The sequence below is a fragment of the Brienomyrus brachyistius genome, unplaced genomic scaffold (genome assembly GCF_023856365.1).
Source record: "Brienomyrus brachyistius isolate T26 unplaced genomic scaffold, BBRACH_0.4 scaffold35, whole genome shotgun sequence".
NCBI classification, from domain to species: Eukaryota; Metazoa; Chordata; class Actinopteri; order Osteoglossiformes; family Mormyridae; genus Brienomyrus; species Brienomyrus brachyistius.
Genome location: NW_026042310.1, coordinates 2,923,590 through 3,207,447, shown reverse-complemented (window position 1 = coordinate 3,207,447; position 283,858 = coordinate 2,923,590). Strand labels below are relative to the sequence as shown.

Genomic DNA, 283,858 nt, shown 5'->3' with positions numbered 1-283,858 from the left:
CTGAATTATCTTCAAGTTGGTGTAAATTGTGATTTGTTTTTTTCTGTCAAAGCATGTCAGCTCAACCATTTCAAAATCTCTCCTGAAGTCTCCCCAGTACTTGCCACAGCCGTCCATTATGTCCATGTATTTTATGACTCAACCAGTAGCACACTGGTATTCAGCGTAATCAATATCTCATTGAATGATTAACTAATTAACTTCATTGAGTAAATGAGCTGGTGGTGAAATTTCATGAATACATGGAATGACTGCGGTGCCCCCGAGGAGAGGTTTGGGAACTGAAGAGGTGTTGTTCTAGTCGTCCAGCGAGATGTCAGTGTCTTTCAGGGGAACCAAAGATATTCCTTGTTTTTATTGTATTACTCTTTCAGTTCAATTCAAGTCATTTCATTTGTATAGCGCATTTTCGCAACATTGCATTGTCTCAAAGCGCCTGACGTTATGCCTGCCAAAAGCCCCCAGTGAGCAAGCCAGAGGCGACAGTGGTAAGGAAAACTCCCTAGGAGGAAGAAACCTTGGGAGGAACCAGACTCAGAGGGGGAGCCCATCCTCCAGGGGGCAGCAGAGCAAGCCCTAACCCTAACCAGACTCAAAGGGGGAGCCCAACCTCCAGGAGCAGGGAGAGGAAGTCAAAGTCAAATGGTCACAAAATGGCAAGAAATCCCAGTTTACACTGTCCAGATCTTAAGATTTGAGTTTCCGGCCGGAAAGACGCCACAGGTAGTGTAGACGTCGGAGGCAGCAGGGAAGGCAGACAATTTGGGGTCTCCGGGCAGCACAGCGCAGGAGGGGTAGGGGAAATAAAATGTGCAGTTAGCTAAGGTAGGGAAGACTAGAGGCAGTGCAAACAGTTAGGTGAGTGCAGTATGTAAATTCTGGCAGATATGGCTATGGCAGCATAAGTAGGAGGGAGAGGCAGGTGGGAATGCAGGCATGGGGAGTCCCTGAAATGTCAGCACTCCAATTCCACAAGGGATTGTGAAGGTAGAGTGACAGCACTGACAGTTCAGTTTATCCAAAGCCAATGGCACCGATCCCCACCCAGCTCTACACCTCACACTATAGGTCTGACTGGGAGTGAGCAGTTAGCTAGAGCTAGAACTAGAGTCTCTACAAGCTAAACTAAACAGGTGTGTTTTTAGTCTAGACTTGAATATTGAGTGAACCTGAATCGCACACATTTACTGGAAGACTATTCCACAGCTGAGGAGCTCTATAAGAGAAAGCTCTACATCCTGCTGTAGACCTTTCTGCTCTAGGTACTAATAGATGTCCTGCTCCTTGAAATCGAAGCAGGTGAAGAGGGTTGTAAGAGGCCAGTAGATCTCTAAGATATTCTGGTGCAAGGCCATTCAGTGCTTTATAAGTTAATAGCAGTATTTTGTAGTCAATCTGAGACTTCACAGGAGGCCAGTGAAGGGAGCATAGAACAGGGCTAATATAATCACATTTTTTAGTGTTTGTAAGAACTCTGGCTGCTGCATTTTGTACCGGCTGAAGTTTATGTAAGGATCCGGGTGGGTAACCAGACAGGTGGGCATTACAGTAGTACTACCAGTGATTCGCTTAGCTCTAATGTTAAATATTGTTTTTGTTTGGAGCACATATACATTTACTACCCAGATAAATAGCTTTAAATATTTCCTTTTGTCACGCCCACACAGGCGGACACCACCAGCAGTGGCTCATTAAGAGTAATGAGCCTAGGTATAAAGCCAGCCAGAAGTCACCAGCCCAGTGCGAAGTATTGCGCTGATGAATAGAAGCCTTGCTAAGCACTTTCTTGTCGATTGTCTCTCCCTGCTACCTAACCCTGCCTGTTTACCTCGTGTTCTCTCCTTACCTCTCTCTCTCCCGTTCCAGACCCGTTCCCGCACCTGACCCCTCTACCCTGCCTGCTCCGGCTCGTCCCGTTCCCGTGCCCTTGTGTGTTCCTGTCCCGTGCCTCCTTGTAGGACTGACCCCCCGGTTTACGACTTCCCTGCCTGTTTTTCGACCTTGTCTCTCGCCTATTCCTTCTGGTGCCTCAGTTTGGTTTTCGCTAATAAAGCGCCTCTCGGCTTGCATCCCTGGATCCGGCTTTCTCTGTTCTGGTTATCCTGACACCTTTGGCTGCCTAAGACTTTTGCACATCATTGACAATAAAACACTCATTTACACAGACACACACCTTGCAGTACCACACATCTGCATCCAGCCTGATCATGCACCCGTCGAAATACACACTGAAACGCACCCCTTGGATCTGACACGGAATATAAGCTGACTAAAGTACTGTTTGCCTCGCCTAGAAATCACATTTTTGTTAAATAATGTTAGGATCCAGTGAGGATGTAATTATTTGTAGGTTTCATTTATTTGTGATTGTTACTGCATTCTTAATGATGCTCTAAAAGTCACCCCCCAACTCCATGAGTATAACTGAGAGCAGAGAAACTTCCCCTAATAGGGGGGCGTGGAGTGGGGTTTTTGTAGGGGAGACAGCCGCTCAAAGCGAAAGCAACCCAATGCGTGTGGGACATGCCCAAGTCCTGGCGACTTTACACTGTTCAGTGCTCTGCCCCTCACAGGTATGGATTCCTGGATCTTACATGCTCTCCTTGTGGCTGGACTGGTGATATATGGATCCAATGCTGGGGTTACCTCTGGGTACAATGGAACGGACAATGTGACCAAGAACAGTGGCGACGATGGGGATAACGAGTTCAATGGCAAAACCCAATCACTAGCCATCACCAGTGTCACCAACAATGTCACCAATATGACCACCATCACCAGCGTTACCAACCTCACTGCCGTTCATAACACCAGCCTCAAGGTCACTCCCCCTAAGCATAGCCACACCCCCAACCTGAGCCCTCAGGGTAAGTTGCAGACTGGCTGGCTGCTGCTGGCTCTGGGAATCGTGCTGCTGTTCTGTACGGCGCTGCTGGTGTCCACCATCACGCTGGCCTGCCAGGTCCGGAACCTCCGGGACCAGCTCAGCTCAGTCTGGCCAGCCCACCCGGCCCGTGTAAATGCCGACGTGATCAGGGTCGGGAAGGTCACCGAGGTGATGGAGACAGAGATGGAAAAGATGATGGAGGAGGCCGAGAACACAGTGGAGAAAACGCTTCGCGTGGAGGCCGACGCCCAGGAGACAGAGGCTGCCACTGTCGTCCCCACAGCTCCCCCTGCTGACCCCTCCTCAGACTGCGTCCTGAATGTCTGACCTGAGAGCCACCTGCTGACATGAGGTGACACCGCTAGTGAATCCACTAACAGGCTGGGGGTTTAAGCTTCTGTTTAATTTGACTGAAGTGACAGTCGTTGCTTTTCCATACTATTTTTAAGCTTGGGGGAGTAGAGGAAGGCCAAAGTAATGTTGCTCCTCCACACGATAAAGCACAGGGTTTTCATCTGCCTCTCTAATTATAGTGTTTGATATTAAAATGGGCGGCATGGTGATGCAGTGGTTAGCACTGTCGCCTCACACCTCTGGGACCCGGGTTCGAGTCTCCGCCTGGGTCACATGTGTGCGGAGTTTGCATGTTCTCCCCGTGTCGTCGTGGGGTTTCCTCCGGGTACTCCGGTTTCCCCCCACAGTCCAAAAACATGCTGAGGCTAATTGGAGTTGCTGAATTGCCCGTAGGTGTGCATGTGTGAGTGAATGGTGTGTGAGTGTGCCCTGCGATGGGCTGGCCCCCCATCCTGGGTTGTTCCCTGCCTCGTGCCCATTGATTCCGGGATAGGCTCTGGACCCCCCGCGACCCAATAGGATAAGCGGTTTGGAAAATGGATGGATGGATGGATATTAAAATGATCTCTTACATTTGAAGACCTAATACCACAAAGATTTTGAATCTTCAACTCAATGATTTTTAAACTATGGTATGTGAGCTCCCTCTAGTGGTTCATGGAGGTATGTTCTTTAGTGACATTGGTCTCTGGTACCCAGAGAGCCTGATATGTTCTGAGGTGGTTCTTTGTGCAAAAAGTTTGAGATCCACTGCTTTAACCATTTATGAAACAGCTAACAGTCGCATGTTGGAAAAATTCTTGAAACGTACAACGGCCGTTTCCCTCCGAAGATTTCAAGCATCAGCATGTGAGCATTTGTTCTGTAACAATACTGCCACCTGCTGGCCTTTAAAAAAAAGCTTTAATTACAAATTATACCGTAAGCAGGATTTGTTTTAACTTGGAATAAAATACTACAAAAGTATTAATGTCTGCTGTTTCATTTACGGAAGCATCTGCAGGGCAAGTCAGTTGCCGTTCAGCGGACGCAGGCCACGTCACCTCTGCTGGACCTTAAGATTTGTAGCCACCCACTTATCAGGCTCAAGGGACTGTCTGACTTCCTGGGGGGGCACAGTGACCCACGAATTCAGGATCCAACAGTGACAGTGATATTATCCAACCATATTACAGTCATACAATCATATTATGGGCTGGCACAGTATTTAACACTGTTGCTTTATATCTCTGGGACCTGAGTTTGAGTCTCTGTCATGGCTCCATGTGTGTAGAGTCTGCATGTTCTCCCTGTCGTCGTTTATTTTTTCACAGATTTTTTTACCAGTGGAAGAAATCTAAGCAAACACCAATTCTGAACTGCATCTCCAGTGAGTTTCTCAGAGCCAGGTTGCGCTTCATTTGGTTTGCCATTGGCATTGTTGTCAAGATACTTAAGAGTAGTAATGCACCAATTTAGCTGCTGGTAGGGAAAAATTCTTCTCTGAAACTGGCTGATGTATGAAGAAAGGTCAGAAGACACAATGCCTTCAAACAGATGGCGCCCTATGCAAGGCGGTAATCCAAGGCACACTTGGAAATGAGTGAGATCACTAAAAACTTCACACCACAATCTGAATTCACATCAAACAGTTTTGCATTTTGCTAATATGATCCAGCTTTTCTTGGTGTGCCACTTTTGTAGGGTGCAGCTTGAAATGCATCTCAACTATGTCACAACACCTGCAAAAATGTGAGCTGGAACTGAAATTTTCGACAAAGCCGCCAACGCTGTGTGACCATAAATTGTCTCCAGCTATGGCAATTAAGATGCCGTTGTGAACCTGCCAATCATTTAATACTACCCCTTGGTCCTCTATATTTTTTAGGTTTTCAAACAGTCTGTCAAATACTAATTTGAAGTCTTGTTCCTAGCGTAAAAGCTGCATATGGTTAATGCTGGATCTATTATGGGGCAAAATATCTCCTAAAATTAAATAAACTGCTAGAACCTTGTGCTTTTTCTTTCTTGATCCCAGGGGGCCGGACAATTCAAAACAATATTGGTAAAGAATCAAGCTTAAAGAATTGGAATTAATTTTAAAATCAGAACAGAATTCAGAAAAACATCCCTGATCTGATTTGGTGAAAGTGTTTTTCATGTTGTTCCCTTACTGACTTACAATTAAAGTGATTTAATTGTTTCTTTGAGTGGAGTGTACTGAATGTAGCATTCTTTTCCCAAGATACTTTGTCCAAGATAAATTGGTTTTGGCTCAACATACCTCAAACATACCTGAAATTGAAAGACTAGTCTTCCTCCTCTGGTCTGTCTTCAGCACGCCGTTACACTGATTGAGAAGATATTCTGTTTGAAGGACACCAGTAATCAGTAATCTCAGTTTCTGAAATTGCAGTAGCCCTTAACTTTCTAGTCAATTTATCAAAAAATTTGAAGCTGGAAGCATCAACTTAGCCTGCAATTTAATATAGAATAAAGCTAAACTATTTAAAAACAGAGATTCATCTGTCTCTTCTGGTTGCTCCTCACCAAAAATAGATGTCACGGATGATGTTTGCCCAGCATCATCCTGAGATGAAGCAGCTCCGCATGCATATGAACCAAGCGTAGGCCTCAGCTATCAAGCCGATCAGACTGTGTACTGACTTTTTCTAATGCTTTCTTGATAAATGTGAGGCAAAGGTTGATATAGCAGTCTTTTCACACTGGCTAAAAGGACATTTTACTACTTTACCTTCTTTATTGTGACATTTTAAGTAAGAAAAGCCCTTTAAGTCATCACATCTGAACTGACAAAAGTCAACATGGCGGAGCAATGCATTCACATCAACGATTTCATCATTTCTGTCAGACTTCTCCAGCTGTTTTTTTTTTGTGATCTCTTTAAAGGTGCGATTTTAAAGTACAGATTTTTTTTAAGGCTATGACTACTGTCTGGAACGCCACATTTAAAATGTACATTTGGAAGGTGACAATGAACTTCCATGAGATTAGTGAAAGACACAATAGAACCAAATGCCAGGGAACAAAACGGGCACAGAAGCATTTTCTATTAATTATAATTAATTGTTTATCTTGATTAAAATTTCTTGTGTTGGCCTTTTCGTATAACCTAAATACCCATTTCCGCTTTCATTTGCGTACGTTAAAAATTCAGTTTAAATTCAGAATTGACTTTAATTATTGTATGAAGTCTTACTTTGTTTCCAGAGTCAAATATTTTACATACATTTTAAATATCAATTGCAGTGTTAGATTTTGCAATAATAAACAACATTAATTGTTGTGTACCTGTATAACAGATTTTCAGAAGGCCAGTTTCACGCTCTCATCATGCTGCTTGCTAAAATAAATCTATTCACAAAATGACGCCACTTTTAATATAAGCATAATAACTTCAAATAAAATGCGTCCAAAGAAAAACGGTGTAAATATTTTAATTCGGGCTACTTTTTAATGTAACAGATGATTTTTTTGTAAAGCGAACAAGTAAAACACAATTATGCACGAATCGAAGAAGCCTTGTACTGTTACTTTGAATATTCTGATAACGATTTTTAAATGCGTACCCACTTTGTCTAGCAACTTCGCTATCCGAACAACTTGACCGTAATGGCAGATAAGAAACAACAAAGGAAACTGTGGTCAATTTCACCTAACTAGCAAAAAATTAAACATCAATACCAAGACAACGTAATATTGCTAACCAGAGGACCAAAACGTAATAGTGCTAATCAAATGATCTAATGAGAGCTATCAAAAAACAATGAATCTTCCCTATGAAGTGAACCTTAAAATACATAACCCCCACTTAATTATTAAAAAGAATTATTGAGTGTACATCACTTGATTTTATTTTTGTTTGTTCAAGAAATTTAATTTTATTCTCCTTGACATCCGATTGCTTGTGCTCCTTTATGACGGTTTACTCTGCGCCAGTAATGGAGAATTAGAGAAGTTCCCTCGCGCCTGTTTCAGTTCAAACATCACGGCGCGCGCCTTTCTAGCAGGCGTTGCGGATCGGATATGGCTGATAACTATGAAAATATTCATATTCCGAAAGGAAATAATTCAATGAAACTGTCATGAACCGTAGGCTGAGCAGGGAACGGGGAATCAGAGTTGGGGAGATGGAGATCCAAGAACAACGCACTTATTTGGCATAACAGAAAGCAGGCAGCAAAACGAGGTACAAACGGTGAGGCCGTCAATGACAGGACTGGGGAAACATACCTGAACGCGGACTTTAAATACGAAGGACTTAATGGAACTAACACGAAAAGCTGGTAACAAACGGGATTTCACGCGAGGTTAATGAGGGGGCGTGGCATACAGGAGGATCGGACGAGCAGGGCGTGACAGAAACCATTATAACAATTGAAATATTACATTTTAAATATTTGTATTAAACATATATAACTCTGGTTTTGCTGTACGTGTAATTTTAATATCATGTAGGCTCAGAAAGTGCTAAAATTTATGCCTATATTTATACCAAAAATTCTTAATGGCCCAGTATCTCATAAGGTACAATGATGTGATAGTTACAATTTGAAATAGTTAAAAATTACATAATAATAAAAAAAAAACACAGACAACAGTAGCTGTGGTTTATATGTTTACTTATTTGCAAAGAAATTGTTGTTCGGTGGCAATTATACCATGCTTTCTGAACACAAGAATAGAAGGCAAGAGGAAAGCTATAGAATATACAATAAGAACATATAACATTATACTACCTAATTAAAATCACGATACATCAGATAGAGAGATGTTTTCTTCTATGTACTTTTATTTGAAATCAGGCCAGAATTTCTCTTACGGGCAGTACATTAGAAACCCAGCAAACGTTTTGCTGACACTAATTTTTATGCATTGGTCAGTTGTTTCTGTCCAAGTGGAGTTACTAGAATATATTAAAATATATCTGAAGCTGGAACAATCCTTTATTTTTGTGTTATGCCTTTGAGCCAATTGAAATGTGGTCAAATTTCACATTAAGGGGAAACTGTGTTATAAACTCAGCAAACTTTTTGCTGACGCTTATTTTGCGTGTTTGACAGTTGTTTCTATTTAAGGAGTTACTAGAATGCATATAAGTAAATTTGGAGCTGACACAATCCTTTATTTTTGCGTTGTGTATCTGCCTTTGACATATGTGAAATATGGCCAAATTTCACATTGAGGGGGACTATGTTAGAATCCCAACAAACCTTTTACTGACGCTTATTTGACTTATTTTAAGCTCAGTGACTGGAATGTAGGTATGGCACAATCCTTTATTTTTATGTTATGTGTGTACATTTGATCTATATCAGACATGTACATTTAATGTTTGGCATGGTGTTCTGCACCAAATTTTTATTTTTAATTAGTTATTTCAGGGAAATGGTTGCCATCCCCTGGTCAATCTAGTCCAGCCGATCACTCGCCTCTGTAATGGCAACCAACCTCCAGTACTGCTCCAGGAGGGTAAAGTACTCAGTGGCCAAGAAAGGCAAGGTAGAGACGGTCTGACTAAACAAGGACATGGCGAGCAGAGCGGTGTCACGGGGCTCCGGAGAGGCAGGCAGAGTCATTTCCTGGAACCTGTAGTCAGCAAGTGAAATGTCAGGGTCATCCCACTTGGAGCCCATCGTCTGCTGCCAGAGCCGGTCCTCTTCAGAAACTAGTTGGTCACCTCGCCAAACAAATGGTCCCCAGGGCTCTTCCGGGTTATCATCAAACGTTGGATCAAGGAGCGAGTGATCATCTAGGCAAGAGGGACGCAAGCACACCCGGGGTGGGGTCCCCGACAGATCCAAAATACAGTTGTGGGGTTTGTTTAGGAGATTCAGTCATGATGCGGTGGGAGAAGGACGAACCAAACGCAGGCTATGAGCTAATGAAATCCCTCGAAAGGGAGTTTATTGGTGGGAAACAGGCTGGGCAGCTCATGCGGACAGAGAACAATGACTGAACAGGGAGCACAGTGAGAAACACTAATATACATGAAATATCCATGTAGGGCAAGAGATCTCAAGGACCAGGAATTAGCATCTCTGGTTTAGGCACCATATGTCGCTGTGTAGAACAGACATGTGAAAGTTAAATGGTAGCAGTGGTATCATTTGTATTTCTTGTTTCTCTAGAGAACATCCATCCATCACTGTAACTGCTTAATCCCAACTGGGGCTGTGGGTGGGACTGGAGCCTATCCCAGGAACCATGGGCACAGGCAGGAACCAACCCTGAACAGCCGCCAACACACCACAGGGTGCACACACTCACGGGAACCAACTTAGAGATGCCAATCAAACTATCCTGCACACTTTTGGACTGGGGGAGGAAACTGGAGCCTCTGATGGAAACCCATGCGAATAGGGGGAGGGCGCATGAACTTCACAAAGAAAGGTCCTACGCTTGATCCGGGGACTGAACCCAAGACCTTCTTGGTATGACTCAGCAGCGCTAACCACTGCGTCACCGAGCCGCCCCAAAGTAAGAAGTCCTCAGCAAAAATTTTTTCCTGATGTAGGCATTCCTCAATCTGGACAAAAGCATCCGCTAAATAGAATGAATGTAAATGTGTGGCTAAGGTAGTTAGGCCTCCATGCTTGTGATCGGAAGGACACAGGTTCACATCTCATCCTCTGCTGATTAGTCACATGTCTGTTGGGCCCTTGAGGCCCTTAACTCCCGAAAATGGTCCAGGGATGTCAGATGAATGGCTGACCTTACTCACAGATTGCAAACTGCATATATGTGTGTGTATATGTTAAAGGAGAGCATGATGGGATACGCGAAAAGAAGCACTCTGAGGTGCCAGTACTCATATGTGCACAAATTACAACCAACGCAGCATCGTCAGAAATGATTGCTGACATGGGGCAGTTGTAGGAGGGTTTGGGGGCGGGGGGGGGGGGGGGGCAGGGTGTGATGAACCAGCAGGTGACCTGTCCTAGGGATGGGCTGAGGTGTTGACACCAGGACATGGTCACTTCAGGAGATCAGGTGGCCCTCAGATGACAGAGAACATACAAGCATGATTGGCATCGTCATACACATCATTTCATATGTGTAACACCGCCCCCCCGAATCCAGAGGCGTCTCAAATATGCCCCAGAATGGAACGCAAAGCAGAAGTGAGGTGATACCAGGAAGTGTGTCATGGATTTGAGCACAACACACTTGCTAAGTTAAAGCAAATTCCTCCCCGACAGTCACAGAAGTCCGCTTGGTACAGTACGCAGCCGATAAATCGTGGCAGGTAAAGTGTGTTTTGGCTTATGGGGCACTGGGTTTGTCTATAACAGTTCGTTTACAAGGTTTCATTTACGGTGTGATGCTGATCACAGAAATCACTTCAAAATGTACACGCTGCATAAGGTTTTTGAGAAACACCGAATTTTGTTATAACTATTGTAAAAAGTGTAAAACACAGGTATTTTGCATAACACCTGTTAACCAAAATCTGAGAATAAAATAATTATGGGTTGTCTTTCATTAACTTTTTAATGTTGGTTTAAGAAATACACTCAGAATTTTGCTGTTACTCAGTTTTTCAATGATGTCATTTTTAGGCTATATCGATAGTATATAATCCCTTAAGAATCAAGTATGATATTTCATAGTAATTTAGGAAAAATAATTTTATTACCGAACATTTTTAGGACTTTAAAGAAGGGTGCAAAGTACTATAAGTGTGTTTTGGCAGAGTTTACAGGCTGTTCCATGTTTGAACATGTAGAAACAAGGTCCTGCTCTGTCTCTCTCTTTGATACGGAAAAATGATACCAAGGCCACTGGAGTCCCAGTATGCTGGCTGACGTCCACTGGACCCTTCAGAGGGATGGTTCTGAGGCCGAGTAGAACAGAAAATCATACTTTTCTACCTTGTAGATGAGTCACTGGCAACATGCGCATACACTGTAAATATACGTGTAACGTAAGGGTTAATTGCATGTCACTCGAAATTCATGCTTGAAAAGTAAATTCTGATATTTGAATTCAGCGCAAACAAATACTATAAAATTCACCTATTCTGATTTGTGGAACAAAAAGAAAGTAACAATTTGTCGACCAGTGTAATGTGGGGAGGGGGGTGAGTCTGGTAAGTCAAACGCGAGTTTATTCCTTTTGTGTTTGCTGTCATGAGTAAAAATGACTAATGTCCCCCAGATGGATCCATCCGAGAGTGGCTTTGTTTATTCAGTCAGTGGCCTCTCTGACTGACGGTGACGGGGGGTGTCTAGTATCAAAGCAAGATTGGGGGGCATATTTGCTGAAACAGGCGCATATTACTGATGAATCACTACAGACATTGCTGCTGAAAGCGAAAGTGGCCTGGGACGTATGGCGGATCCTGGTGACTTAACGCTGTTTGTTGCCCCGCCCCTCACAGGCATGGATTCCTGGATCTTGCAAGCTCTCCTCTTGGCTGGGCTGGTGATACACAGGTCCAATGCTGGGGTCACCTCCGGGGATGGTGAAGGCTACAGGGGTGAAGATATGGAAAACTACAACAACATGGCTGGGCAGGTGATACACACATCAAATGCTACGAACACCTCTGGGAACTATGTAGAAGTCAGCGGCGATGGGGAGACAGAGCACAGCGGGCTCTCCCATGTTGAAGCCACCAACGTGACCACCACCAGTATCATCAACCTCACCTCTATTCTCGATGTGACCACCGCCTCCAGCATCACCAACCACACCTCTATTCGCGATGTGACCACCACCCCCAGCATCTCCAACCACACCTCTATTCGCGATGTGACCACCGCCCCCAGCATCACCAACCACACCTCTATTCGCGATGTGACCACCGCCCCCAGCATCACCAACCACACCTCTATTCGCGATGTGACCACCGCCCCCAGCATCACCAACCACACCTCTATTCGCGATGTGACCACCGCCCCCAGCATCACCAACCACACCTCTATTCGCGATGTGACCACCGCCCCCAGCATCACCAACCACACCTCTATTCGCGATGTGACCACCGCCTCCAGCATCACCAACCACACCTCTATTCGCGATGTGACCACCGCCTCCAGCATCACCAACCTCACCTCCATTCTCACCACCAGCCTCGAGGCCACTCCCTCTAAACATACCCTAACCCCCAACCTGAGCCTTCAGGGTAAATCACACATTGGCCGGCTACTGCTGGCTCTGGGAATCATGCTGTTGCTCCTGTTGCTCTGTACGGTGCTGCTGGTGTCCAGTGGCACGTTTGCCTGCCAGGTCCGGAACCTCCGCGACCGGCTCTGTTCATTCTGGCCAGCCCAGCCACCCCGTGTAAATGCCGACGTGATCTGGTTCAGGAAGGTCACCGAGGTGATGGAGACCGAGATGGAAAAGATGATGGAGGAGGCCGAGAACAAGGTGGAGAAAACGCTTTGCGTGGAGGCCGACGCCCAGGAGACAGAGGCTGCCGGCGTCGTCCCCACAGCTCCCCCTGCTGACCCCTCCTCAGACTGCGTTCTGAATGTCTGACCTGAGAGCCACCTGTTGACACGTCACACCGCTAACAGCGCTAACAGGCTAACTATGAAAGCTTCTGCTTAATTTGCACCTGAAGTGACAGTCCCTGCTTTTCCATACTTTATTTAAACTTGGGGGAGTAGAGGAAGGCCAAACTAATGTTGCCCCTCCAGTGGATAAAGCACGAGGAACTGTTTTCATCTGCCTCTCTAATTATAGCATTTGATATTAAAATGATCTTTCTCACATTTGAAGACCTAAAGTTACTAATACCACAAAGACTTTGAATCTTCAACTGAACTGTTCTTAAACTATGGTATGTGAGCTCCCTCTAGTGGTTGATGGGGGGATTTTCTTTAGTGCCATTCGTCATAGTGCTGGGACCCAGAGAGCCTGATATGTTCTGAGGTGGTTCTTTGTGCAAACCGTTTGAGATCCACTGCTTTAACCATTTATGAAACAGCTAACAGTCGCATGTTGGAAAAATGCTTGAAACGTACGACGGCTGTTTCTCTCCACAGGTTTCACAGCATCTGCGTGTGAGCATTTGTTCTGTAACAATACTGCCACCTGCTGGCCTTTAAAAGTAATAGATGAATGTGGAGGGGTGGCAGGGGCGGGGTTTTATAGAGTTTTATAGCTTTAGTTACAAATTATACCTTGAGCAAGATTTTTGTTTTTACTTGGAATAAAATACCACAGACGTAACCCTGTGTGCTGTTTCATTCATATCCATGTTGGTTATCTCTCAGAATGTTATTTGAGTCCAGGTAATATACCATTTTCTCTTGGATTATAGCTTCCACTACTTTTCTAGTTATGCAAGTCAAACTAATTGGCCTACAGTTTGATGGATTACTTCTATTCCCTTTTTTGAATATGGTCGTTATGTTAGTATGCTTCCAATCAGAAGGTACCACACCAACTATATCAATTTTCAGTTATGAGGCCCTTACAGTTCTACAGATTAGTGATTTCAGCTTTTAGAGCTCTTTTGGAGTTAAAATATTGGAAGAAACTTTTAATGTCATCCTTAGCCTCCAGTGCAATCTTCCTTTTGACATTGCCTTTAGTGAGACTAAAATTATTTTTAACTCATTCAGTTTTAATACGCCTTTCTGTGTATGTGTATCACAGAGGGTGGGGTCGGCCTGAATGCTGGGACGTGGCCAGCGAGGACATGGAGCTGAAGATGTTGAGGTTTGCGGTGATGCTGAATTGGCTGTGGAGGTGGGGGGGTGTCACCCAGACAAAGACCCCACACCCTCCCCCACCCCCCACCCCTGTGCAGGTAGGTGTCAGTCAGCGCACACAGGAACTTCACAATCAGTTCTGTTTCCTTCCTGGGGAGTGGAGTGGGGTCACGGGAAGGACACCTCCGGTCACCAAGCTGGAGAAGGGCCGAAGCCATCCATGAGGCCACCAAGGTCTGAACCTCAGTCATTTTTTAAGATCTAAAAATAAAATTTGAAGCTAAATATTCACCTGAAAAAAAAAAATCAGCAGCTGAAGATGTCTCTGGGCCAAATGCATTCTTAGTTCAGTTCAACTGTGTTATTAATAGTGTCTGCTGTGTGTGTGTGTGTGTGTGTGAGAGAGAGAGAGAGAGAGAGAGCATTCAGTATCAGCAGGATAGATGATGCACCCCTCCAGAGCAGCATGCATCACATCACACTGAAAGCAGTTCGGATTCACGTTCTGTGGGTGTGCATTGTCGGGGGGGGGGGGGGGGCACAGGCTGTATAATATGTGTTAAAGGTTGGGTTTCTTTCATATTACATCAAATGAACTAGATTAGACTAGCATTTCACATATCAGTTATAATGTCCATAAAAACATTTCAAATCAAAGTTGGATGTCAAAGCACGTGTATTTGATGTTCGCTTGTAATTGTGTGTTAATATCAAGTATTTCTTTCATTTTTATCCTTATATATGGTCACAGATAACCTTAAATTACCTGCTTCTTTACCATGATAATTTTACTGCTCTGTAATGTTCTAAAGATATAGACCTAAATCCATTCAGTAAGGCACATTCATTTAGTAGCTCTACATAACTTGCTGTAAGCTAAACTATCAATTAATTGATATGAACTCTCATTTAACACTGCCAGTCCCCCAGAAAACTAGTCTCCTGTATTTAATGTGTGATTCATGAGAACCGACCCCCCCCCCCCCCCCACCCCAGGTCCCCGACCTCACTACCTTTCAGTCCCTGCCTACGGCCCCCCACGCGGGATCTGCCACCCTCTGGAACCTCAGCCTCGCTGTCCCGCCAAGATAAACCACCAGGCTCCTTCTGAACATCTGCCTGCTGTTTGTCAGGTTCAGGAGGAGAGAAAAGATCGTTTGCATGTGTTTGCAAGACAGGAGAGGGAAGGTGGGTGGAAACAGATGGAGGTTCTATAAGGTTCTGAGGACCTGGCGTACCGTCGCAAAGGGTTCTGCAGACCTGCCAGGCCCACTGGAGCCAAACCCGGGGACAGAGGTGGTGAAGAGTGAAGAGTTAATGTAGGCAGACTGTGCAGAGCAAGGGGAGCAGTGGGGGCCCGACACTGATCAGCTTACAGCCAGAGGATTAAGCTGAATCGCCAGCAGGGGGCGTAGTGCTTAAAGCGACACAAATTAGGTTTGGCCTGTTTCTTTAACCATCATGCTGCCTCTCTATCTGCAGGTCTAGGCTCCAAAAAAGGCTAGGAGGGCTGGTATGTGGTGGGGAGGGGGGTGGTCATGCTTGAGTATACATTTAGCGGTAACACAACCCAGGACACACAAAGAGCCTCATCTACGGAGTATATCTGTGTGTCTGAGTGTGTGTGTGTGTGTGTGTGTGTGTGTGTACAGGATTTGCTAAAGTTGTGAGGAATGCAAATCCTCAAAAAACATGACCAATGAGATCATTTTTTTTCCGGTCTTCACTGCTTCCGACTTCATTTTATAACAATCTGCAAATGCAATCAAAAACTCTTGCATATTTTTTTGGTTACTTACGGTTAAGGTTATGTTGGGATTAGAGTTTTCCCCATAGAAATGAATGGAGAGTCCCCACAAAGATATAATTACAAATCTGTGTGTGTGTGTGTGTGTGTGTGTGTGTGTGCTGCTTTCACATGAAGCTGACAGCTCTGTGGATCCTGTCATAGACAAGGCCAGAGCTTGGTGTCTCCTCTGCAGAGAGCTAACATCACAGGAAGTCACAGCTCAGCATCAGCTACTGTTCCTCAGGCGGATGTTCTTGCAGGAGGTGTGCAAAAGCCGCTTCTTCTGCAAACCCCCATGGGCCCTGCTGGCAGGCAGATTCGGGGCGGGGGGGGAGACTGTGGGGTGCTTCAGCTAAGATATTAGCCGTGATCCTCCTGTTGAACTCTTAAAAACATCATCTAGTGGGCAAACGTCAGACACTATGATTTATAACAGATCAGGCAAAAAAAAATGGGGGGGGCGGGGGTTCTGTTAATCCTACCGATAGGTCCCTCTTCGTAGACTTTGTGACCAAGTGGGGGGTTCAGTTTTGTCAATGGGACATTGGCCTGACAAGGCCACCAGTTGCCTTCAGACGACCAGCTGCGTTCTTGTGTGTGAAGCCTAGGAAAACCACAAACCACTTTCAAGGAAGTCAGTTTTTAAGCTGGGGGGCGGGGGGGGGGGGTCTGCTATTTACCTCACTTGTCAATGTGCTTTTCGTCTCATTCGCCAAGTCAGAGCAAACCTCCCCGCAGCACCCACAGGAGCCCAACTCGTACGCGGCCAACAAATCATGCCAGGTAAAGTGTGCTTTGGTAATCTGGGGGGGGGGGGGGGGGTCACTCTGCTAAATCAAACAAGAATTTCACCTTTTTTTTGTTTGTTGTCATGAGTAAAGATGCCTGAAGTCCCCCGAAAGGGGAAGGATCAAACCGAGAGTGGCTTCGTTTATACGGTCAGCTGTCTCTCTGACTGGCGGTGGTGATCAGAACAAGGGGGGGCTAATTTCAAATGAGTGCGTGGAGCATATTAGACAAAACAGACACATACTACTGATGTATGACTATAGAACACTCATTTACACAGACACACACCTCGCAGCACCTCACATCTGCATCCAGCCTGAACACACAGACGGAAATATACACACTCACACACCCCTCGGATCTGACCCCGACGTACGGAAGATAAGCCGACTAAATGTAGGTATTGTTTGCTTCGCATGTCTAAAAGAAAAACATGGATGTATTTCTGGCTTTTGTGAATTAGGTTGTATCAGTGTGCATTTTATTATTTGTAGGTTTGATTAATTTGTGGTTGTTCATCACTGCATAATGATGCTCCGAAAGTCAGCCCCCCCACTCCATGAGTATAACTGAGAGGAATGGGGAGGGGGAGGTCAGAGGAGCTGAAGACAAAAGCAGACTAGGATGTGTGCTGAGTCCTGGTGACTTAACACTGTTTGGTGCCCCGCCCCTCACAGGCATGGATTCCTGGATCTTACATGCTCTCCTCTTGGCTGGGCTGGTGATACACGGGTCCAATGCTGGGGTCCTCTCCGACGATGATGAAGACTACAACGGCGACAACAGCGGCGACATTTTCGCTTTCGATGGTGAAGGTATAGAAAACTACAACAACATGGCTGGGCAGGTGATACACACATCAGATGCTACGAACACCTATGGGAACTATGTAAAAGTCAGCGGCGATGGGGAGACAGAGCACAGCGGGCTCTCCCATGTTGAAGCCACTGTGACCACCACCACCAGCATGACCAACCTCACCTCTATTCTCGAGGGGCCGGTGATACACAGGTCCAATGCTGGGGTCATCTCCGGGGATGAAGACAACAGCGGCGACAACAGCAACGATATCGGATCACCAGACACCACCAGTGTCACCAACCTCACTACCGTTCTCACCACCAACCTCGAGGCCACTCCCCCTAAGCATAGCCACACCCCCAACCTGAGCCCTCAGGGTAAGTCGCAGACTGGCTGGCTGCTGCTGGCTCTGGGAATCGTGCTGCTGTTCTGTATGGCGCTGCTGGTGTCCACCATCACGCTGGCCTGCCAGGTCCGGAACCTCCGGGACCAGCTCAGCTCAGTCTGGCCAGCCCACCCGGCCCGTGTAAATGCCGACGTGATCAGGGTCAGGAAGGTCACCGAGGTGATGGAGACCGAGATGGAAAAGATGATGGAGGAGGCCGAGAACAAGGTGGAGGAAACGCTTCGCATGGAGGCCGACGCCCAGGAGACAGAGGCTGCCGCCGTCGTCCCCACAGCTCCCCTTACTGACCCCTCCTCAGACTGCGTCCTGAATGTCAGTTGCTGACATGATGTCACACTGCTAACACCGCTAACAGGCCGAGGGCTAATGCTTCTGCTTAATTTGCACCTGAAGGGCCAGTTTCTGTTTTTGTTCTTTATTTAGACTCTGGGGAGTAGAGGAAGGCCAAAATAATGCTGCCTCTCCAGAGGGGGGGTGTCAGGGTAAAACATGGGGGGGCTCTTCCCAGATAGCATCATGTTACTGTTGAATTATAGTTAAATGCGTCGAATTACGGTCAGTGTTAAATCATCAACGTTGAAACTGAATTGATTTTTGGTCAGATTTTCAATATTGAAAAATTGATGGTGGCAAAACCTTGATCCAATGTTGATATAAAGTTAAACACTGAAGATCAACGTTGTTTCAACCTTCTTGTCTGATATGGAATTAGTGTCATTTCAGTATGTGTGTGCTGTCGGGGTTTGAATCTGCATCAGCCCTAATTATAGCCTTTGTTATTAAAATGATCTTTCTTACCTTTGAAGACCTAAAGTTACTAATACCACGGAGATTTTAAATGTTTAACTCAGTGGTTCTTAAACTAAGGTATGTGAGCTCCCTCTAGTGGTACATCTATGAAACAGCTAACAGTCGTATGCTGTAAAAATTCAGGCCTTGGCGTTACAATGGCTGTTTCCCTCCACAGGTTCGAAACATCAGCATGGGAACGTTTGTTCTGTAACAACAGAAACTGTTCTGTAACAACTTTAAAAGTAATATATGAATGTGGACGGGTGGGAGGGGGCAGGGTTTTATAGAGTTGTACAGCTTTAATTACAAATTATGCCTTGTGCAAGATTTTGGTTTTAACTTGGAATTAATGACTACAAAACTAATTCAGTGTGCTGTTTTCGTTTATGGAAGCATCTGCAGGGCCAGTCAGTTGCCGTTCAGCTGACACAGGCCACGTCACCTCTGCTGGACCTTAAGATTTGTAGCCACCCACTTATCAGGCTCACGGGACTGTCTGACTTCCTGGGGGGGCACAGTGACCCACAAATTCAGGATTCAACAGTGACAGTGATATTATATAACCATATTACAGTCATACAATCATATTATGTGCTGGCACAGTATTTAACACCATTACTTCATACCCCTGGGACCTGGGTTCGAGTCTCTGCCATGACTCCACGTGTGTGGAGGTTCTCTCCATGTCGGCGTGGGGTTTCTTCTTGGAATTCTGATATCCTCTCACAGTCCAAAAACATTTTCAGGTTAACTGGATTTTCCTAATTGTGCTTAGGTGTGAATGGTGCGTGAGTGTGCACTGGACGATGTTGTGTTGAGAACCTTTGCTTGAGGGCTCAGTGGTGACATGCATAGTGTGCGGGCTACAGGGTTGGAACCTACAACTTTCCAAACAGGAGTACGGACCCCAAACCCACAGACCAACTCACCACCCCTCAAAAATGCCAGAGATAGAAGGTAAAACCGAACAATTCAAAGTAAGAGACACAATCCACTCAGGTCTCTCAGACAGAAAAGGGGGCTTCCAATGGCAGGCACAGAGGCCAAACAGCGCCCCCCACAGGAGATAAATAGAGGTAATAAAGTATACTGGGATGACAACATCTTTACTCCATCTGTCCATCTCTTACAGTACAGAGTCACAGGAGTCATCATTACAGTGAGTCGCCTTATTAACCAAGCAAAGAGCGCCCCCTAGTGCCTGGTACTGCACATCCCTGAGTTTCACTTTAGCTATGGAAGTGCTATCACTGTAATAACTAATAATGCAGCTAATTCGTGTCATTTTTAATGTATTCATGTCATTTTTAAACCCAGAGATTTTCATACACCAGCAGACAGTATTTTCTTTTTTATCTAAAAGTCTGTGAGTGCATAATTAGTCCATCTTAGTAAGAAGAAAGCCTATGAACCAGTTCTCAGCGTTACCCTAGTATATGGGGTACTGTTCGCCATAATTCTGTAGCGGGCATTTCCTTCTCTGCGCGTCGCTTTCCGAGAACCCTGGCTTTCTATTTGCGTCTCGATGTGTCGCCGCTTTGTAGCCGAGCGAGAGTGGAAAGTCTTGCATGCAAGCACTTCACAAGTTCGCCGCGACGTCCTGCCTTGGGACCAATGACCCCTGCTAAAGCCGACACAAGCAGGGGGCGGAAACGATCTCAAACTACTGCGTAGCCGTCCAGTAAAGGTCATTGCTGATCATGCTGGTCAATGCTGAGCCGTTTAACCGAAAGTTATCAGAGATGTTACACAATATTACAAACCTGTGATAGATTTAAGGTTAGGATGCGAATAATGTTGCAGTTTTGTAGTTCATGAAGGACGTTTCACAGAACATCTGTATGTAAGAAAATCTCTCGCTAATTTATTTGCAAATGGCTTGACTTTTATATTATTTATTTCTCACGATGTTTAGTTTTTGTTGTACTTTTAATTTCATGGTAGTAAGGATTTTCAACACTTTCTATCTATAGTTGATATTCACACAAAGTTTATTGCAGAATAAAAAGCCACATTCAATATGCTGTGATTAGTTTTTTTTCTTGTTTTATTGTTTTGCTGCATAATGAGTGCCTTTATTTCTGGAAATGAAACAAAACATTGTTAAAAAAGGGCGGGCTTTCATTGAATTGGTCCTTATGATTCTTCTGTCAAACTGTTTATTTGGCACGTTGACCACAGAAAACGTCAGACAGTCACATAAAACATAGCTTTCACTTCCTGCAATAGAAGCGACTCGGAGGGCCTGCAGCGTACCGGACTGGACCCGTGGACCCAGAGCTGTCCTCAGCCTCACGCCTGGTACCGGCCTGACTTTTTAAACCGGACCTGACAGGGAAGAGACGCTGGTGAGTGTTTAACCACGGCAACTGGGGGTTCCACTGCAATGTGTTTACCAGTTAGGTCTAGCAGCATAATGCTAAACATATCATGTTCTGAAACATGCTTTCCCTGATCAAGCCAGGGGCCAGTTCCCATCCGGGATAGCAGTAAGGTGTGTGTGAAGGCAGTGGGACGGAGGGTCGCCTCGCGGCCCAGCTGAGGGGCAAGTAGAGGCTCTGCAAGGGTGCGGCCATCTGCTTCTGGGTGCAAGCTGAGCTGGGGGCATGTTCCCTTTCACTGCTGATGAGAAACCCTCTCCCTTCTTCCGCTATTGTCTCCAGTGACTGCAGGATACCCGCCCCCCACCCCCAGTACGAGGAGCACCGACACTTGTAGGACAATGCTGCATTGGTGGATCCTGTTTCTCTGGGCACCGTGGATGTGTTGCCAGGGCAACAGCTCTACAAGTTATGCGTCAGCGGACACGAGCTCGGAAGCGATGTTGGAAGTTATCGATGCCGGAAGTCCAAATTCAGATCCAGGCTTGAGTTCGATTTCTCAGAAAACAGGCATGGCTATAATGGGGATCAGCTCAGCTGAATATTCTGTGTCGACTTCAGTCCAGTGGCGTGCAACCCATTCGCCGCCAGCCGGTTCTCCTCCAGCTCCAGTCAACCTGGCAACGCTCAACCTGACTCCGTCTCCATCTTCATCACAACCACCTCCATCTCAATCATGGAAATCTCCATCTACAACCCAGCGACCTCCATCTGAGTTGTCTACATCTAAGCCGATTCTAGCTCGAACCCAACTGCCTCAATCTCAGCAGCCTCCAACTCCATCCCAGCCGCCTCCATCTAAGTTGACTCCAGCCCCAACCCAGCCACCTTCATCTCCATCACAGCCACCTCCATCTACATTCCTGCCATCTTTTTCTCCATCACGGCCACCTCCATCTACATCCCAGCCACCTTCATCTCCATCACAGCCACCTCCATCCCCATCCGAGCCACCTTCATCTCCATCACAGCCACCTCCATCTACATTCCTGCCATCTTTTTCTCCATCACAGCCACCTCCATCCCCATCTGAGCCACCTTCATCTCCATCGCAACCACCTCCATCCCCATCCGAGCCACCTTCATCTCCATCACAACTACCTCCATCTACATCCCAGCCACCTTCATCTCCATCACAGCCACCTCCATCCGAGCCACCTTCATCTCCATCACAGCCACCTCCATCTACATTCCCGCCATCTTTTTTTCCATTACGACCACCTCCATCCCCATTCGAGCCACCTTCATCTCCATCACAGCCACCTCCATCTACATTCCCGTCACCTTTTTCTCCATCACAGCCACCTCCATCCCCATCCGAGCCACCTTCATCTCCATCACAGCCACCTCCATCTACATCCCAGCCACCTTCATCTCCATCACGACCACCTCCATCTACATCCCAGCCACCTTCATCTCCATCACAACCACCTCCAGCTACATCCCAGCCACCTTCATCTCCATCACAACCACCTCCAGCTACATCCCAGCCACCTTCATCTCCATCACAGCCACCTCCATCTACATTCCCGCCATCTTTTTCTCCATCACAGCCACCTCCATCCCCTTCCCAGCCACCTTCATCTCCATCACAGCCACCTCCATCCCAGCCACCTTCATCTCCATCACAGCCACCTCTCTCTACATTCCAGTCACTTCCATCTAAAGCAACTGCAGCCCCAACCCAGCTACCTCCATCCCCTTCCCAGCCAACTTCATCCCCATCACAGCCACCTCCATCTCCATCTCAGCCACTTCCATTTACATCCTCAACCCAGGTGTTTTCGACCAGGCTGACTTCGTCCATAGCGAGGTCAACCAAGAAGACCTTTGATGGACATCCCAGGCCACAGTCCACGCAAATAGCTCCCACTGGGCATGAGCAAACCACCCAGACACTTGTCTTGTCCCGCCATTCGACTGGCAAATCAAGTGTGCCAGCCCTGCCCGGCATGAATGACATGGCACCTGGAAAGCCCTTCCAGGATGATGAAGGCTACAAGCAGAGCAGGAAAGTGGTTGCAGTGGTGATCTCTTTTCCCTGTGCAATAGTGGCCCTGTCAGGGCTGGTATGTGTGGGGAGATACCTTTGGAAGAAGCAGCGTCAGAAACAGAGGCGAATGAACCTTTCCAACTGGGCTGGGCAGTCGCCGTTCCTAGACACTGTAGGAGAGACTGAAAAATTTGTCCATCAGGGAGACCCCGGGAGGGTGAGCTTCACCTCCATGCTGCCCTACCCGCTCTCCAAGGAAAGCAAGTCCAGCGAGGAGCTGCAGATGATCGAGGCGTCATTGATGGGAACCTTCGGAAAAGATGGAATGGGTGAACTGAAGCCTGAGCAGGCTGCTGATGACTCACAGGCGCCGGGTGCTGCTCAGCCGCCCCCGCAAAGTAAACACGCCGAAGGTGAGGAGGCAGCAGAGGTCCCAGCTGGGGAAGAAACTGCCGGATGCGTGCAGGGTGAAAAGCCAAAGGTTGCTGAAGACACAAGGGCAGGGGATGCCGGTGAGCAGCCCCCACAAGAAGTTCCTGCTCCGGCACAAACACAGGCATCAGATGAGAATCAACCCTCCTCGATTACTTAACAGAGACGACGCACTGATCTGGGACCTGTATTAAGAAGCAGGGTTTCTTTGTCAGATAACATTTGGGATTTAAGCCGCCCCAGTTTAAATGTACTTCATCTTCGTTCGCTTACATTTAGCCCAGACTACCTTAAATCTGACAGGTTATCTGGCTAAGCAAGAAATCCCGCTTCGTGGGACTTGGTTTAACGTCAGCCTACGTCGAAACAAACAATCACACTTGGATAATGGAGATGCGGTCAAAGGGGACACTTCTTGCCGGTGACAGGAGCTGTGCTATTTGGCGATAGCTGCTGTGCTTTTCACAGAGCGCCTTAGTGGAGGACTGGTTAAAAGCGCAGTCGCCCTGAAACGGTGACGCGCTCCGCACATTTGCAAAAATTAGCCTTTCATTTGGGTGCGTGAATTTGATAAGGTGACTTGATAAGGTGACATTTATAACTATTCAGGGAGTTTGGAAAGTCCCGGAAAAATTGTGGATTTCACAGCCTTTTATTTTATGTATGTATTATTAAGTTTTAGTAAGTCATGATCATGAAGAATGCTTTTAAATGTTTTCAGCGGATGTAGGGTGAGTATTGTGAAAATGGGACATTTGGCAAAATGGCAGTGAAACTTTGCAGTTAATATATGTGTTTATTATTTTCTTTTCTATACAGTGCCCAAGGGGCATTAATGTATTTGGAATGGTTGAGATGATTCTGAAAAAACAAATTCCAGAAAGCAAATTTTCAGAAAGCGTCCCGTTTTAATAATACTCACACTGTGCCTGAATCTCGCTTGGGATATGTCCTGGCTCAGCTGATTTGTTTTACTGATAACTGCTTTGCTATTATTAAAGATAAATATCTCCCGATGATGGATGAATGAGTTCTCTCACAGCGGTTCTCGCTACTTCTTCCTGCTTTTCTATTTAGACGTGCAACCTGATCATACGGTAGGCGGCATAGCGATTTACCCCCGTGACAACACGCACGTTCCCGCCGCCCCCTTAAATACATGTGCTTCTTGGGGGTCAAATAAATGTATTATTATTATTATTATTATTATTATTTACTTTATATATATGTGAGCTAAAACTTGTCCTCTATGAACAGGCGAAACGTACACGTATGTTCTTGACGGACTCTTAACGCGGGGGTGCCGGGTGGTCAAGTCACTTTGGTTGGTGAAAAGTTGACAGAAAAAAATGATCAAGCTCATGTCTTATATAAGAAAGACAGTATGAACAAGGAATCAGAGTGATTTACACATTGTATAAATGTGGCTGCAAAGCATTGCATAAATAACAAAATCGTCTTTTGCTTCTTAATGCTGGCAATCTAGTGTAAGTAATACTTGGAGGACATTAAGATCCAATGCGTCTGACCCCCCCCCTAGCAGAACAACTGTCCCCAGTCTGACTCCCCTCCCCATAATTCAAATGGTCTAGAACCTCCACTGGCGACTGGGGAACATGAACTGGAATCTCCGCAGGTTCACATTTGTACGGTGGAGCCTTTCTTGGTAGCGGATTACATTTCACTGCAAGTTATAAGCTGGCACGCACGAAACAATGCTATGCTCAGAAGCAGGGCTGGTCAATGATTTGGAAGAAAACTAGCTGGTACCTATTAAAAGAAAAAGGAAGTGTACAGACTGAGCTGCGCACACACCACTCAAAGCGTCACAGAAAACAGAGGCCGGTTATGGTGACAGGTTTCTCAGTTAAAGCATTTCACGTTTCTCAATCTAGGCTTCATCGCTGGCGTGGGCTTTGCTTGTTAGTGTTTTTCAGATTTCTTGTAAACTCGCTATTTAAAATCGATACGTTTGAAACACGGTTAGCAATTCTCCTTCGTCGCGTGCGCAGAGTAAACCTCACTTTCGTTAATTCAGTTATTTTTTTAAATGTCATGAGATTAAAATGCAGAGTCACTGGGGGTGTAAGGCACTCAAGGGAAAAGCCTATTGGAAAAATACAAAACTTTACATGTTACCATACGTGATGACACACTGTAAAACAAGTGTAAAAAATATTTTTTTTGGCACCAGGGACGCTAGAAAACGTATGTTAAACAGAATTACTGTCAGATGAAAAAAAATATGCATAAATCATTTTTGCATTTTGAGTTAAGCAAACCCAAGTTTAGTAAATAATATGGCTGATGCTAATTAAGACAAAGAGTCTTATTCAGTGTCTGATGTGAAGCGGTTCCAGGCGTGATGTAAGTGTCTCTGCCCACATGAGCCTGATGCAGTTTCTTGTCCAGCTGGGAGTTAAGGGCCTAAAGTTATGTGACTCTTCTGCTGAGGCTGGGCACAGACCCCATGACCTTCCGGTCACAGATACAGAGGCTTAGTCTGCTGAGCCACATGCTGCTCAGACACAGAGACCTGGGTCTGAAGTCAAAGTAGCGGCGCTGTTATTTTAAGGGTGCACTAACAAATGCTGTGTAGGGTCATGTCTGCCAGAAGCAGGGTGTCACGATCGGTCGCGATCGCTGGGTGAAAGCGAGTGAGCGTACAGGCAGGTAGACGGGCAGGAAGCAGGCAAGGCAGGCAAAATAAGGATAAACTGGGGTTTATTAGGGAGCCGGGTTGAACAGGATAGACTGCGGGTACTGACATCGACAAACATCAATGACGGGCGAAGAACTAAGGCAAGACACGGACTGAAATAGACAGGACTGGGTGAAAATAATCAGACACAGCTGGGCTGGATTGGGGAAGTACACGTGGATAATCAGGGGCGTGGCACACACGAGGATCGGAGGAGCTGAGCATGACACAGGGGAGTGTTTTGAAACATTAATTTGTGTGTTTTATTTGTTTTTAGGTAGCTCTAGGTTTCTGCTACTTTAATATCAGGGAGAATCGATGGGGCGGTTGGCCTTATTCTCACTGGGGAGGGTGGGGTGCTGGATTGCTAGATGTCAGTATAGCGTGTAATGGCGTGATTTCCTGTTGGCGTGATGTTTACAATTCAAAAGGTGCGATGAAAAATAGATATTTATGACATTTCTCAACACAAAGTATATATGATGATGTTCATTGTTGCTGACAAATTTCCAGCGTAGAGATCAAATCATGAGAGTTTTGCAGTGGTGCATTGCCGACTTCTCCTTAATTAGTGCTAGGTAGTTAGATAGCTATCTACGTCAGTCTTTTTCTCACCCCGGTTGATTTTATCAGAACGTTGTGTTTATTATTATCGTAGGTCTGTATCTTGGCTCATGCACATAGTGACAAGGACTTTGTCAACAGCCAATAAGCAAGCTCTCCCTAGCCAATAAGCGAGCTCTCTCCAGCCAATAAACGAGCTCTCCCCAGCCAATAAGCGAGCTCTCCCCAGTCAATAAGCGAGCTCTCCCCAGCCAATAAGCGAGCTCTCTCCAGCCAATAAGCGAGCTCTCCCCAGCCAATAAGCGAGCTCTCCCCAGCCAATAAGCGAGCTCTCCCCAGCCAATAAGCGAGCTGTCCCCAGCCAATAAGCGAGCTCTCTCCAGCCAATAAGCGAGCTCTCTCCCCAGCCAATAAGCGAGCTCTCTCCCCAGCCAATAAGCGAGCTCTCTCCAGCCAATAAGCGAGCTCTCCCCAGCCAATAAGCAAGCTCTCCCCAGCCAATAAGCGAGCTCTCCCCAGCCAATAAGCGAGCTCTCCCCAGCCAATAAACGAGCTCTCCCCAGCCAATAAGCGAGCTCTCTCCCCAGCCAATAAGCGAGCTCTCCCCAGCCAATAAGCGAGCTCTCCCCAACCAATAAGCAAGCTCTCCCCAGCCAATAAGTGAGCTCTCCCCAGCCAATAAGCGAGCTCTCCCCAGCCAATAAGCAAGCTCTCCCCAGCCAATAAGCGAGCTCTCCCCAGCCAATAAGCAAGCTCTCCCCAGCCAATAAGCGAGCTCTCCCCAGCCAATAAGCGAGCTCTCCCCAGCCAATAAGCAAGCTCTCCCCAGCCAATAAGCGAGCTCTCCCCAGCCAATAAGCGAGCTCTCCCCAGCCAATAAGCGAGCTCTCCCCAGCACCAAATAATGCTCCTTCAAGAATCCCAGTCTTTGCAAAATCATAGTGTCTGACAAAAAAACACTGTGACTAATGAGTCTTAAAAAGGCTTTTCAGAGTCTTTTCAAAGTTGTACTGTGAAGGATTAGTATAAGTAAACGATCCTACAGCTATACCGCTGGGAGGGGCCGGGCGTGTTTGATTCAGGATGAACACTACTGCTAAAAAATTATAATACAACTAAAGAGAAGATCGTGTCCTTGGTGGGTGTCATTCCGGCGGCATCATGGCCCATTTGGGAAGCCAAAGCCCACGATTGCCGCCCCCCCCCCCCCCATTCATTGCACTAACCCTGTATCACCATGTTAAGATAAGATAAGACAAGACAAGATAAGACAAGATAAGATAAGATAAGACAAGATAAGATAAGACAAGACAAGATAAGCTAAGACAAGATAAGATAAGACAAGATAAGATAAGATAAGACAAGATAAGATACGACAAGACAAGATAAGATAAGACAAGATAAGACAAGACAAGATAAGATAAGACAAGACAAGATAAGATAAGACAAGACAAGATAAGATAAGATAAGACAAGATAAGATAAGATGAGATAAGACAAGATAAGATAAGACAAGATAAGACAAGATAAGACAAGATAAGATACGACAAGATAAGATAAGACAAGACAAGATAAGATAGGACAAGATAAGATAAGACACGACAAGATAAGATAAGACAAGATAAGATAAGACAAGATAAGACAAGACACGACAAGATGAGACCAGATAAGACAAGATTAGATAAGACAAGATAAGACACGACAAGACGAGACAAGATAATATAAGATAAGATGAACTTTATTTATCCCGAAGGAAATTTTGTCTTAAACATGCTCATTGCAAGAGGAATAAAGATAAGATATACTGTAGTAAAGAGCTTAAGAAGAACAGTGGTAATAGTGTAAACAGAATAACAAAGTAAATCTAACAAAGTAACAGATTATTCTAACAGATATAATACAATAACAGATAATTAGTGTAAGTGGTTATGAAAAGTGACTGGGTGTTTGTGCCATGAATAAAATGAGATAGCAGTTTGTGATGAGGGAATGGAACAAACATACAGGTGAGTAAATGAAAAGCAGACGAGTGATACTGTACAATCTGAACGAGAACCTAATGACAGAAATGCTGAAAAAGATCAGCTACAGAAAGGGGAAGAGTTATACAGTCTTATTGCCACATGTGGAAAGGATGTGAACTGAGGACATCACACCAAATTCATCACATAGACATTTCGGAGAAACGTCGCGTTAATTCAGGGTTAACACGTATTTTATAGTATACTGAACAACCTAATGGGATTCCATGGTGTTTGGACAAAGTTAATAAGAGGTGAATTATGTGAAAGGCCTTCAAGCAGCATGACGAGCATTATATTCCTCAGATGCTAATGCAATCAACACAAATAGCATGATAGCTATAATGTTATAATGTGAAATGATGCCAAACGCGAAACATGTGGATCGATCCTCCAGCATCTCCGTCTAAAGCCGTGTGACCCTGAAGATCCACGAAAGCAACCAAACGCTGCTGTATGATCAACCGAGTCCCCTTTCCGACGCATGAGTGGCTCTTTGCTGTGGTTCGACGGGGGGGAGAAGAAGATGATCTTTTCCTGCAAATGTATTACAGAAATAGGAAGTTGAAGTAGATTTTTTTTGTCTAAATGTATTACAGAAATAGGAAGTCGAAGTAGATCTTTTCGTCTAAATGTATCACAGAAACAGGAAATCGAAGTAGATCTTTTCGTCTAAATGTATTACAGAAATAGGAAATCGAAGTAGATCTTTTCGTCTAAATGTATTACAGAAATAGGAATTTGAAGTAGATCTTTTCGTCTCAATGTATTACAGAAATAGGAAATTGAAGTAGATCTTTTCGTCTAAATGTATTACAGAAATAGGAAGTCGAAGTAGATCTTTTCGTCTAAATGTATTACAGAAATAGGAAGTCGAAGTAGATCTTTTCGTCTAAATGTATTACAGAAATAGGAAGTTGCTTTTTGCAGTCATTTAAAAGATCTATATCATGTAAAACATATGGTAATGATATACTATCCCAGCGGTCACCAACTAAAAGAGCTACTGTCCAGTAGGTGTCCTATCCTCTCTGGCTTCTGATGGTAAACACCAGGAGCAGGAGCGGCTCATCGAAAGCCAGGTAGGATAGTAAACCTACTGGATAGTACTTCTCCCGGAGATCCCCTGAACTATACAATGACATGTAAATGATGAGCCCCGACCCAGAACATTGTTTATTTAGTCACATCATCAGTTTACTACTTTCTTGGCTTTATTTACCAACACAAATCACACAATATGATTTCTTAAACACATTTCATAAATTTTTTTCCACAATGAAGAGAATTGTCTGGCACGATGATCAGAAATAGCAAAACAAGACGACGGTTTATTTTTTTATGACGGTCTACCCGCCCACAAGTGCATTTCCCTTTTTTCCATATTGTCATAAAATGCTGTTCGCAGTCAACGCATTGAGCGAACTACATAGTCATTACTGAATATTTTTCATGATTGCGATATCAATGCAGCACGTGGGGGGGCGGGGGGGTGGGTGGACACTTAATTGAAGTGTCATTCCACTGTGTTCTTTTATGAAAGCCGTTTTATGAGAAGATTAACTGATAGGAAGATGTGGGGGGTGGTGCATTTCATTCATAAGCTGCGCTGAAACTGAATCTATGGAGGTTACTCAGATAATAATTTTAGGTCCAACTGTGCGAATCATCAAAAAACATCTTATACTATAACAGCCAAAGAGGAAGATCCAGAGATGGATTTGAACAAACTTGGTTTATCTGCCACCTGCACAAATAAAGGTACATTGGGATGCTTCTCTTTGCCGACCCCATTTTGCTCTCAGTGGCTTGCGGGTCACAGTGGAGGGTCAGCCAACATACTGTGGCCCCTGGAGCTGGAGGTTAGGGGCCTTGTTCAAGGGCCCGCAGACACATGACTCTTCTGTGGAGGCAGTGTTCTTCTCATCACAGGCACTTAGGCACTCACTGCCCTTTAAAAACGACTGTAAACACAATCATATCTTGGTGTGTATATCAGTACAGGAATATGCAAATTCTGTAACGTGGTACCAATTTACATGTTATCAGATGCTTTCTTTTAAGCTGATCACAGTATGTGGCAGGGAAGAAATATCTTAGGTTACCTTTTGCAATAGGTGTTTGGTGGATTTACTATTTTAATATTTCTTAAAGATGCACACAATATTTTTTGTAGTCGACAAACCAAACAAACAAGTAAATACTCACAGCAGGATCTGTCAGGAAATGCACCCTCATTTAAATTTGACTGATGTTATATAAATGAAACTTGATCAGATAATATATTTTGCTCCACAGTGTGTACTATCAAAAGCATTTTTTTTGGTATAATTACCTGAAACAAAGATGCAAGGGGATGCATTTTTTTATAGCGGGCTACCTGCCAGGAATTCTGCCCCCTTTTAAATATGGCTCTGTTGACATTATGACAACACGTTAAAATGAGAGAATTAACACATTGTACAGAGATTTCAACAGACATGCGGAAAGGGAAACTTCTAGACTGGAAGTTTGTCATTTTACCCACCGGAAAGCTGGACGTACACTGGGACCACCCACTGGGAGGACAGCCCACTGGGAGGACAGCCCACTGGGACCACCCTCCCTGAAACTGGGCAGCCAATTGCCCCTCTCTGCAGCAGGACTATAAGGCTCTGCTCCTTCCTGAACAGGTAAGCGCTGGACCTGAGCATCACAGAGCAACAACCAAGTCACCGCCTAGGCACGCCGAGCACAGTTGAGCACAGGTGAGCACAGCCGAGCACAGGTGAGCACAGGGGATCCCCACTTAGGAACACCCTTTTTCTGATTCCACTAAAGCACAGATAGCCTCAGCCTCCGTCACTTGTCGAGAACCCAAGTAAAGTTAGCAGTGGTCTCAATATTCGTAAGACTATCACAGATCTTCTCTGCATTTACGCTATATTCATAAATTCGTGTATTTGTGTGTTCCTGAAATTGCACACACACCTCGATCATTCTACATTCATTATGGCTATGAGGCATATGAATTAATTTCACAAATTGCCTACAGGTTTCACAAGTGCACAAGTGTGGAGGTCTAGTCGTGTTCTTCAACCGCAATTTGAAAATGAGTTGCTAGGTTCCTTTCCTTAGAGCATTATGGTGGTCTGTATGCCGTCCATCCATTCATCCATTATTGTGACCGCTTAATCCCCACTGGAGTTGCGGGGGGCCCGGAGCCTATCCCGGGAACCAACCCTGGGTGGGCACCAACACACCACAGGGTGCACACACTCACCCAGCCACACGCACACTCACACAACTACAGGGACAATTGAGACACACCAAGTCTGCGTGCCGTCTGCATTGAAAATAATGGATATGAGGCATGTAAGTTAATCTCACAAATTGTGTACAGATTTCACATGTGCCACAGTGCATGATATGTGTAAGGTTTACACAAGTCTTTTGACCACAAGTTGAAATTTAGTTGTTGGGTTGTTTGACTTGTTGACCTTACGATGCTCTGTGTTGCACCTAGCATAGAAAAATAATGGTATAACCGGTGTTACTGGGCCCTGTATGCGCCTGTGATTTTGACTAGGTGTATCGCACATTGAAATGGAGCTTTAAAGTGTTGTATGTTCTTCAGTAATAACCGTTTTAGTTATTACTTGTTATTTAGTCCTTGTTATTTCATTAGGGGCTATTTTGATACGTCATAGACTGTCAAAAGCCCATTGAGCATGTGGATGGAAATGCTGGATTATTTTGCATTTCCACAATTTATTGGATGTATTAATTGAATAAAGTGTGTGTGCAATTTGACAGACATACATGAATTTGTGAATATGGGGTTTCCCTGTTTTTGTAATAGAGTAAACGCAGACAGGATCTGTGAATGTCTGGCAAAAATCCAACCCACTGCTAACTTTACCAGTGGGGGGGGGGTCCTTTGCAGGGGGGGGGGCTACCTTTAGAACTGGTGGGTGGCTGTACGCAGGCAGTGCTGAACAGTTGTTCACGTCATTTTCTCATTGGCTGCTTTACAATAGAAACTGAGAATTTTAGGTTCTCAAGGGTACAACTTCAGGTCCCTTGACTCTGCAAACACTGTCAACCACTTATTGGCAATTAAGGGTGTGTAGTTCTGACTACAGTGGGAGGTGGCCCTAAACCTACCCAGGATTAATTACCAGGGGATACTTAACCCGAATAGCGTTTCTGAGATCCGTCCCTTGGAGGTAGAGCTGCTGTGCAAGCCACTTAGCGCCTCCTAGCTGATCTAAGAGGAATAGCAGGTATCCCTGAGAAGGCTCAGTCCCTCACTGTATGTTTCCCCCCGACTGCAGTTCCACGATGGACAGAGGCAGAATGGTGGTACGCCTTTGCGCCCTGCTGCTGATGCTGCTAGTAGCCATGGTGGAGGGCTACTCCAGTACAACCGCAAACACGTCCGTATCGACGAAAAACCAAACTCACTCAGCAGCCCATCCCGACACCTGCGGCTGGTTCTCCTTCTTACTGCCCCTGTCCCTGTGGATCCTGCTTCACTAACAGCGCGGCGGACCTGCCGGATCTCACGCACCCGATCCCCGATTGGCTGCACGCATGTTGATTTGTGCTCAGACATCCAATCAAACTGCTTCAGAGATGATGACTTTGTGTTTTTTTTTTCTGTTACGTACCTTGCAAAAATCCTGGTCCCGGTTTTAGGGAAATTTCACTCTTTGTATATGTAAATGTTTTGCTGTGGTCAACGAACCAGGCACACATGCTGCCAAAAATCAAACAGAATCCTAAAGACATGAGGGCGCCTCCTTCAGGTTTTCCGGATAGTTCCTCTCCCACTATGCCAGGAGGGCTGGAGCTCCACCTGTCAACCCTTACTTGCCCCCCCAGGACACCCCAAATATTTGTAAGGCAAAGCAGGACTGCTAGATGCTCATTCCTCTGCATACCTTTCGTAATCAAACAACTGTTAACTGATCAGATCTGCGTTGTGCCTTTTTTAGAGCCTAGCGCTGTAGGTTTCTGCATGTCTTAAATAAAATCAATACACAGATAAGTGAGAGAGTGTGCGTGTCCTCACTGTTCACTGACTGCATTTATACACATCCGGACATCACCATCTGATCACGTACAAACAAACTTTCTCTTGAGAGCCACAGTGTGTTTCAAACAAAAGGAGAATGTCCCACGAACCCAGGGTTAGAACCCATTGTTAATATGCAATGCAATGCAATTTTATTTATATAGCGCATTATCACAACATTACATTGTCTCAATGCGCTTTACATTTCTGCCACGTAAAGACCCCCCAGTGAGTAAGCCAAAGGCAACGGTGGCAAGGAAAAACTCCCTAAGAGGAAGAAACCTTGGGAGGAACCAGACCCAAAGGGGGGGCCCATCCTCCAGGGGCCGGCAGAAGAGTCAAACAAAACAAGATTATATAATTTAAGCTAATACAGGGGTTAAAATTTCAGTCTCGATGCAGGGGCAGACCGGTGCAGGCACGGGGTGCTTAATGCATGATGGCAAGATCAACAATGGCACAGCAGCAGGGGAGGAAGGAGAGGCATCCGTGAGCCAAGGGCAGGCAGGCTGGAGGGTAGTTGCCGGAAGTGGAGGTAGTGGTCTTGCAGGCAGCAGAAGCATAAATTCCTCGATGTTATGGTTCTCCAGGCAGCACACCCCAGAAGGGGTGGGGGAGGAAGTAATAAAATAGTGTATTAGCCAGAGTTGAGGAAACTAGAGGCAGTGCAAGCAAAATGATTGAGTGCAATATTCATCTATCCGTAATGGTGAAAGTAAACATATTAATATAATATTTGCATTAATAACGTCTGGCCATTGTAGTTTAGTTTAGACAAAGTATATTCATTTAAGCCAATTTAAGTTTGCGAAGTAAAATTTCCAGAGATGTTTCGTTATTCGTAATTTTAGTGATTTCCAGTGATATGGTACTGTCACTTTAAGAATTTAAACCTTGTTAGCGGAAAAACCAACCCAGCCTTTGCTGATTTTATATGGAATTGCTTGTACCTTATGGGAGGTATTTTCTGCAAAAAAAATAAATAAAATGAAAATAATAAAATGAAAATACAATCTCCACTTTGCCCTTTAGCAAACGGGAAATAGCACAATTTGCAGATGTGAAAATTTTAAAAATGAAATTAAATAACCTTTGTCGTCTTTTCATTTTCCAATTCGGCTTTTCGTTTCCTATGTTGCTTTTTCATTTTCAAGTTCACAACATGCAAATATATGTTAATTGTGAGCAGACGCGAAAGGGCCGTCAGTTCCGCTTTTCGTGTTGGCGTGTAATTACAAATTTACTGAATGACCCAATGAGATTCCGTGGTGTTCAGACAATATTAATCAGACCTAAATGTGAACAAAGCTTATAAATAGCCTGTTGATACTGAACGCTGTTAAAGATCATGATAATTAGTGTATGAAGATGTTGAACCTGGAAGCCCTGGAGGAGCTACTTGGAAATCCAACCAACCTAAATACAGACCGAAAGTAACAGCAGTGATCAGCTTTAATACTGCATGCTTCTCCTTTTGTGGGGGGTAAAAAACAGTTTCTCTTCAGCATCCCTTCCACTACACTCTTCCCGATACACTGCCAATAATATACTGGTAATAATACACTGTCAATAAACACTGATACTGATACACTGCCAATAATACACTGGTAATAATACACTGTCAATAAACACTGATACTGATACACTGCCAATAATACACTGGTAATAATACACTGTCAATAAACAGTGATACTGATACACTGCAAATAATACACTGGTAATAATACACTGTCAATAAACACTGATACTGATACACTGGCAATAATACACTGTAATAATACACTGTCAATAAACACTGATAATGATACACTGTAAATAATACACTGTGCATAAGTAAGGTTCGCGTCCGCTTCGCGTCGTGGCCACATCACCACCTCGGGTGTGCATTATTTTTTAATAATTCAACGGCCCGTCGTCAATTATTCCGCTTATACTACGGTTGCCACACCTCAAGACATCGATCAGATGATATATTTCAAGGGATTCGTCCGGTTTTTCTACTTAAATCGCTATTGTGAGTAGGATTATTTCTTCCGCATCTCATCCAACGACTCTTTTGCTAGTTCCATCCATCCATCCATTTTCCAAACCGCTTATCCTATTGGGTCGCGGGGGGTCCGGAGCCTATCCCGGAATCAATGGGCACGAGGCAGGGAACAACCCAGGATGGGGGGCCAGCCCATCGCAGGGCACACTCACATACCATTCACTCACACATGCACACCTATGGGCAATTCAGCAACTCCAATTAGCCTCAGCATGTTTTTGGACTGTGGGGGGAAACCGGAGTACCCGGAGGAAACCCCACGACGACACGGGGAGAACATGCAAACTCCGCACACATGTGACCCAGGCGGAGACTCGAACCCGGGTCCCAGAGGTGTGAGGCGACAGTGCTAACCACTGCACCACCATGCCGCCCCCATTGCTAGTTCCAAAACGTCATTTTAAAGCTGGCAATGGAGGCTTGAGCCGTTGATAGCAGACTAATGCAGTTAATAATGAAGTTATTAGAAAGAGAGCGAGAGAGACAGAGACACAGAGAAAGAGAAACAAAGAGAGAGAGAGAGAGAGAGAAAGAGAGAGAGCTTGTATGAATTAGGCTACCTCTGTGTGTCCCTCAACAGTGTTCTGAAGCACCGTCTCTAAACTGTAAGTCTGCTTTAAGATGCAGCGCTGTTATTACCTCGCTAGTGAGAAATGTCATGTGTAGCCTTTAAGTTGGTACACTAGGCTAACTAATACTGCTGCAGCCCAGTTGTTGAAAGTTTCATATTCACCGTAAATATTAAAATTTACTTTCGGAAAATCGTCTGTCATGTTGTTGTTTTTGTTAGTCCTGTGTGCTGTATAGGTACTGTATGCTAATTTCCGTTATTACAGGTAACTATGCGAAGTGATATGGAACTGTAATGCGGTCAAGAGAGCTACCTGGAACTACGTTCGCAGTGCGTTTATCAGAAAATAATTGCACACCTCAGAACGTTCGTCAGCCAATCAGATTCAAGCATTCAACGGTCCCGTAGTATATAATAAACAATAATCAACACCGGTTAATACAACCCCTCCAATAATCATGTCTCCCCGTAAATGGGTGGAGACCTCAACCCCCCCTATTGTTCAAAGCAAAGTTACACCCTGGGGATCATCTGACGGGAATGTAGTTACAGGGTGAGGTGTGGCACCTGACCGTGCGAGGCCACTGTAACATCACAGCGACACCTCTCTGGGATGAGTCTGTTTGCAGAATGCAGTAGTACAGAAGCAGTACCTGGGCTGGAGGTTGGAATCCTACCTCCACAAGTGGAGTTTGCATGTCCTCCCCATGTCATATGGGGTTCCTCGTGGTGCTCCGGGTTCCTCCCGCAGTGCAAAGGCATGCTGTTATCTGTCAACTAAAAATGTATGACTGCTCGGGCATGTATTTGGCCTGGGATGCCTCCCATTCCAGAATATTCCAGTGGCGCACGAGCATAGTAGCAAAACCTGGTGCCCCCCTACGTACATGCCCCCCCCCCCCCCACCCCCGCAAAGTCGTTGTTTCCTTGTTGAGTCCTTGAGTCCTTGTTTACGACATCGCCTGACACACTCAGCAAATTCACAGCAGACAGGACAGGACGTGCAAGAAAAGGTGACCGGTTGTCATTTTATGCTGCCCCTTTTAATTTCCTGGACGCGATGAATCAGCATCATTGTAACATGGATATAGTTGTGTGAGTCGGGGCTGTGCTGCTACCGGTCTGACAGAATCTCCCTGTCAGATCTGGGTTTCGCACCAAGTTGCACCTCACGAATTTTCCATCATGCCGGTGATAAATTCACATGCAGGTTTCGTTACCTCAATATGAAACTGAAATCAAAGCGGTGGCTGGACTGGTTTTGAGAACGGCCAAACTGACCAATCAGAGAAAAGGGGCGTGCCCGGGAGGTATCTTCTATAGGCCCGTTTCAAAGGCGCCTGGTCGATACACATCATCCATCTCAGTCGCTGCGCCATAGAACCATGCTGCATCACACTTCCTTGATCCTTGATGATGTTGCGGACAGGAAACGAGAGCCCAACAAACACAATTTGGACTTACGGTCCTCTTCGTTCGTATGTCTGACAGTTCGTAAGTTGAAAGTTCGTAAGTAGAGGAGCGTCTGTATTATCCTCAAATCTACTATAAATAATACATAAAGCAAAACTTATAAAGAGCCAATAGCATATAAAAATAAAGCCACTTCACATAACCCAACCTGCCAGCAACCTGCTGCTTCATGGTTACCCAAAGGCGCCCATATTAATTTACACCCAGTACTGTTTAAAATGATCATTTGGGTCCTGCGCCGGGATCAAACTGCACCACCCAAGTGAAACCAAGTAACAACAGACACAGCTCCACTTTAACATATCTGCATGCGCCCTGCAGGCAAACATAAGCACTGCAGCTTCTCAAAGATTAAGGAGAATAAGCTATCTGCTGCCCTCTGGTGGCAATACATGTGGGACATGTGTTCTTACTAAAGGACATCAGCTTTCCTTTTGTCATGCCAGTCCAGCCTGATAGGTACTCATACTGTAGTCCTGTACAATGTCTGCACCCTTTACTTGGATAGTAAACGGGCAAACAATTTGGTCCCCAGGGCCGCTTTTAGCTGTAGTTCTGTTCGCTATAAGGGACATGCAGGCTCCGCCTACAAAGCGCGTGGCGTACCGGTGATTTCCAGCGCAGATACCTAAAGCCACGACCCATTTATATAGGTAAATTCTAGGATTGGGGCCGGTCAATCTGATCGAGGATCAACATAGGAGCTTGCTGGTTTTAAAATTCCTACATTTTCAGCCCGTGACCCATTATGAACTTGCCACGACCCAATATTTGGGTCCCGCCCGATGGATTGAGAATTGCTGTTTTAGTTCATATCCACACATAAATAGATGGATGGTGATGGATTTCTAGTTTATTTTTTATATAAAAAAATATTACAGAAATCATTATTAATTTTGTTGGCGAAAAAAATTTCGTAATAGTTATGGTCAACGACCTTTATTTCCAGACTAAAACGAGACGATAACAGTAAAAATGATCTCGCTAGGCCTAAGACTATGATGAAGTGTATTGACAATTTCGTCAACGGATAAAAAAGAGTTGAAAATGTTTGCCTGAGATGAGGTCGTATACTATTTAGTGTGATATATATTTAAGTAGCCAATTAGTTGTATCAACATTGCATGTAATCAATACCCGACTGTCAAATAAAATTAATTCAGTACAATTCAAAAACTTTTTCACCATATTTATTTTCACGTGACATAGAACTGAACATATATGTATGACTGCCGATATTGTAAAATTTGCCGCCAAAATTAGCACTGGCAGAAAGAGAGGATATTAATGGAAGCACACCAGTACAAACCAGGAGGAAGTTTGTGGCGTTGTCAGTGTTCCGGGTCTTCCTGAGAGAGACCAGATAAATGACAGCTAACACACTTTCTGGCTCCTCTTCGTTGGGTGACCTCACACCTCTACAGAGATCACACTCGTGTCCCCGTCCACCTCCATAAAATCAACACTCTGCAGGCAGTCGTAGCGATGCGGGTAGTCAAAGAAGTGGGCGCCGTTGACAAACACCTTGTAGTAGTCACTGTTGGACGTGATGGTTATCTGAAAGGAGGAGCATGGCTGTGAGTGTGCACATGTGTTTCTTTGTTTGTGTACAATTTTTACCTCCTGATTAGCGCATTTGTTTTCATTTTATTTATTCAGCAGACCTTTCTAGACAAACGCGACATACTACGTAGAAAGCAGGGTCAGACAGTCTGGGGGGTTCGCTCCAGGACCCAAAGGTGACAACACTCGGCGTGGGTTACCACAAAGACAGCCCCTGTAAGGGGGCGTGGCTTACCACAAAGACAGCCCCCCCCCACTAGGGGCATGGGTTACCACAAAGACAGCCCCTATAAGGGGGTGTGGCTTACCACAAAGACAGCCCCTATAAGGGGGTGTGGCTTTCCACAAAGACAGCCCCCCCCCCCCCACTAGGGGCGTGGGTTACCACAAAGACAGCCCCTTCAAGGGGGCGTGGCTTACCACAAAGACAGCCCCCCCACTAGGGGCGTGGCTTACCACAAAGGCCTGTCCCTGGCAGAGGGGCATGGCCCCCGATTGGTCCTCGTGTCCCCAGGCCCCCTTCAGCTGGCTGTTGCGCACCACCACCCCCTCTTTGAATTCTGGCTTAAAGAGGAAAGCCACCCCCTCTTTGAAGCAGAGCTTGATGTGAAACCTGTGTATTGGTGGGGGGGGGGGGGGGGGGGGGGGAGAAGATTAGCCATGGAACTGCCTCCCTCCTTTTTTAGAGGTGTACAAGCAGACATGAAAGACACTATAATACATAATGACAGAAAAAACAGTGAAACTAATAAATAAAATAGCATTGCTATTGTATGGGTCCTGTTTTCTGACGAGTAGCTTTACCTTAGTTCATATCCGTAGACAATGAAACATTGCATTATGGGAAGATGCCATCATACAGACCACCAGCGGTTCAATGCTGGTCACAGAGACTAAACGCCTCCCCGAAAGTCACACACCTGACTGCTTTGGCCTTGATCACCCCCTGGATGGTAACACTGCGCCCCGAGTACATCCCTCCAGGCACAGAGCAGCTGTACGGTGTCACATGGCATTCTGGGAGGGAAGGTTGTATCTTTTTCATCCAAGAACTCAGCCAATCAACAGCATTGGAGAAGAAGAAGATGGGAGCAGACGGAGGAATCTAAACACGGAGAACGAACAAACATGTCTGGATAAAGAACAAACCATCCATGTTCTGAAACCATGCGCCCTGTTCAGGGTTATGGGGGGTCCAAGGCAGGATGGAGCGCCAATCCATCGCAGGGCACACACTCTCACAGACGATTCACTCAGCACAAACACACCTGCAGGAAACTTGCTAACTCCAATTGGCATCAGCATTTTTTTGGACTGTGGGGGGGGGAATCAGGGGCACCTGGAGGAAACCCCACAATGACATGGGGAGAACATGCAAACTCCACACACATGGAACCCTGGCAGTGAGTTGGACCCAGATCCCAGAGGTATAACCACTGCACCCCCATGCCTCTCTAAGAACAAACCAGGCACCTGCAAACCAAGATTTTCGATGTGGATGGACAGGCCACTCAAAAGACCATGAGAACCAAACAGTGAGGAGAAAGAGAAAGCCAGATTTATATTTAATTTAATAAACACGACTCTTTAGGCACTTTTACACCCCTGGAATTTTTTTCTGGAACCTGAACCTTTTTCCAGAGCCTGGGACTTTTGTCACATTTACACAGCAGGATTTCGGCCAATTGAAGTTCACTTGGAGGCAGTTCTGTAACCTATATTTAGTGCCTATTCCTGACTAGGACTACATCCCAATTTTTTGACAGCTCTAGCGGAACAAAAATGGAGATGGAATTATTTTTTCTACCTCAGTTGCTGTACATTTCATGAATACAATTTTTGCTTGCATCTCTATATTTTTCCAAAATTTTATTGATAACAATATACTTTTGTCTAATATCGCCCCTGCTGGCGGTGAAACTTGCCAGCGCTTTTTAGTGGGATAACGTTACATCGATTCTTTATTTTGTGAAAAACGAAAGTTCTATCTGCTGGCCAAATTCAATAATAAAAAAAAAATGTTTCCGGTCATATGAATAAAATATAAAAGTCTGTTCTCATTTTGATGACATTAACGCCCCGCAGAATAACTAACAAATAACTTAATTAACAGAACAACTTATTCATTCTAACTTGTTTTGCCGTGGTGGTGAGTTTCGAAATATGTATGAAGTTTAACCTATGAGCTTTTGCGTATGTCATGTTTATTTAAATAAAGGTCCCAGTTGCTGTTGTGCTGTGTAAAAGTGACACATGAAAGTGGCCCGGAGCTACAAAAGTTCCAGGTCAAGACCAGGGACTAGGTTCCGGAACGTCGGTGTGAAAGTGACACATGAAAGTGGCCCGGAGCTACAAAAGTTCCAGGTCAAGACCAGGGACTAGGTTCCGGAACGTCGGTGTGAAAGTGACACATGAAAGTGGCCCGGAGCTACAAAAGTTCCAGGTCAAGACCAGGGACTAGGTTCCGGAACGTCGGTGTGAAAGTGACACATGAAAGTGGCCCGGAGCTACAAAAGTTCCAGGTCAAGACCAGGGACCAGGCTCCGGAACTTTGGTGTGAAAGCACCTATTAACTTAGCTTAGCAAGACGGACAAACATGTTTACAGCAGCAGATACAGCAGGCAACAGGTCTGGGAGTCTAGGCACAAAACAATTTGGGAGCCCCTTGTCCAGATCTTGAGGTGCCGTCAATCAAGAAGGGGAGCTGAATTATTTGCTTTCTGAACCTCTGGTCCACTGTCTCTTTCCTCATAGAAGGATACACCCTATGGTTTCCTCATCCTGCCCCCTTCCCGGCTTAATACTCACATTTGGGTTCTCAAAACTGATGAACTCCGCCTGCACACCCCCGGACACTGCAATGGTATCCACTTTTCGGAAAGGAAGGAAATGCTTATATTCCAAAAGGTGAAATCCATCAACAGAAATCTGGAGGGACCGAGGGAGGTAGAAAAAACGAAACAAGGATGGAACAAAACAATGTAATTCTGCTATTTTACATATATTACATACAAGACAGAACAATTATAAGACCATAAAATCATTACAATCCAGATGAGATTGCTGATTTTAAGAGATCAGTCTTTAACACCCCCCCCCCCCTCACCGAGTAGGAGTCGCGGGTGACGATGATGACGAGGGTGAAATTGGAGCCACGTTTGTTGGCCGCCAGCTGCTTTCGCTTGTCTTTGCCCCACTGATTGTTCCTGAAGGTGTTACAGACCACATAGCCTTGGCGCTTGTCGAACTTGGCATTGAATTGTAAGGCGATGTCGGCCTGCTTCTCTGAGCCGCTCTGCAGGCTCACCTTAAAACTGGACACACACAGACACAGTATCAGCACTCCAGCCGAGACGTAAACTGACTGGCATTACTTTACAGTAAAGACGCAGTTACACCTAGGGCCCAGCAGGGGGTGTCGAAAGATTTGGTCGAGTGTCTCGGGGAGAATTTGCGTTTTACAGGGTGGTTCGGGAAAACATTCATACGAGAAGCGCTTCCTTATTGGCCAGTAAATGTCTTAGACAGAAAAAAAAACAGGCAGCACATGTCAATGGGAGCACGTACTGTAGCGTTTCCGCCAATCCTGTAGCGTTTCCGTCATGAATATTAATAAGATTTCCCGAACCACCCTAAAAAAAAAAAGTTCGTGCCGGGGGGCTCCTATAAAAAAGCACGGGACGGCGCTGCCTATCGCAGGCAATGTAGATCATGAGCCTCTCTAGCTATTCAAGTGTTCACAAACGTCTCGTGACGCACCTCTCACTGGCCAGCGGGACCGATCCTGCAACCGTGATGCTTTGTCCTTCCTGCAGACCGCCCAGGATGCTCCCTACAAAGGGGGTTGGCTGGAGGACAGAACGCCCAGAGGGCATTATTATTGTCTTCTCTGCTTGCTTATCAGCCAAAAGCTGCAGTCTCGTATGAGGTTATAGGCGGTCCCCAGGTTACAAACGAGAACCATTTCATAATTCTGTCTATAAGTAGAAATTATAGGGAAGTCGAAACAATAATAATAATACAGTACATAATAATAAACAGTAATAATAAAAGTAACCGCGTACAGTACTGTACCGTACCTCAATCCAACGAACCGCTGAAGCTGCGGAATGTCACAAAGTAGCACGTGCGTTCATTATTATGAACGATTGTATTCAGCTCAAATTATTAATATTCACGGTGCTCCGTTTGTAAGTACGAGTTGTCCGTAAGTCAGAAGTTCGTAACCCGCGGACTGCATGAACACATCCACGCACGCGCACAGTAAATGATGATGGTAACACTAAAATAAACAAATACACATATATTAATAGTTGAACTAACGCCCGAGTCATACATTCACTAATGATTAGAACATCGGTAAATACTCAAGCATATAACCTAATGACCTAACAAACACACGAATAAGCATTAGCAAGCATTGTTAAATAGTTAAATAGCCTAATACCTACAGGGGCCAGTTTTTGGGGGCCCACCCATGTTCACTTCGGAGTCCCTTGTCCCCCCTGAGATCTAGTGAGCAACATGGATGCTAGCGTGTTAGATTCAGTTTAGCTGAGCAGACTACCTGACACTCAGCCCTGAGCAGATCCACATGTCAGCTACATGGAACCATGCAAAGAAGCTGGTCCTGCAGTCTGAAACTTGCAGACAGTTTTGTTAGTGATTTAACCCACTGACGTGTACATATGTTGATTTATGGTTAGAATGATGAACCATAAGGTCATGACTTTACTTGATAGGACACATCATCATTGCTGAAGTACATGCATGATATGGAGCGCAAGATTGTACCAAATCCAGATCACATGTGTGTCTACAAGAATCCAGGGATGCCCATTTTCCGTGTGGCAGTTGCAGAGAGTTGACTACAATTTTTTTTTTGGCGTAAAGTAGAAATTTGTGAAGGGAACTGCTCAGAATTGTCCACAGGTTCCAGACTTCAGGACCAGCTGCTTTGCATGGTTCCATGTAGCTGACATGTGGATCTGTCCAGAGCTGAGTGTCCGGTAACCTGTTGTACTAAACTGAAATTAACACGTTAGCATCCACACTATTCATGTTAGTTCATGTTAAATATATAAATTACAGGAGACCTTGCTTTCACTCTGACTTTAGGTAAAACAGCACTAATTGTGTATTGCGTGCCAGTAGACAGTGGTTTTTTTGCTGCCACACAAACCAGGTATTTGTGTGGGGCACTTGTGGTGTGGGGGCTGCCCCTTGCCCACAAACAGTCAGATCAGGTGAGGTTGGGGAGCATGCGCTGATGTAATGCATGGCTGCACCCACCACGCAGCGAAACTCCTCAGAATTCCTGCATACTACCCCCCAGGCAGACACACGGTCTAGTCCCATACTCCAGAAATGACCATTAATCTGCCACAGCTAGGTGTTATATGGGCATCCCTTCGGCCTGGTCCAGCTGCTTGGGTCCTCAGCAATGAGGATCCTGCGAGCCGGATCACCCTCAGGGAAACGTGCCACATGGCTGCAGTGCCGTAACTGACGCTCCCTCATAATGCAGGTAATGCGCCTCATTCGGGACTCCTCTAGCAACCGCTCATTCGACACAAAGTCAAATCAGCGGCACCCAAGGATTCTCCGAAGAGACACAGTACTGAAGGAGTCCAGTCTTCATCTTCTGGGTCGCGGGGGGTCCGGAGCCTATCCCAGAAGCTTTGGGCACGAGGCAGGGAACAACCCAGGGCGGGGGGCCAGCCCATCGCAGGGCACATTCATACACCAGTCACTCACACAGGCACACCTACGGGCAATTTAGTGACTCCAATTAGCCTCAGCATGCCTTCGGACTATGAGGGGAAACCGGAGGAAACCCCACGACAACATGGGGAGAACATGCAAACTCCACACACATGTAACCCAGGCGGAAACACAAACCTGGGTCCCAGAGGTGTGAGGCAACAGTGCTAACCACTGCACCACCATGCTGCCCCATCTACTCTTTTATTATTAACTTATCTATTTATTTGCTTATTTATAATTGTCTTGTCTTTTGTCCCTTTATTTTACATAGTTTGGGTGAGGGTGGCAATAGTGCTTGGTTTGTTTGATTAATATGCTTCTGTATTTAACGATGTTCTGATCATTAGTGAATGCATCAGCTTATCATGACAGTCATCAATGATGTAATGCATGGCTGCACCCACCACGCGGCGAAACTCCTCCGAATCCCTCAGCCATGACTGTTCAGCTATTAATATATGCTTATTTGTGTACCAGTATTGTAAAGCGTTGCCACGATATTCAGTTTTCCCGCTTCTTTTTGTTCAAACTGCAACGAGTAATGTGTGTAATATTTCTTTACAGCACACATTTTCATACCCTCAGGTTATTCGAAGTGCGGTACAGAAAAAGTGAAAGTAAAAGTACACGAGTAAAAGCATACGAATAAATATGATTTTTTTTTTTATTAAAAGAACTCAAAACGCTTAAGGACCGATATTAAAAGTGAGAATGCGCCGGTCACATTAATTATGTGAAAGCAGTAGAGAATAAAAATGCTTTCAGCAGGAAAGCAGTCCTACGTCGGTCAGCGTTATGATTACGTGCTATTTCACCCCGCTTTGCTTCAGCTCTGCGCACCACTAATTGACCCGTTCCTACCGATCTAAGATACCTACTAGGGATCTGAAATGGTCCTTCTTAGCTCCAGCTTTTTGAATCAGTTTACACATTACTCAGATCTTATCAGCAGCAACAACAACAATACACAAATCTATTATAAATGTCATGCCACACGCTAAAATGCAAATACGCCTGAGCGTAAACGTTAACAAATGCGCAATGGTATCCCGCACCTACCGGTTTCATGTAGGGGCTCTGCTTGGATAAAGACATCTTCTGTCCTTGCGCAATGAATGCAGCTTCGGTGTCTTAGGAATATGTCGGTCTTCCCAACTTTCACTTTCACAAGATGTCACGTTGTGCGTTTCTCTGTCCCTTTCATTTTAGGTTTATTACACGCTACACTGTAAAAAAAAAACTGTCAAATTTACGGTAAAATACTGGCAGCTGTGGTTGCCAGGAATATACCGTGAAAAAAATGTGGAATCTGTAAAAGACAATACGGTATACTGGTTTTGTAACCCTAAATTTTAAGGTAGACCACGTATTATTTTACCAAAATCATGGTAGAAAAAAACAAATTTATTTGTCAATTATACAGCAATTTAATGTAAAAAATGCAACTTTCCATAGCTTTTTACGGATATTTGCAGTAAAAAAAAAGTTATAATATAATAATATTTACAGTAATTTGTTGTTAATTTAACAGTAATAGGATAGACCCTATTATTGTAAATAACTGTAAAAATAACAGAAATATGTTAAACCTTATTAAAACCTTTGACAGTAAAAAACACAGTGAAATTGTATAACAAATTACAGCATTTTATTTTGACCAGATACATTTTACGGTAAATTCCTGGCAACCACAGCTGCCGGTATTTTACCGCTAAAAATACAGTACAATATGAGGAACATAAATAGTTTACTGTACATTTTACATTTGCAACTGCTAAATATAGAAAAATCTAAAGATGCTCATATATAACCAAGGTAGTGAATATTACTGATAAACAATGAGAAAATTTGACATACCATTTGAAAACAGACTAAACATATCATTTTCTCTATTCCTACCAAACAGCATAGATCTTGAGAATACAGCATGTGTCCATATATATGGCTGGTAATCCATGGAGGAATGAATAAACATGAAACAAAAAATTACCTGCCCCTATAAACAGTAATGAGTCACTGGGTCCTGCCTTAGTGAAGGAAAGGACTCAGTGGAGTTTCTAATGCGCATGGTGTCGAAGATACAAGCTCTGCAGGAGTACTTCAATGTCCATCAGGAGTTCACTTTGGACTGACAGGATCCCCTCTGCAGCAAAAAATGGACAAAGTTTGATCAGTGCTTGAGCAAAATGCACAGAAATGAACAAAATGTGCTGCCAAAAACAGATCTAATGATAAATGATTTCTTAAGTGTAAAATATACAGTTCTTAAAGGGTAGCTATTGTCAAAATGCAACCTGGGCTGTTATTTTTTTTACTGTAAACGAGACAAACATATATCTAAAAGCATAATTATGACAAACGAGCCGTTTTTGAGATTGACCGTGATTTTGTTTTGTGGTCAATAGCCGGTGAATGGGAATACTAGGGGCATAAATTTGAGCGCATCAAAATCGATACAGTAAAAATAAAACAGCCCAGGTTGCGTTTTGGCAATAGTTATCCTTTAAATCTACTTATGTAAAAGTGATACATACACAACGCAGCCCTAATCACAATCATAATTTGTTTGAAAACGTATTTAAGTTTCCTATTGATTTATCATAGAACTTGAAGTTAATGGCTGAATGCATGGTGATGAGACCTATCATTCAATCTACATTTTATAGCGTATGAAACTGCTCACCTGGACATGAACCTGAGCTCGGCTGATTAAGATTAGTGTCTCCTGTCCATCTTTCTTTAGCAAAACTTGAATAATACCACTGCTTACCTCTTATTGAATCTTTGGGTGCAGACTTAATTGAAGAGCCTCGTATAAACAGGCAGGGTGTGATGTTTAGGGAAACCAAAGAATACAGGCACCATCATTTCTGCCAGAAGACTCATGGGGGGCAACGAAACTTTCATTGTGGACCGGCTAGATACCTTCTGCATTCAGAAAGAAAACAAAAAGGGCATACACCATAAACAATAATAACTGACAAAAATAATGAGACAAGAAATTTAAGTAACAAAATAAGTGCAAATCAAGTTTCCCTGTGTTGCAGTGTAGCTGAATGTTTTTCAACAATTTGATTTACGGTAAAACACATACCAAATATTTCCAGCCAAGGTTTGTTTCAATCTTCAGCATGCTTTACCTGCCATTGTCTTGAAACTGTTTCATCTGTCACTCTCATTTGATGCTGTTTACAAAAACAAAACAGCAATATTGTAAAGGGAAAAAGGAAAATGAATTTAATGGAAAAAAAAAGAAAAAAAGATTATGACCTGAAATCTCACCATTTCCTGAGAGTCACAGGTCCTTTGAGTATCCTTATGGTTTCTGCTCAAATTCAGTGTCTGAAAAGGGCAGGAACAAAACAAACATTTTTAATCATAATAAAGACAAAATAAGATTTAGAGACAGACAACAGAGAAATGTGTAAAATATCTTCTTGAATCTGTTTACTTTACTAACCTTGAAAGAGACTCTTGGGTCTTAGCTGTGCCACCACCCTTAACCCTTAAAACACATGCATCAGAAAACCACTGCAACAAAATTTCAGATGTCCTTCACTGACATTTTTATTGTCTTGAACATATTTTGACCTCCACACACTTGCTGCTAGTCAAATATATTGCTTTAAACAAATAAAGGCAAAACAAGCATGTAAAGCTTCTCCTGGCATTATGAAAAAAGAAAGCCAAACTGCTTAAGCTCTACACTTAGTCAACTAACAAATGTATATTAACCATTTTCAGGAAAACATGAATTTGAACAAACACATAAGCTTGTGACATCACTTTTGCAGAAACGTACAGCTACAAAATGCTATAATAACAGTTAAAGTCAATGTAACGTAAAGTAATGTTTGTAACAGACAGTGCTGTTTAAATTTCAATGTTAACAGTTCAGTGCAACACTTAACTTGTTTGCTAATTAGGGCAATACAAAATTCAAATAGTTTAAACTCTTGTATAGAATATAGAACATCTCTGAAACATCAAAAGTACAGTTCTCAGTAACAATCCCTAGTTAGAGGGATTGTTTAAAGATATATGGTAAAAACCTCTGAAAAGCATGCCTGTGATAACAGAAATCAGGTAAGAGTACAGTACTCAATATCAGCTGGGATAACTGAAAACATAAACAACACAGTAGTTCCCAGTCAAGGTACAGTTAAGCTGACTGTACCGATCTGTTCAAAATGTCTTTAAACAGTCTCTCGCCACTCGTGATCAGAGAGATCGGCGATGAGGGTGAGTACTCTTGGGTTCACATGCAGTGTCTTCTTCTTAGTTTTTTCAACTTTTGTTCCCTTCTCTGGGTTAATGTTGAAGAAACACCTTGATAAACACAATAATCCATAATAAAACACTAATACAATGAAGAAAAAAAAGAAAGGGAAAGGCAAGGGAAAAGTAAAAGAATTACCTCTGAAGGAATTCAAGTGTGGAGCCAAGTTCCAGGGGATAGTGGATGTTCAGGCAGTAGTAGCTACCAAGCATCAGACAGATTGCAGAGATGAAGTCAGTCATTTGGTCATTTACAACTTTGTGGTCAATGCTGAGCATGAACAGTCTCGATGCAAAGCAGGAGGATCCTTGGAATGAAATACAAGTGTAAAAGAATTAACTGTAAAACCCCCTTTACCATTCAAATGTGTCTTAAAATAGTGAAAGTGCAGACATTTAATATAGTGTATCCTTGCATTAGCTTAGGTTCGGTGCACTTGTACTGATTTTCAACTCACCACAAACAATGATACATGGTGTCACAGGCAGGCTTTCCACTTGGACTTCTTTTGCCAGACATGTTTCATCAACATAGTGGAAGAGGGTCTCCTCTTTTTCATCGAAATAGGAGAGGAGGAGGAGCATCATATCTTTCAGGTCTTCTGAGCAGCCCTTCAGCTGTCCCCTCTGCATTCGAAGCTTTATGACAGCCTCCAAGACACGCTTGCTCTTGTCTGCACAAGTGGTTTTCAGAAAGTCCAGAAGCCGTTTTCCCTTCTTTTCTAGACTGGTGAGGAAAGTCTCTTTCAGCGGTACCCCAGTAAGTTCTTCAAAATGGACTGTCATTCCAATCGCCTGAAACAAATAAGGCCACTCTTCTTTGAGGGTTTGCATGTCTGCTCCGCTGTTTATTGCTTTGCGCTGAGAGTAGTAGGTGCATTTCATTAGTTTTTACTTCTTCATGACTGAAGCTTGTCTGTTCACTGAGAATCTTCATACGTTCCTTCTTCTCCTGCTGGGTTTCCAGTGTCTCACTGACTGGCAAAAACTTCATGTCCCACTTTATGCAGCCATATGTGTCTTGAACAGATGCTCGCTTTTCAGGTGTGACTTCATCGGTGTCATCTGATCCTCCCTGTTTGCGCTTCTGTAACACTGGTGAAGTAGACCTCTTCACATTTTCAATTCGTGCCTGAATCTGTTTTACCAAAGAGTGGTACCCCTGTCCTACCACTTCCCCCTCTATGACATCCTGCAGTGACTTGGGATACATCGCAACCAGTTTTTTTGCAATTTCAGTCGAGGCTCTTCTACTTGGAGAGGCACAGGCTTTCATCATCTCCTTCACAATAATGCGGATCATCTCCCTCCGCAATCGAGGCTTTGGTCTTTTCTCTCTCTGAAGACACTGGATCAAGTCTTCTGGAAAATCTTCACTTGGAATTCTAAAGTTATCTACCCAGTCTAGAGAATATATTGGACTGGGTGAGGCAGAAAATGAGGAGCAAGAAGATGGAGACGATATGCTGGCCTGGCTTGAAATTTCCATATTTGGTGCTGTAAAACAATATCACAAACGATAGATTAATTGTACTTCTTGGACCTTGGCCAAAGCATAATAGAAAAAACAGAAAGCCCTTCATGGCTATTGTGCAATGAAATCATAATACTTACTGGTTTGTTTCCAAGCAGCCAGCAGTTTTCTTGCCTGAACTGGTCTCAGGACAGAGTTCAGATCAGTCTCACTGATGAACTGCAAGTCCTCAGATGTCTCCACTCCTAATGATTGTAGTGTCTCTAGTACAATTTCAAGGATTAAGGCAGACAGGTCCGGCAGCACCTTAGTAATGGAACTCCTTATGCTGTCCCCCATTTCCGAGATGTCTGATAAAAGAATGTGAATAAAGGTCAATTTACACCAAATGGTACCTTTGGTCTTAAAATATGAAGCTGATCTTGCTTGATACTACACTTTTATACAGTGTTTCGTAAGTACCAAACTAACAGCCCCATTATTGTGACAGCACACTGTGTTTCAATGGAACCATTTGGTACCCATACTTCATGTAAGATGTTAATGGATAGAAATCAATTAAGTCAATGATGTTCACACACTGCATCTTTTCTTTTTCCTTTCTCACTGAGTGCAGATGATACTGAGAATGGTATTCTGTCACGTGCACCGACACCAGAAAATAAACACTGTCATTCTTAATCAAAATGAGAACTACTTCACCAAACTCAACAGAGTCAGAGCCCCCTGTGACAAGGAAGTGTCCTTTCTTGTACTGTGTTCCCTTGTACATCGTTTCTACTGTGACCTTTGTATTGGTTTCAGTAAAGTCAAACATTTGAACTGCTTCTTGAATGGCTTTACTGTACAGCACTGAGTAAAATGGAGAACCATCTTTGACTTTCAAGACAGATTGACACAATGACCCTGCTGCAAGATAGGCTTGAAATATCTGATGTCTTTCAGAGAGTGTATGGCAGAGGTTTTTGAAATTTTTCAGATTTCTGGCACACCTCTTGAAATAACTGTGCTTACTTTCAAAGCGCATTGTCCATAATCTTATCAGTGGGCCAAATTTCAGAATCAGTGCTGGGTAATGGCGTAGAAAATGGTGTTTTGGTCTCAGGTTGCATTCTGGGAACAGAGCTTTTCTTGACTCTAAATATTCTTGAATAAGAATATCAAGATATGCTACCTGAGCCACTGAAATTTTCTGAGCACACACCATGTCTACAATATCTTTCAGCTGCAGAGTTAAGTTCCACACATCATCTGTGGGGTCTGTCACTATGTCACCAACTATGAGAGGCAGCAATCGGAGGAAGTTCCAGTTCTGTATAGCCTGTCCTGAGAGTTTAGCTGCTTGAGGACTGACCTCAGATGGCTTTGTAGAAGCATCAGACGCATGGTAACTAAACTGTTTGATGCGTCGGTTCAGAGTGGAGTAAGTGAACCATGCTTTTTTCTTTATGAAGTATTTCAGATACAGTGCCACATCATAAGCCAAAACTCCCTCAAAGATATCATGACCTAGACATGGTGGCAAGCCTGGCATACAAACGTTGAAGTATTTCAGTGAATTGAACACTGACCTGAACTTCACTCCTTCGACGTCTGGTGTATTGTCAATCTGGAGGCGATCAACAGCAGAGTTGTAGTTCTCTTTGGTACGTTCTGGTCCACACAGATTTGGGTCAGCACCCTGAAATTCAGATTTCGTTATCAGGCAGTACCTGCAGAAGTACTTTGAAGAACTAAAGTTTTCAGTGAAGCCACCAATACAGTGAGAACCCAGATTATCACCAGCAATGCAAAACAAAGTTCCTTTGACTCTAGTTTCATCTGATGCAACAATCCCACTGTCCTCCAATTCTTTCAAGTCTGCTAGTAATTCAGAGAACACATTAGCATGACCAAACTCTTTAAAATCTTTCTCCCTGCACAGTAAGACAAGAGACATGTGATCTGTGTCTGAGCGTACATGAAGTGGCAAGTTTGCCACTGATGCATATACAGCTAATACCTTGTGTTTTGTCCTTGCAGAGCCTAAAGGGTTAACGACTTCAAAGGCATCCTGGTAGAGTACTAGCTTGAGGCATGATGGGTTTTGACCAAAAAAATCATTTGATTTAAACAGCTTACTATCACTTATGTCACACAGAACATCAGCAGGAGGCTCAGTAGAGGGCTCTTCTGATTTCTGCCACAGATCAGACTCTAGCAGACATCTCAAAGTCTCTCTTAAAGGCACATAATAGGCAAACCTATCTTTTCTGTTTTCATCTCTCCCTAAAAATATTTTCTTTGGTTCCACATAGTTGAAGGCTTTTTTAAAGGTCTGAGCTCTGGAGTGCACTGTCCTCAATGGCCCGGTATGACATGCAGAAAAAAGATCATAGCTTTTGACAGACTCGCAGACTTTGTTGATGTCCTCCTCTGATAATGATGTGTCATCTTTTAACAGTGATGCAAGTTTACCCAAACTGTATGTCTGTCCGAACTCATGTATGTTCTGCATTTCCTCCACAATGTTCTGTATGGTTGAAGCAGGCAGTAGAAACTGACCCTGCAATTTTAAGTAGAATAGTGAAACGTTTCTCAGAAAAAGATCACAGAATTCAGGGGGCATTTCCATGTTATCTGTAATAGACTGTGCAGCAGGCTCGGAAAACAAGGGTACAAAGTCATCTGATGTGGTTGGAACAGATGATGATTGACATGCAGAATCTCTATATAAATCACCAATGCTGCTGTCTGAAAACTCTCTGTGTTTACGTGACATGTGAGCAGTAAAAGATGATTTAACTCTAAAGGTATTTGTGCATCCTCTTACTGGACAAGTGACCACGTGTCCTTCCACAATATGGCTCTTCAGATGAGCTATTAACTCTTTAGAGTTCTGACACTGACGTTCACACATCGCCATTGCACATGTAAATGAAGAAACCACCGCCACACCAGTGACATGGGTGGGGGCAGAGTGTCTTCGGTAAAAATGAGCCTTAAACGCGCCATACCTGGTGTATGCCTGCTTACAGCCTGCTTCAATACACCGAAAGAAACAACGTGGCTCATTCCGATGCAGTTTACAATGAAGCACGTAGCCCCTTGATGACTGAACTACCTTACCACAGAAATTACAGGTTAACATAACTCCATGTACTTTGGTAATTCCTCCCTAGCGAATTAAGCACGCCAAACACAGAAACTAATCCAGAGCAATGCTTCCCTCGCGACAGTAATGCTAACTCAACTCACAAATGCTAACTAAATTCACAACCTCACTCATAAAAAACAAACTGCTAAAATTATCTATAAACGCTGGGCTGGTGGATTTTTATAACAGGGCTAACTTGATGTTGCATGTACACACCTCACCTTGAACTAATTGTAAACTGCCAGGATGTCTACAAATTCCGAAGATGCTGTGGTCCAAGCAGCTATAAATGGCGCTAATATACGAGTTCAAAACTGTGTCCGTTAGCGAAGCCAACTTGAGTCTCCTGCATGAAAAAAAGAGCGGTTGGCATGCAGCTCAGCAGCGCGCCGCGCTATTGGTCATTTTCAGGTGACGTCATCCCGCAATGTAATGTCGCTCTTCGTTTCTTTAGGAGGAGGTTTGAATTTGATCAGAAGTCACGTCTGCGGACCGCTGCAGCCACATCTTGCCTTGCTTCCCCTTTTTTTGGTGAAATGGTTCGCTCATACTGCACAATGTTGCTACCAGGATTTTTTTTTCTCTGCAATTCGAACGTAATACGTCTGTACACAGTTTACCAGCAGTTTAGCTGCCAATCAACAGCGATCACACAAACTCAAAATTTAAGGCGGACCCACTTAAGGTGGTCTGCTAATATGCCGTGAAACACAACAACATAAAGTTGTTTTAAAATAATAATTAAAAAAGATTATTGAAATCAATTTTATTCACAACCGTGAACTTTATTTTAAACATCTTCTTTTGCTGTTGATTTTTTTTTATCAGAAGGTTAACAATGATATACTGCAGGCCTAACTTTTAATCTGTATATCAGTATCTGAATTTTAAAATAAAAAAAAATACTATCAATTTTATTGTCTTTCACTGCTGATATTTGCTTTTAAAAAAATGGTTGTATTATTACGGTGGACCCTATTTTTTAACATCTTGCTTCTGTAAAAATGAATGTTTTTGTTTGCTTAAAAATCTACAGCTTTATACTGTGAATTCCAATGTGCACAACCCCAAAAGATGTAGTTTTACTCAAATAATACCGTAAAATCTACGTTTTTCAGACATTTTCAACATTACAATATTTAATTGTAAAATGTATGCATATTTATTTGTTTTCACAGAAAATATTTATAATTTCAACATTTTATTACAGTAAAAAACAAAGTTTTATCCAGTCTAACAATTAACGGTTATTCAATCTATTTAATACAGTAAAAGGAAGTTTTTGGTTTTACGCTCCATTACCGTTGGAATTTGACGGTGTTTTGATGTATATTTTACTGACTTTTGTTACAGTGTATGTGCATGACTTAGCCACATATGCTGTATGGTTTTGTTTCCAGCACATTCTGGGCTACTCAGGTGTGTCACAATTTGATGTGTAAATGCTGACACAGTCTTGATATAATCCTTTTTATGACAAAAAAAAACTACTTGCGTCCAGGGGCGGCATAAGGGGGGGAGCGTAAGGATGATTCCAAGAGCCCCTAAGTGACAAGGGGGCCTAAAAAAATGGGAATAATAACTGGATTGGTCTAGACTGAGGGCCCCAAAATCTCTAGCAACGCCCTTGCTTGCTCTTATTGACATTTCACAATATTTAGATTCATCTAATATAAAAATTTGCAGGCACTACAAATTTTTCCTCCAGATAATTTGCGCTTCGTTTTCCGTCTAATAACATCGATGTTTCATGGATTGTTAAGGGTGCGTTTTTTGTGGAAAATGTTTATAAAATATGCCCCATTGCGCACAGGATTACTCTGGAATATTTTGGCGCACAACGCTACGTGTCACAAGTAGCGCAGGACGGAAGATCGCTCAGGCAGCGCGAGCGATCAAAAACAGGCAGGCAGAAAATGGGGCAAACGAGGGTTTAATCGGGAACACGGACATCCACTAAGACCAGTAACATCAATGACAGACAGGGGAGACAACCAAGACCAGGACTTAAATAGGACAGGACTGAGCAACATAATCAGACGGGGCTGGATACAATCAGCGAAGCACACGTGGGTAAGCAGGGGCCGTGGCACACATGAGGATCCGACGAGCAGGTCATGACACTACGATTTATACGACCGGATCGAGATCTCTCGAATTCAACGATTTGCGATTCTTGTAGACTATGTGCGTTATACCTATCCAACGTTACGAGCCTGATATTAATGGGTGCGAAAATCGAGACATTTTTCGTTTGTCGCTATCTAATTTCTTTAATCTTGTGCAAGTTAATTATCTTGTGGGGACAAAGAAACTCGTGTGTGCAAGATAATTTGCTATGAATTCCTATGCGCCTCCAAGGACTTCAGATACATGCAGAGATCATATAATGAACAGAATTCAGCTAATCACGTTTTATTTTCACATTAGAATGTCATACAATGAAATTCTTGTATCGGGCGTCAAGAGTCAAGCGCTCATTTTCGGGCACAAAATGCCTTCTGTGCCACAAAAAAAACATTATTTAATAACGAAATCAAATAATGCTTTGCTGCCTTTTGTCCACAAAGAGACAGCTCGGTGGAGGTGGCGGAAGACGGGAAAGAGAGATCGCGGGAGACCCAGAAAGAAGAGTTTAGTTAGCGTAATTGTTAACAACAATAAAGTGACTTGACTTCTGGCAGGGAAGGGGCCAGTGCTGGAGATAGAAAGGTATTGGCTGGAGAGACGTGGCTTCATCTCCGTCTGAAGTACAAAAAACCGAGATTAGGTTTCTCTCCAGGGTTGCTGGAGAATCTGGAAATCCATAGAAACTGCAAAATAGAGGTTCTGCTTTCTCAGAATGAGAAGAGTCAGTCTGGAGGGGGGGGGGGGGGGGGGGGTAGCACATCTCACTGGCAGACGGTCCCAAAGAAACTGCAGGACTCTGCAGGGTTTGGTTTGAGAACATCTGGGAATGCCCCAGAAGGACAGAGGGATGCCCGAGTCAGAGCAGGTCAGCGCACTGATACAGCAAGCATTCCCAGAATTCCCAGCATTCCCAGAATTCCCAGCATTCCCAGGAGAATCCCGGGATACCAGATGAGATCAGGATGTGACCTCGGAAACAGAAACGGGGGCTTGTGGCCCATGGCCGTCCACATGCACTGTGCAGCATAAAAGCACAATTACAGTGGGGGTGTCACACGGCGACGTCACGCAGCATCTCCGCTGGACTCTGCAGTGCCCCTCATCCAGCTGTCTCCCGGACTCAAACCGCTCATATTCAGCTTATTTAAGGGACTCCATGTTACAGCGGAGGGCGGGGGGCTGTTTTCTGTCCCCCCCGATGCAGACAAACGCAAACCTGCCCTCCCCAGGGTCAGATTAATGAAAAGGCTATCCAAGGCCAATTACCGAACTACCCAGCCCCACCCCGATCTCAGGGACACTGGCTTAGGGCCCTGACAAAAATCAGGGGCCCCACCTTTGGGAAAAATGGAATGGTAGAATGTCACTATATCAACTGTTTTCACTGATATTTATTATTTACTCTTGCATACCACTGATGTGCTCGCCTGCTCCCATTGTTGCCTAAATTCTAATTATCGTTTACATTTTAATTGTGTGTTGGTGTAGTTGATGCGTTTTTCCGCACTCGTCCTGTCCATCTTTGCATTGTATCCATATACAGCCATGTGAAAAAATTAGGACACCCCATAAATTACACATTTCCACCTTCATCCTTCACAGCTGCTATGAGGTTCTTTTGCTCAAAAGCTGCCTTTGGTTTATGCCAAACATGTCTTCTGTTACTGCGCCCAACTAATTCAATTTCAGATTCATCTGCCCAAAGCACATTGTTCATTAAGTCCCAGTCTGTGCCTTGATGGTCTCTGGCAAACTTCAGTGCTGCTCAGATGTGTTTTTGACAGTAGGGTTTCCTCCTTGCACAGCTCCCATGTAAATCAAACTTGTGCGTCTCTTTCTGATGCTAGATGCATGTACCTTGACATCAGCTGTGGCAGGAGCTTCCTGTATGACTCATGATGACCTTTTAGGATTTTTGGAGATGTCTCTCAGCATCTTGCCGTCTGCTCTTGGCTGAACTTGCTAGGACAGCCTGCCCTGGTCATGCTGGCAGTTGTTTTAAATGTGAATTATTGTGTAAATTATTTCCCGGACAGTGGAATGGCTGATTCCAAACTCTCTCGAGATCTTTTTATATCCTTCCCAGACTCATATGCATCTACAAGCTCCTTCCTGAAGGCCTCAGAGAGCTCTTAGGATCTCACATGGTGATGTCACTCATTTCCACAATCAAGGACAAACCAGACTAAATGTCTCTGGTTTAAATAAGACAGGCTTCACCAAAAAGCTCTGTAACGATGTTCTAACCATTTTCACCTGATTTGGTGCCACCTGAATCTAACTCTAGGCATTTTAAATAGTGAATGTGAGGGGGGTCCTCACTTTTCCTCAGTGGAAATTAGCATCTTAGTTACTTTCTTACCGTAAATAAGTGAATTTGTTTCTTGCATTTCCATTGAGGATGCAATTACATCACTTTTATCTACAGACATAATTTGAAAGAACATTTAATATTGACATTTTAATATTTCTTAATAAAGAACTAAATATTTAATGGGGTGTCCTGATTTTGTCACATGACTGTATATAGCACTGTGGTCCAGGGGAACATCATTTCATGCCACTGTGTGCTGTGCATATGGTTGATATAACAGTAAAGAGCCACAAAACTTGACTAAATCTGGCTGATAACCCCCCCCAACCCCCACACCACCCCCTCCCAACTGTGGGGATTATGCTATGCACCAGGGCATTAGTCGAAGAGAGGACCGTGCTTAGCAACGCCAATCAAAACACAGGAGGTACAAACAAACATTTTAATTATAAAAGCTGTTTCACAGCAGTGCAGGGCAGAAGGTAAACACAGTAAAACATGTAAAACAGAAGATCTCTGACATATAAAACATATAAAAGCATCTGCCAGTCCCAAGAGCAGCGTTCGCTGGGTCCTCCTGCAGCCTGGCACCGGCCCGCTCAGCGAATCGCACAGACGGACGAGTGGATGAAGCGGACGGGCTGGGGGGAGGGGGGGGTTGGGGTAATGGGTCATCCGTGGTGGGGGGGGGGGTCGGCTGTGTGTCTGTCTCGGTGTATGAGCATTTGTGTGTGTGCGGTATGGATATCAGAAGCATGCAGAACAGGCTTAGGGCTGGGGGTGGGCGGGTAGAGTTGGTTTGGCAGCTACAACCTGCGAGAGAAATCGAAAGTGAAAGTGAAAGAGACAGAGAGAAGGGAAGAGAGGGACTGTTAGAAAAAGCAGGCTAGCAGAGAGAGAAACAATGCTGGTATGAAGCTAAAGGCAGCAAAGAGTACGAAATGATGAAGGCAGCCTGCAGGGGGCGCACAGGCTCCAGACAAACACATGCCCTACTCCCACAGAGTCCCAGATGTCCAGATATGTGGCCTGAATGTGCTGCCTCTACTGTAGCTCTGGAGTAGGTTGTTTTACTTAATCGAAACACAAGGGGGCGACAGAGTCAGCATTCCTGCATGTGATGGCACAGTCTGGTCAGTGAATGCGGGGATGAATTTGCTGCACTCCTGCAGCTACGCAGACAAGAGACGCTTCCTGTCACTATATTACATCATTTCCTGCTAGCATTACCCCCGTGTCTATGATAGCTCCCACAGTCTGGGAATCTGACAAGGTCGGCAATTAACTGATTATTCGGCATCCCCCTCCCACTCCAATTCCAGAGACACTCAGCCTTGGATACGCACTCGGCGGACTTCCAGAAGTGTCCTGGGTGCGAGAGGCGGCGGCTGAGCTTGGGAAGCCGCTCCAGCATGTCGGCCAGCTGCAGAAAGCTGGGCCTCTCCCTCAGCTCGTAGGACCAGCAGGCCGACAGGATCTCCTGGGGAGACATGAGGGTCTCACTTCACATCCAGTAGGACTGCCAGCCCACCCAATGGTTAAAGAGCTGGCCCTGTAACTGGATGGCAGGAGGTTCAAATTTTGTGTGGCTATTACTGATGTACCCTGATCCCTGGGTGATACTTCCGATGTACCCTGATTCCTGGGTGATACTTCCGATGTACCCTGATTCCTGGGTGAGACTTCCGATGTACCCTGATTCCTGGGTGATACTACCGATGTACCCTGATTCCTGGGTGAGACTTCCGATGTACCCTGATTCCTGGGTGAGACTTCCGATGTACCCTGATTCCTGGGTGATACTACCGATGTACCCTGATTCCTGGGTGAGACTTCCGATGTACCCTGATTCCTGGGTGATACTACCAATGTACTCTGATTCCTGGGTAAGACTTCCGATGTACCTGGGTGAGATTATCGCTGTATCCTGATTCCTGAGTGAGATTATCCATGTACCCTGATTCCTGGGTGAAACTATCAATGTACCCTGTTTCCTGGGTGAGACTTTTGGTTCCAGGGTCTGTTTGACACCCACATAAACAGCTTCAGACACCTCTTCTGACATCCGATAAACCCCCCTCCCACTCACCGTGACCTCTTTTCCCAGGTTGAGTTCTGACAGCACTTTCCGGATCCCTTCTCCACTGCCCACCTGCCAGATTGTTGCTTCCACCGACTGGGTGGTCATGGGCCAATCACGCACCTGCATCTCATACCAGATGGTGCTAAGGAGAAACATATTAATCAGATGGACTACAGTTCCCAGCATACATTGCTAGCTGAAATAGAGCCCACGTACACCCAACAACCCATTTTTGGCCTTCAAAAAAACCAGTACTTGCTACAAGAGCGACAGAGACAATTGGATGCTCTGTAGGCGTGTTCCAGAAGTGGCCACACCTACCCAAATGCGTAGACATCAGCAGCACTGGAGAAGGGGAGGCGGTCCTCCGAGACCCCAGGACGCATCCTCCGCACGATCTCAGGGGCCAGGTAGCAGATCCATCCGCGGGGAAGCCGGAGCTCATTCTGCCGCCTACACGGGGGGGCACGGAGAGACAGATGACTGTAACGCATCACCATCCGTGCACATAACCACTCAGACATGCACTGGGAGGGGGGTATACAGGAGTGGAGCCACAGGGGCAGCTAAAGCTGATTGGTCCATGTGTATCCCCTCCCCTGTCACTCACCGATATGAAATACATCATTGGTCAAAGATAGGTTTGCCCCCTCTGCAAGAATTACAGCCCCTCTTTTGCCCCCTTTCTTCTGTTGTCTGTGCATCTGCCCTCCCTTTGCAAGTGTTTCATATGACCCGTGTTTCTCAGGGGCGGGTGGTTCGGCATACTGTGGTCCTTACCCCCCCTCCTGAACCACCCCCGAGATGCCGAAGAGCCCGAAATCTGTGATGACCACCTTGTTGGTGTCATGGAACACGTTCTTAGACTTGAGGTCCTTGTGGACGATGCCCTTTGCGTGAAGGTAGCCCATTCCCTGTGGGGGGGGAGGGGTGGGGGGACGCTGTTAACTGTCTTACGACACTTTGCTATGAGACAGTGGGTGCTCTTGGCTCCTGCCATTACCTTGACGATTTCCTGAGCGATTTGCCTGGTCTTGTTAATGTCCAGTGGGTTCTTGGTGTCTCTCACAACGGAGTAGAGCGTCCGGCCTTTGCAGAAGCTGGGGTACAGGAAGTCAGTGCTTTAATAAGTGTGATCCTTTCCTTATGACGTGCTCCAGGGGGCGGGACTGGACTCACCTGGTGATGATAGCCAGGTGGGGCGGGGCCATACACGCGCCCATAAAGAGCACCACGTTCTCGTGTCGCGTCTGCCGGTAGTTCATCACCTCCTTCTTAAAGAGCTTCAGGTGGTCTTGGTTGTTGCCGTCAATTTCCAGGAGCCTCACGGCCACCTCGCCATGCCAGCGGCCCCGGTGGACACGCCCCCAACGGCCCTTACCAATCAGCTCGCCCAGGTCCACCTGCTCAAAGGGGATGTCCCACTCCTGAAGGTATGCGCTGGTCTGGCTGGCCTTGCGCGAGATAGGGCCCCTCCAAGACCCCCCTGTCGTGGCCCCACCCCGCGAAACCGGAAGCTCGTCCAGCCCATCGGTGCCGCCCGTGTGGCCCTCCCCATCCAAGCCGCCCGCCCTCCCAGCCTCTTCTTCCACCACCTCCACCGAGCCATAGAATTCCAGCGGGGCCCCCTCATCCTCTTCCCCTTCATCCTCGCCATCCTCTTCCTCAGCCACATCATCTTCACCCTCTTCCTGCACAAACACAGGCACACACACATTGAAACTTACAGCTGCAGGACCGCTCTAAGGTACAACAGCAGTGCCTTTCCCTCCTGACTCCAGACCACTAGATGTCCTTGCACCATCCAAAACCTACCTCATCGCCCTCTTCCTCGGCTAGAGGCAATTTCGGGTCTTCTGACGATGGCTCCCCCCTTTAGGAGAGACAGTCAAGGGAGGTGAGTAAGACAGAGGCACCTGTTTTCCCACGGTTAATACAACGCTGTGATTGATGGTGGGGGCTTACTCTGGACTGGGCTGGCCTCCTTCGGAACGGAGAACACCGGGCAGGTCTAGTGTGGCAGAATAAAATGTAGTCATCAAGAAATAGAACCAAAATGTCTGCCTTTAGGGCCAGGATGCAGCTCAGTTTCCTGGTTCATGGTGTATATATAGAATATGGTGGTACAGCACTGGTAAACATCTTGTACCAGGACTTGAACAGATAAACACACAGGGCCCATGCAAGCAGGGAACGTTAGGGTTAGGGTTCAGGTAATTAACTCACCCGGGAATATGAACTGCTGTCTGTGCTGGAAGTAGCAAGCAGCTAATGTAAAAACAAGTTCAAAATTAAAGAAAGAGAGACCAATTAGATTGTTAGCATACAGTCACTCAAAACACACACCGTGTTCAGGTTCACTGTCAGTATTCTGGCTCCCAGCAAACACTCACATGTTCAGACTCACTGTCAGTGTTCAGGCTACCAACACAAACTCCCGTGTTCACATTCACTGTCAGTGTTCAGTCTCCCAGGACAAACTCCTGTGTTCACATTCACTGTCAGCGTTCAGGCTCCCAGGACAAACTCCCGTGTTCACATTCACTATCAGTGTTCAGTCTCCCAAGACAAACTCCTGTGTTCACATTCACTATCAGTGTTCAGGCTCCCAGCACAAACTCCCGTGTTCACATTCACTATCAGTGTTCAGTCTCCCAGGACAAACTCCCGTGTTCACATTCACCATCAGTGTTCAGGCTCCCAGCACAAACTCCCGTGTTCACATTCACTATCAGTGTTCAGGCTCCCAGCACAAACTCCCGTGTTCACATTCGCTGTCAGTGTTCAGTCTCCCAAGACAAACCCCCGTGTTCAGGCTCCCAGCACAAACTCCCGTGTTCACATTCGCTGTCAGTGTTCAGTCTCCCAGGACAAACCCCCATGTTCAGGCTCCCAGCACAAACTCCCGTGTTCACATTCACTCTCAGTATTCAGGCTCCCAACACGAACTCCAGTGTTCAGACTCACCAGGGAAATTGAAGCGGCTCTCACGGAGCCCCTTGGGGGAGGGGTTCAGTGGTGGTGGGGTGGCACTGGGGGGGTTTCCTTGCTGGAAGGGTGCGGGCGAGGATGGTGTTGAGGAGGTAGTGGAGGAGGGGTTGCTACTGGAGTCCACCGGGTTCAGCACTGGGGGGTGTTCCTGAGGGTGGATGGGACACAGGGTCCGTTAGTCACACCCATAGGACCAGGGGGCGTCTCCCTGCCGCAAGACAATCTCAGCCACCTTGGCTTTGGGCAGCGTGCCGAACTGCGGTGCTTCCGTGGGCCGGTCCACTGGGTTGTTGATGTCCGACGGGACAGACTCTGTTCTCCGGATCTTCGCCACTGGAATCCAGGGAAGGAAATAAGGCAGAGGTCACATGGGCCTTCAGAGAGCGATACCCCAAGGCCGTGACTACGAGCCGCTCTGCTTACGTGGCAGGAAGGAGATTCTGCAGGAAGGAGCCTCCTTCGTACATTTGTTATGGCACTTTAACCTGCGAGGAGGGAATAAAGGCACCAATTAAAATCCAGCTGCAGGAGAACAGACAGCCACAGTTTCAACAGTGATCCACCACATTGCAGTGAGCTCCACCCACTCACCTGCAGTGTTTGCATTTCACCCCGAACATCATGCTCTTCTGACACACCTGACAGGTCTGTGAGAGCCAGGACCTTGTGGAGAACCTTCAAAGGGAAGGTGATGGTGTGACGGCACAGGCGGGCAAACGGCTTCATACCCTGAACCATGCTGCCCCCTGCTGGTAGTATACATGTGCTTCCAAATGGCCCCACCTGTGAGTGACAGCCAGGCCGATGTCCCTCCTTACAGCCTGTGGAGAACTCCGCCGGACCACCGCATTGTCTGGGGACAGTGATGGAGCGTGTCAGCAAAGTGGCTAAAGGGTAAACTGCAGGAGGCGCTGAGGGGCGCAACTTACTCTTATGGGTGCCATGCTCCTCCGGGGGAACGTGGGGGGCGCGTCCTGAGAGCAGCGGGGAACGGGAGGGGGAATCCTCCCAGCAGCCTCCCACAGGGACGCCACCGTTCACGTGCATGTTCAGCAGCAGCTTCTTCTTCTTGGCAGACCTGAAGCAAAGGAAAGTAGGTGGAGATCTCTGCGTAATACTCATATGGTACTCTGAGTATCAATACAGTAGTACATAATAGTCCTGCAATATTCAGAGTACTCATAGAAGTAATAGTCAGGCAGCACCAACACAATACTCATCTAATACTCATAGGTGTATATACAGGGGCAGGGTGCCAGGGGCACTGGTCGCCGCTGATAGCCGACTGGCCCCCAGAGTGCTCCCCCATCACTCACCGATTAAAAAAATATCGCTGGCTAATGATAAAGTTGGCTCATCTACATGAATTATGATCTTATGTCCCTCTTAAAAAATCCTAGAATCACTCATGAGTATTGAATACATCATATAACACTTGTACAGTACTGTACTGTATGAGTAGTCATACAGTACAGTACTTTGAGTAGCCATACAGAACCATTGAGTATTCTGAGCAGATACTCACCGGCCAGCTGTATCGACACTGGGGGGCTCCTCGATGCGGTGGCCCAGCTGGGACTCATGGCTCCGACTGCGGGTCAGGGCCACGTTAGGGGGGGGCTGGGCTACTTTCCGAGAGGGGGGTGGGGGTGTGCAGGGGGGCTTCAGGCGGGGTCGCCTCCTGGAGGGGGGGGTGGCAGGGGGGGTAGCGGCGTGACAGGGCAGGGCGGGGCAAGCAGTAATATGTTCAGAGGGGGGGCCATCAAGACCAGAGGTGGGACCCAAGAGGGTATGGGTGAGACCCGGTGAACGAGCTAAGGGGGATGGGCTGTGGGGCCGCAGGGACCCCCCTGGGAAGGTCAGCTGGTCCATGGGTGAAGCGGATGGGCCACTGTCCCGTCTCTTTGGGTCCAACATCCAAGAGGCTACATCATCCTTCAGTTCTCCTTCTGTAGGACATACGAGGGATTACACCATACTGTAATTACATTCTGAATTACTTACACTTAGTAATCACAGGTTCCTTTTTTAGGATGGAGGCTGCCTTTGCACCCTTAGGACATTCATTATTAGATGAATTAGCCTCAAGTGCCTTGGGAAAGTGTCAAAGTACACAAAGACCTACCTGATTCAGTGGCACTTCGCAGACAGGAGAGGGCAGCAGTGAGCTTGGAGCAGTCTTCTGAGCTGGAGCCCAGACCCTGGAGCAGCTGGAGAACCTGTGGGCTGGGCATGTGGAGCAGAGTGTCCAGGGAAAGGTGTGCTGGCAAGGCCTGTAGGTGGTGCACATTGAGCAGAGCAATGACCAGTGATGACCAAAACAGCGTCTCATGAACCACTCGCAGTATTTTTTTACCCCACTAGATGGTGCTCTTGACTTGTCTTTTCAATAAAGGGCTCACAGCATGCCCCAAAGCACCATCTAGAGGGGTCAAAAAATACCACAAATAAAATGTTCATATAAAGTTGTTCATGCCATTACTACTGACGACACGCACGCACGCACACACAGACCAAAGTGACCTACAGGATGTCACCGTGTAAGTGCAATACAGGTAAAGTGAGGAGTTACAATCACACACAATCTATAAATAGACAGATCTACACACACACATAGAATCTACAGACAGACATGGGAACTGACATACATAGACACACCCAACTGACGCATACATGTTGACACTGTCCGATGCAAAACACGCATCTACGAAGACTCGTCATTTCAGGATTGTGAAAGAACACATTTTGGCAAAAATAACTTCAAAAAAAAAAACCCTGAAACAACGTAATGAGACACTGTAAACACCCCAAATAGAAGCCTGTCCTTACACAGCCATCAGTGAACGGTTTAATGTTTCAAATGGACTTTAAATGGACCGTTGTCAGCAAGGCAAATATGTCAGTGCGAGTAAGATACAAACGAATCTGGCTTTATATTCACAATCAACGATGATGTCAGTTGGCTAGCTATCTAGCTATCAACGTTAAGTTAACGTTAGTGAGATCTATGCAAATCTATGCAGACGACCATCATGAATACAAAACGTCAACGACTAATATAAAGCGGCGAGAGGAGAAAAGACAGAATAGACGTTTTCTTCATCCGTGAAGGAAAGGAATCTCTTTATTATTCTAGACAGGGAAAAAACAACATCCAATTGCCGCCAAGACAAACACAGCCCGCCCAAAACACTGACTGGAAGAAAAGCAAACCTTCAAAATAAAAGCACATCTGTCGCTGAGAACTCTGACTGACTAAGAACATACTATACAAAATATTATTTTGATGACTTAAGATGTAAGATCACAAGATATCTTTTCACTGGCCATTAGATGTCAGACACTATTAGTGAACAAAGGAGAACAGGTGTATTCCGTCTATAGTAAATCTGAATCAGCAAAAAAGTGGACACACGTGCTTTCATCTGAAGGGATATACAGCCAAACACAGTTACGGACCTCAATGAGTTCTGGTCGTAGGTTTATGATACGTAGCCAGTCAGCAAGATGGGGGTACCCATCCAGGGCCTGTGGTCGCTCCTCTTGGGGAACCTTACGTTTACACTGCAGCTGCTTGCAAATGTACTTCACCAGCTTCACCTGCAGGGGGCGACAGAAAACAGGACAATTCAGTGCTGCTCTCTCATTCCAGGGCTCTGGGCTCTGATATCCGACATGACCCCTTATCTGTGCCTCGGGAAATACAGCCCAGATCAGACATGCACCTCCTGGGCCTATCACCTCTTTTTATTAATGATTAATGATTTTATTAATAATTATTAATAAACAATACAGGGGGAAATCACACCCTATCAGACATGGAGCTGGACAAATTAGGGAGCGAATGAAAAGTGCACGCCACACAAATAAATGAAAAAAATTAAACAAAATAAAAGTAGGGCACAGCCTGTCAGCAGGCATGGAAAGCCTCCTCATCACTAAGCTGACACTGACTCCAAGACGACCACACACATGGGGTGTAAAGCTGGAGACGGCGGCCTGAGTTTATCTGCGTCACAGCTTCTCAGGAACTGGCCCCTCGACATAAACAGAAACGCACCCTCAGTCCGCAGCCGCAGACCTCCTCATATCCCTATGGCCATCAAACAGATAAAAATATCCACTATTAATATGGAGCAGAACAGCAAGGGGGCGTCTGTGCCGCTGCCATGGCGACCGGGTGCCATCGCAGAGCTGGGCCCGCTGCCGGCGTAGCACTGTGATGTCACAGGGTTCACGGCCAGGCCAGCAGACGGCCCCCCCCCGGCCCCCCTTGAGCCCCTGGCTTCTGCCCACAAGCAGAATTCTCACTGAGACCAGACTCGCTCATGCTGGCTCTGCTGCGATTATTTAGTGGGTCTGCGGGTCCCCCCGCCCACCTGGACACAGCTTGTCCCCAGCCAGCGCCATGTGACATCTGACAGAGGGTCAGGGGAGAGTCCGGCACCCTCTGCTTCGTGACACCTGTGAAATCAGAAGGAGGGAGGCGGCGAGGGCAAACAAGGCATTAAAGTTTGACCTAGTTGAGGTATTTATTGGGAACATCAGTGTCGCAGAACTGGGGTTCTGACTCAGGTAGAGCTGCAAAAATTGTCTCTTATTTATCATCTTTAACGGGACAGTACATGGGTGGCAATTTTCTTAACGAGCTGTAGACGCTGGAAGCCCCAGTGATCAGTGACTCTGGCAGGAAACCCACTGACCCAGTGATTAGTGATTCCAGCTGGAAGCCCACAGACCCAGTGATCAGTGACTCTGGCAGGAAACCCACTGACCCAGTGTTCAGTGACTCCGGCTAGAAGCCCACTGACCCAGTGTTCAGTGACTCCGGCTAGAAGCCCGCAGCCCCAGTGATCATTGACTCGGGCTGGAAGCCCATGGCTCCAGTGATCAGTGACTTCTGCGGGAAACCGACAGACCCAGTGATCAGTGATTTCGGCTGGAACCCACGACCCCAGTGACCAGAGACCCCAATTGGAAGCCCAGAGACCCAGTGATCAGTGACTTCGGCTGGAACCCACGGCCCCAGTGATTAGTGACCCCAGCTGGAAGCCCACGGCCCCAGTCATTCTGGCTGGAAGCCCATGGCCCCAGTGATAAGTAACTTCAGCTGGAACCCACATACCCAGTGATCAGTGACCCTGGCTGCAAGCCCACGGCCCCAGTGATCAGTGACCCTGGCTGCAAGCCCACGGCCCCAGTGATCAGTGACCCTGGCTGCAAGCCCACGGCCCCAGTGATCAGTGACTTCAGCTGGAATCCACAGCCCCAGTGATCAGTGACCCTGGCTGCAAGCCCATGGCCCCAGTGATCAGTGACCCCGGCTGGAAGCCCACAGCCCCAGTGATTCTGGCTGGAAGCCCACGGCCCCAGTGATCAGTGACTTCAGCTGGAACCCACAGCCCCAGTGATCAGTGACCCCGGCTGGAAGCCTACGGCCCCAGTGATAAGTAACTTCAGCTGGAACCCACAGCCCCAGTGATCAGTGACTCTGGCTGGAAGTCCACAGCCCCAGTGATCAGTGACTTCAGCTGGAAGCCCCAAGACCCCAATGCCTCAGGCTGGAAGATCCACTGAACCCTCAGATACCTCTGTCACCCTCTGATGGAACACAAGACTTGAAACAATGAGTGGAGAATTCTGGTCAATGTGAAGCCAAACAAGATTAGATGGTGTCTCCACATGTTTGCTGGATCCACTGTGTTGACCATGGGGACAGATCATATATATGCACACCCCGCCCCGTCCCGACGTGCACAAAGGCCCTCGTGCACCAAAAGAGGCGTACATACACCCACATTAATAAAATAAGTGGCCCTTGTGCAACACAAGAACCAGCCGAATTCTTGTTGCGAAATCAAGGCTGTTTACAAAACCTCCCGCACTGCCAGTCCTGGCTTTAGCCAGCCAAAAAAATGGCATTTCATGTGTGATTAATTCACAGTTAACGTCTCGAAAGGCCAAAATTAAACTGTAACGGCTCCAAGAACCAGGCCTTGTGGAACCCTACAGAAGTGAGGAGGATCTAAACTAACTTAGTATCAGAAACGTCCGGAATGTTCTTGAAGTTCACTGAAGCCACAGTCAAAGAGCATTAGGATACCAACAAGTCACTACCAGCAGTAGTGAACTCGCCAAATGTAGCAAAGAAGAATGTTTTTGATAATAAACCAGACTGACTTCCTAACTTCACTATTAAAAAGCTAGACAAATACTTTGCCAGCTTAATTGGTTTGGCCGCTCGAGACAGGTTATGAGGAATACTTCAGCTGTATGTATATAGACAACGGAAACAGAGCAGCTAGTGTACAGAGCACAGGACAAAAATGGGTTACGACAGAAGAGAAGGGCAGCAGCAGAACATCCTGAAGATGCTGCCTCGGGCTGCGTGCAGGTTCGTCTGGGAAAAAGATCAGATTGACGACTCTTAAAGTCGTTTCCCTCAGAAACTCCTGCAGAAGCTTTACTTAGAATCTCATTGTAGACACACATCTTGTGGAAACCGTGCCACCGATGGTCAAGCAGAAGCTCTGTTGTTATTGTGATATCAGTTAAAGATTCTAGTGGAGCTGCGCCCCCCCCCCGCAGCAGGACTCTATGACTCCGGCGGACTCTGAAGAACAGGCAGACAGCTCTGTGTTTTGACTTTATGACTGATTTTTATTCGGGTGCTAAAAATGCCGCGGTTCTGCTTGCTGGTTGAGTTTGATGACAGATCACAACTCAGGTGTGCCAGCTTGGGGTGGAGGGGCAGAGAGGCAGGCAGGCGGGGGGGGGTGCAGGAGGACGGACCTACAGCTGCCTACATTATCTCCTCTGCTCCCAGGACATCGGCGTGTTAACAACACCCACTTCCTCCCTCCCCCTGTTTCAATTCTGCGGCACTAACCGGGCCCCCAGCCAGCCGAACGGGGAGGCGGGGGAGACGCCGAGGCACAGCGTTGCCATGACAACCGGTTCTGGGGGGGGGGGGGGGGTGCTGCGAGGCCGCTACGCCGGCTGCGGACCTGCGTGCCCACCTTTCTGCGCCATGGATCACCAGCGTCACACGGCTACACGCAGAGGGTACGCGCCGGGCACCCTGTGAACTGGTATAGTACCGCGTTAAGCGTGAGAGTGACACTGCGGTCACACTCGCGGGGGTTTGGGTGTGAGGTCCATGGTGATGGGGGGGGGCTTTTTCTGCCACATCACCCCACCTGCACATTATCTCCTGCACAGGAGCGACACGTTGGAGCTCGTCAATCAGCGCATGAATATTTACGAGCAACAGGTCGAGACTGGTCTGCCCACCCAGTACCCAGTATAGCGACACTCTCAGCTCACTGAACACTAAGGACCACCCTGGGAGTCCAGACCCCACAACCTCCTGGCGACAAACCCTGCACTCCTGCACCTGGAGCGGCCTGCAGGGAATCGTGCAAAGAAAGAATAACACAGCTGGGCTGCTCTTGGCCCCCCTGATCAGTGTGTGGCCGCTCCCAGGCCAGCTCTCACCTGGACATTAATGCTCTTAGCGGTCAGATCAGCGCCCCGGGATTTGCTCCAGAAGGATCCGCAGTGTCCGTAGCAGGCTCTGCAGAGAGCACGTAACATACACTGACACTAGTCTTACACTCTCTTGCTTAATGAGTTTCTTCATGAAGTATAAATTCCTCGCTGCTCCACCAATCAGGACACGAAGGGCTCGAGCAGCACCAATCACAGCAGGCCTTGTTAGAAGCACACAGCCACAGGCTGTACGGTACACAGTGGGGTGTCACAGTTTCCAGAGCGTTGCCGTGGGTAACGTGACCCCAGCCGTCTCCCCCTCCCTGACAAAGAAGCTCTAATCCTTGGGCCTTATGGTGCGTCGAGCCTCCCCACGGCACCTCCTTTGTGCTGAAAGCCCTGACCTTGACACGCACAGTCACACACACACACACACACACACAGTTCATATATTCCTATCATTGTGGGGACTTTCCATTCATTTCCATGGGCATAACCCTAATCCTATGACAACCCTAACCCCTACCTAACCCTAACCTTAACCATAAGTAACCAAACCAAATACTAGATTTTTGGCTAATTTTTTTCATTGCATTCTTGGTCCCCACAATGTGCACACACACACACGACTAAGAGGTACACAGAGAGGGTGGAGGAGGAGTGACTGGCCCCTCCCTTACCTTATTCTAAGCCCACCTGAGGCTCCCAGAAACCGCAGCGAAGGATTTCACACTAAAATAGAAACTAAGATTTTTCAAAAGCAGAACTGGCAGAATGTGGAATCAGCCTTCCCCCCCCCACCCTCACCCACCATGGCCCCCACCCTCACTCTCCCCACTTCTCTGTGCTCGTTCATTCTCTCAGTGTTCTGCCACTGTATCCACCCCCCCCCAGATTGACATGCTGGGGATCCACTGCGACCAGCACACGCCCCCGCATCTCACACAGATTTAGCACCACATCCCCCCCCCCTGCAGGACCAGAAAATCAACACATCCAGCTAATAATCTCATCCTTAACTCTAACCAGTTCAATTCTATTACTTTTGCTAACTGCTCCTCCAGCCTGCTGTCACAGATGCTCAGGTGCCCCCCCCCCCCCCCCCCCCCGCCGTCTATATCCCCAGTCACATGATGCCTGTATTTACCGAGCAGTCCTGGAAAGACGTGGGAGGGAGTGCCTCTAAATTTACCTACAGCGCAGCGAGCACAGTGGGTCTCGGCGTGCCGTTACACCGCAACCTGCCTGCAGGGGGCAGGAGAAGGACCCGGGAATGGCTGGGTCTGGAGGGGGCACGATTCTCCGAGTCGGAGATGTTTCGGAAGTTAAGTGAGGCTGACAGATTTAAATCCTGAGCGCATGTGACGTCCGACTGCGCTAGAGACTTACGCCATAAGTGACGGTGGCCATTTTGGAAACGTCAGCTGCCGGCGGGGGGGGGGGTGGGGGGGTGGGGAAGGTGCGTAGAGGAGCCGCTGGATGGAGGAAGGGAGCGGAGACTTGAGATGAGCATGAGATGTGTGAGATCGCGGCGCTGCCCACGCTGCCACCTGTGGCAGGCCCTCTCCAGCTGGAGAGCCCAAGTGCCATTATCTATGCCGGCGTTGGTGTAACGAGGGTCGTAACGAGCGGCTTTAACGAGCCATTAACGAGGCCCCTTTTGCCACGGTCAGCTGCGGGTTCAAGCTGTACTCCACTCTGGAGTGGCCGTCCGTTATACCAAGCCAGAGTCCACCCTGCAGATTGTGGGTCTCCTTTTAGTGCTCACCTCTGCCCCTTCGCCTCTCGTAAAAACAAAGAGGTCCTCTTCCTGAATGTGTGCTTGAGGAGAGCCAACTTCCTCCCGGTCACCAGGATGCCTCATTTGCCTACCTAGACTCTTCGCTCGTACTCTGCCGGTCATGTGACCTATGCACCTTGGATTTGTATGGTCCACAGTGGCTCGATCCCCTCAGCAACGTGCGTCCTTATCGCTCACACTGCCCCCTCCCCTTTCCGGACGATTCAGCCAATCAGGATAATGACATAACCTGACGGCAACCTGGGGCAATCAAAGACGACCACCCATCTAACCATGCATTTACAGTGCTCTGGGTGAGATGGAACAGTGACAACCAATTTCCATGGTTGTGGGTTCAGAACCCAAACTCGCTCTATGTCTGCATGCTCTCCGAATGTTTTAATCCCAAAGGGTCCATCGGGCAACCCTCCTCAGCTCACTGGCTCTGGAAACCCCCTCACAAGATATCAAAAGGTACTGCTTCACAGGACATCCCACCCGTAGCCGTACCATCATTCACGCAGCTCTAATGAAGTCTGTGTTGAAAGATGCGAAATGCCCAGTGATAGATATAAAACATGATAGCATGGGCTCACACGATCAGCACCATCCTCCAGACGGTTTAAGGACAGTCTGCATGCTCCCCCAATCCATGGAAGAGGGACGAGGGGAATCTGGTGTGTGTGTCGGAATGACAATCCTAAGCTGTCATTCGTCTGCTACTGCCACATCTCCCAGGAACAGCTACTTCCAGGTGCCATGCTCAGCAACAGGGCATTCTGGTTACAATTCATGTTATTTTTCTGGGACCCCAGAGGACAGGATGACGAACAGACAGCCTGACCAATAAAAAAAGAAACAAGACAACATCAGAAAGTGTCCGCATGACCGTGGCCGCGTGATTGCCTCCCCACCCCTTCCCAGGACCGCAGCAACGGGCACGCTCTCTTCCGCACGTGCCAAAAAGTCCCATGAAGACCAGAGGCCCTGGAACTTGCCAGAAACCCCTGTTACAGGTGTCATAGCGGCATCTCTGCATAACCCCGCAGGAGTAATGGGAGTAAACAGCAGGAATCGGTCCCGGACCCCACGAGCTACGTTCCAAAAGTCAGCCTCCGACAGCGTCATATTTACACCCTTTTTTGACATTGCGCAATTGACAGTATTTTAAAGTGCCGCCCCTGGGATTATCTCTCGACATTTGTACTGTCGCACCCAAGGCCGTAGGGAACCTTACTGTCGCTTTACCGCAGATGGTTAAAGTGTCCGTATACCGCACAAACGCCATCCCTTCTCCCCCCCCTAAGTTATTCCTACAGGTGCGGCCGCTTTGTCCCATTCCCCGGTGCGCACTGCCTCGCCGCCCGCCGTGTCTCCTCTTTTTTTTTTTTTTTTTTTTTGGTGGGGGGGGGGGGATGGGATATAATAATCCGATGGGGTTTTCCTTCCCCCCTCCTCCCGGGCAGGACACGTCGGCGTCTCACTGTATGCGGATTTACGGGCTTAATCCGGGTTAAATGCGGGGCGACCGGTACGTCTATGAAGGATCGGAATCACCACGGTGCAATTAATACAGTGTCCAATTTAGAAAGGCGGGGGAGGGGTGGCGGGGGAGCTAAATCAAATATCATTTTGCCTACATACCAGAGCCTAAACATCAGCATCGGCAGCCGTAGCGACAGGATTCTCCCCGCTGCAAAGTCACACGCAACTGTGCCATTTCTTTGTGCGGTTATAAATAGCATATTTTGGTGACAGCTGGTTGTGCACAATCCCAGCTCATTACAATACAAACCAACTGCGGTGCACGGAAAACGGGGCAAAAACGCAAGTCGACCCCCCCCCCCCCCAATACCCCAGGAGGATGCGCTCCGAGGCAGGAGAACCAGCAAACGACGCTGCGAGTGCTTCTCTTTTTTCCTCCAGAAGCGTTAGTTTTATTACCTCCAACGTGCGTATCTCCTGCTGGGTGAGGTCGTTGGACGCCGCGCACTTGGTCCGCAGACCCCGCAGGCTGGAGATGGAGATCTCGATCATGTTCTGGATGAGCTCGCATTGGTGCAGCGCGGCCATCGCCGCGTCGCCGCCCGGTGCCCTTTCCGAGTGCTCATCCATTTCTACCATCTTGCCACCTTTGCCAGGCGCACTATCCATTCCTCAGCATCGGGCAGCGCTTCTCGGGGGGCTGATGCGACCTGACAGCGTTAAAGCGCACCCATGCAGCGAATATGCGACAGCGCTATACTGAACGCCGAAGGAAAGCGAATGACATCGCAAAAGGATCAGAATAGCAAATATGCAGCTGTGCGGTGGAAGCGCCGGTTATGGGGTGCCCCTAAGAACTGCCCCGCAGATCTGACAGCATCGCTGGGCTGCGTTCAGTGCGCGATGCACTGCCGAAACTCCCTGTTTCTGCCACTGGCCGCTTGCGCGTGGACTCCGGCTGTCCGTCACCACGGGACACGCCCCATCGGCGCAATGCAGTCTGGGTACTGAAGTTTTCGCCCCGCTGACTAAACCGGTCCCAATATAGTACGATGTTAACGTTTATTTCTTTAATAACGCTTTTAGCCAAAGCAAATTAGACCCGAGAAAGTAGAGTCAGACAGTCCCTGTAGTAGTTGGGGTTAAGGACTTTCCTCGAGAGCCCAATGGCGAAATCACACTGTCCAGCAGTACCGTGATGCGAGTGCGTGATGTTCATTTATGTAGGCTATGCTTTTTTCGGAAAGTTAAATAGTGTATTTGATACGTATAATATAAAAAAACTGCACTGAAACAAAAATTATAATAGAATAAAGAATAGAATGAAAGAAGAATAAACCAAGAGGTTTTCAACCTTTTATTAGACCAGAAATAGCCCAGAGGTAGCGTCTCTTCCACCAAAGCCTGCTTTTATAAATATCTTTTATAAAGAATTTTAATATTTCGGCTACCCCTTGAATAACTTCGCTCTGGGATAGTGCCGGGATGCAGAGTAGAAGCATACATGCCGTGGCAGATTCAGGAGGGTAGTGCTTAACAGGGGCCCTTGAATATGTAAAATTATACAGAAAATTGGGCTGGTGGCCCCTATGGTACATTTTGGAAGCCCCCCCCAGAATTTTTAGTTACTCCGCTGCGTGCCAGTGATTAATAACAGGCATTAAGTAGCACGCATTAGAGCACCGATAATGCACTACGTCGAGTTTTAGAAAACGTTTCAGCGGAGACACTGAAACGGCTCCCAGGACCCCGAGGGGATTATGGACACAAAATCCTCGGACGGATCAACTGACTCAGCCTTGTTTTCAGTCGTATTGCAAAAGTTTAATATAGTTCTCCGAAATCCACGTTTATCATTTAGATTTTTTTCCTGAACTTTGTAACAGCGCCCTATACAGTCTAATCAGTGGCGTTCGTACTGATCCAGTGTCAATGCGCGTTTTCCATGTTCACCGATGCTGAAACTGGTAATTTTTCACCATGACCGCAACGTCGCTGTGCATCAGCATCAGTCTGGGAAACAAAGCGCCCCTCTTTACTGATCCCACCGAGTATTTAGCGAGTCTTGAACCTAACCTCCCCGATCAAAACTGGATGCTGTGAGAAAAGGCCTCATTCCTAGTGCTGAACTAGATTAGTTAAAGAAAGAGCGTAACGCTATTCTGTCAAATAACTGCCTCATATTCACAGACATCTCCCCGCCCCCATGGTAGCCCCTCTCCGTCAACCTTTTGGTCACAGGACTTCACTTCCCGGCATACACCGCATCTCCATGATCTCGGGATTCCTCTCCGCACCCAGGTAAGCAGATGGGACAGGTGGACTCTTTGCGCTGTGCACATGATGCTTCCTTTCACTAATTTTGCGATATAAACCACATTTCAGTCGATATGTCCAAACCCATACTAATGCTATACATTACTATTTGAAGAAGATCCCTGTTCCGAAAATTGCAGTAGAAGGATTTCAGGGAAATGTAGATTTGCTTTCGTATCATGCGGTTTAATTATAGGGACACTTCGCCGACAGTGTCTGTGTATGCAGGGTTTGGAGTGAGAGCGGTGCCTTCTGCTTACATGAGCGTACAGCTGCTCAGACTGGGAAGGGGAATTATGGTGATGCGAGTTGCGGCCCCCTCGCAATCCTGACCCCTGTGCTTGGTCAGCGAGGCTTCCGTCAAATTATCATGTTGGCGGTGGTCTTACTCCAAGAAGACGTAACATACCGGGTGGCACCGCCATCTAGCGGGGGGCAGCGGAAAATCGCACAGCAGACTTTCACACAGAAAAGGCGTCAATGTTGTGTAAAATGTTAAATCAAATATGTTTTCTTTCACCACCACACCGCACTTAAGGTGCCGTTAAGATGAATTCTGATTGCAATAACCAGTTTGGGTGAGAAAGTAAACCATTTTCATCAACATCCTAAAATTCATTTACACAAAATAATTTGTAATAATTCAAATCAGCTGTACCTAATGACATCTTATTTAAACAAGTATGCTGCCACTTTTATCGGTGTCAGGGTTACTCACCAGCTCCACCTGGAGGTCAACAGTGGAACCTCAAGGGTACTACACAGGGCTCAGGAGAGACCTCGAGGGACAGGTGAAGGGATGGAAATGAATTTCAGAAAGAGAACATGAAAGATCATTTTATTTGCCGTTTATTTGTCTCATGTGGACAACGCAGCCTCCTCTCCTATTTCTTACCCCAAGGTTCACACAGACAAATGCGATACAGTTCGGGCTACGTGACTATGACTCCCACCTGTACCTCTTTTCCATCTTCACAGCAGCAGACCAGTGTTGGGGGGGGGGCTGATTTCCTTTGCTCTTTTTCTGCTCAGATGCTGAGCACTGTTACCATTATTAGTTTCAAATTTAATGGGCACTTCAGGACAGTGCAGGAAGGGGGCGCTATATCAAAGTCAGGTGCTATATCAAAATTGATCTCTATGGTGCTTAAGCTATGTGATCAGAAAGCTCGCACTTCAGCAATCTCACTAGTCAGTATCACTGTGTACGTTATCTCCGGGGTGTCACACATTCATTTTGGCTGTCTGTGAGATGGTGGGGAGGATGGGGGCATCTTAGCAGACAGCATTAGGAAGGTGGATCATAAAGCTTCTGATCGACAAATTATAATATCCACGGGGTGCAGTGTGGAGGAGGCTCTGTCTGTCATCAGAAGGTTGTCAGTTTGAATCCCAGGGTCAGCAGAGTGGTCACCAGTGGGCCCCTGATAAAGGCCCTTATGTGCTAGTTGGTCCAGGGACTGTATAATCCCGCTGTCTGAAAAACACAGGGTGTTTTGGATAGAAGTGTCTTAACCTATGGCTACATGAAAATTCCTTAAATTATAAATGAACTGAACCATGCTGCTTTCAAAGCACCTGGATAAATTCACTTGTCATTTTGGTAGTTATGTAAATTTCCTCAGAATACCCCTTGGTTAAGAAAAAAAAAAAGTAAATATTAATTATGAAATTTAAATAATATTAAAATCTAAACCGAAGGACCAATGTATGCATTCTGCTAGTAATAACCAGCTGACCGCTTGGAGAGCGTGATGTATGTTTGCATCGCAGGGCTCACATTCGCTGCTCCATACGTTCTGGACTTCGGACCAGACCCTCACGCTGACTAATGAGCGGCTTCCAGATGGAGGCCCGCATTCCTGTTCAGTCTCCCGCTGTGACCCTTCAGGGCTGTGATTTAAGTCTTTGACCAGCAAGGGGCGACATCAGCGCTTGAAATAACGTCTAAATAAGCGAGGGGGCAGCGGAAACGCGCAATTCATTATGCTAGCTGCTTGCTCTGTAGACATTGCACTTAATTATTAATTACATCATTGCAGAATTCACTTCTATGGACTTCAAGGAAATCCGCATGGATTTGACGAGAATCTGGACACGCCACACAAACGGTTTCCAACCTTTCACCACCACACCACACAAAAAGTAATTTTAATAAACGGTTTAGTCATTTAGATCGGAAAGCCGCGCTTCTTGGGAATCGATGTGAATTCAGGGTCCAAATACTCCACGTTGTTACCTCTTCGCCTACCGTTGCCTTGTGCACAATCACACACCCCGATGGGCTGAGATGAATAAATGTAGAGCCTCCCAGCCCCCAGCCCAGCAGTGAGGTGGAGCCCTCCAGCCAATGAGCTTGGAGTGCTCTGACAGACAGACTCTGCTCACTCCATGGGACCCTACAGCGAGACAAAGCTAGGACTTTCTGTGCAAGAACAAAGACATCTAAAAGTAAGCCCTCCCCATTTTCAGCGCCGGTGCACAATGGACTGGTGTGTCACGCAAACGATGATTGGGGGGGGGACAGAGAGAGATGGCTGAGGGCACTGAAGCCCGACGAACGATAACCAAGGGAACTGCACAAAGAGGAAGACGACAAGCAACACCGGGTCAGGCAGGCCCCGCCTCCTCAGCTCCCAGAATCCTCCGCTCTGCAAGGCTAGCCCCCACAAGGAAGAGAAGACGCTGGTACACGCCGCTCGCACACCAACATCCTGGGAACCACACAGGGGAGCTCTCTCATCGTTAATGTTTCAACAATTTTAATAATTGGACGTTCCCCCCCCCCATTGGTGGGGTTTCAACGACAAACAGGTAAAGCCTCAATCAATCCCGTAGTGACAGCCAAGATTAGACATCAAGCAGTGAAGACTCGTACTCTATGAGAGCAGGAGACTTTAAATGCCCCTTTAAAGGGGCTATAATATGCCACCTGCAATGTTCAACACTGACAGAGATCTAATAGACATATTGCTGTGTAGTTGTTTTACTGGTTAAAATGCTACTTAACTACATGGCCACTACCTGAAAACAAGCGTATTCTCAAAACAGGCCACCAGTCATTTTAAACAGCGTCGCTGCATAACTCCCCTTAAACAAAAGCGTCCTGCCAGCAATGACAACAGCCCTGGAGGGGGCACTAAACTGAACAGCCAGAAATGACACCCATCTCCATGTTTTACATTTTCTTTTATTTAGACAACCCAAATAAAAGGCACATAAAACATTTCTCATGTTTACATTATTATTTTTGACAAACATACATTTAAAAAATGTAGGAATGTTGTACCTTTCTGCTATTCAGAAAGCCTAATGTTCATATATACAAAAATTACCATTGTTAATGTTCTAATACAAAAGATTTATAAAAGGTTATTTTAGTTTTTCTTCCACATCTATCACAGCTACCACATCCTCAGGACTAAATGTTTTTTGTACATCGATATACATTCAACTGCCTTCACAGGGGTCCCGAGCCTGCTGGTCTGTCCACAGCTGTGGAGGCGCACGCTAGCGCCCCCCTCAGCCTGCCAATTCATCTCACATGCTCCGCCTTCGCACTCTGATTTTTAGACAGGATGAACAAATGTGGCAACAGTTCCGTAAAGTCCGTCCGTAAAACAAACAAAAAAAAAAATAAATCAATGACACGTTAGAACAATACTCATCAAGCAATTCTCTTCAAAATTTAAAAACTGGGTTTAAAAAAGTTGACTACATGCATATTTTCATCTTTTTTTCCTTTAAGTAATATGCAATGCCCCATACACAAAAAAAGCAGTCAATAAACCCCCAGTTGTCATGGCGATGGACACAGCTGGAAGCCCAGCCCCAGATTGCCGGATGAGCGTGCTGGGCTAGCAGGACCTGAACTTGGATGAGCGTGTGTGAGATCTAACTCCTTCCTGGCAGTTGATATCCCCGATATCGGAGGCAGTTCGACCCCCCTACAAAACCCAAAAATCACAGGCTGTAGCCTTTAGTGTTCTCTCTACAGAGTATGAATCAAACCTCCAGCCCCCCCCACATCACCCCACCCAGTCGGGTTTGCAGTCTGGTGGCCGACCACTTAACCCGATTTGAATCGGACCACCTGAGTCGTCACGCCCAGGGGGACCGACGATGGGATGCTGCCTTCCTCTGATCTATTTGTACTCAAGGGAACAGGGGCCTTCGGGGGGGGGGGGGGGGGGGGGGGGACGTCACCGAGTAACCAACAAGACCCAAGAAGAGACAGACTCAAAATCCAGCAGACAGAGGGAGATACAGACAGTTCTTAGGAGTTGCTGGATCCCACACCTGTGAAAGAGCTTCTATGTTATGTTTATTGCAGGAAAAAGCATGGTACGGTAAATATTTACAAAGTAAGATGAAATGGCTTGGGGCAGAGTTCACTCTGAAATTGGGATGGGGGGGGGGGGGGGGGCGGCAATAAAATGAGCTACTGTCAGCGAATTTCCTGAGCGGAAGGTCCATACTAACAGGGTCATCTTCAAAGAAAGAAAAAAAAAAACCTAATGAAACAACCCATCACACGCATGGTAACAGTATAGGAAAATCATGTTTTGGGACCGATCTCGCAGAACAGCATGCGGCCACTAGAGGGCACTGCCCGGGCACCTCATAACTAGCCTCCCTACCATGTCGCATAATACTGCAGATTCACATACACAGGATGTGCTGTCAGTGCAAAACACCCCCGCTTCGTTCACAAAAAAAAAAAAACACACATACACAAAACACCCACGTGCTGGCACCAGGGTGCAAGAAACCCATCCCATTGGTTGGGGGGGGGGGGGGGCGCGACAGAGGGAGGGAGGTTCCAGAAGTGAGGGACAGACTGCTGCCTCTAGGCAGACTCCAGCAGGAGTCGCTGTAGCACAGTCCAGAGAAATGAGAGTCCACATGCACATTAGTTCATGAGATCAGAGCACCACCCCCACAGAGAAGCCCCGCCCCTTTGCCTTTCCTCTTTGAAACATTAAATACTGATTAGCGGGCTACAGTTAAAGGAAAAAAAAAAGAAGAGAGAGAAGGCTATAAGACAGCTGCTGTGTCAGAGCCTTAACTTAAAACCAGCAATGCAAACTTATTGCATTTGTTCTTCAGGTTCTGTTCCCCGTCCTCCCCAGAACCCAAAGGGGTCAGCTGACGGCCTATTGGTGGAAATGGGGGAGGGGAGGAGCCTCAGCCTGACGCCCAGCTAGATCCGCCTATTCTCAATGTATTACATCATCGCTATCTCTCTATTTCTAGGTCAGAGGTCCTTCTAAATAAACTCAAATGGAAAAAAAAAGAAGGTACAGCTTCCTGTGCTGCGACGCTGGACAGCTGGGGCAGACACTCTGCTCCAAGTAAACCGTGTATCTGTAGGACGGGAGTGGGACATGGTGGAGGAGGCCCGCAACGCAAGCTGGGTCAATGAGGGGTGTGTAGGTATGGGGGCAAAGGAGAAGAAAACTGGGCCCGGTTTACCAGGGAGGAGAGGAAGGCAGAACTTGGGACAGAAAAGGCATGCTCTCCATAGACCTCATGGCGATGTTGAGGGGGGTGGTGATGTTCATGGGCATCGGCGTGGTGATGGCTACTGGGTGGGCGATGTTCATGGGCGCGGTCGCCGGGATGTTGACCGAGGCGATGTTGACCGGCGCCGTGATGGTCACCGGATGCTGCAGGCTGACCGGCGAGGTGATGTTGACTGTGCTGGTGGCAATGTTCATCTGCGCCGCCATGGTGACGGGGTTGCTGCTGCTGACGCTGCCACGGTTCATCGCCGTGGTAATGGGGGCAGAGACCGTTACGGGTGTGGCTGAGGCTGAATTGCAGACCTCGTTACTGTCTAAGAAAAACAAACAAGAACAAAAATGCAGAGACGAGGGAAAGAAGTCGTTACTGAATGGCGTGTTCCTTCTCGGGGGCGAGGCAGAGGGACACCGTCGTGCACAGACTAACACAGGATGAACCGAACCCTGCACGATACTGGGGCCGCTAAAACCAGGGGCTGTATCCGGGGCGACAGAGAGCACGTCAGACCCCTGCAAGGAGTCGTCGGTGCAGGTTTACCAGGGCAACCCTGAACGAGAGAGATCACGACCAATCGAGATCACCCCCCGCCCCACCCACCCAGCCACCCAAGAAGCATTCGATAACCCGCAGCCAATCCAGGGTACAAAATGCGTCCATTTCCGAGCAGCACCAGAGTGGGTGGACACTTATTTTGGACTCAATATTCATCAGTTCTCTTTCTGAGCAATATGTAAAAACGTCCACTACAGGGCGATCAGAGAGACAAGGGTCCCTTCTGACGCAAGGAGAGGGGCATTTACAGGGCCACTGGGGCTGCGTCGAGCCGGGGGTACTCGCACACATCGGGATGAGGGCAGGATCCGAAGCTGGGGGTCAAGCAAAGTGCCAGTCAGATGGGATACGTCACCACGGCCCGCTCATACGAAGATGCCATGGGAGGAGATGGAGGGACACTGAAAAAAGGTCAGCGGACGAGGCCGACCCTGGCGGAGTCTTTACTGTTAGTAGGAAGCAAAAGCAAAGCTGGAGATCACGGCAGACAGGACACAGAGGACATCTTCACATGCTCTGCCGTCGGGCCTCCACATGACCCGCAAGTCAGTGGTAGTAGATTGTGGGTGGGGCCAGGTAGGGGGCGGGGTTAAATGTCAACCCACCTTTATTACAAGAGGAGCTGAAGCCGCTCTGGCCGTGGGTCTTCAGGTGGCTGGTGATGTAGGCGGCGCTGAGCATCTTGCCGCAGATGTTGCAGGTGACCTTCCCCTCGTGCCGGATCATGTGGGAGCGAAGCCTGTCTTTGGTGGCGAAGGCAGAAGTGCAGGCCTGGGGTGGAGGACCAGAAACTAGCTTAATTTACCCCATCAGTTAATCCAGCTGAAGCCATGCTTTAGTCTTGGGGGAGGGGATATTTGGTGAACAATTTACATTGAAGCAGTGGATGACCTGTCACCTAATCTCACACACAAAAGCCTGCACTAAGTAACACTGTAGTCAGTAGCTCTGCTATGCTCTCCAAACAGCCATGTTGAATGGGTCTACACTCACCAGCACAGACAGGCTGGTTGCTTGTGCGTTCATCATACTTCAGCGGTTTCATGACAAACAGAGCAGGCAGCGGGAGTCTGACACTAAATCCTCAAAGCAGCCCCCTATCAGGCCAGTGGGGGGGGGGGGACGGGACAGGACAGGAGAGGCTGCTTACCGTCACTTGGCACTTAAAAGGCCTCTCCGAGGATATGGACGTGTTTCACGTGACAGCTGAGGTGGTCGGGCCTGCAGAAAGACACAGGAGGCCTCGTCAGCAAAGATTCCACCACAGCGATGCGAGACGCTCTTCATTCACCGGCGGGAAACGAAATGAAGATGCCTGAAGATGTCACCTCAACAACTCCAGGTAGAACTCAAGCAAGGGAAGTCAAAACCCGCAACCGCTACCCAACGAAAGGAAGTCAAAACCCGCAACCCCTACCCAACAAAGGGAAGTCAAAACCCGCAACCCCTACCCAACGAGGGCGAGGTGAAATACCCAACAACTCAGCCGTGGGAATATGAAGCCTGCAAATCAACCAAACCCAGCCAGGAGAGTCAAAGCCCCCAATCCCTACCCAACAGAGTAGAGTCACGCACCTGGAGAAGCCCTTCCCACAGACTGAGCACACATAGGGCTTATGCACGCCTCCGTCGTGCGAGCGGACGTGATAAGTCATGCGGTCCTTCCGCTTGAAGCGCTGCTGGCAGATGGGGCACTCAAAGGGCTTCTCGTCCGAGTGAGACAGCTTGTGGCGGTTCAGGTGGTAGACGTCGCGGAAGGCCTTGCCGCACATCTCACAGCCGTGGTTCTTCTTCACGGGTTTGGCCGGCTTCTTGGGGGCGCTGGGCTGCTGCTGCGGTGGGGGGGCCATGCCAGAGGCGGCGGCGGCGGCAGCCGCAGCGGCGGACATGACACTGGAGCCTGTAGAGGCCGACGTGGTGGCTGTGGTGAGGATGCCGGCGATGGTGGAAATGTAGGAGGGGTTGCCCCCCTCGCGTGGCACACTGGAGATGAGTGGCACCATAGTGGGAGCAGCCTGTGCCTTCTTGGGCCGCGACACCATCTTGACGCCTGTGTGGCAGGACTCGTGCCTCCGCAGGTGGTAGCTATCCCGGAAGGCCTTGTCCGCAGGTGGTAGCTATCCCGGAAGGCCTTGTTGCAGTAGCCACAGACGAAGGGCGTTTTGGTCTTTGGCTCCTTCTTCACCACAGCCATAGGCCCGGCAGATCCACCACCGCCTCCCCCTCCTCCACCACCCCCTCCGCCACCCCCGCCCCCCGTCCCACTGGCCACGTTGTCCTTCAGGAGCTCCGCAGCGCTGGCCGGAGGCTTCTGATCCAGTGGGATGGGCAGGACGGGCTTCTGGTCTGGCGGCTCGGCTCCTGCACTGAGTAGGGGCAGAAGGCCGCTCTGGGCCACCTGGTGCTGGTGGTGGAGAGCCTCGTTTGCCTGCTGGGGTTGGGAGAGAGCAAGGCGGAGGTAGGTCAGCATGGCCAAAGGAGACATAGGGGGAATATCACCCATCCACCATTCAACTGGCAGCCAGCATGTTTTACAGTTAAACCACAGCAGCTTTCGACTCACGAGTGCTCAGGATGCGGGCAGGTGATACCTTCTGATGAGTCATATTTGGACTTTTGGTTTACCCCCCCCCCCCCCGACAAATCTCCAAGAAAGTGACAGCGCAGGACTGAAGCAGCCTGAGGACATTACCAGCACATTAGCCAGAAATAGAGCAAGACACATTTCGAGCCTGCGTGCCTAGAGACCGTGTACTTTGTTATTTTTTTGTCTTGGGTTTTTTTTTTTTTTTTTTTTGGGGGGGGGGGGGGGGGTCTGCGGGTGGTTTGCTGGATGACAAACAATATCAGGGTTATAGGAGGTCAAGCTAAGGTCAAGGAGGATGTTAGACCGCAGTCTGTGAGCGCTGTACTACACCGGTATACTTCAGGTATAGTGTATTCCTCTACAGGAAAAGCTTGGAATTCTGGCAGGTTGTACCACAGATGATGCCCATGGTGGGGGGGGGGGGGGGGGGTCAAACAAGGCTAATGTTGGTATAAACCATCATGCTCAGAAACAGAGGGCCAGGAAAGCTTTCTATAAATCTTTATAAAACACACTGTCCACTGCGCAGACTGTCAATAATGAGGCTGAACTCGACACAAGTTCACCGACTATGTGCCGACCCACGTGCAGTTTGCACCTGTATCATAAGGGTGTCGTAAAAGACGTTTTATGACCCGCGGTGCCATGACAATTCAGTAACACTCACTTTTAGACAAAATTAGGGGGGGGAAACACCATTTAAGAAAAAGGCCACAGAATAATAGTCTGCAGGAAAACACAGAACATCATAACAGACACAGGATGTGATGGACAAACAGGATACTCTGACACTTGTCGTCTAAGACAGCTGACACCGGTGCTGAAGCCCTTTAACAAAACACATCAAGGGAAGCCAGTCCATCATTAAAAAGCCACCACAGACTTCCGACTGGACCTGACAGTGGCTTCACACTGCAGTCTCATCACCCTTTCTGGAGAACGTTTCTCAACACTGTCGATTTCGTCTTCACATCCTCGGCAGCAGACAGAATCGCCACCATCTTACTTTCACTCTGAGTCTAAAGCACGGCCATTAGACTGTTGGTCTGAAATCGGAACATCGCCAGCGAGGCAGAAAGATTGAAATGCAGCCCCTTATTAATTTAACTGCCTCCTGGTCACTGGTGGGGCACCGAAGCTGGAGGGCTGCAAGGAGTTTAAGAGGAGCCAGCGAATGCTCCCACGCATACAATCTATGAGAGATGGCTAGCACCCCTCCTCCCTCACACACTTAGAGGTCACGTCCCTGATGCAGGACAGGGCTGTGCTCGTCAGTGGGGAGCTCACTGAGAGGACCAGGATGGCGATATTCAGCTATATCACGCGGGATCCAGCCAGGCACATCACCAGGGGTTGAAGGTTAAGGAACTTGCTGCGCCTACTCCACATCTCCTGCAGGAGGCCGCGAAAACCGCTAATGATAGTGCAGGCAATCTGTTTAGACGCCCCCCTGGGGCCTTTCCCCATATCAGCGCATCTAATTTAACAGCTGCAATGGAGAGCTCATCAACAAAAAATAAGCCGCGTCGCTAGAAAATAGCACTATGACATATAGGAGGAAGGACAGCTTCAAAAAGAGAGGATTTTCGTTTAAAAATCCTAAGATATTGAGGCTGTGGGGAGTCCAGGCCGAGCAGAAGCTGCCAGGGAATAGCCCAATTTCGACATGCACGAAGCTGCCTAATCCAGGAGCTGCATCTGCTCTTACAAACAAGATGGCACCTCAAGCCGCACGGGCTCAAGCCGACTACAAAGTGAGAGCTGCACACAGCAAGGAACCTCTTCACATCTGCCAGCTCCCCCCCCCCCCACCCTTGTTAGGAAAGGCAACCAGCTGTGCGGAGAAGGAAAACAAAACCCGCGCCCACATTTCAGCACTGCCGCGGCTGTCATGCGAACCCCCCTGACGCCAATTACCAGCGAAACGCAACTCCTGTTCCTGCAGGAGACAGCTCACGGCACCTCTTACATCATCCCTATTAATATCTCCCTTCAGAAGCCGGGAGAGGACGTTCTTCAAACGAGTGACGTGCGTTAGCGAGGCCAGTCAGCCGTCAGCGATAGGGCACGCGGCCTGCGGGAAGCAGGACGCAGAAACATCCATCACTATCACGGAGGACATGTGTGCGGCACATCATGGGGATCTCAACAGAAGCCACGAAGCCTCATAAGAACCAGAAAGCACAAATGAGTCATGTTCAGAAGCCGGAAGATCTCCTGATGGCAGCCATCACACGCGCACTTTTGCGTTTAACCGTCCTCCGAAGCGGCCAGGCCACCAATGGCAACTTATGCTCATTTTGGAAAGATGGGGGGGGGGCATTTTGTACAGGTGGAGGGGCAAAGGGGAAATGGTACAGTTTACGAGGTCCTCTCCCTGCACTATTCCCTGGCTCTGAGAAGCAGCCTTCCAGTGGGTCGGCGGGGGGATCTTGCGGGTTAAAAAATGAACTCTGCTTCTCGCTCAGTCTGCTCTATTGTGGCGCTTATGCCCCTCCAGGGGGTCTTTGTGCTGCAGCCCCCTCCGCGTCGGCTGTGTGGCGCCACACAAACCAAAACCAGCGGCTGCAGAGACCCTGGGGAACCGGGAAACTTTCAAACAGACCCTACCCCCCCCTCCCACCCCAAAACACACACACACATACACACACACACAAAGCACCTGCCAGGCAGATGGTGGCTAAGCAGTTAAGTGAGAGGCCAACTCAGACCAAAAGGTTGCAGGCTCAAACCCTGGGATTGCCCTCGCATCCCCATGCAACAGCACCACAGAACCCAGAAACGGCCGGAAAACCGCCAACTGCACAAAAACCAGCAAGTTTGCAAAGAGGAGCCGCTTGACCAAAGAGAGCGTCTGCAACAAGGACGTTATGAATAAGAACAAATGGGAATAAGGAGGCGGCGGCAAGGAGCCAGCAGGGGGCGGCGGGCCGAAAGCGCGCTGCGCTTCACATCGCTCCGGTGATTTTGACACAAATCCAGTCTGAAGGCTGAGGTCACTCAGAGATAAATAACCGGGAATCTGAGTGGGGGAAGGGAAGAAAGCCATACCCCCCACTGCAAGCCCACTATTACAAAGCAGCCAGAAAAGACAGCCGCTGAGATGACCGCCATCGCGAACTTCCACGCAACGGCAAAAGCAAACAGCAATTAACATATGAAGAGGCTATAAAAAAAAGGCTCATTCTGGGGGTGCCATCTCAGCCCTTTAAAGCAATCTTACATAGAAAAAAGCACCAACAAGTGTTTACACACTGGCCATATAACCAGGGATGGGGGGGGGGTGGGGGGGGGTGAACCTGTCACATGACCAAGCAGCACTCGCATCACTCCAATGCAGGGTCTACAAGATGTGAGCACAGTGCTACCCAGGAGGAGGCCAGATGAGCAAAGGACATCCCCACTTGCCTCTCCTAGGCAACAGCAACAAGGGAACTGCATTCGTACCTCGAACAGGACAGCTAACCCAGAATGGCCCTTCACCAAAAACAAGAGCTACGGCAAAGTATTTTGAAAATTTAAGGTATAAGCAAACCTCTCAGGAGCTAGAGAGGACAGAGACTACACAAGCTGCCATGTCAACCGAACTCTGATCCGGTACAGTCAGACTCCTGTCAATTCTGCCTGATAGAGGACAGTTCCTATGGCAACCTACAAGCCCGCATGTGTGACCTGAAAGAACTGCGTCGCCCCCTGACCGACACCCGAATCCCACCAGTGCCCCAGAAAGTCCAGTGATCACTAGAGGATAGAAAGTTGGGTGAAAGGCACTAGGCTACAAAGTTATGGATCGTCTAGATTTCCACCTAAATACCCCCCAATACATGCCCACCCCACTCCACCCCCCATACTAAGGCTCTACTGATTCCAACACCTGGCCGATAAGCGGATGCACCACACACGACCGCCAGCATTCCTCCCAAAGGTAGCAGTCACACCCTCGATTCAAACATCCCGACACACCCTCAGTCAGCCACGCCCCCGAATCCTAACTCGGCAGTTCACCACGAGACAAGGCATCTACTACAGGCATGTGGCATGTACCTGTCACCGTGGCAACAAAGACTTCAAAGATGAGAGGATAAAGGGGGGGGACCCCCCCAAAGGACAGTACCCCCAAGGATGAGCATCAGAACCATGCATGATGTGTGGTGCAAAGCAAAAAACAGGAGATAGCAGTCTAACCCAGCATTTTAAAGCTCCTAAACCAACGCCTTTCAACACAAAAGTGTACAAACAAGAGTTCATTTATCAGCAGACATATCAGAAAGGTACATTTCTGCGACCAAAGCGGACAATAAGTTCAGACTGTTTAAAATCAAGGTAATATTCACTGCTGGGTAGCTTTAAATAGAGTATAGAAAGTTGGGTGAAATGTACTGGGCTACAAAGTTATGGATCTTCCAGATTTCCACCTAAATACCCCCAATACACGCCCACGCCCCCCCCCCCACAAAAAAAAAGACTCAGAAAGAAATACTAAGGCTCTACAGATTCTAACACCTGGCCGATAAGCTGTATCTGATTCAGACAATGAACCAGGCGGCTGCACCACTGCCATTTTGCCTGGGGGGGGATTTTATGGTTCCGGCTTGAATGTTAATTCCCCAGCCTGGTCAATAGCGCCGCAGGGTGGCGGGTTACTTAGGGGAGCTGGGGAGCAGCGGGATTCTGGTGCTCTGCAGCCATAATGCAACTCAGTCCGCCAACTTGGATACCAGTGACCCTGTGTGAGTCACCCCCACCCGGGCAGGCAGGTAGATCTCAGTCCAGCACCCAGAGCCCAATAAGGACCAGAAAAAAAAACCCTCACAAAGAAATGAGTCAGGTGGGAGGGACACACAAATCTCCCCCACCACCCTCTGCATTTTTTGGATAGAACTGCATTAAAGATAAAGGAAAAATGAATGCAAAGAACTGCATGTTAATTTGACTTACAGAAATAACAAAACAGTTCATCCATCCATCAATGGCCCAGGCTAAGAAAAAAAAAAACCCACGACACAGGGTGAAACCCAGAAACAAAAAGCCCCCAAATCACCCCGGGTATCTGCAACACGCTTAAGATTCCGGAGATAAGCCTTTGGGAGGAAAAGGTGCCTTTTACAGAAAAGTGGCCAAAATGGGTGCAGAAAGTCCCGGATTCGCGGCCGTGGGGGGTTTGAAGCCCCTGGTTCATGGGCCGTGGGGGGTTTGAAGCCCCGGACCCGCGCCTTTAACACACTTACGTTTTTTTTTTAAATTTTTTTTACGGATTTTACGGTTAAAAGTGAACCGGGGGCTCTCGGCGGGCGCCCGGCCATCCTCCCCCCCCCCCCCCAGTGGACCGCGCTGTTTTCACACGCATACTTCACATTCCTCCCCCACAAAGACCGCGGATTTGGGGACCATTTGAACGACGGCGATGGAAAAAAAAGGAGAGAATAGTGGGAAATGATAGGAGAAAGCGGTACTGCAGACTCCGGCGGCGTGGGTTGCTCTCCATCCGCATCCCTGCACTGATCGCCACGGGGGGTGAGCGGGAGCGGGGGAGCGCGTTTTAACCAGCCGTAATGATGACAAAAATTATTAAAAACACTATAAGCGATCCTATGTAGCATAGAAACAGGAGTAACCCCAAGCTCACGAGCCACACTAATCCAGGAAAACAGGAGTAACCCCCGCTAACGCCGCGCGCGCACTAACACGGGACTGGCGGCGCCGTTGGCGCCCAGCGGCATCTCCAGTCGCCGTACAGCCACACCGACCGGCCTCCTCCAAATAAAACGCCTCAACTTCGCCCTCGGTTCTCGTTTCCTGCACTGAACACTTAACCCGCGATAAATTCGACGCGCACACCAGACCATGGGGCGAAAACTGCCGCGTCGCGCCCTGCCTCGCAGCTGGACGCCCGCGGCTTCTCTCCGCCGTTAGCCTAGCCTAGCTTAGCCTAGCCTAGCCAGCGCGCTGCCATTGTTTTGCCTGGCTAGCTGTACCTAAAGTAAACCTTCTAAAAAAGCCATCCGCACCGTCCACTTCCCCACTTCCGAGTTAAGCTTCATCTAAAGAGGCCCCATATTCGGCTCACGGCGGCATTCTTACCTGGAATAAAAATGTACTCCAGCTCGACTCCATTGCAACACTTAAAAATCTGCAGGAAACCTACAAGAAATCTACAACAAAGCAGCTAAACATGGCAGCCGCTACAACTTCCGGTAACCTCTGGGCCAGACCACTTCGGTTCGAATCTGGGGTCGGGTGGTTGACAAGACCTCCCCACAGACATGACAGTTTTTCTAATATTTTCACATGTTAAATGTATTTTAATTTATATAACATGTATCGCATCCAGTGTTTTTGATTTTCGTAATTTGTTACGTGATGATTGCACCTTAAAGTTTCAGTTTTTTTTTGGTTCACCCCTGTCTCCCTCCATTTTCCTAGTCCAGCAGGGGGCATTTGAAAAATGGCAGAGTTTATATTATTGTATTCGCCAAGCTAAGGTCTCTTTGGTGGGCCGGCGCGGTGCATATGTTTCCATATGCGCACTGTTTGCCTTTGATGTAATGTGTGGTTAACACCACAACTCGGAAATAAACCCCACTGACTCCACTGGCAAATCAGTCATTTGCCAAACCGATAAAATTTCTCGTCTGAATATCTAAATAGTTATAGCCAGGCAGTATTAGTGTACAGCGGTTGCATGTTCTTATGCATTTTAGAATAATAATATTTTGTTCATAATTTCTGCTGATTATTCCAGTCTTATGAAACATTATAACATTTCTATTTCAAGCCAGTAATTGCGCATACTTAACTGCTTAAAATAAATTCAACAGTTATTAGAGTACGTTTAAAAATAAAAATTGTGCATTTTTTACATAATTGAGGGTAACTGGTTTCTGACCGAACTGGGTTAATTGGAAAAGCGGTGATTTCTACGGCAGTTACTTTCTACTTCTAAATAAAGTGACGTACATTATTTACTGCATATACCACAGCAAATGATTGGCAGATCAAAGTGAAAACCGAAACAACCTAACACCAACGGTTATGTAAGATACCACATCCTCGGAGACTGATCGTATGATCGTTTGGTATGTTCATAAAACGCCTTAATGCATATCACCCCCCCCCCCGGTCGATGGTGCTACACATTAATACAAATACGATAAATAAACGTAAGACATCCACAATATAATACAATAAATATACAAATAGCGTATAAAACGGTTTGCTTTTGTGAATGTTTGCAGTGTTGTACAAATAAAGAATGTGCGCATCTTATGACATTTACACCTGTGTGAACTGTATTTTTTCTTCACTAAATACACATTACTGACATTTTGCTTTCTTTGATAAGGAAATGTATTTGAATGATAACTCCTAGTTACACCTACAAAACATTCAGTGTAGCCCATACTTTAATTGTTTGTATCAGTCAGTGTGTTCGTTTGCTGTACACAGATTCTCCTTCGCCATGCTAGCAAAGTGTAATGTGTCAGTCAGTGCCTACACACTCAAATATCTTCACAAAACAATTACATCACAACACCCAAGATACTATACGCCATTTGCAGGGCTGCCAATTATCACCCATCTGGCGTGACACTCACGCTTTCAGACTGTCACGCTCATGCAAGAAATCTTACAGCAAATCTATATTATTCCATTATAAACCTAAAATTAGCTACATCAAAAGCATTGGGGTAGTTTGTAAACTCTACAGACTATTTACAAGGTAATAAAACTCATATATAAATGCTTGTGCAGAGTTGTCTAAAATTGAAAATCTCACTCCAGCCAGCTGACCAAAGTTGGCAATCCTACAGTTCATATGCCAGAGTCACATTTTATAATGTAAACATGAAATATTAGACAGCATAAATTAATGTTGGGAAAAGGGCAAACTATTTTTACTGAAAAAATACAGGCGAGGAAGATACATTTATGAAAATATAAAACAGATCGTTTTTTGATTGAATGGTCCAGAATTGAGTAACAGCATGCTGATTGGGATAGCTGACGCTTCACACTGCTAATAGCGTGTGGTTATATGGCACTTGACATATTAGTGACTCAAACTGTCACATTTCTGACAGCAGCGGTCCTGTTCTTTATTTTGTGGTTGCGTGGTACAGCTGAGCCTCATGTAGACCAATGTTTCCCAACCCAGTCCTTGGGGAACCCCGGACGGTCCACATTTTTGCTGCCTCCCAGCTCTCAGCCAATCAGGAACATCGAATACCTGGAATAGGCACACTGGGAGCTGAGAGGAAGCAGAAACGTGGACTGTCCGGGGTTCCCCCGAGGACTGGGTTGGGGAACACTGATGTAGACCTTCAGCTTATGGAATAGACCAGTGTTTCCCAGCATGCTCTTGGGGCACCCCCCCCGACTGTAAGCAAGCTTGGGGGACGCAGCACAGGGTCTGACGGGGGTTAAATGCATCGCTCAGGGGCCCAACAGCAGTATCAGTCTGCAGTCCCTGGGATTCGTAACGGTGACCTTCTGATCGTAAGCGTATCACAATGCCACTGTCTTTGGTAGTCGAGGCAGCAAGGCGTCCTCCTGGTCCAGGAGCTGATCGTGACTCGCCCAGGCTTTGGAGGTGAGAACTGTGCTATCACCGCATTCTTAAGCACTGCTTTGCTGATAAGGACTCAGACTCACGTCAGACATGCGTGTGTGCAGCTGCGCAGTCCGGCTCTCGGCGCCGGCCCTGGGTGTTCTGACGCCCTTAGGCGAGATCCTATTGAGCATCCCCAGTAGAGCCCCAAATGTTGCAAGTTTACTTTAATTAAAAGCATTTTATCAGTACAGGGTGTCTGGCTGCTGACTAACCAGCATGTGTTTCATGGGAAAATAGTGAATTTTTATAATTAGTGTAAATAGCTCTAATGTCACAGACTGCAACCAGAAGTATTTCTTCAGATTTTTTCTCACTCAGTCTTTTGTGTCCCCTAATCAAATGGTGCCCTAGGCAGTCGCCTATGGGGGGGGGGGGGGGCAGCTGGTCCTGTTGACTCTGTGCACCTATAACCTGCTTAAAACAATTCCATCTAATACTTTTTTAATTAACACAGATGCACAAAGGTTTGCATCAATAGAAATGGCAAAGAATTCAAGTTAATGACAAAAATATCATATAACACAGCAATTCACAGAAATATTGTAATAGCAACATCGATTGTAACTACAATAACAACTCTTATTAGCCTTATAAGCCATCTATGTCTCAGTTATTAACGATGGGAAGCAGTGTTTCTGCTTGACAACATTTCTCCACGGCAACCCGCCACGGCAAAATCTTTGCTGCCATGGCGAAAAAACATCCAATCAATCAATCATCTAATCCAGACAGGGATGGAACATTTCATCACTAAACAATAATTAAAAAACCATGTACAACAATGGTCTGATGTCTGCATTTTTTTCAGTAGCATCTGCCCCCCCCCCCCTTGGTGTCCCAAAACCAAAGCTCTTCATCCACAGGAAACACTGATGGGAAGTCTAGGCTTGTAGTTGCATGGTGGGATTGTTGGTGGCTTTAACGCTCCCAGCCAATCACTGGATTCCGTTACTCACTGGATAGTCAGGAATTAACCAATAGGATACAGCGATTGACAGCTCAGGGTTACTTCCCTTACAGCCTCTTGGTCCATCCTTAGGGGCTTTGTGATGGAGGGGGGACTTCCACACCCTTCTGATGGTGCTGGGGAGTCTGGGCTGAGGCCTGGGCTGAGGGAATATCATGGTTCTGAGTCTTCATGTTGGCCTCCATAGTGTCATATGTTGGTGTTGGATACCCAGGGACTCCAAGGAAGGGAAACGGGCAGGTAGATCTGTCTGGGAGATGCTTCTTCCTGGACAGACCACATGCTTTGTGTACAGCGCCACCTAGTGTATGTTTTCCCCACAGTGTTTTCATTGCTACTTTGCTTTCAGTCTCATATGGGTGGGGCCCTGTATTCAGTGCACAGCAGACCAACTGTTAACATCAGATATTTAGGAACCAAAACATTTTACAGATCACTACAGCCAGAGGCGATTCTCTGGATACTCTGGGGGCCCTAGGGAAAAAACTCCATGGGGGGCCCCCAACTCCCCCCCTCCCCCGGCATGGTAAAATGTATGACCTTTGTTACCTTTCTTACCTGGGAAGTGTAAATTAATAATATCGACAAAGATAATTTAATACCCGCGACCCAATAGGATAAGCGGTTTGGAAAATGGATGGATGAAGATAATTTAATAAACACAACTCCTTTATTTTATCTTTTGTGAAAATCGGAATACACAAATAAAGCAGATTTGTCATCGCAATGTACCCTGTAATCCAGGGGTGTCCAATATTATCCGCAACGGGCCGGTGTGTGTGCGGGTTTTCGCTGCATCTCCCTAATTAGATTACTAATTAGAGGACTGATTGGCTGAAGAGTCCTCGCTCCTGGGTTTGAACACCCGACCTACAGGTTACCCCAAAAACCTGCACACACACCGGCCCTTCGCCGATAAGATTGGACACCCCTGCTGTAATCGGTTGCCCTCGGGGACCCCCTCGCAGCTTGGGGCCCCAGGACATTGCCTGCCTTGCCTGTCCTACCACTGCACCTCTGACCACAACCCTGTAACAGATCAGTTGTGTGGAGATTTGATGGATGGATCATTCTATGAATCCAAGAATTTACCCCTTTTCTTAATCTTATAGCTCACTGATTTAGTGACATTTAAAGATAGCACTTATCGCATCTTGTGAATTATTTTATTTCCATGTTCTTATTTCATATACAAGCCAGATAAGTCCGAATGATAAAGTCAGTATCCTCTACGAAATTATGTTTCAAGATTTTTAGCCAAGGCGAGTATCAGTTTTCTTTAGCCAAAAACCAGGTATTTTTAGTGTAGAAATTCAGATCAGGTGTTTTTTTTTTTTTTTTTTTTTTTTTTTGCTGAAGGCCAGCGCGCGGCAGGGACGCGCTCGGAGACCTTTTTGGGTGAGGTCTGCCACACCCCCGCGCTGCTACCTGCTGTGTCAGGACTGTTCAAGGTTTTTCTCTATCTGCCATTTTAGGAAATGCTTAAGAAGCCGGAGCACCGGAATACAGCGCATTTTTATATTCTTATAGGGCGCACGACATATCGAATTTCTATGCACACACCTAAAGAAATGACTAGATTATGATGAACATCAAGAAAATATTTTTTAAATTAACCAATTTCACAAATATAAAGTAGCCACCATTTTGACCACGCGTATATCATCACCACTGAATAAATTAAATATTTTGGGAGGTAGATGAGTGGGGCGAAGTCATGGAGTTCGCGGGTGATGGCCGTTTGCCGGGCTGCGGTTCCGCAAAGTTGCCAGCTGGGGGCGCCTTAGGACCGACTTTGCTTGCGGGACCTGCGGAGGAATGGGGGTGGCGGCTGCGCAGCGCCTTGCGGCTCGTCCCGGCGAAGGTGCCTTATTGCGCTCCGAAACAGCACCGGGTTCGGCGAGCTGCAGAGACATCGCACCGGGAAACGGTGAGTAGATCTTAGCCACCCACGGGGATTTATATTTATAAGGAAGAAATGCACTATGCTGGATTCTGCAGGGTTGAAGGGTAGTTGAACTTGGGGTTAAATCGCACTCACACCGATGAGGTTGGGAGAGCGAACTAGCCCCTAATGATGTGTCACAATTTAAGCATTAATGTCAGTAATATTTCCCGTCCGGTAATCAATAAAGGGAAACTCATTTCATAACATGCATCTACTTCTGTATGCTGTACTGTTGTGGATTTTAAAGTTTGATTATATTTTATAACGCGGATCCAGAACGCACTGTCCGTTCATGACGCCCTTATTAATAATGCTTTATAATAAGGGTTAATGATCTAGTTTAATCAGGTTTGTTACTTGGACCGAAATTGCTGGCGTTCTTATTGCGTGACGGGGAGGGCACGGTGAAAGAGCATTTGGGACAGGAAACAAGTGTGAGAAGAAGGCGTGAAAATACGAATCGGAGTATGAGAAAGCCGGACAGCGACTCGCAGGACTTACATGCATGTGGTCGTGTGGAATACGGGTACGCTGCTGGCCGATAGGTCCTGACAGCAGATACGGGGCTTAAGTGTGTACGTCTGGACCGATAGAGGACGGAGCGGTGCCCCTGCTAGGCAGGTCTCGCCTTTGGGGGGGGGGGCATAGCATCCCCTGCAGAGTCACCGTCTGACTCTCTGCAGCTCTGCTACCCGACTGCTGGTTGAAATTTCAGCCACGTGACCTCTCAGGCTAATCGACCGGGAGGATAAATCGCGCGATTCATACAATATCTCCAATGTTACGAGTCAGCTTACGAGTCCCATATGTCTTACTGCGTGACGTTCACGTAGGTCAGAGGGTGGGCGGAGGCAGGAGTCTGCAGGGCTGTAAAACACAATGTGCGACAGTGCCGTGCAAATAATAGTTGAGACAGAGATCTGAGCTGACAAGCGGAGGGTTCAGCTGGCCAGATTAGGAGTGTTTTTTGAGCGCTGAGTCATGTCCGGAGGTGCAGACCTGACGCCCTGCATTCCTGATAAGGATGCACGTCTTTGTGCTGTTTTTCTTTGAGATTCCTCTAATTGCTGTGGTGCATTCATTAAGAACAGTGTTAACTTTGATGTTGAGGCGATTATGGTCAGAGTTTGCTGCTCGTCACAGAGCATTGGCTGTCGCTGATGTGATGTCAAAGGATTTGATACAATAGGCTTTGGTTCATCCAAAGAGGAGGAAACTCACATCCTGACCAACCTTCTCTTCTCAGGAGAGCTGGATCTGCAGGTTCTGGGACCGCCTCGCGTCTGGTGCCTGGTACTCACCCCGCATGGGGGTGTAGCCTCCATGTGACACGCCTCTGACGGCCGGGATCAGGCCTTTTCCAGAATGTTCCATCTCATCAAGAAGGACAAAGACAAGGATGGTGGGAAGAAGGAGAAGCGGGAGAAGAGGGAGAAGAAGGAGCGCATGTCGGCGGCGGAGCTGAGGAGCCTGGAGGAGATGAGCGTGAGGAGGGGTTTCTTCCACCTCCCTCGTGGGGCCAAGAAGGAGCAGAAGGGGAGGATGGAGATCTCAGGCCCCATGCCTGTCCGGGCAGGCACCACAGAGACCGGGGGCCCGGCAGCAGACACAGCGGGCCCCGGCGAGGAGATAAAGGGCGGTGTGGGGGCCCGGCGCAGCTCGGTGCGAGAGCGTGCCGCCAAGTCTCTGGCCAAGCAGAGCTCACAGGTGGGTCACCTCATGAAGCGCCTGTCCTTCTCCCAAAAGGGCAGTGAGGACAGGCCACCAGAGGGCGCCATGCCCTCCCCATCCCCACAGGCCTCTGACATGCCCCCAAAGTCTGGAGACCCTGAGCCTGTCCTGGACCCAGCGAAGGTCCCGGAGCTGGTGGAGCGGACGTTCGTGGCGGACCTGCGCCTTCCCGCTGTGATGCCCCCAGTTCTGCCGGATCCCCGGGAGCTGGAGATCCGGAGGCGCGACACCGGCGACTTCGGCTTCTCACTGCGTCGCACCGCCATGCTGGAGCGCCGTGCTGCTGATGGTGCCGTCTGCAAGCGCGTGGTCCACTTCGCCGAGCCCGGCTCTGGTGCCAAGGAGATGGGTCTGGGTTTGGGCCCGGGTCCGGGCCCGGGCCCGGGCCTGGGACTGGAACTCGGCCTGGTGCCCGGCGACCGGTTGGTGGAGGTAAATGGGCTGAACGTGGAGGGCCGGAATCGGGATGAGATCGTGGAGATGATCCGGCAGTCAGGCGAGACGGTGCGACTGAAGGTGCAGCCCATCCTGGAGCTGGCAGAGCTGAGCCGTGGTTGGCTGAGGAGCAGCGAAGGGCTGCGGCGGGAAGTTCTAGAGGTAAGCGAACCTCCCAACTCCCCACTGGAGGCGCAGAACTCTCCTGTAATTCGTGGTGTGGCTGCGTGAGGGAGGAACCACTAGAAGGAGCCCATCGCACCAGCGGCATTACCAGAGTCCCGTCACAGGGTGGGCATTGGGGGTCCCCTGGTGGGGAGAGGTTGTCAATCAGGGGGCCCCAGGAGCAGTGCACCCCCAGCCAGCTCGTCTCCAACTCCCCTGAGCACCTCTGTCCATAAATGTGCTTTAGATCTCTCCTCTTTCCTAGAATCATTCGTACGGATGTTTACCTGTGGAAGGAACTACTGAACTGAACTACTCAGCGGTGAGGGGGCAGAGTCAGGTTTTCTTGGGGGGGGGGGTAAGATTTGCTACCAGACAGTGAGTGCAGAAGCTCCGCCCACCTTTGTGTCAAGTTTTTAACTGAGCCTGCAGCCACATTGTTGATGACAGGCAGAAGAGGTGGAACAGGTTCTGTTTCTCAGCTGAGGATGCGATGGGACAGCCCACTGTCTCTGTGATGGGGGGGGGGGGGGGGGGGGAGGGGTGCAAGTCGTGTTATTTGTTTACCACAGGATGGGTTAATTCTTGCTGCATTGAGGAAGGCTGAGCAAAAACAGGTTTTAGGGGAAAACCGTGATTGTAGGTTATGTGTCCGGGACAGAGAGTCGGGTTCCAGCATGTCCCTGTCTTGGATAATTGTAATTGTAATGGATAATTGTAGCCTCCTTACTTTGTTGTGGAGTGACAATTGGTTGAGATAAGTTGGGATCCATGACAGGTTAAATGCACACTGGAAGATTCTACCCATTCATTCATTTATTCATCAGTCATTCACCAGCTCCTTCTGTGATATTAACAATGAGAGCACAGTACTGTCTGGCCTATAGGAGTGATGCCACAATGTTAGAACGATACAATCTGACCCACAGGAATGATGTCACACTGCTAGTACAATATATTGTGATCTGCAGGAATGATGCCGCACACAATGGAGTCTGATCTGTAGGAACGATGTGACAATGCTTGCACAATACAGTCTGATCTGGAGGAATGTTGTTACAATGCTAGCACAATACAATCTGATCTGCAGGAATGATGTCACAATGCTAGCACAATACAGTCTGATCTGCAGGAACTAGCTAGTTGTGCCTGATGGAATGGCAACTGATTATACAAGTTAATGTTTAATCCTTGATGATAACAGGATCAAGTCATCTATTGAACCCACACAGCTGTCTTAGTATGGTCTGTAACTGTGTCAGGATGGTCTGCACCTGTCTCAGCGTAGCATAACTGTCTCAGGATGGTCTGCACCTGTCTCAGGGTGGACTGTAGCTGTATTTTGGTGGTCTGTACCTGTTTCAGGGTAGTGTAGCTATCTTGGGATGGTCTGCATCAAATGCCAGGTGGTCTGCACCTGTCTCCTGGTGGTTTATACCTGTTTTCGTATAGTCTGTAAAAAACTTAGGATGGTCTTAGGATATCTCGGGCTGTCTTGGGGTGGTCTGTAGCTGTCTTGGGGTGGTCTGTAGCTGTCTCCGGATGGTCTGTAGCAGTTTCAGTGTGTTCTGCATGCACAGATGCAGGCACAGTTTGCTCATGCGTTTGTAAATATGTCAGCCACTGCTGGCTGAGGAAGGCACTCAACCTGGATCACCTCAGTAAAAATATCTTCCTGTGCTGGATTCTCAGCCGTGAGGCTCTTGAAGGTCCCCCTGGACAGACCGGTTGGCAGGGCAGCTGCATAACGTGGTTGGCCTCGATTCCATAGCTGCTGCGGAGGTGGGTGCGTTCCACTGCCGGGCAGGCTCCGTTTGTACAGCACTTGCTGTTAGAGATGGTGGGGGTACAATGACTCCCTACAGGGATGGAACATGCAGCCCCCTCCCCCCACTGCCCCAGCAAAGCATCGTCTCCTTACACTCCCCGCTCCCCCCCCCGTCCCAGATACAACAGCGAAAGAGGGACTGTTCTGTTATGGAAGGAGGAAAAAAGAGGGCTTTTGGGGACTGACCCAAAACTGTAGCGTCTATTTAAGGCACATGGGTTATAAAAAGTTTCAGACTGAGCTGTACTAGCCAGCCTGCTGTCAGTCGCCAGGCTTGGCGGGATCTAGCTGCAAGCTGCTATCGGAGGCCTGCTGGGATGGTGGGTGGTGGCTGGGGCTCAGGGGGGCCAGGAGGTTGTTGGTTCACAGCCTAGCTGTGGAGCTGCTGTTTACTGTGAGGACATTCCTCCAGAATACCATATTCATAAGAATGTGCTTTTCTGTATTAGTCACATAGGCACAGTGACTCCCTCCATCAGTGACACAGGCACTGTGACTCCCTCTATTAGTGCCACAGGCACCATGACTCCCTCCAACAATGACACAGGCACCATGACTCCCTCCATCAGTGACACAGGCACTGTGACTCCCTCTATTAGTGACACAGGCACCATGACTCCCTCCAACAATGACACAGGCACTGTGACTCCCTCCATTAGAGACACAGGCACTGTGACTCCTTCACAATAGCAGCATTTCATGTACTGGTGTGGTCATGTGACCAGCCCTTCTCGCGTCAGACAGCACTATCCTGTCAGGCCCGTTTGGGCAGCTCACCGAGCGATGCCTCCGGCCGCGGAAAAGGCTGCTGGCTGGCGTCTTTAGGTCGTATCTACGCTGCATTCCAGACCCCTCCTGTTCCGTTCTCTGAAAATGGTCTGGGATCAGTCCTCTGCGGTGGAGAATTGGGGGCAGGGCAGTTGTTTTGAACCTTCCTCAGACCGGGATGACGAGGTTGGATTGTGGCTTGAAAACAGGACTGAGGCCCGGTCCGTCGATATGTGAAGGTGTGAGGAGGGATAAGCAGGTCAGGGCCCAGAGAGCGATTCCAGCGTGGCACCCCGCTAGCCGACATTAACATCACTAACACAGCTGTGTGTCCCATGTGAGTGAAGACTCACGGGTTTGAAGCGTATTTTCAGCCAGGATGCAGTTGATTGGCTTCTGGCCAGCGGAACTGGACCACATATAGTCACTCTTCCGTATCAGAATATGTTAGACGCGGGTGGGTTACTGGCTTTGACTTGGTGTTTCACTGGGGTAACATCACTGGTGTCTGTTAGTTTGTGTGTTTTTACTGTGTTTGCTTGTCCTTTGAGAAGGAATGTGTGGATATACAAGTGCACACACAGCCACAGACACAAATAAATACAGACAAAGAAAGAGGTACACACATGCACACACACACACACACACACACACACACACACACACACACACATTCAGACAGATAGATGCACAAATAACCAAAGACACAGTGGCTAACACACATACACACACACAGAAACACACGCAGCCACACACACTCACACACAGAACAGTGCATTCTGCTGGTTCGGGTACAAGCAGAACCTGGTCACTTGCATAAAGCAGGGAGATCTGCTTAGCTGGTATCCAGTAGCTGCCTGGCGTAGCTGAGCCGCCCCACTGCCCGGAGGTGCCAGCAGGCTGGGCCGCGACCCACCTAGACACTCCGTATGCCTCATCTCCGTATGGCTCATCTCCGTACGCCTCATCTCCGTATGCCTCATCTCCGTACGCCTCATCTCCGTACGCCTCATCTCCGTACGCCTCATCTCCGTACGCCTCATCTCCATATGCCTCATCTCCGTACGCCTCATCTCCGTACGCCTCATCTCCGTACGCCTCATCTCCGTACGCCTCATCTCCGGCCCAGCACCATGGGCGGGGCATAGGGCGAATTACAACTTTCCTGAGGTATTTCATGAAGGCAACTAGCTTAGTTTGTCATCTAGATTTTAACGAACAAAATGGATTTTAAAAAAACATGACAAAGGACACTCAACGCAGGTGTCTGATTTTCTTGGGTTAAGTCATCACCCCCTCTCTGCATTTCAACTGCCCCCCACCTATTCATTTTCCACTCTGCTTCATTTTTACATCTCAAACTCATACCCTTGACGGACGTTAAGTTATAGTTCTTATAAGAATTTTACCAGAGCTCACATTGTGTTGAACCCCAGGGGCCTCATTTATCAGACTTTGCATAAATTTTAGCGTGAAAAAAATTAGTACGCATGAAAAAAAAAAAAAACACAAAAATGTTAGGATATATCAAACCTGGCGTACTCACATATCCCCTCGGAAATGTCGGAACTAAATGTCGTAAATGCATGAGTCTAAGATCCTGTTTAGTTGCCGCCCGCAAATAACCGTAAATAAACAGACCAAATGAGTTACATGCCGCGATCCAGTAGGATAAGCGGTTTGGAAAATGGATGGATGGATGAGTTACATGCTCATGTAATATGCAAATCAGGCCCTTTCCTGTCGTACATAAGGGTACATAGGGTTGCCATATTTGATGAGACGAAAAAGAGGATGCGTCCATGGGTCAGAGTATTAATGAGGTTTCACGTTCAACGGCCAATTAGGTAGCGCCTCTCATGAATATTAATGAGATTTCCCTAACCACCCTGTAAAACGAAAATTCGACTCTGGACATATGGTCACCTTACAATTAACTCTCATTCTACAATCTATACACGATCGACACTATATACGACACTATATATTTCAGGAAAAGTTACAAAACGCTATGCTAAAGTTTGTCAAACGTCAAGCAAAGAACGTGATTCGCCGTTCACACGGAAAAGAAAAAGAAAGGATGAAAGTGGCAATGGTTTTCGGAAGTTGACGTCATTCATGGGCAGCATGATACGCAGGGATGTGCATATCGTTTATTTTATAAAGTGAACTTGTGCACAAACCTTGCAACCGCTGTGTGGCTGCTGTGTATTGAAAATAGGTGCCTTTTCCTTTACTTGGAACTGCACTGTAACTTGCAATCCCAGGTCGTATGGGTCGCAGTGCTAAACCGCTGATTTTTGATTGGACGCCTGGACAGGGGCCCAAAAAGTGGGCGTGTCAATCTCATGTTGGCATCACAGATTAATTGAATTGCTTTCGAGTGACAAAAGTAGCATAACTTGCACCAATTTCATTGTCTGCATCTTCTGCGGTATAATATACTGTTGTGCAGTTGATAAATAAACTTTCATTTGGTTCGAGGTGACCTGCAACGTCTGTGCGGTCGCTCGCCCCGGCTGCATCCGGGAAACTGGACATCGCTGCGGATGTCGTATTTATGTTTTGTCCGTTCGCCAGCAGCGTGGGAAACAATTAATGCAAAACAAAGTGCTCAAACATTCCAGATAATGCAAAAATTAAGTAAAAAAAGTAAAAATAAAATAGTAAAAATAATCTTTATGGGCCATTAATCCTCAGTCCTTTCTGTTTTCATAGTCACAAGCCAATCCATGCATGCGAATGTCTGATGCTTAATTCACATTTTGTGTTAATTCTACACTGAACAAAAATATAAACGCAACACTTTTGTTTTTGCTCCCATTTTTCATGAGATGGACTTAAAGATCTACAATTCATTCCAGATACACAATATTACCATTTCTCTCAAACATTTCTCACAAATCAGTCTAAATGTGTGATAGTGAGCACTTCTGCTTTGCTGAGATAATCCATCCCACCTCACAGGTGTGCCACATCAAGATGCTGATCTGACATCATGGGTAGTGCACAGGTGTACCTTATACTGCCCACAATAAAAGGCCACCCTGGAATGTGCAGTTTTGTCTCACAGCAAAATGCCACAGATGCCACAAGCATTGAGGGAGCGTGCAATTGGCATGCGGACAGCAGGAATGTCAACCAGATCTGTTGCTCGTGCATTGAATGTTCATTTCTCAACCATAAGCCGTCTCCAAAGGCGTTTCAGAGAATATGGCAGTACATCCAACCGGCCTCACAACCGCAGACCACGTGTAACCACACCAGCCCAGGACCTCCACATCCAGCAGGTTCACCTCCAAGATCGTCTGAGACCAGCCACTCAGACAGATAATGCACGGCCCCATGTTGCAAGGATCTGTACACAGTTCTTGGAAGCTGAAAATGTCCCAGTTCTTGCATGGCCAGCATACTCACCGGACATGTCACCCGTTGAGCATGTTTGGGATGTGCTTGACCGGCGTATACGACAGCGTGTACCAGTTCCCACTAATATCCAACAACTTCGCACAGCCATTGAAGAGGAGTGGACCAACATTCCACAGGCCACAATTGACAATCTGATAAACTCTATGCGAAGAAGATGTGTTGCATTGCATGAGGCAAATGGTGGTCACACCAGATACTGACCGGTTCTGAGTCCCCAGACCCCCAATAAAGCAAAAAACTGCACATTCCAGGGTGGCCTTTTATTCTGGGCAGTATAAGGTACACCTGTGCACTACCCATGATGTCAGATCAGCATCTTGATGTGGCACACCTGTGAGGTGGGATGGATTATCTCAGCAAAGCAGAAGTGCTCACTATCACACATTTAGACTGATTTGTGAGAAATGTTTGAGAGAAATGGTAATATTGTGTATCTGGAATGAATTGTAGGTCTTTAAGTCCATCTCATGAAAAATGGGAGCAGAAACAAGAGTGTTGCGTTTATATTTTTGTTCAGTATATAATAATTAATGGAAAGAAGTGACAAGATGTATCTGAAATAGCACATGGCATTATCAAAGCTAAATACGTGGTATTCGACTCACAGTAATGAACAGCCCATCCTGGGCTGTTCCCTGACTTGTGCCTATAACCTCCAAGACAGACTCTGGACCCCCTCCGTGACCCTGAATAGAATAAGCGGTTTCAGGAAATCGATGGATGGTATTTATCTGTTTCTTCCTGCATGTAGAAATGTGCGTATACTTACGAGCACTCCGGACCATACATACGCAGAAATTCCTAGCAGCAGAGAAGTGTAACTGAGTTGAAATGATCGCATTTGTCACATTGGCAACACGCAAAGTCCCACTTAATTATAAATCTTCATAGACTGACAAATAGAATGATTTAGTTGACAAATAGAATGACAAATAGAATGATTTGAATTGACTGAAAAGCTCAGTGAATTCAAGGATTCATAGGACGCCACCTTTGCAATTAGTCAGTTCATGAAATTTCTTCCCTGCTAGATATTCCATGCCCAACTATAAGTAGTATTACTGCAAAGTAGAAGTGTTTAGGAACCACAGAATCAGCCAAAAAGTGGCGGACCACACAAAGTAACAGAATGGGATCGTTGAGTACTGGGACGCATGGTTCATAAAAGTGGCCAACGCTCTGTTGACTCAATAACTGCAGAGTTCCAAACTTCCTCTGGCATTAATCCCAACACAAAAACTGATCTTCATGGAATGGGCTTCCATGGCGAAGCAGCTGCATGCAAGTCTTATCATCAAATACAGTGCCAACTGTCAGATGCAGTGGTGTAAAGCACACTGCCCTGGACTCTGGAGCAGTGGAAACGGATTCTGTGGAGTGACGAATCACGCTTCTCTGGCAGTCTGAAGGACAAGGACAATGGTATGGGGCTTGTTTTTCAGGGGTTGGGCCAGGCCCCTTAGTTCCAGTGAAGGGAACTATTAATGCTCCATCGTACCAAGACATTATGGACAATTCTATATAACATTCGGCACTTTCCGCACCGTTGGAATTTTTCTGAAACCAGAACTTTTTTCCAGAACCAAAGACATTTGTTGTGCTCATACTGCAGGAATTCAGGCCAATTGTAGTTCCTTGGAGGCTGTTCCAGAACATTATTTTGCTACCTACTCCAGACTAGGTACTTTTCATTCGAACACAAGCTACTGAGGAGGAGTTTAGAGCAATAGCATGCTGACTGGTTGACTACAAGCACTTGGAAGTTACGCAAAAGCCCAGAAGAAGAGATGTAGTGTAGCAAAAACTTAGCAGATGAAATAATCTTTGTACCCCAATTACATATAAAGTGTCAGTTAATACATTTTTGCTTGCATCTCTATATTTCCGCATCAGGAAATTCAATTTGTGTGGCGTGAAAGCGACAGGAGCTGTAAAAATTCCGAGTCGAGACGGCCCTGAAGTCTGGTGTGAAAGCACCTTTAGTGGGAAGGGATTGGGGAAGACCCTTTTCTGTTCCAGCATGACTGTGCCCAAATGCTCAAAGCCAGGTCCATAAAGATGTGGTTGGGTGACTTTGGTGTGGAAGAACTTGACTGGCCCTCACAAAAGCCTGACCTCAACCCCATCAAAACACCTTTGGAATGAGCTAGAATGGAGACAGTACCTGACCTCACAAATGCTCTTCTGGATGAATGGGCAAAAAATCCCACAGACACACTCCATTATCTTGTGGAAATCCTTCCCAGAAAAGTGGCAGCAGTTATAGCTGCAAAGGGGGGACCAACTCTATACTGAGGCCTATGGATTTAGACTGGGATGACATAAGAGTTCCTGAAGATGTAATGGCCAGGTGTCTCAATACTTTTGTCCATATAGTGTATGTGCTTTATAAAACAACTGACGTGTCTGGCACAATATTCACTTGTTGGGGTACGACACACATTACTGGCTGTTACACGCAACCACAAAAGTTCTCGCCTTTTTCTAACAGACAGACCTCATCCACGGGAGGTGGAGCTTCTCGGTCAGCATCACCATCTGGAATGATCCCTGTTCGGCCCATGATATCAGCTATGTGACCATCCAGAGGTGATACTGGCATGGTGCTTAGGTTGCCCTTCGTGGCAGAGATGTGAGATCTGTGGGCGTTTATTTGCTGGTCATTTTCGGATCGCGCCACTCCTTCCTCACCTCCGCCGCCCTCCTCATTACAAATGACGCAGCATTAACTACATGTGTCTCCTGTCCCTATGCTAAGTCCTTCACTTTGGCAGGCCACTGATGAAGTTACCAAAACATCCATCCATTTTCCAAACCGCTTATCCTACTGGGTCGCGGGGGGTCCGGAGCCTATCCCGGAAGCAATGGGCACGAGGCAGGGAACAACCCAGGATGGGGGGCCAGCCCATCGCAGGGCACACACACACTCACACACCATTCCCACAGCTTTTCCCCACATTTTTTTTTCAATTTTATTTCTTAATAGCAAAATACAAGAATATGAGTATAGGGGTATATGACGATTAATGGTTTCCATTTCTGCAACACGATCTCCTTCTGTGCGGATCGACGTGTGTTACGTTGCAGTTGTATGGCCTGCAGAGTTCTTTCTTTATTCAAATTAGTTTTGCGGACATATTTAGAATAGATTTACCAACATTCACTTCGTACGGCTGTTCGTATGCACCAGTGATAAATACCAGTTTGCCTGTGGGTACCGGTGATTCATACGCACACATCGAAGATTTGTTCTAGGCCCATTTCGATACATGAGATCTCAGGTTTTTATCGAGACAGGAAGCAGATTGAACAATCTTTGCGCTGGAATGAGAGTGGCGGGGAAAGCAAAATCATAGACAGTTCAGAGGGCAAACCAGCTGCCATTTGTACAGGCTTAGGAATTCCTGTAGCTGAAGGTTTGTAAGAGGATAGGCAGAACTGGAGGAGAACACACATGCATAGTGCTAGGGAGGTTACTTTTGAAATGTGACTGGTTACAGATTATTACTTACGCTATTACAAATGTAACAGGTAATGTAACTATTTTGATTACTTCATCAAAGTAATGTAACTTATTAAATTTTGTTACTTTTTGATTACTTTTCTGGCAATTTTTTTTAAATTGGACAATAAAGCTAACCTGCGTTGTCTGGAAATGTGGCAAAAGCTGCATCTCTGCATGGCGAAAAGATGCATAGCAACAAAATAAATGCTATATTCTACCTATAATGTTTTTACTTATTTTTTTACCGAAAGGAATGTATTCGGATGTGACTCCCTTGTAATCACCAACATTTTGATTAGTATTGTAATTAAATTACATATTTTTCTCAGTAGCTGTAACGGATATTTTGTCATTTCATTGCATAACGTCGTTACATGTGACTAGTTACTGCATACATACACACACACACACACACACACACACTGTGCCACCAACACAGTACCCACGCAGTGGCAGAGAAAAGCACAGTTATGCCTCTGCAGTTTTTCCCATGATACCTTTATCCCGGAGTGAACAAGATTAGTCACACTAACGCTGCATTCCTAATGATTATGATTATTTATTATAACTCATATTTTCTCCTGTAGGATTTGGTTTGAAGCACATGATGATAGGTGATGTAAAAGATTTCATTATTTATCAACCCCAGTTTCAAAAGCACAGTCAGTTGGTATGTACTGAAATTTCCAGATCCATGATCAGAGAAATAGCGCCCTCTGGTGTCAAGTGTAAATAGGTGTTAGCGGAACATAGTGGATTGTACCCTCTAGTGGTGTAGTTAAGTATTGCAGCTGGAATAGTAGCGTTGGTCGCACGTCAGCTGAAATTTGCTCGGACTGAAGGTGTTAATGGGATGTTCGTAAATTCAGGGCAGCTGAGGTGGGGCGAGTGAAGCTGCTGCAAAACCCTGGGGGCTCCACCTCAGAGCTCTATTTCATTACCAAGCATGGGGCCATGTGTGCCCTGTTTGGCCCCCCCTGTATGGGCTTGGTTAGGCGTGCCCGCCCCCCGCAGTCCTGTTTTGGTCTGAGGCTTGATGGTCGCTTGTTTCAACTCCATGCCGTCCCATTCAGAACCCACCCCCCCCCCCCCCCGTCTTGCTTGTGTTCCGGACGCTGGCAGGGGGGCGAGCCTGGCTGATATTTTTGTGCTCCCAGCAGCTGCCCCCCTCCTTCCCCCTGCCCCCTCCAGCTGACGTGTAACTCCCCATACCCACGCGTTGGAACCGCACTGGCGACAACAGACACGCCTGCCGCCAGCTGATCCGTCGTGGGTCCGTCCTCTGCTTCGGTAAGCTGGGGGGTCGGTGCTGAAGGTTTTGTGCTGGGGGAGGTTCGTGGGGGTGAAGTGCCGCTCTGTCCAGCCTTGTTTCTCCAGCTCCAGTTGCAGGCTGCTGGGCTGCGTTATTTATAGCAAGGCTGTATCTGCTACGAGCCCCACAGTGAGATTGACTGTGGCTGATCAGCCGACCCACCTCAAGTTCAGGCCAAACAAACCCGCTGGTCAGCCAGCCCAGCCCACACGGGTACAGGGCAGTCCGACCCGCTAGTCAGCCGGCTCAGCACACACAGGTACAGGGCAGTCAGACCTGCTAGTCAGCCGGCTCAGCACACACAGGTACAGGGCAATCAGATGCGCTAGTCAGCCGGCCCAGCCCACCCGGATACAGGGCAGTCAGACCTGCTAGTCAGCCGGCTCAGCCCACACGGGTACAGGGCAGTCAGACCTGCTAGTCAGCCGGCTCAGCACACACAGGTACAGGGCAGTCCGACCCGCTAGTCAGCCGGCCCAGCCCACCCGGGTACAGGGCAATCAGATGCGCTAGTCAGCCGGCCCAGCCCACCCGGATACAGGGCAGTCAGACCTGCTAGTCAGCCGGCTCAGCACACACAGGTACAGGGCAGTCCGACCCGCTAGTCAGCCGGCCCAGCCCACCCGGGTACAGGGCAGTCCGACCCGCTAGTCAGCCGGCCCAGCCCACCCGGGTACAGGGCAGTCAGACCCGCTAGTCAGCCGGCCCAGCCCACACGGGTACAGGGCAGTCCGACCCGCTAGTCAGCCGGCACGGCCCACCCGGGTACAGGGCAGTCAGACCCGCTAGTCAGCTAGCTCCGATATTGTAGTTGTACTGTACTGATCCTTAACAGGTGCTGTAGTGATGCTGTATTGGTTCATTACACATCCTAGTTACATTTGGCCTCTTGTCGAACCTGGAGTTCATCTGAAGGTTGTTTACACACAGCGGGTCATCTGTCTTTGTGTCTAGTACCATAAGAGTTCTGGGTTAATCTCCTCTGGGCTTTTGTGATGACTGATTTCTGGCCCCGCCCCTCTCCCTCCCTCAGTGGTTCGGTTCACTCTCCTCCACCTCTTTCTCGCCTATGACTCCTCCCACTCCTGCGCTTTCCTCCAGTGCACCCGCCGCTCCTTTTTCCTGAGAGAGCGGAGCCAGCAAGATGGCCTTCTCCTCGCGCTTTTCATTCTGGGAGAGAAAGGGAGGTTGTGTGTGTGTGTGTCCGTGTGTGTTTTTGATTTTGCTGTGCTCCTGGCTGGAAGGCGTGGCAGCGATTCTAAGCCAGGGGTCTCAACCAGCGCAGTTTTGTTAACCATCACGCCCCCTGCTGTTTCCACGGTTCGCACTCCTCCTGCTTGCGAATGCATGTGAAACCTGCAGCGTCTCATGCTGTTTGCCAGGCTGCGTGTGGCCTTCCAAACTGTAACCCTGCAGGCAACATGTGGAATTACATGCATGGGCTGACTGATTTCATGGTTTATATTCTCTGGGCTTGACGAGCATCCTCCTTCCTGTCCCCTTCAGGTAAATGATGATGCCCAGCCAGTTACTAAGGACACGGGTGTAAGTGTCCGAACACACCCATGCATGTACACGACCACAAACACATGCACGTTCAAATGTCGCCATGTGTGGCTGAACCACCAGAAACCCAGGGGTTAACAGTAAAAGTAGCAAAAGAGAAACGAAATTGTGATGTAATACCCATACGGTGATATAACAGGAAGTGATGTCACAGACACTTGCGTATCACGTGGTCTTACAGGAAATGATGCGATGACTGTGACCTTTGAAGTGGCATTGCAGTATGTGATCCGTAGCTGTATGTTGGGTTCGTGGAATGAAGTTCTTTAAAGTCCCCGAAGGAGAAACTGCAAAATAAGCACGCAGGAAAGACACAAATCATTCTATAATTATTCTTGCTGTTCTCTGTCTTACGGTGTGACCAGTTTGTGTCGGCTTCAGATGGAGATTCTTGCACTAGAGTACAGAACAGCTCAGCTGATCATGTGACTAACAATGTCAAAGCCGAGGTGGCGACTCATCGCGGTAAAGCGGTGCTTTATTGAGCTCAGAGCAATGGCGCCCTCTGGTGGCTCGGGATTTTATGGCTCGTTCTAGCTCAGCGTCCGATACGATGAGCTTTCGATCTTCATCTCACGAGTTGAAGTCCAGTTTGCGCCACGTCAGTGTTCCTCTCGCATGCTAGGCTGCGACACTGTTTGGTAACCGTCACCGTTCTGTGTGTACAGACCAGTAGCAGCGAAGGCATGTCACACACTGAGCCTCCCCCTCCTGATGTGCAGCCAGTGCACAAGAAGCAGGACCCCACAGATGGGAGGGTGCTGACCTCTAGAGGAGGGGAGGACCCAGGCGGTTCTGCCCGCATCACCAAACCTCCCAAGGTATTTGGGCTGAGTAGCTGCACAGAGATGGGCAGCGACATCTCTGCCGGCCTGGCCAGCTTGATGGGCCGGGGCCGTACCAAGGAGCACCGGCCCAGGAGCCGAGCCTCGGACCGCAGGGGGGTGTCGAGGGAGAATGTGGAGGACAGGGTGGAGGAAGTCCAAAAGCCTGCGGAGGAGCAGAGGGCAGAGGAGGAGATGGATGCTCCTTCCAGAGCTCCAGCTGCCCAGGAGGACGCCCCCCCGGAAGCCTCCCCATTGCAGCCCCCCTCTGGGTTCATCCCAGCCCCCAGAACATTGTGTGTAGAGAAGAAGCCTGAGGTAATCACCACCAGCCTGCCCCCACCCCCCACTGCGCGTTCGGCCTCACGCTCGCACCCAGAGCCGGAGGCGGGGAGTGGCCCCTGAACCCTGGCTTGTGCACGGTGTTCCCCAGGCCCCCCCGCATGGTAGGCCTGTCTCTCGCCTGGGGTTTGCTGGCGGGTGCATAGTAAATCATTCGGATGAGTATCCCATGCTGGGTCTAGGTAGTCGTGGAAACAAGGGCAGGTGTTTAACCTGAAAGCCAGGACAGCCCCCCCACCCCCCGAATCTCACCCCTCCCCAGCACACTTTGACATGTACCCATCGACAGCCCACAGGGACGTTCAGCTGTCCGTGTTAATCTTGCCCAGTCCACACAGAACCCAGCCCCTCCCTCTGCACCGGTGCCGGCTGCGGCTGCATGACCCCGCATGCCCTTGCAGCTGACCTTTAAGCGTGTGCCGGTGTGATGGTCGCTTGGATGTCGTCGCGGTGACGGCGGTATGGGGAGAGGTTCGGAAACCGAGCATAGCGCACACCCTGCCCACGTCAACTCAAGGTCTTGATGGTCTTGTGACCCGTAGGTGGCGCCGTTGACACCGACCGAGCTGGCCCAAAGGCGTCTGGAGAGGATCTTCACCACACCTGTAATCTACACATCCCCCCCCTCCCCTCCCCCGTCCCCTGTGTTACAGCCATTATCTGCACTGCATTAGCTCTGGTACCTGCTCGGCTTGGCCCGTTTCAGCCTGATTCAGCCCGACCCAGCTCTACACGCCCTGTGCACCTCACACTGCCCAGGCCATGCGCTCTCACCGGGGGCAAGGAATCCCGACTGACGATACAGTCCCAAGCGATAGTGCATCAGCTTTTTGAACCACTAGAGGGCAGTGTGAGAAGAACTTTAGCGTAGGACGGGTATGCGGTTTGTGTTATTGTCCATGTTTCACAGGGCGGTAAAGTCGGTGGCCCTGCGTTTCATGTTTGCCCGGCGCTGTCATCATGCCGCCCCCCTGCCGCCCCCCTGCCGCCTGCTACTGCCCCCTGCTGCCCCCTGTTGCCCCCTGCTGCCCCTGTCTTTTCACTCTGCCCCCTCGCCTGTTTGGTTCCCGTGGCGATATCAGGGCTGCTGACCTGACACCTCAGGTTTGTTTCACCTGTGCTGTTCTCCCTCCCCTCGCCACCCCCACCCCCCCTCTTCACACCCCGTCGCCCCCCTAAGGGCGGGGTGGATGAGGACCCCGTGGCCGTCCTGCAGTCAGCCCACTCTGCTGCCAGCCAGTCCAAGGTCTGTCCTTCGCTGTGCCTGACAGAAATGCCTGTTGTTCCCCGCGCTGCGTGTGTGTGTGTGTCAGAGAGAGAGAGACTCCCCATACTTAGGTGTATGTACAGCTGCTCTCTACCAAGCAGGACGTGAAATGAAACTTTCTCTGTCCGCTCTGTGACCACCTCTGACCTCCACAGGTTGAATAATAAAAATAAAGATGTAGAACGAGTGTTTAGGGTGAACTGGGAATGATTTGAGCCCTCGGAGTCGCTCACAGTCTTCTTTTTTACCTTAATTTTCACATCATAAGTGTGGCTGGTGACACAGTGTAATTTTCCAGTGTTACTATGAGTGAGTTAATTACCTAGTGTGACTGTGAGCTGTGTTGTTGTTCTGTGTGACTATGAGTTGTGTAATTACCCCGTGTATTTATCTATTTTCCAATCGCCTGTCCAGTACATGATCGCGGAGCCAATAGGACTGTGAGTTCTGTAATTATCCACTGTAACTGTGAACTTTGTTATTCTGTGTGACTGTGAGCTGTGTCATTATTCTGTTTGACTGTGAGCTGTGTTGTAATCCACTGTGACTGTGAGCTGTGTAATTGTTCTGTGTGGCAATGAACTGTGCATTTTTTCTGTGCGATTCTGACCTGTGTAATTATCTACTGTGACTGTGAGCTGTGTAGTTATTCTGGTTGACTGTGAGCTGTGTTTGTTATCCACTGTGACTTCTGAGCTGTGTAATGAGTGACGCACAGTGAAAAGTGTTTCCCTGACTTGGTCTGTGGTCTCATGACACAATAAGCCACGAGCACGTGTCACTGTGTCCTCCCCCTTCCCGCCCCTCTGCCCAGGTGAAGACCGAGGAGCAGATCGCTGTAGAAAAGGCCTGGTACAGCACCGAGAAGGTGTGGCTTATCCACAAAGACGGCTTCTCCCTGGGTAAGCGAGCACATCCTGCCCTGCGACCCGGACAATCCAGAAAGCAGTCCACGGCCAATATGAGCAGATCAGAATCACATTGCTTAACCACCATGTCCCCTGGTGGTCGACAGTCCTCCGTGCATTTTCTCTCTATGCAGCCATGTTGCTCAAGTCTGAGGAGGACAGCGTGCCGGAAGGGAAGGTGAAGATCCAGCTGGAGCATGATGGGAAGGTTCTGGTAGTGGACGAGGACGACGTGGAGAAGGTAGGCCTCGCCACCCCGTGACCGACCGAGGTATCCCTTAGGAGCTCCGGCCTCTGACCTCTGACCTCTGACCTCTGGCAGGCCAATCCCCCGGCGTGCGACCGGGTGGAGGACCTGGCCTCGCTGCAGTACCTGAACGAGTCGAGCGTGGTGAACAGCCTGCGGCAACGCTACGGCACCCGTCTGATCCACACGCACGCCGGCCGTGGCATGGTGGTGATCAACCCTGTCAGCGCCCCCTCCATGTACTCCGACAAGGTGGGGGCCACTGGTTGCGGGGGCGTGGATAGGGGGCCATCAGATGGAGAAGGTTAATGTTGGGAAATGGTGCTAGTTGATTACAGACAGACAGACAGACATAGATGTAGTAAAATGTGATTCTTAGAGGAAGAATCCCCCGCATCTCCCGCGCAGGTAATGCAGATGTTTAAGGGCTGCCGGCGGGAGGACTCGGCCCCCCACATCTACGGCGTGGCCCAGGCGGCCTACCGCAGCCTCCTGACGACGCGGCAGGACCAGGCCATCGTGCTGCTGGGCCGCAGTGGCGGTGGCAAGAGCACATGCTGCCAGCACCTGGTGCAGTACCTGGCAGGGGCAGCGGGCAGTGCTACGGGCAAAGCCTTCTCCGGTGGGTGGGGGTGAGGAGGGCATCGCCCCCACATGTCATTATTACCATGGAGCCGTGTGCTCGACGAGGGGAGACTCCGGGGGGGGTGGTTTTGTTGACCTCACTCTGGTGCCCCCTAGTGGAGAAGTGGCAGGCAGCGAACTTCCTGCTGGAAGCCTTTGGAAACAGCGGGACGCCCCTCAACAGCAACGCCAGCCGCTTCTCCCAGATCATCTCGCTGGATTTCGACCAGGCTGGTCAGGTGGCCTCAGCGTCCATCCAGGTGTGGACCGGAACTATCACACACACACACACACACACACACACACAGGTTGGTAATTATACCTTTGTGGGGACTCTCCATTCATTTCTATGGGGAAAACTCTAATCCCAACATGGCGACCTTAACCCCTACCCAACCCTAACCGTAACCATAAGTAACCAAACTAAATACGAGACTTTTGATATTTTTAGTTTTTGGATCTCATTCACAGATGTAAAAAATGGTCCCCATAATGTCAAAATTACAGGTTCTCATCACACTGTGGGGTGTGTTTGCTCCCCGCAATGTAACATAAACATAATCCACAGACACGCACACCTGCTCTCCCACCAAGAAGAGCACCTCTTAGATGTTCGCTCTCATCACATCTCAGACCATGCTGCTGGAGAAGCTGAGGGTGGCCAGAAGGCCGATGGGCGAGACCACCTTCAATGTCTTCTACTACCTGATGGCCGGGGCAGACTCCTCCCTCAGGTGACCCCTCTGCTGCGGCACCTGTTAGGTTCATCCTGCTGTGATTGTCAAGCTGGGTTCATGCTCTTTCTTTCAAACTGGATTCATCCAGGAATGTTGATTCCACTGTTATATTAGAATAGACCCAACATCCTACTGGGTCCTTCCCAGTTCGCCCAGCTATATGCCTGAAATGTGTTACCGTGCTGGTGCTCTGCTGTTGTCACGGTGATGGCCATGTCTCTACAGAACTGAGCTACACTTCAACCACTTTGCGGAGAGCAGTGCCTTTGGTATCATGCCTCACACTAAGGTCAGCAGTGTCACAGACACTGACCCCAGGGTCAGTGTGTGTGTGTGTTCCCATGCGCATGGACTTTCCATGTGGAGTGCCAGGCCCCAGCGTTGCAGCTCTTCCTCACCTCCCTCTCCTCCTTCCTCTTCCTCGCCCTCCCCTCCCTGACCCGTGTCCGCTCCCAGCCCGAGGACAAGCAGAAGGCCTCCCAGCAGTTCACCAAGCTTCAGGCGGCCATGAAGGTGCTGGGTATCTCCAGCGAGGAGCAGAGGGCCTTCTGGCTTGTCCTGGGCGCCATTTACCACTTGGGGGCAGCGGGGGCCTCTAAAGGTGAGAGCGCAACCCGTAGGAGTCACAGACGGACACCCTGGAACCACACAGTCTGGGTTTTTACAATGATTTTTTACAAATAATACTAATGCTGACATTTAGTCCTGCTTCAGCGTTCAGTTGAGTTCGATTAACAGTATTTCTGAAACATGTTAAAACGATGAGCTAGAACACATGCAGAGCATGGCCACTAGGGGGCAGTAGTGAGCTTTGCTGTAATCCAGTCAGCTATAGAAATACTCCATACCTAGCAGATGGCTGCTGAGTGTGACCTCCACACGGGCTACAGTCAGGCTACTCAGTAACCCCTCCCCTGGCCCGGACACGCACTTAGGGGCAGGCCTGTCTCCCTCAGCTCTCTGATGAATGATAAGCCACCTCGACTCCCATCTAACACTTCTCTCTGTTTGCATGCTGCACGCTGCCCCTCCCGCTACAGAGGCAGATGAAGGTAACGCCGGTCGTCTCTTCCTTATCATTCTCGCTGGGCCTTTTTCCCCATTTGCATTTTAATCACTTTCCTGCTCCCTCGTCTTCCCGTCGACGTGCCTCCGTCCGTCACGGCTGGAGGGTGTGGTGTGGCCTGCTGTCCTGCAGAGGGAGCCTGTAGGTCAGGGATCTGCGTGCTGGAATCTCCCTCCTGGAAAGTGTCTAAACTTTCCTGATTGGCACGCTGCTCCGGCCAAAATCACCTTCTGATATATAAATGAGCTGATGAGCCGGCCTATCAATGCAGGGCACCTAGTCCCACCCCTGCATGAATGACAACCAATCACAGAGCTGGCCATGCCTCCTTGTGGATGGTGATCCCTGCAGCGCCTCATGGTGGCTTCTTAAGGAAACTGCTGCGGCAGACCTGCTGATGTCATCCTTGCCTGTGTCTCCAGCGGGACGCCGGCAGTTTGCGCGACACGAGTGGGGCCAGAAGGCAGCATATCTGCTGGGCTGCTCCCTCGAGGAGATCTCCTCTGCCATTTTTAAGCATCAGCCCATGGGCGCCCCCCAGAGGCCTTCCCCTGCCTCGTCCTCGCTCCAGGGGCCGGAGAAAGCGAACTCTGCAGACAACGCTGGTATGGAAACCGTGGAGCGACAGCATTGCACAGGGCGCGTGTGTGGCGTGTATGTTGCATGTATGTAGTGTGTATGTTGCATGTATGTAGCGTGTATGTTGCGTGTATGTAATGCGGGTGCATTCTCCCCCCTCTGAGGACCCCGGGTGTCGGCCGCTGACTGCCTGGAGGTCATAGCCTCGGGGCTTTACGCCGAGCTGTTTTCCCTCCTCATCTTCCTCATCAACAGGTCAACCGCTCGCCGTCACACCAACTGCCCCTAGGGGATCCCAGGTGGGGGGGCTGTGTTATACCCTCTCTTAGGCCTGACAGTCAGGGGCGTAGATAGGGGCGGGGCATCTGGCCCCAACTGAAAGCCAATTGGCCCCTAGAGTGCCTCCTCCCCTGTCACTCACAGATACAAAACAGATCATTTGCTAATCAGAAGTCAGAAGTCTTTCTGTCTGAAATATGCCCCCCCATTTAAATGATACTACTGTCATGCAGTTGAGCCCCCACCTCTGACACTTGAAAGCTTCCATAAGTGTCCAGCTGTATTGTGACAAATATTATTTATTTTGTGAGTCACTGGGACGGGGGGGGGTCCTCCACCCCTCTGCCCCCCGCCCACCTCCACCCTTCTCCACCTTCAGGGCCCTCAAGTCCCACCAGCACTCGCTCTATTCGCTGATGATCGTGGACACGCCCGGCTCCCAGAATCCCCGGCTGGCCGAGCAGGCCCGTGGAGGAACCTTCCAGGAGCTGTGCCACAATTACACGCAGGAGCGTCTGCAGGCCCTGTTTCAGGAGCACAGCGTCGCCCAGGAGCTGGAGCGCCACGGGGAGGTACGTCCACCACGCAGGGCTTGTGGGCGGGGCACTCCCCATATCCCTCTCCATGCCGACAGCGGTGGCTGACGGACATACCGTTCGTCGCTTAGGAGAACGTGGAGCTGACCCTGGATGACATGGAGACCAGCCCATCGTCGTCCGTAGCTGTGGTGGACCAGCCGGTGAGGCAGACCCTGGTGAGGATGCTGGAACGGGGAGGGACACTCGCCCCCTGCAGGAGGTTCATGGTTACTGCACCTGTTGTTCTTTTATCCCGCTTCTCCTGGCCGAGAGCATACTGACCTTGAATTTCATAAAGCCGCTGGTTTTTATGTCACATACTCAAAAGCGGCAGAGCCGCTGTTACTGCCGTGGTGGTCGGGGGAGGCGAGGGGGGGGGGACGGCCTGTATGTGCATGAGAACCATGACCGTCCACCTGCCTGGGCACTGGCGTGTACATGTGCGTGGGCGACCCTGCATGAGTCAGTATGTGTAGGCGGGGGCCCTCAGCGTCACTCTCTGCGATCCAGCACGGCCTGCATATGCGCCCCCCCCCCCCCTTCCCGTGTAGGTGCGGACGCCAGCACAGGCAGATGAGGCTCGCGGGCTGCTCTGGCTGATGGAAGAGGAGGCACTGCAGCCGGGCTGTTCAGAGGACGCGCTAGTGAGGCGTCTGCTCGGCTACTACGGCCCGGCCGAGGGGGACCGCCAAGGTAATGGGGGGGGTGGGAGGTTCGGAACTGAACTGATCATGTAGTGTCAGTCAGTCAAGCAGCGAGAACAGCATTGTTGAGGATGATGTCACTTCCTGTCCTTGCCACAGGCCACAAGGTCGTCCTCAAAGGGCAGCAGCCGCATCACTTCCTGTTAGGACACAGCCATGGGACAGACTGGGTGGAATATGACACCCGAGGCTGGCTGGGTTACGCCAAGCAGAATCCGACCTCCCAGAATGCGGCGTTCCTGCTGCAGAACTCCCAGAAGTAAGGATGACGACACCGTCCGATCCTGAGTCTGCGGGCCTGCAGACATCAGGCCCACGATACCGCTCACCCTGACTCTGCGTCTACGTGTCCATTTCTGTCAGGAAGAGCATCCGGGGTCTGTTTGTGGGCCGGGGGGCCGCGGGGACGGCGCTGTCCGGCTCCATTGCCGGGTTAGAGGGCGTGTCCCAGCTGGCCATGCGCCGTGCCACCAGCCTGAGGAAGTCCTTCACCGCCGGCATGGCGGCCATCAAGAAGAGGTCTCCGTGCTTCCATGTCAAGCTGCAGGTGGTGAGTGGAGGTTCATGGCATGCCGGTCAGGCTGGGGTTGCAGGAATTTCCAGAAACTTCCCAGTCCATGGGAAGTGAAGATGGGGAATTTTGGAAATTCCATGGGAATTAATAGGGAGTTCATGGGAAATTTTTCAGAATTTTGCAGTCCTAGTTCGGGTTATGTTTACGGCCAGGCCACGGTACCGTTCTGGACCTTCCTTCACATGCAATCTTGACTAAGGCCCAGTGATTTGGGTTAGTCGTGCCCCCCACCTTTGTCCCTCTGAAGAGGGTCCCGCCGGAACAGACGAAATGACTGATGCCGCGTTCCTGCTCACAGGACGCCCTGATCGACCTGGTGAGGAGGTCCCGGGTCCACTACGTACACTGCTTCCTGCCCTTCCCCGACGCGGCCGCAAAAGGGCGCGACAGCAAGGCGGCCCGGGCGGGCGAGCCCGAGGCCCAGGGCGAGAGCTGCGAGCCAGGCCTCATGCAGCTGGACGTGCCCCTGCTTCGGGCCCAGGTCCGGGGCTCCCGGCTACTGGACACCCTGAGAATCCATAGGCAAGGTGGGCTGGCGTTAGCTAGCCGCTGGGGTTTGGGGTCCCGTCATCACGGCTGTGATGGATTCCCCTGGAAATTAGTGATCATTACCGGTCATTAACCGAGCGATCGGAATGGGCTGACCTGCTTTCCGGCTGATTTGTTTTGATGGTGCTCACAGTGTGTGGAGGTAACGATGGCAATTAGGGCGAGACTTGATGATGTTAGGCTTGTGTGCCTGTGTTCCTGCTGGGCTCGTAAACGCTTTCAACATCCGCGATTTCCCGTCGCCGTCCACCGCCCAGGATACCCGGATCACATGGTCTTCTCTGAGTTCCGACGTCGTTTCGAGGTCCTGGTGCCCCACCTGAGCAAGAAGCACGGACGGCACTACATCGTCTCAGACGAGAAGCGAGTAAGCCCCGCCCCCCGAGAATGACATCACCGACAGCCTTTCCCCCCCCCCCCGGCAGCGTCTGTCGATGCCGGACCGTTTCGGCGCTGCGCTGATTGAGCCGTAGAGCCGAGATAATGAGCAGAAGCAGAGTTAAAGAGGTGCCAGGCATTACCCATGATTCCCAGTCACGCCAAATGGGAAAGTAATGCAGCTTTGAAAACACTAAGGAGCTAGAGACCATAATTAACTGCTAATTAACCTGCTGTTGCCTTCAGTTAATTGATTTGCTTCTTTTGCACTGAGGGGGGGGTGGTGGGGCTTGTTTTCACAGTACAGTTAAATGTGTCTTTATGTGCCAACCTTGATGTGGCCTCTAAAAGAGTTGAAAAGACTTTCAAACAGACGGGAATATTAAAGAATCTAAATCATGTTGATGTAAAGGAAAGAATCAAAGTAAGAGGAGAGGAAAGTGCAGCTCCTGAATTCGGGAGAGATGGGAAAAACAGGAGGGGTGGTGACTCCCCCCCCCCCCCGTGTGATGGGACAGAAATGTGGACTAAAAGGGACACAGAAGATTCAGGGGTGGGAAAGAAGTGTAAGGTATTCAGAGGAGGGGACGCGGAGAATAGGCCGCTCCAGAGATCGAGTGAAGGGAACGAGACCTTATTCCCTGCGGTGGTGTCCTAGACAACTGTTTCCATAGCAACGGGCTCAAACAAAGCCAGCTCAGTGCTTAGTGAAATCTAGCTGGGATCTCTCAGGCTTCTCAGTGGGCCAAGAGGGGGCTGGGGCCAAGTGGGAAGGGGGTGGGGGCCGGGGGTGGTGGGGGGGGGGTGGTGCGCCGTGCTGCCTCCCCGTCCGGAAGGCTTCCGGAAGGTTCGGGGCCGCACCGGGAGCCAGCGGCCCACAGGGTCCCAGAACACTCTCACCACGTAAGTGATATTAACGAGGGGAGGGGGCTGTAAGTGTTAAGTGTTAAGGAGCACAATGTGGTGGTGGTGGTGGGGAGGGGGGAGCTCTGTAATCCAGTGGGCCATCCCTGACCCCCGCGTCCTTCCCTCTCAGGCCGTGGAGGAGCTCCTGGAATCCCTGGATCTGGAGAAGAGCAGTCACCACATGGGCTTGAGCAGGGTAAGCGAGTGGCACTATCCCTGCGTCAACCAGCAGGGGGTGCAGCGGTGCGGTGCCTGGTACCTGTTCATGGCTAAATGTTAGCACGATAAACCTGGAGCAGACAGTACGCAGCAAGCTGGATTCTGTTGTGGACTATGTGCCAGGTAGCTGTGGAGCTGAGGAGTATAGTCAGGCTGATTATAGTTATGGGGTGTCGCCATGGTGACCCCGGCTCTCCTCCAGCACCTCCCATCCCCTCTGCTGTGTCCCTGTAGTGCTGTCTGTGTGTTTCTCCTCAAGGCAGAGTGAGAAGGTCTCGCTCCTTTTCCCCTCCATCCTCTCCTTGTCGGCCGTCACCCCCCTGTCTCATTCCCTCTTTCATTTCCCTCCCTCTATCGCTTTTTCCTCTTTTCCCCCCATGACATGTTCCCCTTTCTACTTTATTTCTATTTCTTTGTTGTCCATCAGCTGAGACTCACTGCGTTCCTCCCTCCTTCAGCCTCTTCCCTTCCTTCTTCTCTTCATCCCTTCCTCCCTCCCTTCCTTCCTCTCTTCCTCCCTCCCTCCATTCCTTCCTTCCTCCCTCTCTCCCTCCCTCTTCCATCCCCATCCCAGCACAGGTGAGTTTAAACGTCTCCTTCTTCTTGCCGCTAACCAAAGCGCGGGGCTGCAGTACCCAAACCCTCCTGCAGATGTCCCACTCCCAGCTTCTTTCAGAATCAGGTTCTGGGACAGCTTGGCACCCGCACACTGCCATTCTCCTCGGGACACTGTTTCTTTACACTCCGTCACAGGGTTCCTCTCTGTTCTGGGTCCATCATGAACAAATGCACGTTCGCCCATCTCGTTCGGACGGTGAATTTCTCCATTCTCGCTCCTCCGCTTGCAGTCTCTGTCTCAGTCCAACCTCTTGCTTTTTACATCATCTTCCATTGCCGAAGACCAGTTCCAATACTCAAGAACAGAAGTGAAGAGGACGGTAAAAATCCCCAGATGTTGGTCTTGCTCCTCCCTAAATATCAAGATTACATCAGTTGCATCCTCGCCAATTAGATGAGTCCCATGATTCATTGCGCCCCAAGTTTGTTAACAAGTTCGGTCTTATCAAGATCACGAGTTTGATCTTTGTGTTTTTGGTGTCGAAATGCACCCTTGTTAGTCTGTGAACCTGTGACCATGTGACCATGTGACCTGTGACCATGTAACCTTCTGACCTTCGACCCTTCAGCACTTCCCCCGATTCTCTGTAATGGGGGAGGTTTACGCTGTTCAAACTGCTGTCCGTTGCAGGTGCTCTTCCGGGCGGGAACCTTGGCCAAGCTGGAGGAGCAGAGAGATGAGCAGACCAGGCACAACATCTCGCTGCTGCAGGCCGCCTGCCGTGGCTACCTGGCCAGGCAGGCCTTCAAGAAGAGGAAGGTGAGGAGGCAGCGGCCTGCGCAGGGGAGCGGGTTCAAAACTTCTGGAACGATCTGAAGTGCTGAAAATGAACTGCCTGGTCAGTCACTGCTTGGTGTGTAGATCCAGGAGGTGGTGAGTTTAAAACCCACAACTGGCAGATTAATCATTTCACAGTTAGGCCTCTGCTCTCTGACCCCAAATTTTCTTTCCAGAAGCGTGAGCTAAATAAATAAATGCTAATGTAAGGTAAATGGCCAAGATGTGACAGCAGAGGGTGTATGAGCGCTGACCCACTTTGACACCCCCCTCCCCCACCACTGCATTACATGGCAGGTCCTTGTGGTCTCGCCCCGTCGATCGTGACGGCCGTGTGGGAACCCGGAGCCCTGACCTCCCCCCTTTCCTCCTACCCCACTGCTGTTTTATTCTTCATCCCTTCTTTTCTTGCAGAAATTGCTTTCGAAAGAGCTTGTCCTTATCGATCCGCTGCTTCGGGAGGCTCTCAGCTTCCAGTTCTCACGCCAGACCAAAGCCTCCATGTTACTTGCGTTCACGTTTTTTCCCCCACCTGTGATTCTTTTTCTAGAAATGTAATAGTGCGGTTCAACAGCGGCACTGTGCTGCAGATTTGGGTGGAGAATGACATTGCTGAAAGATGCCGAAGCATCTTCTTAGGCCCTGCTCTCCCTGCTGGCTGGTGGAGGGCTTTCAGTGGGTACAATCTGCCCAGAGCCTTGGTGCTGAACATCGAGATGTTTTCAGACTTGGAATATAACGCAGTGTCCACTGTATAAGTGTGTAGTGTCGTGTAACCTGTGCGATCTGTGGTAAATAAAAGTGTTAACAGAAAATGCAGGACCCTCAGATTGTCCCCCAAAACCAGGTGGCTTCAGTCTCCATCACTCACCAGTGTAATGCAGCTGTGGGGTGTCACCAATAGTGACTGACTGATTGAGACATGTGTGCATATCATGAGGATGTACCCTGTAAACACCTACAGACATCTGTGAATACCTGTAAGCACCTGCAAGCACTTCCTGTGAACTCTTGTAAACACCTGCAGACACATGTAAGCCCCTGTGAATACTGGCAAACACCTGTGAACCCCTGAAAACACCTGCACATACCTGTTACCCTCTGTGGCCACCTGCAGCCAGCTGCGAACCCCTGTAAACCCTTGCAGACACGTGTGAACCCCTATGAACACCGGGAAACACCTGTGAATCCCTGAAAATACCTGTAAACCTGTGTAGCCACCTGCAGCTAACTGTGAACCAGTGTAAACTCCTGCAGACACCTGGGAACCCCTGTAAACACCTGCAGACACCTGTAAACCCCTGTAGACACCTGCAGCCAGCTGTGAACCATTGTAAACTCCTGCAGACACCTGTGAACACCTGTAGGTCCTGCACTCTGTGGCCCTCCTACACCTTCCTGAGGTCCAGCATTAAACTCACCCCCATGCTGCTGCTGTAGCTTCAGTATATCTCTCTGCTGTATTCTCTGTGTTGTAAGTGAGGTTGACATTCAGATGTGGCTCCCCTTCAGGTCCAGGATCTGGCTCTCCGCTGCATCCAGAAGAACATCAAGAAGAACCGAGGAGTGAAGGACTGGCCTTGGTGGAAGCTCTTCACCAACGTCCGGCCTCTGGTGGAGGTGCAGCTCACCGAGGAGCAGATCCGCGGCCGGGATGTGAGTGCCAACCTTCATGGTGAAACAGACAACCACCCCAAGCTGAGAGCCACAGAGTTACTGTGTGTGTGTGTATGTGTGTGTCTGCTCCCAGGAGGAGATCCAGCAGCTCAAGATGAAGCTGGAGAAAGCAGAGAAGGAGCGGAATGAGCTGAGGCTGAGCAGTGAGCGTCTGGAGAGCAGGGTGAGCTTCTTACTAGGACCACGACACGCCACAAATAACCGTCAGGAGAAACCGTCCCGTGGGTGTACAGGCAGCGGCCATGAAGCATGAGGAATCACACCTACAGTCAGCCTGCAGTGCTCCCGAAACGAGCTTTGGTTTTGTATCAGTCACACAGTTCAGCCCGGCTGTGTTTGCTGGCCCGGGCTGGATCCTTCACCCCAGTCCACGTGCAGTATTTTGAAGTGGGCGGAGCCAAACCCGCTTATCTGGCGTCCAGGTGACGGAGCTGTCGGTGGAGCTGGCAGACGAGAGAAGCGCCGGGGAGTCCGCCTCCCAGATGCTGGAGACGGAGGCTGCCGAGAGGCTGCGTCTGGACCGGGACCTGAGGGAGCTGCAGGTGGGTCTGTGTGGGGACGAGCGTATCGCCAGTGCTGGCCGGCCATGGGTGCTGCTCCTCCACCTGTGGCCTGCTGGTACAACTCAGGTCACAGTCTGCTTTTTGGGAACGGAGGACGTGAGGAGGGTGGGTGTGTGTGACCTGACTTAACGCCCCCTTCTGGCCTGTGTGCGGCGTCACAGGTGAAGTACGATGCAGTGAGGAAGCAGGCGGAGTCCATGGAGGTGGAGGTGATGGAGGCGCGGCTGTCGCGCGCGGTGGAGCTCAATGGGGACCTGGATGACGACGATGACGCTGGTGAGTCCGCAGTCTCCTCCCGTACCAGACGAATAAGAAAGTAGCCTGTCACGTCGGGCTGTTTATAAGCAGATGATTGTCCAAACGCACATGCGTTCAGGCGCCTCGCCGTGGAGATCGAAGATTGTTATGGACGTCATTCTCCGTCTTACCGCAACACTGCCGGCTGTTTTGTATCACATGGAGTTAGAGGAATGGGGGGGGAGCTGTTGACCAGGTAATGGTGTGTTTCCCTCCCGGCTAGGGGGGGCGTGGCGTGTGAAGTACGAGCGTGCCGTGCGGGAGGCCGACTTCAACAAGAAGAGGCACCAGCAGGAGTTTGAGGATAAGCTGGAGACGGAGCAGCAGAGCAGGAGGCACGTGGAGCGGAAGGTGAGGACCCGCACGCAGGTGCCCGTGGCGATGCCTGCGCTGGCGCTGACACCCCCCCCGCCTCCCCCACCCGCAGCTGGCAGACCTGCAGGCGGACAGCGACGAGGCCCAGCGCTCCCTGCAGCAGTTCAAGAAGAAGGTGCAGCGTCTGACGTCGGAGCTGCAGGACACCAGGCTTCACCTGGAGAACCAGCAGAGCAGGAACCACGAGCTGGAGAAGAAGCAGAGGAGGTGCCTCTAGCTGCAGAGTCGTCACCCTGATCCTGTGCTGCTCACGGCTCATTTAGAGATTAATGGTCATTAATGGCACAGCACAACACAGCACAGCACAGCACAGCACAGCACAGCACAGCAACGAAATGTCTTCTCTGCATTTAACCCATATGTGACAATGTGACATAGCAGGGGGCAGCTAATTCAGCGCCCGGGGGTGCTCAGGGTACCTCAGTGGTGTTTGGCTGGTCGGGGATTCGAACCTGAAATGTTTCAATTGCGAGTGCACTTCCCTAACCACTAAGCCACCACTGCCCACGGCACAGGTTTGACTCCGAGCAGAGCCAGGCGCTGGACGAAGCGCACCGAGAGAGGGCCCTCCGGGAGAAGCTGGCTCGCGAGAAGGACGCCCTGACAGGGGAGCTGTTCAGCCTGAGGCAACAGCTACAGGTACGAGGGCAGCAATGCAAGGGGGAGTGGCCACAGTGTTCAGATAGTACTGATCAGATGGTAGTGGTGATGTGAGGGGCACGACCTCAGGTACTGATCAGATATTAGTGGTGATGGTGAGGGGCGTGGCCTCAGGTACTGATCAGATATTAGTGGTGATGTGAGGGGCGTGGCCTCAGGTACTGATTAGATAATTGTGGTGATGGTGGGGGGCATGGCCTCAGGTACTGATCAGATATTAGTGGTGATGGTGAGGGGCGTGGCCTCAGGTACTGATCAGATATTAGTGGTGATGTGAGGGGCGTGGCCTCAGGTACTGATTAGATAATAGTGGTGATGGTGGGGGGCGTGGCCTCAGGTACTGATCAGATAGTAGTGGTGACAATGGGGTGGGGGGCGGAGCGTGACCTAGAATGCTGTTCAGATAGTAGTGGTGTGGTCTAGGGTGGTGTTCAGATAGTGAGAATAACCCTAGGGGGCATGGCCTATGCCTCTGTTAAGACAGTAGCAGTAACTTTAGGGGTTTATGATCCAAAGCTCTCCATTGCCCCCTGCAGGACAAGGATGTCGAGGCATGTGCGGCGCGGCTGAAGGTGGAGCAGCTGGAGGCGGAGCTTGCAGACCTGTCCTCCCAGGAGTCCAAGGATGAGGCTTCTCTGGCCAAAGTGAAGAAGCAGCTGCGTGACCTGCAGGTCAAGGTCAAAGACCAGGAGGAGGAGCTGGACGAGCAGGCCGGCACTATCCAGATGCTGGAGCAGGTGGGGCGAGAGGGTGAATGGGGGGCTGGCGTCTCGTGGGGGTCTTTCTTTTGTGACTAGACCTGAGTGGGATCCTCCTGCTCCCCCTGCAGGCCAAGCTGAGGCTAGAAATGCAAATGGAGCGGCTGCGGCAGACCCATGCAAAGGAGGTGGAGAGCCGAGAAGAGGAAGTGGAGGAGATCAGGCAGACGTGCAGTAAGAAGGTGGGCAAGGCAAGGGGAGGGGGCATTAGGTGACATTTTATGCCCGCTGATACACACATCACCCTCACACGCCCCCGCCTCGACTGTGTGTACCCCCCCCCCCATCCCACTTGCAGGTGAAGCAGATGGAGGTGCAGTTGGAGGAGGAGTACGAGGAGAAACAGAAGATCCTCCGTGAAAAACGAGAACTGGAGTCCAAGTTGCTGAGCGCCCAGGACCAGGTAGGGGGTGGCCATGTTTACGCAGAAGCAGGTAGGGGGCCTCCAAGTTCACACGGCAGCAGTCTGGGGGCGGGTTCATCCACAGCAGCGGGTTGGGGGTGGAGATGTGTCACGCGGGGCTTTCAGCAGCGTTCAGGCCTTCGCGACTTCTGGAGGTTTCTGCTGGTTCAGCGCGCGTCTTTGTGACCTGGCCGCCAGCTGGGGCAGCGGGACCTAGAGACGGAGAGGCGGCTCCGCAAGGACCTGAAGCGGACCAAGGTGCTGCTGGTGGACGCCCAGGTCATGCTGGAGCACCTGAAGAACAGCGCCCCCAGCAGGAGGGAGATCTCCCAGCTCAAGAACCAGGTGGGCGGAACCCCTTGCATCTGCTGTCACTGGAGTTTTCCTTACGGCCTGTAATGGGGGCCAGCGAGACCCTATGGTGCTAAAGGTCACCGTTTACCGCATGACCCCTGACCCCTGACCTCCTGCGCAGCTGGAGGAGTCAGAGTTCACATGTGCAGCTGCCGTCAAGACCCGCAAGTCCATGGAGCTGGAGATGGAGGACCTTCACCTGCAGATGGATGACGTCACAAGGGCTAAGTCCTCTGTGAGTGGACACGCGCCCCTTCCCCCCCCCCCCCGGTATCACTCCCTCACTTTTCAAAATACGGAGGGAGCTGGGGTAATCAGGAGGGCTCTAAAACCTACAACAAACCCCTCCCCACCTTGCCCCTCCAACACAGCGTGCAGTTAGCATCTAATTGGCTTGTTTTGCAACAACACAGCAGCTGCTAGTCTTACTCTAAGGCTGTTCTCGCCACCTGGGAAAAGTTGCGTTTTGTTGTGGTTTAAGCAGGAACAATGCAGTGCATTCTGGGAATCGGTATCACTCCGACAGGATAGGTTGGGGTTATCAGTGAAACGATCGGGTTGGTAAAAAAACAGACCTGTTTGAAGGATAGTCCCCACACTGTCACAGCCTGGGGGGCGTTTTTGTCTGGGGGGGGTTTGTCACAACCTCCTACAGGGACGGTGTCGCACATGTATATCTTCCCTAGCTGGAGGAACAGGTGAGCCGGCTGCAGCGTGAGAAGAACGAGCTGCAGTCACGCATGGAGGAGGACCAGGAGGACCTGAATGAACTGATGAAGAAGCAAAAGGCGGCCGTCGCCCAGGTAACCGGCCTCTCCCCCTCCTGTGACCGAGGTCAGGCCCAGTGGGTCCAACTGAGACAGTAAAATACCATGTAAAATGGGGGAGGTGCAGTAACGCTGCCTAACGACCTACGTGTCACACACAATGGTGGCATCCCTGCTGCCCCACGCTCTGGGATTCCCTCTGTTACTCACCTCGTCTCTCTCCTCCAACACGGCAGTCAGCCCGAGACCTGTCCCAGATCAGCGATTTGCAAGCACAGCTGGAGGAGGCCATCAAAGAGAAGCAGGAGGTCCTGGAAAAGGTCACTGGTTTATCTACCTATAGCTTAGATGTTTATGACGATCTGTCATTTTTATTCATTCGTAAATGCCTTAACCCTCTGGGGTCTAGGGGTAGGGAACACACTTTCACTGACTGGGGCATGGTCACACATTTCAATCAATATCATAAACTTAATTCATGGCAAATAAATTAATTCTTATACATTTGTTTTGGCATTAAACTCATCTTAATCTTAGTGTACTTTGTAAATATATAAGATTTATGTGAAGTTTGTAATTTGACATCAAAGTATAGACATTACAAAATGCAGTTTGGAACACTTGCAGATACATTATAAAAGTACATAGTAAGCAATGGTGGCAGTTTGTTTTGATCCTAGGTATCTGATCACCAAAGTCTTGGCTACATGAAGATGACTAAATGGTGTAGTTGCAACATTCAGTTTGATAAATAAATAAGAAAAACCAAACTCATGTCACTATTTCAGGGCTCCTTTCATTGAATATGTAGTAGCTTTCATGTGTATGCATGAGCTATTGACACCTGGCCACACCCCCCCCCCCCCCCATTTTTATTATGTTTCTATAATAAGATTTCAGTGAGTTATGAATTGAAATACACGAGAAAGACATCGGCGATGATGCCGCCGGCTCCAGAGGGTTAAAATTGCCTTATAATGCTTTTCCCTCTTCCTTTAGAGAATTGTATAGCTTTATATACATGTATACGGTCTGCAAAGTCTTAAGGCCCAAACTACACACCAAAGCGAGTAACTCTCGCTACCACTCCTCTCTGATCTGCCTGAAATGCCTTGTTGGAGTTCCAGCCCATAGTTCCGTGACGTGGTGAGGTCATCTTGTAACACAATCCTTATTGGCTGCCTACCTGTAAAGCTCCAACAGAGTGTTTCAGACAGAATAGTATGAGAAAAATATTAGAAATATGAGAAAAATAATGTGTTTTGGGAACATAGAACCTAATTGCCGGTAGGTGTGTGTGTGAGTGTGAATGTTGTGTGAGTGTGAATGGTGTGTGAGTGTGCCCTGCGATGGGTTGGCGCCCCATCCTGGGTTGTTCCCTGCCTTGCGCCCGTAGCCTCTGAGCCCCCCATGACCATGAATAGGACCAGCAGTTACTGAAAATGGATGGATGCAACATTGAAGCATGTCTATTCCATTAGACTCTAAAAATAAAATTATGAGCGGTGACAAGGAGGCATGATAGGGCCCTTCTAATGAAGCCTGTGTCCCATGTGACTATGTGGTCCGTCTCCATGGTAACGCCTTGCTTGCCACCCTGACCCAGGTCCAGGCCCTACAGAGCCAGCTGGAATTCCAGGAGCAGTCCATGGTGGACAGGTCCCTGGTCAGCAGGCAGGAGGCCAAGGTGCGCGAGCTGGAGACCAAGCTGGAGTACGAGAAGTCGCAGGTCAAGAGGCTGGAGGTGAGGGTGCAACTGGCAGGGCTCTCCACCTGCTCAAGACACCCCCAATCACTAATAACACCATCCACCCTCTGAAGTACCCTCCACCCAATAAAAACACTTCTTCCTGCTAAGATTCCACCCAGTAACATAATCTCTGCCTACTAACATAATCTGCACTCACTAAGATAATCTCTGTCTACTAACATACCACTAACATAATCTCCACTTGCTAAAATCATCTCCCCCTACTATCATACCCTCCACCCACTAACATAATCTCCACCTCCAACACAATTTACACCCATTATCATGATCTCCGCCCTCTAACTTTTCCTCCATACATTAATGTGCCCCTTTCCCCACTAACGTACCCTCCAATGTACTCCTTGTCCCTTGCGGCCCCCAGGGCATGATCTCCAGGCCGTCCCTGACCGGTTCTCCCCCTTGAGCCCACAGGGCCTGGTGAGCCGCCTGAAGGAGAACATGGAGAAGCTGACGGAGGAGCGCGATCAGCACGTGGCCGCAGAGAGCCGGGAGAAGGAGCAGAACAAACGTGCGCAGAGGCAGATGCGGGACCTGAAGGAGGAGATGGCGGAGTTGGCCAAGAAGGAGGCGGAGGCCAGTCGCAAGAAGCACGAGCTGGTGAGCCCGCCCCCACATCGCTGGGGAGAGCCACCAGCCGGCACGCCCCTGCTTATGTTTGCAGCATTTGGGCTAACTGCGTCGTTTAAGGGCACAGCATGTGCGGCGAGTGTGGGCCTGTCCCCATGGCGACAGCTCACCTCCCGTTCCAATACCATTCCCTCGGCAGGAGATGGACGTCGAGAGCTTGGAGGCGGCCAATCAGAGCCTGCAGACCGACCTCAAGCTGGCTTTCAAGCGGATTGGCGATCTGCAGGCCGCCCTCGAGGATGAGATGGAGAGCGACGACAACGACGACCTCGTCAACTGGTACGTTGGGGGGGGGGGGGGGTGGCAGGAATACAGACACCATGGCTCCTCTGTGGGGGCCGGGATGAGTCTCCTGCTCCATCCTTTTCCCACGCTGCATACTATCTCTTTCATTTGTCTTCTTCTTGGTTTCTCCTCTCATATTCTGTTGTTCTCTTCCTGTCCTCCTGGCCAGCGTGCAGACCATGGTGACTAAGTATCAGAGCAGGAGGAGTAAAACGTGAGCCTTTGCTTCTAACCCGCGAGCCCCTCTTGTTGGGGTTCCACTCCTCAGATCCTAACCCCTCCGTGACTCATACAATCCTCACCTTCTTCAGTGTGACCCAGACTGCGTGTGTGTGTGTGTGTGTAAAATCTTCTCTAGGTCAATGTTTCCCAGCCCAGTCCTCAGGGACCCCCAGACAGTCCAGGTTTTTGTGCCCTCCCAGCCCCCAGCCAATCAAGAACATCGAATACCTGCTGCAAGTGTGTTGGAAGCAGGGAGGGAGCAAAAATGTGGACTATCTGGGGGTCCCTGCGGACTGGGTTAGAAGACACTGACCTAGTTGGACTGCGCCTGTCAAACCGCAGTAACTAACGTGTTTGTGTAATAAATCGCTTGCTTTTAACGCTGATATATGAAGTGATGGTCACTGTAAACCTGTCGCCGTGAAAAGAGGGATAAAGCCCCCTTTCTCTCTTCCAGTGGGGACGACTCTGACATGGACTCTGAGGTGGAGGACCGGGTGGACGGTGTGAAGTTGCACCTATCCAGGAGCAAGGACTCCAGCAGGACCCTGTCAGACGACGTCAGCATGAAGAGCCCTAGGTGGGTGCTTCGGTGGGCCGGCCATCTTCTCCCCAGTCCTCTGTGGAATACAGACCCGCAGAAGGTCCAGCCCCCCTGGGCAGGATGAGTGTCACATTATCCCTAACCGGGGATGTTCTGTAACCATGAAAAGACCGAGAGTCAGGCTGCGTAGCCTCAGCAAGAGGGGGGTATATAAAGGGGTGGAGACACGGGGGGGCAGTGTAGGCACAGGTCTGCCCCCTCCTCATTGTTACCTTTTTAATTCACCCACGTATCTCTTCCTCTCCCAATTCGGGGTCTTTGTTTCCGCCTCCGCCTCCGCCACTCCCAACATACACCCAGGTACGGCGGGAATTCTGATACTAAGGAGCAAACGGAGGCTAAAGGGGATGTGAAGAAGGGAGGGGGTGAGAAGCCCCCGAAGGCGGCGGCACTCCCTGGAGTGACCAGCAGCTCACTCAGCTACCGCAAGCGGCGCAGCCTGCGGGACACCATCGGGGGCACAGGAGACGAGGCGTCCCTCCTTAGTGCCCTCACGGAGCACGCCGAGGATGTCCGGCCCTCCTTCCGCAGGGAGGCCACCTCCATGTCCCGAGGGAGGTCTGTGGGCGGAGATGACCTGGACGACCTGGGATCTGTCATCTCGCAGGCCTACACTGAAGCCAGCAGCCGTGCCAGGACCGGATTGGATCGGCGCTGGGCGGACAGTGACAGGGGGTCCGTCGTGTCATCTGTACTCCCGTCCCGCACCTCCGCCCACTTGGGTTTGGACGGCGAGGCCGACAACAGGTCCACCCTGAGCGGCTTGGACCTACCAAGCCCCCGTGGCCTGCACCGGAGCTCATCCTGGCGGGATGCTGGAGGCAGTGACATCTACGGGCCGCGATCGGGGGCCCGAAGCCCAGGAAGTGTTACTGTCAGCTCCTCTCTGGCCCGCAGCAGCCGGATCAGCGAGTTCGGTGCCGTGGGTGATGCCGACAGCGAGAGCGCCTCCCTCAGCATGTCACGTGCCAGCACCTACAGCCCCGGCTCACTGGGCCGTAGCCTGTCTGCGCCCGCAGCAGAACCTTCCGGAAGTAGGGCCACCAGCTACCGCAATTACCTGGACCCGGAGCTAGAGGCCGCCATCAACGAGGTGCTGAGCTTCAAACCCATCAAGTTCAAGCGTAGAAGCCTGGAGGACTCCGAAGAAGAGCAGAACAAAGATGAAGACCAGGAAGCCCCACCAGACCATGGGAAGACCTCTGTCCTGAGCCGCACCTCCTCTAGCCTGGCTCCTACAAGCCGTCGTAGCCATGGGAACCGTGAAAACCACACCTCCGACTCAGATAACTTCTCCCCAGACCGACGCCACTCAACAAGCTCCCGGATCAGGACCACCAAGTCCAAGAAGTCTTCCAAGCGGAAAGAGACTTCCTCATCTTCCTCATCTTCCACATCCTCTGAGTCCTCTTCTTCCTCGAGTAGCTCTGTGGTCTCCTACCACAGCTCGGGCAGGCCCAGGAAGGGATCGGCCCACAGAGCCTCTGGATCTGAGGATGAGGATGCAAAGGAGCAGAGGAAGAAGAAGAAGAAGAGGATGGATAACTTGGGGAAGAAGTACCTGCACAGAAGTGACAGTGACTGATACATAGCAGTAGGTGCTGCCTGGAAGTGCCCTGAAAGCATGATATGACCCTAATGTCACATAGTGTGTTGAACGCAGATCTTGGCAGCCATTGTTAATATTGCGATGAGTATTTATGACTAACAGAGGACACCTGGGGGGTCCAGAAGTGGGACCAGCCCCTTTTGGAGAAACAGGAACTATGAGAAATTAACTTTATTAACAAACAAACAAATACATTAACAAATTACTGGGTCGGTGTACATGAAAAGTCTACTAAACATCAGAAGTTGAAGATTAACAGAAGCACGTGGCCAGTAACAGGCATGCGGGATCTCAGACGCTATGCTGTATGTAGCATGTTAGGAAGGTGGTGCTAATGAAGTGACATGTTTTGTTGTCAGTTACAAAAAAGAGCCCCCAGTCGGTCCGAGCTGTGCTTGGTGCTGGTGTGTCGAGTGTGTCCTGCCCGTCGGTGATTCTGGTTCTGACAGAAGCCCGTTCTGTTCCCTTTCGCAGCCCACCCTCCTATCGTTCGCACCCCGACAGCGACAGACCCAGTGGAGGACAGATGGATGACGGCCCCCCCCTCCCAGTTCACTGTGGCAACCTGAACAACAGCGATGGGCGGGCGAGGTCTGAGATGACAACGTAATAGCGACACGCTTCAGAACAGGAAACCGAGACTGAGACTGACAGATAGTCAGACAGACTAAGACTATCAGACTGACTGACAGACTGAAACTGATAGACGGACTGACATACTGAAACTAACAGACAGACTGACTGAGACTAACTGACTGAGACTGACTGACTGAGACTGACAGACTGACTGAGAAACTGAGACTGACAGAGATTGACAACATAATCTGCTGTCACTCTCTCTCTGATTGTGCTGCCTGGTGTCTGAATGGTTAAATGCTAGTAGGATGTCTGGCTGTACCTTTACTTTCATAAACTTCACAAACAAACGAAGCAGCCGCCACCTAGACCCTCAGAGAACCCCCAGCTGGGCCCTTACACCCACGTACACTGCAGAGCGTGCGCTCTTACACATTTTACCTATGCCTGTCCCTTAGTGGCACGTGGCTGCCTGCTGCTGTCTTTCAGAGCAGAATAAAACCAAGAGGGTCAGTGTTCTTTAGACATGATCTCCTTAGTGAGGCTTAGCCGGGAAATACACGCTCCTTGGCATCATGCTTCTGGTTGTGTTAAGACTTCCTAGTTAATTAGCTCTGCTGTCTTGGCTTTGGCTTGTGTTATTATGAACACAGGAAGGCGGGCATGGGGTGGGGGGTGGGTGTTGTTTCCTTAGTGGCTGCTGGGGTGGGGGATGCGTTTGCACACTGCGCTGACTGGAAGCTGTGAGGAATTCTAGAAGACTCCCCGGCAGTGTTGGCCTGGCCCTTTTTCGGGGCCCAAAGCAAAATGCGATTAGCCTAGTTGTCATTTATCATCTTCCTTCCCGTTCTAACAGGCTGATCAGTGGAGGCGCCCCCTGGTGGCCGCTGGGCCCTCAGCAGCCGCTTAGCTTGCTTATGCCTTGGGCCTGCCCTGTTCCATAGTGCAATGGGACCGGAATCTGTTTACTGAACGTCTTCTTGGCCTTTTAAGTGATAAGGCTTTCTGCGCTCTTTACGAGTGTGTGCACCTGTAAGTGTGTGAGCGTGATCGCTTCCAGATCGATATCTGATAATGTCCATAACAGATATATCGTGCATATTATATAATAAAGTTTGCGATTTACTGTAGGCTTTCGGTGCTGGGATTTTTGCATCTGTCTCCTAAATGTACATAAATAGACGTGTGTTTTTAAGGATCCTGACTGGAGACTTACTGATGACCGATGGTGAGAGCACCTCATGTTTGCTCACCTCGAACCCGGAACTGGCTGGTTGGCTGTGTTAAATCTCAGTTTAGCCTCCTTGGCTTTGAGATTGGATGGAGATTGTGAAAAACACACGTCTATATGAGAGGGGACACACTTTGGCCAGAATGAACCGTTTGAGAGGTTTTTATTCCCTATTTAAGAGTAATAAAAGCTGGCTTGTATTTAAACTCAGACGCCTGTGGGTCTTCATTACAGCTGTCGTCCGGTTTCATTCCCAAACTGCTGTGAGGTCACCTGACCTGTAGAAGTCATCGCCTGGATGAGCTCTCACTTACTGGGTTGGTTCTGCATACTAATCAGAACCACACAGTTGGTGGTGCTGGCATAACATGAAGCAGAATAAAGACTATGTGACATCATCCCCACACATACATTGATGTGACATGATATCATCCCCCACCCATACACTGGCATCATGTGACATCATCCCCACATACATACCAACGTTATGTGACATCATCGCCACATAGATACCAACGTCATGTGACATCATCCCCACATATACGGTACCAGTCAAAAGTTTGAACACACCTTCCCATAGAAAGGTTTATTTGTACTATTCCCTACATTTTAGAATTATAAAGACATAAAAATTGTAAAATGATGTATATGAAATTGTGCACTGACTGAAAAAGGATTAAACTGAAACAAAGTCATTTCTTGGAGGAGGGGGCAGCTTTGTGAGTTGGGACTCAGAAGGTTGCTGGATCAAATCCCACAGTCAGCAGAGTTATGTGACCATTGGGCCCTTGAGCGAGGCCCTTAACCCCAATTGCTCCAAGGACTGTCTGACCCTACTGTCTCCCCCATGCCAGTTTCATGAGGTGGCCTCCTGGGATGCTTTTCCAGCTCTCCTGAAGGAGGTCCCGCATATATGCTGAGCACTCATTGGCCGCATTTCCTGGTCCCACATATATGTTCAGCACTCATTGGCTGTTTTTCCTCTACTATTTGGTTTAATTTCTCCAAAACCATCTGTACTGCCTTGAGATCAGTTGGTCAGGTCATGTGATACCGCACTAACACTCTCCTTTATCGGTGGTTTCGTGTGTCCAAACTTTTGACTAGCACTGTACACTGGTATTACATGATGTCATCCTTTTCCCACACACTGGCATTTTGTGACATCATTCCCAAATATACAGTATTGGCGTGTGGCATCATTCCTACATATGCACTGTTGTCACATGACATCATCCCCCACCCATACACTGGCATCATGTGACATCATCCCCACATATACACTCGACCCTCGCCACTTCACGCTTCGACTTTCGCGGCTTCACTCTATCGCGGTTCTTTGTATATTCATTAAGAAGTTGATCGAGATGGTCCCGGTTGAAAATGATACATCGCTACACACTGGAAGCATCTTTTCTCTTCGTAATTAAATGTACAATAATAATAATATGATATTTATAACGTCTAGTATGTCTTATTTTCGCTTATTTTGTCTAATATATTTGGGTAATACGAGTATAATTGTCATGACCTGCCTGTAGGATCCTCCTGTGTGCCACGCCCCCTTATTAACCATGCCCCCTTATTAACCGCGTGTGCAGTCCCGATCGTGACCAGCTGTTTCCTGTCAGTTTGACTCCTCCGGTATATTTAAGTCCACGTCAGAGTCTGTAACCCCAGGTATGTCATTGACGTTTTGATGTTACATGTTCCTGTGTCCTGCATTTGGAGTGATTCCAAATAAACCCTTCGATCCTGATTCCTCGTCTCCACGTTCCTGCTTCCGTGTCCAGCAATCCTAACAGTAATGGTGACTAAAGGGTGATATTTCCTGTCTAATAATGTTAAAACCCGTATTTAGAAGGTCGTAAACAGGTTTTTATGCTCTGACTACAAAAATATTCAATTTCTAAATAAAGAATCCTAATTCGCAGAAGTTCACTTATCGCAGTAGAGTCTGGAACTGATTAACCGCGATAAACGAGGGTCGACGGTACGCCAACGTTATGTGACATCATCGCCACATAGATACCAACATCATGTGACATCATCGCCACATAGATACCAACATCATGTGACATCATCGCCACATAGATACCAACATCATGTGACATCATCGCCACATATACACCATCATGTGATCAGCCCCACACATTCACCGATGTCATGTGACATTCCAACATGTACATCGGTGTAGCATGTCACCCAAGTGCATGTTTCCCGGGGGAGGGGGGCAGCTTGGCCCATGCTAGATGTCCTTCAAATAGCCGTGACAGGAAACCCAAAAAAGCATTGCAATGGTTTGTCTTGTGTTGCACTAGGCCATACTTGGGTGCCCTTAAAAGACCTTTTACTGTCCCCGGCGCTCTGGCATGAGCTCAAATGTCTCATACATGTGTAAGGCCCCATAGGGGCTGTGTGGCTGAAGACGCCAGCATTTACTCATGCTAAGCAGGCAGATCTGAGCGGGATTACTGTTGGACCTTGAATCGTGATTTTTGAGATGTGAATGTGGCGGTTTCGTCCTGGGGAGCGTATGAGGGTCTGTGTGACCGGCGGCGTTTAATTTATTTATTTAGTCACGGAAGCTGACTTCCACCCCCCCCTCCCACACACACTGCAAAAGGGGACTGCTGTGCCTTTATTCAGAACCAGGTCGAATCTCCGTGGGTCACCGTGTGCTGGAACAGCCCGCTCAGAGCTGCGTTTGGGCTGCCGTTTTACACCTGGATCGAGTGCGGTGCTTGGGTGTGTGTGTGTGTGTGTGTGTGGGCAGCAGAGCGCGTGTGTGCTTACGTGAATCAGCATCACAGGCACACGTGTGATGCCTGGGACCGGGGGACGGGGGGGCGGTGGGCAGTCCAGCAAGGCCACCGCCCCCACACCACCTGAACAAAAAGCCTCCATTACTCATGCAAGCAAGGCTGCTTCCTGGCAGGGCCGCCACATGACAACGTCACACGGCTGCCCCCGGACCCATCTGTAAGGGATCCGATGGCGGCCAGCAGGTGGCGCGGCGGCTAAGGGCTTCAACCTGTGAGTAAACAACACATACTGCTGTGAAGTCAGTCAAATTAAAAATGCCAAGATAATTATGTGCCTTTAGATGAGCTTATGCTAAGAGACTGAATTAATGAAAGGCTCTGGAATGGACTGTGGCCAGGAATTGAAAGATTCACTCCCCATGGGCTGGGGGGCGGACAGAGGATCTCATTTTCTGGCAGTAAAATATACCTCCGCATGAAAATAAAAGACAAGAGTGACTAACGATTTCTCAGTTAAGTTGCTGGTCTTTGTAGCTTTTTCCATCTGGCTCTGTCTCAAAGACGGGGGGGGGGGAGCTGTTTGCTGCAGCAGCACTCCACAGCAGTGTTTCCCGACCCGGTCTTCGGGGACCCCCCCAGGCCAGTCCACATGTTTGCTCCCTCCCAGCTCTCTGCCAGACATTTCACATTTTTGCTCCCTCCCTCCATATGGACCCCAGTCCCTTCTTTCAGCTGCACTAAAAGAAAGGGTAAACTGGGCCTTCCCTCTCTGCTTGTTAAATGATCTCAGTGATCCATCTCGGTATTCGCTCAAGATCCAAAATCAAACCGTCTAATATAGGCGTGCTTTTCGCAAAGGATTCTGGGAAGTGGTCGCCTCGCCCACACTGCCAGCCTCAGAAAAGGCATCCAAGCTTTGAACTCTGTTTCAGTGGCTTATTAAGCTTAACGTTGCATCTAAAGGTCTTTCTCCCTGTTTAACTCTTCATTGATGGATACGTCATGTGACAGAAGCAGGTAAATCACAGTTTCATCCAATGCTTCTCTGTGTTGCCATTGTTCACCATGGTAACTTCTGATCTGACTGAACGAAACCAAGCTAACTTCCAATGTGTGATCTTTATCCCATCAGATTAACTGAAAGTAAATATATTCCACAAGTTATATGGCCGTTTTAAACAAACAAACATATATAAACATGCACGGGCCACCTTTGCCATTTACAAGCATTACGAACAAAATCCAGAGATGACATCACATGACCCAGAGATAGCATCACATGATCTAGAGATGACATCACATGGCCCAGAGATAACATCACATGAGCCAGAGATGACATCACATGACCCAGAGATGACATCACATGATCCAGAGATGACATCACATGATCCAGAGATGACATCACATGATCCAGAGATAGCATCACATGATCTAGAGATGACATCACATGACCCAGAGATAACATCACATGACCCAGAGATGACATCACATGACCCAGAGATGACATCACATGATCCAGAGATGACATCACATGATCCAGAGATGACATCACATGACCCTACACCATGTAGAGGTGTTTGTAATGTATTTATCAGCTGATGTTTATCATGCTTTTCTGTTGTGGGAATTCTGGGTATTTTTACCAAAGTCCTTCAGCATAAGTACCTTCTCCAAGGTTGCAGAAGTAAGGCCTGGGCTGGTAAAGGTCCCAGTCCACCACATACTCTGCTATTTTAGGAAGTTTAAAATGACTGAGGCACCTGGAACAGGTGGATCCTCTCCTCCATCTCTGGGAACGGGCTGTGATCCCACTTCTTAATGGATCACTTGGCTGTCATAACCTTCACACATCCAGTCACTGCCTCCTAGACTTTTAACCCTTTCCGGGCTAAAGCTGCAAACCTTTTGACCCAAATCTGCAGCGATCCAGTCCAGATCCAGCATGTTACCCCCCTACGGCACCAACATCCATCGGCCATGCCTGCTTTTGAGGCCTTACTGCCCGAATTTGCTCCTGGCTGGTTTGGCTCCATACCTTCCCTTTTGATGTTCCCATGGAAGCAGAGGAGCGAAGGATCACGGGAACGTTTCAAGCCACAATGTGCATGAGTGAAATATTTCTCACACCCAAGGGGATTTAACGATGGGAGGACAAAGGTGGTAACATTGGTCTTCACGAAGAGAGGCTTGAAAACAGCAAGATTGGAGCAAAACGGCCATGATACGGTCTAACATTGACCTCTGATCTCTCACTCCATGCAGCCAGGGTTAGTTTAAGAAATTAAGAAGGTGATTCTGGTTATAGTAGCCTGGTGGTTGGACTCAGAGATGCAAGGGTCTGAGAAACAGCATTAGGAGAACATCAGAGGGTCTCACACGGGCTTCTGAAGGTATCCTAGACCCTGCACGGTGCACCCTGCACGACTCCCACCCAGGCTCAGCATTCTCAAGGCTGTACTGAACTAGAGGAGCTGCTGTTGTGGGGTAATAACAACAGACGTCCTTCTCTGAAACGGCTTGCCCTCAGCCTCCCCCATGTGGGCCCCCTGAGCTCATCGGCACAGCTTCCAGCCCACAGACGACCGGTGACTCACGGTCGATGCTGCTGATCTGGTGTGGAAAGCAAGAAGATGTAGGCCTGAAGAGCACTGACGTGGCGGCATTGCGAAAACCCACAGAACTACCGAGTGCGACTGTTAGCTAAGATGCTAGTGTGGCTAAGCAGGGTTGTTAGCTTAGACTGGTAATTAGGGGTTTTGGCTAAGATTGATAAACAGGATTATTAGCTAAGATGAGTAAGCGGGGTTGCTAGCTCAGATGTCAGACATGCCACCTTAGCAAGGGTTGTCAGCTCTCACGCATCTGGTGTGACACTCATCTTCATGCAAGCAATCTTACAGTAAATCTATATTATTCCATTATAAGCCTAAAATTAGCTACATCAAAGGCGTTGGGGTAGTTTTCAAACCCTACAGACTATTTCCAAGGTAATAAAAGTATTACATACATGCACATGAATGTGCAGACTCGTCTGACAACCCTGCCTTAGGGGTATTAACTTCAGGGAGGATGACGCGACAGGATGCCCAACCCACATGGACGGTGCTGATGGCAAAATTTCCAAGAATATAACCTGACCTGCCCTACATAAAACATAACAAGCAGCATTACCTGTACGAGGATGTGAAGGGCCAGGTGGAGGCATGGGGTGCCCCCTGCTGAAAGATAACAGTAAACACTAGCATCTGCAGTGAAATGAGCGTCTCACATACAAGTGATCAAATGATTTCACGCTAACCGTCACTGTGATATGAATATAAAAGTATAGAAAACATTCTCAAACTCCCTTAAAACCTGAAATGCATTTACTAATCTTTTGCAAGCAGGATTTTGCCCATATCCAGACCAACCCTGTTACTTAATCTGTGTGTGGCTCAGTGGGTTTGGATGCTATGTGTGTGATCGGAAGGTTGTTGGTTCAAATCCCAGGGTTGGCGGACTAATTTCACCCCAAGGTCTGTAACCACCCTTGGCTCAGAAATGCATCAAATGCATTAAGCGTAGGATTAACGAATGAATGAATAAAGTGTGTCCTGAGTGGTGTTTAGGGACAGTGAGTGTGTAGTCACTGCACACACAAGCCCCAACTGTTGTGCAGTATCTGTTTCATGAATACTGCATGACCCACTCCATCTAACTCCAGATAAACTCACAGAGCTGGGATTATCGGTCGTCGGTTTCCTGATGCTTTCCACTGGGAATCTGGACAGCATCTTCCTCTGATGCCTGGAGGCAGATAGACGACAACAACAACAGCTCCACGTGTCAGACGCTCCTGCTCGTAGCCACAGGAGTGCCCGGAGTTCCGTTACTGCCGCTTATGCTGTGTATCTTGAGGGATGTCGCTTGGCCTAAACATCACTTCCTCTAGCCGAACATGCCACCGACATCTAACGCTGTCTCCTGAACACAAGATCCAGGGCAGAAATCCCTGAGAAGACATCATCCCCCCTGGGGTCTGCCTATCTAGGGCTGCCGCTTTGCTTCACAAGATTTTTAATCAAATAAATCGTGTTTACCTCTAACATCTGTATGTTCAATCAGAGTGTCGTCATTTTCCAACAAACGCAGTTTGAGTCCTGTGAATTTATTACAGATTTAAACACTGTAAATATTGTAACGAGGCATGCCCTTTATAATTTAATCAAACGGATGAGCCAATCTCAATATTATTATCTTGGTATTTAATCGCTTCTTCCTTTTCGGGCAGTCAACTGGAGTTCTGTCAAAGACAGACGTTATACAGTACAACGCGGTCCAGTGGCTGTGTGGGGATCGGACGGTCTGAGAGACCATGCAGTCAGGCGACAGCTAACGGGCATAAGGACTGAGTGTGTGCCCCCCCCTCCCCCCCCCCCAGGTTTGCCTGCGGAGTAAATGAGCCGTGGCGACACGTCGGGAAAGACAGGATCCTTGCGAAGTCGCCGTGACAGACGCTGCTTGGATCGCGGCGCCCCCAGTGTGACATCCTGAGGTTTTCGCGGCAACGACCAACATCCCAGCTGGACTCCATCACCTTCACAACAGTGGCGCCACAACCTTAAAGTAAAATGTCCTTCCGCCCCCCTTTCTGTGTGATACAAATACAGTGTCAGAAGGAATCTTCTCTCACTTGCACGGCGTCCCTGAGGATACCATAGAGTGCCCTGGGTGTTCTCATCCTCAGTTGCTCATTACCTAACTGGATGGTCAGTCTACTCACTCGTCATCAATCAGGCACAAGTTAAAAGGTGCCCCGAAAGCTGAGGGTCTAATCACAGCGGTCACCGTTTTTAAGGGAAGATATAAGAGTCTGAGACCGAACCAAACTGGTTTTATTACACAAACACAATTAAAAACGGGAATCACCGAGCCCACAAATCTGCACGCGGTTCAGTGTCAGGCTGGCGCGTTTAAGACGACACTAAGATGACGCTAAGCCTGCACTGACCTTCCAGCACGGGGGGGGCAGAGGGTTTAATCGCCTTAAACCTGATAGCCCCCCCCGCCCGCCTTGCCCTTGTCTCTCCTAATCTCCAGTTGTATAAGGAAGTGGGGGCGGGGCTCATTAATCAAAAGGAAGTTTTTTGTGGAAGTTTTGTCTTAAGATGGTGGGGTAACCATACAGGGTGGCGATCTACGTCGAAACAGTAAAGCAAAAATGTGGCATCATAATTGTTTTAATGACACTGAGCTGTGTACCACGGAACTGTGGATTTTAACATGTGATTTGCACAACGTATATGCTGTGTGGGTCTACTTTATGGAGCAGTTAAAAGTTTGTGAGCGGCTGTTTTTCGCGACCTGCAGGTGGTGCTGTGCTGTCCTGCCGGTTGTGTTTTTTGTGAAACGTTGTGCTCGCGCCGCGATAATCCCACAAGGTCATTTTAAGAGTGACACTTTGCGTGAGTGATGCTTTGTCCTTCATTATTATTCTGCTCATTATTATCCCCCTCCCCCGCTGAAGCGGGTGTCAGTGCGTGCTCAAGCAGAATCTGGGATTATTTCATATCTCTTCAAAAAACGTTATGAATTTTGTTCGCTTCTGTTACAGTGAACTATTACATCCGAGTGCGTAATCTTCCAGGAGATGCCTAGGAGAATCTTTTGGTACCAGGATGACTAACGGTCCAGTAAATGAGATTTTTGGTCCGGTATTTAATGTCACGCACACCATCCAATTTTCCAGTTAAAGCATGTCCTATGTATGCTTGTGTATATCCCCCCCGTCCAGGTGTTCCCTCCGCTAACCCTAATCAACTTAAGTGATTAAGAATAGATCACATTGTTTTCCCGAAATCTCCCTATATTTGTGAACTTTATACCCTGTGGAACGTCAGGACAACTGTATTTTTGAATAAAAAATTCTACCCGATTTCACACTGTCAGGGTGCCTCTCATTATGGAAAAATAACAGCGGGATAGTTGTATATTAACACAGATATATGTATAATAATGGATAACAGGGTGGCCGAGGGCGGGGTGGGTCCCCAAGCACATCTGGCCGGGGGGTGGGTCTTGCGCTCCAGCTGTTCCTGCTGCGGACGCTAGGCGCTGTCCTCGGTGCTGCAGGGTGCCGGGGGGCTGCTGCTTTCGGGCTGCCGACACACTTCGGGCTGACAGCCTCTTCGCGATCAGCCCGTCGCCTCACTCCGAGTCGAGCCGCCGTGCCGTGCCGTGCGCTGCCTGCCTACCGGGCTTTCACTCTGCGTCTTTGCTGCTTTTTTGCTTCTTGAAAGTGTTAGATGCGCTTCCGAAGCCGGATGAACACACTCCAGTAGACATGTGTGCGGGAAGAGGCTTGCTGATGAAGCTGCTGCTGCTGGGTGTGCTGGAGATGTGCGACGGAGGTAAGGACGCCTCATCAGCCGCTTATCGAGCGGCGCCTCACCCTTAGCCACCTCATTGTGCTAATTAGATGTTTCATTTAATAGTGGGGTCTTGCTTTGGGTATAAACGCCTGCTATTTCTCCTGGAGTGGAAACGGTGGACGAACTGCGAGGATGAAAGCTTAACGGCTCACACGTGGAGATCGGCGCTTTTAATAAGGCGTTTATTCCCGTACGGAGGTCCCCCCTCCCCGATCTGTAACCTGTTGTCATTGTACATACACAATATATATAGTAATGGACACACATTGCAAACATCCTGTGTAACAAATAATTGAAACTTTTCACAGTTCGCAGCTTTCTGCAGGCATTTACATTAGTTTAATTTAGTAGAAAGTCTCAATACTTAGATATATGTTTGCGGAGGGTGTTTACATTTTACCCCCAAACTAGATAATATATTATCCGGGCCGGGATCCTGAAGGAAATGAGATTTAACTGGGATTTTCTTTTAGCTTCGACTGTCCCGGGATATCTGTGTGATCATGCCTTTATGAGTATAGCCTGTTCCGCAGAGATATTCGCGATGAATTTAATTTAAATCCCGTACCGAAGTCACGTCTTTCCTGTCTTGTGGATTATGTTAATGCAAGAAGATGGTCAAAGGATTCTTCTGTATTCAATCTTCTCCATAAATTTTGACAGCAAGTTTTGAAATTATACTGCAATAGGCAAAAAGTAAATAACTCTGGACTCCACGAAAGTTGAATTAAATATGCTTTTGAATATCAAAATCACATAAGTATGTCTTTAATGCATCACGCATTAGCGGTAAAATGGATTTGTATTTGCCCAGTTTAGTTCCGTTTAGGCCTATATGTATTAATCCGTTAGCGGCTATAGGGAGTTTACTTAGCACACGAAGACACTGTTTCTCAATTACCGGGCAAATTGGGTGCTTTTCCGTGTTAAAATGCTTGATTGATGGAGCGCCGGGATCCTTGGCGTGCCGGAGGAGCACATTGAGGACAGATGCGCTGAAGGCGCCTTAATCCCGCAGAAGTGCGCAGATTGCAGCTCGGTCTGCCCGACCCGGCTGTTGGGGCGTCGAGCTTCTCATCCGGATCCACTCGCTCCGGCTTCACACCTGCTCCCCGTCACACTCCTCCGATTTACGATGCTTTCACCGTGGCCGCTTCTTTTCTTTATTGAATTTAATATTTTCTTTTCCTTGAACATTAGTCCCATAGCTGCCCATATGTGTCTCAGTCACACACTTTCACCTCCCGTTACGCCGAGACTGATCACCACTTGACCCGCAGGCTGCACACTGCGGGCGGGGTGGTCTGACTTCTTGGCGGATGGCTTTATGCGGGGTCTGCTCTGTTTTATAACTTGCTCTTTGGTACTGGGTGAGAGGAGCGAAAGCCATTAACGCTTGAAACCCTTGCGGATGGCAAGATGTTTCTCAGCTTTCTAACTAAACGTAAACTGAAACAAAAAAAAAAAAAAACAGGATCGATCTGTGACAAAGGGATGTTTTATGTATTACAAATCGCATTAGAATAATGATGAGGGAGAATCCTCTTTGACAGATGGCAGCTGGACGGGGCATTTTTAATGAAGATAAAAAGAATGGTAAATTAGGCTGCGACTGAGCCCTTCGCTTGAGATTTGGATAAAGGCTACGGGTTCCTTGTGAGTTTCCTTCTGCAGAAATCACAGTGTGACAGCCAACAGAAGGACAGCTGTCAATTTTGATACAGCACAGGTGCATTATGGGGCTGGTTTTAAACTTCCTGCCGGTGTTTCTGCCCACACAGATCTCTTGGTAAGATGATTGTACGCTGAAAAGTCTGACTCAGTCTGCTTCTCCTTCTCCAGCGAGGCCCCATTAAGTGGGCTCACTGTTGTAGACACCATGGTTCAGCTGGGAGGGCCACATCTTTCCTCTGCTGCTCTCTTGGGTTCTCCAGGGTTCTTTTTTTGATTGTCCTACCTTCCCAGCTGATGTGTGTAAGTCAGAGCTGCTCTCTCATTAGGGTGAGATGGAGACTGAAGGTGGCAGAGTGTTTGGTTGGAAGGAGTGAGCAGCATTGTGCGGTTCTGAAGCAGTTCCCAGTTGGGAAACTTTGGGTTCAGATTTATTCAGGTGCCTGTCCTGCTGTACCGAGAGGGATAAATGAGAAAGCATGGTGTACATCTACTGCTGCATTTGTGGCCTCGAGCGTTTGGTGAGTCCCCTGCACACTGGGCTCCTTCAACCTTCTGCCTCTCCTTTGCTTCCTGTCTGGGTGACAGGGGCGTGGCCACAGGGGAACTGGCCCCTGCTGACTGGCTCCTTGAGTGCCCTTGTCCTGTCACTCAACAATTCAAAACATATCATTGGCTAAGGATATGGGCCAGCCCTGTGTATGAATTATGGCGCCTCTTATTACCTTAATCAGGGGCTGTTTAGTGTCTCTCCGGTTTAATCACTGTTTTCACTCCCCATAAGCAGGTGAGTGTTCTCACACAGCCCATCCTGCACCTGCTAAAGTCACCCTCTTTAATGCACTTAATAAGCATTCAGGGTGGCTTTTCTCAAGTCTGCGTGGGCTGTGAGTGGTGCGTCAGGGGACGGGCGGGAAGGGGGGCAAATATAAACAAAAAAAATGACTGAACCTCTCAGGGGGATGGCTGTTTTGAGAGGGGCCGGTCCAGGTGGGCGGGAATAAGCATTTCAACCAACGAGAGGGGCAGCTGGCCAGTGTTTGACCAGTGGGGGGGGGGGGGGGGGGGGGGGGGGGCAGGTTTGGGCTGTGTGTGTTAATGTGTATGCTCACTTGCCCCAGTTCACTCTCTGCCCATGCGTCAGATCTCTTCTGATGTGGTGATTTGAACTTTAGTTTAGATTAAGCCCCCCACACACACACACACAAATAGGTGATCTCACAGAAATTCTCGGATTGCCCTGCACACCTCTGCACTGCATTATTTTGTGTGTGTCACTGTTAACGTGCGATCACACCCACCCAGCCGCTGACCGTCTTCCTCATCTTCAGATCCACTGCGGGTTTCCATGACGCTCCCTTCAGTGTCTCGCAGACACTGCGAAGCTCGCCGAAGCACCACGGACCCACAAGTGCTAAAACGGAGTTAGCCGGAGTCAACGGCGCTCACCACAGAAGCTCTCCACCGCCCTCTCCACCCAGTTTCTCCTGGAAACTCTTCTGACACACTAATGTTTGCGTTTGGCATTCCTGCCCCAGTACAGAGTAACAGCCAGACAGGCTGTCGTCAGTGTGAAGGCAGAGATCGAGTATAATCACACGGGCGGGAGGATGACGGGGAGGCAGAGACACACACACACACACACACACACACACACACACCCTGACAGAAGTTCTGGATCATCCCAGTTGACTGGACCCAGCATATGAGCTCCGGGGAGCAGTGTGATCATGTCTGCTACCATGAGAAAAAAGTGTGAAGGTGTAGAGTGTTTCCCAGTAAGCTGTCGTCCATGGTGGTGTTGAAGAGACATCTGGCTGATTCATGAAGGAATTGATGTGGTCACTTACTGCGTCCATGCGCTTCTGCACATTAGTGTGTGTGTGTGTGACGTGTATGTGAATGCCATTCTATATAATTAGCCGATTTGTCTAAAAGCTCTGTCCTTTAGCTGGGCATCCGCTCACACATCTCGGTACGCTCCTGAAGTGAAGTTCTTTTAGCTCCAGGGAAGAACCGCAGCAGTGGGAGTTCATCGCTGGCCCGTGACCTAACCATTACGCCCCCTGCTGGTTATTGGACGGAGCTGTATACTGTACGGAGAACTTTGTGCTTGAGCAGGTGGTTTAATTATATTACTAAGATTGTCCCTCCATAGGGAAGGTTGTCTGTGGTGAGACACACCCCCCTCGGGTTCCTCATGAATATTCCAGTGCCAGCAGGGAGCCGGGGGGAGGGGATGGGTTGTTAATCAGCATGTGAGCTCAGCCCCAGGAGTTAATCCCACCTGAAATCCACCTGTTGAACCAGGAAGCCTGTCTCCATGGCGATTGGTCCCTCGTGAACGGCGGAACAAAGCGGGGAAGGCACGAGAAGGGGGTGGCCTTACAAAAAAAGCTGGGTGAAAGCCGAACTCGTCGTGTCCCACACATAAACACCCACACCTATCCCCCCAGAAGCTCGGCTCGGCTCTGTCCTGTTTCCCGCTGTTCATGAGGCGGATGGACCGGGAATGCCGTCTGGCTCTCGGATCCTGGGATCCGGCCCGGTTCTCCGGCTCGGAGGACCCGTGGTGTAGCAGCTTGTGACTCCTGGCGCCTTGCAGTGACCAAATGAAGCGGATTAGCTCCCTCTGTTCTGCTGGCTGTGCTGCTGCTGTCTTTGTGACCGTAGCATCCTTGCTGTTTATCAGACTCCATTCAGAGCGATGCGCTTTTTTACCCGATTTATATGGCTGGATACTTCACTAGGCTAATTAAGTGCTTTAGCCGTGCATCCAGAACAGGGTATTCAGCAGCGTTCAGGCTGTTAATCCACGCCCTGAACTACGCCACATGTTGACCTGATTATTGACAGATGCTTCTACGCCGAGTGCGAAATGTCCCACTAATCTGAATAAGACCAAATATGAGAGCAAGGTATTGTGGGACTGCTTGAACCCCCCCCCTGGTAGAATGACCACGATTGGCCTTCTGGGGGAGATTTTACAGGAGAGGTTTAGTAGAGAAGCTGTGTTGTAATTGGGGTGCTTCTTGGATGTGTTAAGCCAGCTCTGCGAATCCTACATGGCATAGTGGAGCATAAGGCTGGACCACATCTGTTATGTTGCAGTCTATGTGCTCAGTGTTTATGGGTGTGAAGTACAGTTCTCCGTATGTTATGTCCAGCATTAACTTGCGGTGTGGACCCTGGCTTTTCTGCTGTTCCGTAGTGCAGACCTGGCTTTTCCTGGAATTCCTTTAGACTCCAGCTTTCTCTGGTATTCTGTAGTGGAGGCCCCGGTTTTTCTTGGTGGTCTGTAGTGCAGACCCTAATCTTTCCTTGTATTCTATACTGCAGACCCCAGCATTTCCTGTAATTCTTTAGTGAAGATCCCAGCTTTTTCTGGTATTCTGTGGTGCAAACCCAGCTTTACTGGGTATTCTGTGGTGCAGACCCCAGATTTACTGGGTATTCTGTGGTGCAAACCCAGCTTTACTGGGTATTCTGTGGTGCAGACCCCGGCTTTACTGGGTATTCTGTGGTGCAGACCCCAGATTTACTGGGTATTCTGTGGAGCAGACCCCATCTTAACTGGGTATTCTGTGGTGCAGACCCCAGCTTAACTGGGTATTCTGTGGCGCAAACCCAGCTTTACTGGGTATTCTGTGGTGCAGACCCCAGCTTAACTGGGTATTCTGTGGCGCAAACCCAGCTTTACTGGGTATTCTGTGGTGCAGACCCCAGCTTAACTGGGTATTCTGTGGCGCAAACCCAGGTTTACTGGGTATTCTGTGGTGCAGACCCCAGCTTAACTGGGTATTCTGTGGCGCAGACCCCAGATTTACTGGGTATTCTGTGGTGCAGACCCCAGATTTACTGGGTATTCTGTGGCGCAGACCCCAGCTTAACTGGGTATTCTGTGGCGCAAACCCAGCTTAACTGGGTATTCTGTGGCGCAAACCCAGCTTTACTGGGTATTCTGTGGTGCAGACCCCAGATTTACTGGGTATTCTGTGGCGCAGACCCCAGCTTAACTGGGTATTCTGTGGCGCAGACCCCAGATTTACTGGGTATTCTGTGGCGCAGACCCCAGCTTTACTGGGTATTCTGTGGCGCAGACCCCAGCTTAACTGGGTATTCTGTGGCGCAGACCCCAGATTTACTGGGTATTCTGTGGCGCAAACCCCAGCTTTACTGGGTATTCTGTGGCGTAGACCCCAGCTTAACTGGGTATTCTGTGGTGCAGACCCCAGATTTACTGGGTATTCTGTGGCGCAGACCCCAGCTTTACTGGGTATTCTGTGGCGCAGACCCCAGATTTACTGGGTATTCTGTGGCGCAAACCCAGCTTTACTGGGTATTCTGTGGCGCAGACCCCAGATTTACTGGGTATTCTGTGGCGCAGACCCCAGATTTACTGGGTATTCTGTGGCGCAGACCCCAGATTTACTGGGTATTCTGTGGCGCAGACCCCAGCTTTACTGGGTATTCTGTGGCGCAGACCCCAGCTTTACTGGGTATTCTGTGGTGCAGACCCCAGATTTACTGGGTATTCTGTGGCGCAGACCCCAGCTTTACTGGGTATTCTGTGGCGCAGACCCCAGATTTACTGGGTATTCTGTGGCGCAGACCCCAGCTTTACTGGGTATTCTGTGGTGCAGACCCCGGCTTTACTGGGTATTCTGTGGTGCAGACCCAAGATTTACTGGGTATTCTGTGGCGCAGACCCCAGCTTTACTGGGTATTCTGTGGTGCAAACCCTGGCTTTTCCTATCATTCCATCATGCAGATCCTGGCTTTTTCTGGCATTCCGTAGTGTAGAACCTTGCTTTTCATGGTATTCCATGTGTAGACCCTGGTTTTTCCTGTTATTTCATACTGCCAGAAGGGTGACGAGGTTAAGGACTTCCTCCCCATGTAGGGGGCGGATGGGGGGGGGGTAAGTTATCTTTGCATTTCATGCTACATTTCCCCTGAGCTGGCAGGCATCAGGCTACCCCTGCCTCACATTCATTTGCCTCATGCGCCCTTTCTCTCTCCCTCTCTCTCTCTCTCCCTCTCTCTCTCACTCTCTCTCTCTCCCCTCTCCCCCCTTTCTCCCACTCTCTCTCGCTCCCTCTCTCCCCCTCTCTCCCCCTTTCTCTGTCTCTCTCCCACTCTCTCTCTCTCCCCTCTCCCCCCTTTCTCCCTCTCTCTCTCGCCCCCTCTCTCCCCCTCTCTCCCCCTTTCTCTGTCTCTCTCCCACTCTCTCTCTCTCCCCTCTCCCCCCTTTCTCCCTCTCTCTCTCTCCCCCTCTCTCCCCCTTTCTCCATCTCTCTCCCACTCTCTCTCTCTCCCCTCTCCCCCCTTTCTTCCTCTCTCTCGCTCCCTCTCTCCCCCTCTCTCCCCCTTTCTCCGTCTCTCTCCCACTCTCTCTCTCTCCCCTCTCCCCCCTTTCTCCCTCTCTCTCGCTCCCTCTCTCCCCCTCTCTCCCCCTTTCTCCGTCTCTCTCCCACTCTCTCTCTCTCCCCTCTCCCCCTTTCTCCCACTCTCTCTCTCTCCCCTCTCCCCCCTTTCTCCCTCTCTCTCTCGCTCCCTCTCTCCCCCTTTCTCCATCTCTCTCCCACTCTCTCTCTCCCCTCTCCCCCCTTTCTCCCACTCTCTCTCTCTCCCCTCTCCCCCTTTCTCCTCTATCTCTCGCTCTCTCTCTCCCCTCTCTCCCCCTTTCTCCATCTCTCTCCCACTCTCTCTCTCTCCCCTGCACTGATAATAGTTTTTCATGCTTCTTTTTGGAGTCCCTGCTCCTTTAAGGCAGTCCGTCAGGGATTTGATGCAGACCCTAAATACGGTTCCATGTAAATGCAATCACATGGTACCCCCACCCCCCCTTTCTGACATTCAGCTCAGCCCTACAGCCTCATCCCATATCCTCAGGGTTTATTTCTTAGATTCTTCTTGGTGTTTTTACTCCAATCTGACATATTCTGTATTTTCGAAATCTAACTGGGTACTGCCGGTGTTCGATGATCCTAGTGTAGTAGATCCTGGTGTGGTGGATCCTAGCATAGTGGATCCTGGCATGGTGGATCCTGGCATTGTGGGCCCTGGTGTGGTGGATCCTAGCATAATGGATCCTGGCATGGTGGATCCTGGCATAGTGGATCCTTGCTTGGTGGATCCTGGCTTGGTGGATCCTGGCATAGTGGATCCTGGCATAGAGGATCCTGGCTTGGTGGATCCTGGCATGGTGCTTTGCAGGCTCAGTCAGCTTTGTTATTTACTGTCAGTCTCTCACTGTGGGATTTACTCAGCTCGGCCTCTTTAGCTGCTCTCGCTCCAGTTTTGGCCGTGTGTTTGATATGTGACCTGCCCCTGGTGGCACAGGAGCATGATTACACTTGTCCTTGTCTGGACGAGAATCCCAAAGGCACGTTTGAAGGTGCACCGTTACTCAGTAATACCGTCAGTCTACGACCGTCAATGCCTGCACAGAGCATGTGCGAATTATATCTGAGAATAATAGTCCATTTTACTTATATAGTGCCTTTCTGCAGTGAAATAGGAAAAGTCACATGATGACAGCAGGGCCACTGTCACCAAGCCCACATCATCTTGGTGGCATTATGGTTATTATCATAAGTGTGATAACCGGTGGACAGGATGGAAGAGCACAGAACGTTCCAGAAGTAACACGGTGACCATGGCAATTGCCAGTACACTCTGCCTGGATATCCCCCCCCCCCCCCACCTATGCAAACCACCGCTGTGCCACCCAGGCCTGCTCAGGTCACATGACCGCATCACCTAGTGATGTGTGTTGATCGGCGTGCTTTTCGCTAACGATACGCCGTATAGCCAGAGCAGGGTCATGCAGTGGGGGGGGGATGCAGGAGCAGTGGGGGGGCTGACAGTGCTTTAATGATGCCACTCAGTCTTACTCATGTGCTCACACATGTTGGTGGGGGGGAAGCTGGGAGAAGTCGAGTATGGAAAGGGCCATAGTAACCAAGGAAACTGAACACCTCCCCAAAAGATGTCAGTAATGAGGGGGCCATAAGAGGAGCCACAATTCATACAGAGGGACTGACCATATCACTGGCCAATGATGTATTTCAAGTTGGTGAGTGACAGGCAAGGGGGACAGTGTCTTTGTAGCATCCCCTCTCATGAAGGCTGACTCCTCCTTTCTCGTCGGGGCCTCCTGCCATCTGTCTATGTGGTTTCCTGTCCTGATAAGGTCACACAATGCACCGCCCCCCCCCCCCCCCCCCCCCCCCCCCCCCCCCCCCCGGTGTGAGCGGCTGCAGCAGGGCATTGTGGGTAGGCGAGAGAGCAAGGTGGACCCATGTTAGGAAGGTCAGACTGGTCCTCAAAAAATGGAGTGTTAAAAAAGGACAGAGCTGACGGGGGGTGTCGCAGACAAGCAACAGCGTCGGCCTCCCCGCAGCGTGAGGGTGCTGCCGGGGGGGGGGGGGGGGGGGTTATGGTCACGTCCCTCCTATTGTGCGACTCGCAGACATCCTGATGTTCTGAGGCATTTGTTTCATAATTGTGAAGCAATTATAATGTCATACATAAATTATAATTGTGATTATAATCGCCCAGTTTTCCTGGGATGACTGGGGGACTTTCTCCGGCTGTCAGGCTGTCCGTTTGAACGATCGTTTTAATGTTTTATGTTAATTTTTTATACACTGTGAATTTCTTGATTGACAGTATCAACCTGTGCAGCAGGCAGACGGCTAATGATCTTTCTGTCCAGCGTGCAAATGGGCTCCGTTTTTGCGAAATATTCACTCGCTAGAGGGTTACAGTTAAAGCCACCGCATGTTCACAGTCGATTTTTGCCCTAGCAGCTCTCTGCTTCAGAGTCATCACTTCCTGTTCAGTGTGCGTCTCTCTGGCCTGATGCAGCAGTATTACCCTCAGGGTAACCCAGCTCGGAGTCCCGGACATGTATTCTGGGGTGGAATTGGCGTGTGGGATGACCAGGCCTGGATTGGTGACAGGGGCAATTTTACATGGCAAGTTGGGGGCGCATAATAGGGGCAATAATTCATGCAGAGGGACCAACCTTGTTATTAGCCAATGATATGTTTTGAATCAGTGAATGACAGGAGAGGAGCACCGCGGGAGCCAATCAGCTTTCTTCTGGAGCCAGTGCCCCTGTGTTCCCACCCCTGTATACACCCTTGATCAATGATGCCCTGATTTTACTGGGAAAAGGGTTCATGAACCACAGAAGGTGTCATATTGTCACTGAGAAATTAATTATTAAAAAAAAAGTAGGAGAGACGATAAAAGCAAGACGGCTGTCACTCAGTGGCAGAGGTTGCTGTGTGCTGTCACTGGCTGACGTCTGCAGCATGACGGGTCGTGACAGCAGTGAAACCAAGCGGGGGGGGGCTTTTGCTGTGCCATATATGATCCCCCCTCCCAACCCAGTTCTCATCCATCCACATCTGACAGAAACATTGCATCACTGCAAGCTCTGGATCTCCAGCCGCCGATGGAGCAGAGAGAGAGGGCCTTACTGATTAAAGCGAGGGGGGGGGGCGCGGGGGGCAGGTGCAGCCGTGTTCAGCTGGGGGTTAGCTGAGGCCCAAGATGAGGCCCGAGATGCATGTCAGCACCCCCCCCAGTCAGGGTGTCGAACCTTAGTGCCAGTTATCGGAGCGACTTGGCAATAGGGGCCATTCATGGGGGTGGGGGGGGGGGGGGGGGGGGGGGGGGGGGGGGGGGGGGGGGGGACGAAAATCCCACCCAGTATTCAAAATGGTGTTTGTCCTACCCAAATATTTTCCTAGATTTTCCTTTGAAAAATATGAATAATAATTCAAAATATGAATGATAATTCAGTTCTCGGCTGACCTACTGACCGGGGAGAAAAAGCTTTTAGTCGAAGATTCAGTTGCATACGCAAAAGTGTCTATGGCAACGTTTATCCATGACCCAGGGCAAGCGGCGTGAAAGGGATTGTGGGTATAATGACATGATTGGCGCTGGATGGAGGAGTCAGAGGGACTCTGGGACGCTTTCAACTCTGCACTGCTGTGATTGGTTGTTTCGCTGTCGGGCAACTGCCGACGTTCTAGGCGTTTGGGAAAGTCACGTGGCAGATGTGTCGCACGCATCCTTGGGTTAGAATGGATGGATATAACTTACCACTATCTCTGGTAATGTTGGAACAATAGACTGGAATACCTGTACTGCAATGTCAAGGATGTTCCAGCGATGTCCGTGCAGGAAATTTCCCTGGGAAACTGCAGGCAACACTGCGTGATAAATTCCCATCCTTCAGTTTGCAAACAGGAATAAAAATTGATAACATAAACACACCGGTCAGTTGTGGATTTGCTAAGATGCTTCCTTATAATGTTTTTTCAGATTACGATGGTGCTGATGGGTAGCTTTGCAGTGTTGGGCGTTTCAGGTGCAGAAGCTACAAATCCAGTCCAAGGTTTTGTTTCAACCCACCAGTTGATTATCTGTGGACTGAGACTCTTTATGCTCAGCTGGTGGTACAAACAAAATCATGGCCTGGATTTGTAGCTTCTGCACCTGAAATGCCCAACACTGGGTAGCATACATAAATTTCAAATTGAAATTTTACACCCCGATTGAAAGCGCTTTGTTTTTCATGTCTGGGGAGACAACCGTTGTCTGCTAGACAGTGCTAGACTATATATTTATATCTATAATGATTTTGGTGTCAACCAGTGCATTTAAAATCTTGCGCTCATATGCCTTTGCAGCTATATTGTAGACACGATTGTTTCAATGAAATGAAATATAATTCTGTACATATGATCATAGACCACACAAATATATTCAGCAAAATATTCAGTTTCACTCATTTCTCAATTTATGTTTGCGTGCCTGTGTAAAATATAAAATATTATATATTTTTGCAACTGCAGTCTGACTCTTACCTGGTGCTGATTAATAAAGGGCTCTTCCTTGCTTGTTGGGTCTTCAGTCCTGCTCCTAGGGGCCTGTTATGAACTGTCCTAATAGTGCGCTTCACACCACTTAATGATTCCCATTCTTTTTGAAGGTCACTTGAGGTCATCCTCCGATTTATGATAATATGGTCATCTCTGGCATTAGAAGGTGCCTTTACCTGGCTGGTTTTTGGTCGTTGCCAATGTCTCCTGCTTCACCTTGTTCTTCTGTACTGCGGTCTTAGAAACCTTGAGTCTGGAAGCAGCCTGACTCGCAGTGCAGCCTTCTGCCAGCAGAACCAGCATTAAACCAAGATTTAGCCATTCAGATTTTCAGACTGGTTTCTTAGCGTTTCTAGCGCTGTATGTAATATTCAATAACAGGCAATATACTGTACCACCTGACCCCAAGCAACTCCTCCCACTCCCCCCGACTCCCCCAAATCCTTGGTGTATTCAAATGGACGGACAAAACGGTTTTGTAGGCCTGATTAATGTAGTCAGTATTGAAATGGGCGGGAAGTACAGTATACAGTGTGGTACAGGACAATGTGAGAGGCCTGATTCGACTCGGTCCGCTTGATGGATCCGTCCCTGTCCTTTCCAGTGTTGAAAACACTGTGACCCTTGGGGCTCGGCTAATGCTAACGTTATGCTAATGCTCTTAATATTAAAAGCACTATGGATCCACGTCGACAACAGCGATGTTCGCGGTGCATCGTTATCAGAGCACACCGGCCTGGCGGGAGTGGGCGGGGCTTGGAGGATGAGGACGCAGGGAATCATGGGAAGGCGGCATGGAGGCTTGTGGGAAGGGGGGGGGTGACCTTGATGGATTCTGCACACGTCCTTGATGGATTCTGTGGCCCCCCTCCTGGCAGCCCAGCTAGCAGATGGCCTGTGCCCCCCCCCCCACCCCACGTCCACGCCCGCCCCCCCACATGGCCCATGCCCTGTCTGACCTCTGGGCAATCTGCCCTCCCCTAGCAGGGGTCTCCTGGTCCCGGTATCGATGCCACCCCCACGGCCCGGGATGCCGAGGAGCTTTATAAATCTAATTAATTTCAGCCTCTCGCGCCAAATTGTCTGCATTTGGCCTGGAGACGGGAATCAAACCATCGCCTCTCAGGGGGACTTTGGAGTCCGTTCCACTGCTCCTCAACTGCAGCGCGAACCTTGGGTCACAGAGCTGGGTGCTTCGCTGCCGCCCCCTGCTGGCAAAAGAGTACTACTCCACTATTCAGTGGTGTCATCCCATCCCCATGCCTAACCCTGACAGATACTCTAGCAGCCCCTTCTTCTCCAACAGGGTCGGACCCAGAGCTCGGCACCTTCTTACTGGGCTGCACTGGGAGAACAGATATAATGGAATTAGCAATGGTGTTCTGTACCTTCGCAGCTGCTCCTTAACTGCCACGCCTCCTGCTGTTCAGTGTAAAAAGCGCATCATTTCCCATCACACTACGTTTTTTTTTTTTGTTAATCTGCCCATCTGGCAGAACAGAATCCAGATGGATCCCAGTACCTGTGGCACGGTCACTGTGTGGTCATCCCATGGGGGGTCTTTGCACCAGAGGTTGCTTTTTCCGGGGAGAGTGGGGGGAGGGGAGGTATGTGTGTCCAGGCCTGCGTAATTTTAGCTTGTTCCGGAAGATTCAAGATTGGCAAAAAATATTTGCAGGTCCTTGAGGTTTCAAGCTGTCCTTTTTCTTTTCAATTGTTCCAGAAGCTTCTGCTAGTAATTTAGTTTTAGATGCATTTGCCGTTTTGCATTTCGGTGTGAGTCATCGTTGAGGGGGAAATGTATTTACCGGATCTGCACATGTCACTGGCACTGCGCACCTCACTGGTACTTCGTATGTCACTGGTGCTGCATATTACACTGGCAGCAGGAAGCACACAGTGCTTACCCCTACGTTAACCACGTTCTGTCGCATAAGTGGCTATCTGTTGTACCCTTGAATGAGGTCCTTGAACCATCACTGTTCCTGTAGCCCCCCCAGCAGTGTAGATGACAAGAATGGACCTTGGGACTGCTGACTTTGAAGAGCAGCACTTAGGCTCAGCTGTGGCCGTCGCCATTGGCAACGGCTCATCTGACGCCGGAGATGACGGACCCCTGTAATACCCATGTCCCGCTTCCAGCACCCGCCCTAGCCCCGCCCCCAGCCGGGCTTGGGTTCGACTGACTGCGGCTGTGTGTGAGTGAGATGGGCTTTAATGATTCTGCTCATTCTATCTATTCAGCCGCAGGGCATTTCGCCGGCCCCCTCGCAGTGATCGCGGCACGGTGAGGAGCGCCGCAGGCGATGATTCCTGCTCCAAGCCACCTGCCTGCTCCGTCAGCTGCGGGGTGAAGGCGTCAGTCACATGACCGCTGGCCGTCTTTGGGGTTGTAAGATCGGGCACCATCTAGGGAGGTTCTCTGTGCGCCAGCCTGAGCAGGCAGCGGGTGGAGGGCGGTGGTGGAGCTGCCCTTCGAGAGGTGGAGCTCCATGTTCCGCCTGTGGGATCTCCTCGCAGATGGCACGTTCCCATCATCCAACTGGAGGCCGTCACATTGGAGGCCCATGAAATAGTAACGAGTGCTATGTGGCATATTGGGTGTGATCAGAAGGTTGCTAGATTAAATCCCAGGGTCAGTAGAATGACTTCATCGAAGTTTCTCCAGGGATCGTCTGATGCTGCTGTCTTAAAAACAACATGCGTCGCTTTGAATAAAAGTGTCTGCTAAATAAATAAAAATGTAAATAATAAGGCTGCCCCCCCCCCCATCCTGGGTTGTTTCCCGCCTCGTGCCCATAGCTTCCGGCATAGGCTCCGGACCCCCCCCGCAACCCAGAGGGATAAGCGGGTTGGAAGATGGACGAGTGTAAATAATAAGCTAATTTTACATCCAGCTTCCTTGAAGGCATGCAGTTAACTGAAGCAGGGGTGTGTGTGCGTGTGTGTGTGTGTGTGTGTGTGTGTGTGTGTGTGTGTGTGTGTGTGCGTGTGCGTGTGCATGCTCTGCAGTGGAGTGCCGTTCTGTCCCCTGCCTGGGATGGGCTCCAGGCTAACGGCCCCTGTCTCTATGAATGGTTGCTGGATGGATGGATGGATGGATTGATGGATGGATGGACAGTCTGTATGAGCATTTTAGTATTTAATAAATGTGTAATGTATACTAATGCACAAGAACATTTAAGTTACGTTCCAAAAAAACTTCTGTCAAGGTCATTTATTATTATTATTATTATTATTATTATTATTATTATTAATGCCAGTAACTCAGAAACCTGTTAATGCCCATTTTTTTGCTGAGTTGGGTTTGTTTCAATTTAGTGTTAAGGAAACTTTCTGCAAGACGATGTGGGAGATGCTAATGGCGGTAATTACTGTCTGTCCGTTACATGGTGCTGACGCGGAGGGAAATAAACAGCATTTAAATCCACACTCCTAAGGCAGCAACTGGGAACCATTACTGCTAATAGCGGGTCTCTGCAGGAATACGTCTGCGTGCTGGTGCTCACGCACGCTTGAAGGACGCCTCGCGTGCGTTTCCGCCGTCCACGTGTGGCTTTCTTAATGAAGAAAGATAGCAGTGCGAAGCCTGCGGTCAGTGTCACTAACGAATGATGTAAGAGTGAGTGTTTGATCGGCAAACTGTAGGTACAGTTAGAGACTGGGAGCGCGTGAAGACGCTCTGAGGGCTGCGGGCGGCAGACGCTCTCCTGAATGCCATTATAACTCCCTCTGAGGCCGGCTCTCCTGTCGGGAAAGTAGAAAGGCTTGTGTGATGAAAGGGTCGGGCAGAGTAAGTGAGCCGTCAGTAAGGGTGTTTTCTCCCCTCCGCCGGCTCTCTTCACGGCTCCCAGACAAACGTGAGCAGCTGCAGGTTTAATTAAGAAATCTGGGTTAAGCTAAAAAATGGATCCTCTCTCAGGACACTAACGACAGGTCTGTCTTCCTCACACCTCTGTCTCTCTCTCCCTCTCCTTTTCTCCCGTTCATTATTTCTTTCTCTCGTTCTGTCTCTTCTGGTCTAGGTCTGTTTGTCTGTCTCTCCCTTTCTCTCTCTGTCTCTCATTCTCTCCCTCCCTCTCTCTTTCATAGTCTCCCTCACTCTGTCTCATTCTCTCCCTCCCTATGTCTCTTTCATTCATTCCCTCCCTCCCTTCCTCCCTCCCTCTGTTTCTTTCTTTCTCTTCTTCTCATTCTTTCTCTCCTTCCTTCTCTGTGTCTCATTCTCTCCCTCCCTTTCTCTGTCTCTCTTTCTTTTCTTCTCTCTCAAATCTTCATTCTCTCCCTCCCTCTCTCTGCCTCTCATTCTCCCCAACTCTCTCTCTCTCTTTCTCTCTCTCTCTCTCTTACCCCCTTGTATTTACATGGGTAGTCATGCTTGACAAGCAAATTTGTTCCAGCTCTAGAGCGAAAATGCTCTAATAACGTAACACGATTCTCTTCAATACTGTTCAGCTTGCGGGCGAAAATCAGGCAGTTGTAGCTCACTTATCACCGGCTGTAGCGACGGCGCATGTTTAATAATTGCTTATGCTGATCTGCAGGCCGCCCGCCCCAGGGCATTCTGGGAGATGAGCTGGGCGTCCCCTGCGGTCCCAGTGAGGAGTGATTCGGTGCAAAAACAGCTTCATAATGAGGCGAAATAGGCCAGTTGATGCGTCGCAACAATTTAACGGGGTCTGGTAAACAGGCAGCTGCAGGCAGCTCAGTGGCTTGAGGTGCCTCGGACAAAGGAATTGTGGGATTGACAGTCTATCTCACTATTATTAATCACAGAAAAGCACTGGTGTTAACAGTTTTCCCTTCAGGTACTGGACAAGACATTTTCATTTGAGGGCTTATCTCACCCAGCCGGGATAGAGAGTGATTCAGTCCCATTGCAAGGGTCAGACAGCAGTTGCATGGTATGCCACCTCTGGTCGTAGCTGGGTACTGCAGGGATTGTATATTTTACGTAATAAAGCCTTCGTGCATGAGGTAGCTGTCAGGGGCAGTCAGTATTGCATCCTGCAGGTAGCAATGGCGTCTGTTAGGCTGAACGTGGCTGAATGTGTGCTTTTTGTGTTGGTCTAGCACATGGTCAATGTGCAGCAGAGACATTAAAACAACGATATATGGAGGACGTTATCACTGTCAGCCCTGGGGTGGGCAGTGATTCTGTGAGATTTTAGCAGTCAGAAATTCCATCGTCCTCATCATCAGTTCTGCACACTCCCGTGGCCCCCCCCTACAAACCCATCGCGCACGCTCCGCCCCAAAACTAACCCTTACCCTTGCTGTCGCGGCTGACGAGGCTGCAGAGCCCCAAGAAGCAGAGGACTGTGGGCCGCAGGAGGGTTAGCGACAGGGACTTGGGTGCGAGGACTGGTGGTGAAGACCAACTGTCTCAGGATCCATCTAACAGGCCACCATCTAACCATCGTACGCATGAAGTGAGTGAGTTACCGTCGTACAGTGAACGTACAGTGAGCTTCCATGACGGGGATAAACACCGACGTCCCGGCGTCCAAATCCAGCAGCCAGAAAGGTGAGCCGGGGGTTTAATTGGTGTGCAGTTCAGCGGGTTAGGATGCTGTGCCTGGAATCGGAAGGTTGTCGGTTCAAATCCCAGAGTTGGCAGAGTGGTTTCATCATGAGCCTTTGAACAAGGCCCCTAACCCCCAATTGCTTCCGTGACCCTGATTCCCTCTCAATTTTACGTCACTTTGGATAAAAGCCTTTGGTGGGACATCGGGTGAAAATTTCTCCTGGTCAATGATCACAGGGTACCTGCATACAGGCCCAGCAAGTAGTTTGGATCCAGCTCCAGGTCACTGGCATGACAGAGCTGAAACCTTGGTTAGCCCCCCCGCCCCCTAAAACGTTCCTACTAAACAGTGGGGGGACGTTTCTGGAAAGCTCGGACTATGCCGATAAAAAGTTCCCCGTCCGCCAGCGACTTCCACCAAGGGCGAGGTGTGACCAGTGTTGCTGGATTACGTTAATCGCTCATGTTCACTCTGGCGAGGTCGCCTGCAGCCCCCACCCCATGTGGGGGTGGGGGGGGGGGTATTGTGTGGATTACGGCCAATTAAACGAGCAGGCCTAATTGCCCTGGCTTCCTGCTCTCCTAATAGCCTCAAAATGTCATCAGATCATTCGCTGTCCACCAGCTCAGGATGGCGAACCAACACGTTGGGGGGGACTTTAAAATCAGGGCCTCTCCCATTCAGCGTGATGTAAACCACACATCCTTCACCTTGGGGTTTCGTGGAACCAGGCTGTTCCTTTACGCTGTCTTCCTTGAAGATATCCAGTAAGGCTGGCTCATTTCTGGAACTTTCCGTCCATATAGCATCGCTCCTGATTCAGACCCCAGCAGCACATGCTACCCATCCCTTATCTTCTGACCCGGGGGAGCTGTTTTCATCTCTGCCAGTTTGTCCGTCTCTCTCTGCCGAATTGATTCTGGTTCACCGGTGGTCGCAGGTACCAAAGAAGTACTTTCCGTTAGTCTGGGATTCCGCAGGGTGGTCGGAGGACTGATCGCCCTCTGGTTGTGATGCGAAGGGGGTTAAGAGAAGGACGGGACAGATCACGGTGGGGATTTGGTGGGATTACGACGAGGATGGAGAGAGAATCTGAGGAAGACAGCAGGAGCCAAAGTCAGCTTCTAATCCATCGTAATACCCCAGAATCTGCACTCCACACTGGGAAAAAAAAAAGAAAAACAGGAGAGCAGAGTTCTGATAGGTTGGCGCGGCTGTCAGTCGACGAGCCAATCAGGCGAAGGACAAAAGAAGTACCGGAAATGCGAGGTGGAAATCACACACCGCCTGGCGCTCCATAGCTGGAGGTGCAGGTTCTCCTCATTCGTTCAGAGCCAGGCTTCCATGAGGATGCAGTTTCATCTGCAGGAGATGCGTTTCGCAACCTTCGGACTGCCTGTGTCGACACGGAAGGTTAGGGGAGGGTTAAGGTGTGGAGTTAGGGGGTGTGTCGGTCAGGGCGTCAGCCTGGAGCAGCTGGGGGGTCTTGGGATGGGGTAAAAGTCACTGAAAGCAAAAGCCACTTTCAGGTGGCTTTTGTACATTACATCAGTACTGATGCAGCATCACCCATTCATGATTTAGGTTGAATAGCTAAACTGGATCATAGATATATGTTTTGTGGTGTTGGGGAGAGGGGGGGGGGGGATCTTGTCTGCGATGGTCTGATGGGCAGGGAGCTGGCAGTACAGACAGCATCGCAGCACAGGTGTCAGACAAATCAAAATCCCTCTTCACCGGGAGACTGCCTCAGGGGCATTTTCGCGACGGTGAATTTGGATGGCAGTGGCGAATTAGCTCTGAAAGGCTTTACGGAAACCACTGGGGACGCTATTTTCGGGCTCAGTGGAGAGAAGAGGGGGGGGGGGGTGTCAGGCGTTGAACATTTAGCCTCTGGCTAAAGTGGATTAAATGTCTGGAATATTCTCTTAGGCGGAGCAATCAATGTCGCCGAAATGGCACCGCGGTCTGTGACCTTTGCAAATGAAATAGGCGTGGCGGCTCTAATTAAATGTCAGCGCCGCACCAATCGGCCGCCAGGTCAGCTGACTTGCCAGGTCACATGACCCAGTGTTTTAAAAAGGGGCAGTCCTCTGATGATCTGGTCGGTCGGAGGGATTCGTGTAGTGGCACCGTTTTTTTTTTGCTTGTGCCGGGGTCTGTTTTGTGGGAATGATCTCCTCCAGGGAATAATGACCTCACGTCCTACCCCCCCCCCCCCCCCCAACCATTGCAGGCAGCCTCCAGGCAGTTCAGCAACCTGTCACTTCTACAGAAGTGCCGCTTCTCGGCAGAGTGGACACTCACGTACCTCTGTGTTCCGCAGATTCCAGCTTTCACATGAATTTGTCTTCAAAGAGGGTCACAGTGCTCCAGTCCCCAGGCCTTCTGGCTTCTTCCGGAGACCTAGCCCAAGCTGGAGGACTCGCCTCTTTAAGAGGCCGACACACATAGCCGGACGAGGCTGAGCGAGTCCTGACAATTCAATCCGTGGCTCGACTGACCTCATCATTAGCCAATGATATGTCTGGAACTAATGATTGACAGGGGATGGGTCACGCTGGGGACAAATCAGCTTTCAGCTGGGATCTGTGGCCCCGCCCCCCCCACCACTGGCTGGAATGTTGTTAGAATGATGGAATAACCCTCAGCTCCCATTAGATGAAGCGATGAAACATGAAAACAGACAGCATTCTTGGACGTGGCCCTTAAAGGGACCAGCCTGGCAGCTTAGCGTGTTACAGCACGTGCGATAGAATGTCGCTGTTTCGTAAGAGGGTTAGTTCACTGGCAAGGCCAGTGCGTGTATTCTGTTCAGTTTGTTTTCTGGGTGGGGCTAGGGGTACATATATCACAGGAGGAGGGGCGCACTGGGTTGCCTGGAAAGGGAGGGTGAGGAACGCAAGTCATTTTGACCGCAATTGCACTTCTAGACATTTTTTCATTTTATTTGAATTACTTTGTGTATATAGGGATTCATTCTTCTCCCCCATACTCTCATTTTTTGGAAACATGTCAAAGTCAAAGACACTCAATATTTTACTTATTCAGCAAATGCTGTTACATTTGAGAAAGCATGGCCCTTGGAACATTTAGGGGGGGTGGGGGTTAGCACCCAACAGTGCAATCATTGTGTTAACCTTGGGATCTGAACCCATGACCTTCTGATTCCCAGCACAGCAGCTTAACCGACTGAGTTAAACCCTTTTGTGTTAATACCCTTTCGTCAGCTGGATGCGCAGTGACAATGGTGTGTTTTCCCTCTCGTCACAAACCAGCTGTGCGCCGCACGGCCTTAACTCACTCGAACCTGCGTCAGCCGGGACTCCTAGTCGTGATCCAGCGTGAAAATCAAGGTTCAGCCGTGCCTTTGAGGCATAGACCTGACCCGCGGAGCGTCGAACGCGCACACCGCTCACAACTTTAAAAAAGACGATGTTATTGAATACAGCCGTCGCCTGGCAACCGCTTGGCTAATGATGTTGCACCCTGAACGCGGGTGGCTGGGGGGGGGCAGGTGTGGTGTTCAGCACAGAGTGGGTGCCTGTCTCCTTGCGTACAGCAGCCTTGTGATCTCCGGGAACGGAAATGGTCTCCAGCCTCCGAGCCCTGCCAGGATCCCTTAATTTCACACTCATCCAACTTTCTGCCAAGGTCTCCAGATTAATTTATATCGGGCCAACCGACTGACCCCCTTCCTGTTTTATGTAACTGCTCACAGCACCTGCCTTTCGATTATTTATAGCTTTCCGTCTCGAAAGATAGCAGAAAGCGGTTCGACCGATGGTGCTGTGAACGCGAAAGCCTAGAACCCTCTCGCCAAATCGCCGTGACATGTGACTAAAATCCATGCACACGATTGGTCAGCCCCTAAGAGGCGTGTCCCATGATCATTGCTCTTGCATGGTATTGGTCTACCCATGCTCATTCTTAAAAGGCGCTGCGTTTACCGGTGTGAAGATGAGGGCCAAATCGCACTTGCATCGCATCCTCAGTGTTGTGTCAGGCTGTAGCAGATGCTGGCGGGGATTTGGACCTGGGACAGCCTCCGGTGGGGGTGGATTCCGGACACGGGGGCTGGATTGTGTTAATGCCCGTCCACTGGAGCGTGCAGCTTGGGATTCCTGTCCCCCCTCTTTGATTTTGCAGTGGTGCTTCCTCTCTAACTATAGCCCTCAATGTCTCACGTCAGCTGTTCATTTTCTGAGCTGAAGTGGCTCGCTGACTCCGTCCTTCTCCACCACCCCATCTGCCTGGAGAGTGCTTCTGTCTCCTGACAGTCGCAATAACAGGATGCTGACGGGATGTGGCAGACGTTTCTGTGACTCCGGGCCCTTGCAGGGGAGAAAAATGCGCGCAGATAAAATGATAAGACGTCAATTCTTAAAAAGAGGAGTCATTATTCCCTGGGAAAATGGGCAGCCTTGCACGTCGCAGAGCAGACAGGTGCTGAAAAACACACATGTACCCAGCCAGGCCTGACTGCGGAGAGCAGGGGGGACAGTGTCCCAGGCCTCAAGGACAGCGATCGGGGACACAAAGTGTCACTAACAGTGGAGAGTCACCCAAAAGTCACTTCTGATGAAACACACTGAAATAACTAAACAAGTTATTCTATCTATCTATCTATCTATCTATCTATCTATCTATCTATCTATCTATCTATCTATCTATCTATCTATCTATCTATCTATCTATCTATCTATCTATCTATCTATCTATCTATCTATCTATCTATCTATCTATCTATCTATCTATCTATCTATCTATCTATCTATCTATCTATCTATCTATCTATCTGCTCCATGTCCTCCTCAGGCTCCTCCCCAGAGGCAGCAGGGCAGAAGGGCAGCGTCACAGGGCTGGAGACGGACTGCCCCTCATCCTCCCTGGGCCCAGGGACCTCCCCGGCTGGCCCCCCCAGCCACAGGCCCCTACTACGGGGCCTCCTCCTGCACCAGGCCCTGCTCACTAAAGACTTCCGGGGAGACCAGAGCTTCCTTGACGGCTTGGTGGGGAGCCCCGTCTCAAGCCAGACGGTGCCCCACGAGGACGCGCCCGCTTTCTCCGATGTGGCGACCACCACTGTCACCATGGTGACCGCATCCCTGCAGGCGGGTGTGGTGACGGCGCCTGTCAGTACCGCTCCGGGCAGGGCGGGGGGCGAAGGGAGCCCCCCGGCCACCACAGGGACTCCAGTCACCACGGACTTCTTAACCACTCCTGTCACACATGCTTCTTTGTCACCTGACACGGTTGTCACGCCGACTAGTCTTGCCCCGCCCATCCTCACAACGCCATCAAAGGAGCTTGTCCTGGACCCAGAGGATGTCGCGATGGGTAAAAGTGACGGTCTGGTGATGACCACAACACCACAACTGTCTCTGCAAGATGTCCCTGAGAAAAGCACAGCACCCACCACTGTAACGACCCCCCAGCCCATGACGGAGCATCCTGCAGGTACAGAGCCCCTATTCATCCTTGATGTAAAGATGGATGCAAGGGAGCTTGTAGGATTTTTTTTTACGTTGGGGGGCATAACTGGGGCCATAATTTATACAGAGAGACTGACCTTATCATTAGCCAATGATATGTTTTGAATCAGTGAATGACAGGGGAAGGGGCCAATCAGCTTTCACATGAATTGCTGCATAGCTGCAATGCATCAGAAAATGGCCCCTTTCTGACTGATCTTAACTAATCTCCACCTCGCAGACTAATCCAAAGAATTACATAAGTGTGTGCATGAGTGATTTATCCGGGACGCCCAGCTGCGGCGTTCATTTCACTCTAATTTATCCTTACGAGCATTTGCGCTTCAGAGCTCAGTGCAAAAATGCAGCGGTAATATCAGCAGTGCGCCGCTGATGGTGGTGGAGAGAGAGAGAGAGAGAGAGAGAGAGAGAGAGAGGCTGTCATTAAGGTGAAGACAGCACAGCGCCTCCCCAGGTCTGGAGTGGAACTGACTTAGCAATTTTGTGGTGGAACGAAGAGGGCGGGCAGGACCGGCCCTTTTCTGAACCCCTAAGCAAAGTCTGATTAACCTCATTGTCATTTGTCACCTTCTTTCCCATTCTGACAGAGGCGCCCCCTTGTGGACAGCTGCTCCGTTCGCTTATGCCGTGGGCTGCCCCCCTGGGAGTGGGGCTTCACATTCCGAAGCTTTGATAGTTCCTCTTTGCATCCGCAGTTGCCTGTGGCATCAATCTGACTGCCCCGGACAGCTTCGTCAAGGTGGCCCTGAGGGACTCCGCTTCGGACTGTACCTACTCCATGACGGTCTACCTGGGCTATGGGGTCGAGATCCAGGTGAGTCCCTGGCTGGGCCATCAACTCATGCTGTTTGTCACTTGGAGGGGTTCTGGGAGGAGAGGTCAAAGTAACCCCCTATGGGCTTCTGAGCAAATTCAGACTTCGGATCCTTCAGGTCTGTTTAATCTGCTATTGCGGTGAGGGTGGTGTGACCTCACTTCCTGTCTCTGCTGTCCACATTGACCCTTCTGGCCATTATTAAATTGAATTGACTTGAATTGAACTGAATTGACTCAAGACTTTATTTACTGGGCGCACAGCTACTGAAGTGTAATTACATTGGAATTCTTGGACAGCTCCCCCTGTCAAGGTTTGTAAAAAAAAAAAAACAAATGCTATGATATATAAGAAATAGATTGAGTTTTTTTATAGTGTCAGAGGTAGATGGTGGACAATAACGTGGGGGTGGGACCGAAGGCCCTTCTCTCCTTCCAGAACATTCTTGACGGTCGTCTCGTCCTTGCCGGTCTCTCTGACCTCGCTGTGCTGCGTGTCACACAGTGGGCAGTCCTGCAGAGTCGCTGGAACACCATGGCGAATATGCAGCTCGTGGACGCAAGACGCTTTCAAAGACTGGTGGGGGGCAGGGGGGGGGGAGCTACAGCTTCACACTGAGACTGCTATGGCAGGTGAAACTCTCCATAATCCAAACTGCAATCACTCTTAGTATCAAACCAAGATGGGGACGTTTTATTCTGATTCTAATCTTAATCTGAGATGTGGTTATTAAATGGATGGTTTTACTTTTTATTTAATATTTCAGAACTTGAAAGAATTAAGTGAGACTGTGCCTGTAAGCTGGAAAGGTGCGACTTGCAAGCTTTTGAAAACATAGTAAGTTAGTACGTTAGTATCTCTCGATTTCGGGGAATCAGATACTGACCGTTCAAACGGTGTCTGGCTGAAGCATAAATTCTGGAATTTTTTTTGACAAGATGGAAACAGGATGGATTTTGCGGAGAATATCCTGGAATTTTTGGATTTCTCTGTCTCCATGTATGATATTTCTTACTTTTTCATTTGCATTGCTCCCCGAAAGGCAGTAATTGAGGTGAAAGGCTTTTGGTAAATTAGGACAATGAGCAGCAAGCAGCTGACGGCGTGTTTATGATGGGTGTTATTGCCATGACATTCGATTTCATGCTTTGGGGGAGATGGATTGTTCGTTTTGTTGTACTGAGTTCCTGGTAGCACACTTTAATTTTTCATTTTAATGGGGATGAAAAGGAGACAAAGTAGAGTGGCTGTGGGGAGCATCACCTGCTGTGATTATCACTATGGGCAGAGTGGCTGTGGGGAGCATCACCCGCTGTGATTATCACTAAGGGCAGAGTGGCTGTGGGGAGCATCACCCGCTGTGATTATCACTAAGGGCAGAGTGACTGTGGGGATCGTCACCCCCCTGTGATTATCACTAAGGGCAGAGTGACTGTGGGGAGCATCACCTGCTGTGATTATCAATATGGGCAGAGTGACTGTGGGGAGCATCACCTGCTGTGATTATCACTAAGGGCAGAGTGACTGTGGGGAGCATCACCCGCTGTGATTATCACTAAGGGCAGAGTGACTGTGGGGATCGTCACCCCCTGTGATTATCACTAAGGGCAGAGTGACTGTGGGGAGCATCACCTGCTGTGATTATCAATATGGGCAGAGTGACTGTGGGGAGCATCACCTGCTGTGATTATCACTAAGGGCAGAGTGACTGTGGGGAGCATCACCCGCTGTGATTATCACTAAGGGCAGAGTGACTGTGGGGATCGTCACCCCCTGTGATTATCACTAAGGGCAGAGTGACTGTGGGGAGCATCACCTGCTGTGATTATCACTATGGGCAGAGTGACTGTGGGGAGCATTACCTGCTGTGATTATCACTAAGGGCAGAGTGACTGTGGGGAGCGTCACCCCCAGTGATTATCGCTAAGGGCAGAGTGACTGTGGGGGAGCGTCACCCCCTGTGATTATCACTAAGGGCAGAGTGACTGTGGGGAGCATCACCCCCAGTGATTATCACTAAGGGCAGAGTGACTGTGGGGAGCATCACCCCCAGTGATTATCACTAAGGGCAGAGTGACTGTGGGGAGCGTCATCCCCTGTAATTATCACTAAGGGCAGAGTGACTGTGGGGAGCGTCACCCCCTGTGATTATCGCTAAGGGCAGAGTGACTGTGGGGAGCATCACCCCCTGTGATTATCGCTAAGGGCAGAGTGACTGTGGGGAGCATCACCCCCAGTGATTATCGCTAAGGGCAGAGTGACTGTGGGGAGCGTCACCCCCTGTGATTATCACTAAGGGCAGAGTGACTGTGGGGAGCGTCACCCCCAGTGATTATCACTAAGGGCAGAGTGACTGTGGGGAGCGTGACCCCCTGTGATTATCGCTAAGGGCAGAGTGACTGTGGGGAGCGTCACCCCCTGTGATTATCGCTAAGGGCAGAGTGACTGTGGAGAGCGTCACCCCCAGTGATTATCGCTAAGGGCAGAGTGACTGTGGGGAGCGTCACCCCCTGTGATTATCGCTAAGGGCAGAGTGACTGTGGGGAGCGTCACCCCCAGTGATTATCGCTAAGGGCAGAGTGACTGTGGGGAGCGTCACCCCCTGTGATTATCGCTAAGGGCAGAGTGACTGTGGGGAGCGTCACCCCCAGTGATTATCGCTAAGGGCAGAGTGACTGTGGGGAGCGTCACCCCCAGTGATTATCGCTAAGGGCAGAGTGACTGTGGGGAGCGTCACCCGCTGTGATTATCATTAAACTATATTTACATATCCAGACAAGATTATTTACAAATGTGTTCAGCTGGTTGTTTTAGCACCGCCTCTCCCTGACGGTGTTTAGAAATGCATTACCCAGTCCCTGGCCCCCTATTCTCTTGTTTGTACACTGAGGCATGCTGAAATCATGCCCTTGTGTCGGCACTGTCAAGTTTCCCCTCTGCCACCTCTTGCCTCTTCCTAAAAAAAAAAGAGAAACAATTTCCCAGGGAGTGTGATGAGAGCAGAGCAGGCTTATAGAATACTAATAGATGAGGCTCCGCCTCCTTCCTGTTCTGACTCCGCTCCCAGCCAGGAAACAGCCCATATGCAGATGTTCCCTGTCTCTGTCAGCTACCTGAGACCCCCTTTTAGGTGTCAAATGTGTTCTGACTTGATCTCTGGAAAAAATTGGATTTGCTTTGTCCATGATTATTGTTTTAGGAAAGAATGGAATGTGTCTCCTTACTGCCTCTAGTGCCATAGGCAGTCGACAAATGGCATCTCTAAACATGCACACGCATAGGCCTGACCCTGTATCAGCACTACCTTCGGGCACAGCGATGACCAGCTTTTCTTCCCCAGGTTGGCGGTTGATCTGTTTACACAAGCACCTGATTGGCCCCGTAATTGAACAATTTGGTAATTCTGAGCCTGCAGTGGCTCTGTCCTGCCTATGGGGTACAGGACACCTTTAAAAACACATGACACCTTTAAAAAGACAGGAAACAGCAGAGGACAACTTTTAAAACACAGAACATGGCAGAGAAAATGGGACATGGCAGTAAAGACCTTCAAAAACATGGGACACAGTAGAGGACACCTTTGTAAACACGGGACACTGTAGAGGACACCTTTGTAAACAGGGGACACTGTAGAGGACACCTTTGTAAATACGGGACACTGTAGAGGACACCTTTGTAAACAGGGGACACTGTAGAGGACACCTTTGTAAACACGGGACACTGTAGAGGACACCTTTGTAAACACGGGACACTGCAGAGGACACCTTTGTAAACAGGGGACACTGCAGAGGACACCTTTGTAAACACGGGACACTGCAGAGGACACCTTTGTAAACACGGGACACAGTAGAGGACACCTTTGTAAACAGGGGACACTGTAGAGGACACCTTTGTAAACACGGGACACTGTAGAGGACACCTTTGTAAACAGGGGACACTGTAGAGGACACCTTTGTAAACACGGGACACTGCAGAGGACACCTTTGTAAACAGGGGACACTGTAGAGGACACCTTCAGAATCATGTGACACAGCAGAGGACACCTTTGTAAACAGGGGACACTGTAGAGGACACCTTTGTAAACACGGGACACTGCAGAGGACACCTTTGTAAACAGGGGACACTGTAGAGGACACCTTTGTAAACAGGGGACACTGTAGAGGACACCTTTGTAAACAGGGGACACTGCAGAGGACACCTTCAGAAACATGTGACACAGCAGAGGATGGCTTTAAAGCGCCCAGTTTGCACTCGTGCTTTTCTTCTGTCTCTGCCTGTTAAGATCGGCTCGCCCGGCTGCTGCTGCGACAGCAGGATGGTAAAGGGCTTGTTTCAGCCTGACCGCTGCTCGCTGTTTACCTGCTGAATAGAGAGTAGGACAGCAGTGTTTTTATCAGGGATGCAGACCCTGAATGCCAATTCGTTCAGAACAGCTTCTAAGTAAGATGTATCGTGTCATTCTCCTGCTATCCCCACCTACTGTGCTCCACACTTTTCTCTGTTTATCTCCAGCCCTTTTCTGTAACTTCATTTCCCTCCTCCACCCCCCCCCCCTCCCCCCAACATGTAGAGGCGGGGCCATGGGGGGCATATGGTTCAGCTGTAAGCTGATTGGCCCCTGGAGTGTCCCCACCCTGTCACTCACCAATTCGTAACATATCATTGGATAATGATAATATTGGCTCCTCTGCATTAATTATGACTCCTCCTAAGTCCAAACCTTTAAAGTTGCCCCTAAACATAATAAAGGAAGAGATCATCATTGGATTGACCAGTCAGTACAGACTGCGAATCATGATCTCTCATAATTAATACACAGTGCTGGTGCCTCTTGTTGGCTGGCCCACGGATGGCGCTAACCACACCTTCTGATGTCCTGCATCCTCAGTCACATTCCTCCTTTACTTCCAGAGGTTCCTTCAAGACTTGGTCCTCTAGCCCTTTTCTTCCCTTTCTTTCTATCCCTCTGCATGGACTCTCATTTGAATTCAGCAGTTATTTGCTGCTGTTTAGTAATGAATGCCGAAGGGAAGACTTTGGGGGTGGGGGTGGCGTTCCCACTCTTCTGGGAGGTGGAGACACAGTCTGCTTCACTAAATCTCCACTTGAAGGATCTCGCAGCGAGAGGCTGTTGTTTTTCCTCCACGCTTGGGGAGAGAGATGCCTGGCGTGAGGCGGTAATCGTCTTCAAGTGTCCCATTGTGCGGCAGGCAGGTGCATCCTCACGTAGCATCATGTGCCATCAAGCTCACAGTCATAACAGGCCACAGCAGTGTGCCGGGGAAACGGTAAACACGCTTATTACCTCAGCCAAATATGTGCATCGAGGGGTCACAGAGAAAACACGTTCCCGTTATCGCAGAGCGATTCTCAGGCATTTTCGATGTCGACGTGGGGGAGACTTCGAGCAAACTGTGAGTCTTTCGACTCATTCGTTTGTATAAATGCGCCACCTGTGATCTTCAGCCGTAGTTTTCGAAGGCTTTGTGAATCTTTAGAAATGTCTGATTTTTTTTTTTCTGTGCTGGAGCCACTATGAGTGACCAATTCGAAAGAGAGAAACCGCATCAGAAAGGCAGGCTACCTGCTTGGGTCTGACTTTGCTTGCCCATGATGGAGGGAGATTCTGTTACTGAGGAAATGGCAAATAATATTTAAATTCAATTCAAATTCAAATTCAATTCAAATTCAATTCAAATTCAATTCAAATTCGATTCAAATTCAATTCAAATTCAATTCAAATTCAATTCAAATTCAACTTGAAAGTATAGTAAAACAACAGAAAGCATCAGCAGAAATCAGCAGAGCGAGATTCGCCTCCTCTCTGTACTTTTCCTCTGGGTGCAGCAGCTGCGTGTCGTCTGAACAGCGGAGCAGCCCATCAACGTGCAAATGACGGTCCCCCCGTCAGTCAGACACACAGAAGCGAGGCAGACAGCACATTTTCATTACTGAAATAGCACAAGTCCCTCTTAAAGCATCACCCCCTCAACCCCCCCCCCCCCCCACAACGCAAATGAATGTTGTGAGAAAAAGAAAATTAACTACTGCTCTCTAAATTGCTGAAAAACATCAGACAGTCAAAGTTCTCCTCTGAGAACCTGTACATCTTAGCTAGTCTGAAAGGAGCTAGATCCCAATCCTTTATCTTCAGAAATGACTCATGTCTCGTCCTATATCTTCCGAAAGGCCCTCCATCTGCAGAATGGATCTACAGTTCATCCTGCATCTTCTGGAAAGCTCTATATCCTGTCCTGGCACTGTTCTATTGTTCTGAGACCTTCAGCTCAGTCTGGATATTCTTAGCAAAATCTGAATGGTTGCATAAGGAAGATCTCCTACTTTAAAAAGTTGTCATTTTTGTTTGTTTTTGCCGTCGTTGTACAGGTACTGGAGGTTAACCTGCTGCCTGGGGACACTGCGACTCTGGATGATCTGGGGGCCACGGGACCCTCCTTGCTGGCCAATGAGTCCATCCTGACCGCCGGACTGGTGCTGCAGAGCCGAAGCAATCAGGTGTCCATCCGCTTCCAGGGCAAAGGTCACGGGCAGCAAGCCGGCTCCTTCCTGCTGCACTACCAAGGTGAGGTGGTGCCAGCTAAAGCACGTTAGCTGCTGTGGCACATCAATAAAAGACTGCTGATGCTGGAGAACACAACGCTACCCCTCCAAGAACGGAGTGAGTGAGGGAGAGACAATCAAAGAGAGAGCGAGAGAGGGAGAGAGAGCGAACACTGGGAGACAAGGTGGTGATGGGTATTGAGGATGGGTGGACAGAGGGTTCCTGCTTTTGTGCCAGTGAAATGTGGTTGAGGTGAAGCCCTTCGGTAGATGTGCACCACAGAATCTGAAATTCGAACCCCTGACAGACCCCTGTGAACCCTGCAGTGACCTGTGGTCGAGTGCATTGTCGGCGATGCAGCGTATTTTTCGCATCTATTTCACATCAATCTCGCTGAAATCTTTATGTAGAAACATGAAAAAAAAAACACTGACTAAATCCGTAATCTGTCTTCTTTTCAAAAAGTCCATTGTCGGAAGTATTAAAGTTTTTAAAATTAGGTTAATTCGGCAAAAAAGTAAACCATGTCACCTTTCTTTGTTTTACCTGCATCGGGGGCGTGTAGTGCCGCCCTCACCTGAAGATCGCTATTGGCATAATAAATAGCCGGATTTCCGCATTTTCAAACCGCATTCGCATGGTAATTAGATGAACAACGCAATGGTGAAACGCGATCCAGATACATCCCCATCAGTGCCATAAAAGGGGGGGGGGTGTGGCCAGGTGTGAATGGCTCATTCATACACATGAGAGCTCCTACATGTTCAATGAAAGGAGCCCAGTAATAGTGACATGAGTTCGGTTTTTCTTATTTATTTATCCAACTGAATGTTGCAACTACACCATTTAGTCATCTTCATGTAGCCAAGACTTTGGTGATCAGATATGTGGGATCAAAACAAACTGCCACCATTGCTTACTATGTACTTTTATAATGTATCTGCAAGTGTTCCAAACTGCATTTTACAATGTCTATACTTTGATGTCAAATTACAAACTTCACATAAATCTTATATATTTACAAAGTGCACTAAGATTAAGATGAGTTTAATGCCAAAACAAATATATAAGAATTAATTTATTTATAAGTTTATGATATCGAATGAAATGTGTGACCATGCCCCAGTCAGTGTGTTCCCTACCCCTAGACTCCAGAGGGTTAAACCCTGGTAGCTGAATTTTCAGTTTCAATTCAGTTTCAATTTACTTTTATATAGCGCCTTTGACAACAAAGTCAGCCCAAGGCTCTCTACATGAGTTTTGTAATACATCACTACACCACTTATGAAGAAAAATACAAAAACAGGGAAAAGGATGACAAAGAAGAAAGAATGAAACATAGATGTCGCAGAAGAGGAAGGGGAGGTGCCTTACTACTGGCTGCCTGGCGATTGGAAGGAGAGTCGGCACTGGTTGTGTCTCATATCTTATACAGTGTGACTTGGCACTTAGCCATCTCTCCAATTTGACTCTCCCTGCTGCCCCCTGGGGAATGGGTTCCCCCTTTGAGTCTGGTTAGGGTTAGGGGTTCCTCTGCTGCTCTCTGGAGGATGGGCTCCCCCTTTGGGTCTGGTTAGGGTTAGGGCTTCCCTGCTGCCCCCTGGAGAATGGGCTCCCCCTTTGAGTCTGGTTAGGGTTAGGGGTTCCTCTGCTGCCCCCTGGAGGATGGGCTCCCCCTTTGAGTCTGGTTAGGGTTAGGGGTTCCTCTGCTGCCCCCTGGAGGATGGGCTCCCCCTTTGAGTCTGGTTAGGGTTAGGGATTCCTCTGCTGCCCCCTGGAGAATGGGCTCCCCCTTTGAGTCTGGTTAGGGTTAGGGCTTCTCTGCTGCCCCCTGGAGGATGGGCTCCCCCTCTGAGTCTGGTTAGGGTTAGGGCTTCTCTCTGCTGCCCCCTGGAGGATGGGATCCCCCTTTCACTCTGGTTAGGGTTAGGGCTTCCTCTGCTGCCCCCTGGAGGATGGGCTCCCCCTTTCAGTCTGGTCCCTCCCAAGGTTTCTTCCTTCTTGGTAGTTTTTCTTTGCCACTGTCGCCTATGGCTTACTCACTGGGGCCTTTGAGTGGGGATGCTGTAAAGCGCTTTGAGACGATGTAATGTTGTGATAACGCACTCTGCAAAAAAAAACAAATATTGCTGTTGTTGTTGAGAAGCTTTCACCTACTTTCCTCTGTGGATCTCACTGGCCAGGGCCAGGTTGGCCCAGTTAGCTCAGGGAGCCCAGATACCCTGTGCAGTGACGGATGGTGGGCGGGGGTGGTGGTTGGTAATGGATGTACATATTTGGGGGGGGGGGCTTCATGCAAGGCAGGATCATGGAAAATAAATACCCTGAAAACCCTGAAGGACATCTAACTGTCCTACCAACACGTTCGAGATTATTCAGCCTTTGATTGCCTTAAAAATTCTAAAATATTATTAACCTTTATCTGGAAGGCGTTTGACAGCAGATCACTGCTTCTGCTGCTTCAGAAATTGCACATACGCTCTGTTCTTCATTACCACGCTGTCACACGGACACCTGACCCGATAACGGGCCCAACGACTTTTTAAAGACGACGAGCAATTAAAACTGCGCCTCTTTATAACTAACGGTCAATAAGACATCAGGAAGATATGACAGGGAGTGTACGGCACTGAGGACAGGATTGGTCACGTGACCAGCTGGAGCACTAACTGCAGAGGTGGAAATTTCAGGTCCAGAAAGTAAAAATCCAGACCAGGATTTTATTTCAACCAACCAGTTGAGTTCTCTGTGACTGTGTCTCTTTATGCTCAACTGGTTGGTTGAAATTTCCACTTCTGGCTAACCGCAGTAACCCTCAGCCCGCATGCCCATGCAATTCTAACGTAGCCGCAATGCTAAGGATGTTAACCTATTACATGCACATTGTGTGTGGGCAAAGCTCAGTTTAGGGGTTTAGGTCTGTAAGGGGCTCGCGGGAGCTGATTGGATGAGCATTTAACTCTCACAGCCAGTCCGTCTCATGTCTGTTTAATAATGAACCAATGGCAGGTTCATCTCCCAAAAACCCCACAGTGCCCCCTAGTGAACCCATGCTTAGTGCATTCCGTTCCTTTCCCCTGCAGGCCTGTTCAGGCTGCTTGGCTGTGGTGCAGCCGGAAGGCACTGGCCCTTTAAAGAGGGATGTGTGATTCCCTGTTGGGACAGCAGGGGGCGTAGCTGTAAATGTACCCTGTCAGGGAATGCATGCTATGCTGCAAACGGTGCACCATCTGCTCTTGGTCTTTAGAGTCTTCCGGAAAATGCTGTACATCCCGCAGGGGATTAAAGAGCAACCTGCCATGTCTGTTTCTTTTTTTTTTTGTTTAATGAATAGCTAGTATTTATGAAAACGAGCCCCCACCTTCGTTAAGCGGCATGTTGACAGACAAGGGCAGTTTCATTTATCATTCATTAACCAATGATATGTTTTGAATTGGTGAGTGACAGAGGAGGGGCCAATCAGCTTTCAGCTGGGACCGATGTCCCTGTGGCCCCACCCCTCTACATACTCCTGTTGACATAACCTTCAGAAGGTGCCGTATGAACTCTACTATATTACTGTTACTGGTTCGTCTGTGCTCTGATGTGGCTCCGTGACGTTGGGGCGCCATGCGGCACAGCAGAGAGCCGCCATCATTGATGTCTGACTGGCATGTTGGTTTTTTTATAACACCCTGGAGTGTGACAGTGGCACGCAGGAGGAGGTGGTCAGAGGGCACAAACAAACGGCAAATTAATTATCCAGCACTAACGAGTCTAATGAGGGGGAAAGGCCACCTGTGGCAAAGACCTGGTGAAGACTAGAGGCCTCAGCAGTGTGTCAAAAAGGTAAAGTTGAGCTTTACTGGCAAAGGGGGCAGGGATTCCTATGCTTTTAGGATGCTTTTTACCCCCTGTGCGCTGCCACACTCGCCCTCTCCGGAGGTTTAATAGGGGTCACTGATGGCTACATGGATAATTTGGGCTGCACTGGCGGTATGGCACCATCGGGCCGCGCTGTGTAGCATTAACAAGGCCTCAGTAGGCCTGGGACCCATTAAAGGTGCAGGCTCCTCAATAATTTATAATAAAACAAGGCAACGGCCACACACACTCAAACAGCTGCGCACACACAGGCCAACGCAGGGCTGATGGGCAGAGCAAGCTGAGCAGGGGAGGCGTTTGGGGCGTGATTAGGAGACGGAGTCTGGGGTCAGGTCTCTGCCCAATCCAGCTACTGGGTATAGAGATTCCTCTGTCACATGACATGAGTCACATGTCGTCATCTGCCTGCCTGGCAACAGCCCTCATTGCAGAGAAACTGGCCACGAACAGCATTCGGAGTTCATAAGGGTTCAACATAACCTCCCTGCCTCATTCTGAGCTTGTGTCTATCCCATCATGGGTGTGGATCCTGATCTCCTATGCTGTTTTCCTCTTTGACCATAGCACAGGGGCAGGGTCGGGACAGAGGCTGCTCTCTAAAGAGTGTTTATCTGCGCAATAAGTGACGCTTCTCTTAATCGTCGTGCCCCCTGCTGGACAAGGTTGAGACTGCACCTGCTTTTGGTGCTGTGATGCATTTTCCCTTGCTTTCCTACACCATGTTTTCTCTCTCTGTCTTTCACAGCCCCTTCAGTTTAATCGACAGGGTAACCACAACACTTCTGTTGCTAAACTGTACAGATTACGATTACACCAGGCTCAAAACCCTTAGATCACAGGCGCTCTTACTGAGATTGTAGCTGCTAGCTCTCTGCCATTATGAACCTTGAAATGATTTCCTGGCTTTATGAATTTCTTTTCAGAGTATATTAAGGTGTCCCTTTCCCCCCCCCGTCTGTCCCTCTCTCTCTCTCTCTCTCTCAATTTAAGTTGTAAGATCTCACGGTGTCAACGCGGGGGCCACGGTGAAGATTAAATACAGTGGCATAGTAATAAAGCTGAAAATTAGTGGTCTTATAATAACCTCAGGGACCGGAGAGAGGAGAAGAAATAAGACCTTCGCCGTGTAAGGTGTCGATAAGGTGAAGAGAGCAGAGAACATCGCTGATGATAATCATAAAGGGATGTGATAGTATAATGAAAGGGGGCGGGGCATCAGTCATGGTCATGTGTCTCCACAGAGAAAGAATGATACCATATATAGCATTTCCAAGTACACTGATATGCCTCTTTTCCACACATTACTCTCCTTTAAACCATTCACGCATGTAAATGCAGCTCAGAGAGAAGCCTGGGGTCTCAGCACAGGGTCAGGCCATTTTTCCCAGCATCCCTGAAGCATTAACGGACTTGCTCAAGGGCCCAGTGGAGATGCAATCATTCTGGCGAGGACGGGATTCAAACCGGCGACCTTCTGATCACAGGAACCCTCTCTCTCTCTCTCTCTCTCTCTGTCTTCCTCTCTCTTCCCCTCATTCTCTCCCTCCCTCTCTCCCTCCCTCTCTGTTTCCACCCTCTACTCTCTCGCTCTCTCTCTTTCTCTCACTGGTTGCTTCTCTATCTGTCTCACATCTCATCTCCCTCTCTTTCCGGATTCCTCCCCATCCACTGAGAATCCCTCTCCCCAGGTGTCCCAGTTCCGTATAGTTCCCCCGCAGCGAGGCTCCAGTCTTCTCCCCGACTCTTATTACAAATATTCAAACCTAAATCTGAACAAATGCACAGAAATGCAGAAACTGGCAGAAAGAGCTATTTTCGGAAAACCTCATCTGAACTCCCCCCTGCTCATATTAAGAAGGTAATACCCCCCCGCAATGGGCAGGACTGAGATAAACAGTACTCAGGTTAATTAGTTTAGGGGGGAAACGCAGGAAGACTTAGAAGCTGGGCTGTCATCAGCCTGCTTGATAATTGGGTTATAATGAGGTCACCTTAATTGCCGGAACATAAAATCTTGAGGGAGGGTTATGGAAGGGGGGTGGCGGGGGGAGGGCAGCCATATTAATACATTTAGGGCTGATTAAGAAAATCATCATATTAGTCAAAGTTAAAATGCACAAATAACGAAGGCAGGTAAGGGAATCCCAGAGCGCCCCCCGAAGGCCGATCAGATGGCTCTCACTATACCTGTGGCCTTGCCACCTGTCATGGTGGAGCCAGCAGCTGTGAGGCAGTGTGTCCCTGTTATCCACAGCGATGCCCCAGCCTATGCGAAGCTCTGCTTCCCTCATTTGCCCGGCTCCTGGCATCCAGTACCTATCGTGAGCATCGCTACCATTAGCATGGCTGCAGTGAGCGTGATTGGAATAACGTGGCTGTAGTTAGCTTGATCGGCATTAGCATGCCAACAGTTAGCGCGGTTGACATGACCATTGCTACAGTTAGCATGACTGGCATTAACATGACAGCGATTAGCATAGCGAATTAGCATGACTGACATTAGCATGCCTTATCAGAGATATTATTTGCATTGTTGGCATATCAAAAGTTAACATTGAGTTAGAGGGTAGGTGCCTTAAAACGCAAACCATAAAGTGTCAATTGGCCCATCTATTATTCCCTTGAGAGCTGGATTTGATTAATGCTACATGCTACAATGACAGCATTTGAATGAATCACGTTTTAAAATGTTCCTCTCATGTGCAGGAAAGCAGGCATTCAGCAAATGAGAAAATTTTTAAATAACACGCTGATCCTGCAGATTAAGGCTGGTAAATCTTATGCCTGCAACGGCTCTGCGATTTTATTTCATTTTATCTTGTGTATCTGTGTTGTGTAAACTCCTGACTCGGTGATATTCATTAAATGCGACAGAACATATCATCCTGTAAGGGGATGGAAACACTGTGATCATTGGCTCATGATTTGTTTATGAGCCGTGCTCGGCACAGATGCGGGTGTCGAGATGGGCGCTGGGATATTTCAATTTGTGTTCATTGCTTCCTTAGGCGAGATCACCTTGTCTTATAAAAACGGTGCGTGAAAAATGGAATGAGACAAGCCGGTTAAGAGAGACAGATATGTTTAAAGATTGATCTGGGTCCTGGGTAATTAATATCTGCAGAATCGCTTACTCTAGCTAAGACGAACGGGGTGATGAATTCTTACTCGCTAGATTAGATTAGCCTGGCTACAGTACAGTGCTTGTGAGGGCGAGCAGATGATCGTATGAGAAAGAGGGTGTGTGTGAAGTGCGGGGGTGTGTGCATGTGTGTGTGCATGTGTGTGTAACCCTAACCCTAACTCTCACCCTAACCTAGACTTACATATAACCAGGGGTAATAGGGCCCACGATGTGCTAACAATGCTAACACTGGCTAATGTAAAGAGACAGCAGGACGTGTCAATTTTCTGTCCCTTGATGATGATGTCAGCTTTATGGTAACAATGCTCAGGCTAACGTTGTGAAGAGACAGCAGGACGTGTGGAGGACGCACACCGTGTCAATTTTCTGTCCCTTGATGATGATGTCAGCTTTATGGTAACAATGCTCAGGCTAACGTTGTGAAGAGACAGCAGGACGTGTGGAGGACACACACGATGTCATTTTTCTGCCCACCTTTGTTTTGTTGTGTCATTTCAATGTGATTAGCACTCAGGCTACTCTCCATAGTCGCTAACCGTAACCCACGTTGGGATGCACTCGAATCACACACAAGGACAGGTGCGAATAAGACCTTCATGTGGAATCATTCCCACAAGCCTCAGTTCCAGGCCATCGCTGCGTGAAAGTCTTGCCATGCAATTACCGGCTTTGTTTGCAAAAACACGACCGAGGCTGAATCCCTTTGGATTTCTAACAAGCTGTTCAGCATGAATGCGTCCTCATACCACCACAGACAAACTCTGTCACAAAGACAGATGGAGTGAGAGACCCCGTATTTGGGTTAACGCCACAAAGCCCAGCACTGAACCCAGAGTCTCATTGGCCCTGGTTATTGATAAGCAGCTGGTTGTTCAAGTCTGGCTCTTCACTGCCCTGTGACAGACAAAATTATCTTCATCTATCAGAGGTGAAGGAATGTGCTGGATCTTAAACTGCCTTCAGTCTCTTTGCTGAATTACAGCCCAGTAATTTATCTAAATGTAACTTTCAGAAGCACTATTCAGAAAAGGAACAAAACCTTCATGGGTCAGCTCACTAAATCTGTCACTTGAGTTTTTGGTTTTTACAAGAAGCATTTGCTAACCAGACTCTGCCACATACGGGGGAAAAAATTTCGGCGAGCCATTTCTGCTCCCCTGCACCATAACTCTCCACTGTGACTCTTCACTGTGACTCCTCTGCAGTCCATAAACATTATTTTCTTCTCCAGTGGATGTCAGCCATCCCTCGAACATCATCACTCCTCTCAAAGAAGTCAGTATTTCCCCAATGAAAAATACCAGTTATGCTAGATCCTTTTAATTAAAGCTTTACACTTAGGGGTAAATCAATTACAAACATGCGAGATGTAAATTTACAAATGAAACTCTCCTCTTGCCAGGGTAATTACTGCTCAGATATTAGGGGTGGTGTGTCTCCCAGCCTAACTGGGATGGGAATAGCACCATAACATGCGATTAATTGTATTACATAGAGGTGATGTCCACGGCTGTGTTTTAATGAAATTCTAATGGCATGACATAACACGCTAAAGAATGTGTGTAAGGCGTTGTGTAAAATTAATGTGTGTATAGAAAACGGGGGAGGGAGTGTATGGTTCAGCACGGACCTCGTGCCTGTGATCGGAAGGTTGCTGGTTTAAATCCCAGAATGATTTTTTTTCCTTTAGGCACCTTGAGCAAGGCCTTTAGTGTAGCGATCGCTTGTCGGCAAACAGGTAGGAGTCGGGGAAGGACGAGGCTGGCAGGATGATGCAGGATACGGGGGTTTATTAAGGGAAACACGGGGCAGACGGCGACCAACTAATATCAATGACAGACCTGGGGAAACAGACTTGAATGCGGACTAAATACAAGACATGATATCAGACTGATGGAAAACAGCTGGGCACAATCGGGGAAGCAGACGTGGTCGATCAGGTGGGCGTGGCACACAGGAGGGCTGGACGCGTAGGTCTTGACCTTTAGCCTCCAGCTGCTTCAGCGACTGACTGACCCTGCCTTCAGTCTTATGTCATTTGTAAAGTTGGGGTGTGTAGATACAAAAAAGGAAAATTCAACACCCGAAAAAAGAAACTGCTGTTATACCTTTGAGTCCAGTGTGAGTAAAAAAAAAAAAAAAAAACTGATGGTGCTGTTTGTGAAGTCCCCGGACCTGCAGGCTCCCTCTCGAACCCTCTGCACCGGCCTTTCCAGCCGATCAGTTCCAGCTTCGCACCAGCGGTTAAGCAGGAGGTCACCCATGCTGAAGTGGGCGGCAATGCCGGACCGGGGGGGTGGTGGGTTGCCTTGAAGTGATAGGCAGGTTCTTGGCTTGCTGGCTGGGTCTCCATGACAACATCACACAGCTGCATGTGATCTGTGTTTGATCCCGTCCACTTAGGTTTTGCCTGTTTATTCATCATCTCTGAGGGATTTCAGTTCGGGGACGGAAAGGCGAGCATCACAGGGAAGCCGGCCCACATTCTCAGGCCTACTAACCCCAGGCGGCTCTGCATTCCCTTCCTAAGGGACAGTGTATCTCAGGCCTGACAGGACAGACGCGTCCCTTCTTAGGGGACAGTGTATCTCAGGCCTGACAGGACAGACGCGTCCCTTCTTAGGGGACAGTGTATCTCAGGCCTGACAGGACAGACGCGTCCCTTCCTAGGGGACAGTGTATCTCAGGCCTGACAGGACAGACGCGTCCCTTCTTAGGGGACAGTGTATCTCAGGCCTGATAGGACAGACGCGTCCCTTCTTAGGGGACAGTGTATCTCAGGCCTGATAGGACAGACGCGTCCCTTCTTAGGGGACAGTGTATCTCAGGCCTGACAGGACAGACGCGTCCCTTCTTAGGGGACAGTGTATCTCAGGCCTGATAGGACAGACGCGTCCCTTCCTAGGGGACAGTGTATCTCAGGCCTGACAGGACAGACGCGTCCCTTCTTAGGGGACAGTGTATCTCAGGCCTGACAGGACAGACGCGTCCCTTCTTAGGGGACAGTGTATCTCAGGCCTGACAGGACAGACGTGTCCCTTCCTAGGGGACAGTGTATCTCAGGCCTGACAGGACAGACGCGTCCCTTCTTAGGGGACAGTGTATCTCAGGCCTGACAGGACAGACGTGTCCCTTCCTAGGGGACAGTGTATCTCAGGCCTGACAGGACAGACGCGTCCCTTCCTAGGGGACAGTGTATCTCAGGCCTGACAGGACAGACGTGTCCCTTCCTAGGGGACAGTGTATCTCAGGCCTGACAGGACAGACGTGTCCCTTCCTAGGGGACAGTGTATCTCAGGCCTGATAGGACAGACGTGTCCCTTCTTAGGGGACAGTGTATCTCAGGCCTGATAGGACAGACGTGTCCCTTCCTAGGGGACAGTGTATCTCAGGCCTGATAGGACAGACGTGTCCCTTCTTAGGGGACAGTGTATCTCAGGCCTGATAGGACAGACGTGTCCCTTCTTAGGGGACAGTGTATCTCAGGCCTGATAGGACAGACGTGTCCCTTCTTAGGGGACAGTGTATCTCAGGCCTGACAGGACAGACGTGTCCCTTCTTAGGGGACAGTGTATCTCAGGCCTGATAGGACAGACGTGTCCCTTCTTAGGGGACAGTGTATCTCAGGCCTGACAGGACAGACGCGTCCCTTCTTAGGGGACAGTGTATCTCAGGCCTGACAGGACAGACGCGTCCCTTCTTAGGGGACAGTGTATCTCAGGCCTGACAGGACAGACGCGTCCCTTCCTAGGGGACAGTGTATCTCAGGCCTGATAGGACAGACGTGTCCCTTCTTAGGGGACAGTGTATCTCAGGCCTGATAGGACAGACGTGTCCCTTCTTAGGGGACAGTGTATCTCAGGCCTGACAGGACAGACGTGTCCCTTCCTAGGGGACAGTGTATCTCAGGCCTGACAGGACAGACGCGTCCCTTCTTAGGGGACAGTGTATCTCAGGCCTGACAGGACAGACGCGTCCCTTCCTAGGGGACAGTGTATCTCAGGCCTGACAGGACAGATGCGTCCCTTCTTAGGGGACAGTGTATCTCAGGCCTGATAGGACAGATGTGTCCCTTCTTAGGGGACAGTGTATCTCAGGCTTGACAGAACAGACGTGTCCCTTCTTAGGGGACAGTGTATCTCAGGCCTGATAGGACAGACGTGTCCCTTCTTAGGGGACAGTGTATCTCAGGCTTGACAGAACAGACGTGTCCCTTCTTAGGGGACAGTGTATCTCAGGCCTGATAGGACAGACGTGTCCCTTCCTAGGGGACAGTGTATCTCAGGCCTGATAGGACAGACGTGTCCCTTCCTAGGGGACAGTGTATCTCAGGCCTGACAGGACAGACGTGTCCCTTCTTAGGGGACAGTGTATCTCAGGCCTGATAGGACAGACGCGTCCCTTCTTAGGGGACAGTGTATCTCAGGCCTGATAGGACAGACGTGTCCCTTCCTAGGGGACAGTGTATCTCAGGCCTGATAGGACAGACGTGTCCCTTCTTAGGGGACAGTGTATCTCAGGCCTGATAGGACAGACGTGTCCCTTCTTAGGGGACAGTGTATCTCAGGCCTGATAGGACAGACGTGTCCCTTCTTAGGGGACAGTGTATCTCAGGCCTGACAGGACAGACGTGTCCCTTCTTAGGGGACAGTGTATCTCAGTATCTCAGGCCTGATAGGACAGACGTGTCCCTTCTTAGGGGACAGTGTATCTCAGGCCTGACAGGACAGACGTGTCCCTTCCTAGGGGACAGTGTATCTCAGGCCTGACAGGACAGACGTGTCCCTTCTTAGGGGACAGTGTATCTCAGGCCTGACAGGACAGACGTGTCCCTTCTTAGGGGACAGTGTATCTCAGGCCTGATAGGACAGACGTGTCCCTTCTTAGGGGACAGTGTATCTCAGGCCTGACAGGACAGACGTGTCCCTTCTTAGGGGACAGTGTATCTCAGGCCTGATAGGACAGACGCGTCCCTTCTTAGGGGACAGTGTATCTCAGGCCTGACAGGACAGACGTGTCCCTTCTTAGGGGACAGTGTATCTCAGGCCTGATAGGACAGACGTGTCCCTTCTTAGGGGACAGTGTATCTCAGGCCTGATAGGACAGACGTGTCCCTTCTTAGGGGACAGTGTATCTCAGGCCTGACAGGACAGACGTGTCCCTTCTTAGGGGACAGTGTATCTCAGGCCTGATAGAACAGACGTGTCCCTTCCTAGGGGACAGTGTATCTCAGGCCTGATAGGACAGACGTGTCCCTTCTTAGGGGACAGTGTATCTCAGGCCTGATAGGACAGACGTGTCCCTTCTTAGGGGACAGTGTATCAGTGACAGACGCGTCCCTTCCTAGGGGACAGTGTATCTCAGGCCTGATAGGACAGACGTGTCCCTTCTTAGGGGACAGTGTATCTCAGGCCTGATAGGACAGACGTGTCCCTTCTTAGGGGACAGTGTATCTCAGGCCTGATAGGACAGACGTGTCCCTTCTTAGGGGACAGTGTATCTCAGGCCTGACAGGACAGACGTGTCCCTTCTTAGGGGACAGTGTATCTCAGGCCTGATAGGACAGACGTGTCCCTTCTTAGGGGACAGTGTATCTCAGGCCTGATAGAACAGACGTGTCCCTTCTTAGGGGACAGTGTATCTCAGGCCTGACAGGACAGACGTGTCCCTTCCTAGGGGACAGTGTATCTCAGGCCTGACAGGACAGACGCGTCCCTTCTTAGGGGACAGTGTATCTCAGGCCTGACAGGACAGACGCGTCCCTTCTTAGGGGACAGTGTATCTCAGGCCTGACAGGACAGATGCGTCCCTTCTTAGGGGACAGTGTATCTCAGACCTGACAGGACAGACGTGTCCCTTCCTAGGGGACAGTGTATCTCAGGCCTGACAGGACAGACGCGTCCCTTCTTAGGGGACAGTGTATCTCAGGCCTGACAGGACAGATGCGTCCCTTCTTAGGGGACAGTGTATCTCAGACCTGACAGGACAGACGTGTCCCTTCCTAGGGGACAGTGTATCTCAGGCCTGACAGGACAGACGCGTCCCTTCTTAGGGGACAGTGTATCTCAGGCCTGACAGGACAGACGCGTCCCTTCCTAGGGGACAGTGTATCTCAGGCCTGACAGGACAGATGCGTCCCTTCTTAGGGGACAGTGTATCTCAGGCCTGATAGGACAGATGTGTCCCTTCTTAGGGGACAGTGTATCTCAGGCTTGACAGAACAGACGTGTCCCTTCTTAGGGGACAGTGTATCTCAGGCCTGATAGGACAGACGTGTCCCTTCTTAGGGGACAGTGTATCTCAGGCTTGACAGAACAGACGTGTCCCTTCTTAGGGGACAGTGTATCTCAGGCCTGATAGGACAGACGTGTCCCTTCTTAGGGGACAGTGTATCTCAGGCCTGATAGGACAGACGTGTCCCTTCTTAGGGGACAGTGTATCTCAGGCCTGACAGGACAGACGTGTCCCTTCTTAGGGGACAGTGTATCTCAGTATCTCAGGCCTGATAGGACAGACGTGTCCCTTCTTAGGGGACAGTGTATCTCAGGCCTGACAGGACAGACGTGTCCCTTCCTAGGGGACAGTGTATCTCAGGCCTGACAGGACAGACGTGTCCCTTCTTAGGGGACAGTGTATCTCAGGCCTGATAGGACAGACGTGTCCCTTCTTAGGGGACAGTGTATCTCAGGCCTGATAGGACAGACGTGTCCCTTCTTAGGGGACAGTGTATCTCAGGCCTGACAGGACAGACGTGTCCCTTCTTAGGGGACAGTGTATCTCAGGCCTGATAGAACAGACGTGTCCCTTCCTAGGGGACAGTGTATCTCAGGCCTGATAGGACAGACGTGTCCCTTCTTAGGGGACAGTGTATCTCAGGCCTGATAGGACAGACGTGTCCCTTCTTAGGGGACAGTGTATCAGTGACAGACGCGTCCCTTCCTAGGGGACAGTGTATCTCAGGCCTGATAGGACAGACGTGTCCCTTCTTAGGGGACAGTGTATCTCAGGCCTGATAGGACAGACGTGTCCCTTCTTAGGGGACAGTGTATCTCAGGCCTGATAGGACAGACGTGTCCCTTCTTAGGGGACAGTGTATCTCAGGCCTGATAGGACAGACGTGTCCCTTCTTAGGGGACAGTGTATCAGTGACAGACGCGTCCCTTCTTAGGGGACAGTGTATCTCAGGCCTGATAGGACAGACGTGTCCCTTCTTAGGGGACAGTGTATCTCAGGCCTGATAGGACAGCCGTGTCCCTTCTTAGGGGACAGTGTATCTCAGGCCTGACAGGACAGACGTGTCCCTTCTTAGGGGACAGTGTATCTCAGGCCTGATAGGACAGCCGTGTCCCTTCTTAGGGGACAGTGTATCTCAGGCCTGACAGGACAGACGTGTCCCTTCTTAGGGGACAGTGTATCTCAGGCCTGACAGGACAGACGTGTCCCTTCTTAGGGGACAGTGTATCTCAGGCCTGATAGGACAGACGTGTCCCTTCTTAGGGGACAGTGTATCTCAGGCCTGATAGGACAGACGTGTCCCTTCTTAGGGGACAGTGTATCTCAGGCCTGATAGGACAGACGTGTCCCTTCTTAGGGGACAGTGTATCTCAGTATCTCAGGCCTGATAGGACAGACGTGTCCCTTCTTAGGGGACAGTGTATCTCAGGCCTGACAGGACAGACGTGTCCCTTCCTAGGGGACAGTGTATCTCAGGCCTGACAGGACAGACGCGTCCCTTCTTAGGGGACAGTGTATCTCAGGCCTGACAGGACAGACGCGTCCCTTCCTAGGGGACAGTGTATCTCAGGCCTGACAGGACAGATGCGTCCCTTCTTAGGGGACAGTGTATCTCAGGCCTGACAGGACAGACGCGTCCCTTCTTAGGGGACAGTGTATCTCAGGCCTGACAGGACAGACGCGTCCCTTCCTAGGGGACAGTGTATCTCAGGCCTGACAGGACAGATGCGTCCCTTCTTAGGGGACAGTGTATCTCAGGCCTGATAGGACAGATGTGTCCCTTCTTAGGGGACAGTGTATCTCAGGCTTGACAGAACAGACGTGTCCCTTCTTAGGGGACAGTGTATCTCAGGCCTGATAGGACAGACGTGTCCCTTCTTAGGGGACAGTGTATCTCAGGCTTGACAGAACAGACGTGTCCCTTCTTAGGGGACAGTGTATCTCAGGCCTGATAGGACAGACGTGTCCCTTCCTAGGGGACAGTGTATCTCAGGCCTGATAGGACAGACGTGTCCCTTCCTAGGGGACAGTGTATCTCAGGCCTGACAGGACAGACGTGTCCCTTCTTAGGGGACAGTGTATCTCAGGCCTGATAGGACAGACGCGTCCCTTCTTAGGGGACAGTGTATCTCAGGCCTGATAGGACAGACGTGTCCCTTCCTAGGGGACAGTGTATCTCAGGCCTGATAGGACAGACGTGTCCCTTCTTAGGGGACAGTGTATCTCAGGCCTGATAGGACAGACGTGTCCCTTCTTAGGGGACAGTGTATCTCAGGCCTGATAGGACAGACGTGTCCCTTCTTAGGGGACAGTGTATCTCAGGCCTGACAGGACAGACGTGTCCCTTCTTAGGGGACAGTGTATCTCAGTATCTCAGGCCTGATAGGACAGACGTGTCCCTTCTTAGGGGACAGTGTATCTCAGGCCTGACAGGACAGACGTGTCCCTTCCTAGGGGACAGTGTATCTCAGGCCTGACAGGACAGACGTGTCCCTTCTTAGGGGACAGTGTATCTCAGGCCTGACAGGACAGACGTGTCCCTTCTTAGGGGACAGTGTATCTCAGGCCTGATAGGACAGACGTGTCCCTTCTTAGGGGACAGTGTATCTCAGGCCTGACAGGACAGACGTGTCCCTTCCTAGGGGACAGTGTATCTCAGGCCTGATAGGACAGACGTGTCCCTTCTTAGGGGACAGTGTATCTCAGGCCTGATAGAACAGACGTGTCCCTTCCTAGGGGACAGTGTATCTCAGGCCTGATAGGACAGACGTGTCCCTTCTTAGGGGACAGTGTATCTCAGGCCTGATAGGACAGACGTGTCCCTTCTTAGGGGACAGTGTATCAGTGACAGACGCGTCCCTTCCTAGGGGACAGTGTATCTCAGGCCTGATAGGACAGACGTGTCCCTTCTTAGGGGACAGTGTATCTCAGGCCTGATAGGACAGACGTGTCCCTTCTTAGGGGACAGTGTATCTCAGGCCTGATAGGACAGACGTGTCCCTTCTTAGGGGACAGTGTATCTCAGGCCTGATAGGACAGACGTGTCCCTTCTTAGGGGACAGTGTATCTCAGGCCTGACAGGACAGACGTGTCCCTTCTTAGGGGACAGTGTATCTCAGGCCTGATAGGACAGACGTGTCCCTTCTTAGGGGACAGTGTATCTCAGGCCTGACAGGACAGACGTGTCCCTTCTTAGGGGACAGTGTATCTCAGGCCTGATAGGACAGACGTGTCCCTTCTTAGGGGACAGTGTATCTCAGGCCTGATAGAACAGACGTGTCCCTTCTTAGGGGACAGTGTATCTCAGGCCTGACAGGACAGACGTGTCCCTTCTTAGGGGACAGTGTATCTCAGGCCTGATAGAACAGACGTGTCCCTTCTTAGGGGACAGTGTATCTCAGGCCTGACAGGACAGACGTGTCCCTTCTTAGGGGACAGTGTATCTCAGGCCTGATAGGACAGATGCGTCCCTTCTTAGGGGACAGTGTATCTCAGGCCTGACAGGACAGACGTGTCCCTTCTTAGGGGACAGTGTATCTCAGGCCTGACAGGACAGACGTGTCCCTTCTTAGGGGACAGTGTATCTCAGGCCTGATAGAACAGACGTGTCCCTTCTTAGGGGACAGTGTATCTCAGGCCTGATAGGACAGACGTGTCCCTTCTTAGGGGACAGTGTATCTCAGGCCTGACAGGACAGACGTGTCCCTTCTTAGGGGACAGTGTATCTCAGGCCTGACAGGACAGACGTGTCCCTTCTTAGGGGACAGTGTATCTCAGGCCTGACAGGACAGACGTGTCCCTTCTTAGGGGACAGTGTATCTCAGGCCTGATAGGACAGACGTGTCCCTTCTTAGGGGACAGTGTATCTCAGGCCTGACAGGACAGACGTGTCCCTTCTTAGGGGACAGTGTATCTCAGGCCTGATAGAACAGACGTGTCCCTTCTTAGGGGACAGTGTATCTCAGGCCTGATAGGACAGACGCGTCCCTTCTTAGAGAACAGTGTATCACAGGCCTGACAGAACAGACGCGTCCCTTCCCAGGGGACAGTTCACGTCAGCCCTACAGGATAGATGCATCCCTTCTGAGAATCTGATTATTTCATTTCAAAAGGAAGGGACAGTGTCCTGCTCTCGCCTCTCAGTGAAATGCCGAACTCTCTAGAAGCAGACAAAATCTCTGCAGAGATTGAAATCGGCAGAGAATGAAATCAACTTGAACACCTTCAGGATGTTTCTCAGGTTACTGTGGGATCACTGGGTCACATGGCAGTGGTGTGTGTACACAGCTGAGGGTTGTAGTCCCAGTGAAGCACCCAGTGCTACATCGGGGCCCTTTGTCTGACCCGTACGACTGCATTTCCTTTGTAAATTCATCTTCTTGGCCTTGACGCAGCTCGTCAGCGACTGGTCAGGCACCCGATCAGCACCAGCGTTAACGGCATTCTTTGCAGACGAGACGTTTCTGCATTGGAGTGCACTGCGACTCGGCCATAGCAGGTCTGCCAGCTCACTTAAAACAGAAAAAAAAAAAACACAAAATGATTATTTCCCGAATAATAGCAGGGGGCAGAGATTGCAAAGGACAGAATGCAGCTCTCTGCCGTTAGAGCGATAAAATGGAAATGGTTCGAACTGTGAAAATGGCTGGCGGTGTGAAACGTCCAATTACGCTATTCCGGAACTGAGGTTACTTAGACAGCTGTGTTTATGGAAATGGTGTAGAAATCAAGTGCTCGGGGGGGGGGGGGGGGTACATTCAGACCGGGAGTGGGTAGGGGGACAGTAGCATCGAAATGGGTATGGTGGGGACTGGGAATGGACAAGCGAGGGAGCAGAACTGGGCTCGTCCTTTACAAAAGGCTTCTAGGAAGACGGTGGCTCTTCCACCTTCCCCTAGTAAGCCTCCCGTGGTGTCTCTCTGCTTCTCTGCCTTGTCAGCCTTCGTGCTCAGCTGTCCTTTCCCTCAGCGGCCGGCCCAGGGGGATGTGTCCGTCACCAGTCTCCATGCTGGTGGCGAGGCCTACTTCTACTGCCTCAGCGGATACCAGCTTCACGGCCCCCCCGCGCTCACGTGCCGCAATGCGACTACGCCCTACTGGAGTGGCAAGGAGCCCCGGTGCCAAGGCGAGGAATCACACGCTCACACACGCTCACACACGCTCACACACGCTCACAGCTGTGTACGTCCACTTCACAGAACACCACTTTGCTAGCCATGAACCCTAGATCATGTCACAGAACAGCTGAGCAACAGCCGATTTGCACTTGAGTAATAAGTACGTGACGGCCAAGTATCAGCTGAATGATAGCCAAATGACATTCGACTAACAATAGAGTAACAGCTATGTCACAGCTGAGTAGTAGCTAAGTAACAGCTGAGTATCAGCTGAATTACTGCTACGTGACGGCTGAGTAACAACTGAGAAAAAGCTAACTCACAGATGAGTAACAGCCTAATAGCAGCTAAGTAAGACCTGAGTAACATTTGAATAACCGTAGAGTAACAGCTAAGTCACAACTGAGTGGTAGCTAAGTAACAGCTGACTCACACATGCGGGGAAGCAGAAATCCCTCCAGGCTTGGGAGCGTAGCTTCCCACGCAGCCTTGCAATGGCCATGGTGCTCAGAACCCAGAGAGGTTGGCCGTTCGTGAATCCACTGACGGTCACAGGATATCTGGCAGAGTCCTGGCCGGAGATCTGCCTTGCATCTCCGGGCTTGTCTCATGCACACAGGGCTTTGTAGAGTGAATCGGTCCCTTTCCAAGGAGCTGTCAAAGGGCCCATTTACTCAGGGTTCCTTCCTGCTCTTTTCTTCTCCCTGCCTCCTTCCTTCACTCCTCCCACCCCCATCCCCGCTTCCCGTCCGCAGCCTCCTGCGGCGGAGTGGTGAGGAATGCCACGATCGGCCGAATCGCCTCGCCCGGTTTCCCTGCCAGCTACGACAACAACCTGACCTGCCACTGGGTGGTGGAGGCACCAGAAGACCATCGGTTGCACATTCACTTCGAGAAGGTGGCCCTGGCGGAGGACGACGACAGGTGGCCCGGGCGTCCCCTCCATGCTCCTGTGGGCGTTACTGCAGTTTGGCACCTAGGATTGCCGGAGTTTTAAATTCCATGCCGGCGATGTGTCCCCGAGTGAATTAGCTGTCCTGCTTTGGGTGAAATATTGAACTGTATATCTGGATAGCAGAGGAATAGCTTTGTGAGTCACTAAGTTAGTTAGAAGGTATCTGGCTGGCAGAGCTGTGGAGATAAATGCCAGCTCCCATGCTGACTCCACATTTTAGACTATTTTTAAGCTCAGGTGTAGAAGAGCATTTGCATTTGTCTGCCAAGACCAGGGGACAGAGCAGCCAGTGAGATCCAGTGCAGACAGTGGCTGATGTCACTACTTCACAAGACGTCCGACCGCAGCGTGATCCTTTTAGTTTGAACGGCGTGTCCCTGTCACCTGTCCCTCAGGCTCCTGATAAAGGACGGGGATAACATTGACTCGCCGCTGCTGTATGACTCGTACGAGGTGGAGTACCTCCCCAGCGAGGGCGTTGTCAGCTCCTCCCGCTGCCTGTTTGTCGAATTCAACACGGATGGGTCCGGAACGTCCACCGGCGCCGCTGTCCGATACGAAGGTACCAGCTGACACCAGGGTCACTCGGGGGGTTTGGGAATGCAGCAGTAAAATGACCAGGAGGGCTTACAGGAAGTAAGGGCTTACAGGAAGTAAGGGCTTACAGGAAGTAAGGGCTTACAGGAAATAGGGCTTATAGGAAATAGGGCTTACAGGAAATAGGGCTTACAGGAAATAAGGGCTTACAGGAAATAGGGGCTTACAGGAAATAAGTTCTTATTACAAAATAGGGCTTATAGGAAATAGGGCTTACAGGAAATAAGGCTTACAGGAAATAAGTTCTTATAGGAAATAGGGTTTACAGGAAATAAGGGCTTACAGGAAATAAGGGGTTACAGGCAATAAGTTCTTATTACAAAATAAGGATTACAGGAAATAGGGCTTACAGGAAATAAGTTCTTATTACAAAATAGGGCTTACAGGAAATAAGGGCTTACAGGAAATAGGGCTTACAGGAAATAAGTTCTTATTACAAAATAGGGCTTACAGGAAATAGGGCTTACAGGAAATAAGGGCTTACAAGAAATAAGTTCTTATAGGAAATAGGGTTTACAGGAAATAAGGCCCATCTATGGCAATATTAGGACTATTTTGAAATCTTGCTGGAAGTTTGTGATAGATAGATAGATAGATAGATAGATAGATAGATAGATAGATAGATAGATAGATAGATAGATAGATAGATAGATAGATAGATAGATAGATAGATAGATAGATAGATAGATAGATAGATAGATAGATTTACAAAGAATACTGCAAGGAATGTCAGAGTAAGTATTGGCGGGAATTCCATAGTAACAGCTCAGAAATTAATAGTTTTGCCCTGCAGGTTGTACAGTGAAGGAGTGAAAGTGTGTAAGTGGTTCTGGTCCATTCAGGTAGCAGCTGCCACCCCTCCCCTCCCCCCAGTACAGTGTAATGGCTGGAACGACCTTATCTAGCTCTCCTTGGATCAGAGCAACTGTCTCAGTCTGTTTCTGAAAGTGCTCCTCTGGAAAAGAGGACCGAGTACGTCTGATCCTAAGCTGTTCAGCTAACACCCCCCTACACACACACACACACACACACACAAAGAGTGTTCCATTTCTGGCCTCTGACTCTTATCACCAGTGGGAGCAGCCACGGATGAAACCGCCGCCCCCCACCCCCTTTGATCACTGCCCCCTTGATGGAAATGCACGCCCCAGTGCACCCAGACACCGCCAGGTGCTACCTTGCTTGTTTCCTCTCCGAAATGCGAAGAGACAAATTCAACAACTAACAAAAGTTTGTAGCGTCTAGCTTAAAGCACTAAACTGATTCATCATTATAATAATAATAAGGGAATATGTGGAAGAACAGTAAGTCCCTCCAGTTCATTATATCGCCAGGCCTCTCACTTGGCTGGATTGATGTGCCTGTTTGTCGGCGTTTTTAAAGGGACCCCTGAGCCTTTGCTGTAATCCTCCACAAATGCCAGATGCTTCCCTTTGCCCTGCTTGTATTAATATTTACTCCCAGAGGTATAAACCTCCCACATAATCCAGAACCAGCCCCTTCCTAATCCACACAAAGGGGTCGGCCGAAAGGACTCCATAGGCTGATCTTCAGAAATATAGACCCTTGGCTTTCAGTTCATATGTGCAGCCAGTACTGATACTACTGCAGGCAATCAGCCTGTTACTAAAACTGTCAAGGGGATTTAGACTGACCAGAGTAACCCCTGAGTAATAATGCCTGAGTAAATACTAGGTAGCATGGGAGTAATCCCTGGGTAATAGTACCCAAGTAAAAATTGGGTATCACTTGAGTAATCGCTGAATAAAAATTGGGTATCACCAGAGTAACCCTTAAGTAAAAAACGAGTAGCGCTAGAGTAACCCCTGAGCAATACAAGTGGATATTATATTTTATTTTATTTCATTATCTAGTCTGAACTGCAGGCGGTATGGCCACTCACAATAGCGCCTGAGTAACAAGCCCAAAGTAAAAACTGGGTAACACAAGAGTAACCCCCAGGTAGTAATACCTGAGTAAAATCAAGGTAACACCTACAGAGTGGTTTGAGGAGGTTATTTTCACATATCAGCCTTAGACCTCCTGTTGGCTCACTGTCGCCCCCCAGCCTTCGCCCAGGAGAACTGCTACGAGCCTTTGACCTCCTGTTGGCTCACTGTCGCCCCCCAGCCTTCGCCCAGGAGAACTGCTACGAGCCTTTGACCTCCTGTTGGCTCACTGTCGCCCCCCAGCCTTCGCCCAGGAGAACTGCTACGAGCCTTTGACCTCCTGTTGGCTCACTGTCGCCCCCCAGCCTTCGCCCAGGAGAACTGCTACGAGCCTTTCCTCAAGCATGGCAACTTCAGCAGCAGTGACCCGACCTTCGCTGTGGGCGCCGTGGTGGAGTTCTCCTGCGAGGCCGGCTACACCCTGGAGCAGGGCTCCGTCACCATCGAGTGTGTGGCCCCCAACGGGCCACAGTGGAACGAGACAGAGCCGGCCTGTCGAGGTGCGTGCCTCCTCCCCCGCAGATATCACCTGTCTGTGAATCCACAGCCGGGGCATGTGGGTCCCACGGAACCAATCAGGACGGGATTGCTGATACGTGTGTAGATTTGTAAATATGTATGTGTGTGTGTGTGTGTGTGTGTGTGGGGGGGGGGGGTCAGACATACAAAAATGTCCCCACAATGTGATAAAAACCTATTATTTTGAACATTATTTCGGTCCCCACAAGGGGAAATTCAATTTTGCAATCAAAATCGTGACTGCAATCAAAAGCCTAAAAATGTCTTGTATTGTGTTTGGTTACTTATGGTTAAGGTTAGGGCTGGGTAGGGGTTAAGGTTACCCATAGAAATGAATAGAGGGTCCTCACAAAGATATAGATACCTGATTTGTGGTGCGTGTGTGTGTGTGTGTGTGTGTGTGTGTGTGTGTGTGTGTGTGTGCTGTTATCTGGCATCCCAGCCGTCTGCAGCGGGGACATCACAGACTCCACTGGGGTGGTCCTCTCACCCAACTGGCCCGAGACCTACGACCGGGGTCAGGACTGCATCTGGGGGATCCATGTGGAGGAAGACAAGAGGATTATGCTGGACGTCCAAGTGTGAGTGTCCATGGGCTCGCAGCCTCTTGTCCCCAGTGAATTCTTTTGATGTGCCTAAGCACCTAAACAGTCCTGCCCTCCAGTGGTGCGTTGAGGTGGTTTTACTGCCACAGCTCCACTGGAAACAGTTACTCCTCTAACAATCTCACTGTGTCACAGCAGGTCAGGCACTTAGATGTACTGAAAAGATAAGCGAACAATCAGTTATCTTCGATGAAAAGGTCAGCTAATCAACAGCTATCTTCAGTCAGTAGGTCAGTTGATGGCAACCTAATGACCACCGGACTTCAGAGAAAGAGCTAAAAATCACCAAATGATCTTCAGTGAAATTATGAGTAAAATGACGAGCTAAAATTGAGCTATTTTTAGTAATTTGGTCTAATGTTCAATAAATTGTGAGATAACAATGAACTAAATAATGAGTTAATGTGATGAGGAAATCATTAGTGATCTCCCATGAAATCATGAGCTAATTTTCAGAAATCTCCAGTGAAATCATGAGCGATTGATCATATATCTCCAGTGAACTCATAACTTAATGATCAGATACCTCCAGTGAAAGCATGAGCTAATGACCAGATTTCTCCAGTGAAATCATGAGCTAATGAGCAGATTTCTCCAGTGAAATCATGAGCTATTTATACCAACTTGGTCACAAATGTCACTTTAAGAGTGACAGGCTGATGAACACTGATGTAGACCTTCATATGAATGTCGTATGAATAAACCTACAAGTCAAGCAGGCAGAAGTGTCACCGTTAAACTGGATTGGGACACGGTGGAAAGGAGCTCTCCTGGGGTGATTGGGCGGGGGGGGGGGGGGGGGGTTTTCCATATGAATGGGACACGTGAGGGGGGGTCCTCATGGCTCACAAAGCCGGGTCTGTGCTGAAAGTGGGACCGGGGGGGTGGGAGGATGTCTGCAGATTACACAGGGGGTGACCCCTCAGAAGAGGGAACGCGGTCTCTGAGTGTGACTGTGCACGCGCATATGTGTGTGTCATACAGTGAAGCCGTCCCGCTACCATAATTGTTCGTCATTTCACCCACATGCCCAATTAATCCGTAATACACAACATAATGATGGCTGATTAATTAATTGAGCACGAACGAGAAGGCTGGCGTGGCAGTTGTTAGGTTGCCGTGGTGACCGGCGTCGGCACAGGTGGCGGCTGGGGCACCTGCGTACCGCCCGGGTCGCGATGACTGTCAAAGAGCACCTTGTGACCACTAGGGGGCGCCACTATCTGATCTCAGAACAGGCGGTGAGGAAGCATGGGATTTCAGCCAAGCCTCACTGCGGTCTCCCCCTCTGATTCCAGAACAGGCCGTCAGCGTTTAATTACGGCAATGAAGGGCGACCTTCTCTTTACCAGAGGGGAGCGAACTGATCATTCTCATAAGATAATTTACCAGACAGTGTAGTGCTGGATGTCCCCAAAAAGTGCATATATATGACTCATCTTGGAAAGCCTTGGAAAAGACCCAAATAATGTTAAATTATTCAGTATTTATTTTTCTTAAATAAGTACCCGGTATAAACAAGGCGAAGCCTTCAGTTTTGGAGAAGTACATTTGGGTGGCATCAAAGAAATCCACACCCCTAATGTCAGAGACAAGCAACAAGCGTACGCATCCATGAGCAGCGGAATCTTCTGGGAGGATTAGAGGTCATGCTATTCTTTTTTCCGAAAGTCTGGACGAGGCACCACAGATGAGTCACGACAGTCTGAGTGCACTGGGAGTTTGTAAAAAGCCAAAGACTGACTTATACTCAACACCAGCACAAACATCACCAGATACCTGCATTAGAAATGTATTCAGTAAAAAACAAAGCCTTGCTAACTGATTAAATGGCCCTAGTGTGTTGACATGGTAGGCGTGAGCAGTCACGTGACGTGGGGGTCTCACTTCACCCCCACACCGGCCTTGGTGTCCATGGAGACGACGCTCCACTTGTCCACACAGCCTCCGCTTGGGCAGGAGGGATCAGCTGACCTTCTATGACGGCGACGACCTAACGGCCAACATCCTGGGTCAGTACAGCGGCCCCGGGGCCCGCGTGCGGCTCTACACCTCCACGGCTGACGTCACGCTGCAGTTCCAGTCCGATCCTGCGGGTGACACCTTTGCATATGGCAACGGCTTCGTCGTGCGCTTCTTCGGTACGGTCCAACTCACGCTGTTTTCAACCAGCCACATTCGCCATTAGCCTATTAAGGACCATATAAGCCTGATTAAGGCAGGGAACAGGATTGAGGGCGACTGCATTTGATGCACACTTGGCTTAATGTTATACGAACATTATGGATTTTTACCTTAACATTATATGAATGTTATACGGACATTTACCTTAACGTTAGATGCAAATCTACCTTATTATTATATAATCATTAGATGAACATTTCCCTTTACGTCTCACAAGTGTTAGGTGTCATATTCAAATGAAGGACTCATGAATGTTAGACAAACGTTCGTTTTAATGTTACATGAACGTCAGATGAACCTTGATGTTGACCAAATGCTAGCATTCTCTCGGGCTGGGTTTGTGACGTAGACCTGGCTGAATGTCACTGTGATGGTCTGTGGATGGAGCCTGGCCATATGTCTGAATGACCCCGCCCACTCGCAGAGGTCCCCCGGAACGACACGTGCCCAGAGCTCCCGGAGATCGCCAACGGCTGGAAGAGCACCTCCCACCCAGAGCTGGTGCACGGCACAGTGGTGACCTACCAGTGCTACCCTGGCTTCCAGCTGTGGGCTGGGGCTGAAGTCCTGATGTGCCAGTGGGACCTGACATGGAGCGGAGATGTGCCCAGCTGCCAGCGTGGTGAGATGCGGGCACAGGAACATGCCCACACAGACAGGGGTATGGAGAGGGGGATGCAGACAGACCGGAGCAGTCACACAGGAAGCAGAAAAGGCCTATGTGTCTGTAATCGGAAGGTCACAGGTTCGAATCCTACCTTTGCCAGAATAGTAACACCTCTGTTAGGCCCTTGAGCAAGGCTCTTAACCCCCACACACCCAAAATGCTCCAGGGGCACCACATAAATGGCTGATCCTACACTCGAACCCTATACTTTGCTCTCACCTGTGTACATCTCAAAGGAGAGCATGATGGGATATGTAAAATCTCCCTTGTGCAAATGGCAAATTAAGTATAATTACATTACATTTTTCCCATTTCATTGCATTACATAAGTATTCAGGTACACCCTGACATACACAGTTCATACACACGTGTGGGTATACAGTGTGTTCTGTATCGTCTGTCACATGACACATGGAGGTAACGCTAAGACCATGTGACCGCAGTGACGTGGTGTTCGGACCCCGGTGCAGTGCAGCACAGCCGCAGGGTGACGTCGGGGGCTCACTTCGCCGTGGGGGCTACGGTCCAGTACGTCTGCGACAAGGGCTACGTGATGACGGGCGACGGGACACTCACCTGCCACGCCCGGGACGCCGCCAGCCCCAAGTGGAGCGGGCGGCCACCCAAGTGTGTCCGTGAGTGCTTTCCTACTTTACTAGCTCCTCAACTGCTTCGCCACCTAGTGGCAGTTAAGATACTGACTTACTTGGAAAACAAGGTCAGGGATTCGGGCTTGGATTTTGCTAAATTCACATTGTGTTTCTACTACCGCTCGCGACTGGAAATATTAACAGAATTATGACTGGTGATTGGTTGTAATTACCGCCAAAATATGCAAATTTTTCTAGCGAAATCCTGGAGGAACTTCAAAACTTTGAAGCTGGTTGAAAAATATATGGACTGGGATTTTAAATCTAAGGCAGTTAGTTATTCTGAAAGTTCAAATATTCCAGGGGGAATTAAAATAAAAAACCGAAATGAAAAGTCGCCCCGTAAGAATGGGGATTATACTCATGTTCTGAATGTAACACTTCCCCTAGTCTCTCCATTCCCTAAATGAGATGCCTGCACACTGCTGTGAGTCTGTTTGGGGCTCTGAATATCCTGTGACAGCTGCAGCTTTCCAGCCAAAGAACCTCAACAAACTGGCTTCATCTCTTCAGTAGGGAAACGCTGCCCCCTATCGGTCTACTCGAGCATGGCAGTGTTCACCCAAGCATGTGGCAACAGTAACAGGATGTTTATACTTTTTTGCCACAGACCAATAAAACGGAGCTTAATCTATAATTACAAAAGACTGTCCTGCAGCCAGTCTGTCTGTCTATCTGTGTGCCCTGCAGCTGAAAAGTATGAGCCCTGCAGGGCCCCCGGCACCCCCCGCTACAGCATCCAGAGCACAGAGAAGCAGTTTTACCAAGCTGGGGAGACCCTGCTCTACAACTGCCTGGCTGGCTACCAGCTGCAGGGGGATGCCACCATCCGATGCATCCCCGGACACCCCTCACAGTGGAGTGGCCCGCCCCCTGTCTGTAGAGGTGGGAACTGCAGATCTCGCTAACCACATGCAAAAAAGGGAGTTGTGACCTGAGGTGTCAAATGGCCATGGATTCCCTGGCAGATTTGGGGCTGGGGGGGAGGGGGGGCAGCACTTGAATATGTAAAAGTGGGACCATGGTGATATTTTATCACAGGGGCCCAGAATTTTGAGGTACAGCCCTGATTGTGACTCATACCCAAAATATTTCATTTGTTATGGGGAAAGTGTTCTGGTCTTCCTTAATAACATGCTCATCGTTTCATTAATGCTCTTTCCTGTCTGTAGAGCCTTCTTCAGACTCTTCCTCAAAGCACCAGTTGGATGGTATGTTAAAAGCCAGTCATGGTGATGTCACTAACACAGCCCGCAATGTGGAGCTTGATTTGCTTCTCTATGAACTCATGCCGTATTCCTGCTTTCTGATTGGTCTGTTTATCTACCAGCATCCAGCGCAGTCTTCAGCTCAGAGTGGGCAAACGTAGGCGTCGCCATCCTGGCTCCTGCTGTTGTCTTCCTGGCTGTTATCGTTGGGATATACATCTACTTTTCAAAGTAATTTCTGTAGATTAAATGGTATTCCTGCTCTCAGTTGTGTTTGATCTTATCTGTCATTCTAACAGTAGTACAGTCTCAAGATGGGGTCTAACATAATCTCAGGTTAGGGTGTGGTATAGTCTCGAGATGAGGTCTAACAATCTCAAATAATGTAGTCTCTAGCTCTGGTTTAACATAATCTCAGATTAGGGTATAGTATAGTTCTCAAGCTCAGGTCTAATATTATATCAAGTATAGGGCTAGTATAGTCTCAAGATGGGGTCTAACAATATCAGGTTAGGGTGTAGTATAATCTCAAGATGGGGTCTAACATAATCCCTAGTTAAAGGTTCAGTGTTGTTTCAAGCTGTGGTCTAACATGATCTCAAGTTGGTGGTAATATACCCTTGAGGTTGTCACCAGGGGGGTCCATTTCATGCCTGTCTGTATTTCATAGGTTCCAGGGCAAGTCTCTCCGGCTACCCCTATCGTCTACGCCGCCATACGACAACATGACAGAGTCCGCCTTTGACAACCCCATTTATGAGACTGGAGTAAGTACCGACGCCCTATGCCTGGGACGTTGACGTTGACACCTGGAATACCATCGCATTCTCCTGATCAACTGTTCGTCATCCACCGACTCCCGCGTCCTCCATCTCTTCATCATCACCCCCAGCTCCGTCAGCACCCATGCCATACTTCCTTTTAGCGAGAGTGCTATGGCTATGCTCTGCTTCCTTGCCCTGCCATTGCCAGATGTTCCTCTATACTGACCAGGAGCCAGCTGAGAAAGAGCTCGCTGAAGCAAAACCACACTCAAACCTCCATCGCCCATTGCTTGCGCCACCTGCTGGCTGACATTGTAACTGCAAAAGGTTTTTTTTTTTGTCTTTTAGTCAAGGGGTTCTCCTTCTATAAAAGCCGCCTTCCTGTTGTCATTTTCCATTAGTACTTGCTTCATGAACTGCTCTGCATGATCATCCCCTTTTCACTTTGAGTGTTTTTTTGTTGTTGTACTTTATAGCTGAAATGTCTTATGAGGTTCATCCACAAAGTCGCACAAAATATTTATCTCATTGTTTGTGTATATCCCAAATGATTTTCATTGCTAAAGACACAATGTGGATCTGTGAGCTGCTGGCTCAGGATCATTGTGTGTGTGTGTGTGGGGGGGGGGGTATACCTATCCTTATGGGGACACAATGTCCCCGTAATGTGATAAATATCCGTTTTTTTTTCCCTTATGGGGACCGGTTTCCTGGTCCCCATAAAGGAAAACTCTATTTTATAAAAATCAGTGACTGCTATGAAAAAACTAAAAATTTTTCTTGGTTACTTATGGTTACGGTTAGGGCAAGGTGGGGGTTAAGGCTGTCATAGTTAGCGTTAGCATTTTTCCCATAGAAGTGAATGAGCGGGCCCCATAAGGATAGGTATATCCTACATGTGTGTGTGTGTGTGTGTCAGTACTGTGCAAAAGTCTTAGGCAGTCAAAAGAAATGTTTAAAACTATTTATCTAGGTAGTAAGTGTACATTATTTGCTCCGATTTGCATATGCAAATCAAGAGTAATACAATAAAAACAAGGAATATCTTCGGTTCTCCTGAAAGACACTGACATCTCGCTGGACGGCTAGAACAACACCTCTTCAGTTCCCAAGTCTCTCCTCGGGGGGCACCTCAGTCATTCCATGTATTCAGGAAATTTCACCACCAGCTCATTTACTCAATGAAGTTAATTAGTTAATCATTCAATGAGATGTTGATTACGCTAAATACCAGTGTGCTACTGGTTGAGTCATAAAATACATGGACATAATGGGCGGCTGTGGCAAGTACTGGGGAGACTTCAGGAGAGATTTTGAAATGGTTGAGCTGACATGCTTTGACAGAAAAAAAAAATCACAATTTACACCAACATGAAGATAATTCAGACATTTTCTTTGACCGCCGAAGACTTTTGCACAGTACGGTACATCCTGCTCATTACCCTTTGATGACTGTGTGTGTGTCTGATTTTCACAGGACTCCAGGGAGTATGAGGTCTCCATTTAATGACCCTTGCGTGGGGCAGGGAGGCAGGGGGGGCAGCTCCCATGCTTTTCCCTGCCTCTTGGAAACATCGCCGCAGCTCACGTCACCCCTCAGCCACCACGGACTCCCCTTCATCTCCTTCCCCTTTCCCTTCGCTCCTCTTCCTCCTATCTGGCTGCTGTAAAATATCCTGCCTGTTTGAGGAAGCCAATGTCGCAAAGAGAACGGGAGGGTTGTGCTTTTGTTTTTTGTCTATTTTTAAATTCTGAAACAATTTCTAGTTTTAACTGTTTAAGGAATTATTAAGACTGGGAACCACAGAACTTTTTTTTATTTGTCCATTTGCTCTGCAAATTAAGTGTGATGTAAGCAGCCTGCAAAGCACCATGGGAATAGGACGTCGTTCTGTACTCTGACCCGAGAAGAGAACATTCCAACATGGGGCAAACCCACGTCATTGGACTCCAGCTTATAAGCACAACAGTGGAGAGGTGCGGTACGTGTGGAAGCTGTTGGAGGGATCTGTGCTGAGGCCGGATTCCTCACCTCAAGGTCACTCACGTGACCCATCCTCTTTTTGTTTCCATGTAACGTGTAATTCTCTGAATCCCAAAATGCTGCCATTCGATGCCCAAAGGCCCTGACATGGGTGACACAGCCTGAAGAAAACCGGACAGTATCTCTGGGCCTCACCCTACATCCTTGCCCTCCTTACTGGATTTACCGGAAGGTCACACAGGGCTCGTTTCCACTGGGTTGCCCCCCCCCCCCCCAATCTGTTTGCCCACTTCATTTACTCTTAGTTGACCTACGTGGTACACAAATAAGAACACCTGAGCATGAAAGAGATTTGCCAGTTTTCATATAATTTCATATAAAAAATATTTCATCTCGGAAATATTCACTGGGGTGTGTGTGTGTGTGGGGTTGCTCATTTTATGAACAGAGGATCAATTAAATGAGGGGTTGCAACTTTGCCTGTCGCTAAAATAGATTATATGTGCAGAAAAACCAACTGAACTCAAAACTACAATCAGCACTGTGTTCCCAAGGTACCATCTGAGTATCACATGTAGAGAGAATGTAAGTACCTCTGCCTGGATTATTCCAGAAAAGTTCAGGGAGCCCCTCTGTGTGCTTCCTATGGTTTTAAATGCTGATTCTTGTTATGCTGTAATTTTGCACAACCTGCTTATAGATGACAACCTGAAGATAAAATGTTCAACAGGCTGGTGTGTTGAACGTGAGGCTCGCTTTTAATTTGTGTGACATTTTTATGTTGAAATGTCGTCGTTAATATCACTTAACATGTGCAGGGTGACTGGAAGACACTGAACCAAGTCCACAAAACACCCAACACTGACTGGACTGAGTGAATTCCTTTGGAATTTACATGTGTTTGAGCTCCTTGTAAACTCACAATGTATGACACAAGTTTTTGGATACAGTTACAAATTGCCATTGATTTTACAATTAATATTTCATAGTTTAAGAGTGAATATCTTACTTGCAGATTGCTGTTGACCATTATTATGATTCTCAAACTCATATGGTATGATTTGTGTCCACTGTCAGCTTGTGTAATAGTGTAATAATATGGATGAGCACACATGGAAACTGATAAGTAAATACATTAATATTGAAGTTTCTTCAGTAACATTAAGCTAATTATGGAAGGCAGTGTTTCAATATGGCTTCGGATGTGATTCTTTTCTAATGATGGTTCAGTGGACAGCAATGCTGCCTCATACCCTCAGGTTCTGGGATCCCAATCTTGTTGAGAAACATGCAGCTAATTTAACCGGCATCCCTAATGCTGCCACTGGTGCGTTTACTGTGACGGACTGGCATTAGCTCCAGCAAACCCACCATGTCCCTGTTTTGTATTTTTTCTTCTTGAATGGCTCAAAAGCAGAATAATTCAGCAATAAACGTTGCAAATAAGGAAAGAAGACGAAACATCCCTCATACAGCTACGGAACTTAAGGTAATATGGTTCTGAGTGGCATACTGCGTCATTGGTATGGGGTACCGAAACTCTCATATGACACCAAAGTTAATGAGTATATTAGTAGATGTACGATGCAGCGGGCGCATAAGTTTATTATATTATGAAGTCCAAACCGGGCCCACATGCGTTATATTACTGTTTTAACATTCAAATGGAAGACCAGTGATCGAAACACTGTTACAATATTAAACTACATAAATGAAATGACCGGACCATGGGATGATTTGGTACCAAGTTAATGTCCTCGTGTAATATCTGTTCATTTATGCTTTACATCTTCTGATACATTCTGCCAATGCCGCAATTAAAACAGCAAATCATGTGATATTTTCAATTGTCAAGTTAATCATTTGTTTTCCACGTATACTTATAACACATTAAAAAAACTACATTTACCAAAATACAGCTATACAGAAAAAAATCTCCGTTTTTATGAAACAGATGATTCGCTTCCAACGCGCTTGTCCTGTTGATATTTATTATTACCAGCACAAAGCGATGCATAGAATTCACAAGACACAGCTCACAACACACAACGTCAGCAAAGCGTGAGTCCTCCAAATGCAAGATGGCGTCTATGTTTACGGCCACGTTTAACACCCGTGAAGACAATTGGTCCGGTGCGATGCACTTTAGCCAATCAAAATTGAACATTGATATTTGTCAACAATGACTTCCATTACTGTATAGTAGAAAGGTGATGAATGTTTGATATTTTCTTTCATATAATTTTACCACGTCATGTAAGTATAAAGGTAAACTAAAATATCTGTGCATATAAACATTTGAAATTCGATACGAAGACATCACAGCGCCAAAAACCCGCAGGCGGATGCGCTGGCCGTGACGGGAGCGCGCGCGCACAGACACCGTGCACGTCCCCGTCGCCCCGACGCCGTGGAGGGGACGCGACCAGAGCGGCGTCGCAACCGACGGACAGCCTCTCCCCCGCAGCCATAACGGGCGCTTCGCCACGGCATCCGTAGCTCGCAGCCAGGCCACTTCTCCAGGTTCGTCATGGAGCGCACGGCGGCCCCTTGTCGGATAGGCCTCTGGGCTTGTGGGGCATCCTGTCTCCGGCCTGTCAGCCCGGAAGGTCGCTTTGATTAGACCGCGCTTCGGGGCGACGCGGGCCGGCCCGGGCGCTCTGTCCCCCGGGCTGGACGCTGACTGCGCCCTGAACACTCGTCGGAGGTTTTTTGTTTTATTTTTACCTTTAAAGCTTCTTCTGAAGACGGACTGATTGAGAGCTGCTGCGCAGACGCGGCGGGATGGAGAGCTCCGGGGCGCCGTACGATCTGGATACATCAGGGGGTCTGATGGAGGTGAGACCGGGGAGAAGGCTGACCGTGCCAGGCTGCGGGGGGTCCTGGTCCCACTCACACGAGGGCTGTCTGCTTGGGGCCGACCAGACCGGGACCGGCGCCGGCTCATTGCTCGTTAGTCCCGGGGGGCGGGCCCGGCTTCGTGATCCGGGGTCTCGGTCCCTGTGGTCCCAGTTTTCCCAGCCCGACTTTAATCGCGTCAACAGCCAGAGATTAGCGTTCTGACGGCGGTTCTCGTCTGCAACCCCGCAGCAGATCCAGACCCTGCTGGCGCCCCCCAGGCCGGATGAAGGAGGGAAGGTGAGCCGAAAGCTGGAGGTCCGGAGAAACAGCCGGGCGGCGAACCGCGGCGCCTGTGACGGCTGCGGGGAGGGCGGCGAGCTGCTGGACTGTGACCGCTGCCCTGCTGCCTTCCATCCCCAGTGCTGGTGAGACCTGCCGGGTTGTTTATGTGCGTTATTGAGGTGTTTTAGCGACACTGGGTGTCGGGGGAGCTTCAAGCCCGGAACCCCGAGGACCGCTCACATATGTGCTTACGTTTACACAATATGGCGACCAGGATTTAAATTTCCATTTTTTAAACTCGAGCGCCATTTTGCTCGAATGTTATGGGTCGGTTAGAAGCTGGCGGTGGTGGTGTTTCGTTGCTGTGGCCATGGAGATGATCAGATCTGTGACAGCTTCACGTTAAATACATGTTCAGGACAGTGTCACATCTGCTGAGCACGTGTGTGAGATGACCCGATCTGTGACAGTGTTACTTGAATGACATTACACGTAACATGTGTCACATTAATAACATGTTCATGTCTTATGAAAGGAAAGTGCTGAACACACATTGATGTTACGTGTTCAGGTGCGTAGCGGTGGTATATTTACTGAACACATAACGGTTCTCATCGGGTGGCCCCACAGTCTTACAGATTAGGTTCAGCTTCTTATTCTACGTAGGTTATTGTAAATGAAGGCTCCTCGTTTTATAAATGACCCAGGCCGCAGTGTTTATTTATAAATGTTTTGCTTTGTCAGGCTTTCTTTTATAAGTTCCGTATATCTGCAGTCTATTTTAAAATGATCTTTGCTCCTCTGAAACAACGAGCATGGCAGCGTATGCCTACCCTGCACCCTGCAGGGGTCTTTAAGGGCCTCTCCGCTGTCTTATCTGTTTGCGATCTGTGCTGCAGTTTCCCGTGCGGACACTAGGTGGCGGCAGCGCCACACACCTGGCGTGTGGACTGGACGCATCCTGTTAACGTGAGGCAGGGAGGGGGCGTGTCCTACCGTTATTCAGCTGTAGTGAATCATTGTTATTGTTATATTTACTCTGTACTGTGTACACATTATACGTGACTGTAAAGTGATTTAAGGCTGCTTTCCGCTTGTAAATACATCTTAAAAACTGACAGGTGTTTCATTGTTAGCGTTGCCTTCCTGCCACCGCTGTGGTTCAGCCTGGCCTCCGTTTTCCTGTCTGCAGCAGTCCCGGCTGGGGTGGGGTGATTCCCCCTCTCAGCTTGTAACATGCGCTTCCACCTGATTTTCGCTGCCTTTTCTGCTACTCGCAAAGTTCCCCTTTCTCATTTTCTTGCTTAGTTGTGGCTAATTGCCGTGGTGAAGAACTTGGGTGTGATGTTATCTTACTGGACAGGTTGTCCATTTGCTCTGCTGGGGCCCGAGGCGGAGCAGTGTCTGAAGTTTCTGCCTTGTTGGGGCACCTGCTGGTGATTGGGCTGCTCTTCACACGGCAGGAAATCTGCTTTACATCCCCCGCATGGTGAAACCCTTCAAGAGAAACGTGCAGCCCTCTGTTTTATCGCCTTGACCTCGTGTTTAAAGTATGTGGGTCATATCGGTAACCTTCTTCTCTGGTGCCTACAGCGACCCTCCGCTGAGTGAGGAAACGCTGCCCTCTGCTGGCTGGATGTGTCACCTCTGCATCCTGCACAGGAAGGTAAGCTGGGATTCTCCCTCATTAGGTTATTTAGCCGAAGCCTTCCAAGCCATCCAATGGGATTGCACTAAGGCTTCATCCAGTGGGATTGCACTAAGGCTTCATCCAGTGGGATTGCACTAAGGCTTCATCCAGTGGGATTGCACTAAGGCTTCATCCAGTGGGATTGCACTAAGGCTTCATCCAGTGGGATTGCACTAAGGCTTCATCCAGTGGGATTGCACTAAGGCTTCATCCAGTGGGATTGCACTAAGGCTTCATCCAGTGGGATTGCACTAAGGCTTCATCCAGTGGGATTGCAGAAAGGTCACATCACCGTAGTTGAGTAACACAAAAATACTCATGTCACCTATTAGCATGGCTAAGCTGTTAACCCCCCCCCGGACACTTGCAGAAGCAGGAGCAGGTCAACGGGCTCCTGGAGCGGACTCTGGCCAAGCCGACGCCGGACCCGGAGCTCGACGCCGTGCGGCTGGAGGGAGGGGCAGGGCCGTGGACAGAGACGAGCCCCGCCTTGGCTCAGGCGCGGCTCCTGGAGCGACCGGCCACGCCCGCCTCCGGAGCCTCCACCGACACGGCCACGCCCTCTGAGCAGAACGAGGACGAGGACCTGCTGGACGTGGAGGACGAGCCGCCGGGTCTGGGCTCGGTGTTGGACGGCGCCGGGCCGTGTCTGCAGAAGCCCTTGGCGCTGCTGATCGCCGCCGCCATGACGAGGGGCTGTGCAGGGTCTCCGCTGCCCAGTGAGCTTGGCGGTGCGGGGGCCATGTCAGGTGATGTCCGGCTGTGTGTGTGTGTGTGTGTGTGTGTGTGTGTGTGTGTGTGTGTGTACGTACGTGTACACATGTGGTTGTACAAGCTTATATGTGTGTGTGTGTGTCCACCCAGGGAGCAGTAAGAGGAGACGCAAAGATCTGTCCTTCATTGGTAAAAGCGTGAAGCGATCCCAGCATAAGTTGGACCCCGGTGGGCTACTTCCACTGCCAGGGAAGCTGTGCTTCTCCTGTGGCAGGTATGATCCCTGACCCTTGACCTCTGACCCCTGGGCTCGTAAGCTCTGCTGTCTTGAGGTTCTGCTTGCGCTGAAGCATGATGATAAGGTGACGCGGGGGGGGTGCTCTCTGCCGGGATGCCGCGCCTCATCTCGCTGACCTGCCCCCCCTCGCAGGAGCTGCCGCCTGGCTCCGTTGATCCAGTGTGACTACTGCCCCCTGCTGTTCCACATGAGCTGCACGGATCCGCCACTGTCGGCCATGCCCACAGGAGCGTGGGTGTGCTCCGGTCACACGCAGCGCGAGGCAGCTGTGGCAGTGAGTGGCAGCCTGCATCCCCGCCTCCCGCCCCCCACATGCGCCTCCCTGTTTCCCATCTTGCCCCACTTCCATGGTCCCGTCCTGTCACAGGGCAGCCTGACCGCGGGCCAGCGGTGCCAGCTGCTCGACCGCTTCCAGGACCGCGTTTCCCAGCAGGCCGTCAAACTGGACTTCCTGCAGCGGTCGCACCAGGAGCACTGGCCACACCCCCAAAAGAGGGGCATGTTCAAGGTAACCCCGCCCCCCCGGTCACACCCACTAGAGGAGGAGATTGACCTATGTAAGCCACGCCCCCAGCCACACCTCACTGCAGTCAAATGTTGACATGAGATCCAACTGTGTGCCCCCCCCCCCCCCAACAGGTGCCTGAAGCCATCAAGTCCCTGTACCGCTGTCCATTGACCCTGCGGGCCCCAGATGGGGTCCGAGTTGGGGAGCTCATCTGTAATGGTGTATCAGACCCACCCCTTCAGCACCCACCCTCCTCATCCGCCTCCACCTGCCGCTTCACCAGCGAGGATGAGCAGAGAGAGGTGAGGGGGGGTGGCCTACCTGTCCATCCCATACACATGACTCTGCCATCACTTTATTTAATAAGCTCCACAGTGCCCCCTAGTGGCTGTTTACCGTAATGCAAGCTATATGGTACCATGCTCCCCCCCCCCACTGTCTCGCAGTGGCTGCAAGACATCATCGCCCTCCAGTGCAGCTTTGTCAGGCACCTCCGGACCCCCTCCCCGTCACGGCACTGCAAGCAGGCCGACGTCAAGCCCCATGTCACCCCCGAGGAGAGTAGCCTGGCTCGCCCCGCTGCCCCATGTGAGGAGCAGCCTCCGGAAGCACCCCCCCGCCATTGTGCGCCTTCCGTCAGCACCCCAGGGTCCTGTGACCTCACCGAGCAGCCCGCGGGCTCACTCGGCACCGACGTCAAAGTGGAAGACGCTGGGTCCCTCCACTCTCACCTCCGAAAGGCTCTGCCGCCATCCACCCCCACTGCAGGCTCCTGCGCCATCACCCTGCCCAAAGCCCCCCAGGACAGCGGCGTCGTTGGTAAGGCCCCTGCCTGCAGAGGGAGCAGTGGTGGACGGTCTTTTTTTGCTGTAACAGCCTGCGTGGACGGTCTTGGTTTTGCGGTTCCAGCAGTCTGTAAAGGCGGGACGGTCTTGGTTTTGCGGTTCCAGCAGTCTGTAAAGGCGGGACGGTCTTGGTTTTGCGGTTCCAGCAGTCTGTAAAGGCGGGACGGTCTTGGTTTTGCGGTTCCAGCAGTCTGTAAAGGCGGGACGGTCTTGGTTTTGCGGTTCCAGCAGTCTGTAAAGGCGGGACGGTCGTGGTTTTGCGGTTCCAGCAGTCTGTAAAGGCGGGACGGTCTTGGTTTTGCCGTTCCAGCAGTCTGTAAAGGCGGGACGATCTTGGTTTTGCCGTTCCAGCAGTCTGTAAAGGCGGGACGGTCTTGGTTTTGCCGTTCCAGCAGTCTGTAAAGGCGGGACGGTCTTGGTTTTGCGGTTCCAGCAGTCTGTAAAGGCGGGACGGTCGTGGTTTTGCCGTTCCAGCAGTCTGTAAAGGCGGGACGATCTTGGTTTTGCCGTTCCAGCAGTCTGTAAAGGCGGGACGATCTTGGTTTTGCCGTTCCAGCAGTCTGTAAAGGCGGGACGGTCTTGGTTTTGCCGTTCCAGCAGTCTGTAAAGGCGGGACGGTCTTGGTTTTGCCGTTCCAGCAGTCTGTAAAGGCGGGACGGTCTTGGTTTTGCCGTTCCAGCAGTCTGTAAAGGCGGGACGGTCGTGGTTTTGCCGTTCCAGCAGTCTGTAAAGGCGGGACGGTCGTGGTTTTGCCGTTCCAGCAGTCTGTAAAGGCGGGACGGTCGTGGTTTTGCCGTTCCAGCAGTCTGTAAAGGCGGGACGGTCGTGGTTTTGCGGTTCCAGCAGTCTGTAAAGGCGGGACGGTCGTGGTTTTGCGGTTCCAGCAGTCTGTAAAGGCGGGACGGTCGTGGTTTTGCGGTTCCAGCAGTCTGTAAAGGCGGGACGGTCGTGGTTTTGCGGTTCCAGCAGTCTGTAAAGGCGGGACGGTCGTGGTTTTGCGGTTCCAGCAGTCTGTAAAGGCGGGACGGTCTTGGTTTTGCGGTTCCAGCAGTCTGTAAAGGCGGGACGGTCTTGGTTTTGCGGTTCCAGCAGTCTGTAAAGGCGGGACGGTCTTGGTTTTGCGGTTCCAGCAGTCTGTAAAGGCGGGACGGTCTTGGTTTTGCGGTTCCAGCAGTCTAAAGGCGGGACGGTCTTGGTTTTGCGGTTCCAGCAGCCTGTAAAGGCGGGACGATCTTGGTTTTGCCGTTCCAGCAGTCTAAAGGCGGGACGGTCGTGGTTTTGCCGTTCCAGCAGTCTGTAAAGGCGGGACGGTCGTGGTTTTGCGGTTCCAGCAGTCTGAAGGCGGGGCGGTCGTGGTTTTGCGGTTCCAGCAGTCTAAAGGCGGGACGGTCGTGGTTTTGCGGTTCCAGCAGTCTGTAAAGGCGGGACGGTCTTGGTTTTGCGGTTCCAGCAGTCTAAAGGCGGGACGGTCGTGGTTTTGCGGTTCCAGCAGTCTGTAAAGGCGGGACGGTCTTGGTTTTGCGGTTCCAGCAGTCTGTAAAGGCGGGACGGTCTTTGCCTCTGCAGACGTGGATTTGAGTCTCCTGGATGAGCAGCTCATCAGGGTCCTCGCCTGGCAAAGGATCCGGCAGTTTTCTCGGCCCAAAGCCCTGCCCCCCACAAAGCCGCAGACCCCACCCCTGCCAGGTAAAGCCTCTCCCCATTCATCCTGTCTTTTGTAGATTATACACGTTACTCACTCCCTCCTCTCTGTCCCTCCCCAGCTGTGAATACCCAGGGTCAGGCCCGCGCTGCCTTTTACCCCCTAACGGGAAAAGGTGAAGCAGTAAACATGTGGTACAGGACCCTGTACATAGGAACAGGTGAGCGGGACCCTGGGCTCCGGCTGCAGGTTCGAGTGATGTAGGTCGACATTCAGTAACACCCTCACCCCGCCCCCCCGTCACCAGGTGCCGACATGGACGTGTGCCTGACCAAGTACGGACACTGTAACTACGTGTCGGGAAAGCACGCCTGCATCTTCTACGACGAGGTGGGTACCAGCACCGACCAGCCGGGGGCGCAGCGGTTAAGTGTCTCTGCTCTATGAAAGAATAAAAGGAACATTCGAGTGTTTTTGTCTGCTCGTTATTCACTTACGTTGACGTGTGAACAAATTGAGAGTTGTATCATCTGAACCTTCTGCATCCAGTAAAACCGGTCGGTTTGGTCCACTTTCGAAATCTGGTTTAATCATAGTCCAGGTCATCGCATTTGTAATTCCTTCTCCGTGGTTCATGCCCCTTTTCTATCAACCGATCTGCGTCTCCATCCATGCAGAACACCAAGCATTACGAACTGCTGAACTATAGTGAGCACGGGACCACAGTCGACAACGTCCTGTATTCCTGCGACTTCTCGGAGAAGACCCCTCCCATAGCCGCCGGCAGCGTGGTCCCAAGCGCGCGTACCCACGGCCGTGAGTCACCCTCTCACCACACACTCTAGCCTTTGTGAGCATTTTGGCAGCCACTAGGTGGCGTAGTGGTTAGGGACCAGACCGCAGAGTCGTTTTGTAATGGTGATCAGGGACCCGACTTGCTGTTAGTTTTACAGATGCTGTGAGACTCTCTGATTTGGCTGGTCGTGTGCTTGTGTCCCACAGGGCGCTGTAGGAAACGGAAGCGGGAGGAGGAAGGGAAGGAAGGGATGGAGCAAAGGGTGCCAGCAGAGGGCGTGATGAGCAGCCGGTCAAGGAGCGGCGCACACCCCCCCTGTGGTTGCCGGGCCAGCAGCTCCAGCCTGATCGGGGGCAGCGGGGCAGGCTGGGAGGGCACGGCGCTGCTCCATCACGGCAGCTCCGTGAAGCTGGGCTGCCTGCAGTTCGTGTTCACCGTCACGGCGTTCACGCGTGTGCCGGCAAAGGGGGAGCCGCCGGAGCGGGGCAGGGGGGTGGAGAAGCGGACAGAGCCTGAGGAAGAGGAGGTGGAGCCAGAGGACGAAGAAGAGGAGCAGGATACGCGGACAGAGCCGGCCGCCCGGCAGACTCTCAAGCTCCACCCGCCTCTGGTGCTGTGTCACGGTGCCGTCCCCTAGCAACCAGTTACCCCGGCAACAGCCTCCCCCCCCCAGCCAACTTGTACAAATGAAGAGGATTTTTAATAATTATTCTTATTTAACTACAGACATTTGCATGAAATGAAGTATTTTTTGGGGCTAAAAAATTTGTGGCAAGTTGCACATGGAGTTTCTAAACGTTTTGTTACGTTTTGCATACAAGGAAAGAGAAACTTTGATACCGTTAGGGGGCGCTAGCGAGCGCGGCCTTTATTTGGAGGGCTCGTCGGCGCCGTGTGGGTCGGATTTTATACGTTTCCCCCGAGTGGGATCGATGATTTTCTTGGACTTTTTAATCTCTCCGCATCTGTACTGTTGGTGTTCTTTGCACTGCAGATGGATATAAAGCATACAATGTGGATACACGTGTAGGTACGTGTAAAGGCACACATACAAAACGTGTATTTGCATGTACACGTCTATGTTCGTATGTGCGTTAAAATATACACGTTGTGTGTGTTTATGCGTCTGTGTGTGTGTATGTGTGTGTGTTTGAACACACAAATTAAGAAACTCGGCTTGGTGCCGGCAGTGCTCTCTGGTATATAAACGCACTGTTTTATTTTAAATGTCTCCGTTGTCTACGGAACAAAGGGGAAAAAATGTGTCCGTGTTCTCCGTTTTTCAATTAACGTGTACATATTCCAGACCATTGGAACCAGCATCTGTGTTGTAAATACACCAACTTTGATGTCTAATTGTCTGTTAAAACGGTGTAAATATACACAGGATTTTTTAAAGAACAAACTGAAAGAAACTCGTGTCCTTTAATATGAGTGATGCGGACGGGCCGGTAAGGGGTGTGCGCGGCTTTTAATCTGTTTGTATGGGTAAACTCGGGGTTGGTGAGGGGGCATCACGGCCTGGAGACCCGCCCACTTCCCCAGATTCAGCGAGGGCAAAAAGATGAGACGCTTGCTATAACTGCAGAATCCCAATAATAGTTAAGGCTCTTTATTCCCAGGTGTATGGAAGTTTATTTTTAAGTGTGCTGAGTAATTCTTTAACTGTCCGAAATCAGAACAGACCGATCCCACAAACGACAACTTGATTTGTACCCATTTCTAGAAAAGCTCCGGCTCTTTTGCGGTCAGTCTGAGGGTAGGTCCTGCGCCAATCCGGTTCCCAAACCTGTCATACTGGGGTAAATAGCTTCACTGTTCACGACCGGCTCGACCAGTAGACCAAGCTCGGGCTGCCATTCCTCGGGGGACTAGAGGTGGCAAACCGGTAAAACAAGCAAAGACAGTGGGAGACAAGAAAAGGACAGGAGCTGATTCGATCCGAGCCGAGTCGAGTCGCCGCTCCGTGCTGGTCCAGCGCCGCAGCCCGCCACGCGTTTCCGGTGCCCCGAGTCCATCCATCCATCCAGCCGTGCAATGTGCGACCTGCTGCCAGCCGCCGTGTTGCTCGTCGCAATCTATGCGCTTTACGCTCTGATCACCGAAACCTTCTTCCGGAGGTCAGTGTGCGTGAGCGGCGCGGCCATGCCTGGCAGGACGGTCATCATCACAGGTAGGATGAATCGACAGGGAGGCGAAGGGTCTCCGCCGTGCTGCTTCTTACATGAAGCCAGCGCGGCTTTTTAAAGTCTGTTGACTGACCCACACGAGTCATACTTGTGCTTTGGGTGAAGCCTTTTTTAAACAGCCGGCTTACTTTCGGTCCCACTTTTTCGGGGAAGTTTCCTTTTCGGTTTTTAGTCCAGTTTTGGTCGAAATGCAGGGCTGCCAACGCTCACATATCTGGCGTGACACTCACGGTTTCAGAGTCACGCAAGAAATCTTACGTCATATCTATATTATTTCATTATAAACCTAAAATTAGCTACATCAAAAGCGTTGGGGTATTTTCCAAACCCTACAGAATATTCACAAACTAATCATACAAGTAAATGGGTGTGCGGACTCGAATTAAAAATCTCACGCCGGCCAGCTGACTAAACTGATGATAAGCGGGCTTTGGGTCTAAACGCAGCGCAGCTGCTGAGCCGATCGAGGGCCGCTACAGCATCTTTCCCTTTAACTAGGGGAGAGCGGACCTGGCTGTTAGGTTTACTTGTGCCTTATTTTGGGCAACCTGTTTGAGGTGACTAAGCGGGATCTACCCGTGTGCTTCCCGCAGGGGGAAACACCGGCATCGGAAAAGCCACAGCCAAGGAGCTGGCGAGGAGGGGAGCCAGGGTAATCCTGGCCTGCCGCAACCAGGAGAGGGCCGAAGCTGCGATCCGAGACGTCGAGCGGGTAAGAGGCTAACTGCTTCGCTGCTGGGGGTGGGAGGTGAATTTTGCTTGTTTTCTTGTAGTCCGAACACTATATGCTCTCCAGGAAACTGGTAGCAACCAGGTAGTGTACCTGCAGCTGGACCTGGGCAGCCTACAGTCCGTTCGATCCTTCGCAGACACCTTCTTGAAGACGGAGCCCAGGCTCGACCTGCTCATTAACAACGCTGGTGAGTCCCGTACACCTCTCCTCCACCCACCCCCCCCTACCTTCTCAGTGTCCTCCTCATCAGCTTCATGTGCCCGTGGTTCCGACGCGGCTCAGGTCTGGTGGCAGACGGGCGCACAAAGGATGGCTTCGGGGTCGAGTTCGGGGTGAACCACCTGGGACACTTCCTGCTCACCTGCCTGCTTCTGGAGAGGTTGAAGGAGGGGGCGGGCGGCCGTGTGATCACGCTGTCCTCCGTTGCCCACCGCTGGGGCCGCGTCGACTTCGACGAGCTCCTGGCCACCAAGGACCTGGGCTCCGGTCGTTACAGCTGGCAGTTCTTCCAGGCGTACTGCAACAGCAAGCTGTGCAACGTGCTGTTCACGCGCGAGCTGGCCAGGAGGCTGCGCGGGACCACTGTCTCCTGCTACAGCGTTCACCCCGGTGCGTGACCTCGCCGCCCCGTGCCATAACTCACATCAGCGGCCGTCCTTTTCAGCTTCAGAGCACGTGTAGCCGGTATTAAGCCAATCTTAAGCCAGTTTTATTCAAAACTTCTGCTTGTTTTATTAATGGAATAGAATAAAATGCCTTTTATTGTCATTACACAGATGTACAATGAAATTTAGTGTCACCTTAATAGTAAATACAGTATAACAGATTCAACACATACAAATGTTCCGCATTTTGAGCCAGACGCGCACAACAAAGTAAAACCACAAGCATTTATAGAAACCATTGAGTGCCTCTCAATGCATACATATATACAAGGTCTAAGTATAGTATTAGTAAATAAATTACAGTAAATGCAAGACAGATGATCAGAACCCTGCATTCAGATGCAGTGAACAGTCACTTAACAGAGTTCAGTTCTTTGATAGCGTTCGGATGTAAGCTTTTCAGTAGTCCGAATGGATCTATAGCGCATTCCAGAGGGCAGCAGAGTGAAGAGGTGGGGGCCCTGGGTGAGATGGGTCCCTGATGGATTTTCGTGGCTCATCGTAGATGTCGGGCTCTGTATGTGTACGATCGGGATTAAGGTGAACATAATCCCCAGGGAGATATTCTTGTGCATACAGCATCAAGTATGTATAGCACAGACGAACAAACGTATAACGCAAAGACACACACAGTGCGGAGAAATTATATAAATAAAAACAGTACATAAATGGAATATCCTGAAGAATAGAATAGCATTAAGGAAATGTGTATTAATGAATCAGTGATGTTATTTGTGCAATAAAAAAATGGATAATTGAAAAAACATCACCAGATTTGTACTGTTACAAACAGGAGCCCTGCTAGAGATTTTGGGCCCCCAACTTGGATCAATTCCACATTTCTTAGAGCCCCTGTCACTCAGGGAAATGGCAGGTGATGGAATTAGTACAGGTGATGAACGGCAGGACCCAGGTAGAGGACGCGTGCACGCCCCTGACGTTCCGCGCTTGCTCCCTCCGACACACAGGCATCGTGAGGACGGAGCTGTCTCGCCACGTCAGCCTGTGGCAGAAGGTGTTCATTGAGCCCGTGTCCCGCCTCTTCTTTCTGGACCCGGAGGAGGGGGCCCAGACTACGTTGCACTGCGCACTCCAGGAGGGCCTCGAGCCCCTCAGCGGACAGTACTTCACTTGCTGCCTGCCTCAGGAGCTGGGCGCCCATGCCAGGAACGACGCCGTGGCCAGGAAACTGTGGGAGGTCAGCGAGAGGCTGAGTGGCCTGTCCTGAAAGCTCCGCCCCCTGGCACTGTCACACCCCCCCCCCCCCCAGCACCTGGATGGCAGTAGAGGACCATGCACACACACAAATGAGGATTTTTGTTTTCTGGCTATTTAAATGGTGGCTCCTTTGCATGAACATTGGCCCGAATTCCGGACACGGTGATGACAACGTTCGCTGCCGCTCTTTGCCGAGACCTGTGTTCAGGGGAGCCTCCTGAACTCCCCGACCGCTTCGTATATCCTGAATAAGACACGGACCTGTGATATCGGTATATGTAAATCTCACGAACCTGAATTCTGCTTCACAGCAATAAACAAGTGCAAAGCATCCTCTCTTCCTTCGCGTCTGATGGGGGTCGTTCTCACGGCACCGATCATGTTCCTGCCTCACCCCCTCTCGGAAAGTTGAATAATGTGGAGATGCGTGTTTGTGAAATGTAGCATGGTGGACGCCTCCATAACAGCTTTGAATTTCACTGCACGCTTGTGGGATAACGATACAGTTGCATCGCATTGAAAGGTGACCCCTGTCCCCCAGCACAGATGCTGCTTAATGTTATAATTTTGGCTGCCGTGTTGTACGTATGATTAATCTCTGAGTGGAAGGTAGATGGGCTCACAAAATACACCTTCACTGTCAGAACCAGGGATACTCTGTGGATACTGTGTGTATACTGTGTGTAAATGGCAGTTATAAATACAAACCATACTAGACAGTGCCGAAGTCAGGGAAAAGTGGTTGAACTTGCCCGTCTCCGTCTGGTACTCCTGCTCATCGTGACAGGGAGACGGTCTCAAATATCTACAAGTTTACGGTAAATGACGTAAGTGGGGCGGGGCATACAAACCTGCCCTGACTTCCCGGTGTTCTACATATATTAACTTTCACCTGCTTTTCTGCCAGAAGGAAACGTGTGCGTAAGCGTATGTTTTTGAACACCTTGCTGATGTCGCTCATTTAAAATCGTTTATTATTTGGAAAATTACACTGTACATTACCATAAGAATTTTATATAAAAATTATATTTGTAAAAATAAAAATGAAAGAGTGGTTTAACCCCGACAGCTCCATGTACGCCGCCTTGGATAAATGAGTCTGCTAAATAAAAAAAAATAAAAAAACGATTCTCTTAATAACGACAATAAACACCTGCAGTTCTACACTATGGCAGCAGAGGGTGCTATGATTTTTCCTTGCGTGAAGTACGGCGGCCGGGAAGGTGCGCAGCAAACGTGCTGCGCTTGGGGCTAACGAGACCACGTAAGGTGAAATCCGATCGATTTTAGCCAAGTGTCATTTGAAAACGTAAATTCCTAGAAAAACGCTCTAGTTTCACTCTCAGCAGAGCAGGATGAATACGGCGCCGGATTTTGTGTTTATAAAACGTAGGACATTTCCCGATGTTATACAGATGAACTTAATCACGCAGTAATATGACTGCTTCTCATTTGTAGGTAGTGTTTGCTGAAGTTTTCTCGGTTAGGCGTTTTTGCTTCGGCTTGTAGTAAAGTAGACGCTGCATACTACTGTCTTCCCTCTTCTGCTCAGGTAATGTCCGACAGGTGAACCCGACAGTGCAGGATGATTTTAATGAGAATAACCTCGGTGACGCCGAGCTGGACCTGCCGGTGGTGCCGCCCCAGACCTAGCCGATCTGGAGCAGCTTCCTTCGCTCACTCCGCGGCATTGCGTTTCCCTGGAGACAGCGAGGCGGACGCGAGCGCCAGGACACCCGTGCCGCCGCGCGCATCGCCCCGGCGCCGCGGTCACGCCGACATTACGTGGGGCGCCCCGCAGCCCCGCGCTCCGGCGCGAGGCAGGATCTCGCCCGAGCTGCTGAAGCTGCGCGTGGAGGACTTGGCGGAGGGCCGGCGGGGGGCGGAGCGCCACGAGGGTCGCGGAGACCGCGTGGAGGTCCTGTTCGGCGTGGCCCCCTGCCTCCTGGCCGTCACACAGGGCCGGAGGGAGCTCTATAGGCTGTGCGTCAAGGAGGGCGTCGGGCCCCAGAGGGGCACCGTGCAGAGGGTGTGCGAGGAGGCCCGCCGCTGGGGCGTGCCCATCCAGCGCTGCAGCAGGGCACAGCTGGACTCCATGAGCGGCAGGCGGGTGCACCAGGGCGTGTGTCTGGAGGCCAGCCCCTTGCAGTTCCTCTCGGACAGTGAGGAAGGAGAGCTCGAACAGGGAGACACGGACCCCCCCCCTCTGGCTGGTACTGGACGGGATACAGGACCCCATGAATTTTGGAGCCATCCTGCGCTCTGCCTACTTCCTGGGGGTAGACCGAATCGCCAGCAGCCTACGGAGCAGGTGTGTCCGTCAATGGCACCTATATCTGTGCATGCTGCCTTTACCAGGACTCATCTCATTGGCTTCCTCCCTGCTTCCTCCGTACCTTAACTGGTCTCTCTTCCTAGTTGTCCCCTGACTCCCGTCGTCAGCAAAGCCAGCTCTGGGGTGATGGAGGTCATGGGTGTCTACGGCTATAACAGCCTCAGCCAGTTGTTGAAGGTACCGAAAGGGGACTTTGCTCCGTCACCTTGGATAGTGCTCTCCAGTTGAGATACCTCCGGTGTCCACCAGAGGGCACCATGAACACGCACACAAAATGCACGTCATCGCTTATCTTATGTCCACGTTTTCCCCTCTGGGTCGTATGTCTAAACACAGGCTTTGGTGCTGGTTCACGATCCTGACTGTGTTGGGCTGTCTGTGGTTTCAGGAGAAGGTGAGTCGGGGGTGGCATGTTCTGGGCTCTGTGGGGACGACGGACAAGACTACGGCCGTGCCCGTGCTGGACTGCGTGGAGTTCCGACTGAGCAGGCCCACCCTGCTACTGATGGGTAAGACACACCTGTACCTTTGGTCATGGGCGACACCTGTGACAGCCATTGGCTAGGAGAGGCCTGCCTCCTGTAACTGTGTGCTCTCTTTCTCTGGGCAGGGGGCGAGGGCGCTGGCCTGTCCCCGGAGCTCCTGTCTCTGTGCCACACCTTGGTCACAGTTCGTCCTCGTCACCAGCTGCATCCGGCCGTGGAGTCCCTCAACGTCTCCGTGGCAACAGGTAGCGCCGAAGCCGCTGAAACCGCTTCATGTCCCGTGTCGACCCGCCACGTTCGGCTCTGTACCCATTCTCCCTTCCACCACAGGGATCCTGCTGCACTCCCTGCTGATGTCCCGGGGTGGACCCTGTAGATGAGCCCCCCCCCCCCCGGCACAGCCCCTGAGACTCAGGCAGCCGTGTGGTTCTTCACTGAGGGTGGAGATGGGCGATGGGTGACATCACTCTCGGCCACCAGGGGGCGCAGCCTGGGTGGTGATATCAGATGGTGGACTCCTCTGTGTGTGTGTGTGTGTGTGTGTGTGTGTGTGTGTGTGTGTGTGTGTGTGTGTGTGTGTGTGTTGTCTAGGTGGGGTGACCAGTGTCAGATATCAAAGCTGATGTCCCTCCTTAACAAACACATTCAAACAGTGTCTCGCCTCCGTCAGTACTGTACACACAAAGTGTAAAATAACATTAAACGGCGTTTTAATGTCTGGGGCTGTTTAATTCTGTGTAATGCAGTTGGGGGGGCGGGGCCTGATCTTCACACCTCCCGGCCGTATGTGTTACGTGTTTGTGCTTTCTGTCTGTCCACAATCCATGCAGTGTACGTTTGTTTGCGTGGGACGTGTTCCTCATCACAGCTGAACGATTCCGCCACCTTGAAATGATTCTGTCTCCGTCCTGGATTCCTATTGGACACGTGCCGTTTGACGTCATCCAGTAAGAATCCGGGTTATCTGCTTCCTGGCCTCCCGGATTCTGAGGAGCCGCTGTCTAATCTAAGTCAGCACGTCGGATCTCTGTGCTAAATCCTATTTTAATTGAGAGTCACTGTTTCCGGATAATAGTCTCTGATTTCCCCGGCTCCGGGGGCTCCATCACCGGCTGGGCTCCGTCCTCGTTCCCCCCAAGGCTTCCTGTTCCTGTCCCATCTGTTAATTGGACCTGGAAATCGGGTCAAACTGTCTTACGGTGCCTCTCAGACATGGTGCTCGGCACTCTGCGCTCCCTTGGCTGTGTGGTTATTCTTTGCCAGGCCTGCGCCCCCCCCCCGACACACACACACCACCACCGTGACTTGAAGACAAGCCCCCTGTTTCCATGCACCCCCCCCAACCTGTTTTACCTGAGGCTGGATTTGCACGAGCTGCTTTTTACAGGGATCCACTGTGTTTGTTAGAACATTAGTTGCATTGGTGCTGTTAGGCTTGTGACTCTTAAACAAGATCATCAGATTAACCACAGGTGGTCAATATTCTCCCTTATATATCCTTGGCACCCACCTTTTTGAGGGGGTGTTAACTTAGCAAACTGCCCCACCCCAGCAAACTTTACTACCCAGTTTAATTTTGTTTTGGAAGGTATATGGCTGGAAGGGTGGCTGGGGGGGGCTTTGACCTGCTTTGGGATTTATCCATATCTACTTTCGCTCAGCTGTCCGTGACACTGTCCCTGTTACACTATGTGACCAGTTCAGGTTGCTCAGTGTCGCGTTTGTAATGGACACGGTCTCCGCCAGTTTAACCTGAACCACCACGACCCCAACCGTAGGTATGAGAGCGTGAGTTTCCCCTGGCTGCCAAAGTGTGGCCCGTCTCGGTGAAGGGGATTGTGGGTAATGTGGCAGATATGACCGTGTGATGCATCGCATGCCGGAATGGAACTTTCCTGAGTTGACGCTTCTACCCGCCATGCGTTACGTTACGTTACAGATGCGTCGTTAACGTTTCTCGTTTTTCTCGGCGGAAAAAAATACAGGTTTTCCTCTAGATGTGACGGATTAAATATTTCATTTCCTACCTCTGTGTAATGGACCGTGGTTAATTTTTAATGCGTCGCCGGTAGCAAATGGGTGGCCTGGCTTGTCTTGACGACTGCATGAATGCGATACTTGTCGATTCCAGTTTATCACCGGTCTTCGTAGGCGCTCCTTCCAGCTGAACTGTCTTTCGGAAGGTCACGCTTCCCTTTACACTTGAGGCCCGTAACCTGCCGGTCGCACGTTGTTTTTTCCCAGCGGGCCAATGAAGGACGTTTAAAAAAATGTCAAATGTTGGGCATCCGGCCACCAGGGGGCGCCACTGCTCTGAAAATTCCTCAGTCATGTCATTGTTCGTCGGTTGGAGCTTTACGTTCCAGTGAACGGATTCCATGATGAAGATATGGGGCAACGAGCCAATGAGCGGAGGAGTCAAGAGCTCATTTTTAATTGAGTCTGAAAACCGATTAGAATGTAAATGCAGGCCCAGCCATGCATACATTAGAGGGCTGGCTCTGTGCCCTGTGTTTTCCTGAGGCTCGGACACTGTGCGTTGTGTGTAAACATATCCGTACATATATAGACACGCAGCCTTGATGGACAGACTGACGTCGTCGCCATGTTGTAATGAGTTTACAAACGCCTATAATTGATGGAGCCTGTCAGCCAACACAGGTCATACCTGATGATTTCTAAATCATCCTCACTCTCATGCTCAGTTATGGTCCAAGGAGTAAATCTGGCCGTTCAGGAAGCTGGTGCTTAATGTTCAGTGCTTTCTCCAGAACTGGGGGACTTCTACCGTGTTTTTTTTTTGACGTGTAGAGAGAGGGAGTGTGTGTGTGTGACCATTTTTTTTGGTCCCCACAAGGGGAAACTCAGTTTTATCAGCAATCAAAACAACTTAAAATGCCAGAAGTCTTGTATTTTGCTTGGTTCCTCATGGTTAAGGGTAGGACTGGGTCGATGTTAAGGTGGTCGTTGCTGGAATTAGGGTTTTGCCCATAGAAATGAATGCATGGTCTTCACAAAGATATGAGTACAGGTGTGTGTGCGTGTGTGTGTTTGAGAGAGAGAGAGAGCGAGCGAGAGAGAGAGCGAGCGAGAGAGAGAGAGAGACACACGCACACGTTGGTGCTGGTTTATCCTCGTGGATGATGACGGTTAATGTCCCATGAACTGCGAAGCACCAGTGAGCAGCAGCGTAACAGCAGGAGAAACGTCCCCAAAGTGAGTCTGAATTGTACAGATGTCTGTTTTACTGTGCACCTCTGCCTGCTCTGGGGCTCATGGGCAAGACAACAACAGATGGCTGTTCCACATGGCCGGTAATGGCTTACTTTACTTGGGCCTGCATAGTCCTGACCCTAACCCTGTTTGGACATACCCCTAACCGAGGAAGCCCTGGGTAACTCCCAGGAAGTGCTAAATGAGGTAATGAGATTCATATCCAGATGTGGCCTTCTCTTGGGCAGTCCCCGCCCTAACCCCTAATCCCCCCCCCCCCGGAACATTAATACCTCGCATGTTGTCACAGCCCGTCACCCGACACCCTCCTCTTCTGCATCTACCTTCTCATCTTTTACTTGCAGGAGTAGCTAATCCTTGACTGGGGCCGATCACGCATCTTCTGAGGCCTCAGCCTGTTTCTAAATAACCGGATCTGTTTGCGAGGGGATCCATGTGATTCTTTATAACCGGATCTGTTTGCGAGGGGATCCATGCGTTTCTTTATAACCGGATCTGTTTGCGAGGGGATCCATGCGTTTCTTTATAACCGGATCTGTTTGCGAGGGGATCCATGCGTTTCTTTATAACCGGATCTGTTTGCGAGGGGATCCATGCGTTTCTTTATAACCAGATCTGTTTGCGAGGGGATCCATGCGTTTCTTTATAACCGGATCTGTTTGCGAGGTGATCCATGCGTTTCTTTATAACCGGATCTGTTTGCGAGGGGATCTATGCATTTCTTTATAACCGGATCTCTTTGCGAGGGGATCCATTTTTCTATATAACCGTAACGGATCCCTATGTTTCTATACATCTGGATCTTTGCGCGGGTCCCTGTATTTCTGTATACCATAGTCCATTCGTGAACATTTCCGCTTAACTGGATCGGGTTGTGGGGCAGATCCCTGCAGTTCTGTATACTAGGATCTGCTTGTGGCGCCCTCCCCTGGCTCCCACCCAGCTCACAGTCGAGGCTCGGCCGGTTCTTTCGCATGAGGTACCTGCAGCCCCCAGGGGACACAGGGCTATCCTTTTTGGGCAGGTATGTCAGCGGCGACCCCCGCCTGCACTCCACCGGCGCCCACAGCTGCTGGAGAGCTGGTGGAGCTCAGGACTAGGACACCTGTGGATGGACACCCTCCCGGTTCTGCCTGGTACGGGCCGGTTTGTTCTGGAACTTAGGGCAGTGAAGTTGTCCTTTCTCTCTGAACTGCGATCTTGCCGTAACTGCGGTGCAAATGTCACAAAAGCAGCCAAGTGAAAGTCGTCGATCTCGTGGCATGACACATCCTGAGTATAGCTGGAATTTAAAGGGGTTAAAGGTCACGTGGCGATCAACTGTATGCGGGGATAGTCACTGTGCCATGTGACGCCCAAAGGCTCCAGTAGGGGGCCATTACCTGGGCCCTGTCACCCGAAAAGGGGGCCCTTTTCACGCCTCTGCCGCAGCCCGCCGATTCTTTCTTAGTGCGCAGCACTGCGGAATAGCACTCCCCCCTCCTGTCCTGCAGGGGGGCGGGTTGCTGGCTTTTGTCTTGGAGCGGTGACAAAGTGCCTTTCAGGCCCACGAACGGTCCGTGGGCCCAGCACGCGTCCGCTACGCTACACCGTCCCGCTGTGGCGGCCCTTTGTGATGCTCTGCCCAGACCAGCTGGCCCGTTCTCACGGCGCCAATTAGCACGGGCCATCCAGTGTGGGCAGGGGGGGGGGAGTGGGGGTCACTGGGTAGAACTAAGCAGCAATCACATACACTTGTGCAAAATGCTATGTGTTATGATGACCTGTAGGAGGCGCTCCTGTCCCTCCCTCTGTTGCAACAAAGGTAGAGTTCAGGATGATGATGATGAGGAGTGACCCCTGGTCCCTGGCCCTCACTCCCCTTCCTCAGAGGAATTTCATCTTTTCCTTAAATATAGTTTCTGAACGATCCGAGCTCAGTTTAACAAGCCTGCTTGACGCCAGCATGGCAGGGTCATGGGTCAAAGGTCAGGGGTCGGAGGCTACGCCGGCTGCCTGCTTCCTGGGCCTCTGGACGCAGTCTTACGAAATAATTAGTCTCCAGCAGTTTGTCAGTAATGCTTATGGGCCCCCCCGCTGTCCTCCTCTGGCCCCCATCACCCTCCTGGCGGTCCCCAAACACTCTCCCAATCTAATTAATCACAACTAGGGCAAATCAGATGTGTTTCCAGTGTCCCTGTTACTCACAGTCTGGGGGAATTAATTTCCCATTTAGAGGTTGTAAATTCGACCTCGCCTCTCAGAGGAAACCGCGCTAAACCACGATGCTCATTTGCAGATAAATGGAGACAAATGTACCTTTCATTACGGCCTGTCTCTGGTCCTGACAGGACGGCCTTATGCTTTTTTCTTCTTTAATCCCGAAGAGGCCTTTGTGATCGTGACGCTGTGTTTATCCATAACCTTCTATCCTGACAGACTGACCTGACAGTTGGCAGATTCCAGGCCAGTCTCTTTCCTGTCCGTGGGAATTTATTCGCTTCTCACAGGTCAAATGTCTCTAGTCACATGGACTAGCAAGATGATCCTAAAAAACGTTTATCGTCATGGGTTAGTGGCTCACGGGATTATCCATTTGACAAAGTCTAATGGGGACTCAAAGGTCTAACAGCAGTGTCCAGCCGGTACCTGAACCAGCAGCCTGGTGAGCTCAGGCGTGCCCTCAACTGCGATTCCGTGAGCCATCTTTGGGGGGGCCTTAATCAGGTTACAGGCAGACACCATCGTTTCTGGTTTTTGGAGAGGGGGGCGCAGTTATGGACAAAACCACGTCACCTCACTCTCACTCCAAGTTACCCCCCAGCAGCAAATGTTGATTAACCCCCCCCCCAACCCAGAGTCCCTGGGTATACGCGGATTAGCCCTAACGAGCGGTGATGGGCGTGTCCCACCCCCCATGCCGCTTTCTCCCCACCCTGTGTGAAATCTCAGGTGTAGCCCTGAATGTGCTGCCCCCCCCAGCCCCCCCCCCGCCACCTGTTAACTTTCAGATTAGCCCCTCTCCCCTATGGCTGAGATACCACTCAGGGCACCTCGCTCATTACCTCCAGTGCATGCTATTCATTCTCATTGGTTATCAGCTCTGCATGCTGTCTGGCTCTTGTTAACACCGACTCAGTCTTTACAAGTCCCCAGGGGGTGGGGTTGCACTCTACTCACACCTCAACCCCCCCCACTCCCCCCAGCAGTTTCAGTGTGCTGTCAGGGGAGGTTAGCTGGACATTACATATAGCTGTATCCTGCTCGACCCCGCCTGCCCACAAGGGGGCGCTGACAGATGGAAGGGGAGGCCTCCTGCACAGTCCTGCTTCACCAACCAGGCTGCTCTGTGTCCAGTCACAACTCCATCTTATCAGGCTCACTATTTCAGGACACAGAACACAAGGCCTGACATGAATCAGCTCACAGACTGACTGATACCGCCGTGTCCCAGTGGACCCTGGGTAAAGACACACCTTTGCTCTCCATCGTCTCATCTGTTAGGCTCCAGGGTGACATCACTCACCGTCTGCGCTGCTCCGGGCTGCCTGGTGGCATCACTCTTCACTCACCACATGTAAATTGGTCACTCAGGGCCTCCTGGTGACGCGCTCTGGGTGTCACATGAGTCCTGGTTTTCCTGAAGCTTTGCGGCGGGTATCTCGTGGAATGCTGTGGCCACAGAAGGTTCTAGATCATGGCATTCCCTCACCCATTTGGGATTCCCTCACCCTGGCATTTCTGTAAACACGCTAACCCTCCATCCTGAACTGGTTCTCTTGTGCTTTGACACACTTCGATCAACACTTCAGGTCACGTTCAAGCCAGGAGCTCATTCTGAGTGACCTTCAATACACCATCATCCAGGGTCTAACGTGATCTTCTTCTCAAGATGATGTCCCTCCCGATCCCTGCCCTGGACCACATCTGCTTAATGTTTGGTGGCTTCCTGGAGTTATGGCGTCTGACACAATACTCTGAGGTCTCCAGCTGGACCTAGAGGCTGAGACTGAGATGATCCTGTGCTCCATGCCAACCAGACATATCAGACTCTCTCACGCTCACACCACCTCCATCTCTCATAACTCAGACAAACGGCCATTTTCACCAACAGATGTTCTTCTCGGGGGTGAGATAGTAGCAGCACGTTCCCTGGTTTTGTGGATGCGGGCATCTTCAGGACCGGTGGTCTGAGGAGCACAGCCCAGCTTCGTCAGCACATCTCTGGAGCTCTGTGTCCTGAAGGTTTCCTCTCCAGCCCAGTTGATCAGCTGAAGGACCAGAGTAGGATCTCAGAGATGCTGCTGACATGTGTTCTGTCTCAGACATATGTCCCACCCCCCCCCGCTGATGTCCACATACATCTCCCACCCCCACCCCCCCCCCAGCTCCCTGTCAGCCCCCCTCGAGGGGCCCCAGACAATGGCACCGCCGTCCGCTGACAGGCCAGCTTTCAGCTGCTCCTCCAGCCCTGTCCTGCATTGTTCACGCAGCACCTGTCCAAACGCTCTGCAGCCTCTGTGGCAGCTTCTGCCGCACCGTTGGAATCACACCTGAGGTAGCGGATAGCGCCGCTGGGCTTTTGTCTTGCTGGGGAGGGCTGAGCCCGTCACTGTGGGCCAGTGTAGGTAGTGGTCCTCGCCGAAAACTCACTTTCCCATAAGCCTCTGCTTCTTACCGCTGTACACCATTTGAAATAAGAACAGGCAAATTGTGAATGGCGACACAGAGCTCTGTGTCCGTAGCTTGGATTTGGGACTCACGGGATGTGGGTGGAGAGCAGGCTCAATGCATGCCGGAACCAAAGTGCATTCTGGGAAGCTGTGAACGTCACAGCGCTGCTCTTTCCTCCCTGGGTAGGACCAAGATGTACAGCATTAGGAGGGCAGAGATACTGGGGGTTAATAGCTACTGCTGGACACAGGCATATGGGAGAGGTGTTGCAGCATACAACAGCCCTCTAGGGGGCGCCATTCCTGGAGTATTTTCACAGACAGCAGGACACATTTTTATAAATACAATCCTATATTTTTGAGGGATTCTCTTTGACTAAACCTAAGCTGAGGGTCACGAATTAAGCTTGAAGCAGCGGAAGGCACAGCACTTAAGCGGAGGGGTGCATTTGTAATACTACGGAGCTGCTGAACCTGAATATACCTAAACAGTCAGATATTCATTTGAAAGAATTCATTTGCAATTGTTGCTCCTCGTAGCGAATGTGCAAACGCGTTTTTCTGAAAGCGTCATGCAGTCATGAGCACAGGTGACAGGTGACATCAGCTTGATCAGCTGCAGGAGGGAGGGGGGGGGTTGCATGTTTGTCTGGGGAACTGGGGGCAGCTCTAATGGTCCTTTGAAAGAGATAAATGTCTCACAGATGGTCCAGGAGCAGAGTCCAAACTGGGGGTAACTGGGGGAAAGTGGTGCTGACAGACTGGACCAGCCCAGGAGTAGGGGGGAGGGAATCTCCATCTGGGGGCAGGTTCCGTCCCCGATTAGCCGCCCTGCATCAGCTGACCCCTTCCCCCAGTATGTGCTCCTGGTGTGACACATCCAGAGCGTCAGGTTGGTGAGGTGTCGCCGTGTCGAGGCGGTGGGCCGGACCAGGCGGCACCCGAATGCTCGCCGTACAGCTCGGCCCCGGGTCGCGGAGAGCGTGTGGGAATCACACGCGTGACATGGGCTCCTTCTGCTCCTGCCAGACATCAGAGCTGGGCTAGCGGGCGGGGTCCGTACTGCTCACAGGTCCGTCTGCTGCTCAAACCCCCTCCCCTGATTCACAGCCCAGTCCCCCTCCGTTTCCTTTTAATTACTGCGTCATTCACTTGATGCTTTTAATGAAATTTGTTTTCATTTACTCAATATTATAGCAGTGATTCTGGTGCTTTGGGTAGATGGCTGTAGAGTACAACAGCCGGAACTTCGCAGGGATCTGAAGTAGCTCCTGGAGGGGCATATCGTAATGTGTAAAGGGGCACATCGGGGCATCGTGGTGAAATTGGCCACTTTTGGGGGGGGGGGGGGCGCAGTCCTATTGTCCTGCACCTGTCTGCTCGTGGGCCTGGGAGGGACATCACCCTGGCCTTCTCCCATCACGCCTGTCCCATGCTCTCTGTATGGGGGCTAAACGCTCCCCCAGGGCAGCCATTCTGCCTGCGTGAAACAGTGCATTTATGCTTTTAAATGCTCAGATCCAAAGAGCGATTAGACAGGTGCTGAGTGTCTTATAAATACTGTATAAATGCTGGGCAAAGCTCTATGAAGGCTGCATAAACGCTGTACTAAGCCCTGTGAATACTGTATAAATGCTGTACAAAGCCCTGTGAATGCTGTGTAAATGCTGTACAAAGCCCTGTGAATGCTGCATAAACGATGTACAAAGTGCTGTGAATTCTGCGTAAACACTGTACAAATCCCTGTGAATGCTGCGTAAACGATGTACAAAGTGCTGTGAATTCTGCGTAAACGCTGTACAAATCCCTGTGAATGCTGCGTAAACGCTGTACAAAGCCCTGTGAATGCTGCGTAAACGATGTACAAAGTGCTGTGAATTCTGCGTAAACGCTGTACAAATCCCTGTGAATGCTGCGTAAACGCTGTACAAAGCCATGTGAATTCTGCGTAAACGCTGTGCAAAGCGCTGTGAATTCTGCGTAAACGCTGTATAAAGCCCTATGAATGCTGCGTAAATGCTGTACAAAGCGCTGTGAATTCTGCATAAACGCTGTACAAAGCCCGGTGAATGTTGCGTAAATGCTGTACAAATCCCTGTGAATTCTGCGTAAATGCTGTACAAAGGCCTGTGAATGCTGCGTAAATGCTGTACAAATCCCTGTGAATGCTGCGTAAACGCTGTACAAATCCCTGTGAATGCTGCGTAAACACTGTACAAATCCTTGTTAATGCTGCGTAAACGCTGTACAAATCCCTGTGAATGCTGCGTAAACGCTGTACAAATCCCTGTGAATGCTGCGTAAACGCTGTACAAATCCCTGTGAATGCTGCGTAAACGCTGTACAAAGCCATGTGAATTCTGCATAAATGCTGTACAAAGCCCGGTGAATGTTGCGTAAATGCTGTACAAATCCCTGTGAATTCTGCGTAAATGCTGTACAAAGGCCTGTGAATGCTGCGTAAACGCTGTACAAATCCCTGTGAATGCTGCGTAAACACTGTACAAATCCTTGTTAATGCTGCGTAAACGCTGTACAAATCCCTGTGAATGCTGCGTAAACGCTGTACAAATCCCTGTGAATGCTGCGTAAACGCTGTACAAATACCTGTGAATGCTGCGTAAACGCTGTACAAATACCTGTGAATGCTGCGTAAACGCTGTACAAAGCCATGTGAATTCTGCGTAAACGCTGTACAAACGGTCTATAAACGCTGAGTGAGCATCGTATAAATGCGGTATAAATATTGTGTGAGCATTGTATAGGCGGCGTATAAATGTTGAGTGACCATTGTCACTCTTGTCGTCTTGAACGCTGTGCACAGGAGCCCATGCAGTCTTCACCATATGCTTGCTCCTAGCCGTGGCAGCACGCTCTGGCTCCGCCCACCCCTGGCTCCGCCTCCCCTTTCACTGCCTGCAGGACCCCCTTCCACATGACAAAGAGCCTGACCTCTCTCAGCTCCACGGGGCAGGCTGTCACTCCTCTGTCAGCTGCCCGAGGCATCGGGGTGGGAGGGGCAGCTGGGCAGGACTAGGGTAGGGGGAGCGAGGGGGGTGTTGTCCGCTCAATTAAATTCACATTTAGGGTCAATGATTTGCACATCACACATGAATGAATGAGTGAGTCTTGCTGCAGTCAGATGGGGGGGGGTCTTTCACAGCTTGTGCTGGGGGCTGCCTGGGGGGGGGGATTCTTGCTTCGGGGCTGTGGCAGGTGTGGGTGTGCGGACAGCACCGGGAAGGCAGGACAGCGCCCCCCCCTCCTGCATTGTCTCCTGGCAGAGACACGGACGGACGGAAGCGCGGGTCCTGACAGGCAGATGTGGGCGGAGCCTGAGACCTGGGTATGAGCCAAAGACGCTGAACAGTGTGAGCAGAAGTCTCTCGGTGGGGGGTGTAGCTTGGGGGAGGGAGGGGGGTCACAGACGGCTGTTTCACCATTTTGCTCTTTTACAACTTTACAAAATGGGCTTTTAATTTCCCAGTCTGTCTGGGGCATCTGTGCCCCGCCCCCCCCCCCCCCCACCCTCCGCATCCATCATCAGCCCCCCAGCCAAGATGTCCATATTCCTGTGCATATCTGTTACTGCATTTATATCTGTATATTTGTTGCTAAGTATAAACATGTGTCATACGCCTGTCTGGCACACCTGGGTATGGATCTTACTGTTTACTGCTAATTTATCACAGTAAACAGGCTTTAATGAGTGAGTGTTAATGAATGCAGATTGCGCTGTTATGTTTGTTTAACATTAAAAGGTATCAATGGCCCAGAGGGTTTCCTCTTGGTCTCATTAGGAGCATTTAGCATTAATTAACAAATGTAAATCACCCGCCAGAGCGTTGAGGACCCTGGCCAAACTCGGTACCCTTTGACCTGACCATCTTACGCTGCGTTCCATTTGAACTCGTAACTCAGATTTTCCGAGTTTCTAATCGGAAATTTCACCTGGAACGCCCCCTTAAGTCGGAATTCCTACTCGGAAAGTCGGAGGAATCAACACAACCCCGACCTCAGAATTCAAGATGGCTGCGCCCTTTATCAACAGAAGTTAAATATATAGTTTTATGCTGTTTATTAGCAGCTACATCATCAGATCAGTACTGTCCAACCGCAATGGCTAACAATGGAGCTGGCTGGAACTGGGACCTGTTTTAGAGATCAGGATCTCTTGCTTAGCTGGATAACTTGTCAGATTTAAGTTTAGGTTAAATGTAAGTGAACGAAGATGAAGGCCATTCAAAACCGGGGTACCTTAAATCCGACACGTTATCCAGCTAAGCACCTCGCTTTTAAAAACCGGTTCCTGGACTGCTAAATGGCTTTCCGACTTGCTGTACTCGGAATGTGACATCATTCCCGGCTCCAACTTCAGACCTCCAAGGTAGATGCAACGCAGCATTAAACCTTGATACAGCATTTTTAATCTTGCCAGAACTTGCCAAGATTTGTTTAAATCCAGGGAAATATTTTTGAGAGCTGTACAGGAACCAGGCAAACACAAGAGAGGAGATGTGGTTATGGGTTTGTGTCACCTAAATCAGTGATTTTCAAATGCTTTAGCCTCCGGAACCACATTTTTCCTTGGTCGCTATGTCAAGACCCAAATAATAATAATAATAAAAAAAATTAAACCACAAGTATTTTGACAAAAAATAGTGCAGCAATTATACAGCTCAAAGTCTTCACACACTGTTTTAAGAAAAAAAACAATTGCAAAATATATATATTTTTAACCAAGCACCTCATCACCTAAAGGGAATGATCCGTGAGGCTTTTGGTTTGCGACCCACCAGTTGAGAAACAGTGCTGTAGAACATCCAAACTCCCAGACATGATTTCAGAAGGTTCTAGACTGTCCGGGCTGGCATCCCGTGCTCCCTGCAGCAAGCAGTGTAGACCCCAGGTACCCTCCCACAAAAAAGGGTAAAAATGTGTACCTTTGCTCGACACTGGGGCCGTACCCCTGTTATTGTACAGAAATGGACTCTGAGTAACATCCCAAAGGTACAAACAGCATTAATGTACGATCAATTGTACAGAAATGTTCATCATATACCATTTCTGTATCTTAAAAGATACAATTACCTACAGCTAAGGGTACAACTGGCAGACCCTTAAGGGTACAGACCCAGAAAATGCAGGTGTCTGCTTTGTACCTGTCTTTACGTTTCCTAGTGAGCGCCTACACCACATATAAACCTGTTGTATGACCGGTCAGAGGAACACCCCTAACCCCCCGCCTCCCAGCAGATGTGCAGTTTTCTAGCCATCTGGTTCAGTTCTAATGGGTTCCCACATGCAGTGTGTGACTGTGGAAGGTTGTTAGTTTAAATCCCAATGAAATTACTTTGCTGCTGATCCCTTGCATGAGCCTCTTAACTCCTGATTACTCCAGGGACGGTCTGATCCCGCTCTCTTGAAAATGTACTTGTTTTTTTGAATAAAAATGCATTTAGTTGGAGTTTGCATGTTCTGCCCTTGTCGTCGTGGGGTTTTCTCACTCCAGTCCCACCCCCACAATCTAAAAACATGCTGAGGCTAATTGGGGTCGTCAAATTGCCCGTAGGTGTGTATGTGTGAGTGAAGAGTATGTGAGTGCACTGTGATGGGCTTGCGCCCCATCCTGGGTTGTTTCCTGCCTTGTGCTTTAGACCTCTGTAACCCTGAATAGGGCAAGCAGTTACAAAAAATGGATGGATGGATGGATGGATGGTCTGGACCATTTTAAACAGCAGTCAGGGCTCTTTACCAGTAACTATCTCCCTGGTCCCTCATTTTAATCACAGTCAGGGAGGCTACATATCGGACTGTATCCTAGCCGTCTATAATTAACGTTGGCTGTCAGATCGCTCCTCTGTTCAATCAGAAGCCCACCTTAGTAAAAGGAAAGTCGACATCTCCCTACCTGGTCTACCCTCTATGACCCTCTTATAACGTCCGATACCGAATAATACATTAGCAGCGGTACTTTTTTCATTTTATTCTTTACTTTTAAATGGCCGCCTTCTCCCGTATTACTCTTACTCGACTTGTTACATTCCCTCCCGATCTACCCTATGTTTTTGTTGTTTGCTTGTTCTATAGAGTTGAAAGTGAACATGCTGACTCTAATTGTAATTTTTGCCGGTGCCGTTACCTCCCTTTCGTCCCATTTTCTGAGATATTGTCTGGGGGCGGACAGCATGGCTTCTGCTGCCGCATCTCGGGGCTGATTTCGCGGGCCCCACGCGGCTGTCCCACCGCGGGATGTCGCCGGTCACCGCGGACCTCGGCCTCATAGCAGTAGCAGTATTACTGTAACAACTAACGCGCTTAAGTCTCGTAGTCAATACTGTGACTGAGAAAAGCGTTGTGGGCTACGTCTTTAAATAGTTCACCGTGTCCGTGGTAAATACTGAGTTTTGATTAAAACGTCTGGTTTAGATGTAGGTATACATCGGTTGTTGGCGCAAAATCCTTTCGTTTACTAAGATAAGGGAAAAAACGGATGATAATTATACTGCACGTGGCTCCAAAATCCGTAATAACGCAATTTAGGACCCAGAATTTACAATCAGATTAAGCTTTGCAGTGTTCATATCCTAATACTTAAATGTGAAAATATTATTTGTAACATCGTACTAACATATAAATGATCCAAAAATAAAACCTAAAACATACACAGGAAGTCCTTTTAGTGTAGTTCAATAGTCGGACTCACCTGTAAACACGGGGAAAGTAAATACTTAGTGGTTAGATCTGCAAGACATGCAAGTAAAGCGATGCATATGGATGCTTTCGGACTGCTTGCATATTTGATGCATTGATGGAGTCAATTGCTATTAATTGGAGTATTGTTTTCAGAGGACGAGTTCTGTGCCGTATAAATATAATTTCATCGTGCTGGGTACCGTGAGGATGCTGCTGCCGCTGATTGGTCGCGCCGCCAGTGACGTCAGCGGCCGTGTCCCCTCCGCCACTTTGTGGAGTGTCAGGAATAAATACGCGAGGAGCCCCAGGAGCGCGCTTTGAACTGAACTGCTCTCAGAAACAAAACCTCACTCACTATTTCTTTAAGAAAAACGTTTTTTTTTTTGTCCTTTAGTCTACGGAAAGGTTCATTCGTTTTTATTTTGTTTGCCAAGGGGACTTAAAATATATTTGGAAAGATTCTAATTCTTGAAGTTCTTGATTCCTTTCTTCATTCTGCCTCTGATTTCATTCTAAGGAAGATAGGCCGGGCTGTTTTAACCTCACTTCTGGGGGAATTAACGCCTTTGGAGAGAATTAACGGATTTTGAAGACCTACAGGGTGCCCTGAGCGCCAAACCGAGAGCGCAGTACGCTCTGCTTGAGACGCTGGGTGTCACAAAGGGAATCGGGCAAGACAGGTACCAGAGCCTGTCCTGCTGTCGCCAGGAGATGCATTTTATTTGTCATTAAAGGAGACGGAAGAGCCCACGAAGAGAGAAAACACACTAGAGAGAAACCCGCCGCATTTGTTCAAGGACGATGGTTCAATGTGCCGGCTGCGAGCGGCCTATAATGGACCGGTTTCTTCTCAATGTCCTGGACCGGCACTGGCACATCCAGTGCGTGCAGTGCTGTGACTGCCAGTGCAATTTAACCGAGAAGTGCTTCTCTCGAGAAGGCAAATTGTACTGCAAAAATGACTTCTTTCGGTGAGCCTCGAAGCCACACACAGTAGACCGCCGCGTCTCCTTTTTAATTTGCAAATGGAGGATTGCGTTGTTCCCTGAAAACCTGCCAGCTGCAGGGACGCAAAGTACCGCACATTTAGTGTGAGGTCTAACAGACCAGATATATAAAACGCGGTGACGTGGTGCCCATTAGTTTTTTTGTATTACATTAGAACTAGCAAGTTATATTTGTTTAAATGTTTCTTAGTAATATCACTTTAACGTGAGCTTTTGTGATTTGTATACACTCAGAAAAAAAGAGTACCAGTTTGTACCTTTGCTTGTCACGGGGGCTGTACCCTCAAGGGTCTGCCAATTGTACCCTTAGCTGTAGGTAAATGTACCTTTTAAGGTACAGAAATAGTCTATGACGAACATTTCTGTACCATTGGTGGTACATTAGTGCTGTTTGTACCTTTGGGATGTTCCTCAAAGTCGATTTCTATACCTTAAAAAGCACAATAATAGGGGTACAGCTCTGCAGTGACAAGCAAAGGCGCACATTTTTACCACTTGAGGGTATAGTTCCCATTCGTGACAACATGCGAAGTGGCTTTTTTGAAGTATTTGTCTGATATAACCCATGTTGCACCTTATATCACGGTGTTATGCTGTTTACTTGCTAGTGTTACTGTATTGGGTTTAAAACCACGTGTTGTTTGTTTTCTTGTACAGAGAGTACCTCGATTTGTGATGCAGATCTATTCGCCTTGTAGTTTTAAAATTAATTCATGTTTTTGTGCTTATGGCTTGCGTACTTCATTAGCGTTGCGTAAAATCACAACGGCAGGCGATTGCCGGAACCTGAACGCGTTTGCTTGCTTCAAAAGATGCGTTCCTCCACAGGAGACCAAGAGCAATGTGACTTTCCATGCAGGGAACACGCCGCTGTCAACTGATTGAAAAGGGATTAGCTACGTTAATTCACTTGGTTTTGCTTGTTTGCATCACTTAATGTAGTTCAAAATCCCTATAATTGCGACCCAAGCTGAAGGGTGACGACAGTGTCCTTGTTCATTTGGAGATATTCGTCATACGCGTATCTTACCTTTTCCACGCTGATTTTGCTTTTACATATTCCGACATTTGTTTTAAAATACAAGCCTATTGTAATTTCCTATTTTTTGAAACAAAAAAATTATATCAGTTAATCATAGATTTACGAATACGCATCTCTTAAAAGGAAGCCCTTTTCTCTTCAGTGTAAATTTTAAATCTAAGAAAACAGCTTGTAAACCTGTTAGTGACAAAGGTCGTATTTCCTGATCGTGGTTAATATTCACGTCTGTTGGCCTGTTTGTGACCCCCGAGGCTGAATTTCTTCTCCCTGCCCCGCAGACGCTTTGGCACCAAGTGCGCCGGTTGCGGTCACGGCATCTCGCCCAGCGACCTGGTGCGCCGGGCGCGGAGCAGCGTCTTCCACCTGAGCTGCTTCACCTGCATCCTGTGCAGCAAGCAGCTCTCCACGGGAGAAGAGCTCTACGTCGTGGACGAGAACAAATTCGTCTGTAAAGATGACTATCTGAACGGCGGCAGCGAGAAGGACACGAACCTCCCGTCAGGTCCGACACCCAGACGCGGCAACCATCGGCTTAATTTACCGTCACGTCTTATATGCCTGTAATTTATTTTACTCAAGTCTGCTGTACACGTTATGAAGATAGAACTATATTTCTTTTTAATGTTAATATATTGGCCAGGAACATGTAGGCCTATTGGTGTTTTTGTAGAGGTGTATGGCGTTTACATTTTTGTTTCTCTAATAGTTATGCTACATTAACCACGAACAATATTTTAAATGAGTTCTAATTCCTTATTTATCTTTGGGGAAAAAAATATGTTTTGATTAAATAATGAATGAAAAAAAAATCTAATTTCTCCTGATTTGATAAAACGCATGCAAACGAAAAGGCGAAGCCTGTGCATGGAATGGAAAAATATTAAATTGTGGATTTATTTATATAGTTCTAGCCCGTGTAATTAAAAAAAACAGTTTTTAATATTGATTGTGATAATTATGAGGGTATTGTTTTGTATCTGTGTATTTAAAGAAGATCCCAGCTCATTTTGTGTTAATAATTATTACGTTGGTGAAGAATTTTACATTTTCATTAGATTTTTCATTTAATAAAATCGAATACAACGTAATCAGTATAACTTTTTATTTGGTTGTTTTTTTGAGCAGTTACCACGTCCAGCGATCCCAGTTTATCTCCTGATTCCCAAGACGCTCAGGATGACGGCAAAGACGTAGACGTCGGGCCGTTATCGGACAAAGAGGCAGCGAGCACCGAGCCGGAGGAGCCGAGCCTGAGCGGGAAGCGCCGCGGTCCGCGGACCACCATCAAGGCTAAGCAGCTGGAGACGCTGAAAGCCGCTTTCGCGTCCACGCCGAAGCCGACGAGGCACATCAGAGAGCAGCTGGCGCAGGAGACCGGCCTCAACATGCGCGTTATCCAGGTCCGGAATCGCGCTTTTATTAAACACAGAAATACTGCGGGCAAATCATGAACGCGCAAGTTCGTAATTATGAAGAAAATCATGAAGCGTTAATGGATTTGCATTTAATTTTAGTGGTCCATATGTAAATGTAAAAGTCTATTATGCATGCATACAACAATGCGGTAGTTGCATTTGTATTTATTAAGACTCCTAAAAGGTTTACGTAGTATAATTTTAAAAGGGTCGTGATTTTATCATTCGTTTTTTTTAATTTTGAATACATTAGACCTATATTAAAACATAATACGACCTTTTTTTTAAAACAAATTTAGTTTCGCGTCATATTGTGTATACGTAACTCGAGCGTCTATGATTTGAAGGAATCCAGCTTTTAATGTGGGGTCCATTACTACCGACTTTTAATGAATATCTTTTAATTAATTGATTTTAATGAGTCGTGAAGTTGAAAGGTCTTTCCCAACCGGACCTCATCTGCCTTAACGTATCGGTTCGGTTAATGCTCTGCGATTTTCAGTATTATTATTACAAGATAAGACCACGATCTACTTTGGTTATTACGATACATAATATTAACATTATTTTACAGTATTGATTTTTTCCCCCCGAAACTTTAATAAATAGCCTGTTTTGTGTATTAAATGTTCCTAAATTTGACGTTGAGTTTAATAATGTCCCATAATGTTATATATCATGTCCTTGACTCGACATCCATGGTGCGTACGTGGCCCCCCAAAAGTGAGACACATGTCCCGTGATCTCGGCGTCTGAACCGGCTGTGGATGTAAGGCGGTCCATTTACGCGCCCTCCTTCTCGTCAGGTCTGGTTCCAGAATCGGCGGTCGAAAGAGCGGCGGATGAAGCAGCTGAGCGCCCTGGGCGCGCGGAGACACGCCTTTCTCCAGAGCCCGAGGAGGATGAGGACGGAGCGCTTGCAGTCGGGGGAGCTGCTGCCGGCCGGCCGCTTTTCAGTCTACGGAGGTGGGCGTCGCTGACAAATATGAAACCCCGCTATTTTATATCATATATTTTTCATAAAATGTTCAGCAGCCTCCGCATCCTTGGCACGGCAACACGATGCTCTTTTTTAAAAAAATACCCGTTTATCTGTGATATCTTGTATTCACCGCCTGCTGTAATGAACGGGCATTTCTGCCTGTGAAATAAGTCGTACATATGTGAAAAGCTTTTCAGCCACAACTCTCCTTAAAACGATTTGTGTCAAATACTGCTGGGCTCTGTGAATAACTTTAGGGAGACGTGTCGCGTGGGGTGGTGGTTACCTGTCCCCGTATACCAATTTATGAATTATTTTCAGTCGTGTTCGGTGTCTGAGAGCGCACGGCCACCTTCAGTCCAATGTTTGTAACTTACAGCGTGACCCCGGTGGTGGCGCTCTGCTGGAATGTGGGAAATGGCAGAAACAAGTATGAAAAGGAAAAGCACAGAGGTCATGGTGTTGTGGAATCTGATGTCGGATTTTCATTGCAACTTTGGACAAACACGACAGGGCTTTTGGTCTATGTTGTGATTTTTTCACAAGTGGATTTTAAGGCAGCTGCAGGTATAGTTGCCTTGTGTGCTGGGGTCAATAAGACCCCCTCCCTGGTCATCAGTAGTCTATGCCTCTTCTGGCTGATGTTCCCTATAGGGGGCGTGCTGCTTTTAGTGACACCGTGGTTTGTTTCCCCTCAGATTTCCGAAATGACTACTACAGTCCTGGTGGCAGCTTTGACTACTTTCCCCCGGCTCGCCCCCCCACGCAGACCCTGGTGCCGGCTGACCCAGGCTTCGCTCCTTCCCCGGGCCCCCTCCCAGAACCCCCCCTGCCAGGACAGCATGCCTCGGAGGAGCCCCAGCGCTTCTCGGACCTCCTGTCCCACGAGCCGGGCTGCTCCCCCAGCCCAGAACCTTCCCTCCACACCTCCTCGGACGCCTATGGCTCCAGCCCCTTGTTCACCTCGCTGTCCATCGGCGGCGCCGGCGGCTACGGCGCTCACCTGCTCCCCCCGCCCTCAGAGATGAGCGAAGGCACCGTCTGGTAGCCAATAGGGGGACAGATCCCTGCACTGAGGGAGAACCCGGCTACAAAATCCCAGGACAGCACCCCCTGTCTATCTATCTTTTTTTTTAAATCATATTTATTTACTGGTGGATTTCTGTGTCAGTATTATTTATTTCTGTTCCATTTCTAGGACAGGTTTATTAATTTAAATGTTTAAGTATTAAAATGTTGTTTTTTTAAGTTAAGTAACATTGACCAGCAAAGAAACAAGTGCAAAACAAGATCATGCGATCTGCAGTGCTTCGAACCCACAACCTTCCGTCGGACTCTTCACTTAATTATGTATGTTCTATTCACATCCTTATCATTTGTCATCACATTCCTGCGATGGCCTTTGCTGCAGGTCTGTGACAGGTTGAGGTAAGAGACACACAGAGATACAAAAAATAGCGGAGAAGCCGTCAGAACACTTTTCACTGCGGAAAGCACACTTTGGATTTTGAGCAAAGGGACAAATCTCCCCTTTGAATTTTGTAGCCCGAGGAAAACTCATACCCTTTTTATGTAGCACTTTTAGGCTAACAGGTTTATTTTTGTGAAATTAAAAATGCAAACTAATAAAATCAAAACACACATTCTTTAAACCATAAAGCCCAATTTTGTGTCTTTCTGCTTAAAAACCAAAAAAACGTCAGAGCCTTGATGGTACTTTATGGTCAGACGTGGCCCCATTTTGCGTATTTATACTTTAAAAGTGCGAACGACCTTTACGTTTCCACGCAGACTTTAGTGATTCCGTTTCCCAGAGTATAACCTCTCAAGAAACTACATGGACGTGTTGGCTTGACAGAAAGTGTGTCGATGCAGAGCATTATGGGTAGGATGCAGAGAAGCTACCCACCACTGTGAAGAGATGCTGGAGGTCTTTATAATGGGAGGGTGGCTTTTGTGTAGAAAGCTGATTAGACGTGCCTGGACATGTCATAATGGGATTTAACCCCACAATCTACTGGTGTGAAATATATGATGGATGATGGTGGACATCCCCCTTCTGATATCTTTATCTCGTGACTGGGGATGGTTGTAAGTCATCATCTGCAATGTTCAGGATAAAACAACCCCCCGCAGGAATTGCCACGCCTTTTCGGCAGACTCCAGTGAGCTTGTCTTGTGATGAGCGGAGCTCGGTCACACCCCCTCATTTGCATATTTATTGCCAGGGAATTAAATGCTGCAGATGATTAATGTAGAGCTGGAGTCTCCTGGATACCGCTCCTCCGGGTGATACGAGGAGAGGCGGGCTTCGACGCTGGCCGTTCTGCAGACCGGCGCCATCTGTAGCTGTGATAATGCCAGACTCGGGGCGTGTTTACGCACCACGGCGCGGTGGCATCAGGATGGACCAATCGCTGTGAGGGGGGAGGGGCCGCCCATTAGAGCCTCCATCATCGTGATCGTGCCCATGGAGATGCAGCAGCCTTGGTGTCTCAGAAAGGCTTACAATATGTGGGGGGGGGGTTTTCCCTTTTTTTATTAAATGCAGACTGTCCCTGACATATGATTGGGTTGCATTGAAACTGACACGTCCTACTTCAAGATGGACGTGTCAGAATGGCTCAATCGCACTGACTGAGACTGAGACTGGGACTGGGACTGAGACTGGGACTGGGACGGTCGCGCCGCCATACAGCACACTACTTCCTCATAGCATCGCATCACGCTCACAGAGTGAATGCTAGGCAGTACGACTGCCCAAAATGCATTTTTACAAATACCTTCACTTTTTTTTATTTTTTTCTCCCCAAAACTCCAATCGTACATGAGAGTCGTCCATAATTGGCACAAGTCAGGGGCAACCTGCAGTAATAAAACCCAGGTCCTGTGTGACAGGTCACCATACCCCAGCATTGCATAAGCTGTTCCTCTAGTCCTTTTGCCCATCTGAGGGGTAACACAGGGCCTCACTCCCCCCTCAAGGAATTTGTAGAAAAACAGAGGTTTGTCAGGCAGAAACGAATGGATGCCATTTGTGCCTAGGTGCGCATTTGAAGCTGCCTGGCAACGTATCATGTACAAAAGTGCCATCTAGTGGACATAGGGTTAAGTACAGAACTCCAGCTGTGCTGGAGATATTAATCATCTGCCTGTGATCACTGCCGGTGGGATGTGGGCGTGGACACAGACACACACAGAAACCGGAGCAACTGTTAGTCTTTAGTTTATTCCAGAAATTCCAATCGTTAAAATCTCAGAGAAGGTGCTTGACGCTTGACTGCTAAGTGCACATAAATAAACACTAACGACATGACACACTGTCCTTAAATGTACACAGTATTCTAGGCTGAAAGGGAAGTCAGGCCCCTGGAACAGGACAGCCACTAAAACCGGGATCACTGCTAACAGACGCATCCAAGGGAAAAAAAAAAAAAAACGACACGTATATCCACTAGTGCGCCATGCTGGCTCTTCCGGTTCTTCCGTGGACGCCATTTTGGCTCCTGCAGCCTCAGTCTCCGGGAAACCACGTGCATGTGCGGGTGGCGAAGGCCATCTCTAGGAGGAGGCCGGGGTGTCCATGGTGGTCAGGATCCGGACCACCTCCGCACGCTGGGTAGGGGAGATGTGCTGGGTCATGTAGACGATGGAATCCATGGCCACCTCCGGGTTGGTCTGTACCAAACTGAGATCGAATGAGGGGGGGGGGGGGGAGGAGGAAACCATAGATGGGGTCACTTCATCCCAGCCCTTACCGTTAATACCGTATCCAGCGTTTGGTTCATTCCGCTGCGTGGCCAGCTGGGGGCGCTCACCTGCGGATCTGCTTGAGAATATGGTCGCGCCGGATGTACTTGATGTTCTCGTCGATGATGGAGCGCGCCCCCTCCTCCTCCGCCAGCTGTCGCACCAGCCACTCCACGACCATCTCGTTGTTGTCCCACAGATAAGCCTGGGAGAGGTGAGGAAGCAGCCCGTCACTCATCTGCAGCTGGACCACGAAGGCGATGAACCTCAAGCATGACCGCGGCCGTGCGTGTATCACGACGGGTGTGAAAATGGGAGCAAATGACCACTTAGGCACGTTACCAGGGGCTATTCCGGAATTCTTTAAGATAGGGGGCTGCATTTAATAAGGAGGGGCCAACATTATCATTAGAGAATGATGCTGTAAATCAGTGAGTGGCAATGAAAGGGGGACACCCTGGTGACCAGTCAGCTTTCAGCTAGTGCCAATGCCCCGGTAGCCCCGCCCCTCATCTGACACCCAGAACTCAACCTGCATATTCATGGAAAACGACCTCTGACCCCAAATAAACCCCCCCCAGCTGCTAAGGCACATTAATGAGGTCGACAGCGAGACGCTTAACACGGCCATTAGTCACTGTAACGCGTCTGTTTTTAATTAGGAAGCTGAAGATGTTATGTCGGCCATGATGGGTGGGGCACTGATTAACGCGAGGCGGTAAAGGTCATCCATCGGGGGGGGGGGGGGGGCTGCGCACGGTGCTCACCTTGACCGTGCCCTCCGCCTCCACGAACCAGCGGCGCAGCATGGCCTGCACCTGCCCGTCCGTCAGCTCCTTGTTGGACGCCTGGATCTTCTGCTTCACCATGTCCTCCAGCAGGAGGCGCCGTAGGCGCCAGTAGAAGAACTGCCGCGAGGTTCTCCACTCCAGCACATCCTGGGAATGAGGATACGCAGCAGTCAAGCGCTTCGGCAGGATCCCAGGGCCGAGCGGTCCAACAGACGGCGCAAACGGGAACATGCGAGAGACGGGGGACCCACCGTGATCACACCTTTCTCCTGCATGCGTCCTGGCGTGTCGTGGAGGTCTGCAAACTGCACCGCCACCTGGTGGTAGATAGGCAGTAGGAACTCCTCCCGCTCCTTCAGCTCGGTCTCCAGCGCCTTGCGCTCTGCGGGACTTAGCTCCGGAGTTCCTGTCCAGGGGCAGGGTCTACAATCAGATTCCAGGCCAACACCAAACAGAAGTACCTGCTACCGAAACTCCCTGCTACCTAAACCTAAACCCCCCCCCCCCCTCCCCCAAGGGAATCCTGGGGCCAGCAGACTCACCCAGCTTCTCGGCCAGCCCCATGTAGATCGGGTCCACCCTCCTCATAGTCTTCACCAGATCCTTCCTACGGAACTTGATTTCCACAGTCCCCTCAGGCTCTAGGACGCCACCTCTGGAAGGGAACACCAAGCGCCCATAGGAGCACAGCCCATGTGGACGTGAACCCATACCCTACGGCGACCCAGGCCCTGTGGAGCCTTACCGGCTGTCCTTGTCGGCGTACATCTCCATGTGTCGCTGGTTGATGGTGGGATCGATGACCACCCAGGAGCCGCCGCGGAGCTCGGCCTGCGGCGGGATGTAGACCAGTACCGGCTGGAGGTACTCTCGGAGCCCGTCCACGATGTACGCTCCGAACTTCAGCACTTGGTCATACATGTCTGTTCGCAAACACAGTCACGGTCACTGGAGCGACTTCACTGACACAGACTGACAGACAGGCTAACAGGTGAAGAGAGAGAGACACAGACCTTTCATGCCACCGGAAAAGCCCCGCCAGTTGGCAAACACCATGAGCGGAAGACCCTCGCGGTTCAGGTCCTTGATGGCCTGAGCCGTCTTGAAGGCCGAGTCGGGGAACCAGACCTGGCCGGCCTGCTGGATGATCTGGGGGGGGGGGGGGGGGGGGAGGAAGATGGAGAGAGATAGAGAGAGGGGAAGAGAATGAATTTCTAATCACCCTTTTATTAAGGGCAGTCTCAGTCTTAAATGACAAGTTCATAAGGGCATTTATTTTTTTAATGTTAAAAAAAATTTACAAATTATCAAAAACCAGAGACAAACCAAATGTCAGAATGGAAAATCACTGTAAATCATAGGTAAGTAAATCACTGTACGCTGAGCACAGAGCATTATTCTAATGCCATTCAGATTCACATGTATTAAGTGCATTCATTAGCTTCTAAAAGTTCACATCAACAACAATTATAAAGACTTTAGAAGCTGGTCCTGCATTCAATTCTGAGAGAGAGGGAGTTACTCTGCGTGTGTGTGCGTGGGGGGGGGGGGACCAAATGTTACCTTAGCCTCAGAGTCCAGGTTAGCAGGATCTGCTGGGATCGACAGCTCCACAGTCCTGGTTTCTACGGCGACCACACCAATGGGTATCCCCCCGAGTCTGTGATCAGACGACAGAGATGAGAACACGGGCAACTCCGAGAGTTTGTGTCACGTGCACACACACACACACCCCCCCAGCCAGCAGTGGGCTCACCTGGCCCGGCCCACCACCACGCTCTGGGCCCACGGCTGCATGATCTCCTGGAAGGAGCCGTAGTCGAAGAAGCCGCTCACCCACTGGCCCTTGGGGTCTGCGGAGGAGACATTCACATTTTATTTATTTAGCAAACGCTTTTATCCAACCCGGCGTACATTTTTGAGAAAAAGCAGAGTCACGCAGTCCATGGAGCTACTGGAGTTAAGAGGCGAGATTGGCGGAGACGTTGACCTCGCCGACGCTGGGATTTGAACCAGTGACCTTCCGATCACAGGCACAGCCACCTAACCCACCGAGTCCAGCATGCGCTCAGACGCATCTGAGAGGCCTCAAAGACCACAGGAACAGGGCAGAACAGCTCAGCTACCGGGTTCCGGATCAAAGAGAACGGACCGGTGGCCCGGGCCAGCTCGGGGGGTCACGGAACCGCGTTCCAGGAACTCACTCTGACTGGGTCGGCCCGCCAGCATCCAGCGCGGGTCGTACGGGGCCTTGGTCGGCACAAATTCCACGGGTCGGTCGATGGGGTCCTTGGAGTTGAGGATGGGCACGGGGCTGGAGGTGCACTGCGTGGGAGAGGGGAGGGTCAGCGGGGCTGAATGCAGAGCGGGCGCCAGGCCAAGGCGGACTGGGGGGGCGGGCACTCACCCGAGGCATGTAGGAGAGCCACTGCAGCAGTGTGTAGACGCCCTCGAAGTCATCGCAGACCGTGCTGTGCGTCACACCGTTGTTGTGCATGATCTGGATTCCGCCCAGCTGGTTGTTGGAGGTGTAGACCTCTCGGCCCAGTACCTGTGGGGCAGGGGGGGGGACGTGACATCACTTCCCGGGACTGACCCAAGTGACCAAAACGCTGGAAGGACACCCCCCCCCCCCCCACACACAGACACTCGTTTGTCATTCGCTCATCACCGCGTGACGCTCCCGAGGAGAAGCACTCTGATTGGCTACTGCAGCCTGACAAACCGGAGAATGTCGTAAAGACGATGGAGACAGCGTCTGGGGTGGGGGCGGGCATGATGATTAAAAAAAATTGTCCATTACAATTTCAGACAAATCATGCCGACGCCCTTTTTGCTGTTGCTGGGGGCACCATGCAATTACTATGCAAATCACCCCTCAGCACCCCATCCCAACCTTCCACACAACATTGGGTGGGGGCAAGCTGCACCCCCATTGTCAGTGATGGGTGCCGCTGATGGTATGAGAGCAAGATTAACTGATGCTTATGGGGTCGTCTCACACACACACACACACACACACACACACACACACACACACACACACACACACACACACACACACACACACACACACACACACACACGGTTTGGGGTGGGGGTAATGGCATCGGGTCAGAAAGTTACCAGTAATGTTACTAGGTCACCAGGGAATAGATTAACGGCTAGACTTTACAATTTTGCTCAGTTTCCCCCCCACGCCGACGACAAATACACGGGTTCCAGCACACGCACCTCAGCGCTCCCACCTAACTGAAATACCGGCTCCGTTCACCTGCCTCGTCCGCTTCTTCCTTTCCATGGAAAACACCTAAATAAGCCCATTTTTTTAGCGCTTTATAAGAGCATCTGCTAAATGACATGTGTGACGTAGCCTATTAGTGCCGGTTTTTTTTTGGTCAGGTCAGCGAAGATTTTGGCGTCGAGGATGGCCGCAGAGAAATGGTACCAGCAGACACACACACACACACACACACACACACACACACACACACACACACACACACACACACACACACACACACACACACACACACACACACACACACACACACACACACACGAGAAAGACAAATAGAAATCATACCATTTGCACACAGGCCCTGGGCTTAGGGAGGGTGGAAAATTAACCGGTTATTCACGTGCTTTAAACACAGGCACACTCAGGACTTGACACCCACGGGAGAATTAGGTGATAAATGAAGTTTAAACACAGATAATCCATGTGGCGCCCCAGCTGGCACATGACAGACAAACTCCTTCTCGACCTGGTTGCATCATCATGTTTCCACGACAACCCGAACTTCAGGTCAGCTGGATCTTCCCAGAGAATCCCATGATGCTCTGGGCTATTCAGGGGGCCACAAATCAACCAGGAAGTGGACAGTGTGAAGTAAGAAACCTGAAGCCAGGGAGCCCCAGCACTGACCTTGTTGAGGGCCCCAGCCCCCGTCAGGATGATGTGGGAGTTCTCCACCTGAATGGTTCTCTGCCCCAGCCTCACAAGGTAGGCTCCGATGCCGATGGCCCTGCAGGTGACCTGGGGGGGGGGGCGACAGACGGAGGGAGAGCTCAAGATCCATGGGTATGTGAGGAAAAGACTGGGATGCGTCTGTGTGCGCGTGTGAGGCAGAGACGGAGTGGCAGTGAGCTCACCAGGTTCATGGTGATGACCTCTTCGTAGGCCAGCGAGGACTCTCCGGCGATCATCCCAGATCCACGCAGATTCTCCACACCGAGCCCCTCCTCCTTCCCGATGATGTCGGTGATCTTGTACCTGTGGTCGAGCGGATAGGAGGGCAGGTGATTAAGACACGGGATCCTACCAGAGCTGGGGAGGGGGCTGTCCCCACTGTTGGGGTGGGAGGCATCATGGCCTGGTCCGGGGGGGGGGGGGGGGGGGGCTCACCTGGACTCGCCCTCATCCTCCACGTGCTCACAGTGGACAGAGTTCAGGGCAGACACCTTCTTATAGTCTTGGGGAGTTAGGTACAGGTACTTAAACCCCTGCAAAAAGAGTCAGAATCATAAGGTGGGGGGGGGGGGGCCCGGGCCCCAGTCCCTTACACAGACGGGCCCCGGGCCCCAGTCCCTTACACAGACGGGCCCCGGGCCCCAGTCCCTTACACAGACGGGCCCCGGGCCCCAGTCCCTTACACAGACGGGCCCCTCACCTTGTAGGGGTCGCTTGGGTCCTGCCAGGCCACATGAAACATGTGTCGGATCTCCTCCGCCAAGCCGATGCGGGCCCCGCTGTTGGCCGCCACGTAGATGCGTGGCACGCCGCGCTCGCGGGACAGCGCCGACGCCTGCTGGAAGAGGGCGTCCTCCTGCGGCCCGAACGAGCCGATCTTGTGCGTGATGTCGTTGACGATGACGATGATGTCGCGGCCCGCCGGGTACTCGGGGGTGCGCAGGGTCATGCACCAGGCTACCATGCCGATCTGGTGGGGAAAGAGCGTACACAAGGGGGGGGCGGTTAGCACTCCTCGTCTCATTCCCTCCAGAAAGCAACGTGGGCATATTGCTCACTGCCCCTGACCTCATTCCCCCCCGGTAGGCGGTTCATCTGCACCAGCTGCCCCTGGGGGTCCAGCACCAGCTCCTGGAAGGTGAGCAGGTCCGAAGGCTGGGGGCAGGGGGGCAGATGGGCATAGGTTTCCATGGATTGCCACAGTTTCTTCAGAGCCTGGGGAGGGAAGGGTGGGATATTATTTCTACAGCCAAAATTGTATTAAAATATAAATATTTTAAAAAGCAAAGGCCCAAAATACACTGGAATTAAACAGAGGAGGAAATTAAAACCGAAAGGATGGGGGGGGGAGAGACTGAGCCCCAGGGCATGCTGGGAGGGGCCACCCGGCTGCCCACCTGCCGGAACATCTCCGGGAAGTCATAGACGTAGGTGGTACCCAGCGACTGGGCCTGGAAGCGCTTGGACTGCAGCAGGTCCTTGGTGACGTAGGGTGTATTGATGAGCATGCCATGTAGGGGGCCCTGCTTGTCCCCATAGGCCTGAAACATGATCTGCGGGGAGATGGGCGAGGTGTCAAAGATCAAGGACGACGAGGCAAAGACCTGGGGGAGGGGGGTTTATGACTAGAAGGGCCTGAAATAAGAGGTGATGCGAGGGGTCTCCAATTCCGGTCCTGGAGCGCTGCTATCCAGTAGGTTTTCTATCATACCCGGCTTCTGATGAGTCACACCTGCTCCTGGTATTTACCTGAGAACAGGAGCGGCTCATCAGAAGCCAGAGAGGATCGGAAACCTACTGGACCGGAATTGGAGACCCCTGAAGCAGGTGCTCGAGTATGCTCCATCTGACCCACAGGGCCGCGTAGGTTGGAGTAATCATGGACGGCAATACCGAAATCACCGAAGCTCCGCCCCTTTACACTGACCCATAACCCAAGTCACAGAAGGCATCTGGTGTTATGTCAAAATAGGAAGGATGTGACTAGCCCTACCCCTGCGGCGATACCAGCTGACCGACCCCAGGCAGTCCTAGGGTGAGTTAGAGTGGAGCATGCTGGGAGGTGTGACAAGAGAGATGGGGAAGCACACCTGGGCCGTTCGCGAGTCCGTGACCTCCTTGTAAAGGCTGATGTCTAGGTAGTAGCCCGACTCGTTGGTGAGGAAGAGGCGGATGGGAATCTGCCTTCCCGTGGGCGTCAGCCGGATGTTGATCTTCAGCTCGGCCTGCAGCACTCGCAGCTTCCACAGCCGGCTGCCGTAACGCATCACCATGGAGCGGACGGACTCCTCTATCTGTCGGGGCACGCAGGTTGCGGGGATTAGCTATGCCTGGGGGTGGGAGGTGGGGCAGGATGTCCAAGAGTGCCCAGGAGAAGCGGTCCTACCTTGGAGGGATCCATGATTACCGTGGGCACAAAGTTGAGGAAGATGTGGTTGCAGTCCGTGCGGACAGTGGTGTTGTTGAAGGCCACCTCCAGCTCATCCATGGCCTCCAGCAGGAGGCGCTCTGCCTCGTTGTGCAGGTACTCGAACGAAGCCTCCTGAGAAGGCGTGCAAGATATGGAGGAAGGAGGTGGTCAGAGAATCAGGCCAGCTATCGGTTTGACTGATCGTCGGTTACAGAGAGTTACAGTAGTTGGGATGGATGGGCTCAACGGAGTTGGGACTGCCCCCCCCCCCTCAGAATGGTCAATCAGACGACTCACCTTGGTGACCAGGTCCGAGTGGCGGATGATTGCCCGTACAAAGAAGCGGTAATCGGTGACTTCCGCGCCCACCTCCACACGGGCGGCGCCCAGGTACAGGTGCATCTTGTGGTTGGCACAGGGGATGGCGGTGAGGGCGAAGTTCCGCATGCGGTTCAGCTCCAGCTGGAAGGCCAACGCCGGCTCCAGGTGACGGTAAATGCGATCCTCCTCGAACTGCAAGGGCCCGGCGGGAAAGCGAGGACCGCAAAGGGTCATGTGATACCGCTTGAGCTGCACCCCTCTCTTTACAGTCGTCGCTTTGTAACCATAACTGAGACCCGTCTGATTTCACCACAAAACTCCAGTAAGTTAATACCCAGTACCAGGTTAACACCCTGTACCGAGATAGTGTCTAGTACCAAGTTAGTGCTCAGGATCAATTTAATACCCAATACCAAGTTAGTACCCAGTACCAGGTTAATACCCAGTTCTGTCTTTGGTTACCACTGTACCAGGACAATGAGCCATGGTCAAAAGGCACAGGTCGTAACACCTGGATGTTCTCCAAGTTCCACAAAACCACCCCACAGTTAGAAGACTGGACAAATTGAAATAAATGATGCTCAGATTTCATTAATGGGTGACCTTGCCCTCAGGGTGATTATAATTAAAAGAGGGCCCTTTAATTACCAGGGCTCGTTACTGTAATGAGTTTCAGTGGCACAAGCTTCAGTGTGATATCTACAGAATGTGGGGGGGGTGGGGGTGGTGTTGGGGGGTAGAATGTCCTCATTGATCATAAGACCTGAAATAGTTGCACTCGTCCATCCGTCTCTCCGTTCATCTGTTTGTTTTACAGCAAATGGTATTCCAGTTAGTCACGATGATCCAGACACTATCCCATACTATATCTGCCAAAGCATGTGTCGCCCCCTAGTGGCAGAAGAGAAAATGTTACTCACCTTGTCCCTGGCTCTGAAGGTAAAAAACTTAGGGAACTCTCTCTGTGAAGGCAGAGACAGAAATCGGAGTCAGAACAAGCTTCCTGTTCACGGCCCTGTACCGGGGGAGAGGGAAGGGGGTATCTGGCCGTGGTAAAAAGTGCAGAGGTGCCTTCAGTGGGGCTTAAACAGGATAGAGCAACCCCAGCCCAGAGTCGGTGTTGGCAAACAGCAGGGGGAGCCAGCGAGCATCCTGCCCACGGCAGCAGATGCCTTTAAAAAGGCACACGGGGTGCAATGGAGAAGGTGAGCAGCAGCATAGGTCCATGGGAGAAGAGAAGAGCATCAGTAAGCACACTTAGCTCACAGAGGATCATGTGACTGCCACCACTGGCCCCCCAATAGGGTCTCATGCAGAAAGTCACATGATGAGCAGAGAGAAGGAAAGAAAAACCCAACAAAAGTTGTCAGCATCGCCAGCTGTTAAGTCCAAGCTTGTGCGGGAATGGGGTCCGTGGCGGAGCGGGGCAACTGCAGGGACAGCAATGCACCCCCCAAAAGCCCCACCCCCCCTCCCCCAGCACCACATGCTGCACCCCAGGAGGCGGCAGACTTACATGGAACCTCTGGTCCACCTCGCAGTTAACCTGCTTTCGGAAATCCTGCGATGGCAAAGCCACGGTGGGCGAGGGACGGGAGACAGGGAGAGGACACAACACGGAGAGCTACAGTAAATTAGCTTAATTAAAAAGCTCAAATCGGTGAACAAGACACGAGCTTTGATTTATAAGGCCCATTCGATTCGGCGATGTTCATTGGCAGGGGGTGGGGTGGGCGGGGGGGAGGGGGGGGGGCGGCGAAATGTCGAAGGACGATCAAAGGCTCACCTTCTGAGCCACTAAGAAGGTGAGCCGGCGGATCCCGTGTTCAAAGAGAACGGACTTCTGGAGAAGGACGGGAGAGGAGACGCGTCAGTGTGCGGGGGGCCTCGAGGGGGGAATGGGGGGCGCGGGGGGGGGGGCATGGCCTCACCTTGGACTGGGTAAACTCCCGGAACATGGCCGCCAAGCCATCATCATCGATGTCTGCGTCGGTCTTGATGGCCACATTGAGTATGTGAATGGGCTCTTCCCGTGCAACCTGCGAATGTCCAGAGGAACAGGTCTCACACACACACACACACACACACACACACACACGCACCTGCCTCTCCCCTAATTTCCCTCTGTCTCCCTGACTAATACCTCAATGAAACTTTCATTTTCTTTGTTTCCATAAATGTCTGCTTCCATTCTTCATTTCCCAGCAGACGTAATTAGTCAAGCACCGGAGAGACTAAGGATTCACAAAGCCTTGTTCGCTGTAATTATGGCTCCGGTGACTAATGTCACTTCATCGTTTAAAGTCCGGCGTCACTGCCCTCCCTGACAGAAGAGGGCGCCGATCCCACCCCACAGCCGAAGGTCTAAAACACCAACTGCCGAGGGCATCGTTTTACACGTAGCTCTCTCCGAACATGGACACCCACCCTATGGTCCAACAGTCTGCCCTACCTTGCTGTCGTCCTCTCCGTACAGCACTGGGTTTCCACCCTCGGGGAAGGTGGGACTGGGGGGGCGCGAGTCGGAGAAGCAACTCATCACATCATTGATGTTCCTGAAATGGGGGGGAGGGGGGTAGTTTTATTTTTTTTGTTTTGATAATACATCAAGGGTGAAGGGCCTCACTTTTCTGACTCTGGGATTTGAACTAGCAACCTTCCGAGTCCTAACCGCTACCCACTGTCCCGCACAAATAGCATGGCAGAAAAGGTAGCAGGTGAGTCACGTGGCTTACACAAGCCGGAAGGTTCCGGATGCTCTCACACATGCAACACCCTCGAACCCTCAACAAGGAAGACCGGACGAAGCCCACCTGGTGAAGTCCTGGAAGGACCGGAAGGAGACCATAGCGCCCATTCGCTGACAGGGCGGCGTGAAGGAGGTGTCCAGCAGGACGTCGCTGACGCTCGCCACGTGCACCATGCCGTAGTGGTTCAGGTTGGAGCCGAATGACGTTCTAGGGGCGCGACACGGACGCGGTTAGCAGGGGCGGGCGGCCATGTTCACTTCCTTCCCCAGATCATCTACATCCAGAGCTATGCATAGCAAGCTCAGCTTCTCCACAGCGGTGCTTTTAGCAGCTTCTCCAGGTATCACAGCCTTACCTGCGCCTTGTGCTGGTGGGGGGCGGGGCATGATGAGTCCGATACCCCCCCCAGACAGGTGTGGAAAAAGCAGCCCCCCCCCACGCTTCAACCACATTTCAGATTTTAGCCAAATTTTCTTCTGATTGCACTACATTACGGTTTGTTTACCTGCACTTCCTTTATACACCCAGAAGGTGTCACAATAATGAAGGGAGGGGGGGGGGGGGGATTTAAAATATTTCTAATGTCACCTGTCCAGTACTTCCAATGTTACCGATTTAACGGGACAGAAGACATTAGACATGCTTTACAAACACGTACAGATTACCCATAATCCCCCGCTACATACACATTACCAGCATTCTGCACTAAAATATGCTGGTGTCAACCTGCTCCCATCAAGGGCTGGTTGCCGACAGGAACGCTACCCCCCACTAGAAGCAGCAGCACGGTCAGATGGGGAGGGAGCCTCCAAGCTCTGGCCCGGACAGGAGCGACATAAGAGGGGCTATTATTCATACATAGGGGCCAACCTTAGCCAATAATATGTTTTGAATTAATGAGTGACAGGGGAGAGGCACTCCATGGACCAATCAACATCTAGCTTTGGCTCACCCCCCCCCCTGTATACGCCCCTGATCACCTTAGCTGTAACTCTCCCAGTAGCTACTTATTCAGGCACCAATTAGCCTTGCATTTCCCCATATCTGCTGCGTCTGACCATCTGCGGTTTGCTCTCCGGACGGAATCGAAGCCCCTACTCCCTGCAGGTCAATAGAAGGAAAGTGTACAGTACCTGTTTAACGTGGGGATGTTCCCTCTGCAATCAAACGACATTAATTACTCATCGGTTAGTGGCAGGCACAAGTCAGGGGGAGGCAGCCGGGGATCGCTGGTGCTGCGTGTGCGGCCCATCGCCTCGATCCGAACGAACCAATCAGCGATTGATTGGGCAGGGCTACGCTCGAGCCAGCCTATCACGCCAGTGCCAAGGTAGGAGCAGCAGCGGGAGGCTTGCAGCGGCCCGTTAGCACCAGTACCACGGACCCGCAGGTACCAGCGAGACAAGTGGTCCTGAACGGCCGCACACAAGCACAGGAGCAGCGGCCACGCCCCTCCTCATCATGCATTTACATCACCTCCATCCTCATCCTCACCCACTCCCAGACCGACCTTCCGGCAGGAAACTGGAATTTTTATTTATCATTTTTTTTTGCACTTGTCATCTAAAGACACCTAAAATGCAGACTCACAGAAGGGGGGCGCAGGGTAGCCAGTCAGACACGTAGCCAGGCTACTGGTGAGATGTAAAGCAAGTAGCAGACAGGACAGGACAAGTCAGGGGGCGGCAGTCCAGTGCGGACGAGAGCAGACCCCCTGCCAAATGCTGTTTTAGTAGGTTAGTTGGCCAGAATTCAGAGACCACTTTTCAGACTGCTAGCATTATAGCCGTTAGCCGTTACTTTTCGGGGGTGGGCTGCAGGTAGTAGGCCTTAGCCAGGAGCTTGGTCTCCAAAGGTTAACAAAGAATGGGCAGGACCTTCAGGCAAGAACATTTATGGTGATCTAAGATCCGGACTTACATACCTTCTCATTTTTATTGTTTTCACCTCGTAATGTTGTGTCAAATTCAAGGTGGCCTGGTCTAGTACATAGATTAGACAGGGGTGATGCTGGTCCTCCAGGCCTACAGGGGGTGCTATTTTATTTATTGAACTTCCACAAGGAAGAGTCCTTTCCCCAACACTAGCCATTAAGACAAGTAATCTCCGTAACCTCAAGGACCAAGATCACCTGCCTTTTCACATGGGCCGACAGAGGGCCACGGGCACGTTTCCACCCCTCCCCTTTGGCCGTGCTGCAGTGCATTGTGGGTACCTGTTAGGGTGGGAAGTCGGCAGCATGAACTGGAACTCCACGATGCAGGTGTTGTCTTTCAGCTGCCGGTGCTGGACACTGTTGAGCTCATAGGCGATGTACGCCCTGCGTACATATACCTGGGGGCAGGACCATTAGAGGATCAGACCCAACAGACTACTGTGAGGTCCATGGACCATCAACACCCACCTGGATCAGACTGGACTACTTGAGAAAACCAAAACTGCTTCTTAAAGACAACCATGTTCTCCCTTTGTCCTTTCTTTGACTGACGAGCAGCAGGTGACACTGGGAAGTCCCTAGACTTTCAGGGGTGAGGGAGCTGAGGAGGTGTGTGAGGGGGAAGGTTAGGTCAGGACACCTTACCTCCAGTGCAGCCATCCGGACCACTTGGTTGCTGTGGTAGAAGAAGTTGGGCAGCACGTCAAAGATGGATGTCTCCGACAAGATGAGTTTCTGTCAGGGAGTGCGGCAGGCATCCATCATGGTATCCCAAGGGTATCACAGCGAGTCCCCCCCAGATCAGGAGGTGAGGACGGCAGGGAGACAGAGGGTGTCCTACCTGCAGGTTCTCGATGCAGAACTGGTGGCCATACATGTCAATGGCAGAGAGGAAGATGGACTCCACCTGGTTGTGCCTCAGCTCATACGATGGCAGGTGAGAGGCAATAAGCACCTGGGGATGACAGGCGGAGTTTTGTGCACAGCCAACAAGGGCAGGGCTGCCGGGCTACCGACTGAAGAATCACGAGTTCCCAATGGGAACACGGCAACTGTCCCAAACAGCGCCCCCTAGCAGCAGCTTACCTGCCGTGCCCGCAGTGACACCTTAGCATTAGTGGTCTTGCTCAGCTGAGTGAGCTCCGTCAGGATGGCCATGAGCTCGTCCGTCAGGGTGGGATCTCTGCCGCACAGCTGGTCCTGGGAAGTTGGGGAACGGAGTCACTGCTGACTTTGAAGGGCATTATGGGAGATACCAGGTCTCTATGCCACCCCGGGTGTGACTGCAAATGAGAGCCGAGATATGGAGCAACGGCTGTGGACAGGGAGACTCACAATAAGCATGGTGACTAGAAGGTTCTTCTTGGTGACTTGGGCGTGTGAGAAGATGTAGTTGAGGACGTTAGCCATGTCTCCCTTGTTCTCCTCTCTTAGTGTGAACACACACTTATCATAGTGTCCTGGCGGGCAGTCAGAATGTGGTTAAGGATCTGACAGGGAACAGCGTGGGGAAATTAATTTGATCCAAGTAATACGTCAATAGTTAACACAAGAACCGCTGTTGGCCAGACCCCGGTATCTAGCCACCTCCGGCCAGGATAGTCCATCAGCATCACGTGACTGAAACTGCAAGGCTCACAAAACTGCTGCTCAGTTTCTCACCGCTCTGGAACTGGACCTCCACCTTCAGGTACTGTCGAAGCAGATCCATTACAACCGCTTTCATGTGCCCGCGGATACCGCTGCGGTACCTGTGGGAGAACGGCGCGTCAAACCAAGCAAAGTCCACCGGTGTAACGATAAAAACCCATCCAACGAGAAACCGCACATTTATAGGTGAACCCCACTCCTTACCCAACCACACACATCCCCCCCCAGCAAACTCACTTTTGCACCAGTTGAACAATGCTCTGAGTGTTCATGAAGAAGACCTCCCTCTCAGACTTGCGGTTCAGCGTAGCAGCATGGCTGTCCAGTATGTTTGCAATCTGGTTTGGAAGGGATGGTCAGTCACACACACACACACACACACACTACGCCACCACCTCGATCACGACAAAACACGGTGATCTCAGAGGAACCACGGAACTCACCTGCTGACTGGGGAACTGACAGAGCACAGACGTAATGTTGCTGGCATACTGGGCCATCTCCTTCTTAATTGCTTTCTCCACAGCAGGCGGGATACGTCCAGACACACTGGTCATGATGTCCTGTAGCTCCAGGAGCGGGAGGGACGGATCTCGTAGGGTTTTCATCAGCCTCTCCACCCACTCCTTCAGCTGTGGCCGCACACAGGCACACGCTTACACACTTACGCATCAGGACACGGCGGCGCATACCCAGCCAGGCCTGCAGGGGGGCAGCACTCGCTCACCTTGCCGCTGAAGAAGGGCTCGGGCAGGCAGAAGCCGCTCATTATGTGGACCAGGTGGTCCAGCGTGCTGTGAAAGACTCGGTGCAGCTTCTCTCCCTGAAGCGCCAACGACTGGATCTGGGGCAGATGGCCCGTGTGTAGTTCCGCCTACGAGACACGACCGGGAGTTGTCGTACAACCAAGCCCCGCGCGACACTCGCTCCGCCGGCCGCTGCGACCTCCCTACCTGCTGCACCCTGCTTGGGTCATCCAGCTGCAGCTTCGCGATGACACACCCTGGCTCCAGCACAGCCCCCGCCCGCTTCACGTAGTGGATGCAGCCCGACTCCATGGCAGTCAACGTCATCACCATCTTCATCACCTGTGGGCGGGCGGAGTACATGGGCCATGCTGCACCTTCCTGACTGGGGGCATCCGAAGCCCTTCAAACAGTCAGCCCCTAGTGCCCCACACACACACACACACACACACACACACACACACCTCGATCTCCGCGTAGCACTGGCCAGCGAACACGTGGCCCCCGTCCTCCACAGTGTACTGGATCAGCTTCCCCGCGGATGGCGAGCGCAGGAGCGACGGGTCGTTCTCCTTCTCGAACACGCAGGTCTTGTTGCCGATGGTGATGCGGTACCTGCAGGAGGGAGGAGCGTCATGGCCCTGCGTCTGCTTCCTATGCTCCCTCCCACCACGCCAATCAGGTAAGTTTCTTGAGTCGCCGTCCTACTCATTGGCCAATGAGGTACCACTTCCCATATGAATATTAATGAGTCCTCACCTACCATCCTATGATTTGGAATGCCTCCCCACCCCCTTACCTGTCTACCTCCTCCTTCATGTAGGTGGTGTAGCTGCTGCCATCATAGGAGAGCAGCAGGCCCCCGTCGCTGAGCCGGTGCACGTCCACCTCCACGTTGGAGCCGTTCATTATCACCACGTAGGAGGTGGGCGACTGCCTCGTCACCTTCAGCACATACTTGGTGCCCTCGTAGATCAGCTCCACGTCCACCGTGTTGAGCAGCGTGTGGGCCGGCAGCACCTGACCCCTGCGGGAAGGTCACGGGTCAGGGGTCAGGGAGGATGACGGACCGCTCCAGCGTCCCATAACCCTACCCTCCAACAGTCACGCCACCCACTGCCCAACCACTCTCACGGCACTGGTGAAAAGCGCAGCGGCCCGTACCTCTCCAGAGAGTGCAGGAAGTTGGAGACGCTGTTCCTGAATTTGACGTCGGCCACGTGCAGAGCCCCGCATACGATGCCCAGCATGGTGTCGGGACGTTCTGCCTGCGCAGCCAAAAGGGGACGCGGGTCACACGGCCGTCAAACGCGCACGCGGTCGCGTGGCGACACGCGGCACATACCTGCATCTTCTCGGAGATGAGCCGGTCCAGCCAGCCCGTGTCGATGCTATTATGCTGGAAGCTCTCCGTCTCCAGAAGCTTGATGAGATACTCCACTGTGGTCCTGAAGTCCCCTCTAATGGAGAGCTCCTTCAAGGCCACCACCATGTTCCTGGAAGAAGGCAAGTACAATAGTACAGTGGCCTCCTTACCGAAGGTGCTGCGTTCAGGCGGAGACACACAGAGGTCCAGAGGTTCCACTCACGAGATGGCTTCCTCCCGATTCTCCCCCCAGGAGAAGCAGTGGCCAAACTGGGAGTCGGCGAACTCGTGCAGCCCCCCCGCTGCAGCCACGCTGAAGTAGCCCCAAACATTCTTATTGCTGCGGAAGTTCAGCTCCTGGACCGTGCCAGAGCTGGGCTTGAACCCCTGTTGGACAGCAAGGCCTGTGTCAGGATCGGCCCGGCCACCCGGGTCAGAACCCATCCCGGGACTCTGCGTCAGAACCAGCCTGGACCCGTCTAATGGCACTACCAAGGAGAATCGAGCAAACTGCCGGTATTCCATTGTAAAAGTTTGAGAGTCACACCCAAACCGTAACCACCCTGGCAAGACCGCGCTTACTAAACAGGGTTGAAAGCTTGACCAAACCGAGCCGGTTGCAGCACCAGCATCTGACTGGTAAAAAAGCCAGTGCTCTGTGCATGGATTATCTGAAGAAAGAAGCATATTTTATATATTTTATATATTTCAGTAGTTTTGCACGTTGTGATGTTCACACTTGGAACTTCAAAAATCCCATCCTCCTACTTAAAAACAGTACTGCAGAACAGCGGAACGGAATGGGTTCGTAAAGCAAACTTACGCAAGCGAACAGCAATTCTGCAAGTGCTTGATACTTGCACAACACAATGATCATTACAGACGTACTAGTGGAAATTGGCACACAGTTAAACAAAGTTGCACATAGCAAAATCATGATGTACACATCCTGAACAGTAAACAGGAATCCCTCCTGTTTCATGTCACTGTCGCTTCTCAAACCCAGTAACATCTTTACAGAGCCGTACCGGGGAACCGACCATTTTCCACTGTAAATTATGCAAGCAGCGATACCCTCACTGACATGACCCTATGGCTTTACTGAGTACGGTTCCAAAGTGAGCTGGAACTGCACTGCAACTAGTCTCTCTATGCTGTATGGGTTTGTTCCTGCATGCCGTTGGAAAAGCGACACAAGACCCACCAGACTGACAGGTCAGGATTCACCCTGGACATGCCTAAGACCCACACAGCCCTCATGTCAGAACCCAACCACAGGACCTTAGGGTGTATTACCTCATCTGGGTTCTCGCTGGTGATGCGGGCGGCGATGACATGCCCACGAGGGGAGGGGTGCGTGGACAGCTCCTCGAAGTCGATGGGGGTGTCGCCCCACGGCTGCAGGCCGTACATCATGCGGATGTCCTTGATCCGGTGGAGAGGGATTCCCATGGCGATCTATAGGAGGATCCCAAACACACACGCACGGACACACCAAGAGATATGGTCAGCTGACTGTCCTGATGGCTTCTTCACCTCGGAATACCTGACCGGCAACCACCACCATGCTTGCCAGAAACAGGCAAGCAGGGCTGGACGGCAGGGCCGACCCCAACCATTTCTGGGGCCCTGAATGAAATTTGGTTAACCTAGCTGTCATTTGTCACCTCGCTTCCCATCTGATAAGGTTTGGCGCACCCTGGTGGCCACTTGGCCCTAAGCAGCCACTTTAATTGGTTTGTTCCTTAGGGCTGGGCCTGCTGAAGGGGACGCGATCATGTTGGTTACCGGAGCAATGAGCCACGTTATGGTCAAGGGGACCAGCCAGTGTCACATGATCGCAGGTCATCCAGTTACCATGTAAAAGGGCAGCACACGTGCACGCACTGACCTGCAGCTGAGCAGCGGGCAGGTTGACGTCAGCCACCATCTCTGTGCAGGGATGCTCCACTTGCAGGCGCGGGTTCAGTTCCAGGAAGTAGAAGCTGCTGTCCTGGCTGTACAGGTACTCCACGGTGCCGGCACTGACGTAGCCCACCATCTTGGCCAGCTTCACAGCACACTGGCAGACGGAGGTGCCAATCAAAACTCACCGGCCTATCAGAACACTGCATCAAGATGTCCCCTCCCCTCTGGCATCCAACAATAGCATTCCACAAAAGGTCCAAGAGGACTAGTGAATTCTGGGGCGGTGCCTCAGGGGTACTGATCCTAGCTGAAAGCTGATTGGCGCCCAGATGGCCCCTCCCACCGTGAAGCACCAATTCAAATTCATCAGATAATGAGAAGACTGGCCCCTCTGTATAAATTATCCCCCTAACCTTAACTCTAACCCTCTTATCTTAATCTTCTAAAATGCCCCTGGTTAGGTATATGCCCCAGAATCCTTTCGATGAAGCCTTCTCCTCACTTCTGCTCCGCTATTACAAATGGTCCGACCTCCTTCACGCTGCAGGTACCTTCTCCATGTCCTCGAACACGTCCACCGTGGCGATGGTGGCCGGCGCCTCCTCGATGATCTTCTGGTGGCGCCGCTGCACGGAGCAGTCGCGGCCGAAGAGCGAGATGGCGTTGCCGTACTGGTCGGCCAGGATCTGCACCTCTAGGTGACGCGCGTGCTTGGCCAGCTGCATCACGAAGATGGGTGAGCCCGGAACCTCCGTCTGGACCTGGGTGGGTCGGTGGGTGGGGGCGGGGGGCAACGACAGAGGGTGAACACCATCATCACGTGCGGTTTAGGAGGCCGCCGAACCGGTCGGGGGAGCATACCTGTCTGAAGAGGTTGGGGAAGTCATCGGCGTTGTTGACCTTGCGGATGCCCTTGCCCCCGCCTCCCTCGGAGGCCTTGATCATCACCGGGTAGCCGACCTTCTCTGCAGCCTGACACAGGGAGACCGGTGAGTACTCGGGCTGAAGGTGAACTTAAAAGTGACGTCGTGGTGCCAATTTTCATGGTTACCTTAAGCCCCGCCTCCACGTCCTGGATGCAGCCCAATTCGTACAGCTCAGGGGGGACGTTGACGATCCCCTTCTTCTGGTCGCTCTCCGTCCATTCCACCGTCAGGCCTGCGGAGAGGAGGGTGACACACATGGGAGACCGTCACATCAAGCGTCCGCCGATGATCAGAGCCGCTCCACACTGTGACCGTAAACTTGGCCGTTACCCATTCCGCTCCATGGCAACGTGGGGATTCCCGCCGTCTGGGCCACAATGGATGAGGCAATCTTATCCCCCAGAGCCCACATGGCCTGGCTGGGAGGGCCTGAAGGAAGGAGTCGGAGGGGGGGGGTGGGAGTAAATATGAAAGTTGCAAAGAATTATGGGATTCGTGTCATGGGGGCGGGGCCTGATCGGAGAGGCTGCAGACTCACCCATGAAGGCGATGCCATTCTTATGCAGGAGTTCGGGGAGTTTAGGGTTCTCTGAGGCATGGCCCCAGCCTGCCCACACCGCCTGGGGAGGGAGGGGGGCGGGTACACGTCAGTGTGTGTGTCTACAGACCAGATCTGACCATGTGCATTTAGCCCCCGGTCCAACCTGGGCCAGCAGGCTCACCTGCACAGGGATGCGCTTGGCGATGTCCAGGATGAGCTCCACATTGGCATAGTTATTATTGTTGGTGCCTCCCGGCACAGGGACATAGTGGTCGGCCATCTTGATATACTCTTCAAGCAAAACAACGAGTGGGAATGAGAGTCACGGTCAGCCGGTGCCCTCACTCCTCCACCAAATGCCCTAAAGTCCTCTGCCGCCCCGACACCCACCTGCATTGGCCTTCAGGTCCTCGGGGGTCACCATGACGACGAAGCGGATGGCCCTCTCGTTGCGGAACATCTCGTAGGCCCAGCGGCGGATGGAGCGCATGCACTTGACGGCGGCGATGCCATTGTTGGCGATGAGCACCTGCGGGAGGCGCAGACGCGTGAGGCGGCGGGCCGACCCCCGGGAGACGTCCGGCCCGCGACCTCCTGACCCCCCAACTCACCTTCTCTATGACCTTGTTACCCCCGAATCGCGTGACGAACTCCGCCGGCGAGGCCACCGTGAAGTCACGCTGCAGGTCGATGCGGCGCCGGTCATGACCTCGCTTGACCAGGTGCAGGCCAGACATACTGGGCCTGGGTGGAGCACAAGCGTGAGCAGGCACACACACACACGCGCATGGACCAGGATTAACCGCAGAGTGAGCTTGCCCTGGTTCATCACATCACACCATCGATCTATATACATGTCGACTGACCCCACTGATTTGGAAAAATGCATCTGAGCACTTCTCTTATCTACGTGATAAAAAGCGAGGCTGCTGGCACGTAGAAACCTCAACGAGGCGAAGGTCGCCGACGTGCCAGTATGGACTGGCGCCATCACACTGCCCCCCCCCAGCCAAGGATCAGCAAGAACACAATCTGCCCTAGAACAGTCTCAATAATACCCCATCCGACCTTCGACTGCTTATTCCGTGCAGGCTCACGTGGGGCCTAGAGCCCCCTAGTGGTGATTTACCACAAAGCACAGGACCAAACAACAGTAACATTACTCAAGTCAAAAGGTGTGGCGGGCAAAGGCGGTAATTCATCACACCGATCACCCCCCCTCGATGAAGCAGCAGTTTCTCCGGGGGCTTCTGTTCGGCTGCAAGAAAGCTGTTGTCCTCTTGTTTTGTAACAGAGGAAGAATGACACAAACATTTGACGGTGGGACCAGTTGTGTAAAATTTAGCATATAAAGCTAATAATATTTCTAAATTCTACACTTAGGGGATTATTATTTTTTGGCTGACACCTCTATTCAAAGCCACACACACTTTGCTGACCGTGGGATTTGAACCAGCAACCTGCTGATCACAGACACAGCATCCAAACCTGCTGAGGCCCACACTGCCCCCACAAATATCTGATAGATTTACTAGGACAGTAAGGTGGTAAAGTCCCGCACTGCAAAATGTATCTTTGTTCCCTACAATGGGCTGGCTTCCCATCCAGGCTGTACCCCAGCCTTGTGCCCTGTGCTGCCTGGGACAGGCTCCAGTCCCCAACATGTCACTGACCAGAATGAGGGGTTAGAAGATGAGTGAAAGCAACTGCCCCAGTTCACTATTTAAGGCACCGGAATATCTCAGCTTGAACCTTTTACTCCCAATCATTAGACAGCCGAATCCAGGAGTGAATAATCTTACCCAGAATAGGCAGTTGTGTATTTGTTTTTCATTGTGACTCTGTAATTAGGTTACTAATTAGAGGACTGATTGGATAAAGAGTCCTCACACCTGGGTTTGAACAGCTGACCTAAAGGTTATCCCAAAAATCTGTATACACACTAGCCCTTTGCAGAGACACACCACAGGGCTTTCACCACCAGGGGGCGGTGGCAGCCTGTTCAGCACAGAGTTAAGTGCCCCACTGTCAACCTGACCTACCACTGCAGTGACTAAACATACACACACAGCCTATAAAAGTGACTTCTCAGAGAGGAGACCGAGGGGCAAAGGAGGTACATGAATTGGGGGATCTGACCTCATGTTGTGCAGTGGCCCATCTATGTGATCCAGACTCGGCTCGTAGAGGCTATCAGAGCTGATGGAGCAGGGCGACAGCGAGCGATCCTTGTCCTCCAGCGGCACCTCCGTCTTGCCCAGAATCTCGTCCTCCGAGTTCTCCTCGGACACGGTGCCGATGGTAAAGTGGGACACCAGGACCGGGGGTTCTTTGACGGAGGGGGCTTCCTCTGCCATGGTGGAGCGGCCCTGGCAGGATGCAAAAACTGGGGGGGGGGGGTATCTTTGTTAAATGGGTCCCCCAGTAATTCTCAGCACCTGGGCCCCTTGCCAGTGCCCAGTATCAAGTTGCTTCACACCTCTTTCACAATGGCCCCCTCCATGTTGAAAGCTTGTGTTGAAACAATGATAGAGATAACGGAAGGGCGCGTCTGTCCAACAAAGTCTGACCGCCGCCCGGTGACAGCCGGAGCAGTGTCAGCCTGCCTGAAGGGGCGCGAGTTTCACCCGAACTGAATGAGTATGCAGCTATGGGCGAGTCAGCACTTCCCAATTGTATTCTTCGGAATACAAGATCCCACTTGTCATTCTTATTACTTAACAATAACATTTTAAAAAGTTAAAATTTCCCCTTTTTCTCTCTTGCACAATGTTGTATTCTTTGATGGTGTTGATGAGAAGTCGCGGAGAGACTGACTAAGACGATGCATGTGGAATCCCGTGGGGGTCGTAATTTTTCTTCTATGTTTCCTTGTATGTCACAGCAGTTTTCTCTATAACAACCGGGAAACTCGCCAGTGGCTTTGGGCGACCACGCCGCGCCGTAAATCCCCCCCCCCCCCCGACGCTTTTGTCATTTTCGACAGCGGGCAGGGCAGGCGTTTAAAGTCCCTACAGCTGGTCCGTGACAACAACCACTGGTCAAGACAGACCTGAGGGCATCACTGCAGGTTACTGCACGGACAGAAGCAGCCTTCAGCAAATCGTCCCGCTGATGGGGGTTCAGGTTATTTATCACAGCGCGGAGGTAAACGCGACCGCCCCTCTGTCCACGATGCTCGAGCGTGTAAAGATGAGCTTAATTAAGTCTGATGTGACATTCACTACAAGCGGAGAAGCAGCAGATGCTCATCTCAGTGATAAATGCAGCCACTATAATAATGATAATTCCCTGTGAGAGACCACGTGAGACTGATAGTTAGAATCCGCAGAGGGGCAGGGGCAGCAGGTACCGTTAAAACCCCCGGGAGACGTGCATGACTGGCTGGACCGGAGAAGCCGGCTCCTCAGCTACAGCAGCCAGGACACACCTTCTAGTATGGCGGTCGGGCAGGCCGAGACGGTGCTGGGAGCTGGGATGGAGAAAGGCATTGCCGGGTCGCTTTGAAAAAGCCACGGACACGCTGGGTTCCCGGTTACACGCATCAGGATCCCCGGCATACGAACGGGAACACGCACCGGGCGCCTTGTCACATGCATGGGAACCCGCACCGGGCTCCTTGGCACACGCACTAGAACACGCACCTGGGTCCCCGAGACACACGGCAACACGCAGCGGGCTTCTTGTCACACGCACCGGACTGCCTGCCACACGCACGGGAAAACGCACTGGGCTCCCAGTCATATGAACCGGGCTTTCCGTCCACTAACACATAGCCAAAGAGAAATGCGTCGCCCGCACTCGGAGCGTTAAACCACCGGGTCCAGCGGGGATGCTGCAGGTGCACCTTCCGGGAAACGGCCCGAATCCACCTTTACTCACCGTGGGATAAGAATCGGCAAGCAATCCTGAAGCGTACGCGGCTAATCCAGGGCACGGCTGCGCATATTTCGGCGATGGGCGATGGCAGTACCGGAGGTCGGCGCCTGGCGCGATCCCGGCAGGGTCTTTGACAGCGGCGGCGGCGGTGGGGTGATGTGACGACGGGGTTACTTCTGGCCGTAGACCTCTGACCCGCTCTGCGCGACAGCCTATCAGAGCGAGAACGGAGCGTCGGGGGCGGGACCACGCCGAACGCCGTGTCGGAGGCGTGCCCAATCGGTGCAGGGCGTTTCGCCGCCACGTGATCTCCTCAATATGGTCTGATCCGGGGGTGTTCCCGACTTGAGTGCTACGGCTTTGAACTTGTGCCCGGCGATGCATACCGGGCTACCCACGCTCAGCTCGCAGGGATCGGCGAGAAATCGCAGTCTGTGCTGCAAAATGTCGTTTTAAAGATGCATACGCCATACATGGAACCGCTGGAAGGCGGCACGCCGAAACCGGCCGAACGTTGCGGGAGCCGCCCCCGCATTTTTAAAACAAAGTGTCGTCCAGCGGTCATGCATTTGTTTAACGAACCTGGCAAGTATACTTCTTAACCCGTCCATATGTTACCTCGCGACATATCTAATTTCCGGTGGACGGGCACAAGACGACAGACATTGGATGAGATGTGGAGGTACCAGGCCTCCTTACTGGGGTACCCGTTCTGGGCAGGCCTTGAATGTAAAGCTTTGTTGAGTGTGAGGACACCGTGCCACCCTAGTTAGGTTCAGCTGGCGACAGAAACCCAGGAATATACAGACTCTTTGTGGAGTGCAGATTTATTAATAGCCTGGACACTGTTTCTGGTATTTTTCATCATTCAGGGTTTTTATTTATTTGTGCCCCACAAAAATGCCGCCTTTATGGAGATTTGGCCTTGGCCGACTGGACAGTGGGGGGGGTTGTCATGTCAATTAGGATCATGCCATAGATGCCCTTTGGAACTGTTGGCTGATGATGATCAGGCCCAATCCCAAAAGTACATCGTACTAAGAGGCTTAGGTCCTGGTACCGGTCCAGCTGCAGTTGTGCAAGTAGAGAGGTTTCTGTGGTGCACTGTGAGGATGGGGGTCGCAGAGGGAGGGAGTGAGGGATTGGGTCACATCGTCGTGCCACCATACTGTGGAAAAAGAACTCAAACGTTCAACCAAAGTCAGGCGTCTTCATAGGTGAAAGGGTACTTTAAATTTTAATACTTTATGTCTGTTAAACAGGCACTTCTCATCACCCTGAAAAGGACTAAGGGGTATCAAATGGTCGTGGTAGTATTTAATTCATCTGTGTGGGGGGGGTAATTTTCTCCAAAGTGCGGTAAAACCTGAAATTTTCTTACCTTTGGTGACATTTTACAGGTCCCAATTTGGATAAACTCAGTTTTACAAAAATCTGTGAATGTGATGAAAAACGTAAAAATGCACAAAGTCTTGTGGTTACTTTTGGTTAAGGTTAGGGCTGGGTAGGGGTTCAGGGTGTCGTTATTGGGATTATGGTTTTTTTCCCATAAAAATGAATGGAAGGTCTCAATTATAGAGGTGTGCCAGTGTGTGTGTGTGTGTGTGTGTGTGTGTGTCTTACTATTGGGAGCTTGGGGATAAATACCTGAAATATTGTTTTGTCTTCAACCCGGAACTGAGAAGCTGGAGAATCAGGAGAGGGAGTGCTCAAAGTGTGGTACAACATTTCTCTCTATTGGTGACTAGATATTTCAGCTTGCTAAATGCCAAATACTCCTTTGAAAGAGCACAATCGCATTAATATTACCTGTAACACAACCTTCAAGTGTAATTACCGTAACAGAGTGAATCACGGTACTCTTAGCAGTACTTACTGAGAACCACAGTTACATTGTCTCACCACCAGGGGTCAGTACAGGCCACAGAATGCTGCAGGCTGCGAGTTGAACATCTAACATCTCAGATCTACAGGGAGAAGAACCCCACGAGGCTAAAGACCCATTATAAGCTTTGTCTGTGAACACCGAGCTTGGTCCGCACAGAATTTGGGTGTAGGCAGGTGCAGTTGTCAGGGGCGATGCAATTTATGCCTGAGAATAATGACATGAAGCATTTTATCCAGCTTGGGAGTCTAATCTCTCCCATGGGCCAGCAGTTCTTTATGCTTTGCTGATAGAATTTCAATACCAGCCAAGTTCAGATTTCAGAGGAGACAGAGGATTACTACGGATGTGCTCAGACAGAAGCACTTGTGAAATTCACTGATGTGAGATTAGACTCTCCGGAAAGAACATCTCTACCCCTCCAGCAATCCCGGTGTTGACACTCCTGCACAGGCACTCACCGGCTGATATTGTCTCCAATATGACCTGTTGCAAACCTGGAAATTTCTTGACAGGTTGTGGAGAAACTGTAAGCTGCTGTCTGGCATTGCAAGTGGCTGTTCAGGTTTGAACCCATTCATGAGCCTGCGGGTGATGCTACCTGGGGGACCTGGGCTACCTAAGGCAGGTGAAGGCCGAATTATCTCTTTGGAGAGTGCAGTGCTTCACCCCTATTAGGCTGGGTCACTGTCAGAAGCTTGAATGATGGAAATGGCCGATGACGGTTCCTTTCCAGCACAGAACTGGGCACTGTGTTACAATGACAGTACTTACATACACGCTCTTGAATCCTCTTGTGATTTGCAAGAACAGGGAAGAACTATTCATCACCTACACAGTCACTTTTAATTCTTTATGGCCAAGAATTTACACAGTTGATTTTTTTTTTCATGGTAATTGTCAGCACTCAGTGAGCCCTGTCTGACCCTCCTACGACAGGTAATTAGGGTCTTTCATTAAGTGACACTTCAATTAATATGCAGAACGAGAAGCCATGCTGATGTGATGGCAGCTTAGGACAGCAGACCCTTTTGCTCGTGTCAGACGTCACGCTCCTTGTAAGACATCTGCTTTCCACACCTCAGCAGATCCGTTGGCTCTGTCTCTAACCCCTCGGGAGAAGGTACGCCGTGCTCATTAAGCCTGGCACAATGAAGCTGGAGACCAGGGCTGCGGTGACACCGTGCAGGAATGTCGGCAAGCTGGAGGAGCATGAAGAGAACTAAAGACAAAGATAACGGGCAGAGGCCTTGCCTGCGGTGAAGAGGGAGACGGCCGCCGTGCGACAGCACTTCCTGCGAGTGCCCCGACACAGCGAGATCAGGGCGACGATGAAGGCCGACAGGGTCATCGCAGACGCCGCCAGGAGCAGCACCAGGGCGGCCACCTGCCAGTCTGCGAAAGAACATGCGGACAACATGAAGTCACAGCCACGCTGACCACTTTTGTGCAAGGTCAAGTCAAAGCGAACTTAATTGTCATCTCCGCCATATACAAGTATTTAGTATTAAATTGTGTAACTCAGGGACCTCAGTGTAAACATCGACTTGTGCAATAAAAACAACACAATGTGCAAAGGAGATACAGGACAGTGCAATTTAAGAAGTAGTATACATTGTGCAACATATGGTGATGTGTAATATTGGGTGATGTGTGATGCACAGTGATGTGCAATATTGTTAAAACTATATTAAATATATGTTAGTGTTTTGTTATACCAGTGATGAAGTGTAAATGACCACGATCGGCGAACTGGGGATATATAACTCTCAGCTCAAGAAGGTCTCCTTGCTCACTTTACCATCGATGCCAGGCTCCTTCCTGAACCAAGGAGCATCTCGTCTCTCCAGTTTTTAAGTCTGAGGTGTAAACATTGACTTTTCTGCACCGTGCCTCTTTTCCCCTCGCGGACGATCGCCTGGCTGGAAGTTGATGCCGCACAACAACATCAACAGCTTCAGTTTTGAACAGAGGCATCGTTAATCTGTCACAAACAGCCACTTTGTTCCCATAAACAATAATAATCACGACGCGTCTGAATCTCCCAGCTCCTCTCGGACCGAGCTCACAGGCACCCTACACCCCCCCCCCCACCCAGAGCCCCCGTTCCGACTCACTTGGTAGCCTAATGGCTCTGGGCTGCCTCCCAGCGCTCCTGGCCAGGTGACTCTCCACGGTAATGATCTCCCTCCTCCCTGCTCCGTTTCCCTCATGCAGTCTGGCTGGTCCTCTAATTTATTTCAGGCCTTAGTGGGGGGGGGTTCTTTCAAAGGCAATTGCTGGTTGGCCTCCATGTTCCAGAACATTCTTCAGCCATCAAGTATCTGCCCCCCCCCCCGCTCCCCCATTCTTTAGAGTCAGTCCATTATTCAGTCTTTCATCTGACACCATGTGAGATGAAGGTCGCCCCTGGAACAGTTTACTCCTTCACCCCCCCACTTTCTCAGGATACACCTGGGGGGCCACGCCCCATCCCCAAGGGAATAAGGTAGACAAAACCTGAGGAGGTGACACAGAGAACTGAAAGGACAGTAAGGAGGAAGACACCCCCTACGTGATTCCTTTGGTGGGGGCCCGTCCCCTGTCTTGAAACATGGACAGGAAACTGGATCAAACTGGTAGGCAGCCATGTTACTGTACTGTATCAAACGTGGACAGGTGACCCTATGCCGTCACATCAGAACGGTGTAGTCATTCTATTCAATGGCAATGTATGTTCTATTGTGGCAGTGATTATAAAAAGCTCAATTAACGACTGAGAGGGCTATTTGGGGTGAATAGGATAAATGCTTTGTTTCTCGTACATAAAAGCAACCTTCCAATTAAACGTATGGGCCATAAATCAGGCCAAAAGTTTCATTTCTCATAGTTTTCGTTTTTAAAAATAATCTACCGGCTTCATATTTCATGCAATCGAGGACTGACCCGCACAGGAAACAGCATCCCGCACCCCGTGGAAATCGACGTGAGAGCACAGAAATAAGAAAAACAATGATGTCGTAATATCGCTATTTCACGGGTTCACTGAAACTGAAAAATGCGCAGAACTGTTTTGAAATCTAAGAGCCGAAAAAAATATTAGATCAAAGATAATGTGAACTAAAAGCGGGTTCAGCATGTTGGGTAACAGCCTGAATCGTTAGTAAAGCTGTTCGATGCTTAACTGAAGACAACACGTAACTAATCTTCAGATTTTGGACAATTTGCATCTCACTCGTGATACCTGAAATTAGTGTTGGGGTAGTTTGCAAACCCTGCTGACTTTTTACAAGGTACTCTTACCTTGCAAAAATGTGAGTCGGTGTGCAAACTTGTCTTGAATTGAAAATCTCACGCCGGCTAGCTGACCAAAGCTGACAGCCCTGTGTATTGTGTCAATGCAACAGCAATGGAAACCAGTTAGCAAGGATTTACAGCAGCTAGACTGGGGGGCTGATAGATAACGTAATATCCCTAGCAATTTGAGATGAGATTTAATGGATGGATAGCGCGAGGGCGGGTGTCCTGCAGGTCTCCCACCGCGACAACGGGAAATGCTCCAGGGTCACGCGGGAGGGGGTGCACAGTTACGGCGCTCAGACACGCGCCGTGCACTCTCCCTCTGCTCGCGTGTTCATTTTCGGCAGCATGAGAAAAAGGTGAAGGTGGACCCATCCATCCATCCATCCATTTCCCAAACCGCTTATCCTACTGGGTCGTGGGGGGTCCGGAGCTTATCCTGGAAGCAATGGGCACGAGGCAGGGAACAACCCAGGATGGGGGGCCAGCCCATCACAGGGCACACTCACACACCATTCACTCATACATGCACACCTACGGGCAATTCAGCAACTCCAATTAGCCTCAGCATGTTTTTGGACTGTGGGGAGAAACTGGAGTACCCGGAGGAAACCCCACAACGACATAGGGAGAACATGCAAACACCCCACACAGGTGTGAGGCAACAGTGCTAACCACTGCACCACGAAGGTGGACCCGTTCTCTGCTTTTTAAGTTGACATGGGTGAATTGGTGACACGAGTGAAGACTGGGAGCGGCTCGGGAGCGTCCTCCTCTCCCAGCACCAGAAGTTAGTTCGCCGCTAAAATGATTCTGTAAGAAAAGGCAGATTTTTTTTCGCGCTGTTCGACTCATTACTATACCAAACATTGCCGCTTTGTGTAACACTCTAATTGAAGTAAATGCTTTGAAAAGCACAGGAAAATGCTAGTCAATTTGTTTGATTGAAAAGAAGATGAATTCTTCAGCTGCAAAGTTCGGGGGAATCCGGTGTTGAAACGGCTTTATGATCACATCGATAAACTTGCGGCATGGTACTTGAAAAGGTCAGCGCCTTTAACTGTTTTGACCTTAATACCAGTATCATTAATTAGCAAGAAACCACAACAAACAACAAGACGATCACGTATTTGGAAAGCGAGGACATAAACGAGGTGTCTGAATTTTGCGTACTTTGCTGAAACTGGCTGCCAACATATGTAGCTGTCCAACTTGCTCCAAATTACGTTTTAAAACGCACGATTGTTACTGAGTGATTTTACGCCTCGTTGGTTCTCTAGGGGGCGTAGTTGCTCTTTGGTCCCAGTGGTTTCCAATGAATTGTTGATAATCTGAACATTGTGCGTCACAAAGGCTTCAGGCTAAGTAAAATAGACGTCTGTTCTTGACCTTTAAAAACAGAGTCGTAATTTGATCAAATGTTGCCTATTTGGCTGCTGCCTTTTTAAAAATGACAACATGGAAAACAGTACAAAGAAAGACATCCTGAGAGAATTGCCCTGGGTTCTCCTCAGCGCCCCCTTTGGGATGAAAGCCATACTTCAGTCAGAGGCGAGAATCGTATGCGCGTTGGAAATTAGCTTACCAGTTTCTTTCTAAAATGTTTGTGAAGTAAATATTTAAACTCGTTCTTTTACACTTGTTTAGAGTTACAGTGCACACACATTAACCATATTAATCACAACGGTGATTACAATCCTCGTTGTAATATGCCTAGCCTACTGCCCTATTAATTAAACATGGGATTGTAATGGCTAGGACTGAAACAGAAAAGACCTCCGTTCAAAACAACTTCCTTCCATTCTTCTAGAAGAAGCACACGGTGACCTACATAGCCTATGTAACGTTTCCGTAAAGGTGCGCTCACAAGACAGCACACAGCGGATTGAATTGGAAGTGACACGCGTGGTCTGGAAGACCTTGAAACATCTAAAGTCCTGCCTTTTGATTATGAGCTGCTATTATGCCTGAATAGTAGACTCAGGCGGAGTAGTCACGTTTTACAGATGGTAATAAAAATCTGCTCTGAACATTTAGACGTTACTTTCGCTGTTGTCAGATTAACTCATTTACGAACTGCAGTGCAGAGGAACGGTGATGATTGCATCTAGATGCTTGTTCTGTCTGCGCCTTCAGTTCACCCGGCATCCATAAAGCACCCACCTCGTTTATGCAACAGACTGAGCAAGCCTGTGCCCTTATTTCCGCTTTGATCAGACAGATGGTGTTTTCAACCAGCACAGCAACACCTGGATTTCAAAGATCCGATTAGCTTGGACAAAACTCCAGAGCCCGTTCCCTCCTCGCTGCAGTATTGACGTCTGTATTGACTTTGAGGTAAAAGTGTGAAAAACGTATTTTTTTTTTTTGCCCAGCCGCAGAGTATAGCAACAACGGTGCGTCATCGTACACGATCTCTCAGATCCGTGTAAAGATTTTATCGAAAAGACATGTCTTTGGTTCTAAAAATGTCATAGGTCTGTTCGTTCGAAAGGTGACCTCTAGTGAACAAACAAAATATGCGGGCGTACCAGTAGTGAATGGACACAAAACCAGCCCAATAAGTCAGAAATTGATTAGTCTCACCTCTTGCACACACATGTGTCGTTAGGTCCAATCACTCAGTGCTGTAATCTCGGGTATTTTAAGGCGAGCCCCGAGTATTTTAGCCCCAGTGCTGATGTTCCTAGGTCTAAGCCCAGGTAAACTTGACTTAGCTCCTGATCATTTCTGTAGCTAGACACTCTCTGGTGCATATTGATATATGCACACGCAAATTCCCATGCAAACACTGCTCATGCCCTATTACACATGCACAGTGGTGGAGATTTCTGGCCCAGAGAGTACAAATCCAGACCAAGATTTTGTTTCAACCAACCAGTTGAGTATTAAGAGTCACAGAATACTCAACTGGTTGGTTGAAACAAAATCTTGGTCTGGATTTTTACTCCCTTGGCCTGAAATCTCCACCTCTGCACATGAGTACGCACCGCTATACCATGCATACTATTCCGGCAGATCCTTCAAAACTCCCACGCTGAACACTAATGAAGGTCATGGATGAGTCTCCAGCTCCATGGGGGACTCGCTTTGTTATTCTCTGTTCTTTAGTCTAATGGTCTTTGCACTGGATATGCATGCAGGTGCTTTGACGCCGAGAGATAAATTCTGCAAAAATTGAGACAAAATGCTCCTGCGGACAGAACAATTGCTTCCCCAGAGAGAGCAGTTAGCAGGATTCAGGGTTCAAAAGTACATGGTGCAAGAAAAGTCCAAACCAAGGGCTAAATACCTATAAATTAGTATAAAGTATTCTGTAATTCTCTATAAAATGTATAGACGTGATTGTTGATGGTGCCTAAAAACTATAAATAGTTCTCATACTGGGCAATGCCTCACACCCCCTGCATCACATCCTGGTCAAACAGAGAAGCACATTCAGCAAGAGACTCTGTAGGCTCCAGGGAACGCTATCCACACTAAGTATCCCCCTGACCCCTCACCCAACTCAGTCGCCAGCCCTCTAGAATAGCGTTGTATTTAAATGTTGCACATTTTATTTTGCACATTGCAATTTAGTAATGTTTTGTGTCTTTTGTACAGTATCATGTCCTGTCTGTTTTATATATGTAGAAAGATGACACTTATTATTACTACCATTATTACTACCATTACTACTACCACCACCATTACTACTACTACCATTATTACCACCATTACTACTACCACCACCATTACTACTACTACCATTATTACCACCATTACTACTACCACCACCATTACTACTACTACCATTATTACCACCATTACTACTACCACCACCATTACTACTACTACCACCATTATTACTACCATTACTGCTACCACCACCATTACTACTACTACCATTATTACCACCATTACTACTACCACCACCATTACTACTACTACCATTATTACCACCACTACTACTACTACTACAATTACTACTACCACTACCATTACTACTACCACTACTACTTAGATAGTTTGGAGCAAGTGTAAACATTTTAGACTGATAAAAAGAACGCAAGTAGGGATGGAGAAGCAGGGAGATCTGAAAACGTGAAAACCTTCGTAAATCTGTTTAGTATCATTTGGATAATGCTGAAGACTGCCGCCTAGTGACCAGGCAACAGAATTTCGCTGAGAATAGAAAACACCGCTGTTGCCCTTTCTTGAAATATAATCTTGCCTTATGCCGTTGCCATTTTTTTAGGCGAATGGCCAGGAGAATGACAGCATAACGTAAAGATTTGTCTGTTCACCGGCCATTTGCTGTGACTAAGGGGCAATGATAATCTGTGGAGCTGGGGAGGGGGGCAGCAGAGATAATGTCGTGAAGATTGTGCTGAAATTGAAGGTCAACAGGGGGTTTGTTCTCTCCCTCCACCTTTATCTCACAAGTCCTGTAAAAATACACTGAAACGAACCATTACTCTGCTGAGCAACAGGGTCACGTGCGGACAAAAACATGGGTTTTTGGCGCTTCATCATGGTTTCTGAGCATTGGTTTCTTGATATATATATATATATATATGATTTATAGAGAGTAAAAAATCACTCTGAATAAAAGAGTCAGCAAGGTACTTTTAGCATTCTCCGCAAAAGCGGGAGTTCATTATGAAAGGTGTCCTTGTACTTAGACACTGGTCGTCTCACCACTGGAAATCAAAACAATATCAATGGAGGCTGGGGATGTTTGTAGAAATCCAGCATTAAAAGGAAATAATCAGCAGTAGTGACAGATTCGCTATCCGTGCTGCTGTTTGCGCAGTTTATCTCGGTTCATTTCCGTAATGCCGAGAAGGCCATCGGCTTGCCGAATGACAATGCGTATCCCCATGTGAATAGGCATCCCCTCCGTGTAATTAAACTGGGCAACGGACCTGCGCTTTACACTTCGCCAAGGACAGCCTGATTCTTATTCGACGTTGCATTTTAAAGAATATAGGCTACAGGACTCCTTCAGTGCACTGCACAATTTTATAGCAATACGCACAAATCTTGGAAAAAGATGATTTCTCGGTGGGTCGCTTTCGGTGCCCTATAAATAATTCTGTTTATTTGGTAACACGACGTTGCAGTGGCGACTAACAAAGTGAAGCTCGCTGTGTGTATTATGTATGGTTTTTCTATGTGAAAAGGAACGAAAAGGAAAGCGAGTAACCGTATTAACCACAGCCAAAGTGAAGCTGTTGGGGGGGGAGATGAAATACGGCGGAATTACACAACTAGAGGCTTTCGCTGAGTTATTAGTGACCTTGCGTCTTGGTTCTTGCGCAAACCAGCACACATGGACGAAGCACGAGAAAGGCATGGCCCGCAAACTCGGAGACGAAGCACTACTGAGGACTACACCGTGGAGCAGTGCTCAAGAATATCCATCCCATTTCTAACAGTATACCACAACCTCACAACAACGTAACTAAAGCATTTTTATATATCGTTAGGGTGCATTGACCCATTAAATAACTAATACCTGTAAATTGATTTTCAGGTCTTATTATGCATTGTCAGTGGCCATCTTTGAATGAATAAACATAAAAATGTATATTTACAAAATTTTCACGACGTGTTTTCAAACAGCGACCGGTGCTACAGCGCATCGCCATCAGCGCACAGAGACTTTGCGACGGAGGATAAAAATATAGGTGTTAAATAAATCACATGGCAAGTAGAAGCGGTCCTGGTGACGCGTCGCACTGGGACTGACACGTATTGGTGGCCCAATTAGTTCTACAAATTACACACATGGAATAGCTCATATTGAATGTGATAGGTAAAATGGAGCTTTTGACTGAAATGTTGATCGTTTGTGTTTATTGGCGGAAAGTCATTTGTCCGTGTAGCCGTACTCGATTTATACAGAGTAAACTTGGAATGTGTTTATATTTTGGAAGTGTTGTGCGTCTGTGATATCCAGGAATTGTTTAAAGGCTGGAGGGTGGGACAGCCCGGGAGCTCAGACTAACGGGGACACGTCTACAGCAGCGCAAATGCAATATCGATTTGCTCTGTCTTGTACGTGTAATGTCGGGAAGCATCGTGAAGACATCGACTTGAAGGTCCTCCGATACCGGGGTTTTCACCCCCTTCGCGGCTGGCGAGGTGCAGCTAAATAAAGAAACCATCGGCACGGAGCTCAGACAGCAGCGAGAAAGACTTCAGCCCCACGCAGCGCATGTAGGCGGCGCGGCATCACCGCATCCTCCATCTCCTCACACATCTCCACAGACTTTTTCTCGGACAAAGGAAGATATTCCGGGCAAAGAAATCGTGATTTTCTCAGCTGTCGAAGTTTGATTTAGATGAGGGAACGCGAGCTCAGCGGGGGCATCGATCCGTCAGATCCTCGGTGCGGGCGAAGCCAGGCGTTAAATGAGGACTTCTGAAGATGCTGAACGACAGGATCATCTGGAGGAACTTCCTCACCCCGACACCTGAGATCTACACCAAGCTCTCCTCCAACACTACCGCCAACGAGTATCTGACCACCACCGTGGCTTTGCTGGGTCGCCCGGACGTGAAGCTGCCGAGTTTCTCTGCGTACCTGGGACTTTTTGTGTGTTTGCTGTTGTTTCTCCTCGCCTTGGTCATTGTGATGCTTTACCGCATGAAGCACACCATTGCCCCGCTGCCATCGGACGTGGAAACTGCTGGGCAAACAGAGATGTTTCCAGAAGTAGAACTTTGTACGTTATAGGTTTATTTTTAACCTTCCAATTTCTTTAGATTGCATGAGAAACCTTTGGTTTGTCATGTGCACGATTACTGTTACATAGCATCAACTAGCCTATCCATTATATCCATTGGCTGTATTAAACACGATTGCATACAAGTTTATTTCTTCTTATTTTATTTGCACTTACAGACATCATTAATAGCAGCTTATTTTGCATTTTTAGGACTGTACGTGTATTTGAGCCCGGAACCTGTCATTTGTCTTTTAGTCTTGTTCAAAACTATGGCCGTGGAAATTTAAAGCAATACAATACGGATGTACTGTTTAATATATAACTCAAATTCAGGTACATAACCTTTAGTCGGTATAGTTGTCACAACGATCTATAGCACTCGTCTTAGGTGAAGATATAGCGCATGGTGCTCTATGGTCTAGTAGGTATATGTAATCAATGTTACATTTGGGTATCCGTAATATATTGCAGTGCGTATTGGTCAGCTTTAAAAGCTGACGATTAATCCAATTTGATCACTTTTTAAATTCTCCGCGGCTCTATTTTTGGCAGGTGGAAGGTGGGCATAGCGGGAAAACTTTACCATTTCCTCCATTGTTGCCGCAGATGCTGAATGCTGGGCGGGAATCACATGTGCACTTTTCAGTGCTAGATTAAATGGCTGAACCGCTGTGGCGGCATGTTGCTCGCAGATCCGTTTTTCCGTCACAAACCATTTCCTCCCAATTACTGTCATTTTCAGACTCAAACTGTCACCGGAAGCGTTGAACAGTGAGTCCAATTTTGATTGCTGCAGCTCATTTTTTTCCACTACCTTCTCATTTTCATCTCTTCATTTTGTTTACACTTTAAATATCATCTTAAATGCGCCATAAATTATTTATTTTAACGCGTTTAATTTAATTAATGGATATTCTGCGCTAATGACCAGCTGAAAGGGATTTTATTGCATTAAAACCAATCAAGTTAACTGCTTCTCGTCAAATTTGCCCCCAACGTAACTGGCATTTTCTGAAATTATTGTGCGGCTTTTCCCTGAGTAGTAGATGTGGAAATGCAACTTACAGCCAATATGCAGTTCCAGGAAGTGAAACACGCAAGACGAATCTGATGCATTTTATCAGACATGGAAGAAGACCTTCTCTACACTCTGAATGCTTCATTCTTACATGTGATATTTGTTAAAAATTATTTTATTCATCTAGAGTAAATTGTCCATGTTATTGAACCATCTGGATCCGTCGCAATTAGTTGTGGATTCGTAGTCAATTAGTTCTGGATCCGTGGCAATTTGGTCTGGCAGTTTCATAAAATCCCGAGTAGGACTTTTCCTCTTCATCTAAATTATGGCAAAATAAGAAGCCAAACCATCCTTAATAGTATAAATGATTTATCATACGAATTATCCAAAAGTAATCGGAAATACATCCATTTTCTTATTAGACAGAAATGTATTGTAAATTTTAATTTCTTTTGACATGACATTAAATTTGCACTTTGATCATTTATTTAAGGCAAATATGGCCAACAAAGGGCATTTGGTGGTATTCAGTTTAGTTAGCGTGACATGCTAGTGTACAGTCCGTGATCAAATTCCACAACATATGTAATAAATGACGTTTCTTTTTAACCTAAAAGACCCGATAAGGTAAATCTTTGGGGTATTTGAAGTGAAAATGAGAAGATGTCATTGCCGATGCACATGATAGCACCCAAAAATGAAATGCATCTTCTGCATCGAACCCGTATGTGATATCATAACATAGCAATGCATAGGGGTGGTGCTTTGTAGGGAAGGGATTCGAACCAGCAACCTTCTGACCACAAATATGCTTCCCTACCCATTAGGGCATCCATTGTCCCGTTGTTTGGAGAAAATGGGTGTAGAATAAGCCTAAGATTCTGGAAGGGATACATTGGCTTCATGCTGAGGTTTGGGGTGAGCACTGCAGATGAAGGTGGGAAAAGATAATAGTCACTGGCATAGCCAATATCATGAGCAGGGATCAGGGATGATTCTGGGATTTGACCCGTAGGGGGCTCAGTTCCCAGTAGGGTTGCCATTTTCAATGTGATAAAATATGGAACAACTCACCCCTGCATCCCCGACTACAAAATTTGCTGAGGGAATGAATCACTAAAGTACCGGTTTAGAATAATAATGATTATTGTAAGTAGGGATAGAATCCAAGCTTCTAAAGGTGGCAATGACTGGAGAAACCCTAGTAAGGCAATGATGTCAATGACCCTGTTCTAGATGATGGGAAGAAGAATCGATGAGTTAACTAAGAGGTTGGGAAAAAGCACGGTCCATTAGAGGTTAACAGATCTTCATAATGGGCAATCAAGCAGGACGATCTCTGTAGAATGGCTGAACTTAATGCCAATTAGCTGGAGGAGATTATTGAGCAAGAGGGAAAAGGGAGTTGATTGGATCTACTGGGAAGGTGGAGAACTGGGCAGTAATTATGGGGGCCCTGGATCTTCATGAGAGTCTTCAGAGGTGTGATTTGAAGTTTTTTGAAGGTGAAGATGGTGTAGCCCATGGGGGCTATCAGTTAGGTATAGCTGATGAATAGGAGCATTCCTTCTCGAATTTTCTCTAGCAAAAGATGCATGGTGTTGATACTGCTGACTACACATTAAACAAAAGGCATCAGGTTCTTAGAATGGACTGGAATGGGAGAGTGTTTGCTTATAAGGTCGTCCTACTCTGACGTGAGCCGTGATATTGGCAACCTCTTTAA

At 49.5% G+C, this 283,858-nt stretch overlaps 14 protein-coding genes and 1 long non-coding RNA gene across 35 annotated transcripts in view; 10 read left to right on the top strand and 5 right to left on the bottom strand.

Annotated features, from left to right (window-relative positions):
- Positions 1–4,207, top strand: part of LOC125721731 (uncharacterized) — a 4,609-nt gene extending 402 nt beyond the window's left edge. The window contains exon 2 of the mRNA XM_048997769.1: positions 2,574–4,207. Within this exon, the coding sequence (XP_048853726.1) occupies positions 2,574–3,214 (641 nt within the window). The 3' untranslated portion in view covers positions 3,215–4,207. The remainder of the gene's footprint in view (positions 1–2,573) is intronic.
- Positions 4,208–7,245: 3,038 nt separating this feature from the next.
- LOC125721670 (mucin-5AC-like) lies at positions 7,246–12,727 on the top strand. Its single transcript, XM_048997606.1, has 2 exons — positions 7,246–7,430; positions 11,625–12,727. The coding sequence occupies exon 2, from the start codon at positions 11,627–11,629 to the stop codon at positions 12,725–12,727; it is 1,101 nt and encodes a 366-aa protein (XP_048853563.1). The 5' UTR covers positions 7,246–7,430; positions 11,625–11,626.
- A 2,326-nt stretch (positions 12,728–15,053) lies between these two features.
- On the top strand, positions 15,054–19,090 carry LOC125721729 (uncharacterized). Of its 2 annotated transcripts, XM_048997765.1 has the most exons (3): positions 15,054–15,960; positions 16,415–16,480; positions 17,164–19,090. In XM_048997765.1, exons 2-3 carry the CDS (start codon positions 16,474–16,476, stop codon positions 18,015–18,017), a joined length of 861 nt encoding a protein of 286 aa, XP_048853722.1. In that variant the 5' UTR covers positions 15,054–15,960; positions 16,415–16,473; the 3' UTR covers positions 18,018–19,090. The 2 variants fall into 2 exon arrangements, with proteins under 2 accessions (XP_048853722.1, XP_048853723.1); XM_048997766.1 differs by lacking the exons at positions 15,054–15,960; positions 16,415–16,480 and adding an exon at positions 16,541–16,882.
- An 11,771-nt stretch (positions 19,091–30,861) lies between these two features.
- LOC125721894 (uncharacterized) lies at positions 30,862–33,612 on the top strand. The gene is made up of 2 exons (XR_007385996.1): positions 30,862–31,323; positions 32,893–33,612. It is a non-coding gene; the product is annotated as an uncharacterized LOC125721894 (long non-coding RNA).
- Positions 33,613–38,900: 5,288 nt separating this feature from the next.
- Positions 38,901–46,279, bottom strand: LOC125721874 (galectin-9B-like). The gene is made up of 7 exons (XM_048998020.1): positions 46,116–46,279; positions 43,050–43,138; positions 42,397–42,604; positions 42,099–42,218; positions 40,210–40,394; positions 39,746–39,902; positions 38,901–39,283 (listed from the first exon to the last, which is right to left on the bottom strand). Exons 1-7 carry the CDS (start codon positions 46,149–46,151, stop codon positions 39,137–39,139), a joined length of 942 nt encoding a protein of 313 aa, XP_048853977.1. The 5' UTR covers positions 46,152–46,279; the 3' UTR covers positions 38,901–39,136.
- A 403-nt stretch (positions 46,280–46,682) lies between these two features.
- Positions 46,683–54,566, bottom strand: LOC125721875 (uncharacterized). The gene is made up of 10 exons (XM_048998021.1): positions 54,166–54,566; positions 52,380–52,489; positions 50,949–51,158; positions 49,793–50,831; positions 49,474–49,642; positions 48,517–49,385; positions 48,339–48,398; positions 48,151–48,241; positions 47,827–47,984; positions 46,683–47,199 (listed from the first exon to the last, which is right to left on the bottom strand). The coding sequence occupies exons 3-4, from the start codon at positions 51,145–51,147 to the stop codon at positions 50,104–50,106; spliced, it is 927 nt and encodes a 308-aa protein (XP_048853978.1). The 5' UTR covers positions 51,148–51,158; positions 52,380–52,489; positions 54,166–54,566; the 3' UTR covers positions 46,683–47,199; positions 47,827–47,984; positions 48,151–48,241; positions 48,339–48,398; positions 48,517–49,385; positions 49,474–49,642; positions 49,793–50,103.
- Positions 54,567–59,064: 4,498 nt separating this feature from the next.
- LOC125721908 (kinase suppressor of Ras 1-like) lies at positions 59,065–75,139 on the bottom strand. Of its 2 annotated transcripts, XM_048998124.1 has the most exons (20): positions 74,678–75,139; positions 66,922–67,062; positions 65,588–65,735; positions 64,988–65,411; positions 64,392–64,540; positions 64,246–64,315; positions 64,054–64,137; positions 63,886–63,947; positions 63,695–63,795; positions 63,439–63,610; positions 62,698–62,739; positions 62,437–62,482; positions 62,287–62,344; positions 61,651–62,162; positions 61,475–61,571; positions 61,252–61,385; positions 60,793–60,924; positions 60,478–60,613; positions 59,735–59,868; positions 59,065–59,201 (listed from the first exon to the last, which is right to left on the bottom strand). In XM_048998124.1, the coding sequence occupies exons 1-20, from the start codon at positions 74,885–74,887 to the stop codon at positions 59,195–59,197; spliced, it is 2,859 nt and encodes a 952-aa protein (XP_048854081.1). In that variant the 5' UTR covers positions 74,888–75,139; the 3' UTR covers positions 59,065–59,194. The 2 variants fall into 2 exon arrangements, with proteins under 2 accessions (XP_048854081.1, XP_048854080.1); XM_048998123.1 differs by having other exon boundaries at positions 59,106–59,868.
- Positions 75,140–80,715: 5,576 nt separating this feature from the next.
- On the bottom strand, positions 80,716–91,394 carry LOC125721858 (vascular endothelial zinc finger 1-like). Its single transcript, XM_048998005.1, is given in 7 exon segments — positions 80,716–82,373; positions 83,218–83,383; positions 83,763–83,795; positions 83,797–83,833; positions 84,188–84,690; positions 84,723–85,043; positions 91,281–91,394. Coding segments are annotated over 7 exon segments (1,461 nt in total). The 5' UTR covers positions 91,314–91,394; the 3' UTR covers positions 80,716–82,005.
- A 5,080-nt stretch (positions 91,395–96,474) lies between these two features.
- LOC125721821 (unconventional myosin-XVIIIa-like) lies at positions 96,475–136,626 on the top strand. 9 transcript variants are annotated; one of them, XM_048997926.1, is made up of 46 exons: positions 109,727–109,876; positions 111,000–111,082; positions 111,406–111,443; positions 112,133–112,606; positions 113,173–113,235; positions 113,811–113,876; positions 114,712–114,799; positions 114,940–115,046; positions 115,128–115,304; positions 115,461–115,674; positions 115,794–115,936; positions 116,310–116,410; positions 116,639–116,702; positions 116,870–117,014; positions 117,902–118,084; positions 118,223–118,313; positions 118,717–118,909; positions 119,005–119,091; positions 119,467–119,608; positions 119,719–119,878; positions 119,983–120,169; positions 120,492–120,720; positions 121,000–121,109; positions 122,157–122,222; positions 123,495–123,623; positions 125,154–125,297; positions 125,392–125,481; positions 125,741–125,860; positions 126,043–126,157; positions 126,402–126,529; positions 126,606–126,760; positions 127,069–127,192; positions 127,750–127,950; positions 128,043–128,153; positions 128,270–128,374; positions 128,573–128,719; positions 128,850–128,963; positions 129,415–129,531; positions 129,732–129,815; positions 131,102–131,239; positions 131,678–131,863; positions 132,033–132,172; positions 132,348–132,392; positions 132,858–132,980; positions 133,305–134,598; positions 135,088–135,228. In XM_048997926.1, exons 2-45 carry the CDS (start codon positions 111,043–111,045, stop codon positions 134,587–134,589), a joined length of 6,969 nt encoding a protein of 2,322 aa, XP_048853883.1. In that variant the 5' UTR covers positions 109,727–109,876; positions 111,000–111,042; the 3' UTR covers positions 134,590–134,598; positions 135,088–135,228. The 9 variants fall into 9 exon arrangements, with proteins under 9 accessions (XP_048853881.1, XP_048853882.1, XP_048853889.1 ...); XM_048997927.1 differs by having other exon boundaries at positions 110,932–111,082; XM_048997928.1 differs by lacking the exon at positions 113,811–113,876.
- An 8,646-nt stretch (positions 136,627–145,272) lies between these two features.
- On the top strand, positions 145,273–207,855 carry LOC125721808 (seizure protein 6 homolog). Its single transcript, XM_048997911.1, has 17 exons — positions 145,273–145,574; positions 167,521–168,162; positions 168,893–169,011; positions 175,399–175,594; positions 193,756–193,941; positions 194,689–194,857; positions 195,284–195,450; positions 197,740–197,934; positions 198,396–198,534; positions 200,503–200,699; positions 201,167–201,364; positions 201,853–202,044; positions 202,750–202,944; positions 203,232–203,270; positions 203,390–203,498; positions 203,938–204,034; positions 205,509–207,855. Exons 1-17 carry the CDS (start codon positions 145,508–145,510, stop codon positions 205,536–205,538), a joined length of 2,937 nt encoding a protein of 978 aa, XP_048853868.1. The 5' UTR covers positions 145,273–145,507; the 3' UTR covers positions 205,539–207,855.
- A 226-nt stretch (positions 207,856–208,081) lies between these two features.
- Positions 208,082–217,036, top strand: LOC125721805 (PHD finger protein 12-like). Of its 3 annotated transcripts, none has more exons than XM_048997906.1 (15): positions 208,082–208,538; positions 208,751–208,853; positions 209,109–209,281; positions 210,732–210,804; positions 211,199–211,577; positions 211,693–211,816; positions 211,973–212,114; positions 212,208–212,348; positions 212,480–212,650; positions 212,795–213,167; positions 214,760–214,879; positions 214,957–215,055; positions 215,143–215,225; positions 215,513–215,651; positions 215,838–217,036. In XM_048997906.1, exons 2-15 carry the CDS (start codon positions 208,800–208,802, stop codon positions 216,266–216,268), a joined length of 2,502 nt encoding a protein of 833 aa, XP_048853863.1. In that variant the 5' UTR covers positions 208,082–208,538; positions 208,751–208,799; the 3' UTR covers positions 216,269–217,036. The 3 variants fall into 3 exon arrangements, with proteins under 3 accessions (XP_048853863.1, XP_048853862.1, XP_048853865.1); XM_048997905.1 differs by having other exon boundaries at positions 208,084–208,538; positions 209,106–209,281; XM_048997908.1 differs by having other exon boundaries at positions 208,084–208,853; positions 209,106–209,281; positions 211,205–211,577.
- A 132-nt stretch (positions 217,037–217,168) lies between these two features.
- On the top strand, positions 217,169–220,768 carry LOC125721807 (dehydrogenase/reductase SDR family member 13-like). The gene is made up of 5 exons (XM_048997910.1): positions 217,169–217,804; positions 218,414–218,532; positions 218,617–218,740; positions 218,836–219,162; positions 220,187–220,768. Exons 1-5 carry the CDS (start codon positions 217,669–217,671, stop codon positions 220,444–220,446), a joined length of 966 nt encoding a protein of 321 aa, XP_048853867.1. The 5' UTR covers positions 217,169–217,668; the 3' UTR covers positions 220,447–220,768.
- Positions 220,769–220,916: 148 nt separating this feature from the next.
- On the top strand, positions 220,917–223,974 carry mrm1 (mitochondrial rRNA methyltransferase 1 homolog (S. cerevisiae)). The gene is given in 6 exon segments (XM_048997909.1): positions 220,917–222,600; positions 222,602–222,747; positions 222,855–222,948; positions 223,160–223,280; positions 223,382–223,501; positions 223,587–223,974. Coding segments are annotated over 6 exon segments (1,110 nt in total). The 5' UTR covers positions 220,917–222,021; the 3' UTR covers positions 223,637–223,974.
- Positions 223,975–238,171: 14,197 nt separating this feature from the next.
- LOC125721769 (LIM/homeobox protein Lhx1-like) lies at positions 238,172–243,916 on the top strand. Its single transcript, XM_048997819.1, has 5 exons — positions 238,172–238,809; positions 240,166–240,389; positions 241,013–241,287; positions 242,109–242,268; positions 242,983–243,916. The coding sequence occupies exons 1-5, from the start codon at positions 238,640–238,642 to the stop codon at positions 243,330–243,332; spliced, it is 1,179 nt and encodes a 392-aa protein (XP_048853776.1). The 5' UTR covers positions 238,172–238,639; the 3' UTR covers positions 243,333–243,916.
- A 1,578-nt stretch (positions 243,917–245,494) lies between these two features.
- Positions 245,495–269,440, bottom strand: acaca (acetyl-CoA carboxylase alpha). Of its 9 annotated transcripts, none has more exons than XR_007385968.1 (55): positions 269,235–269,440; positions 267,492–267,738; positions 265,964–266,096; positions 265,743–265,881; positions 265,534–265,643; positions 265,350–265,431; positions 265,142–265,240; positions 264,937–265,043; positions 264,747–264,857; positions 264,437–264,646; positions 263,869–264,039; positions 263,274–263,435; positions 262,201–262,364; positions 261,957–262,107; positions 261,776–261,879; positions 261,411–261,638; positions 261,076–261,226; positions 260,819–260,953; positions 260,593–260,739; positions 260,309–260,497; positions 260,103–260,203; positions 259,878–259,966; positions 259,551–259,675; positions 259,302–259,415; positions 259,057–259,170; positions 258,861–258,950; positions 258,495–258,613; positions 257,413–257,436; positions 256,343–256,486; positions 255,982–256,084; positions 255,461–255,568; positions 255,316–255,372; positions 255,046–255,090; positions 254,450–254,491; positions 254,293–254,331; positions 253,506–253,721; positions 253,185–253,340; positions 252,889–253,092; positions 252,196–252,351; positions 251,867–252,013; positions 251,499–251,768; positions 251,234–251,331; positions 250,981–251,101; positions 250,754–250,864; positions 249,233–249,376; positions 249,030–249,150; positions 248,582–248,678; positions 248,389–248,485; positions 247,839–247,974; positions 247,571–247,748; positions 247,368–247,480; positions 247,077–247,231; positions 246,802–246,972; positions 246,043–246,239; positions 245,495–245,962 (listed from the first exon to the last, which is right to left on the bottom strand). XR_007385968.1 is itself a non-coding variant. In XM_048997818.1 (55 exons), exons 2-55 carry the CDS (start codon positions 267,707–267,709, stop codon positions 245,923–245,925), a joined length of 6,993 nt encoding a protein of 2,330 aa, XP_048853775.1. In that variant the 5' UTR covers positions 267,710–267,738; positions 269,235–269,440; the 3' UTR covers positions 245,495–245,922. The 9 variants fall into 9 exon arrangements, 7 of the variants coding, with proteins under 7 accessions (XP_048853775.1, XP_048853769.1, XP_048853771.1 ...); XM_048997818.1 differs by having other exon boundaries at positions 246,103–246,239; XM_048997812.1 differs by having other exon boundaries at positions 245,495–245,972; positions 246,103–246,239; positions 269,235–269,439.
- Positions 269,441–283,858: the final 14,418 nt, after the last annotated feature.

Coding starts and splice junctions, on each gene's coding strand:
- LOC125721670 (XM_048997606.1), top strand. CDS start 11,627: ATGGATTCCTGGATCTTGCAAGCTCTCCTCTTGGCTGGGCTGGTGATA.
- LOC125721874 (XM_048998020.1), bottom strand. CDS start 46,151: ATGTCTTTATCCAAGCAGAGCCCCTACATGAAACCG. Junction 39,903..40,209: donor ATCAAGGCCAAAGCAGTCAG/GTGTGTGACTTT, acceptor ACCAATACACAG/GTTTCACATCAAGCTCTGCT. Junction 39,284..39,745: donor GCCAGGGACAGGCCTTTGTG/GTAAGCCACGCC, acceptor TCCTCCTTTCAG/ATAACCATCACGTCCAACAG.
- LOC125721875 (XM_048998021.1), bottom strand. CDS start 51,147: ATGGGGGACAGCATAAGGAGTTCCATTACTAAGGTGCTGCCGGACCTG. Junction 50,832..50,948: donor GGCTGCTTGGAAACAAACCA/GTAAGTATTATG, acceptor ATTGTTTTACAG/CACCAAATATGGAAATTTCA.
- LOC125721908 (XM_048998123.1), bottom strand. CDS start 74,887: ATGGATAGTGCGCCTGGCAAAGGTGGCAAGATGGTAGAAATGGATGAG. Junction 67,063..74,677: donor AGGAGATACGCACGTTGGAG/GTAATAAAACTA, acceptor CGCCCCCTGCAG/GTGAAGCTGGTGAAGTACAT. Junction 63,948..64,053: donor GTGAAATGCAAACACTGCAG/GTGAGTGGGTGG, acceptor CCCTCCTCGCAG/GTTAAAGTGCCATAACAAAT.
- LOC125721821 (XM_048997924.1), top strand. CDS start 98,091: ATGTTCCATCTCATCAAGAAGGACAAAGACAAGGATGGTGGGAAGAAG. Junction 118,910..119,004: donor AGCTGGAGCGCCACGGGGAG/GTACGTCCACCA, acceptor TTCGTCGCTTAG/GAGAACGTGGAGCTGACCCT. Junction 128,720..128,849: donor TCTCCCAGCTCAAGAACCAG/GTGGGCGGAACC, acceptor CCTCCTGCGCAG/CTGGAGGAGTCAGAGTTCAC.
- LOC125721808 (XM_048997911.1), top strand. CDS start 145,508: ATGTGTGCGGGAAGAGGCTTGCTGATGAAGCTGCTGCTGCTGGGTGTG. Junction 201,365..201,852: donor TGTGCCCAGCTGCCAGCGTG/GTGAGATGCGGG, acceptor ATGTGACCGCAG/TGACGTGGTGTTCGGACCCC. Junction 204,035..205,508: donor ACCCCATTTATGAGACTGGA/GTAAGTACCGAC, acceptor TGATTTTCACAG/GACTCCAGGGAGTATGAGGT.
- LOC125721805 (XM_048997905.1), top strand. CDS start 208,800: ATGGAGAGCTCCGGGGCGCCGTACGATCTGGATACATCAGGGGGTCTG. Junction 209,282..210,731: donor GCCTTCCATCCCCAGTGCTG/GTGAGACCTGCC, acceptor TGGTGCCTACAG/CGACCCTCCGCTGAGTGAGG. Junction 213,168..214,759: donor CCAGGACAGCGGCGTCGTTG/GTAAGGCCCCTG, acceptor TTGCCTCTGCAG/ACGTGGATTTGAGTCTCCTG.
- LOC125721807 (XM_048997910.1), top strand. CDS start 217,669: ATGTGCGACCTGCTGCCAGCCGCCGTGTTGCTCGTCGCAATCTATGCG. Junction 218,741..218,835: donor CCTGCTCATTAACAACGCTG/GTGAGTCCCGTA, acceptor GACGCGGCTCAG/GTCTGGTGGCAGACGGGCGC. Junction 219,163..220,186: donor CTGCTACAGCGTTCACCCCG/GTGCGTGACCTC, acceptor TCCGACACACAG/GCATCGTGAGGACGGAGCTG.
- LOC125721769 (XM_048997819.1), top strand. CDS start 238,640: ATGGTTCAATGTGCCGGCTGCGAGCGGCCTATAATGGACCGGTTTCTT. Junction 238,810..240,165: donor TGCAAAAATGACTTCTTTCG/GTGAGCCTCGAA, acceptor CCTGCCCCGCAG/ACGCTTTGGCACCAAGTGCG. Junction 241,288..242,108: donor TCAACATGCGCGTTATCCAG/GTCCGGAATCGC, acceptor CCTTCTCGTCAG/GTCTGGTTCCAGAATCGGCG.
- acaca (XM_048997812.1), bottom strand. CDS start 267,709: ATGGCAGAGGAAGCCCCCTCCGTCAAAGAACCCCCGGTCCTGGTGTCC. Junction 253,093..253,184: donor TAATCATGGATCCCTCCAAG/GTAGGACCGCTT, acceptor GTGCCCCGACAG/ATAGAGGAGTCCGTCCGCTC. Junction 247,481..247,570: donor TACGCCGACAAGGACAGCCG/GTAAGGCTCCAC, acceptor GTTCCCTTCCAG/AGGTGGCGTCCTAGAGCCTG.